This window comes from Chelon labrosus (genome assembly GCF_963514085.1).
Source record: "Chelon labrosus genome assembly, chromosome: 22".
Lineage (NCBI taxonomy): Eukaryota > Metazoa > Chordata > Actinopteri > Mugiliformes > Mugilidae > Chelon > Chelon labrosus.
The window spans coordinates 916255-1133234 of record NC_140355.1 but is presented as its reverse complement, the minus strand read 5'-3'; the positions used below and the strand labels follow the sequence as shown (position 1 = coordinate 1133234).

The 216980-nt window shown below is 40.3% G+C and overlaps 12 protein-coding genes across 15 annotated transcripts; 7 read left to right on the top strand and 5 right to left on the bottom strand.

Annotated features, from left to right (window-relative positions):
* Positions 1–12217: 12217 nt before the first annotated feature.
* On the top strand, positions 12218–18959 carry derl2 (derlin 2). Its single transcript, XM_084572722.1, has 7 exons — positions 12218–12526; positions 14745–14810; positions 15163–15236; positions 15472–15565; positions 16792–16987; positions 17121–17211; positions 17707–18959. The coding sequence occupies exons 1-7, from the start codon at positions 12434–12436 to the stop codon at positions 17810–17812; spliced, it is 720 nt and encodes a 239-aa protein (XP_084428848.1). The 5' UTR covers positions 12218–12433; the 3' UTR covers positions 17813–18959.
* Positions 18960–19049: 90 nt separating this feature from the next.
* LOC311508083 (SWI/SNF-related matrix-associated actin-dependent regulator of chromatin subfamily B member 1-like) lies at positions 19050–29551 on the top strand. Its single transcript, XM_084572721.1, has 9 exons — positions 19050–19545; positions 20535–20646; positions 21226–21334; positions 22781–22918; positions 23245–23372; positions 23534–23700; positions 24166–24356; positions 26575–26706; positions 27127–29551. The coding sequence occupies exons 1-9, from the start codon at positions 19456–19458 to the stop codon at positions 27164–27166; spliced, it is 1107 nt and encodes a 368-aa protein (XP_084428847.1). The 5' UTR covers positions 19050–19455; the 3' UTR covers positions 27167–29551.
* A 4081-nt stretch (positions 29552–33632) lies between these two features.
* slc25a25b (solute carrier family 25 member 25b) lies at positions 33633–48399 on the top strand (the record flags this gene model as incomplete). The annotated part of the gene is made up of 10 exons (XM_084571931.1): positions 33633–33968; positions 41692–41818; positions 42005–42092; positions 43963–44074; positions 45192–45350; positions 45470–45622; positions 45711–45818; positions 46194–46361; positions 46441–46591; positions 48215–48399. The coding sequence occupies 10 exons, from the start codon at positions 33633–33635 to the stop codon at positions 48397–48399; spliced, it is 1587 nt and encodes a 528-aa protein (XP_084428057.1).
* Positions 48400–56554: 8155 nt separating this feature from the next.
* uap1l1 (UDP-N-acetylglucosamine pyrophosphorylase 1 like 1) lies at positions 56555–61781 on the top strand. The gene is made up of 9 exons (XM_084572874.1): positions 56555–57204; positions 57691–57895; positions 58355–58530; positions 58605–58777; positions 59028–59221; positions 59951–60091; positions 60219–60392; positions 61161–61227; positions 61382–61781. Exons 1-9 carry the CDS (start codon positions 56925–56927, stop codon positions 61466–61468), a joined length of 1497 nt encoding a protein of 498 aa, XP_084429000.1. The 5' UTR covers positions 56555–56924; the 3' UTR covers positions 61469–61781.
* A 608-nt stretch (positions 61782–62389) lies between these two features.
* Positions 62390–66784, top strand: zdhhc12b (zDHHC palmitoyltransferase 12b). Its single transcript, XM_084571730.1, has 5 exons — positions 62390–62987; positions 63223–63362; positions 64124–64216; positions 66213–66379; positions 66468–66784. Exons 1-5 carry the CDS (start codon positions 62870–62872, stop codon positions 66781–66783), a joined length of 834 nt encoding a protein of 277 aa, XP_084427856.1. The 5' UTR covers positions 62390–62869; the 3' UTR covers position 66784.
* A 2103-nt stretch (positions 66785–68887) lies between these two features.
* Positions 68888–88372, bottom strand: pkn3 (protein kinase N3). Its single transcript, XM_084571729.1, has 22 exons — positions 87148–88372; positions 85594–85867; positions 82772–82941; positions 81674–81797; positions 81421–81572; positions 80121–80358; positions 79758–79940; positions 78670–78779; positions 76726–76869; positions 76046–76121; positions 75562–75721; positions 74718–74808; positions 74479–74540; positions 72538–72604; positions 72218–72309; positions 70621–70797; positions 70459–70521; positions 70297–70373; positions 70026–70168; positions 69760–69867; positions 69464–69544; positions 68888–69091 (listed from the first exon to the last, which is right to left on the bottom strand). The coding sequence occupies exons 1-22, from the start codon at positions 87166–87168 to the stop codon at positions 68891–68893; spliced, it is 2814 nt and encodes a 937-aa protein (XP_084427855.1). The 5' UTR covers positions 87169–88372; the 3' UTR covers positions 68888–68890.
* Positions 88373–89263: 891 nt separating this feature from the next.
* setb (SET nuclear proto-oncogene b) lies at positions 89264–95711 on the top strand. Its single transcript, XM_084572800.1, has 8 exons — positions 89264–89969; positions 92090–92147; positions 92222–92364; positions 92568–92671; positions 92754–92867; positions 93373–93543; positions 94415–94549; positions 94721–95711. The coding sequence occupies exons 1-8, from the start codon at positions 89900–89902 to the stop codon at positions 94739–94741; spliced, it is 816 nt and encodes a 271-aa protein (XP_084428926.1). The 5' UTR covers positions 89264–89899; the 3' UTR covers positions 94742–95711.
* A 3497-nt stretch (positions 95712–99208) lies between these two features.
* Positions 99209–104359, top strand: dync2i2 (dynein 2 intermediate chain 2). The gene is made up of 9 exons (XM_084572171.1): positions 99209–99489; positions 99954–100214; positions 100503–100612; positions 100796–100953; positions 101765–101874; positions 102917–103087; positions 103395–103627; positions 103717–103874; positions 104082–104359. Exons 1-9 carry the CDS (start codon positions 99412–99414, stop codon positions 104318–104320), a joined length of 1518 nt encoding a protein of 505 aa, XP_084428297.1. The 5' UTR covers positions 99209–99411; the 3' UTR covers positions 104321–104359.
* Positions 104360–104436: 77 nt separating this feature from the next.
* Positions 104437–136533, bottom strand: sptan1 (spectrin alpha, non-erythrocytic 1). Of its 4 annotated transcripts, none has more exons than XM_084572166.1 (55): positions 136416–136533; positions 128681–128920; positions 128448–128573; positions 127807–127947; positions 125779–126059; positions 125540–125684; positions 125275–125429; positions 124794–124929; positions 124575–124676; positions 124305–124442; positions 124073–124183; positions 123852–123929; positions 123538–123693; positions 123183–123387; positions 122285–122466; positions 121938–122181; positions 121663–121785; positions 121336–121553; positions 121030–121122; positions 120779–120913; positions 119686–119834; positions 118277–118475; positions 117722–117826; positions 117594–117626; positions 117452–117487; positions 116873–116920; positions 115534–115625; positions 115107–115251; positions 114836–115017; positions 114624–114723; positions 114309–114506; positions 114074–114220; positions 113880–113983; positions 113333–113495; positions 112959–112973; positions 111947–112078; positions 111510–111647; positions 111328–111432; positions 110858–111066; positions 110654–110774; positions 110224–110345; positions 109984–110116; positions 109771–109869; positions 109483–109642; positions 109045–109121; positions 108738–108947; positions 108314–108610; positions 107997–108109; positions 107445–107462; positions 106499–106553; positions 106108–106304; positions 105943–105996; positions 105712–105858; positions 104968–105115; positions 104437–104887 (listed from the first exon to the last, which is right to left on the bottom strand). In XM_084572166.1, exons 2-55 carry the CDS (start codon positions 128915–128917, stop codon positions 104762–104764), a joined length of 7383 nt encoding a protein of 2460 aa, XP_084428292.1. In that variant the 5' UTR covers positions 128918–128920; positions 136416–136533; the 3' UTR covers positions 104437–104761. The 4 variants fall into 4 exon arrangements, with proteins under 4 accessions (XP_084428292.1, XP_084428293.1, XP_084428294.1 ...); XM_084572167.1 differs by lacking the exon at positions 136416–136533 and adding an exon at positions 133814–134020; XM_084572168.1 differs by lacking the exon at positions 112959–112973.
* A 903-nt stretch (positions 136534–137436) lies between these two features.
* Positions 137437–152187, bottom strand: odf2a (outer dense fiber of sperm tails 2a). Its single transcript, XM_084572006.1, has 18 exons — positions 152031–152187; positions 151653–151766; positions 151355–151537; positions 150262–150455; positions 149474–149615; positions 149163–149288; positions 148643–148717; positions 148337–148408; positions 148039–148155; positions 147644–147829; positions 147422–147531; positions 146653–146788; positions 146308–146418; positions 145912–146175; positions 141448–141548; positions 140675–140837; positions 140069–140194; positions 137437–139980 (listed from the first exon to the last, which is right to left on the bottom strand). Exons 1-18 carry the CDS (start codon positions 152136–152138, stop codon positions 139810–139812), a joined length of 2499 nt encoding a protein of 832 aa, XP_084428132.1. The 5' UTR covers positions 152139–152187; the 3' UTR covers positions 137437–139809.
* Positions 152188–154189: 2002 nt separating this feature from the next.
* scai (suppressor of cancer cell invasion) lies at positions 154190–185128 on the bottom strand. The gene is made up of 17 exons (XM_084572173.1): positions 184868–185128; positions 182961–183085; positions 178183–178278; positions 177378–177464; positions 175601–175699; positions 175408–175504; positions 174041–174139; positions 173746–173898; positions 169535–169636; positions 168813–168914; positions 168412–168490; positions 166868–166967; positions 166515–166596; positions 166304–166376; positions 164280–164453; positions 161955–162055; positions 154190–161048 (listed from the first exon to the last, which is right to left on the bottom strand). Exons 2-17 carry the CDS (start codon positions 183065–183067, stop codon positions 160902–160904), a joined length of 1698 nt encoding a protein of 565 aa, XP_084428299.1. The 5' UTR covers positions 183068–183085; positions 184868–185128; the 3' UTR covers positions 154190–160901.
* Positions 185129–188246: 3118 nt separating this feature from the next.
* LOC311507601 (serine/threonine-protein phosphatase 6 catalytic subunit-like) lies at positions 188247–193512 on the bottom strand. The gene is made up of 7 exons (XM_084572005.1): positions 193303–193512; positions 192385–192480; positions 192005–192070; positions 191633–191774; positions 191462–191541; positions 189400–189609; positions 188247–189294 (listed from the first exon to the last, which is right to left on the bottom strand). Exons 1-7 carry the CDS (start codon positions 193375–193377, stop codon positions 189046–189048), a joined length of 918 nt encoding a protein of 305 aa, XP_084428131.1. The 5' UTR covers positions 193378–193512; the 3' UTR covers positions 188247–189045.
* Between the last annotated feature and the right edge of the window lie 23468 nt (positions 193513–216980).

Sequence of the window (216980 nt, the reverse complement as noted above, 5' to 3'; positions counted from 1 at the left end):
CAGTCTGATGTCCATGTCTCGTGTATTGCACACAAAACATGGACATCAGTGGAAACCTGTTGGTCTGATGAGACTTTTGGTTCCACCAGCCATGTGTTTGTGAGACACAGAAAAGGCAGGAGGATGGTTTCTACATATGTGTGGTTCTTACTATGAGGCATGGATTTATTTACTCAATTTACTAGAGACTGCATAGAAGTCATTTCAGTTTCAGTGTCTTATTGACGGAATATACGATCAGGAGGAAGCAGGAATTCTAACCTTCAACCATAAAAGTAATGGAATGAAACCCACTCTTCCACCCTAGCTGCTAGCACTCATTCCCCATCATTCATATGAACGGTACAAATTTTCTTTTAAGCAATAGTATCTTATGTATGCATTTGCACCAAAAGTAGATTTGTTAAAATATGGTGCAAATTCTTTGTATTGCACTTTTGTGCTTCTAAGTCATGTACGATCTCCAACAGTTCACCAGTGTGTGTTGCGTTTGTTCCTGTGGAAATCCACCACCAGCTCCTTGGTTTTGCCCACATTCAGCTGGAGGCAGTTTTCCTGGTACCAGACTACAAAGTCTCGGATGAGTCCTCTGTATTCTCTGTCTTCCCCATCCTGGATAAGGCAGACAACTGCAGAGTCGCAGGTGACAGCTGATTGAAAGGTGTCTAAAGTCAGCAGTGTAGAGAGAGAAAAGGAAGGGAGCCAGGACAGGTCCCTGAGTGGCTCCCATGCTGCACATGACCACATCAGACACACAGTCCCCTGTCCTCACATACTGTAGTCTATTGGTCAGGTAGTCCAGTATCTATATATTGTTACGCAAAACTCTTCGCAGCATACAGTACCCCTGCACTGCACATAATTAAGCTCCTCTCACAGAACAAATACCTTTTTAGGGGAGTCCATGAGAGGTTTGCAAAAAGGGGTCAGGGCTAAATTATATCCATAGCAACACTGTAATCAAATTTTAAGGAGGCATCCCGCAGGATGGGTGAAGGGGGGTGGGGGGTGCGAAAAGAAGCTAACAGTAACCATTTCTAGCTACAGAATGCAGCTCTAGATCATCCTCCCTCTAATGTTAAATGCTTCATATAAGCTCATTCCAGCAAAGACAAAAGACGTGACAGAATTCAGAAAGATAAAAGATAAAAATTAAATGGAAAAAATGGAAGAAAATCTCGATGTTTGGAGAACACAAATGCAACATAAACCCTGTGTTTAAAGCCATAGTGGAGTTTGAAAAATGTGTTGATATTTAACAGGCAGGGAGGCTGCAGGAAATGTAGGAACCACAATTTATGAAGCTGGACACTACGCAATCTTGACCTTAGGAGTTGGATTTTCATTTTTCCTTTCTTAAAAGCCCCAACTTTATGCAAATGCACTACCATGTAAATCAGTGGAGCATTTTTTTCCACTGCAATCAGCCTTGTGGTTATTCCAATCACCGGAATCACCCTAATCGTTCTTTTGCTTGTTTGGTTTTTTGTGGGGGTAGATACTGAAAGGCCATGAATAATGGCTGGGCAACGCACGACTATGACTGATTAAACTTAACAATTGCGCCACATGGAAAAGAGCCCTTTGAGACCATTGCAAAACCTTTTCCCACAATAGTTTTTTTTTTTTTGTTTTCTTTTGCTTGGTCAAATCCAATATTTTTGTGTTGAAGGGTAATACTATTTTGTGTCTAGCTCTAGCTCCCTTGTGCAGAAATGGTTTATGCATTTGACAAATCATTCAATGCAAGCTTCAATAACAACTGGATGCACTCTCAGCAAATTAAACACACAACTTTCTTAGTTCATGTTAAATCCCATTCTAACAGTAATACTTGACTTTAGTTTTCCACTCTACTCGCCTGTTTGTTGACAGTATGCTGTTGCTCAGGCTGAACTTCTTGGCTGTCATCACATAGTGTAGATGAGTATAAGTCATGTATTGCTGCACTCGCATCATGTTGAACAAAAATCGCTGTTGAGGAGTGCTGGCCTGAACACTATCTCATATACTGCACTTCTCTTTTCAAGAGCTCAGAATTCTTGGACTTATTTTTTAACTACTCAGAATCAATATCAATCAAAACTAATTTCGGACTAATGAAAACCAAAAAATGAATGAAGTATGCATATTAATACTAACTCTGGTTCAATGCTCTGTAGGGATCTGACCAGTACTTGTGTGTGTCAGCCAATATGTGCAGCAGAACATGTTGATCGGTGTGATAATTACTGCCAGTGTTGCTATTTCCTTTGTTGATGCATAAATGTTCCATCATGCCAGCTGTACAAAGAATCATGTATTCTCAAACACAGGTTGCATCTACGTATGTATATTTGTTAAGCAGTACATTTTCTGTTTGCGTTCCTAAAAGGGGCCACAGTGCTCCTAGTGAAACAAAGTTAGTCTGGGGCCCTGATAAGGCGTGGGACAGGGGACATGGAGTTAGACGTCATAATGGTCACTGGAATTAAATTAAAAGAGAATATATATATGGAAAATAAGAACAAACACATAACGTGGTAAGGCAAGAAAGTACAACAGATGAGATAGGAAATTGACCAAGGGGTGCAGCCCAACACACTGACTCATTTCAATCATTTGGTGTAAGGTGGTGATAAAACAGAGTCTGAAGTGCCTTAAGACCAGAGATGTCTGGATCAAGTCTTTTGCAAAATAAATAATAGTAAAGAAATGAAAAGTATTGGCTCTTATCACAAAAATAACACTAAGATGTGGTTGGCTTTAATAAATGAAATAACCAACAACATGAAACAATATTGCCACTCTTTGACACTTAAACATTACTCTGTGTACAGACAGCAGTGTTGGTTTCATGCGGCTAGCTTTCAGCAGTGTACTTTAAGTACTTGAATACTTTAACAACCATTATGGCTTTCAGTAGTGTAGAGGGTTTGGCTATGTGCTCAATATGATGCGATCACTGTAATTAATGCCTACATGCGCCCGATACCTATCAAAATTAACATATCGGGACATCCCTACTTAAGACAGTTTCTTTCTTGTCTTGACGCTAATCAAACATGTTTAAATTTTGTCTTAAGTTTTTAGTGTTATCTCATGCAAATATTCAAGGTCAATGATGTAAATATTGTCAACTATCAACATACGTGCTCTCCCCAGCACAGCACCAAACAGGAAGACAGAGAGTGAATGCAAACGGGACACAGAGGAGGTGCAAGAATGTGAAAAAGCCATGGTCCTCTTGGACTGTGGAAAAGGAGGAAAACTGGTGGAATACCAAGGAGATATGTCCATGATACTACGTGTGTGTGTGTGGGCATGTATGTACTTGGCGTTCACAAGCCAGTCTATGGGCCTGTTCAGACCCTGCATTAAAATCCTATGTGGATCACGTAAAAGACAGATGTTAACACCCCCAGGATGCACTGAGATCGCATCTGAGTGATACAATCACTGACCACATTTGGAGGTGGTCCACCAGGCTTTTGACCGGATGAGTCCACATTCCTTTGGTAGTGTGAACGCAACACGTCCTGAGTCACATTAAAGACTGCCTATACTCAACATGAATACTCCTGCGTCTGCAGAGTTCTGCCTCATTCAGATTACAGAGAGAATGGAAACTTCCAGGCTTGGAGTTATGATCGGAGTTTTGTGCAGGTCTAATTAACGTCAGGGTGGAGATCAATAAATAATAACACAATGCCGTAGTGATACATTAGAGACATCGGGTAAAATATTCAACCACGCCCCAGATGATGTCTTGGTTTACTGGCATACAGAGTGCGAAAATGAGACTGGATCTGGAGACGCATGTTAATGACACGTCTGAACACACGTACCTAAAGCTGGCCACTTGCGAACGGATAGCCCAGATCTGATTGTAATGCAAGGTCTGAACAGGCCCTTTGTGGCCCTCGAATCCTAATGTAGATTCTGTTGCTATATTGCTATTTACCATGCACCAAGGAATGCTGACTTTCCTCCACAGTCACCTCGCCAACATCTATGGGGCACTTAAATACTGATGAAGCCAAATTTTTTTCCGAAATCACAAAACAAAAAAATTCTAATCAATGTAACACAGTGGTGTATGGTGGTTAGCACTGATGCCTCTCAGCAAGAAGGTTCTGGGTTTGAATCCAGCGGTCGACTGGGGGCTTTCTGTGTGGAGTTTGCGCGTTCTTCCTGTGTCTGCATGGGTTCTCTCCGTGTACACCGGCTTCCTCTCTCCGTGTTAGGCCTGTAATAGACTGGCGTACCCTGCCTCTCGCCCACTGACAGCTGGGATAGGCTCCAGGACAGGTAGTGAGCATCTTCAGTAATCATTCCTTCTCCTGCAGCCCAGCTCTCTACTCCTCATATGCTGCGCTCATACCCCCCCCCCCCCCCCCCCTCCCCTCCCCCCCCTTCCTTATTCTCCATGCTGGGAACTGCAACACGTTTACATACATTTTTTTGCTTATTTTTATTTAATTTTTTTTAAATAAGCCTCAAAATTACAGTAATCAACAGATTATTTCACATCATATATTCTACACCATTTTCTGAGAGATCTGCATTAAAATGAGACTATAACAATATACGTACACTGCACCTGTTTCCTCCTGTGCACAAGGTCAAAAAAGGAATACAAGGTGTGTACTAATGGAATATGGAGCCTTTACACTGAAATGGTACGTAGTATCACTTGAAATGCTTGTCATAGTATTTAGACTAGTCAGTCAGCCTGCCCACCTCCGCTGCGCAAATCATACAGTCCTTGTCCATGTCTGATCCAGGCTGCACTTTTTAATTATTATTATTAAATAGTGACGATTTAGCATTATTACGGACTGTCTGGTGACATTTTTCCAACACACCTTTCTGTGGAGCTGCGGGTCAGTGAGGGCTTGCTTTCATGAGATTGGAGGGTCCTTCACTGCTCAAGGCCCACTAAACGCCCTGCACCCAAAACACAGACATGTTTTGACAGCTGAGGCTCACGTCAAGCGTCGCGGACAAACACATGTCCGCGCGACTTTAAAGCGAACGTAAACACGGCGGACATGTCCGTGAATCACGGTTCGATACTGTCCCATCACCATCACGACATCGGCCACGTATAACGCGGCGTTTATAGCCCATCTGAAGCCCACAAACGGGCCTTTTGCCACCGTGTGTATCAGCGCCTACACAGCCACATCTCAGCGCTGACAGTACAAGCACGCTAACGTCTCTGCGGTTCTTACCTTTCCAAAGGGCAGAGTTCCTCCCTGCTGTTGCTGTATTAAGAAAGACGACAATAGGTGTCCACATTAAAACGAGCCCAGATGCAGTGGCTCATTAAACCCAAGCGGTGTTTTCCCAACAGTGTCCAGGGGGGTTACTCCTCCTTTGAGCCGAACATGAAGCCAAGGTCGTAACGTTTGGTCCGCATCCGCAAACCATGCGGGATACATTAGACGAAATCATACAGTCATGGCAGTGTTGTGCCGAATTATCCGTAGTTGAAAAAAAGAAGTGAAAATGAATAAATACCGACAGCAGGAAGTGACAGGTAGGCGCACTTATGTTGACAGCCAGGTGTATTGCCTAATCATCCGCTCGGCTCCTCACAGAGCTCCCGCCTCTAACAACAGTAGGCCAATCAGGGAGCAGCTCTAGGATAGCGTCCTTCAGACGCAGGTGCATCGATGATGCCTTCACCAGCTACATGAAGGCTCGTACATCTGAGACTTTCAGTTGTGCGTACGTGGGCTGGGCCCGGATCACAGCAAACATCTGATCGTTTACAAACATTCTTTTGGATATTCAGCACAGAGAGATTAAAATATTTCAACATTTTCAAATCAGGTGTTACATTTGTCTTTCAGCCCACTTAAGAGCCTTGTATACTGAAGCAGATTTCTGCTCCTGGGTCTAAATCAAATTAATTTACATCTGGATATATAGTCACCGGCCACTTCAAACCAATGAAATCTGCTGTAACAGTCCTACACTAGCTAGTAAGCAAGTCATGATGGTCAGTTGATACAGAGTAAGAAAAGTAATAATTCAACTATTTTTGGAAGATGTAGATTGTGGTGCCATTAAACTAAAATGTCAGAATAATAGGAACATGTGTCAATACAATTAACACAATACATTTCAATAGTATACTATTACTATAATAGTTTACTACAAACCACAGCTTCCAAAAGGTAAACACAGTTGAATCAACAACTCTCCCTGTTATTTTAAACAAATGCTGAATTTACAAAGCTAAGATTTAGTGCACCACTGTTATATTAGAATGCATTTGTTTTAACAAATGTGCCTTATGAATTTCCTACAAGTGAAGATTCATATTATAATATTGCTGGAAAATAAGTCTAAGAGTGTGATCCACAAAGTTTCAGTTACAAATGAGATACATTTTTCTGCCATTATCTGAGTGTTAACAGACAGAAATCTGTGCTCACTTAGACAATATTACAACAGTGACCATTTCGTTACAATGCAATGTTCTGCTTGGAAAACCTTAGGTTCTGGAAATCATGTGGATGTTACCACTAATATAATAATATCCACCCATCTAAATGTTGTTGCTGAGCAGACACCCCCATCCCGTAGCAACAACATTCCACAACAGTAGCAACCATACCAAGCAAGCATAGCAGAACTGTGCGCTGCTTCCCCAACAATAAGCCCTGGATCACCAGAGACATCAAGGTGCTTCTTAACCAGAGGAAGAGGGCTTCTAAGGACAGTGACCAGGAGGAGCTGAAGCGCGTGCAGCAGGAACTCAAGGTCTGGCTGAAAGAAGTGAAGGAGAAATACAGAGCTAAGGTGGAGCAAAAGTTGAAGGATAAGACATAAGACATACGACATGTTTATTAATCCCACGTATGAGAAATTACCTTGTCACAGTAGCGCGAGAATTTGGCAAATATATATACAAAAACAATAACGACTTCGACAGGGGAATTACCAAAAAACACAATACAAATTTGAAAAATATATACAAAAAAATAGCAACACTATGAAAAATATATAGAGAAAAATAGAAATATAAAGACATTCTGTATATACAGCATGGTGGTGGGAAAAAGAACTACAAAAACTTTACAAACTATAAGATGGTGAGGTAGTGGTTCGTGCAAAAAAAGCAGATATATTTGTGCAAAATTACTGTAAAAAAAACAAAATCGGATTATTGTTGACTGGTGTTGTACAGCCTGATGGCAGTTGGGATGAAGGACCTGCAATAGCGTTCCTTCTTGCAGCGTGGATGCAGCAGTCTGCTGCTGAAGGAGCTGCTTAGGTCTCCTACAGTCTGATGCAGTGGGTGAGAGGGGTTGTCCATGATTGATGTCAGCTTGGCTAACATCCTCTTTTCACCCACCTCCTCGATGGAGCCCAAAGAGCAGTCCAGGACAGAGCCGGCCCATCTGACCAGCTTGTTGAGTCTCTTCCTGTCCCTCTCTGAGCTCCCACTGCTCCAGCAGACCACTGCATACAGGATGGCAGAAGCCACCACAGAGTCATTAAAAAGTCCTTAGCAGTGTCCTGCACACCCCAAAGGACTTCAGTCATCTCAGCAGGTGGAGACGACGTTGGGCGTTTGTGTTGTGTGTCCAGTTCAGTTTATTGTTGAGGTACACCCAGGTACTTGTATTCCTCCACGACCTCGATGTCCTGGATGTTCACCGGTGCAGTGTGAAGTGGTTTCCTGCTGAAGTCAGTCACCACCTCCTTTGTTTTGCTGGCATTGATCTGCAGGTGGTTCAGAGCACACCAGTCTACAAAGTTGGTGATGACCTCCTAGTAATCCAGATCATTTACCTGAGATACACGCCCGACAATGGCTGTATTGTCAGAGAATTTCTGAAGTTGGCAGCTGTCAGTTGTGTCTAAAGTCTGGGTGAAGAGGAAGGGAGAGAGCACAGTACCCTGTGGCGCCACAGTGCTGCAGACTACAACATCAGACACACGGTCGCGAAGCCTCACATACTACTGGTGAGGTAGTCAGTGGTCCATGCAGCCAGGCTCCTGTCAGCTCCAGCTCCTTCCAGCTTCCCCTTGAGCAGTGATGGTGGAATGGTGTTGAACGCACTGGAGAAGTCGAAGAACATGACTCTCACAGTGCTACCAGTGTTCTCTAGGTGAGAAAGACATCTGTGCAGCAGGTAGATGAGAGCGTCTTCCACACTTATGTCTGGTCGATAGGCACCGGATGGTACCAGATGACAGAAGTGGCCCGGGATGATCCTCTTCATGGTCTTCATCAGGTGAGAGGTTAAGACTACTGGCCTGAAGTCATTTGGCTCACTGGGATGCACAGTCTTGGGAACCGGAACCACGCAGGATGTTTTCCACACGAGTGGAACTCTCTCCAGACTGATGATCAAGTTTAAGATGAAGTTGAAGGATGGATGCACTAAAGAGGTGTGGCACAGCATGAAGACTATCACCGTCTGTAGCACCAAGAAGAGGAGGAGAATGTGGACGCCATCCTCTACCTGCTCCATTGGACTTGCTCACACTTGGACAGGGGGAATGCTGCTCTGAGGATTTTTTGACTTTTCCAGCACATTCAACACCATCTAGCCCCTGTTACTGAGGGACAAGCTAACAGAGACAGGAGTGGACTCACACCTCACCTCTTGGATAGTAGACTTGCTCACTGGGAGACCTCAGTATGCCAGGTTGGGGAACTGCCCCAGCAGTTGGAAGCTGGAAGTTGGAATCTGCACTAAGAAAAAGGGAACCTTGTGCCTAGTCAAAACGATGCAGAAGAGGGGCTCTGTGGTAGGGGCAGAGCTGGAGTCCCTGACATCGGTGGCAGATGTAAGGACCTTGAACAAACTCCGGTCCATCATGAACAATGTTCCACACTCTACATGACACCATAGTCAGGCAGGGAAGCTTGTTCAGTGACAGGCTACTGTCTCTGTCCTGCTCTATGGACAGGCTGAGGAGGTCGTGTGTCCCTCAGGCCATAAGACTATACAACGCCTCCCTGTGAGGAACCAACTGGACTGTGATTATATATATTGTTTTATGCAGAATACTGCTCGCAGATCTTGAAAATATGGTCCAGTGAGGGCAGGGGGAGTCCACTGATTGTTGTGGCAGTTCTTATGACTCGTTTGAGGGATTGCTTGTCTCTGTGCAGTTGGCACACCATGCTGTGATGCAATAAGTTAAAACACTCGCGATAGAGCATTGATAAAAGATGTTTAGAAGCTCAGCAGACAGGATATTTTTTCTCGAGTGTCTGTAGAAAATTGAGTTGTTGGTGTGTTGGAGAATTTTGAGGAAAAACAAAGAATTGAATCCATTTTCAGAATAAGGCTGTAACAAAATGTGGAAAAGTGAAGTGCTGTGAATACTTTCCGGATGCACTGTATATAGTGCATACGTGCACTGGCACTTCCCAGCATTAACTATATAATGTAGTTAAATATCATTAGACGTTGCAACAGAGGATTTACAGGTTAATTTTCTCATTCAAAAATGCATGCTGACTAAAGTCAAAGCCTTTATGGCTTTTAATTCAACTTTATTTCTAAGCTTTTTTGCCTACTTAAACTGAAAGCCTGCCTTTGCACCTTTGCATTGATCTTTTATGTCTAATTTGTGTACATTAGACTGTTCTTCTACTCTGACTAGGCTTGGTGCTAATATTAATCATTGTACCACGTGTTGGTTTCATTCCTTCTTGTGTCTGTTCTGGTTCACCGATATTTACTTCAGACTGTAGATGCTAGAATGATTTTACCGTTTACCGGTTTCCAGATGATCAATGACAGGTTGTCTGACTTTTCTTACATAGTTTAGTTAATCTAATTGTTTACATGTACAAAACATTACATCCACCAGCTGCCACACACAGATACTGTCAACTGTGTTACAACACATATCACAAAATGTCTTTAAGCATTCAGATTCAAACAACAGACATAAAGCAAGTGTCATGTATGACTTTGTCACTGTACCTTTAAACATCTTTTAAGTCTCTGAATGTTCTCAATCTTTTGAATTTCCCATACATTATATTTTTGTAAGCGTTATCTAAACATTTGGCTTATCCAGATTCTTACTGTATGGGTGTCATTGTCTCTCATTTGTCTGTCATGAAATGATTTTTCGACATAAAAAAAAAAGAGTTAAAGGTCATATTAACGTCATTGTGAATGTCATTCCAAGTTTGTTGTTGTTCAATCCACCGTAGTAGTTTCATGTGCTTACAGTGTAATAGGTTTACTTTAAGTGACAGTGAAAGGTTCCAAAAACTGCAGATGATCATTTAAGTCATTACCACCAGGTGGCACTACTGTCCCTGTTTTTCCATCTTTGACAAACATTCCGAACCTTTTTGATTATGTCAGTCTGTAGTTTGTTAGTTATACATGCTGTCTCATGTCTTCTGGTCAATAATTGTCCAATTGTGGGTCACCCAACAGTCAGTAAACCTAAAAAAGCAAGTGGATGATGAACCACAGCTTAATGATATATGATGTGATATGATATAAAATTTTACACTTTATTGTCATTAATAATAAAGCAACAGGGAATACCTTGCAACTCTAATGTAAAACGTAGCCTTTGTGAAGAACTCAACTCATCTAATCCAAAATAATAATAATAATAATCCATCTACATGCATGACAGTGGAGGAAGCATTATTTGGCTCCACATTCAAAAAACCCATTTTAGGTTTTGATTTATATTTTTTATGGTAAGCTGAAATGTACAGTACCAGTCAAAACTTGGACACAGCTTCTCATTCAATGTTTTTTTTCTTTATTTTATTAGTTTCTTCGTGGTAGATTAATACTGACATCAAAACTATGAATGAACACATATGGAATAATGTAGTAAACAAAAAAATAGTTCAACCGGTTTTACTTTTTAGATTTTTCAAAGTAACCATTTTGCTTTGATCATAGCTTTGAACACTTGTCAGTCAGTCAGTCAGCTTCATTCACCTGGAATGGCTTTCCACTAATTCCAAACAATCTCAGTTGTGTTTAGGTCGAGTGATTGAGGAGGCCAGGCCATCTGATGCAGCACTCCATCACTCTTCTTCTCTGTCAAATAGCCCTGACATAGCCTGAAGGTGGGTTTGGGGTACTGAAAAACAAATGATGGTCCCACTAAGCTCAATTGAGATGGTATGTTGGGATAGCATTTTGCTACAGAATGCTGTGGTATCCATGCTGGTTCAGTGTGCCTTGAATTTTAAATAAATCACCAACAGTGTCACCAGCAAAGCACCCCCACACCATCACACCTCCTCCTCCATGCCTCACAGTAAGAACCACACATCCTTTTCTGTGTCTTCCAAAGACATGGCAGGTGGAACCAAAAATCTCATCAAACAAACAGTTTTCACAGCTCTGACAGCCATACCTTGTTTTTCTTGTTCATCCTCAGTAGTGACTTCTTTGCACCAGTTCAACCATGAAGGCCTTATTCACACAGTCTCTTCTAAACAGTTGAGTTGTGTAAATGGTCTTGTATTTATATAGCTTTTCTACCTATTAGTAAGCACACAAGCACACATCAGCGTCAAGGAGCAGGCACTGCATGTTCCAGGGAGGGCCTCCAGTTTGTGGACAACCCACTCTGCCTACTGAGCCACAACCACCCTGAATGCTGTGAAGCATGTATGTGGGCTCTAATCATCCAGGCTGCTGTTAATTTGCAGTTTCAGAGGCTGGTAACGCTAATGAACCTCTGCAGCAAAAGTAACTCATGGTCTTGCTTTCTTCAAGTGAGCCAGTTTCATCACAGCAGTTGATGGTTTTCTCAACTGCACTTAAGGATACATGCAGACGTCTTAAAAGTTTCAGTCTGGCTGACCTTCATGTCCCAAAGTAATGATGGACTGTTATTTTTCTTTACTTGGTTGAGTGGTCCTTGCCATAATTAGAAGAGCAACTGAACAGGGATATTCATTGTATACCAACCCTGCCTATGTACAACATAACTATAAAACATATTCTGGTTTGCTGAACACTTTTTTGTTTACTACATAATTCCATATGTGTTCCTTCGTAGTCATAGGGAATGTGTGTCCTTTCTTGACTTGTACAGTACATAAATTATTTTAAATAGTTATAGTTTATTCACTTGTAGTTAAGTTAATTAATTCAGAGTTTTGATATAAAATTTAGACACATTCCAACGTGGGCTTTTATGTATACCTTTTTATAATAATAATAATAAGAAGAAGAAGAAGAAGAAGAAGAAGGTACAAGAGGAATACATTCATTTAAAGCTGCACCATGTCACTGAAAAGCGGGGACTACAAAAATATATAAAGCCATCTCACAACTGTGCGAGGAAACACGTCTTTATTTGGTTTGAGAGCACTGGAGGCTGTCTTGCAAATTTCTCCCGCATACGTGAACGCACCACGTTTCGCTTTGTAGAATGACGTGTCAAGAAAGTGCCGGAAGCTTTCAGTCTGTCCAAAATGGCTTACCAGACACTACAACAGGAGTACTTACAGATTCCTATTGTAACCAGGGCATACACAACCGCCTGCGTCCTCACAACCGCTGCAGTGGTAAGACGAATTCACGTGTTCTTCGTGTTCGACAGGGTATAGTCCGGCGCCTCCTAACACGGCTAGCGGAAGGTCGTTACTACTCTCCTGCTATCTCGGTGGTTCAGTGGTTTCGCTACAGCTCCTGTTAAAAGGGATACGTGTCTGAACGTTGTTAACTAGGATGTCACCACTGATGAACCATTATCATAAACATAGCGTAACAGTTTATGGAAAGCTCCATATGTAGTGTCTTCCTGTAAGGTAGCAGCTAGCTATGTGGTGTTCACTCTGGAGGGGACCCACACGAAACCCTATTCGAAATCTGGGAATGTAGACACGTATATTGCACGCATCTGTGCATTTCCCTCCACGTAACGTTGGAAAGCAGCTTCCTTTCACAAACACATTAGTCGCCGTAACATATTTTCTGTCTACAAAAGTCATTGTGATGTTTACAGGTTGAATCAATTCAAGGCTTTGTAAACCATCCAGACCCTACATGTATCTGAAAGTACAAATTAAATATTGAAACTGGGAAATTGTATTATTGAAAAAAAATAAAATAAGTCTATTTGATATATGTGATGCCAACAACCACACTTTAAATGTGGTGACAGGAGCATGTTTACAACTTTATTACATCAGTTCAACTTCTGACAACACTCTGTAAGTGTTTGGAGACTGAGTACAACAATTGCTCTCATTTTGAGAGCTAAATGTTTCTTCCTTGTTCTTCCTTGGTATGTGCTTGCAGCTGCTCGACTGCCCTGGGCCCTCCTTGATCATATTTCTGTTTTAATAATGCACCATAACACACTAGAGAAAGCACAGTGTAAATGACGCCTGCATTCTCTGCTATCACACTTCACGCCACACAGGGTGGTGGCTGTGTTTTCTCTGTGATATAGTTGCTGGACTTGATCTCTGCAAGTCATGCAGGCATCTCCCCGGGGCTCAATAGAAAAATCCAAATATTGAATTTTAGCAGCGATAACCCTCCTCTCATCGATCTTCTCCAACCTGTCACCCAGTTGACACAGTAAAGCACCTTACTGTTAGATCAGGTTTACATTTATTCTGCACTATTTCAGCACTTGAGGCGATTGTTGCCTGTAGAATTTGAACAGGAACTGCTAGCAGTAAAACCAGCATTACTTTCCATGATGCAGATGGGACAGAATATAGACAAATAGACTAAAATCATAGAAGTGTAGCTACTATAAAGTTCAACATTCATTGACTATCCATATGTGGATAACTTTTCAGATCACTTATCACTTAATTAGTTGTGTTGTGCAGCATAAAGCTGACTGATGTTCTACAGCTCGATTATTTCCTGATCAGATGCTGAAGCTTGACACTGTGTGTGACTCGAAAGAGACATCTGCACCTAGCCTTGTGCCATTTTTTTAAAGTAATTTTACTAACCTCCTGTTTCCTGTTATTTTAGACATTCTGTTTTCTAAAGGTAGGGTTTAGTTTTGCGTGTTTATTCAATGCAGGTTTATGGTTTAAAATGTATTGTTGGCATTTGCACTTACAAATGTATGTCTGAGACGTATAAATGGAGGAGAAAGCGTTTTAATACAGAAAATAAAGCAGAGTAGACAATAGGTATAGCACAGACTGGCTCAGCTTGACAAGTTGACTTGGGCGCTCAAGCGTACTTGCTGACACCAACTTGACACTGAGTTGCACGAGTCATCTTGGGAAGAGGGCTGTGACTAGCTGGTCTCACTCAGCAGGCAGGTCCTACCATACCGTTAGATCTCAGAACAGATTTCTTAATACACATTATTTGCTTATATATGCCACATATTCAAAATTAAAATGGCTAGTTTCACAATTCATTAAGCCGTCATTTGGCTTTGCTTGATAACAAAATAAAATTAAGTAGAGTAATAGCAGCACAGCAATACTGAGCCTGGTTCAAAATCCCCACAGTTGACACATTTGTCAAGTAGCTGTTATTTGTGCTCGGCTAGAAATGAATGCTTTTCTGGACCATTTGGCTGTGACCAATGATCATGTGAACACAAGCACAGACGAGAACGCTAACTGATCATGGCCTAATCTGATTACTACTTCCTGTATAGGCTCTACACACTTTCAGTAAATTTGTTAGAAAATCTCATCTTCCATGGTTGTATGTTCATTTTTGACCAACTTGGAAAAATAACTTTGTGTCCGTGTTTTAAGCGCCTTGAAAATGACTTTGTTTTGTCTTCTCTCACAGCAACTAGAGATCATCACACCATTTCAGCTCTACTTTAATCCGGATTTGATTCTAAGGAATTACCAGGTAAATAATCGGACCCTCAATGTCAGGACACATAACATTTCACTTTTTGTTTGCAGTTAGTAAATATAGAGGTAAGTGAAATCACTATTGTACGAGGATACATTCATGATCAGAAATAGTTTTTGTTGAAATGAAAAGACATTTCACTGTTTATGTAGATTGTCAGATAAAATCAGATAGAAATAGAAAATGGTTATAATTTACATATGACTGGGTCTGTTTTACTTGTGTGTTGACCAGCTGCATACAATAGTTATTAAATGCGTGTTTTTGAAATAAAGAAATGGTTTCTGAAACGTGGTGTTCCCCTTTGTATGTTGTCTGCAGCTGAATGTTCTCTCTCTTTTTCTAGGTATGGCGACTTATAACCAACTTCCTGTTTTTTGGTCCAGTTGGCTTCAATTTCCTGTTCAATATGATTTTTCTGTATCCTTTGTAGTTCCAGCTCTCACTGTTATTAGCATATAAAGTTAGTTTGCATACTTTCTGTTTTGAAAGCTCCATGTGTGGTTTTAGAGGTGGGATGTTAAAACTTGACACTAGAGTGGAATCTTCACAAACAAACCAAAAGCACAGTTTGAAGTATTTAGGTGAGAATGAGGATCTGTACAATGGTTCTCACAGAATGTGTGCACAGGTTTCCTTAACCATCTGCTTTCAGGTACAGATACTGTCGTATGCTAGAGGAAGGCTCTTTCAGGGGACGCACGGCTGACTTTGTCTTCATGTTTCTCTTTGGTGGGCTTCTGATGACTGTATCCTTCCTGTGACTCTTTCAAAAACAGATTATGAGGTCTTCAGTGAACAATGACCAGTGATTTACCTTTAGCGTATGCTGCCCTTTCACTTCTACAAATAATGTGTTTTTGTGTCTATGATGCCATTATCATTAGTCTTACCCACTGCAGCTCTCGATTCATTTCTTGAGAGCTACCAAGACTACATTACATTACATTTTGCTTATGTATTAATTGTGAGTGAAAAAAGGTGGCTAATGTTATGATACTCTTGTTTTAGTACCATACATTATTATTGACCAGCTCATTCAAATTTAGCAAGGTTCACATATATACTGTATGTTGAATGCCAGAAGAATAGAGAGAAAATATGCATGAAAAGTGAAAGAATAAATAAATAAAACAATAAGTAAGAATAAGTAACCTTTTAGTGAGGCTGAAGAAAGTCAAAAAAAGGTATATTCATTCTATGTCTTGGCGTTATTTACAACAGGTTTAGATAAATTATATTGTGGGTTTCTTACTCTATGTTCCACTGATGCCATCTCTTTGCACTGACAGCTAGGGTGCTAAACTGTAGCTCAAATCTGCATACACTGCAGTAGTGGTATAAATCAATATTCATGGCAAATCATTTGTAACAGAAGTAGCCCTTAACAACTACCTTGAGGCACACCACACTGGTATTGCTCTTAACCTCATAATAACTCCCATTAAAGTACACTGTACATTTACTCTCAGTACACCCCTGCAGCAGAGGATTCACTGCCATAACAGTTTAATTTATCAATTTATACCAGTTCCGTCAAATGCTGCTGCGGATCTGGTAATAGTCCTTTCGTCTATTAGTCATCTGGGAATACTGTAATTGTGGAGTGCCACAGTTTTTTTTTTGTTTGTTTTTTTGCTTGTTCTAAATATCCCTCTAAAAGGAAACATGTGCTTAGATATGGTCTGACCATTAACATTGACACCATGCCAGTGCCATGCTGCATGTCAATGAGTCAGTTGAAGAGTGTTATATCTAACTGCCACGAATCAGAAAACAAGAGTAACTTAACACTGACAATCTGCATGTGCTCCTCAAATAAGAAGGACATACCATCAGCCACTTTTCAGCCTCAGTGCTGCATTGATTATGAGATTCAGAGAGTGTGTAACTGGCCTAAAACCAATAGTTATAGAAGCAATACCAACAGTGGAGTTCATTACTTACTTTGGCACATTCCTTAACACGGTTCTAGATATTTGGTACTTTTGTGAGTCTGGTGTTCCTGGGCCAGGCCTTCACCATCATGTTGGTGTATGTGTGGAGTCGACGGAACCCAAATGTTCGCATGAATTTCTTCGGCCTCCTCAATTTCCAGGCACCCTTCCTGCCATGGGTGCTGATGGGGTTTTCACTTCTGCTTGGCAACTCCATCATCGTGGACCTTTTAGGTGTCTATGACTGTCATCTGAAATAATTATTTATTGCTGATACACACTTGTTCACTTAACTCAGTACTAGTAAAGTGAACTGGTGTGTGGTTGGTGGTGAAAGGTATAATTTTTTCTCCCCCCCTTTCTTAAGGTATCGCTGTTGGCCATGTCTACTTCTTCCTAGAGGATGTGTTCCCCAACCAGCCAGGTGGTGGAAGGTGGCTCAAGACTCCATCTATCATGTGAGTCTACAGTTTCTTTTTAATAGTTTTGGTCTTTACCAATTTAACATCAGTGAGGGATAAAATCCATAGTCATGGTGCTTAACAAAAATACATAGTGAAGTTTAACTGAAAGTCTTTTGAGGTTTTACTGTCTTTGTAGGTTCAGTCAAGTGTTGATCTTCCAAAGTTGCTGTGTTTAATCCAAATTTCCTCTTTGTATGACTTCACCTCCTCCTTAGATCAGATGGAGAATTTAAATCTTAAAAACACCGCAATATAAACACTGCATCGCATTAAGAGGAGATACTTCAATAATTAGTAGGAGCAGGGTGAATATGGGCACATTTTAAGATAGATTTGAAGAACTGTGAAACCATCTTTTAAAGGCTTATCTGCAAAATGGAATATGGACATATCTCCTTTACGTTGTCCATATTACTTCACACGGAAACTGTGTGTTGGTGTCTGTAGAAATTGCTCATATCTATTCCTCCTGCTGTGTATCTATCACAGAAAGATGCTGTTTGACACTCCAGAAGAAGATGCCAACTACAACCCTCTGCCTGAGGAGCGTCCAGGAGGGTTTGCTTGGGGAGAAGGACAGCGCCTTGGAGGATAAACATGCCCTCCATTTCATCCCTGATTGTCAGGTCACTTCCAAAGACCTTCCCTCAGAGAGATGAAGAGGACAAACATGGTCTTTGTTTTTGACACGTTTGTTTAGTTATGGATGAAGAATGCCAAACAACCAAAACTGATCTGGAGGAAACCATCTGTTGTCTGTGTATGTTGGCTTTAATCATCCTCAAAAACTCTTGTTGATGCCAGATTGTTGCTCTAAGACTATTGGAGAGAACACAAGCTTCTGCTGGAACTTTGGACGGTGGAGCCTTTGAGCTTGGGTGACGTTGTCTTCATCTCAGACAAAAGAAATATCGACTTACACCTACGTATATATAAAAAAAAAGGAAAAATGGAGACCGTAAAATATATTCAGATGGCTAGTCCATTTTTCATTTCACTTTTTTAAAGAATAAATGTGTGTTGCAAATGATGCTTTGGTTTCTTCTCTTTGAACTGTATTAGCATTACATGAAACCAAAGCCGTCTCAGCAAATTTAGATTCGTACAGACAACATAATGTCAGCAGAAAAGATCGTCTAGCTGCGTCTCTCATTGTACCATAAAGATATCAGGGTTTATACTATGTCCTCAACTTCATTGTCCAGTTTGTTCAACACCTTCAGTTATATTCACTTAAAAACATTGTTTATACTTCTTTTTTTCTGTCCTCTTGGTACAAACAGCCTTAAGTAACACATATAATACACAATCTACTTTTAAAAATGGAAGGGTCCTGCTTATTATTTGTATGTGACAATACTTGTTTGTTTATTTAATACATTTTTTGAACATTTAATATTGTATATTTAATATATGATTGAACTGCATAGGAAAAACATCCATCACAAGATTTAAGTTTAATTTCTAGCAATCTGATTATTAGCAGGCTGAGATGGGGAATGTAGTAGAACAAATCCAGCCTTTTCTGTAATAGAGCTGACAGGGGGATTCTATTTTACTTCTCTCTTTAAAAAGAAAACTTATAAAAATAAGGTTTGATTTTGCTGTTGGAGATATGAATGACTCTCACATCCTCATTAAATGACACCATGCAGGTATCCCTTAATGTCACAACCTGTCTCAACCTAATGAGCTGTATTTCATTGTACTGTTTGTAATTATACATCTGCATTTGTCCTTTACATGTCTTCTTTTGATCTAACTAAATATGTGTTCACTGCATTACACAACACTAGATTCACATGAGTAATCAGAGTGAAATAGAAAGTTTTCAGACAGGAGTTAAAACTGATTCCAGTTCACATCTGTAGGGGCGGTAAGGAGATTTGGAAATTGTTCCCCTACCTTGAAAGAACGAAGTGTTGTGTCCAATGCAGCGTTTAAAACATTCGGAAAAAACCCTTACAAAAGTTGTATGCGTTTATTTACCATACTTCCTAAAGCCGGACGCGTATACAGTGCTGTAACTTGCATTTTGTTTAGGTTATTATGCCGTTTTACACTTACTGAGCAGATATCTTCCAAGAAGACTGTTTCTTAAATGCGGAATTCTGGCGAAAACGCTGTTTCCAATGAGGACTATGTGATTTCTTGATTCCTCATTTTTACCATAGTCCCCGAACGCACCCGAAGAGGAGACGGCGAGTTATTAGTTAGCTGGATAGCGACTACACAAAGATGCAATTAGCTCTAAGTAAAACGTTTGGCCAGAAGCCAGTTAAATTTCAGTTAGAACAAGATGGGGACTTTTACATGGTGGGGTCGGAGGTATGTGGCTATCTGTTGGTTGACTTTCAGTGCTTAGCTCCCTTATGCTAGCTTCACTTATCTATTCTTCTGGCTAGTTGATGCTAGCATGCTAACGACCCCCATTGATGGCTTCATAAACAAAGAAATGCCAGAAAACGACAAACAGAATAAAGCCTAGCTAATAACACATAGACAGCTCGGCAGCCGGCAAATTAAACTCTTACTGTGTCGTTCCAACCCAAATAACAAATAGCCTGACCGTTTTAGCTGTAACTTCTTATTCATGTATACCACAGAGTAACGACCACTAGGGTTACATCAACATTAAGTAACGTGAGAATAAGTGGGAACTGAGTTCGAGGAGTTAGAATGGAGTCCAGATATTTTACTAGATGCATTACTTTTGAACCTCCCGATTCAACAAAATTAATGTGGTTCCAAACCAGCTATTTTGGGGAAACAAAGTAACCACTTGTCCAACTGACTACGTGAAAGACATTAGATGTAGAAAAGACTGAAAATATTTAAAGACAAAAAAGGTGTATTGAAGGACAACCTCTGCTCACTGTAAACAGTAAGCAGTGTAGTTAAGAAAAGCCTTGTCTCACTAAGCTACCTGGCACTGGAGAGACTTAGGAACAAGATGATCTGATGAGACCAAACAGCTTTTTGACCATTTGATCATCCTCTCTGGTGCTGGCAGCTTAATGCTGTGGTGAGATTTATCTGCAGCCGGAATTAAGAGTACTCACATTATACACATCGTTTTTTAAATTAAAACAGTTATTATAAAGTTTAAACACACGTTCACTTTTTTAGCAGTAATTCAATTCAGTGCTTAGGTGGATAGTTTACATGATGATTTAAATTTCAAATAGTGTTCTTAATCATATCTCTGTAGACAGTTTTTTTTATTTTTTATTTTTTTTACTGGGTTTCTGTGTTTGGGTTTCCTCTAACATTTATTTAGTATTGGCCTACGTAAACATGTCCTTTTTGCTGTCCAGGTTGGAAACTATCTGCGGATGTTCAGGGGGTCTCTCTATAAAAGATATCCGTCTTTATGGAGGAGGCTTGCCTCTGTGGAGGAGAGGAAGAAAATCGTAGCATCGTCTCACGGCAAGTGTTTCGTCTTTCGCTTTCACACTGAACATTAAATAGTTTGGACCACTACCAGTCTGGAAGGTCTGTGGCTTACATACAGTGCAGAATAATGCTGATATGAGCAATTCTGTTTTAGATAGAAATAGTTCATTTTTTTAATCAGATGACTTGTCAATTTTGATATTATCTCAAGCAGAATGTAGAATTGGTTGAAGGAATTATGCCGGCTGATGCCTGAGTCCCTAGGGTTTTAGGGAGTGAAACTGACTGATAATAGTTGTAGTCACCAGTGCTAACCTGTGTAACTGATTAAGGGAAAGTGCTTGTGGTTTGTGGCCAACACTAACTGATCAGTCTAAGCACATAAATATTATTTTCAAAATGTGCAGTAGTATTAAAGTATCAACATAAAGTATTAAAGCATTGCTAATGAAAACTGTCCCCTTTATATGTCATTGGTGCATTCTTGGTTTTGATCCTGCCGTACAAACTACGGTGTGTTGGTGCGCAGGGCGTTTAATGAAGAGAATTGCATGTTGTTGTATGTTGTTGCTGATGTGTGTCTCTATTTTCTTGTCCATTGTCCATGTGCAGCCACCAGTGTTACTCTGCTGAAGGCTTCAGAATGTGAAGAGATCTTTGAGGGTAATGATGAGAAATACAAGGCGGTGTCGATCAGCACAGAGCCCCCAGCATACCTCAGGTAAACTTTTGTCAGGTGATGGGAGACTTGTAGGTAGCACTTTATGAATTTATTTTACAATTTCAACATTTTGAAATCTTGTTATGGTTTTTCCTGGCCTTAAAGTGTGTGTCAGTGAATGTGACCTTCTTTATCCTAGCCCAAATACTTCTCACACCACAAAAGTAAGATACGCTGTAGTTAAGACTTAATGAGCAGCTTTACTCATTAAGGGAGCACAAATCTGCAGGAATGGTCCAGAAGAAGTCATCAGGGTTTACTCATTTTAAATGGCTGAACAGAAATCTGTCTTTTGATTCACTCACAACATTTTGAAAGAGTGGTCTTTCAAATACAGATGTGTATTAGGTGGTTTATGCTACCTGCGTCAATTTGATGCCGTAGCTACGGCGACAGCCCAGACCATACACGGATCCTACGCAGACCCTGACACAGTAGCCTGATGTGCACCTCCCCAGAAATGGAACTACACGTCGCAGCAACACAGACCACAAGTGCTGTGATTGGTCCTCTTGGTAGTAGCGGCTAGTCCACTTCTTCTCCATCTGCTGCTTCTCCACTGCCGCAATTTTCAAATTGATTATTTTGGATCAATAAAGTTGGAACAGGGAAACGTTAACTGAAGAGGTTCAGAGATACAAACATATGTATGACTCAACTTCTGCGAAGTGTCTAGTCCCAGAGTTCTTTACACAAAATAGAGAAGCAAGCAAAGCAAAATTCGATGAGTGCACTGTAAGTTTTACAGTTATTTTTCAGTATGACACAGCTAACATGATAATTTCAACATTTGATAGTTTTAGTTTGCAGGTAATTGCTTCCATTTCATGCTTTAATGTGCCTGCCTATTCCTTGGTACCAGTATCCATTATTCTCCTGTGGATCTTTGCTGGTGTATGGAGCTGCAGATATTTAAACTCACAGTAAAGACTCCTTCATTAATGAACTCAGAGGAAAGACTAGTGTAAAGAACTGAAAATCACAAAGCTTTACTTCAGCTCCTGTTCATGTTTTGTCAAAACACAGATTCTATTTTTCACTCGCATGGGGCAGTTAGCACTGGGCCTAACCGCAGACTCTGAAGGAACATCACAGGCACTGTTGTTCTGAGGTTAAAGATTTCTATGAGTTAGGGCCATGACTCATTTCTTATGAAAGCAGGTACCTCTGCTCTTGCTTTAATATACTTATTGATTACAGAGGACAAAGGTAGAGGGCACATACAGTATACTCACTGGTTTTGTCGACAGAGGGTGAGCCAATATACAGTACAAGCTGGCTGATGGCAATTTTTTTTCAATCAATAATGATAAAATGGTGCAAAAAACGTAAAACATTGTGTGCTTTCTTTTTTTGACATTTGACATCTTTGTTTCACCATATACATAGTCATACATGTCTACAAATGGTACCTGGACATAGCCTATGTTTGTCGTTTCTATAAAGGGAGCAAAAAGCGAAGAGGAGCAGTCAGTGGGTCCCCACCCTACCCAACAGCTCTCACCATCTGGATGCTGTACCATGCTCCACCACCATCAACCGCAACCGCATGGGCCGTGACAAGAAGAGGACCTTTCCCCTGTGGTGAGAACACTCATTCTAAAAATGTTGAGTCATTGTGTACAATGTAAATAAAAGCAATGAACTAAATTGCAAATCACTTCAAATATATATGTTATTGAAATTATTACTCAGCATTAGAAACACATAACAAAAAAAATATTCCAGTAGTCCAATTTAACAACACCACATAACCTTTATAAGTTAAGTGACGTTATCAACACCAGTTGAGAAGTGTGTTTTGTCTAAATTCACTATTCCTGCTTTATTCAGACAGGATATTTACAGAAAGAGTCTTAAATTGCATGGACAATAACAGTCTAACATAGAGCTGTGTGCATGTCACTCAGTTTTGATGACCACGATCCTGCAGTGATCCATGAAAACGCAGCCCAGATAGAGGCACTGGTTCCTATTCGTCTAGACATGGAGATAGACGGACAGAAACTGCGAGATGCCTTCACATGGAACATGAATGGTAAATATACGTCCACTAGCTGGCCAACATCCAAAACATCCGGTATTGTATCCTTTCTAATATCTTAAAAAAAAAATAAAAATTCTGCAGTTTCCCTATTGTGGGACAAATAAAGGTTTTTCTTATTGTTATTCTTATTCGTATCTATGCATTCTCCTCAGAGAAACTGATGACCCCTGAGATGTTTGCTGAAATTTTGTGTGATGACCTAGACCTGAATCCTCTGGCCTTTGTCCCAGCCATTGCCTCAGCAATTCGTCAACAAATTGAGTCCTACCCCACTGACAGCATACTAGAAGAGCAGGCAGACCAGAGAGTCATCATTAAGGTAGGTTGTGCACCCAAGTAGCCCTCCTAGAAACCTTGAGATGTTTTTTTAATTAATTTTTATTCTGAATTTTAGCAGGCAGCCAGTTGATAAAGCAGTCTCAGTTAGTTCTGTGTGACATACACAGAACACTCATATACAACATCAGAACATACAGGTTGTATAAAGAGTGGACTTCATTGTTGGTCCATATCTTCATGTTTTGTTCTCTTTTTTAAGGCTAGCATCGAGCTGTTTAAATGGCTGATGTTTTGCAAACACTTACAACAACCATAGACTTGAAAAGACATGGCTGTAACTTGACTGGCTGATGGAGGCAAGCCAGTTGCACCCCGTTGAAGGAGCAAGTTTGAGTAATTGGAATGAGACAGAGATGCCACTGTTATGTTATCATATTCAAATTCACAACTCGAGATAAGGTGGTAAAAGACACTGTGTAAATAATTTTTTTCCTGTGTTACTCAGCTGAACATCCATGTGGGGAACATCTCTCTGGTGGACCAGTTTGAGTGGGACATGTCAGAGAGGGAGAATTCCCCAGAGTCATTTGCACTGAAGCTGTGCTCTGAGCTGGGTCTCGGCGGAGAGTTTGTCACCACTATTGCCTACAGCATTCGTGGTCAGCTCAGTTGGCACCAGAGAACCTATGCCTTCAGGTAACTCAGCTTCTTAAGACATAAGACAAAGTGCCGCAACGTATAGTGCAACAAAATAAGCACATATTGACCCAGCATTGCAAACGTTACTGCACATGCACTGGCAATAGAGTCATATTAGGTTTGACTTGAAGTTAATCCTTTAAGGTGCAGTAGGCAACTTTTATAAAACTAACTTTCTGTCATATTTGCTGAAACTGACCCTATGTTCAAGTATAATTGCATGAAGCAGGTCATTTAAAAAAAAATTCGGCTCCTCTGGCCCCACCTAGAGCCTGTAGCGCGATTTGCAAGACATCCACCGCTCCACATCCAGATGCACCAATCAAGTCCAGGGCCCGTATTCCTAAAGATTCTTAGCGCTAAGAGTTGCTCCTAGTGGACAAATTCTAAGAAAATTCTTAGAATCATGACGTTTCCCTCTCAAAGTTAGGAGTAGCTCCTAGTAAAGATAAAAGCTATTCCTAAAGAATCTTAGCTCTTAAGAGTGCTCCTAAGGTGAGATCTGCTAAGAGCAGGGAGGAGGACTTTTAGGAGCCTTAGGAATTTCTTAAGCAGAGGAGAAAATGGCTGAAAGAAGAGACAGGAGCGATATTCTCCAAACACTGAATGACAATCAAGCTTGTTACAATCGCAATACGGTCCCTCGTTAATCGCGGGAGTTAGGCTACGTTCTAAAAATAACCCGCAATAGGCGAAATCCGCGAAGTAGTCAGCTTTATTTTTTACAATGATTATAAATGTTTTACGGTTGCAAAACCCCTCACTACACACTTTATACACTTTTCTCAATAACTTGCAAACATACCGCACTTCAGTCACACTGCCAGCGATCAAAGATACTGTAGGCCTATATGTAAATTTGGCAAGCTGAACGCATTCTGTACTGTACGCAAAAAACAATGCGCTGTAAAAAAAAAAAAAAAAAAAAAAGCATGCAAAATTGCACTAAAAAAATCTGCGAGGCCGCGAAAGGTGAACCGCGTTATAGCGAGGGACCACTGTATCATCGGAAATGAAAGTCATCACAACACTGATGTATTTAGCAACAGGAAAAATGCAACAATGCAGCAGTGATGACTTGGGGCCAAATCTACGTCTTAAACACTTTTATTCTCATTGACCAGTTGATCCAGAAGCAAACACAGTTCCTCTGTCCAGTTGGGTTTCCTACTTCATTTCTTCTCCATTGCTGTTCGGTTTTTGGAAGATTTGAACACCAACCAACACTGCTTCTTCTAGGCCGGTTAGCAATCACAGAAATTGATGAAAGCTGAGACATTTTACTCTTGTTAATACCAAATAGGTGAAGTGCAAAATGTTACCAGTGTGGTAAATGAATGAAAGAAAATAAATAGAACTATCAGCATGTGAATACTGTGGTAGTGGCCTGAGTTTAATCACACATTTTATAGGATACTTTTTAAAGTATAGCGTACTATTTATTTATTTTTATGTAAAGTATTATTTATAATTATACAGTCTTCATAGAGATTAGATTCTGTTATTAAGTCTATTAATTTGACGGTCCATGCTAGGCCAATTATCACCAAAAGTGTATTTTTATCTAGCTTTTAGGATCAACCAATCACACCTCTTGAAATGATGACTCATACCTAGCAACGGGGTCAACCACACCTCCTCACTAAGATAAGAGTTTCTGTCCATTCCTTGCTAAGAGTTCTCTGAGAATTTTCTGGAATCACTCCTAAGCTAAGACTCCTAGCTAGGAATTTTTAGGCTAAGATAGGAGCTCTCTGAGAGGATTCTTAGAATCTTTAGGAATACAGGCCCAGGGGTGTATCTAACAGAGTGTCAATCACTGCTCATGGACACACATTTCATAGCGCCCTCCCCTCCCTCCACCACCTCGCACCACTTGGCCGCGGGCGTGTAGAAGGAGCCGGGACGTAATATGCACGCGCTCTATCGTGCACAGCTCTCCCTTGTGGGGGGAGGGGCTTGCGAGACCTTTTTGGGCTTTAGCGGAAAGTGGGGAGGGACTGAGAAGTTGTCGATGTTCAAATTTTTTGGCTAAGTCCTGGATCTTCGCAATCCTGCCTACTGCACCTTTAATTAACTTAAAGGTAGTTTCTATGAGCCTATCTTTGGAGCAGTCTTATCCTCAAATTTCTTTTTTCTACCTTTTATGGTGTTGATGGTACATGGTATATTATGTTGGACTGATTCATAACTGTCATGCCTCTGATTTGTCCAGTGAGAATCCGCTACCTACAGTAGAGATTGCCATCCGCAACACTGGCGAAGCAGACCAGTGGTGCCCTCTGCTTGAGACCCTTACAGATGCTGAAATGGAGAAGAAGATCCGAGACCAAGACAGGAACACAAGGTGAGACAATGATATATGGACAAATGGTTGCATACGTTAGATAAATACGATACACTGTTTCACTGAAACTGTTAATGCCACATGACTTTTGTTGGACTGGGGGTTTTAGGATCAATGGCTTTAATAGCACGGGAGAATACGTGCTACCAAATAAAAGTATTCATGTAAACATTCAGAAACCATTATATGTCATTTGATGGATAAATCATAATTAGGAGGATGGAACTATATTCTGGGAACTAAATATTCAGGGATCACAAACTCATTTAAAATAAGCTTTCTGCAGCCACCACACTAAAACACACAGACTTGTATATCTGTTCTTTATATTTACTCCTAATGGATCTCTGTATGTAGTGTAACTAAAAGATCTTTTCCACAGTTTATGCAGAAAATAATGTGACTAAACTTTGTTTGTAGGCGAATGCGACGACTTGCCAACACCGCCCCCTCCTGGTAGAACATGGAGAGACATGAAGCTGCATTAAAACTACGTGTCGTCTGGAGACTGCTGTTACTCTGAAACGATCCAGTAAATACAAACAGTGTTACACCTACACACAGGTCACATTTAAAGCATTGAAGAAACATCTGGACAACATGAGCACACACATGTAGTCAGTCTCCATGGGCATTCTATCATCACCGTGTTTCAGTGTGCCTCATTCTCATCAGTCAGGAGCTCACATTTAACTAGGTGGTGTTTATCACTAAGGAAGCTTATCCATTGTCCGTTACATACACTGTCCAAAATTTCATGCTACTCTTGTTCATTCGAAAGACTTGCTATTGAATCTCGGTATAAATGGTTAGAGAAATGACACCTTGAGTGTGTGACGTTACCCTGATCTTAACATTTGTAACAGAGGTCTGTCATGTCTCTGTCTACCAATTTAATATAAATGGCTCAATTATGAGGCTAATTTAGGTACCACCCCAACTATCATTAAGCATTGCTTTATGCAGCAGAGCAAATGGTCACATCACTATTGGAAAGAAAAGGACAGGCACGGATGCAGCCAACAGTAATTAGGTAACCATTAAGTATTCCTAGACATATTTCACTTGTGTCTTGGAATAAGTACTAATATCACTGTGCTATCAATGTGCTAAACGTAGGAGTAACTCAGTACAGAAAAATATTATTCTCTTATAGTGTATAGTCTGTCATTTCATTACCATTACTCATGCATTCATGCAATATTTCGCTGCCGTAGATAGAGCTCGTCTTGAACTTTTATCGTAGAGAGAGCAGTCAAGAGTCCAAAGTGATACCTTCACTTGTTTTATTGAGCCGATAGGACATACCTCAAAATGATTGAAAATCATTTTCAAATGTTTTAAAATAATTAAAAGAAATTGAAGCATATCACATTTTTGAAGCTGAAACCAAGTAATGTTTTTGCATGAATAATTATAATTATCAGTATAGTTGCCAAGTTAAGTGAAATGTGCATGTGACCTGTTTTGACCGTGCCTCTCGTCGAATATGAATCGCAGATCGTTACGAACCAGAATTGAGAAGTATTGTAAGACATAGTAGTGATGATAGTAGTGATTCACTGCAAACTAAAGATGTTGGGATCGGTACTTTGGTAGTTGATACCAGTACCACTGTAATCCACGATTTTTCAGCCCAAAAATGATAAATCACTTCAATGAATGTATTTCAGCAAAAGCCTTTAATTTAGAAAAAAAAAACAGCTGCACACAAAATGTGCAAACACACGTACACATTTTTTGACAGAGTACACAATAATGACATAGCTACTAAATTAACAGGCATCACAAGATTACAAATGAAGCTGTTACAATTCACACACAATGCCAGTAATATTTTGCGATGTGAAAGTCTTGTCGATAACAAGTTAACAATTGCAACGCTCACCTTGAATTCAGTGTACACATCTTAATGTCTGTTTCACACCTCACACCTTTGATAAGTGTGAGGTGTTTGCCTCAACTGATCCGTTGCTGCAGCTGCATTTGCTGACGCCATTCTTCATGCTTTTATTGTCCAGTATTTCTAATACCTACAAAGTCAGTGATAGCCCAACTATACCATCGAGAAAAAAGTAGCACTTTGGTATCGACTTGGTATCATTGTATCTGTTCTCATGACATTCCTAATACATTATACCATGCAACGAGGCAGTCCAGCCTATCTATTGATCAGAAGAGATGAAAAAAACATTATGAGGGAACACAGACCATGATGTTTTGAGGCTTCATACCATGGGCTGAAGTTGACATGATCATTTGTTCACTACTATTGGAGATTTTATTGACTAAAAATTCAAACTACACTTGTATGTCAAACCTTTGTCGGTAAACAAGATCCCAGAGATGGAGCCTAAAGACAAAAAAAAATCTTAATGGCTTGACTGAATGACTTGCCATTCCTGGTAATGTTAACAGCTGTCCAGACCAAGTCTTCACTCGTCATCTGTGGCTCCAACTTGTTAAGTGTTGCAGCCATTTAGAGAGTTGGTTGGATTTTAGCATGTAGACTTATTGTTCTGATCTTAGTTACCCATTCTGATCAATTATGTGCATCAGTGTCCATCTGCATGCTAAAGCGTAGTTAACTCATACTGCACCCGTTGCATGAGGGAGTAATGGCTCTCCCGGTTACTTCTGTTTGTGTTGTGCCTCATGTTGTATGAGTGTCAGAACACTGCAGCCTTATTGGCGAGTAGAGCGGGACAAAACAAGCTGACAAGAACGAAATGTGTCTTTTAAAATGATGATTTTCAACTTGAACGTGTTGGTTATTGTTCTTTTCTTTTGTAAAATTACCTTTATAGTGGACTTGTTTTTATATGAAAATAACAATAAAGAAAACCTGTTGGGAAGATCATGTGTGTTCATTTCTAAATCTTGAGATGATCGTGAAAGGTCTGTCTGCAAGGTTAATGAATAAGGATTGAAAAGAACCAGTAAATGTTTTACTTAAGGACAATTCCTGTGTTCGTGTGTTCTTCGAAAATATTTTTCAATAAAATTTCGGATAAACTGGTCTTTGATCTGTAGGAAGAACAATGTAAACAGTGGCTAGTGAAGTGGCCTCTGACTTTTAGCAGAGTAAACTTCAGAATCAACAAGAGAGAAAAAAAAAAAAAAAAAACCGGCAAGGACAAAACGCTCCATTCTCCACATTCTGACAGGATGTGACTGGAACACAATGTCAATGACTGTTAAAAATGACCTCATTAAAGGCTGCAAAATGGAATATTTCCTCTACATCATTAACATGTGGTGTTCTCATACACTAGTGAGACTTAATAATAACTAACTTGTGGTTACTGGGTTCATTTTTTTTGTTTCACTTTGAAGATTTATAAATTTGTTTATGTATGTTTCTCAGGTCACAAAGCATGACTACTTACTTACCGTCACAAAAATAATGATCCTAAATTGAAATTACTTAATTTGACCCCAAGGAGCAATTTAAAAAGGCACAAAGTAGCTAAAAAATAGACACAGTCTCAATCATCCATTCATTCATCTTGTGTAACCGCTTGTCCTGTGAAGGGTCGCGGAGGGGCTGGAGCCTATCCCAGCTGTCATTGGGCGAGAGGCAGGTTACACCCTGGAAAGGTCTCCAGTTTATTGCAGGACTAACACAGAGAGACAGACAACCATTCACACTCACAGCACACCTACGGCCAATTTAGAATCACCAATGAACCTAACCAGCATGTCTTTGGATGGTGGGAGAAAGCCGGAGTGCCTGGAGAGGACCCACGCAGACACAGGAGGAACATGCAAACTCCACACAGAATGTCTATAAGTGGGTCAGGGTTCAGTGTGCATTTAAGAACTGGACCATCCTGGGGATGAAGGTCATCTTCCTTCTCTGTGTCCTGCAGCCTGGACAGGCAAGTCTGTGTCCTGAGGGGAGTCACTCAAACTCAGGAAACAATATGGGAGGGGTCCTGTAAAATCCTGTGAGCTGATTTCACAGTCTGCTGATTGCATACGCCAGTAAGAGTTCGAATAGGCTGTTCAGTGAGTTTTGAGTAGACATTAACCTCCAGGGAATCTCCATAGGATCATCCCTGCCCCCAAAAAGCTACACCTGAGAGAGATGAACGACTACAGACCGGTGCTGCTATGAGGATCGTGTTTTTTTGACTTTTCCAGCACATTCAACACCATCCAGCCCCTGCTTCTAAGAGACAAGCTAATAGAGATGGGAGTGGACTCACAACTCACTTCCTGGAAAGCTCACTAGGAGACCTCAGTATATCAGGTTGGGGAACTGCATGTTCGGAACTATTGTGAGCACTCCCCTGCGCACTCCCCTGTCCTATTCACCCTGTACACCTCGGACTTCAAACACAACACAGAGTCATGTCATATGCAGAAGTTCTAAGATGACTCTGCAATTGTGGGGTATACCAGGGATGGGCAGGATGGTAGTGGATTTCCTGAGGTCCAGGCCCCAACTGCAGGTGGTTCAGACCTATAAGAGCCTGGGTCTACAGCTTGATCACAAACTGGACTGGTTGGCTAACACAGACTCAGTATACAAAAAAGGTCAGAGCCACCTCTGTTTCCTCAGGAGGCTAAGGTTGTTTAATATCTCCCGGAAGCTGCTGGACATGTTCTTCCAGACTATTGTTGCCAGTGCCCTGTTCTACACTGTCGTGTGCTGGGGAGGCAGCACTAAGAAGAAGGGCACATTGAGGCTGGACAAACTGATACAGAATGCGGGCTCTGTGATAGGGGCAGAGCTGGAGCTGACGTCAGTGGCAGATGCAAGGAGCATGAACAAAATTTGTGTGTAAATATGTATACACATACCCACGCAGACACAGGGAGAACATGCAGACTCCACACAGAGAGGCCCCAGTTGACCTGGAGTCAAACCCAGAACCTTCTTGCTGTGAGGCATCAGTGCTAACCACCACACCACTGTGCTGCCCCCACACTAAAGTTACCCTACAATAATAATAGAAAACTTTAGCTTACACTGAGCTGGTGAGCTTGAATTCTTGCGTAAGCTAAGAATGGGGACAGATTTCTAACTTGTGTTCACATGTGGCTGTGTTTGTCGTTTAAATTTTATTATTTTTATGCCATAAAATTGAATATAAATGATATTGAAGTTATATTGTTGAACAAATCCCTCCAGTTGTGATTTGTCTTATAGTCGGTGTCCTAAAAGATCATTTCAGTGTTAGGCCACATGACCTGTGCAGGTAAAGTAGGAGTTTATGTCAGAAAGTAAAAACAAAGTTAATTTTACATGAGTACAGTGTGTGGGTGCTTCCATCATGAACCAAGGACCAGTCATTGTCACTTCACCTTCAAACTCTGGTGCACCTTCCATGGTGTCAAAGTAAGTTAGCTTTAACTCAAGTCTCTCTATTGAGCATCCTTTTGTTCTGTTTACTTAATGTTTTTTTATTTATTTATTTTTTCAGTATTTGCATAGAACTAGAAAGAGCATGAATCTGGATGAAAGTGGTTCATACATGAAGAAGTCACAAAACACTTCTGTGATATTTCCTAAGGAGGAGAGGCCTCGTGTTACAGCCACATTGGACATCAGCAGTAGTGTGGAACCAAACACTGTCCTGGGACAGAAGGTTTGCTTTCTATTTTTTTCAAAACACTATTGTTACACAAACTTAGAGGTTGGTAATTGTAGTCATTGATCCTTTTTTTCAAAACGGATAGAACAATAAAAAAGTACAGTTAATGAAACTGCCTCGTCTTTATGAACTGATATCAAAATATAGAAAGTTTGATGTGTTCATTTTTTTATTTAATTCATATATATATATATTTATTTTATTTTATTTTTTTGCAAGGCAGAACCAGACAGTTGGAGGAGATTCCTCCCATTAGTTGATAATAATATTTCTGTGGATCATATAAAATATACAAATAGCACATTCCAGCAAATTTTATAGATTTTAAGACAGAAAAGCGAAAACTAAACGTGTTTTGTTGTCAGCAGATTATCAAATTTTAGAGAGTGTAAGGGAAAGAAGCAGTATCTTGTTTTGAAACGGTTTTCGTGAAGTTTCAGTGAACTGATGAGTTTATTTTTCTGAATCTGAAGACACTGCACCAAGAGCCAAGAAGCACTGTGTGACATCTTTCCCCAACCCCGCGGCTACCACTACTGCCAGTGCTACAGCCATAGGCTACAGCCCTGTCCAGATAGACAGACCCAGACGACGTCTCAACCTCTACTATTATCCTGCTCTTGACCCTACTGATTCTTTTATGCCTCGCTAATCCTAAGTGTAGATGCCTTCTTCTTTCCTCCTTTATTAAATATGCAAACTGTGGGACATGAGTGAATTGTTTGTATTTTACAGGTAGTCATCAATTTCACATGTCGTATTCATCTTTGACGCTGTCGCGTATAATCTCGCGTTATAAAACGAGACCTGTGGCACTCCCGGCGCTCCCGGTTATCAGGAGCCAAATTGTTTTTAACGTAGAGCCAGTTACGGCATAGTAATATAGGAACGAACACCGCATTCAAAACGGACTTTAGAACAGTAGTTATTTCTTAATGTGCTGTATATGAATGAGTTCTCAAAACTCAAAAGCACGATGCTGTAAAGGCATTTTAATAGACGGTTAAGGCGCTGACAGGTCAGGAGATCATTCCGTCACCGTATTTCACCGGCTTCTAAGTAGATATCGCTAGATTGGTGAGCTACTGGGATGACCCTTCCCGACTTCGGTGAACTCTGCGGATGTGTTCGTGGTGAAAAAGTTGGGTTTAGAAGCTAACCGTCAGCCGTTCGCTTTTGCTCTCGGAGCCGGCTTAAATGGAGGGACATGTGACGTGTTAGTCAGGGCTCGCGATATAACGGTGGAAGTGGTCTCTCTCACTGATCTCTAGCCGCTTCACAGTCTGACGAGAAGATCAGGATATTCAGTAGCGCCAGACACTCATGATACACCACAAAGACTCATTGATGTCCTCTTTGCTCACTGATGTATTCTGCCAGTGCCGGTCGGCAGGGGTCAACCCGGGCGGCGGAGGCGGTCAAGACGGGGACTCCTCAGACGCCTCTTCCATATCCGCGCAGCCGGCGGCGGGTGACGGACACTCGGACCCCGGTCAGTCGGCGCATCCATGTGACCTATGTGGAGGGCCGGAACAGGAGCACAGGCTTAAAGTGCTGTTCCAGGTCCTGGATGTGAACGGTGATGGAGGCATCTGTGTCAACGACCTGACGATTGGACTGAAGAAATTAGGAGTACATCGCACAGAGCATGAGCTCATGGTGAGTGGACATGTTTCTGTTTCTGTTTCTGTCGTTCTCTACATCTAGGAATGAACTGAATATTTAAAATGTATCTCCCACAGGTAGGGAAAACTTTGGGGTGTTATTTAGACAAAAAACTGAGTCAGTAATAGGACATAAGACGTTTATTTAATCCCACGTGTGAACAGAATTTGGCAAAAATATATATACAGAAGACAGTGACGGCTTTGACAGGGAAAAGGTTATCAAAAAAGCACAAAAAACACAAATACAGAAATTTAAAAAATATATATCAAAAAATATACAAAAAAGAATAACCATACACTGAGAAAATATAGGGAGGAGAAATAACTAGAAATATACATTCTGTATGTACAGTGTGGTGGTGGAATAAACTTAATAATAATAATAATAATAATAATAATAAGGTATATAAGCATAGAGACAATACGCCCGTATTATAAGAACATCAACATTTTGTATGAAGATTACATTTAATACGCTGGTTATACCGGAAAACTGTGGTGGAAGGCATATTAAAACAATTAAACAATTTAATCAATTTAAACAAATGAAAAAAAACAAAAACACACACAGTACTTAGCAGAACAAAGCAACCAGTCGGTTGAGCAGTAGTTTATGATTTTAAAAAAAAATTAATTATATAATAAAGTCTGGACTGGAAGTGTGGAAATGTGTCTTTGCTGAGGACTGCGCATGGTCTGCAATTAACAGCTGACTGAGGTGGAGATTTCAGTTTATCTCAAAATAATAGCCAGTTGATATCCAACTCCTGCAGACAAACTCAGAAGGATTCAGATACTGAAGGGAAAAGATGCATTGTCTCAGTGATTAAAGACCTCAACTCATCCAGCTTTATGCAACTTCAGGGTTCTTGATGGTAAACCTTCTGATCTCTCAAAATATGGCTGTCAAAATAATTCTGTGCCACATCTCCATTCTGGTTTCACTGATGGACTTCAGATTTCCGAACTCTTGTCTCCATCTAGCTTTTTAGATGTCATTGGCCTAGAGGTAGACCAACATGTCCAACCTGCTCTTAATGTTTAAATGTTGCATACAACTAGTGATGATCAATACAATGGTGTTCATGATTGCGTCTTAGATGAAGGTCAACACATACTGTATATACATTTGTACAGGTCATTACAAAGTGAGTGTCTTCACTTTTTCTTTCCACTGTACACCCAGTAAGAGAGAGACTTCGCTAGAGTTTCATTTTCCAGTGGTGCTCTTTACCTTTCCTGCACACTGACGCTGTTAACCCCTGGCAGACCTGCATTTTCCCTTTTACTTTTCAGTGGAGGAACATTCTGCAGATTACATCTTAGCAGCTTAGCTACAGTTGCCATCTCTCTTACTTATCTATATCTATAACTGCAACTATTCTACTGTTAAATGCTGCTTGCATTTGCTTCTTTGCGTCCACAACTCTGACCTCTGTTATTTTAGTTGGCATTTCCATTCAAATTAAGGATGCATACTGTAAAAAGTATAAGCTGTCTGTTTTATAGTTTGACATGCTAGCACTGATCCCATAGACCATAGATGTGATGTTTTATGTTTCGTGGTTCCACATACCGTCTCCAGCTGTTTGCCATTCATCTCAACCAGTAGGTAATTTACCAGTTGCAGAAGCATTTTGTTCTCCCTCAGCGAATAAACCAGTAAGGCACTGTCTCCTGACTGGACATATAGTCTGCATAGACTGCTACGTGATGGAAGTGTTTCAGTTAGTGTGGCTGGAGCATGAGTGTGATGATAAAGATGATAAAGTTTTTGACACCCTGTATAATTCTTGTCTGTTGCTTATGTGGACTGTCGGTGTCATTTACCATGTTCAGATGCAAGAAAATCTTCCTTGTTGTTCTCTGAAGAACACTGTATTCCTACTGGAGATGCCTGCTGCCATTAAGGAGTGTCATTGCTCTGGTGGGTCTAGGTGGTCTGTACATGTCTAAGGAACATCCACACGAATGCCAGATCCAAAAGCTTCCCAGCAGAACATTGCATTGTTACAAGGTGGTCAATGCTATTTACTTCTCCTATCAGTGGTTTTAATGTTGTGGCTGATCAGTGTGTGCTGTTTGGGTCTGACTCTTCCAGGAAGCCCACAGAGACGGACCCTTCTGTCTGACCATGCTACCTGCAGTCTTTTATTGACCAGCATGAATGAGCAAGAAATAGGCTAAAAAAACAAGGCTGAAATTAGCTGACAGCTAATTCCTTGAACCTGCAATAATCTTATGATGATGACTGTTGGACTGTTGGTGGTGGACTTGTATTAGTTATGTCTGGTGGTGGGACCAAAGTGTATCAATTCAAGAACCTCTGTTATAGACCAAACAACCTATCTGGAAAAATACACACAACTGTGACCTATCTTTCAATGCTGGCGGTGGATTCCGCAGAGACAAACACACCACACACACCGGTGAACATCCAGGGAATGGATATAGAGATAGTGGACTCTTATGAGGACCTGGGTGTTCACCCGAACAAACGACTGGACTGACCATGCTAGGGCACTTTAGAAGAAAGGCCAGAGCAGACTCTACCTACTAAGGACCATTAGTGTAGCATCATCTCAGCAGCAGACAAAAAGAGACTGAACTAACTGGTGAAGAAGGTCCGCTCTGTTCTGGGCTGCCCTGTAGAGCTTGTGGAGGTGGTGTGTGATCTGAGGATGATAGTAAAGCTGTCATCACTGATGGAAAGCCAGCACTGAGGGACCTTCTCTTCGTGTCCTGGGCACGTCTCCTTTACCTTTCTCTCTTCTTCCCATGCATTTACAGTCATGTCCATATATGTTTGAAGGGTTTAGTCACTACAGCTCTCTAATATGTGGCCTCCCTTTTTAATGGACCCGAAATGACTGGTCAACTAAGTCAAAAGCTGTTTAATTCGCAGTGCTGGGACATTGCTTAATTATTTCTTCACCAATTAAGCAGATCAAAGATTTGAAGTTGATCCCAAATGTGGCATTTTAGTCTAAGAAAAAAAAAAGAACTTAACTAGTGAGCCTCGCAACATAAAAAGGCCCACTCATCCACAGATGAGAACAGAGGTGAATGCTCGCAGGATCCTTTCCATGGGAAGGAAAAATCCCTTTACAACATCGAGCCAAGCAAAGAACTCTCTTGAGGAGTGTATACTGTACATATGTATACAAATATACAGTATTTATAGTATATCAGTAAGTTATACATTTTGATGCACTGTATATGGCAGTAAGACACACTGCCACTGATGTTCCTACTGTAGTTTATTTTGACTCAAACCTTCACTGGCAGAAATACTACTAGCTCTAAATTCCCTCCTGTTTAAGTAAGATACAGTAAAAACTACAGTGTTTTGCCCAGCTGTTTTATGAAACTAATTCACCTTTTTAAACTTTTTAAATAAAAGGGAGCTGAACTGTTTTCATTGAATTCTTTAGTTCTGATAGGCAGACTTGCAACAAAGAACCACAGGCAGTTTGGGTATCTGAAAATGAGAAGCAGAGTGCCATGTTGTTGCTTTTGTCTTTTTGTGGGATTTAAAAAGAATATGGCATATTGCCAGCATTATCCTTCAATGGGTAGAGGTGTTTCTTTGCTAAAATATGAAAATCTCTCATGCTGGCTCAATTATCTGTTGCTGATCAGCTGTTTTACTGCAAGCAATGTATACGGTACAGACAAGACTGCAGAAAGCAGCTGGAAGCAACCAGGATTTGTGAAGAGACGGGAGTTACTTTACTGCATCACGCCGTAACTTTTCCAGCAGGAGGAATCCAGTATGTGTTGCGAATAGAAATGCAGCTGACGTTGGCCACCGAGTAGTTGAGATTGCTTACTGCATGCTGATGGTGTGCTCAGAATGACTTGGAGCAAGTGCAAGAGGATAACGGGGGAGGGAGGAGGGAGGCATCACTCAGCAGATTTCTTTGCTGGGAGGGTGGTGCAACCGAGGGGATACCCTGCACTATAGCCAACCCCCTCCTTCTACACGGACTAACAATTGAAGGCATGAATTCATTTGCATTCTACTATCCTCTTCTTCATTGGCTCAGGGGATTGCGCTATGGCTTGGCAGCGAGACTTGCTAGCATGGGTCGCTCTGATTGGTTGGGCTGGGCTGCAGTGAGGATGCAGGTTTCTGGAGGCTCTCCTTGCTGATTCTTTTTTTTTTATCTGCGAATACTGAAGCCGGCAAAGTGGCATGCTGTCCTCAATGATGGGATCCTTCTTGTTGATGCCTTTTTATCGGCCTCAATGATGGGATACTTCTGGTGGGAAATACTAGGTTTGATAAAAGGAGAAATAATAAGAGTATGCAAGAGTTAGCACGGAGCATTTTGGTTCTATGCTGCATTAGTGGATTCTTGTGGACCTGAGTTAGGACGTGTGCTGTATTAAGAAAGAGATCCAGTAAGAAGATGAGTCACAGAGACACCGAACCGGAGCAGTGAAGTGAAGTCCTCTCTGCAGTCTCACTTTGTTTCAGCTGCATACCTATTCAGCTCTTTGCCTTCCAACTGCAAATACAGCAAGTGTTGCTTTTGGGTCCGAGCCTAAGGCACTCACCTAGGCTCTGGTTCTCTCACAGTGAGAGCCAGTTTCAGGATGCTGCAGGGCATGCTGAGTTTCCTGGGCCAGAAACTTTTTGTCAGGACACAGTGTAAGCCTGCTGATATCCAAATGACAGGGGAAACGGAGACCGGGGCTACTGGAAACTGCAGAGATCTGCAAGCTGGTCTCCAGGGAAAGACTGCAGACTCCTCTGACAGTAAAGAAATTAGCAGGAGTGATGGCACACCAAAGAAGACCACTGTATTAATCATGGTGGCACCACCAACAGATCTTCAACAGGTAGGATAAAACAGGTAGAAAAGACCCTGATAACCACATTTCACAATCTACTGCTCAACATTTTTATGAGGTATGCTGTATATATAGTATGTCTAATCAAAGCTGCCATTTACTCTTCTGTTCTTTGAACAACCTAACCGTTACACAATTTGTTATATGTAAGAAGTTAACAAATGCTGAACAAATGAAACCCATTTGTTCTCTAACTTTTTTGGATCCACAGCTTTGGTGGTAAAATGTGGATTTATTTATATTGTTCTGCTTGTACAGCACTTTGGTTCAACTGAGGTTGTTTTTAAATGTGCTTTAGAAATAAACTTTGACTTGACTTGACTTGACTTTTGACTTGGTTCCTATTTCTGGTAGTGTAATCCCCTACACTACTACAGACAGACAGCCTGATTTATTTATTTTTATATATATAATATTCTGATGCTCCAAAAGCCTGAGAGGAGAGAGTGTGTCTTATAGTCGAGATACACTAATATGGATTTTATGTATTACCATATATCATGTTCAGATTGTCATGTAACCCTTGGGATCAAAAATAACCACATTGATAGTCTTCTGATTTTGTGCTCAGTGTTCATTGGTCAAACATAACAATCTTCTCCTGGAACATAACGCTGCTTTCCACTTTGAAGTTTCTACAGTAGGTACAAACACTCTCGCAACTGTGCATCGCCAGTGGACCTGCTGAACTATACTGTATGTGCCTTGCTTAAAGGTTGCTCACTGTTATGGGTCCCTTTAATCTGCCCTTTTACATTTTATTTAGTGAGTTCACCTCGTATGCATTTCTGATCTTTACTTTCTTTAAATACCTTCAAAGAATGGCGTCACTTTCCTTGAGCCATATTGCTGGTTATTATAGACTTCACACTTCAGTGGCTTTCTATCACTTTATGAGTAATAATGACATATGAATGTACTAGCAGTTATTCAGTTGTCTGTGCTACCAAAGGTTTATAAATGGTAATGGTAGATGGCCTTGCTTTTATATAGCGCTTTTCTACCTATTGCACACACCAGTGCCACACACTGGGAGCAACTGGGGGTTTAGTGTCTTGCTCAAGGACACTTCGGCATGTGGCACATTCCGGGGATAGAACCGCTAACCCTCTGGTTCGTGGACAACCCGCTCTACCTACTGAGCCACAGTATCTTGATATACATAGTTTTTGTACTAGAATACTAGAATTTGACACTATTAAAGTGAAGGTCACTGTTACAAACCATAAAGAAGACAATATATTGTTTGCTTTGTGCTATTTTGTCTAATAGCCAATCACATTAGAGACTGATAAAGTTGACAGTAAACTTGTTGCACTGCTATTCTGACGCCATCACAAGTTAATTGTTACCTGATTTATTAGAAATGTGAGGAATTCAGCGTGTGTGTAGTTAAATTGAACTGCTGCCAAGGCTTCACATATGCTGCTTCCAAGTAATTACCATGTCAAAGCCAACTTTCACAGCAGAAACAGCCAGCGGCTTTGATTAAAACACCTCCTGAAAACTGGGCATGATTCTGTAACTCTTCTCAAATACATTTATATGCTTTTCTGAGAAACGAATTTCACCTCGCTACATTACGGTTGTTTCTGAGAAGTATTGCATCATGTAACTGCTCCAAGTGGAAGTAATATGCTGAGACTTGACTGGAATAGCTTTGCACAGTTCAATTTAAAAAAATCTTCTTTACCTTAAACTGTCTGTTTATGCACCCCTTAGGTAATTCACACTACAGTAACAAAGCCACTCTTGTGTCTTTAAGGCCACCCTTCTAACAAGCCATTTGCAGGGATTCCTCAAAATAGTCACCTTATTACTTGAAGATTTGGTCATGTTTAATATGGCTGCTGACACTGAAACAATATTTATTTCAATGTCAGCAGTCTATATTAAGGGATAAAACTTTGACTGAGAACCTATGGAGGGCTATTCAGTCCCTTGAGACCAGACATGTCAGTCAAGCCAGGTCCACCCCCACACATATCTCTGAGTTTTAATAATGACATTGTAATAAAATATTGACTTAGTATTTTGGAATCAGAGATAATATGGAGCCAGCACATAGCAACCATCTGTGCTATTGTGCTTGAAGCCACTTCCACATTACTTTTATTTTTTAGATCCCATGGCGACAGATCTCAATATTTCCAAGTTTACATGACAATAAAACTGATTTCTATATAGTCTGTATGTCTATATTTTCATTTCAATGTCCATAAATCATCTAAAGCAACGGGGTCATTGGTCAATGCGTTACTCCATCACTTTAACTCTGACTGAACATTTTATGTTTTTATCCTAGTTGTTTTTTCCATGTGGATCACTGGTTTTCATATCGTAAGTGAAGTGGTGCATGTGTATTTTTTTTATTTTTTTTGCTGAGTCAATGTTGCCACTTCACTAACAGCAAATCGTTCAACAAAGCAATATTCCTATGCATTCTGTGAGAGACAAACATGTCATGGGAACTCATTCCAGTTAACTTAGCAAGCCATAGTGGCACAAAGTGCCCTGGATTGTGTAGATATCTGTGATATAAAGTGGTCTAAAATGGAGGCCGAGTCAATAGTGCACAGATGGTATGAGGTGGTGGAAAAATCCACTCTGACCTTTCCTAATGTTTGTCACATCACTTTGTCCACAAAGCAGTACCTCTGTCTTTACTAACCGTGCTGCAATGGTTCAAGTTAATATCTTTTACAAATAGTGTTGCTGCACATACAGTTAATGCTTACTAACACATGTTAACATAACTTAAAAAAAATAAACAGCCAACAGTGTCTTCTGTTCTCTCCTCATCTGTTTGTATCTTAATTAACATTGGTCTGTTCTGTGTTTTCTTTTTTGTACAGAAAATAGTAAAAGCAGGAGACAAAGACCTGGACGGACAGTTAGACTTTGAGGAGTTTGTTCATTATCTCAGAGACCACGAGAAGAAACTTCGGCTGGTCTTCAAGAGCCTGGACAAAAAAAATGACGGTAAGGGACCTTGTTATAACTCATGTCTGCTGTGATGTATGAACAGTTTCAGCCAAGACTACAAAAGCAATTTAGTAAAAATGCAGAAAACATTTTACAATTGTGATTTGTAAACTGACCTTCAGACGTATAATCTGTACCTAGTTTAGTTGATAAATAACTTCTATGTTAATTTCTGTGGTGCAGGGCGGATCGACTCACAAGAAATCATGCAGTCTCTGCGTGACCTGGGAGTGAACATCTCTGAGGAACAGGCTGAAAAGATCCTCAAAAGGTGAGAGTAATGCTGTGGTGTACAGTGTCTACTCCACAGTCTCTGGCTGTGAGTTGTAGTGGAAAAGAACCACAGGAAACAGTGAGGTGACAGACTAGTTTTGTGATATAGCTTCTTTCAGACACGCATCTTTATGTAAGATCGATGTTTAATATGTTATCTTTATAACCAGAGTAATCATCACACCAGCAGTCATAATCCTTATACTGTCCATTTCTATCCATGCCAACTGCACAAACAAATAAACAAATATACAGCAAAATGCTTTAAATAGGTAGATCTAAGCAAATGGTAAATCATAGCTTATGCTTGTGACATTAGACATTGTTTGTGGAATGACAAACCAAGTGTTCCGTGTTCTAAGGAATTTCATTATTCAAGGCTTCAGCAACTTTCTAAATGTTAAACAGTGTCAGAGCAGAGGACACTCTTCTTTCTGTCATTTCCAACTCAGCATTTTTCTTCAGTACAACCACCACTTGCACATTAGGCAACAAATACTCATGCAAGCCTCTTTCGTAAATAAACTGCCTGGCCAAAAAAAAGTCATCACCTGGATTTAACTAAGCAAATAGGTACAAGCCTTCTATTGGATAATTACTGCATGGGTGATTATCTTTCAGCTGGAAACAAGTTATTTAACCTCAACTGATGCAATGAGTAGCTTCTCATTTCTTAAACAACCATGTCTAAAGACACATCCTGTGGTTGTGGGGAAGATGTTAGTCTGTTTGAGAAGGGTCAAATCATTGGCATGCATCAGGAAGAGAAACCATCTAAGGAGACTGTAGAAACTACTGAAATTGTGTTAAGAACTGTATCTTGTCATGTGTGAATTGAAAGGAGGAAATGTTTACATTATGGTCATTTACGGCTGAGTGACAAAAAGCCATCACTTTATTTCCACAGCCTAACTGTTCACTACTATGATAAGGGCTTTGTGCGTTCAGCCATGCAACCATGTCTGCTCCGGTGACCTAACTCTAGTCATTGTGTGTTCCTCTCATTGGTCTACATAAGCATATGTTGTACGTGTAAGACCCACCAAATCATGTCTAAAATTAGAATGTCTTGATATCCTGCCTCCCTGGTATATGATCTACAGTACATTACTGTGACTCTGTAGACACTTTGAAAGATGCATAGTAGAAACTTCCACTGACCACGAGCTGATTAGAACTTGATGTGCCTCGCTGCATGTTAATGTGGTTTTAAGTACTACACTAATTTTAACCACTACTACTGTAAGCAAGTTTGTTATTTTGCCATAGAGATCCAAGTGTGTTTAGTAACCTGTGTTACTATCATTTTAACACTACCTTGGTCTCAGGGTTCTTTAGTTAGGTCTCTCTGTCCATTCTCGTCATATCCTGTTGCTTTAACTGCTGCTTGTTACCCCTCAGCTCCATCCAGACATCCAGTTTAGAAGTTTCTGTCTCAGTGTGATCTGTCTGTTTCCTCTAACCTTCTGTCTGTCTATCTGTCTGTCTTGTCTTCTCTGGCTGGTCTCAGAATAAGGAAGGCCCAAATCTGGGCCCCTATCTTGTAGTAAGTAGTAGCTTCTATAGTCTGCTTGTTCAGCTAATGCAGCACCATCTGATCCAGTTACCCGCAGCAGTTTTCCAGTGTCGTTAAAGGAAATTTTTAACAAATGTCACATTGGTAAAACAAAGAAATGCTGATGATTCAGTTGTAGCACAGAGAAAAGCCAAGCATCCTGTTACAACAGGTGTTTACATGTTAATCCATAAATATATATACATATATTATTGAGATGCAACATTGCATGTGAGCAAGCAGCATTTTCTACTATCTGAAACATTCACATTTCTAACACTTTGTCTCGGCTGTGTTCTTTTTACATCCCCAGTATGGATAAGAATGGCACAATGACAATTGACTGGAATGAGTGGCGGGATTACCACCTCCTGCATCCAGCAGACAACATCCCTGAGATCATCCTTTACTGGAAACACTCCACGGTACACACTATTTCTTTCTGTTCGGCAGCAACAACAAACACGAGTCAAATCTCGTATTTTCTACTTAATGTTTGTTGTGCTGGCAGTGTATAGGACAGAGTATGATGAAATTTTGACTGCGTCACCGTGGCACAATACCAGAGAAACCATATACACATACATATGCTAGTTGAATAAGGTTAAATCATAAAAATATAGAATCATTATTTTATTTGTTTCTACTTTAGGGAGTTACAATAAGGAAAAACTCAGCTTTCAATAACAGGTCCTCTGATAATCTGTTTAATGACAAAGTGACAGCAGTCCTAGCAAACAGCCCCTTTATGAACTGAATTAATTATATTCATGTATCAGGGTGTCTCAGTCGCCTTTTGCTTTCAGAGTTCTCACTGGTCAGTTGCTGTTCTGCTCAGTGCGCAGATTAAGATCTGTTTATCAACTGCAGAAAGGTGTTAACCTGATAGGTATGAGGCTACAAAGATCATTCTGTCACGGCTAACTTACATTTGTCTGTCTACTTTTATTATGCATTTTAACAGTTTTGTAATTTGTTGGATATTTCTTCAGTTCATTAATTATATATCGTTAATTATTTTGAAGAAAAAATGTCAGTTATAATTTCTTCCAGACACCTTTTAATGTCTGGTTTTAGATCTTCAGTTTAGTATCATGTATCACAAGCCGTGAACAGCTAATATTTCAAATCTTAACTTTAAAAAACAACTAAAATGATTGTTGGATTCTAAAAATGGTTAGCATCAATATTCTGTATATAAAATAATTTATTAATTAAACACTGTTTGGACCTCTAGTCCCTTTCTCTTTGTAAAAGCCTACTGCCATTCAGCTGCACTGTGCTGGTAAATATTTCAAAAGTACTCATATTAATCTTAATATTGAATGATTTGATGAATGCAGTAGGGACATGGGTTACATAATTTGGAGAAACACTTGCCGTAAGCTTTATAAAAGAGGAGCATGAGGGAACTTAATTTGTCCTGTAATTTTACCCCCATTGATCAAGGATTTCCTTTAATCCTTCTCGACATTGCCAACCATCAACTCTGGCTGTGTACTTGGAGTATCACCATAATGAAACTGTCTGCTTCTGCCACAGATCTTAGATGTTGGAGAAAGTCTGATGGTGCCAGATGAATTCACAGCAGAGGAGAAGAAAACAGGAATGTGGTGGAGACACCTTGTAGCCGGAGGAGGAGCCGGTGCAGTGTCTCGAACCTGCACAGCACCGCTGGACAGGCTCAAAGTACTCATGCAGGTAAAACAACAACTGGCTTTCAAAGGAAGTGTAATTTTATTTTAGATAAACTGAACAGGGTGAATAAGTGAATTCTTTGAAATCAATCCGACTGTTTGTGCTGGTACCGGTCTTCTCAGGTTCATTCCTCCAAGAGCAACAGCATGCGCATCGGTGGCGGCTTTGCACAGATGTTACGTGAGGGCGGTGTGAGGTCACTGTGGCGAGGGAATGGCATCAATGTCATCAAAATTGCTCCTGAGTCTGCGATTAAGTTCATGGCCTACGAGCAGGTGCACACAAACACAGATCTGAGTCCAACTAGCCACGTTTTTGTCACATTGTGTGTCAGTAATCAATAAATGGTGTCTCCTCTGTCAGATTAAACGTTTAATTGGAAGTAACCAGGAGACATTGGGCATCGCAGAGAGACTGGTGGCTGGCTCTCTGGCTGGAGTCATCGCTCAGAGCAGCATCTACCCTATGGAGGTAAGAGATCAATGAACATAGAAAAAAAAGAATCAAGACCTCATTAAAACAATGTTTTTAAGCGGCCATTCTGTAACTGTTACACAGCATGACTCATTGTGTCTGTTTGTAGAAATATGCAAGTAGATTACACAACCCACTTTAACTTTTAGCTTTGAATCCATCATTTCAGTCTGAACTGTGGAGCTTCAGTTATGCACAAATTGTGAGGAAGTCATTTATGTAATTGAGGTTAAAAGATGCATTGGAATATATAAGATAATGCACGGCATATCTATGTTACTGTATCTTACATTAGGTATAAAAGATTTTCTAATTTCTTGATTATTCTGGATCAGAATAGAAGATTATTCCATGTTCTTCCTGTCCCCTCAGGTGCTGAAGACACGGTTAGCCCTCAGGAAGACTGGCCAGTATTCAGGCATCTTGGATTGTGCCAAACATATCTTCCATAAGGAGGGCGCGGCTGCTTTCTACAAGGGCTACGTCCCCAACATGCTGGGCATCATCCCGTATGCTGGCATCGACCTGGCTGTCTATGAGGTTTGTGGGTGTTATTGAGGGGCGAAAGAAATAAATCTTTGTTTCTGTATTTTCACTTAGCTATCCTGTCCTCTGTCAGACTCTGAAAAATTCCTGGCTGCAGCGCTTTGCCACAGACAGTGCTGATCCAGGAGTATTTGTGCTACTGGCTTGTGGCACCACTTCAAGCACATGTGGCCAGCTGGCCAGCTACCCACTCGCCCTGGTCAGGACTCGAATGCAGGGACAAGGTCAGTTACTTCACAACTGTACTGTACTGTACTGCTGATACTGATATAAAGAAATTATCATTATTGGAAACTGTGAAGGACACTCCAACTGACTGATTATCCATTAGTCTCTCAGATTATTATCATCTTCTAAGTGGGATTCAGCAAAGAGTTTGACCAAACACATTGTGATTCACTAGGGTCCCATTCAGACCTTGCATTAACATTCGTCCTGGTCAGTCTGATCATATGTGGCCAGTTTTAAGTGGCATTAAAAGCTCCTCATGTCATGCATCCCCAACCAACACTTGAGATCTGATCAGATTTTTGCGGTCTGTATCCAAATAACCACTGACATCATTTGGGGGCACATATGCTAATGTATACAGCTGCTGCCTCTGATTGATTGCTACGTACCGCTGTATCAGAACCACAAATGACTGCAAAACACTACTTACACAAGAGCACCCCCACTGAGTAGACAGTCTGTAATGTGACCCAGGATGTATTATGTGTTCACACTACCAAAGGAATGTGGTCAGGTAATCTGAAGATTCCGTATTATTTGACAAAAAACTGATTTATTCTCCTCCTGCAGATTTGGCTACTGACTAATATTTCTGCTTGCTCAGGCTTATGTTTGCAACTGCCACCAGCCAGCTGACTGAGTTACTGCAGCAAGTTGATATTACTCTTGCTTTTATCTCTCATTCATCTCTCTGAATCCCATTTTCCAGACTTTCCAGAGTTCCATACCTGTGATATCTGTAACTCTTGGCTGTTTGATTTATGTGGGTAAAGGCATCATGTGATGCTGTGAACAAGTATGTTAAACCTCTGCCCCCAAGTGTTATAATGGCATGGGAAAGGCCCCATACAGCATAGTGGTATGATGGACAGCACTGCATTTATTGTAATAGTTCATTGTTATTTTAGTGGATTTCTGCAACATATCCAAAACTAAATGTTTTCATGTTAATGCTTAAATAGGCTCCAAATATATCAAGGTTTATCCAGTGTGCTGACACACAGACTATCTGTAAGTGACGTTTTCCTCACCACTTGTAAGTTTCTAAATTCTTCTAAAAGGAATCATTTCCACATTTTCTTTTTCTTAAATCCCCAATAGTTCCTAATTTTTAGTTGTGGCACTCTTCTATATTTCAGAGCAGCCACTTTATCATTGTGTCTCTTTGCACATAATATGGATCACTGACACTGAGGGCCATACAGCTGAACATGCTGATATCAATTGAAGTCAAAGTCTTCCAAGCTTCAGTACAGTGACTGATGCTTACAATTTATTCTTGAGTGCAGAAATAAGCCTTTTTCTACACATTTTCCTGGTGGGGTGATTTTAATATTACCTACCCTGGTCAGTGATTGTAATCCAGTTCAAACAGTGCATATGGGTAGTTTTTTCAATGAACTCTGGGCTCCATGTTGTTCAAACCCTGTCTAGCCCCAAATCGTTGTACTTGAAAATAAATCTCAGACTTTTATTCTGAATATAATATAATATGTAAACTTATTTAATCATGATTTAATAATGCATCATCATCTACAGCATCAGAGCATCTTTAATATCTGTGGTCAAAGAATCTGTTTATTGAGCTGTTGGTTGACCCTGTGTTCTGATTCCAGCTACCGTTGAAGGAGGCCCTCAGATGAGCATGTCGGGCCTGTTCAGGCACATTGTAAGGACTGAGGGTGCCATGGGACTCTACCGAGGCCTGGCCCCCAACTTCATGAAGGTCATTCCGTCTGTCAGCATCAGCTACGTGGTCTATGAGTACCTCAAGATCACGCTGGGAGTCCAGTCAAAGTGAGAGAGGAGGCAGATAGAAGAAATCAAAAGGCCAAGGTTTTGTTTGCTTTTTGTATAATGATCACCTTTGTGGGGCCCTAAGAAACAATCGGCTAAAATTTTACACATTTCAATCAAAACGTCAGATTGCAGAGGAGAAAGGATGAAGCGGAGTATGAATGTGAATTAGGAGGAATGATAACTTTCGAGAGGTTTGACTGAAGAAATGTATGTTAATTAGTTCCTATTTAAAACATTCATTTAGCAATCCAGCAGTGCTTTAACAGCTGCCGGTCTCCGTTTAGGAAGATGTTAACGTTCTAGTATAGCCGTAACATGTGCCTGCTGCTGATAGCGCTGTAGCAGGTCTAATCCTGCTGGTGTGTGTACAAGAAAAGAAAATCTGTCTTGAAGGGCTTTACCAAGGGTCCATGTGTCTTATGGTACTTAGATTGCCCTTATAGAAATGGATATTGAAAAACTAGGACGAAAGACAGGAATAAAACTAAGCTTTGTTTTAAAATACAAAATGAAAATGCTTTAAGGAGCTGTTGACTTTCAAATACAGTTTAACAACAGTTTATCCCAATAATCACTCCTGGTGTTGAACTGAATCAACACTGACTCTATAGACGGTGATGTACACACAGTATTATATAATCTACCACCATCATTTTACCATAAATCCCTCCAAAGAATACTTCCAGATTGCAAAGTAAAGGATAGTGTAGGTTTTTACCTCCACTATTTGCTATTAAGCAACAGAACCATGTTCATTAATAAATGGAAGGAAAGCAGACAGATGGAGTCCATTATAATGAACCAAAACCACATTTCTACCACAGTTTTGAAGTAGTTAAGCTCTAAGTAGTTTATGAAATTACTACTGGAATTGATACTTCTTGGATAATATGCACAAATAATATTTTTCTAAGAAGTATAAATGACATGCTCATAAGTGTCTTCTTGTGGCGCTGCAGAATAGTTTTTCAGCATCGGAAAGCTTGTTGTGATTATTTGTGAGGGACTCCATTAGTAGACTTTTCTTTTTTAATGAATACACATTGTTCTGTCCCTGACAATAAAACGCCAGCCTTTACTTTGAAATCTGGAAGTATTCCTTAGTGAGATTTATGAATTCAACGTTGATTCAGTTCAATACTGCCAATAATGAATGTGAAAGTATTCCTGTAACTTGAAGACTCTATTCAAAGGTCACTTCTAACAGCTCCGAGCTACTTTATTGCTCCCAATGCAGTCTATTACAGTGTCTTGCCTCTCCTCTCTTCTTTTCTTTAGCACCGTTCTCAGTGATGCGCTTGCCTTGTAAATTACTACATCCAAAGAAAGAATTTAAAAAAATCGATAACACCTTTTTGAAAAAGAAAAACAGCTTGTATTTTAAAATGGAAATCAAATAACCACTCTATTTCTGTTTTTCTTTACCCATTTCTGAAAGGAAAATCAAAACACCAAAAGATACCGTATATGGAACACTAAGGCATATCACTTGCCTACTGAAAGTCTTACAGACCACAGATCATATTACCTGTGCAGGGTTTATATGTATCTTTATGTAGATTTAAAGATACATATATCTTTAGTTTTGCTCTGTGTATCAAGATGAGCTCTAGTCAAAAAAGACCTAATCAAATCATGAAATGAATGTATATACATTCATCCTGTAAACACAGAGCCCTGGTTGTGCCACTGTGTATCCTTACCTCTGTTTCCAGGCCTGTAGATTCTTTCAGAAAACTCTGGCTTACAGTGGATGGATCATGCACATAGAAATGATAAACTTAATATCAAATTATCAAACATAACATTTGTCTAATTTGTGATTCTTATGTAAGTTGAAAAGTTAAAAAAAAAGAGTATGCAGTTTTGTTTGTCCTCCCTTCATTCTCCCGAGGATCAACCTTTCCATTCCATATATCCTCCTTAAGCCTAAATGAAATTTCATTAGGTTGGTAAATTTCACCAACATATGACACTACATCCAAACTTGATTACTCCTGTCATCTCACAGTACATTCATTTTACATGTCTGTAAACCATTTGTGTGGAGAAAAAACAAGAGATAGGAAAAAACAGTACTAAGCCTTTGCACAATATGTTTTAAAGTCGCTGCCAGCTTACAACTGACTGAAGTCACAGTACAGAGGCTTATATGAACAAGATTCTTCATTGCTGATGCAATGAAGTTAATATCAGTACAGATAAAAAATGCTGTCATGGCAAAAACAAAAACTAATATCCGTTAAAACATCCTGAGCTTCAGTAAATCATTTAAAAAGTAAAATAATTAACTTTGATGATAATAATAATGGTATAATTGTTAATAAACAAATTATTATTGAGCTACAATTCATAGTACTTCTACAATACTTTTATATGCAGCAGCAGCACATCGCTTATTAACCTGTATCTGATCCTTGATCACATTTAAAATGCTATCAGTATAAGAAGTAAATGAGCTTGATGAAGAAAACTGGTTTTGATGTGTACGTATTGAGATCATGTCAGTAGCTAATGACATGGTTAAGACATTTATATACCTTTACAAGTGAAACTCACACAAAAATAGATCTGACCTATAAAGATATTGGAGCAGTCCCTAGGAAAGAGTCAGCTATTCTGCTTTGTCATTCCAAGGATGCCCATGCAGGGGCATCTTTTCACTCCCTACTTACAAACTGACTTTTCTCCCTGATTGTGGAAATTCCAGATTTCATTTAATTTCATTTGCCAGCAAGGGAACGTGAACTGATTTTGCTGTTAGTTCAGCTGAAGCAGGCTCTGGTATTATGTTTTTTTTTTCCCCCCCTTAACCCTCAGACATCGTTAGGGACATTTTTGCCCATTTGGGCAAATTCTTTGGGCAAATGTGGCACATTTTTTTAGTAACAAAGTCGCTCTCTACACAAAGTTTGAAATTCAAAATAATAATAATAATTTAATGAATGTATTACTCATTTGTCATTAAGGACAAAAATGTCCACTTCCAAATAACTGTTATAAAAACTATAAAAAAAAATTCTGCGTAAATCTCTTAAACCACTTCAACACTTTACAGAACTACAAAAAATGCCATCATTTTGAGGATTTTAACCCTTTAAATGCCAGTTTGATTACTGTTGTGTATTATGAAAAACTTTTTTTCCATAAAACTAATTTTGGGAGTCTGGGGCATTTTTTTTCAAATCAGTCTTGGATATGACCAAGATTATCTAAAATACTGACATGTTTTTGTGTAGTTAAAATTTACGACCCTCTTGTGACCTTAGTGGACAAATATGTCCCATTGACTGCCATTATAACCACATGTTTTAATCTCTCAGCCATGACATTGGAGCTTGGCTGTCTGATCATTTAATTAATTTGACAACCAAGGACCAAGATGAAGAGGTTCTTCTCTGTGGAAAAGAGTCAGAATGAAAACATGTAGCCTGTAACTCCCAGAGAGAAGCAGGAAAATGAAACATCTTCAGAAGGAGAGTCTGATGTGGACTTTGTGGTGGAGTCAGAGTTCATCTTCTTCCTCTCCTGACATTCAAAGGAATGAAATGAGCAGACAGCCAAGCTCCACAGTTTGTGACAGGACTCCAGCCAGGTGCTCCAGCTCACTAACTGTTTTGTTTTGTCCACAGTGAAGTGCAGTAAGAGAAGGGGCCCGTGCTTTGATTTTCATGAAAGAGTGCATATATGGCTGTGAATACACACACACATGCAGAGACACAAAGACCTTAAAATAGCCTGCTAAGCTCAACAACACAAGCACAAAAACTAATGAAATAACAAACATTTTGTGCATAGCCCCTAAAATGGGGAAATGGCTGATTTTAGTGTTGAACACTAAACATGTGACAATATATTATAATAAATATGACCATTTTTCTCATAAATGAATCCCAAATATTACAGAATGAGTGATTTTATTGTGTCATGGCTGAGAGATTAAAAAATCTGGTTATCGTGGCAGTCAGTGGGACATTTATGTCTGCTAAGGTCACAAGAGGGTAGTAAATTTCAAATCTGATGCTACACAAAAACTAATAATGTAATCAAATCAATATAATCTTCGTCATATCCTGATTTGAAAAATTAAATAAAAAATGCCCCAGCCTCCCAACATTAGTTTCATGGGAAAAACAACAGTGACTTTAAGTAATCAAACTGGCATTTAAAGAGTTAAAATCCCCAAAATGATGGAAATGTTGGTAGTTTTGTAAAGTGCTGAAGTGGTTTAACAGACTTATACAGAAAAAAACAGAAAAAAATATTAATCAGTTAAGTTTTTAATGACTAAACTGATGCCTGAGGGTTAATAATGCTGACTAACTTGTAACTTGTGTATGGTTGGTCAAATAGAAAATATCTTAACCAAAAACTTTGTTGGATTATCAGCAGCTGGAGCTGAGTGTGAATAAGAGAAATTGATTTTTCCAGCTATAAATATGTAGGGAGGAGAAACCACACTGAGTTGTTGTGTTCAAACATCACTCTCATCTGGTTTGGATCCAGTTTCCTTTTCACTGCTAACATTCTGTAGTTTCCACAGTTCAGTTGTTAGTCCTGTTCTACTAAAACTGTACAGAAGCACCACCTTCATTCCACCTTAACTCCTAGACTACATGTCAGTCATCTCTCCTAAACCGTTTCTTTTTCTGCTTGATTGATATTAGACTGTCTGACAAGGACCTGCAGACATTTCACCAGCTTGTCGATTAAAGACATTTTCCATTCTTGTATAAATGCTCCTTAAAGTCATGTGGCACGACGTCCAAGCAGAGGCACCGCTCTCAACCTGGCGGAGGATGCCTGTGTCAGATGATCATAGATTCCCACAAGTGCCTTTTGTGCCGAGCCTCTGTCACATAAAAGCACCTGAACGCTAGAAGAGGTGGAGTCTAATGGACATTGAATGCACTTTAAGGTATACCGCTTTAATCGCTTATTTATTTATTTATTACTGAATTTATTTATTTATTTTTACAAAAAAAAAAAAAAAAAGGATTCATTGTGAATGAATAATTCCATTTTGAGGTTGAGTTCACTGCGTGGTCTTGCTAGGGAACTGAGATTTGTGGTTTGTTTTGGAGTGATAAGTGACTAAGTGATGTTTTTTAAAACTCGGTTTACTAATCAAACGTATGAAGCCCCAGAGTGTATCAAATATTAGATAAATAAATATTAGGAAATGTCATGTGATTCAGTTGTATAAAAGTTACAATTGAAAGAAAAACATTTGTACCCTGTTTAAAATAGGGGTGTCAAATTCATTTTAGTTCATCTCAGTTTGATCTGAGGTGGACCGAACCAGTAACATAATAACTTATTAATAATGACCGCTCCAAATGTTTCCCTTTGTTTTAGTGCAAAGAAGTACATCATGAAAATGGTCTATCCTTTTTACACAACATTTTATGAACATCATGAAGTGCAAGTTCAGCACATAGAGCTGTTTAGTTCTGGGTCTCGGTGTTGTGTCATATCTGCGACTCTTACTAAAACAGTGCTGAAAAAAAAAGGAATAACAGAATTGCAGCCAATTTCTTCAGTGTCATTTGATCCCACTGTGACTCCAGTTTTGGCCCTCTGGACGTATGTTTGACACCCCTAGTTTAAAATGACTATTCCTTATAGTAATTTATTTAATGTTGAACCTTAAGGGCCCCGTACAAAGACACATCGGATCGCAACTAATTCACATCAGTTTGTTATGGTGAAAAACGGAAGTAAGGAGTGATACAATCCTAATAGAACCTCATCATAGTGAATTAATCGTATTTTGTGGAAAGTACTGTAATGAAAGGATGCATATATAAAAGGTCCAGTCGCCGTGCTGTACAAACCAATGTGCTGTACAATCTCTGGTACTGTGTGCTTGTGACCTTTCAAAATCCCAGGCTGCTTCCTTGAGCTGCCTTACTCCAGCACCACGTCTGCTTTGAAACCGCACAGTGTCTTTGTAGCGGGCGGAGCAGAGATGATGGGCTTACATTTGTTCATATGAGTTTTGATCATCTGTCATTTATTTAGCAGCAAATGCCTCAGTCCATCTCTCGTTCTTCCTCCGTCTTAATTCCTGGCACAAGTGTGTTTGTGACTCCTCGCTCATATATAGTATATTATGCATTATAAGCTGACATAGAGTGAAAATGTCTGTGTAAATGTCTTCCATATTTTGTCCAGTGACAGGTAACGCTCTAGTGTCTTAAAAGTGGCCCTTACGCTGTGTTGTACTTGACAGCATCCAGTTAGTGAGATGACTTGTAGAACTTGCACAGGAACTACTACTTTTCAAACTAAAGGCTACGATGTACAGTATATTGTAAATGGTGGTATAGTTTACAAAAAGTATTTACTATATTTTATGCTAGCTGTAAATGACGTAAGATACAGGAATGAATATGTGATTGCTTGTGATTGAATATAGCTGTTTGCTTGTAGATGCATACATTGAAAGAATGTTATGGTGAAAAAATGATTTATGCTTGTGTGAGAACAACTGTTAAATAAACTAGTTCAAAACTCACTGTTCATTGGGGTTATTTGTCATTGAATACAGCACCAGAAATCGCAGCTTAGTTTTTACCACATAGCAAACTGCTGTTTATATCTGTGTAATAAAGGTCAAAAGGAAGCACTGTTGGTGTCACTTTACTGTTTATGTCCCATTCCACTGGAGAACCAACAAAGCAAACCAACAAAAATAAAGTTAATCTAAAAAAAAAAAAAAACTTTGGTGCAAACCTTTGTTTTATTAAAAAATATTGTGTTTCTTTAAAATGATTTGAATGTCACCAGAGGGCAAAATCCTAAGTCACACATGACAAGAGGCACCGTTATCATTACTCCAGTTTTAGCTTCTTCTCATTGGGTCCCTGTAAAATCCAGAAAAGAATTTAAAATCCTTTTTTCTTCATCATATAGATCATATTAAAGACCTCATGAACCATATGACCTTAATAGATCACTTCACTCTCAAAGTGCAAACTTACTTGTGGTTCCTAGAGTTTCCCAGTTTGGTTTGGGGAGGCAGACACCCGTCCCACTTTTAACTTCTAATTAGGGCTGGCTCAGGTGACCCTAATATACTCCGAAGATGTTTTCATGCATGTGTGCAGTTTATAATTAATAAGTTTAATGTCTTACCAATTCAGTAATCAATAATGCAGGTAATTAGACCTTGATATAGATTCCTGAAGAGTTTTATTTTATACTTATTGTAAGAGACCAACAAAAAAATTACTTTTGAGGCTCACTCCTGGCTCTTATTTTACACATCCATACACAGTCTGTACAGTTCCATTAAAACTGGTTTTCATAATTAAACCTCTATCAAGAACCAACCAATATAACTGCACATCTTGACCTTTCTTGCATTCCTTGCTGCAAAGTCATCAATAACATTGTCATATGATATATATCAGAGGTTTTTTCACCGCTCACCATTGTCCTCGTGAAATACTAGTGGTGGTATATTCGTCCATCACTGTCATTTTGAGGGGAAGTAAAGCTGAGTGATACCGTGGTTGGTCCTCTGCAAACCAGTTCTGTCTGAATTCTGAATTGTCAGCAGGGTCTCTAGACAGAGGCTCACCCTCAGCAGCGCGATTTGTGACTGTGAGGATACTTGGGGGGCTGAGGGGGTGGTTGTCTCCTCATCCTGTCCAGCGGGTGCTCCAGAATACTTTAAAAGTGCCCCTAATTTTGTATAAACCTTTACGTACTGTTCAGGTCAAATCTGACCCGTTTTGACATTTGACAGCAGTAAAAATACCCTAAACGTCATTCTTTTAGTATGAAATTTGATGATGATGGAAAGTGGTGGTTTTAGGGAATCTTGAGACTGTGAAACTGTGAAACATGTCAGTGTGTATTTTTTATAGGACAGTGGTGACGGAGTTTGAGAAGTCTGTCACGAGAAGTCTGTGTTTCCACCACATTCACCCACCGCCTCCACAGGTTCAAGAGGGCTGCCCAGTCTGTTCAAACCAACATTAGTATGAAATGACTTTTTCCATTTTGAGGTTTAAATTACAGCAGATTGGAAAATTGAATTTTAACTGGGTGAGGGAAAAGCTATAGCTGTGCGAGAGGTGACCCAAACTGAGCCAAAGGGAATATTCAGGGTTACCTGTTGTTAAGGACAGAGTAAATAAACGTTTAGCTCTGATCACAGGTATGTTGTGTGCAGCAGGAGACTGGTAGCATAGTCACGTGGTGCAGTCAGCTGATCTATAGTGTCCTGAACTTGTGGCATCGTCTGGACTCATGACTGCTGACTGTAGTCTGTACGCATCCGGTGACTTCTCTAAACGTTTATCAGCATAAGGGAGCTATATCCTGCTTTATATGTCAACCTCTCACCGCAGGATCCCTGTCTGGATCCGTGAGCTTCAGTCACGAGTTGCTCATGACACACTGTTTTTCATTTCCTACCAGCCTTCACGCTCCTGCTGCCCGCTCAGAGAAGAAGGGAAGTAGGACGAAACTGAATGTCCTGCTCCGCGTTTAGCTTCGCTGCTGAGACCCAGAATGGCTTCGTTGGAGCAAGTGAAGCAGGGTTTAGAGAGCGCCGGCCAGAGCCACGTCCTGCAGTTCTGGCCGGAGCTGAGCGAGGAGGAGAGGGACGCTTTCCTCCTGGAGCTGGCCCAGCTGGACCTGAAGGGGCTAAAGGACCACTGTGAAGGAGCCGCCAAGGCTGCAGCCTCCCCCCCCGACAGCCTGGACCAGCACATAGAGCCGGTCCCTCCGGAATTCATCGGCAGCGTCAGGAAAAGTGACAGAAACTCTCTCGCTGAGTGGGAAAATGAAGGTGAATGTCCGCTTTAGTAGAGGCAAACATGTAATCCGGAAGTAGCCACTAGGGGAAGGTAAGGAGGAGAAGGTACCAGGCTCTGAACTACAGTGAGTGTGAGATCTGACTTCATGTATGTTCTTCATGCTCTTCTTTATTAATGCTCTTTGGCAGTCAGTTGGTTGGCTAAACCATAAAGCATCAATCTTTTTATAAAAGAAATGGCCTAGAGGTAAAATCTTAGCATCTTAGACATGATGATTTGTAATTAGAAATTAAAAATGTCTGCACACCTGCTAAACTTTAGTGGATTCAACCCTAGAAATGGCCCATGAATGCATAAACACTGAAGACATCTTGCAGACATATTTGAATTTAAGCCCACAGTTGCAGGATGACAAACGTGTACGTGTTCAGACTCCTCTACTGCTCAGTACCACAATACTGTGGTAGCTCCTTCCCACGCATCCAACTTCTGCTCATAGTACCACTCTGTCCTCACAGGCCTGGGGCACATATCAAAGAATCGGGTTGGAGTTCTGCTTTTGGCCGGTGGTCAGGGGACTCGTCTTGGTGTTCAGTACCCCAAAGGAATGTACAGCGTTGCCCTTCCAAGTGGCAAAACCTTATATCAGATCCAAGCAGAGCGCATTCGCAAGGTCCAGGAGATTGCAGACAGGAAGCATGGCTCTAAATGCACCATTCCATGGTAAGTGTAGGCGTAAGGCTGTGACACACCAAGTTATGGCAGGCAACATGAGGCGACGTTGCAGTCAGTCTTTGTGTCTGTACGTTTACTGAAGACAAGGCATATGGAACGGTGTGTAAAATCAGAGTTATTGGTTTGGCCACGAAAGTTGTGTTGTGTTGAAGCTGTTATTGAAGCTACAAAATCTTGCACTGACTGTCCTAAGCTGAATACAACATCAGTGAGTGCAGGGGGAGTGAAAAAAAAAGTACATTTACTGGCCAAAAATCATAATGAGTTTGCAGAATCTACACAGTCAGTGATATTTACTGTTCATGTAAGATTGTTCATTGACCATTAATGACCTTTAAGAAATGTTGATTTCTAAAACCATGATGTGTTGGGCACTATGAGTAACCTTGGTCTAACTTTTACATTTTAAACCTGTCTGTACTTGTCTGTGTTATTGCAACTCCTCAGGTACATAATGACCAGTGAGTTTACTCTGGCTCCCACTGAGAAGTTCTTTGAGGAGAAAAACTACTTTGGTCTAGAGCCATCAAACATAATTATGTTCGAGCAAAGGATGATCCCAGCAGTGACCTTTAATGGAAAAGTCATCCTGCAGGGCAAAGGGAAGATAGCGATGGCCCCAGGTAGGTGCATATAAGGTCTTTCAGCTGACCTCACTGCACAAATATGAGTGAAATCACCAATAGTTTGATTCCAGATGGCAATGGAGGTCTGTACAAGGCATTGTTGGACAATAAGGTACTGGAGGACATGAAGAAGAGGGGAGTGGAGTACCTGCATGTGTACTGTGTGGACAACATCCTGGTCAAGATGGCAGACCCTGTGTTTATTGGCTTCTGTGTGAGCAAAGGGGCTGACTGCGGGGCCAAGGTGGAGTTTTCCAAGTTACATTTCTTGGGAAGTGGGGGTGGCTGAATCTTTTAATTCATTTATAAAAGGAGGCCCTTCCTGTAGTAATTATGTTATTTTCATATTTTACTCATATGTACAGTATGATGTTACATTGTCCAATGTTTATATTAAAAATATATAAATATCTATAGAGTTCTTAGAGCAGATTGGCTACACTAGCTGTCCTAATCATGTCTCCTATTTCGTCCTCTTCTCTCACCTGTGTCAGGTAGTGGAAAAGGCGTACCCTGCTGAGCCAGTGGGCGTGGTTTGCCGAGTGCGAGGTGTCTCTCAGGTGGTGGAGTACAGTGAGATCCGTCCAGAGACGGCTGAACTCCGAGGACCTGGAGGGGAGTTGGTGTACAGTGCTGGAAACATCTGCAATCACTTTTTTACTCGGACCTTCCTGCAGGATGTGGCAGAGTAAGAGGCAGCACATTATCAGACAGATTTGAGTGAAAGAGACCACTGAGAGTCCATGGGAGTACATAAATACGACACAAGAATTGATTGACCATTTAGAGTTCATTTAATAGCACATGGGTGTTGATATTTTGCGCATCATTTTGTGAGATGGTAGAAAATATTGTAGCTCATTTATAGTAAAGAATCATGTCTCCCAGTACAATCTGATGAAAGTGGCCAACTTTAAGTACCTGTGGTCACATATAGCATTAAAATGCTTCTCCACATTGGTCCCAGCCAGCACGTGAGAGCATATCTCAGTTATGTACTCTGCATGCAAATAGACACCGACATAAGTTGGGGCACAGTAGAATGTTGTAACAGCAGCTATGACACTCCTTGATGGCAGCAGCCATCCACAACGGGACACAGACACACACACAGAAATGCTTTAGGAACAATTCAAAAAACATGAAGAACAGCACAAGGTGTTGACCTGGCCTCCAAATTCACTAGATCCCGAACTGATCAAGTATCTGTGGGATGATCCACAGAGGCCCTTCCCCTCAACCCATAGGACCCAAAGGCCCCCACTAACAACATTCTGTTGCCAGGCACCACAGGACAACCTCAGAAGGACCATGTCCATTCTCTGATGAGTCACAACTGTTTTGGAGGCACAAGGGAGACCTATCGTACTATTACACAATTTCCTTTAAACTAACTTTCACTCTTTTCATCTTGCAGGAAATTTGAGGGCCAATTGAAACAGCACGTTGCCCTCAAGAAAGTGCCGTATGTGGACGCATGTGGCAATCAAGTCAGACCCACCAAACCGAATGGCATAAAGATGGAGAAATTTGTTTTTGATGTCTTCCCATTCTCAAGGTGTGGATTGTTATATAGTGTGTTTAGCTCTGCATGAGTTGATTTACTTACTGCACGTGGACTGACAATAGGCCATGACATCGTATGTCTACAGTTAGTTAAAACATTTACTACCTGTCTTTGCAAGGAACTTTGTTGTATTTGAGGTTGTGAGGGAGGATGAGTTCTCCCCACTCAAAAATGCAGATGGAGCAGCCACCGACAGTCCAACCACGGCCAGAAACTCATTGCTGGCTCAGCACTGCCGCTGGGCCACATCTGCTGGAGCCACGCTGCTGGATGAACATGGGAATACAGCCAGGTCAGAGGAAATATTCCTATATATTGCATTATATATATTGCAGATTATATCTGCTTTAGCTAATATATAATCAAAATATACAGAACACTTGTCAAGAGTTAAGGGCTAAATCAAGCAGCCAGTAAGCTTAGCATAAAGGCTGAAAGCCACATTTTGCAGATGCCAAACAGCTGACATGATGAAAATGTTTCCTGTTGTCAAGAGTGAGCAGTCACTTGAGGCTTTGGAAAGTTTATACTTTTGTACCAACTGGTGTTATTAATACACTGTTGGTGAGTAACATTCTTCACAAAGTAGCTGTAAGTTTATGGGGAAACAAAAAAAAAAACAATTGAATGTTTATTTTAAATTGTGCCATGGGTCTGGTCTAATAGATGCATGTTATGCCTTTAGATGGTTTTTAAATGAATCCGTCAAAATCTATCCAATTAGTTTTGTTTTTGTCACACTGAAGTGAATCGAAGGGAACTGAAGTGAAGCAAATAGCACAACATATGAATACATTTTGATACGGCGTGATCTTGCAAAAAGATTTGGAGTGCCCCTGAAAAGTAGTACAAGTAGTTTCAAAATTCAAATATACAACTAATCAAGTATTCTGTATTCTGAGTTAAGACCAATGCACAAGGTGTCTTCCAAAGTTAGTCTTTAGAATCTTGCAGCAGAAGTGCAGTTATACACATGGTTATTCTGTACAAGGAGGTGAAGTGGAAAAAATCAGAAGCCATCCTTGAAATCTAAAAGTGTGTTGTTGTTTATTTTTGACAGTGTGTCAGCAGGGGATACTCACCCAGCACAATGTGAGATTACACCACTGGTCTCATACTTTGGAGAGGTGAGAGCACAAACGTGGAGTGTGTTGAACTAGTGAAAGCTACAGTGCAATGTTCTTGTTTGCATTTAAGATCAGTTGTGGACAAGACATAAACAAGATAATGTTTTGTATATGTTTATGTTTTAAACTAGCTCCATCTCATTTCCTCCTCTAGGGCCTGGAGCAGCTGCTGAAAGGGAGGACACTAAAAACTCCCTACTATCTCGACGAAAAAAAGGCCAAGGAGCTGCAGGCTCAGTAGGATTTCTCTGACTTAGAGGGTGTGACGGCTGCAGACATTCCATCTTTGGAGAACACATCAGAGGTGGCCAACCTGGATGGATGCATTTCAATAGTTTCAGCCTGAGAATGCAAACTTGTTTCAATGAATTGTTGAACTGTATGTGATTGTAATCATATCAGACTGCCATTTCATGCATCTCACATTGTCCCTTGAAGCTACACTGTGATGTAATCAGTTGAAAACAAATAAGGGAGTTGCAATGAGAATTTATATAAAACTGTTTTTTGATTTACAACAAATAAACAAATATAAAATAAAAATCTACATTTCTGATTCTTTCGACTTTCTATGATACTAACTCTGTAACTTTAACATTTCCTAAATTAACAGGGTGTAACTGAGATGTTTTGAGGCATACTCCTAGTAGAACATAAGTGCTAAATTAGGAAGACTTGTGTACATTTTGGTCTGAAGACTCTTCATATATGCACCTTACACAATAAATATGAGCTGCTTCCTTTGGAAAGGTAGTGAACCCAAACAGGCTATTATGAAAAATGTTTTTCTTCTCATGATACATGACTTTTAATTTAAATAATTATAATAATAATAATAATAATAATAATAATAAAGAAGCTCATTTAAATCCTTTAGCTGTCAGACATGCTAATGATACTTTGGAAATCCTTACTAAATTTATATCATCTATATTATCTATGTGCTATAGCTTAATATCTTTTTAACACACTTGTTAAATCACATTTATATATAATAATGATGATTATGTTATTGAATGTGTTTGAAAGGCTTGTGTATAAATGGATGTCTTGTGTTTTACTGTGTGCCTCTAAAATGGTCCTCTCCTTTCAGGCGACCGCAGTTCAGAGGTCAGATGTGATGTAAACAGACACCACTACAGCCTACAGTGTAGCGTTTCGGGATAGTCTTCATGTCCCTCCCGGCCACCCTATTTTAGACTACCACGTGACCGACGCTGGCCAATCACGGATGACTTTGCGAAGCAATGACAACAAAAAACAAATCCATTAAAACGAAGCGGACCGTTTGTATTGCCGTGTAACTGCGGGGTCTCTTTGTTGCTGTCGTGTCATGTACAATAAGCCTAAAGTCAGATATTCTGTTTTGACCTATATTTAATTCAGCGTTTCGTTCAGTCACGCGAAAGTAATAGCTGAACGCCGGAGGCTCGCGCAGCTGTTCGCAGTAACATAACCGTTAATTCTCTGACGACATCGCTGTTAGTTCGTTAGCTTACGTTACTGTTCTATCAGCTGAACAGTATCTGTTTGGTCAGATATCATTTTATCAGAAGCTAGCGAGTAGCTAACTCACCGCGGACTGTCCTGCCACCCAGTCCCGTGAGCCTCAACATCCTGGTCCATCTGCACATTGCGATGGATGCTCTATTATGCTAGGACCATGTTCAAAAATGTTTTTGGCTCAGGGTTTCTGGTAAGGACAGCTCATGTCATTCTGACTTGGGTCATAACGCTAATACTCTTCCTCCATGATACAGGTAAGTCTGTCACATTTCTACATGATAGCATCTATCTATCTATCTATCTATCTAATGTATATAATATAATTTAGTCTAATTGTTAGTGTAACCACAGTAGCAGTGTCATATCTGACGTCTAGATTGACATTTGCAGTATATTGTTCATAGATGTGATGTCTGAGTGTGTGGGCTTTACTTAGCAGGGCTTAAGTGTGTACGTATTAAAGCACTGCCCCATGTGTTTTGCTTAAAGAGCTGAGAAAACAGGAGGAGACAGGCCAGCTGGTCCAACCTGTGCTCTTCGTCCTCCTGGTCCTGGTCTCAGTGCTGCTCTACTTCGCAGTTTCTCTGATGGACCCAGGATTCATCTTGTCTGATGACACCGACTTGCAGGTGATCCATGAACATAATGTGTGTTTTTGTCATTACTCATGTCATTATTCTTTGTTACGTTATTGGGTGTGAAAGCTGAAAGCAGTTACAGTGTTATGACTGGGCAGGGAGACTGATTTCAGCTGATACCGCCTCTTATCGCTTCTTTATGACATTGCAGATGTGTTGTGTTGCAGTGCAGGTGCTGTCTCTCTTGAAAGTAAAACTAAAAGACCTGCATTAACATCAAGTATGTGTAAAGTGTTTGTTATCAAGCTGACAGCTGATTGCAGAAAAATTAATGAATGCTTCACCTTGATGTTGCTGATACACAAGGGTCAAATTCTAATTTCTTTATAGCTGTTGGGTAACTTGTTGGAACTGCTCTATAATTTTAGCCACAATGTGAATCTGCAAAGCGGCTTTAATAAACAACAGCAGTGTGGTGAAAAAATATATTTACCTGTGAATAGTTGTGGGGCACGAGTAGAAAAAGAAGTAGAAAACAAGTACAGAATGATTTGCAGTTAAGTACTTGTAGGTACTCAAAGTGCTTTACGTTCACAGTGACACATCTACGCATCTGCTCACACAAGCACACACACATTCAAATACCAGTGCCAAGTGCCATGTGTAATCTACCACCAAAAGTGGCTTGTTTCTCTTTATGTGCAGTATGTATTGTTAGTAATATTCTGAGCTCAACATTGAAACAGCTGTGTGGAAGAAGGGTCATGATAACACTTCAGTGACTTGGTTGTTTGTCTCCTTTGTTGTCCCAGTTCACGTTGGGAGTGACTGAGGAGCAACAGGACATAATCCCACCCACCACCAAATCCTTGCGACTGCGTCGCTGTGGTCACTGTCTGCTGCAGGTACGCTGCCCACCGCATGTTGTGTACATGATTTTAGAATGTTGCAACGTGACCATAGTGTTGCCTTCAAAAAACATTCAAAAAAAGACTTGAACTTTTATCAGTAAATAAAATGATCTGAACTGTATCCATTTTCAGCAGGTTAGAGTTCATTTCAATTCAGTTCACTTTATTTGTCCCCAAGGAGAAATTTAAAAGAGCATATGTAGCTAAAACAGACATAATCACAAGCAATAAAAACAGCACACACAGTACGGCATACAATAATGCGAAATAATTTATAAAGTGCTTCAATATAGTGTGCATTAAAATAAAACATTAAAAAAAAGTTTTTTAATTGTTTACTTTGAAAAAATCTTAATAATTGTTCAAATGTGTGGATTTGTATAGCTGCATCAGTGCCTACAAGTTGTTCAGTGTTCAGTGTGCATTTTAGAAGGTCACCTTCCTTCTCTGTGCCCTGCAGCCCGGACACCCAAGTCTGTGTTCTGAGGGGAGCCACTCAAACTCAGGAAACAGCTTGCTGATTACATACGGCAGTAAGAGTTGGAATAGGTTGCTCAATGATTTTTGAGCAGACTTTGACTATGTTCTGCAGAGAAATTAGTGAAACCAGAAAAGAAAAGAAAAGAAAAGGTTATTGCAGACATAGCTGCTGCAGGAAAGAAAGCTGGAGCAATATTACAGTCTGTGTGAATAGGCTTATAATGTCATTAGGGCTCAGTAGGTGAGATGAAATCAAATCCGTTCTCAGTAGGTAGGGCAGGTTGTCCACAAACCTGAGGGGTAGCAGTTTGTTTCCCAGCATATGGACAAAATGCCATGGGGTCCTTAATCAAGACGCTGAACCCTGGGCTGTTCCCAGTGTGTACTTGTTAAACAAAAATGTGTAGATGTGTCATTGTGACCATTTAAAATCCGACTACAGTTAAATGAATGTGTTGCTTAGAAGTATCCTTATGGTGCATATTAAAATGTTGGTCTCATTCAGCAGCAGCCCCAGTACAGACTCAAATCATATAAAAACACGGTTCAAAGCAGCTGACGTTCTTATCATTTGAATACAACAGGTAGAAAGCTCCACGGCTTCAGTCGGTCTCTTTGTAGGAGGATGTTTTGAATAAACCCACGGTCTACTCGCTCGTTTGCTCCTCTCACAGGAACCATTCTTTTGGTGATCAGTGAGAACATTCAGCGTAACAAAGGAAGAACTGAGGGAAACAAATACGGCTTCTGTCTGCTCGCAGACAATTTGTCGTCTCTGTGGTGTTGGTGTAGCTCTCAGGCTAAAACGTGACACTTCAAGTTCTACAGTACTTGTAGGATCACTCAGTGGTATAGAATATCAGATGGGCCGGCAGGCAGCACAGATCTATGTTATACACCCACACTACCTCTAGTGAACATCATATGATACAGGAGCAGGGCTTGTTTAAGCAGTCAGGGCTCAGTGTGCTGCTTAATGCAGGGACCGACTGTATGTGTTATATTTTCGCTTTCCAATACACAATGCCCATGTTGTTGTTGCACTCTGTATATTTAGTATAATAGTTATAGTTCTAACAGTTTTTATGCTCGACTAAAACAACATGTAAGCTTGAAAAAGTCTTTTCAACATTCTTGTATTCTCTGTACGCTAGTCGCTACTAATCACTTCTAATATTATAATATTACAGATGGGAGATGTTTTACACCTCTTAACTAAAAATAGGGTTGTTGCAGCTAGGAAGATGAGCACCTCATCATGGAGTGTTGATTTCTGCAGAACTCATCACTACTTCCTGCTCCTTAGTTTAACTGAATCAGCAGTAATTATTGTTAAATACAGCAGGACAGGACATGAGTGATCATCAGCGATGTAGTTAGAAATACTTCTAGTTCATGTTGTCCCATGTTCATGTTTATTTTTTATCTTTTCCTTTGTGAAACTGATACATATTTTAATGCAGATTTGTGTTCATGACTTCTTTAAATAAAATGACCTTTTTCCAAGCAGCAGCCAATGAGATCAAAGCACTGCCAGACATGTCAGCACTGTGTCCGCCGTTACGACCACCACTGCCCCTGGATTGAGAACTGTGTTGGTGAGAGGAACCACCGCTGGTTTGTGCTCTACCTGGCCGTCCAGCTGTTGGTGCTGCTTTGGGGGCTGCACATCGCCTGGTGAGTATGACACCTACGGTCATAGCAGATCATTGCTGCAGCTGCAAAGCCCTTACAGCCTGCTGCTCTCCTGTTTGTGTCACCTCAGGACGGGTTTCAGCTATGCGCCCATCTGGCAGCTGTGGCTGCGCACTAACGGCATGCTGCTGGCAGTGGCTGTGTTGGTAGCCCTTCTCTCGCTCATTGTGCTGCTCCTGCTTGGCTCCCACCTCTACCTGGTTTCTCTTAACACTACCACGTGGGAGTTCATGTCACGCCACCGCATCTCCTACCTCAAACACTGCGGTGCTGATGAAAACCCCTTTGACCGCGGAACCTTCCACAACCTGTGGGGATTCTTTTGCGTGTGGGGCACAGTGGTGTGGGAGCAGGTGTATTTCAGGGAGGGCAGCGACCAGGTTTAGAACACATGGGTTTCTCTCATGAACAACCTATCCGTCTTGTGGATCACCTACACTGATCAGCCACAACATTAAAACCACTGACAGGAGAAGTAAACATTGACCATCTTGTGACAATACAGTGTTCTGCTGGGAAACTTTTGGACCTGGCATTCATGTGGATGTTCCTTAGACATGTAGCACCCACCTAGACCAGACCAGGCACCCCCACCCCATAGCAATGACACTCCTTGATGGCAGCAGCCATCCCCAGCAGGATGCAGCCTGACACAGACACACACACAAGGAACAACTAAAAAAAAAACATGAAGAACAGCACAAGGTGAACCACAAGACCTGTGGGTCCTATTGGTCCGTCAACACAGACATCACAGGACACCCTCAGAAGGCCCATGTCCATTCTCTGATGAGTCACAACTGTTTTGGAGGCACAAGGGAGACCTACACAATATTAGGAAGGTGGTCATAATGTTATGCCTGATTGGTGTGTGGGCAGGTACATAGGCACTTGTGTTGTTGTGCCATAACTCAGCAACATTTCCCTTCTTCCCTTTTCAGTGGTCCAGCACTGCACTGGACTGTTTGCTTGCGTCATTTTCATGTTATTACATTCCACATTTCCATTTTGTTCCTTTTATTCCCAACTAATGACTCTTAAGAGATGTGCATGTGTTGTGTGTCCCCTGAATGAGCCACCTGATCCTATTAACCAGCATTTCTCTGTATTCTAACAATTGTTTACGCCAGAAGGTTACCCACGTCATCTGTATGCATGTTGCAGCCCTGAATGAAGTCACCCACTCCCTACATCTCACTTGACACTCTACTGAATCATTTATGTGAAGAGTAGTTACATGATTGGAAAACTCCTGGTCTCACCTTTAAACATGACTGATGGACTGTTATGGAGTTGTGAAGTTTACAGTGCGAGTCAAACATTGCATTAACAAGTTACTACAGAAATAACTGCATGTGTAGACAATCCAGACAATCCTGTCTCTGTAGTGGTACGGTTCCCATCAGATCCTGATTCACAAAAATTGCACCTTTTTTCATTTCATTATGTCATTGTGTCATGTGATGAATTATTTACTGTGAGGTTTGACAGGGTCCACTTGCTTCAGCAGCTTTTGTCTCTAATTAGTCCAAGTGAGAGTTTGATATCTGAGCTGTATTATTTCCACCATTTAATCCATGATGTACAAAATGTTTTTAATTTCAACGGACAGCGTTTCAAGCTTTTTTATATTGTACATATTTTTTTAAACTATTTTGAACCAGAAAATGTCTTTAGAGTTTTGTATGACTGTTTTAACTGCGTGACTGGAAGAATTCTGTGGAACACTAAGTAGACAGAGTGCAATACTTTGGTCCATTTCCATTTGAGCTTTCCCCTGTGCAATAGTAACCCTGTAAGACAGCAATAAATGTGATGGCGATTTCAATATACTACAGTTGTGGTGGACAATTAGACCGAGTCCTCAGATAGAGCTCTGGTTTTTAAAATGTTGTAATGTGTACTTCTGAATTATATGCAATACTGTCATGCAATGTTTTTTTACTGTTTTGAAAATACTGTATACATCAGTGAATAAATGTTTCAAGAGTTTCCTGGTCAAAGTCCAGCAATTATAAATTTATTCATTAAGATTTGCCTTCATGGAGCTTACACATTTCATATCGGCTGGTTTGTTATATTCAAGCATAATTTTCATGATAGCGTAATTTCAGATATCCTGATATTGACTGGGAAATATCTAGCAGAATTAAGGATTTGGCTATTTTCAGCATTACAGGTAAACAACACATTTCTTTAAGATCACAAATATTTACAAAGTGCAACTTTAGAGTGAGAGGAGGATAACGGCGTTCATTTATAAAAATCACCTCATGGAAAGACCTCACTGGTTAGCTGACAAGCAGCATAGAACACTTCAATATACATATGACACAGGCAAAATATGTTAAAAGGTAAATGGCAGATATTCCTGGGCAGAGAAGTATCTGTATGACTTGGTAATGTGCTGCAGTAAAAAGGTAACAGAGGTCATGTGTAAATGGAAAAGGCAGGACTGTAGTATTTTTCGGGCGGAGAGTGAATCCTTTTTGGTCAACTCATGAAAGAGAAGTCAAAGTCAGCAAAGATTTCTTGTTGCTCAGCAGTGAGGGTGCAGGGTGTACGTGGGAGGCTGAGGACTGGTTTGAGATGAGTGAACTCCTCGTCAAAGTTGCTGACGTCATGCGGTGCTCTAATGACCGGCAGGAAGGGAGGCTTCACCTTCTTAGCCAGGAGAGCGTTCCAGTCCATTCCCTGGAAACAGACAAAACGGTGCACAAGAGAAAATTATATTTGATTCAGAATGCAGTGGCATCACTTAAAACTGGCCTTTTCCACAGCAGATATTAATGTTAACAGTGAGGAACAACAACTCACTCAAAATAGACAGAAGTCATACAAGTGATCTGCTTTCATCTCCTATTCGCTGACATTTCAACTGCTATCATATTTTACTTTTGGAATGACATTTCATTCATTCATTCATCTTCTGTACCCACTTATTCCTGTTAAGGGTCGCGGGGGGGATGACATTTCAGCTATATTAATTTGATTTCAGATAATTCCATCTTTTAGTCTATACCAGACATACGCTGATGTGGTTGTAGTGCTTCATAAGATAATGACCTGAAAGAACTTGTGTCTTTTGATCTGTGAGGCATCCTCCGGTCCTGCTCCTAGTCTCTTGTCAGGATCCTTCTGCAGCAGCTGAAACATTGTGAGCGCAATGGAGGGGGGAGGAGTCAATACAACAAGTCAGACAATATTCAGATCAATTAAATGCCTGTAATTAACATGCAGTGATGTGACTGAAAGACGTGGTCAATTTTTAAGCATAATGTACTTTATGTCATGATTACATGTTCTGAAGAGACCACAAGGAAACTCAACAGAAGACCTCAGACATTTGACAAACAGCCAACCTTTTGAATGAGGGACACAGACTCAGGAGAGAGGAAACGAGGGTAGCGCACTTCATCGTTGACAATGCTGTCAAACACTTCTTCCTCGTCATCACCGGGGAAAGGAGACTGAAAAAGAAGTTCAATACAGTGCCCATGAAATATCCAAAAGCTGAGAGGTGTGTGGAAAAGATGGTGCCAAATATAAGAGGCAACTCTGGTCTTCAAACTGGTTCCAATACAAACATCCACTGTGACTATGCTTACATTCAATGGTTTATACTGACCTCCCCCACCATCATCTCATAGATGAGGACCCCCAGGCCCCACCAGTCCACACTCCGGGTGTAGTTGTTGTCTGTTAACACCTCTGGAGCCAGAAACTCTGGTGTGCCACAGAACGTTGATGTGCGATCCCCATGGCCCATCCCTAAACACAGTAAGGTGGGTTTTTATTTGTATCTTTACAGGCTACACGGGTGCATAGAGATTACACACTCAGACCCTGTTGCCAATTGTTTAAATGACACTGAAATGACATAAGATGAATTTACCTACCTTCTTTGCACAAGCCAAAATCTGCTATCTTTACAAAGCCATCTGCATCCATTAGTAGATTATCCAGCTTCAGATCCCTGAGACACAAAAACACACAAATAATACACTATGCTGCATGCTCCCAACCTGCAACAAATAGGTACAGTATATGAAAGGACTCACCTGTAAACTATTTTGTTTTGGTGAAGAAACTCCAGACCCAGCAGCACACAAGAGGAGTAAAATCTTAAAACAGAGAAGACATAAAGGAAATAACATCAACATCCTGGATTGCTGCTTCTGTGTTAGTGAAACTCTAGTTCACAGAGGGCCATGTGTGCTCACCGGGTCTGTTTCTCAGTGAAGATGTTGGTGTGAATGTGTGTCATGAGATCTCCTCCAGGTGAGTAGGCCATCACAAAGCACACATGGTCTGAAGTCTGGAAGCAGCCGTGCAGGTTCACCAGGAAAGGGTGTCGTGAGGCGTTGATCACTTCAAATATCCTCTTTTCACATATGAGGCTGAACACAAACACGAACATTAAGAGTGATGACATACTGCATTACTAATTTTGAGAAAGATCTGTACTTATGTTTTAGCGGAAGACATTCACATTGTAACAATTATACATGAACTGTGCCTTTTTAGCTCAATAACTGAAAGAAATCATTTGCTAAAGCTGAGTCACATTTATTGTAACTGTCAGTAAGAGTAAATTGATTCTTAAAACTTAGTCTGTAAATTGGTAATGTTCATTTTCATGACCATACTGATTTGAGGGCCTTAGATTTTCTGGGTCTTGTTGCTTGCCTCATTCTTGTTCAGCATGTACACATTCATAAATATACTGCATAAATAAGGGCATTTCAACAAAAGGGTTAGGAAAGAGAGCCAAGCACATTTCTCAAAGACTATATTCTAGCATAGTTTCAGTCTTATTTCTCTGGTAAGCAGTTTTTTGCCTGTGATAACAGCCAGTGCTCATATATCAGAGGTTCAAGGCATTAAATATGGTATTCCTTAAGGAAGTATTCTCTGGCCGGTTTTGTTTTCATTGTATAGGCCACTTTTTTACTACTATCTATCATCATGACAATTTCCTTTTTTATGCTGACGATATACAATTCTATATATCTGTATTGCAAAATGACCCCAGTATACTACATGCTTGCTTGTCTGACAGACAGATGAAAAAACAAACACCTTGGGATTTTAAACTGATTTAATTTTAATTCTCACCTTAATGAGGTCATTTAAACATCTCTTTTTCATCTTGGAAATACTGCATTGGAAACATTCTCATTCATGCTTTTATCACTAGTTGTTTAGAGTCATATTACTCCACTGCTTAAGGCACAGCCCTGGTGTGTTGTAGTAATGGTGTTGTCACTTACTTACTAGTCCTTACTAAGAATTAAACACTATATGTGTCTTTTGTGGTCAGAGAGAAATGGTTCATCTCTGCTTTCTTGGTATTTCTACAGTTTTTTATCTAATATTATCTTAGCACTGATATTTATTACATCTTTTCTTGTAGGGTGATAGACTTAAAGTTATATTGTCTTTACCTCTTGTAGATTAAGAACTTTGGGCTTCATGTTTGAAAGAAAGGTGCATTATACATCAATCAGCCATAACATTATCCATTACCACCTGCCTAATATTGTGTAGGTCCCACTTTTGCCACGACGTGTCAAGGCATGGACACTAAACCTCTGAATGTGTGCTGTGGTATCTTGCACCAAGATGTTAGCAGCTATGTTAGGGAAAGGTTCAAGCCGCTTTAAGTTCTGTTTTATATTTAAATAAAAATAAAAATAAAAATATTCTGCAGGCATGGGAGCAGAACATGGATAATAATTCTATCAAACTAGGATCACAGCAGTGTAGAGGTAATACAGTATAATCAATATTAATTCAGCTAGTTTAGGTATTTCTTACCTGTCAACTTCATCACGTGTCACAATGTCTCCTTTCTTCAGAGCTTTGATGGCGTACAGTTTTCCTGACTTCTTGTACTCTGCTAGCAGCACCTTGAATCAGTTAAAACATGTAATGTTCAATTCACATCAAGCTTCATATTTTCACCCTTACTCTAGAGAAGTGAGCTGGTAGAAAATGAATAAAGAAAGAGATGCTGAATGACACGTAACAAAGGTTCTAAGAGATCACCTGGGCCTCTTAACATAATTTAGAAATGCTGCTTCTGGCATTTCTTCAAGTACAGTGCAAAAGTATAGGACAGTAATGTATTTACATACCTTTCCAAAGTGACCTCTTCCCAGGACTGATATCCACTTAAAGTCTCCGCTTTGAAGTACTTCATCCCTGTAACATGAAAACATGAATGTACACATGCACTCCAAATTTAACTTACTAAGCAAATGTGCTGGTGTATAAATCAGCTAAGCATATTTTTAACAAGCCAAAATACTAAATTACCTTTTTTTGTTTCAAACAGACAATTGTTGCAGGACATTTCACTGAAAAAATGTATTACCTTAAATAAAAACGTAAAGGAGAGGCCAGCGCAATATCTGAAGCTTAATTCATTTTCATAGATCAACAGTTAATCAGAAGTTCTGATCTTCCAATTCAACTGAACATATTTGGTATTGAAATACCTAAAAGTGAATCTGAAGGTATTACAAACCTATTCCATTCTTAAAAATATAAACAACTTAAACATCCTTCAGCTCACTCTCTATCTTAATCACCCTTTTCATCAGAGGCAGAGAAGGGCCATGTCTGCTTAAAAACAAGAAAGGTAAGAGATGACGCTGTACTGTGTGTACATGCTTGTCAAACTGACTCAGACAGCATTAGACAAAAGTAGCATGTTCACTCTTTTCTTACTTTTAAGATGCTGACCAGTAATGGAGTTACAAAATCACACATATTACTGTGAAGAGAGACATCCTTTTGGCTGCAAAAGAGAGGTGTGCAGATATTACACAGTTGCAGAACATTATCTGCGGATAACTTTTATCTCTTTACTTAAATGTCAGCCATAACTGAGAACAGTTAATTGTATGTCTCATTTCTGCTTATTCAATTCAATTTTATTTGTATAGCGTCAGTATCAATACAAACTGTCTCAAGACACTTTATAGAAGGTCTGAAATCTCAAGAGCAAGCATGAAGACAATGGTGGCAAAGAAAAACTCCCTTTGACAGGAAGAAACCTTGCTCTGGGGGTTTCAGGCTGGGTTTTGTAAAGCATCTTGAGACGATTTGTATTGTTATTGACGCTATATAACTAAAATTGAATTGAATTGAATTGAATTGAACCCAGCTCATATGGAAGGACCTTTCTGCTTGAGGAGAAACAAAAAAGTGTGGATAACTGCAGGCCATGAAGACTGGATATCTTGCTATATACTATATTGCCAAAAGTATTCGCTCATCTGCCTTTACACACATATGAACTTAAGTGACATCCCATTCTTAATCCATAGGGTTTACTATGATGTCGGCCCACTCTTTGCAGTTATAACAGCTTCAATTCTTCTGGTAAGGCTTTCCACAAGGTTTAGGAGTGTGTTTACGGGAATTTTTGACCATTCTTCCAGAAGGGCATTTGTGAGGTCAGACACTGATGTTGAACGAGAAGGCCTGGCTCATAGTCTTCACTCTAATTCCTCCCAAAGGTGTTCTATCGGGTTGACGTCAGGACTCTGTGAAGGCCAGTCAAGTTCTTCCACACTCATCCATCTCTTTATGGACCTTGTTTTGTGCACTGGTGCTCAGTCATGCTGGAACAGGAAGGGTTCATCCCCAAAATGTTCCCACAAAGTTGGGAGCATGGAATTGTCCAAGATCTCTTGGTCTGCTGAAGCATTCAGAGTTCCTTTCACTGGAACTAAGGGGCCAAGCTAAGGGGCCAAGCCCAGCTCCTGAAAAACAACCCCACACCATAATCCCCCCTCCACCAAACTTCACTCTTGGCACAATGGAGTCAGACAAGTACCGATCTCCTGGCAACCGCCAAACCCAGATTCATCCATCAGATTGCCAGATGGAGAAGCATGATTTGTCACTCCAGAGAATGCCTAGGTGCTTGATTTTATACACCTGTGGACATGGAAGCGATTGGGACTCCTGAACTTTACTCCTGATACTTTTGGCAATATCGTGTACATACAGTATGTATATAGAAGTACACAAAACAACCAAAAAAATATACATTCATGCTGACTTACTGTGGACGTGGATGAACAGATGGTTGTCTCTTGGGCTTTGGGCTCTTGTTCTCTCCAGGAGACTGTTTTCAAGAAAAACAAATACACAACACATCAGCAGAAAAGACAAAAAACAGAAGCACGGGGGATGGAAATGCAATACATTATGAACTGATCTTTACACATTACACAAAGTAAATAGTCTCTGCAATCAGCCATCTAGCTTAAGTATTTGTCACTCAGACAGCCAGACTTCTTACCAGAGGAGAGTCTTTCATATTTTTTCTTGTACGATGTGGAGATCTACCTGGTGAATCTTCAGCAAAATTCAGATTTAATACAGTAGGTTCTCTGAAAAAGTAAAACAAATAAATAAATAAACAGTTCATTACACAGTCAGCATTCTACAGCGATTTTAGTTTTACTTAAACATTACTTGGTTTTACTTGCTGGTCTTACTATTGCAGACTAGCTACTGTGATGCGCACTGGATTTCCCAAAAGATCTTAAGTAGGTACCTTAGGTAGTACCTTCACAGACCTACTACTGGCACTAACAGCTTTATTTATATTCATTATCAACCTCCAACATCATCAGCTGTATCTTGTATTTGTATCACAATGTATGTATGTATGTACATATCTATGACAGATCTATTTTTTATCTCCTTCTTCCTGCTGCTCTCTCCTCTCTCTTTTCTGTGTCCATAGTAATAAAGGAATGTGTGGCTTAGTCATGATAATAGTTTTTGTACAACAATGGAGTAAAAAGGAAACACATAATCTGTAGCAAGATAGATATTGTTGATTTGGACTTGGACATTTTGCCATAGTTATCCTTTAATAAAGTTAGATACTGTTATTACACAACCACTCTGACCTCTCTCAAAACTGACTCCAAGACAGTATAATGTTACCATCAGCCCTCCACTGAAGTCACATTCTCTCTAGTCTAGGATAACATGCAAGGGTTGAAAAATAGCCTCAAGTCACCACAGAAAGATGAGCAGAGAAGTTAATGGTTCACTTTTGTAACTTCGCTTCAATGGATGTGACAAATAGATGTTTCTAGGTCAAAGTGTCTACAGACACCACAGAGCCTTACCGCACTGGAGAAGTGATGGATGATGTAGGGCCAGTGTTAGTGCCTGCTAATGGAGGGCTCAATGGCTCCAGGGAGCTGCAAGGAGGCAGGATGCTCATCATCAAACGACCCCAAGTGGCAAAGTTCATGTTCATCTGGGCAGCACGCAGGAAGTCCTTCCCTGTGTGGTGAAAATTAGTCTCAGCTGTGTAAAATGAATGACTTCCAGTGGCTTTCATGTAATATTTTTTAACAATGGCACACAAGAGCATGTGTAAGCGTCAGATTTTAGTTCTAAATTGTGTGCATTTTCTTTGGATTCATTTATGACACCAAACATACGTCATAAACCTGAAATATCACGGTTGGAAAATTAGATTCAGGAACAGTATCTGTGTATGCCTAACACAAATTCTGGAACTAGCAATGGTAAAACAATTTAAATCAACAAATGAGTAATCTGAAAAATGAACTGATGTAATACAGTCCTGATAAATTTTGCCACCTTTTTCTTTAGGGAAAATTCTCCTCTGCCTCTGGAGTTTGGAGCGCCGCTCAATGACAGGATTGAGAAATGTCACCTGAAAATGAACAAGCATGTTCAGTATGGGAACAGCAATTATGTTTAGCACTAGGCTCTAAACTTAAAGGACCAGTGTGTCAGATTTAGTGTCTTCTAGCAGTAGGGTTGTACACAGCAAACAACTGGACACCAATCCTTGGCTGTTCTTCCAAGTGTGTAGGAGAACCATCAGCAGCTGCCACTTTAACATAAAAATGCCAAACGTTTTCGCTCAAGCCATTTGGTGTGTCGCATCTGCTCTACGGCAGAAACATGACAGGCTCAGTGGAAGTTAGCCTGAACTCTGAGTAGATATGAATGATTCATTTTAACCACACATAAACCCAACAATTTAAAAATAGATGTGATTATAAACAAATGAAAATATTAATCAATACTACAATCCATTGCTGATAATAATTTTACACACTGGTCCTTGTTGTTTCTTATTAATATTTGTCTTATGATGATTTTAAGTGTAGACTGATTATAAAGGCATGCAGATCTCAAACTATGTCAATGTTCATTCATATATAAAGCCCATTTAAAAACAACAAATGCTGACTGACAAACAGAGTAGTACAGACATTGTTTCAAGGCTAAATAAATATGGAAATGAGAACCTCAATGAAGAGAATGCCCTGAGGTTCCAGCTGGAGACACAAGCCATGTCGCTGGTTGTCCAGAAAGTCCTCCAGCCGCAGGAACTTCACCCCACTTAATGCTCGCCAGTCTTTCCAGTACACAGCGATTTCTAGCTCTCTCGACTGGATCAACACACACAGTAGAAATATACACGTTAATCTTTTCACAATTCAATTTAAGCCTTTCATTTATCTTTTAAATTAGAATATTGACATGAATTGTTGTAACCTGGTCATGGTAAGTTTTACAAATACTCAGCTAAGTGTTCAGAGGTAGGAATGACTTACCCAGGAGAGATCCAAGAATCCTGCTACGTGTTATTATGTGTCTTTTTATCCTGCCACTTTGTGCTTTTACTTTCTCTGCAGTTTTTTGTAATGGTTATGTGTATTAATTAAGAGATGTTTAACATGAAGGAAAACAACTGCAACCCAATTACTTAAAGTAAACATGTTTTTTTTAATGCCAGCTTTCTATTATTGTGGATAAAAAGGTCAAACTGAGATAACCCTGATGACATTGCCAGGCTCATTTTCTCAGTCTTGACAAAATTCCTCTGACTTTACAGAAAGTATACAACTGTTTTCACAATCTGCATTGAACTCCCCATTACTAGCAAAATTGTCTGTGTGTAAAATCACTGACTTCCCCTTTATTATTAGAATCCAAGTCTTAGGCAGGGATCCTGGTCTAGTGTGGGTAAAGCCAGATTAGAACAAATGTCAGAGGATTAGCAAGGGGATTACATGAGTTGAAGTTTGAGAGTGTATCAGAGGCATACTTGACCATTCTGGCTCCCAGAGGGAAAGAAAATTCTGATCTTTGTGTTACTGTTTTTCTGGCTGATAACAGATGCTCACCATTAGCAGTGTCTGAAATAACATTTTGAGATTTAGTATCTCAGAAGTCGTATGGTATTTAGCTTCTCGTACCAGTGCACTGAACTATATAAATGGCGAATATATTTATACATAAATTCAATACAGAATAAGTCTACCTACAAATGCTACCTACATACGTCATGGAGCAAAACACAGATCAATATTCCAGGTAACAGGTGAATTCTTATGTAGCTGTGTTCAAAGTTGGTTGAGCAATAATAGCCTCTATTAATCCTATATCTTCTATTGCAAGCTTTTCAACAGTTTTTTTCCTCCTCAAATTTGTTGTATATGGACAGTTATCTGATACTCATCTGATTTCCCTTCAGTCTAGAAAAGCCCAACATTTGAACTGATTCTGTTTTCGCTGAGCTATATTGAACTGAAGCTGAGTTCTAATAAGCTCATGTTAAGTTATCTCTTTCTCCAGGCATTCATTGGTATTCCTACCCTTTACCAGTTTGGATCGCTGGCTCTCATTTATTGACACCCCCTCCCCTTGGCTGTTGAAGTTGTTTGTCATGTACAGTGGGGATTGTTTTGCTCTTGTGTCTTATGTAGCCTCCTTAGTATAGTATTTGTTTCTCTCTCTGTTGTTCCAGTGGATTTGGATTTTGGTGAGTTGTTTGAGAACAAGGGTCTGGGTTCCATTTTCTCTTACTTGCAGGTCTTCTGCCACACTTTCTTCTGAATCATGTTGTTGTTTTTAAACTGAAGAAAGTGTCAGCCCTGAGCTCAGCTGTGCGTTTTGCCATCAAAAAGCAATTACATAGCAGACTGGTGGTTAAAAGATGACAAAAAGGAAGCCTTGAGCTATTTTACACAAGTTACTCAACTCCTTTTATCCTTAAATTCTCTTCATGCTCCAAACTCACCAGGAGACATTAGAGCCAGAGAAGAGGAAAACTTCAACTTGAGTTCAAAAGATTCCATCTTTGAAATCAGTTGAGTTTAGTCCTGCTTTACACTACGTAAGTGACATTTTCAAGTCAACCTTAAAACACTGGAGTTGCTTTGAGAAGTGAAATAAAAGCCACTGACCCGTTCCAGTTCAATGCTGAAGCTCTGTCCCCAGGCCTCTTTGCCAAGCTGTCTCCAGTGTGTCCGCCCCACTATCCTGTTGTCTACCTTCAGCACAGCACTTATCTCGGCTGAAACACAAAAGACACAAACAGATATAGTCAGAAACTAGTAAATACATAAATATATACACAACTCAAGTAAAGAATAGCATTCTTAGGAGCCCAGTTTCTCCTGGGGATGAGAAGAGCATATTTGCATCACTTTTCTTAATTTCATATTTATTTACTAACCAATATACTCATCTCTCTGAATACGGTCCAGCAAAAAGCCAGATTTAGAAACCTGATAGATATATTTGTACACTCATCAGGCTCACCTCCAATATTTCCCGAAGGTTTTAGGTTAGGACTAATTGCTGACGAAATAAAACAGCCCATGTTTTCCTCTTCAGCCATTCTTTTATGCTATTGGATGTGAGTTTACTGTTGTTGTCCAGCTTGGACTTTTACCTCAAACCTAGTTTTCTGATACATTTTGCTCTAACTTGCCTTGCTATTCTGCCGACTACCTCCTTCCTTTGATTGTGCTTCCAGTACAAGACGCAGCTAAGCATCCCCATAGCATGACAAGACACGTTTTACTGTTGTCTTTCTTATGGCTTTATTTCATCGCCTATATTCAAGAGCTACCGATATGCGTATCCAGGTTATTACTGCCCGTACCCACCTCATACGCATGTGGTCTTAACGTGAAGACTCTGAGTTTTAATTTGAGGGAATTCATATTCACATTTAAGGAATGAATAAAGAAGAGCAGATTGTTCATGGACAGGTCTGGAGCATGGCATTTGCATTTGCACTATTGCTATGAAACCCATCAAAGTAGCTCTCAATGCAAGCAAAACAGGGCATCCTTAGGGTGCAAAAACAAAACAAATCCATCAAAGAGATAGTGATATGGACAGTATAAGTATAGAAGTAAATTCAGGTAATACGTATAGAGGAAGTATGGAGAATATCCATAGGTGGATCTGTGCATTTTCTAACAAAGAGGGAAGTAAATGGTGCAAACAAAAAGTACAGTAAGTGATTTGAGTGTAGACTTACATGACAAGTCATCAGCCTTGGTTGTCTTGCCACTGTTGCTGCGTCCTGGCAGGCCGGCTCTAATTTTAATGGACTTTCCATCTGAGAAGCTCCCAGGGGTGGTTGAGGCATTGGTCACACGGTGACGGCCTGGAACTGACTCCAGCAGATCTTGGCATCCCATAATACATACCTCTAACCGACCTGAAGAAAAGCATTTCTGTTATCAATCTTAACTTAGGTTATATTGAAATAATTTATCTGCTTCAAGCTAAAAATACAAACATTCTTAAAATCTCAAAATACTGAGGTCAAATGAAAAATCATATAACAAGAGAATTTAAAGAATTCTAATAGATAGATTAGTAGATTTAAAAGAGCAACCTGTTAGACTTGCTGGCTTGAAGAAGGAGGAAGAGGAGGAACGGGAAGAACGGGAGGAAGAGGACAGAGCACTGGATTGTTTCTTTGGTGTGCCGGAGGTAGGTGAGGTTACCAACATCAATTCTTCTTTAATGGCAGTGTATGTTGGATGGTCCTGAGGCAGCTCACTTAAACGTTTCTCAAGGGAAAAACGTAACAAATCCACCTTTTGAGATGACTCTTTCATCCGTGCCTGGGCCTGGGGGGCACACAACACTCTCACTCAGGAATATGGATTGGCTAAAGCTTTGTTCAAGCATGTTTCATAAAGCAAGACTACCAAATCATACTTATTTCAGTCCATATGGCTTGTCTTCCTGAAACTTTGTTTCATAAGGATGTTTTAAATAAGTCTTACTGAATCACCATGCTAACCATGGTACAGTGCTGTATTGTACCTACTGGCCATATTTCTGGTAATTCCAACACATAAGGCTATGAGACTGTCATCTGTGTTCACTAGTGATGTGTGAATGTGCACTTACAGTAAGTGCTCAAGACTCAAAGTGTGGGTACTGGGATAGAATCTCAAATTGAACAGAAACAGACAAAAATGTGTTTTCTCCAATGTTCTCCCAAGGGGCCTCTTTGCTGCTAGTTTACAGTATCTGCAACACTGACCACATTTGGATTTGAAGTCCCCAAGTCTTCTCAGTCTGTAGTATCTACTCTGAATGGGAATCAACTACTGTGCTAATACTTAAACTTTACATGGATATAACACCACAATAGAAAACATTTTAAGAATATGCTCTATCTTTAATAACCCTGAAAAATCAAAACAAACAAACTAATAATAAAAAGATAATATTAATAACAACAATCCTGTATTGTTACTGGTACAGAATAAGTAGCTTAATAAAGCAGATAGGGATCTCTGCTAGGGGTTGTGTTGGTCCAATTTAACATTTCAAAGCTGTCATGTTGCATTTCATCCATAAAATGTTCAAATCTTCACAATGTATAACACACATTCATGGTTTACATCTACACATCAATTGTTGATGTCTCGGGTACTTAGTAGACTAAATTAGATTATATCCCTCTTTCATACTCAATTTTACCAGGCCATGTATAAAATATTATTATTCAGGGATATCTGAAAATTTTACAACACTTATAATTAACTGGAATGGACCACTTATGTATCACTGTGTACCTCTTCCATCCAAGCACATTTTAATAGGACAGTCCCATATGTCGTTTTCTCAGGAAAAAAACAGAAACTATGACCTGCTGAAGCCATCCTACTGGTACCCACCTCTGCAAGTATACGGCGGTCGTGTATCTTACGTTCAGATAGCTGCTTCACCACATTGTTTGCACCCTCTGCTACTGCTGATTCAATCCTCACGTGGTGCATAAGGTCAGCTATCCGAAGCTCAAGAGGACTGATCATCTCTACAGGGTGACCTGAAGACAGGGAGGATATCAGTTTTGGGCATCATCTATTTATTTTGCAACTACTACAGAGCACAGAGATCAACTGTAGATGTATGAGAGGTAAGATTTACCATGTGTGCCATCACGCTCTTCATCTCTAGCTTGACTGACTTTGATAATCTGCATGCGCAGCAGCTCCATCTTGGTGCGGCTGTCCTGCAACATCTGCTGGGCCGTAGACAACATCTTCCTGTCCTAGAAAATAGGTGGGAGAACTGAAGACATAACAAAAAACTACTATGCTCAACCAACGTTAATAAAAATAAATGGTATGATAATAAATAGTAAAATGTCTGCTTATTTTGTATATGTGCATGCTTTGGTTTAGTTGTTGCTAACAACCAACTGTTCTTATTGAATATGAATCCCGAACCTACTATTGTTCAGTTTTCATCTACAATATGCATTATAGAGCTTTTCAGGATGGTTAATAACTGAAGCATATCATCAGATGCACCTGCTAGTCCTTTGCTAGTCTATGAACACCGTAACTGCTTTATATGTAGAACGACTTCACATCCAAAAAAAAAGTCAATTCACAGTTAGAATAAGGTGAGACCCTGGGTAGGCTAGTCCAAATGTTAGTGGTGAAGTCGAAGGTCAAAATGTCCTGCAAAAGGTGTCTTTTTCAGCAAAGTCATGTAGTAAAGTTTATACGATATGGTGAAAGCAGTGAATTTCATATTTGAGCTTCAGTCCTCTAAGAAGACGACGAAATTCCATATTATCTACTACCAACAATGACTGTACACACTGAGCCAGAGATGCTCTTAATTTTGCAGCAAATTCTCCATGGACGCTGCATTGTTTGTTTTTTAAGATGTTATGTCAAATTTTTTATATTAAAGTAGCCATTTTGTTCTTTCTTTCTTCTCCTCCTCTTGAAAATTCTGCTTTACTTTTGTAATCATCAATTATCCTAAAATACAGTATTTTCAAACTGCCAGAGCTAATAAGAGGTTAATGTTATGTTGCAATAAAGTAGTATAGGATATGGTTGCAATTTCTTTGTATCATTACCCCGTCCAATCCTTTATTTCTGTTGCCATCAGCAATTTACCACAAGTTCACTGCAGACAGATCATCTAGGAAAAGCATGTGACCAAGTTGCTGATGGAGACTATTTGAAGGTTTGTGATGCACGTAACTTAGACTATATTGTACTTTACCTTGACTGAGCCGTTGGTGTAAGTCTGGATCATGTTCTCAGCACCCTGTTTGACTTTGGTCTCCATGGTTAGTTGTTTCTTCAGGGTTCTGACTCGACTGGCCAATGGTGATGTGATCTCTTCCCACTGACAGGACTCTGCTGACTGGTTGTTTTCCTCCTCCAAGCAACCTATATAAAAACACAAAGGATATATGACAAATTAAGATTTAGAGATGGCTATGTTTAATGCTCCATCTTCTCATATTTCCTGGCAAAGTACAAAAAAGTAAAACCAGCCTTATTGTTGTGTTCCTCAAGCTGTAGACAAATAAAGTACATACTATATATGCATACATGTCTGTCGCAACTTTTTAGATTTTTGGCTCAAATTGAAGTCATGAGTCAAGGTCATATCACTTTTGTCCACACCTCTTGGAAAAGCCACACCTATGCTAGTTCTTGTTCTCCTGCCTCAGGTTTTTACATCTGCAAAATCAGAAGCTTTTCTTGGAGGCTTCCCAGATTAATCTCATGAATTTATAGATGACATTTATAATGGTTGAAGTAAAATACTTTGTTACATTTGTGCCAGCGTGGGAAGTTCACTACAAACACCAAATTTAGAAGTCTAGTATATGTTTATAGTGCTGCTTAAAAGTATTTGCATCCATACATTTCTAAAAAAAAAATGACTCAAAACATCAGCAGATTTTCGCACGAGTCCTGACAGTAGACAAAGAGAACCCAATCAAATAAGTAAAACAGAATTATTATGCTTTGGTGTTTGTTTATTCAGGAAAAGAAACCAATATTACATGTGAGGTTCAAAAGTAAGTACACCTCTAGGATTATGAATTATATCAAATACAAATTAGAGTCCATCAATGTCACAGTCTGATTTTCACAAAGCATTTTTGTGGGAGTGTACAAAGGAGCCTTGTATGCCTCTATGCTCCATGGAGGAGAATAGAGGCATACAAGTCTTTCTACAAAAGAATGGTTAAAGAAGAACAAAATTAATGTTTTGAAATGGCCAACTCAAAGTCCTGACTTTAATCCAATATAAATGTTGTTGAAGGACTTGAAGCAAGCAGTTCATGTGAGGAAACCCACCAACATCTCTGAACTGAAGCAGTTCTGTTCTGAGCAAATGGACTAAAATTCCCCCTAGTCACTGTAGATCAGAAATTACTGGAGATGTTTAGTTGCCATTATTGCAGCACAAGAGGATCACACTACATGCTGAAAACATTAATCTTCTTGAATAAACAAACACAAAAGCATAAAAAGTCATTTGTTTGACTGGATACTCTTTGTCTACGTTCAGGATTTATGTGAAAATTCACTGATGTTTTGAATCATTTTCATGAAGAAATACTTACCGTACACCAATCAGGCACAACATTATGACCACCTGCCTAATACTGTGTAGGTCTCCCTTGTACCTCCAAAGCAGTTCTGACTCATCAGAGAAGAAGTGTTTTAAATAGTTTTTGAAATGTATTTATTGCTAATTAAGGACAGCGATTGCATCCACCTACATGGCACACCCTTAAGGCCCAAGCAATCATAATTTTCCTGACTATTCAGACAAGGTTTTGATAAAATTCAGACCTGCTGCGATCAAAGGGGACCCAGAATTAAAGTATGCTCAGGTGCTTTAACACAGAGCAAAGAACATTGAGCAAATCCATTATGAATGGATTGGCAGCTTAATTTGTGGACGTCACCGCTGGCTGTATATCTCTCCCTGTTAGACTAAGGCAAATGCAGGAACTGCTTTCAGGTGTCTCAGATGGATTGCTTCTGCTGTCTGCACTGCCAAAAAATAAACACCCTGGCCTGTCCGAGTTAGCCAATACAGTGTAATAATATCCTCTTTCATAACATCGTTTACACTTATACTAAAGATGCCATTGGCACTATTGAACTCATGCCAGGCTTCAAGCTATGGACTTGTGGCAGATCCACAAAGGTGCAGATTAATCGGTGCCCTGTGTGGAACTACTAGCAGTTATAGGTATGTTCTAGGTATGATGGCAGTCACTTCTAAGAGTGCCCTTTAAATACAGTTTGTGCAAATTTTCCTTACAAAGATAGCAAGAATTGTTGATTGATATACAAATTACAGGGTTTGCTACGCTCACTGCTAACGTTTAAAGATCCCCTGTCCATAGTTGCCAGCAACTGACAGATGGTTTGTCACTTGCAAAAAGTCAGTTTTTTTTTCAGAGCTACATGATCTCAGTCTGTTTGAGGAGTTGTGGCTAGGGCTATCTCAGGGCGAGATTCTTCAGCTTGGTCTTGCAAGTATCTAATCATTTCCCTCCTAAACACAGGCCTTGTGCCAAGTTGCTTGATTTCAATCAAGACGGCCATAAATTACCATCATGACTATGGAGGAAGATATTACAGGCTAAAGGTGCATAGATTTAGTTTATCGGATTTGCATGAAGTGCCTTTATATAATGCTCTTTTTTGAATGATTGTTTTTTAATCCATGTTACACATGTTGGAAAGAAACAGAACAGGGGGTGTTTCTCCTGGGGAACTTAGCCAAATACCAGCTGGAAATGCAGGAACATAAGTGAAACCTGGTGTGATGTTTTTAATTCAACATTAAGATGACATAAAATGTGTACATCACATTCAGTTTAGTTGTAAGGTGTGGTGGTCACCAACACATAGAACCCCAGGGACTATAGTTATCTATGTACCACAATTTCTCAATCAATTTCTTAGAGATTGAGGTCTCTGGGGTCACTATATGAAAATGTGACTCTTGTCGGTTCTGGAGTGGTAATTTTAACAGAAGAAAGGAGACTCCAGCACTTATGCTACCTGTGGTACCGTCTTTCTCCGTGGTCATAGACCTTGCGTTGAGCTCTTGCAGTTCCCAGTGCAACTTCTCCAGCTTGCGGGTTGAGGCCTTGAGTTGGCCCTCCACTTCAGCTGCGTTCTTGCGACTGACTGCCCGTCGCAGCCTCTCAGCTGCTTCCTTGATCTTCAGCTCCCGCTGAATCTCTTGTCTGACCAATGTACGGGCATCTTCCAAACGTTGCTGAAACTTTGGGTCAAGAATATCCCACTCATCCAGATCCTGGAGATTCCCACTCTGAAGACAGACCACAACAGTTTAAGACTCATCGCTGTGTTTGTTAATACTATGATCCTTCATGTATTGTGTTGCTGTCTGTGAGCATTGAGAATAGTGAGAATATTCTAGAATATGGGGAATGGAATTCTAACAGTTTTCCAATAAAAAAAATAGTCAATTCCAAAATATGGTAAATTTAAGAGGAGAGCATCTAAATGTGGGCAGTTGTAACATTATAAACCAGCACTTAAGTAAAGGCCAGTGTCTGTGAGAGGAACCAAAACAACACAATAGAAAGAAATACTGCCATAGCACACATTTCTAGCAGCAAGAAAGCTTGAGTTCACTGCTTGATATGGTCAAAAAAAGACTGGACGGGAAGGACGTTTTCTTATTTAACAATAACCAAAAAGCTGGACCAGCAGTTAATCAAAAACTAATGACACAATGCTTCCCCCTTGTGGAAAAAGATCTGGTGAGCTACACTATAAACTACATGTCTTTTCATTTAAACCTGCCTTTAGAGCCAATAAGTGATTTCAGTAATTTTTCAATAAATAAACTGAAATTAAAACATTCCAAAAAAGATTCTGGTGTATTCACCTCTGCAGTAGTTACTCACTTAGCTAGAAGCAAGTGACTTTCTACAGGAGTGTCAGGTATTACCTGTATCTATTCATTTCTGTAAGTATTGTCTTCTGTAATACCTAAGAGCTACACCTCCTGCCAATCAAAACAAGAAGCTCTGAAACACACACAAGAAACACTAAACCCGGTATTTTGGTCATATACGGATTAATAGATGCCACCAAGCAGGTTTTTACAATTATGAATGCTTAATACCTCTTGACATAAGTAAGTGATTAAATGACGTTTCAACAACATATCAGCTTTTACATAATCTTTCCCTTAGGGGCAAATCTCTTCTTTTGACAAACCAGATGGTCTGTGTGGTGGCTTAATAAATAAAAGAAGTAACTCCTTTTGGAATGAAAGCCTAGTAAAAACTTGAGAATGCCGAAGAAGTTTAAAGGCCTGTCCATGGGTATTACAGTCTTTCTTCCGGTTAAGGATAGGCTTTGCTGTCTGACTGCAACAATGACAGAAGAACTGGCTGAGTTATGAGGAGAAGTAAACAAGAGAAACAGGAAAATCCAGTGCGACTGTTCAACAAAGTGGCGAATAGCTATATTTAACTAACCTGAATGACAGGAAATATTTATTAATGTACACACACAACCTAATCTCTCCGTCGTATTTAAATTTCTCTTTAAGAATAAGGTAAACTGTAGCTTTACCTGTACTGTTAAACCTGACATGGTGGCTGTCAGTTGTCCACGCTGGACATTCACACAGCGTCAACGTCCGCTCTGGCTGCCAACGGCTGGTTTCTTCGGACCAGAATTTAGCTAAAACAGCTTCAGCTCCAGTAGAAACGGAGCAGCGAGCCTAGATAAACTGACTGCGGCATGCGAAGTTCAACGTCTGCGAACACTGTTCACAGGCTTCCGAATATTCCCTCTCGTGGTCATCGTGGAAACAATAACAAGAACCTGTGAAAAGTTTGAAATGAGTTGAATAAGCTCGAGGCTGAAGTAACGTCAGCCGACGATGACAGGATTGGTTGGAGGTCGGCGCTGCAGGAACCAATCACATTCGATTATTCAATACACCTGCCGAGGTAGCCTCGTGATGCATTCACGTAGCCTTTAGCCTAGTGATCACCTCATTGAAAACTAAATACCTCTTTCATTATACAGTACAATATACGGTATAGACAGCTGTGATACAATGAATAAAGCTTAAACTAATATCATATTCTTTTTTTTCTATTTTTAGCATGTATGATTACTTTATCGCTGATAAAATCAAACGCCTCTTAAGAAAGCCAAAACTAAAAACAGGATATTATTTTCCATGAAAGAAGATTTTGGGGAAACTTGCTGAGAAACAACTTCAAACTGACTTCCACCCCACCCTGCCACGCTCGTCAATGTACGAAAGAGAGCTGGTTTTGATTTAACTCAAGTGCATATGAGTTACACTAAAATTTTTATGAGAGGTTCTGAACCAAGATAGCAGAAAAGCAGCAGGATAAAGTATGGAGGAGTGGACACTCCATGAGCCCTGGTTAGGAAGAGCAGATAGATAGATAGATAGATAGATAGACAGCTTTATTGGTCCCTTTGGGAGGTTCCCGCAGGGAAATTGACACTGACACTGAGCAATCTGTTTCTGTAGCAAACAAGCTCAACAGGGAGTGAACCATTGTAGTCAACAATAATAGATGACCATATTTGGATTGGATAAGGCAGTGAATTGAACGCACATTAGGTAGTGCAAAAATTCAATTCAATTTCAATTCAATTCAATTTTATTTATATAGAGTCAATAACAGTACAAATCGTCTCAAGACACTTTACAAAACCCGGCCTGAAACCTCCAGAGCAAGCCTGAAGGCGACGCAGGCAAGGAAAAACTCCCTTTTAACAGGAAGAAACCTTGAGCAGAACCCAGCTCATATGGAGGGATCCATCTGCTTAAGGCCAGCTGGGTACAGAGAGAAAATATAGTTTTTCTACATACACTTCATACATTTTGTTTATTAATTATTTTAATTGCTGTAACCTTAAAGATGAACATATAATTGTAGAAAAAGGTTGAATGTGTGATAGAGCAGCAGTAACTTAATCCTGTTCAAAGACACCTAGCCACACCCCTTGCTCCCTTCCTATTCTGGCTGCCTGAAAGCTTTAGCAGCAGAGCAGCAGACACACAAAAGAGCCACATCTATGCTAAAGCCATCAGAGGAATGTAACATTAGTTTAGCTTGGTGTTTGAAAAACTTAATTTTACCTGTTCATTTATTATTAATGCAACATATGCATATTGCTTTGGTAGTATTTGATTTTATGTGTTTATGATTGTTTTTATTGTTTTATTGAGTTTCTGTGTCTTGGATTTCTGGTGAGCCATAAAAAGGTATAAGGCTAGGCCCTAGGCTGACCCTGCCTCAGCAGGTGCACAGTCACTGTTTCATTGCCAGAGAACCGTAAAGCAGGAGGAAATAAATAAATAATAATCTATTTTTATCATTTTAGTTGGATAAAGCTGTTTTGCAGATGTTGATCCAAAGTCCTTTCAATTTAGGATAAAATAATTAATAGAACAAATACTTAAGAAAATACTTAAGACAGGCTATATCATGTTAAACACAATACATAATAAAAGATGAAAGAGATGTCATATAATGACAAACAGGACAGACAAAACAGGAAATGCTAGCAATAATAAAATGAAAAGCAAATTAGTTAATTATCTCTTGTCTTTTAAGTTAAAGACAAGAAACACTAAAAGGGGGGAACTGGAGGCTACAACTGATTAATGCAGGATTTTGAGACATTGAAAGCAATTCCAAACTGTACTAAAAGCAAGAGAAAAAATGTGTTTGAATGTGCAGTTATCTACTCCTACCTGAGTGCATCATTCTCCAACCTGCCTATGATGCCTCTTATATTGAATCATCATAGCAGCTAACTGCTGTCACTAACAGCTTCATTTATATTCATTGTCAAACTTATAATGTGTATGCATCCGCTATATCTTGTATTTGTATCACAATTAGATTGTACGCCTTAGTCAGATGTATCTATCTGTGACAGATGTATATTTATTTCATTTTTCCTGTTGTTCTCTACCCGGCCATCTTTAGGCAGATGGGTCCCTCCATATGAGCTGGGTTCTGCTCAAGGTTTCTTCCTGTAAAGAGGGAGTTTTCCCTAGAGTTCTGTAAAGCGTACTGAGACCATTTGTATTGTTAGGCTGCAGTGTTGCACTCCGGCCAGCCGGGGGCTGCAGAGTACCATAAATGTATTCACCGACCGAGCGCCCCAGAGAGAAACAAGCGTGCGAAGCTGCGCTCATTCTCCTTATCGTGGGTTCCTAGACACACATTTTGTGTAAGGTGGAAGTAACTTTTGTCCTACAGAGAAGAGTTGTACACCGCCCTGGGTATTCACCTGGTCTAAAAAGTCGCAGCAAACGATAACCATGTCGACCTCATCGGCAAAAGTCACTAGGAAGGAGAATTCTAATCACGACGGAGCGGACGAGACCTCTGGTAACGTTAAGGAATGGCGGTTGTCCTGTGCAACGCCATTTTCATTTGTTTATCGTCATTTTGTTATTTCCAGTGCAGCGTGCTGTGTAATTTGGGCTTGAATTGATGTATCATTGTGGACGGACAGCTCAAAATATACATTTTTCTGCACAGACACCTCTGTATATAATAGGCTGTTGTGCAGGGCAATTCAGTAATGTAGCACGCTAGCATGGGCTAACTGTTTAGTCAGCGTGAGAGGGTAGCTAGCTATTAGCTTACTTTAGCTGCTAGCATTAGTTCATGACCATGAAGGAGGCCGGTATTTGTTTTGCATACGCTTCATGTGGTGTGTTGTGCAGTTATTGTTCATGCAGAGATTTTAGGGGGGTTTGGTGCACGGTGTAGTGACGAAATCACTGTCAGCTGTGCGCTTCCCTCATGCGCTTGTAGCTGCACCTCCATCACATTTCCCACATTGTTAGCAAGTGCCAAATTCCCGGTTGCAGTTGCAGTGAATGGCCGATCACTAGCAACATTCACGTTATTTGTTCTGCGTAATGAACATGCGTGGCTTTTGAATTCTACCGTAAGTATGTGCGTGACATGTAAACAAGCGCTTATTATTTGATGTTTGCTAAAATGTCGCTGTGAGGTGTGCTTCACATGCGAAAGGGGGCTTTAGTGGACATGGCGATATGTCCTTACCGGTGGCAAGCAGGTCTTACAGCGAGACGTCGTTAAGCCCCTCATTCAAACCAGGCCGCCTTTAGCGGCAACAGGAAGCTCCAGACTGCAGGAGCAGAGGGTCGCTCTGCGATAGATTTAACACACACAGTCTTTATATCTCTGCGAGGACACGAGTGACATGATGCGTTCTCTAGCTCCTTACCATAATCTTAATCATCGCATTTAAGTAAATTAGATTATAATAATTCTGACCTCAAAACCAATTCTTAACCCACAACCGTTATTATTGCTGTCCTCACAACGGTTTTTAACTTAAATGCTTATGTACACCTGCACGTCCTGTCTTTATGACAGGGCTGTCTTCCTGCCACCATACAAACCATGCACACAGTAGAGAATAGAATTTGTGGCTTGAAAATCGGGCTATCTTATTTACAATTAATTGTATTTTTAATGATCAAATTACAAATCATATACACAAAATGTTCCTTATGAGAACCAGAAACTTGGGTTCACCTAAGACAATATTTAAGCATTTCAAAAAAACCTTGTAATCAGGAAATAGTGCAAGCATGACCGGTGATCTGTGACGTGATATACTTGCAGTCGCATGATTTATGTGGTGTTTAATTCCTCTCAGTGTCCTAAATAGTGTTTGGGATTTCTAACAAGGGCTTGTCAGGATACATTTCACATGCTTTGTACCCTCTTTGACATCGTTGCTGTTTCCAGCATACATATTTCTTTGTTCTGCATTAACCTATGTCAGCCACAGGTTTATTGGCTCAGCTTTATATGATGGTCAAACCAAAACCAAAACAAAAGGCAACAAAGTCTCTGCTTGGAATTATTTTGCACTCTGTTAAAAGGGAGGCTTTTTGGAAATACTTGTGTGTCGCTGCAATTTAGCTTTGTGTGTGAACCATGTCAACAACTCTGTTGTAAATGTAAGCTTCAAGGATATAACTAAAGCCCTTTTCAGAACAACAGATATGTGAATCTGGCTTCACGGGTGTCACCAAATGATACTATTCCTCACTAAAGTTAAGATTTATTCATTGTTGACCTAATTAGGAAAGTGTTACTATGCTGTTCTCTTAATAAGTGTAGCTGGTGTTGTGAATAATTTAACTAAAGTGGCTAGTGACCGTAATGAGAAATGTTCCTGTGTTCATCTCCAAACAGTTGCCTGCTGAACATCTGCCTTAGGGTGTCTTCTTACTTGAATTAGTCTAAAACACAGCAGATCAGAATACACCGACTCCCAGGCATAGCCTAATTGTCGCTGTAATATTTATAGTATAATAGTTTAAATTTCTGTAATTCTTTTTGACCACATCCTTACAGTAATCTTGATTGCCTTGTAATTTAAAGGAAACCATATTTGCCATTGTTGGCGCAATTGTTTGGGAAATAACATAAATTCTAAAAAGTCGTCCTTATCGTTTCAGAAAAAGAGCAACAGGAAGCCATTGAACACATTGACGAAGTACAAAATGAAATTGACAGGTAAGTGTGAATCTTGTGTCTGCACAGTAATATTGTTTCATGGAGAAAACTAAAACCTTTTCTTTTCCTTCCAGACTGAATGAACAGGCCAGTGAAGAAATTTTAAAAGTAGAGCAGAAGTACAACAAATTACGCCAGCCGTTCTTTCAGAAGCGATCAGAACTCATAGCAAAAATCCCCAACTTCTGGGTCACAACATTTGTCAACCATCCACAAGGTAAACTGTTTGATTTTCTTTTTGTGCTTGTATGGGTCTGTATGTGTTTGTACGGTAGCTCTAACCTCCAGCACTTTTCTTGTAACAGATATCCTTTTCATTTGAGTAAACATTAATTAAATGTCTGCTGTCAAGTGCTTTTAAATGCACTTAATAAATTCATGATCTAACAGCGTGTTTGCCTGGCTGTGTCTTACCTCTAGTTTCAGCTCTTTTGGGGGAGGAGGACGAGGAAGCACTTCATTACTTGTCGAGGGTGGAGGTCACAGAGTTCGAGGATATCAAGTCTGGATATAGAATAGATTTTGTGAGTTTGTTGTGTTCACACAGTATTCATGTGTTCTAAATGACATGCCATATTCTGATACTGATGTGTTTTCTCTCTGAAGTATTTTGATGAGAATCCATACTTCGAGAACAAAGCCCTTTCCAAAGAGTTTAACGTAAATGAGAGTGGAGACCCTGTTTCCAAATCGACTGAAATTAAATGGAAAGCTGGGAAGGTTGGTATTCTTTTTTTTTTTTTTTTTTTTTCTTCTTTGTCTTGTATATCATTTTGTGGGGAAAAGAAGTTGTATTTTAAATACGACTACACACTTTCATCCAGAGCCAAAATAATGAAGTGGAAAGAAAAGTGTCATTTTTCAGGCAAAATGTTTAAGTTTAGACACTTTAAAAAAAAACAAAAAAAAAACAGCATGAATGATGATAATAACTTTCCAAGTCAGTGGAAGTGGCTGTAGTTAATCCTGATTGTAAACCCTTAGAAGAAGGTATGCGCTGACTAATTGCTATTTAATTTGAGCGCCTCACTTACTGTATATCATTTTATCAAATTTTTCTCACATCCTTCAATTGGGCTTTCTTAATTTTTATTTATTTATTTTTTTTATAAATGTATTTTTGAATTTTGCACATGTAACAGTGGTCTCGGTTGTTATTTATTTTTTTCTCAGCAATTACCACTTTATAAACTACGTTCTTGACTGGAGACATTTCTCTCCTCAGGATCTGACGAAGCGTACTGGCCAGACATCAAACAAAGCAGGGAAGAAAAGGCAGCATGAGGAGCCAGAGAGCTTCTTCACCTGGTTTACTGACCACTCGGATGCAGGAGCTGACGAGCTTGGAGAAGTGATCAAGGATGACATCTGGCCCAACCCGCTGCAGTACTACCTGGTAGGATTTTCACAGTACCACTGTGTATCGGAGGCAGGTTATCAAACTAGGAGTATTACAGTAGCTAAAAAGAGAGCATAAAAAAAGCTTAATGTGGAAGACACATTTAGTATGAATGTTGTTCTCCAATCAAGAGGGTGACTAAAAACTGAAGAAGTTTTTAGAAGTAGTATGTTTTTAAAGATACGCCTATATAATCTCCAAGGGAGAAGGTGTTTGCCAGTTGTGGACCTGTAAATGGAGGTCTCTTTTCTCACTGCCATCACCTTGGGACCACCTAATAAAACATTTTTTTTTCTTACACATGTTGTAGATACTATGGATGGGTGACACAGGGGCGTGGTGGTTAGCACTGATGGTTCCAGGTTTGAATCCATGGGCCGACTGGGCTCGTTAGGTTAATTGGTGATTCTCAATTGGCTGTAGGTGTGCATGTGAGTGACAACTAAAGTTGTCAACAAGCGTACAAGTATAAAAGGTATCACATTACCTCACATTACCTCTGACATGTAGTCGAGTGGAAGTGGAAAGTTGCTGAGACATAACCATGGATGATGAAATTTGAGTAAAAAAGTTTAGACGGCATTTTAAGATACCACAGTGTCACACCTGTGCTCCCTCATTGGCTGTATATCCCAGTACAAAGCTGAAAGGTAGTAGTCCACAGAGTTCACTTTGTTATGTATCTTGCCTCTGAAGTCCTTTTGGTATCTCTCTGGTACAGTGAAGGCAAACAGCTGGGTTATAGCTGCTCCAGTAGAGATGACGAGATGTGTCCAGACTGATTGCAGGGCTCAGTAAATGTGCTTACAGTGATCCTTCACACTGAAGCAAACACTGAATCTTTCCCTGTTGAACACATGTTCCCAAGGTCCCTGACATGGAGGATGAGGAAGGTGATGGTGATGACGATGATGACGAAGAGGAAGGCCTGGAAGATATTGATGAAGGGGAAGAAGAGGAGGGTGAAGATGAAGATGAGGATGGTGATGGGGAAGATGGAGAGGTGAGGAATGGCTGATTTAAAAAAAACAAAAAAAAAAACAACAACATTGATTTCAATCACGGCTTCAACACTCCAGAATATGATGATATTGATCCATGATACAGTAATGCAGTACGCCTATGAAATGTTCTTCTTGGAAAGCCCAGTGTAATACTTATTTTCCTTCCACAGGATGATGGTGAAGATGATTAAATATCAGCCAACACGTATTTTTCTGGTCCTCCCTCTGTGATCATCCTACAACCCATGGGAGCAAAATATTTTGTTTTGGGGGGGTTTTGTAAAAAAGAAAAAAAGGAAAAAAAAAAAAAGAAGAAATTCACCCGCCCTTTTGTGTCATCAGTCTGTCCGTCTTCTTCCCCTACAGCCACAGTCTGTCCTGCAGACCAGCTCCGTACACAGCAGGTCTGCAGGAGTGGAGGTGTCTGTGGTTCTCTCAAAGTCTCACTTGTCATTGTATCTGTACATCTCCCAAAGACATGCAAAAGAATAAAAAAAAATAATTTGTAGCATTCTGCACGTCATCCTACATAGATTTAAAATATGTACAATAGCAATTTGTATGTACAATGAAATAACAGTTTCTGTTGAAGTTGTGAGTTCAATAAAAATAAGCCATGGTGCAGTGATAACTTAATCATAGCATCCCTAGCCACTTTATATATATATATAAATATATATAAATGTATATTATAATATATCCAGTGGTGGGGGTGTACTGAGGCTTATTAGAAGCTGCATTTTTCTTTGTGATTTATTGTACTAATGGAACTGATTGAAAGCACCAGCTTGTTCCTTTCAACTGTTGTAAATGTGTTTTGGGATACATGTACCTTAGTAAGCCAGTTGTTAAATGCACATAGTTTAATGGGGAGGTGTGGTGGCTGCGGGGCTTTGACACCAACTCTGGACTTTTGTTAGATGAATTTTCATTATCTTTTTCAGGCACCCACAACAAAGTTTGAAATGTAAATTTTTTTTTTTTTTTTTTAATAAAATGAACCTAAAAGTCAAATTTTGAGCATTTTGAGATGGGAGAGAAAAAGATGTTTTGTAGAGTCCTCTGTGGAATCTGCAGCTTTTCTCCTGTTCCACTGGAAACATGTTCACATTAAATTAAGTGTACCAGTTGCTTTGTTACAATAAATAACTGTATACATGATGTTTGGAGTAATTTGATCACATTTGGGTGTTTCAGCTCCAACTATTCCAGATTTTAACCGCTCTGCCCCATCCCAAACAAACTTGCCGCTGGCTCTGTAGTTAACATGGCTTCTGCCGCTAGGGTTGTTTAATTTTTGCAATCTCATGTAGACGTAAAAATTATTTAGTGAAACAAAAAAAATGCATGTATTTATTTTTAAAAAATTTTGTTGACTTTTTTTGGGCAGGGGGGAACCAAACGGTCCTTATGGACTGCTGTGTGGCAGCTTAAGTTAAAGTTATTGAGCTCAGTTGACTATAGTCTGCTGTGAATGCAAACAATCTTTTAGTATATTACAGTTCGAATGAAATACTAATGCTAATAATAAATAGCTAGTGGCTCTCTAATGTGACCTTTGATGATCATAACTGTTTAGTTGTGTCACATTGTTAAATCTCCCACTTTGCTGCAAGTGGGTTTTAAAATAAACTGGGCTGACTCAGGTTTACAAAATTCTTGTGTTGATTATTTTTTTTCTTCAATCATCTTTCAGTTGCCATTGGTCCATTGATCTTAAAATGTACTGCTTGAGTGCCCTCAAAGTAAACTGGAGACAGATGTATTTCAGCCATACTCATTACCAGCTATGGCAGTAAGTAAGAAAGAAGGTCAATGAAAAGGAAAGGGAACTATATTTAAACTGGTCCTTGTGAGTGATGTATCATTACATGGTATCATTAATATCATTAGTGATTCATGTCTAACAGCAATTGAATGTTTCACCTAGCCACGCAGGGGCATTTTAGATGTGTTTTGTGAAGGACTGCAACAGATGCTTATTTTCATTGTGATTCAGGGGACTATTTCTCAAACACTTCATTTATAAAACTATTTGAATTGTAGAAAGTTGAACAGAGAAATGCTTTCACAGTTATCCAGAGTAACACCATAATAACTGATCATCCAGCATTCCAAAAAAAAAAAAATCCTAAATTAGAAACCAACATCACCTACATTTCTCTCCTCTTGTCAGATCGTTTATCGTCGTATGCTTTTAACAAAACGCCTGTCGTGTAGTTGACCCACCACTAGGCGGCGGACTTTAACTGCTCGAAAGGCCCGCTGCACATTATTTAAACTGTATGTCTGAGAAGATTCTCAGTAATCAAGGTTACGGTATATTTACACCGTACAAGTACGTTTGATATATAGCTACATTCTATACCCCGCTCTAGTGTAGTATGGAGAGTGAAGTGCAAACTATATTTTGTTGGTTGTTGCAGACTCCAATGCAGAATTGGTTCAAAATTATTGTTCTTGGGTAAAAATCTTTCCAGTTGTCTCAAGACACTTTACAAAACCCAGATCTAAAATCCCCAGAGCAAGCACTCTAAGGCAACAGTGGCAAGAAAAACCAAGAAGAAACCCTGAGCAGAACCCAGCTCATATGGATGGACCCATCTGCCTAAGGCCAGCTGGATAGACAGAAAAAGAGAAAGCAGCAGGAGGACCAACAAACAAATTTGGAAGAAAATATGTTTACTTCAAAATGTAGGCAGCTTGGCAAAATTCATTTAACAATCCAGCCATGATACAAGCCCATGGAAAATTTCTTATATTTCACATATATCTTTATAAGGATGCTCACAGACACTACATCCATAGCCCCTTACACTAACCACCACATCTGATGTTAAACCCAACGCTCATCGTAACCATTATGTTTGGGATGGCCCCATACAGTCAGTGGTCACAACAAGCTTTTTAACTTCTTTAAGCATTTATTTGCAACTAGTTTACACTGACCAGTCATACCATTATAACCACCTGCCTTTGGTCTCCTTTGTGCCTCCAAAACATGTGACTCATCAGAGAATGGACATGGGCCTTCTGAGGGTGTGTGGTGTCTGGCAACAGAATGTTGTTAGTGGGGGCCTTTGAGTCCTATGGGTTGAGGGGAGGGGCCTCTGTAGATCATCCCACAGATACTTGATCAGTTTGGGGTCTCCTGAATTTGGAGGCCAGGTCAACACCTTGTGCTGTTTTTCAAATTGTGAAAGAGTGGTTATGGGAGCATGAGACATCATTTTTTACACATGGATTGTCCACCACAGAGTCCAGACCTTAACCCCACTGAGAATCTTTGGGATGTGCTGGAGAAGGCTTTGCGCAGTGGTCAGACACATCAGTACAAGATCTAGGGGGAAAAGTTAATGCAACACTGGATGGAAATAAATCTTGTGACATTGCAGAAGCTTATTGAAACAATGCCAGAGCGAATGCGTGCTGTAATCAAAGCAAAAGGCAGTCCAACGAAATATTATGAGTGTGTGATCTTTTTTTTTTTTTTTGGTTGCGACTATTATTTTTGGGCGGTGTATTTAACCGCATTAAACCGCACTGAAAAAGCAGTATTCCTGCCTCACGGAAGAGGGCGCTAGTGAGACACTGATTATGCTTCCGCTGTTGCTCTTCTTCTACGCTGATTAAAGTGAACGGTGGCAGTCCGTTTATTTCCCCCCCCCCCCTCTGACTGAATCTGAATGCCTAAAATGCAAGATTGTGTGTCCACGCTCAAATAATTCTCAAATTGGACTTTAAGCAAAAACCGAAACTGGTAAATAATGGAAGAGCTTTTGTTGAACAGTCTGTATTAAATCATCAGAATATAAAACTTTTTAAAAAACTGAATACTTTAGGTTAAAACTTTTAAATTCAAATGTGTGTTTTTGTGTAGTCTCATACCATTTTTGTCAAAACTGAAATATTGTGTTATTGTGTTGAATGAGTATGAGTAAATGGCGACGGAAAATTCTCTCATATACACTCAATCTTTGTGATTTGGAATTTCCTATCCACATAAGTGTATAGTCATTACATTTATTGAACCCAATATGCCATCACAAGTTTATTCGGATGTTTTGAAGGATCAACTACCGATTTGAAGAGCCTGAACCTGGTCTTTATCGAGCATCATTAGGCCTTTTCCTGCTGAAGACGTATACATGCGAAATCCATCATTGTTCTCAGAAGGGCCATAAGAGCCATTTGTACTTCTCAGGTTGTGTAATAGAGAAATTAAATATAAAAGAAAGGAAACGGTTCATAGAGCTCCACCGTTCAGATCTTTGATTGGTACGCAGCATCTGCCAGATCACACATTTTGATTTGTGTGGACAAGCACAGGTTTGTACAGTGACATTGTCCTGTGCATGGTCCTGAACTATCACACCTGAATAAAATATAGCCATTATTAAAGTCAAATAATAAAAATACAAACCCTGTTGCCATGGAAGGTCAATTTATATGATTCAGTGTGGCGTGTCTACAGTGTTTTTTTGTTTTTTGTTTTTTTTGCCTTTATTTTGACAGAGACGGGAAATTCAACTTTCAACAGGGTGGGAAAAAAACTTAAAATATAGCGGAAAAATATATAGTGGTTTTGAAATATAACATAACAATTAAAGTTTAGGATATTTTCTTCTGGAGAAAAGGCGGATGTGAACGCAGGATTTCTTTCTTGCCTCGCGACATCCTCTTCGTAACCAAGGTAACGATAGCTTTGTGTAAAATGGCTTTAGCAGTGCCAAACGCTGAAGTGCAAGGGGGAAGAAACGAAAATCAGCCAACACCGAGTCACTGTCTCGCCGTAGTTAGTTTTTAACAAGTCAATATTAATCAGCGTCAAATGCCTTTTCTTTAAACCAGATTATTTAACATGTTTACTGACGAAGCCCTGGACTCAGTGAGTATCCAGTCACTGTGGTGGAAATCGAAGCAATCAGCGCAGGAGTCGGTATGTTTGAGCCACAGTGTCATTAAGAGTGCTCTGTAACTGTGAATAAAAATGTACGTGATGTCCATAGCAGCTGAATATTCCAAGTATTAAAGAAACTACATAATACTTGACCTATACTTGCTAGCTGCCAGAAGCTAGCGTTAGCTGAGACATAGCATGTCGCGTTCAAGATGAGGAGGAGGATGCGTCCAGAATCACGCGATAACTTACTTCATGAAATAACAGAAACGAGATTTATCCAATAGTGCAGCCTCTCACTTTGGACCACGTTAATAGGAGGTGTTGAATGCATTCATTTCTTGCATTAGTACTTGTCTCCCCAAAGTTCTGGTTGTTCCGGCCTTTAGTAACTGAAACTTGGTATGCTAAATAGAGTCCAATACCTGCTTACATTTGTTTACTTCAGACTGCAGTTACTACATGACTGATCCCTTAGTAGCAGGGCTTTGCTGCTGTTTCAGAGAGGCTGTCAGACCAGAGCCGTGCACACTGCAGAGGCAGAAATACAGACTGTGTCCACTACTACCAGCTGTACTCAGACAGAGGCACAGGACCAGACAACAGAAAAGGTCTCCCAACAAAACCTCGACGAACGGGACCTACCTGGCCTGAGGGACTTCTTGCAGCGGGTTGAGGGCACAGTCATCAGAGAGTTGGTGAGAAATGCCAAGAGCCATGCCTTTGACGGGTTCCAGGCAAACTGGGAGGATCACAGTCAGCTGGTGAGCAGGACACATAAAGCAAAATCATTTTTTTTTCCTGATTTCTGAGGCAGACATAGTTGTTGGCCAGAGTAGAATCAAAAAGTTTGTTCACGTACCTGATGAGTTTTCTGGAGACAGACTCTGTACCATGCAAAAGATTTACATACTAAGCATACAGGAATTTGAATGTTTTTATTTTTCAGCCAACTTAATACAAAGTACAGTAATGAGAATAAAATCTACCTGCTGAGCCGCAGCTGCCTCTTCATGGGGACCTCTTTGTATGACACTGTTCCATATTTGCAGGTTTCAAAGCTCCATTGCCTTCAACATTCCAGCGCTCAAGAAAAAGGTCTTCATGTCACCAGTGTGTCCTGGAGTTGCACGGGTTCAGTTATTGCCTGTGCATACGGTCGGTATGTTAGTGTTTCACCTAATGCACAGAAAATACATATGACGCTGACAACCCCCTGAGAATGCCGTTGATGCTCTTCGCCTCACTTTTGTACTTTGTTGTTCAAATCACAAACCTGCCACAGAAATTCCCCTTTAGTCGCAACAGTGTCTGTGTGGTTCACATGTTGGTTTTTGGTGGGCAGGATTGACAATGGAGACTGGAGCAATGAGAGGTCATATGTTTGCATGTGGAACCTGGATCGCCGAGCTCTGCGCACCAAACAAGCGGACATGGTCATAGATGTTCATACTGCAGTCACAGCTCTGTGCTGTCACCCTAACCAGCCTGCCCTCATCGCAGGTAAACAGTGTCTGAATCAATTTACAAACAGTGTAATCTGTAAACCGTGGTGATGGCTTGGGTGTGCATGGCCTCCAATGGCACGGGTCTGTAGTGTATACTGATAGTGGGATAGATTTAAAACTGAGAGTCTGTACCTTAAGCCCATATTCATTTTATATTTGCAAGGAAATGGTAAAATATTAAACAGATCTGCAGTGCAAAGAAAAAATGTGCGTGACCCTTACTTTAATGTGTGGACTTGGCTGCTATAGATGTGTTAGCTGTCTCTATCAATGTTATCTTCCTTGCTGTTGTGTGCTTAGGAGGCAGCAACGGGACTTGCCAATAGCGTAGGTGTGTGGGCTTGCTAAGTATCACTTTTTGCTGTTGCTACAACTAGAGTTTCCCTGGAAGAAATACAGCTTCATGAGATTTCATATTAAGTACTTTATGCAGGGTTCTGATGTTGTTAGAAACTCAGAATTAACTAACCGTGATGATAATCATCTTTGTGTACCGTTTATCCAGGTTTTTTCTTATTGAGGCTAGTTGATCCCAAGGAAGATTTGTGGTTCTGGCCCTAGATGTAAACTTCTTGTAATCTCAGCTGGGCTGTACATCAGTCTAGTTTAGGGTTAGTGGTTAAAACACAGTTGTTCTTGTTGTATTTTATTAATCCCAACCTTAGTTTACATTTTTACAGTGTTGTAAACCTGCATTAAAAGTCCATTAAGTCCAGTATTTTTGCGTAATCATATTGCTGCTGTTTAGAGCACTGTATAAACCGCTGTGTGTGTGTGTGTGTGTGTATTTAATGCTGCAACCTCAGGAGGTCTGTACAGTGGAGAAGTGGTGGTCTGGGACACCAGCCGAACTCAGGATCCGGTGCTGGCTCAAACTGGAATGTCAGCAGACAGCCACAGAGAGCCAGTTTATCAGGTGAGTGGACACAGACTGTTTGGTTTATTAAAGAGAAAAGGAGATGAAGAGCTCCAGTGGTTAAGATGTGTTGAGATGTGAATGGAGTTAACCTTAAGGGGAAAAGGAGAAACCAAAGTTCCACTTTGGTTTTATTTATAATTGAGCACCTTATTTTAAAATGTGCATTTTTCAGTTTTATTAAATGCACCCACTTCAATGCAAAAACTAAATGTTGCTGAAATACTAAAAATAACTCACTCAACACAAGATGGACATTATGGGCCTGTTCAGACTTTGCAATGAAATCCGATCTGGGCGATCCTATGATGTAAAGGACAGGTGTGAACACACCCAGGATGCATTGAGATCACATGCGAGAGATCCGATCTCTGAGCACATTCAGAGGTGGTCTGGCTTGTATGTGTCTGCATTCCTTTGGTAGTGTGACAAAGACAAAAGACAACTTACAATCAACAGAAGTGCTCTTGCAGTGATGTCTGTTCATTAGTAATGAGAGCCTTTTAAAATATTCTGTCCAAATATAAATAAATCTAAGAATTTATAAATGAAAGTATATATCACGAGTGTGAGTCTGTGTTAATTTGATGTGATCATGTTGATGTATGAGGAGCTGTGTGGTTAAGTATTTCCTCAGTCACCAATGTCTTTATTTACCTTCATTTTTGGAGATTACAGTGCATATGGAAGCTTCCAGGGTTGGAGTTATAATGGAGTTTTGTGCAGGTCTAACTAATGTCATGGTGGAGATCAATAAATAATGACACTCTTTCTACTGCACCTGAGATGATGTCAGGGTTTATTTGCATACAGAGCGCGAAACTGAGATTGGATCTTGAGACAGGTCTTAGTGGGTCACCTGTGATCGCTTAGCCCAGATCGCATATTAATGTAAGGTCTGAACAGACCCTTATCATCTTCTGGGCTTTTGCTTGAGAACGTTTTCTCTAACTGGACCTCTTTGAACTTTACACTTTTAATTGTAGTGATCCTCGACTTATCAGTTTGATAAGGAGATTAAACATATTCTTGATGTTTGCAGGTTGCTTGGGTGCCCCGGCAGAAGAAAGGAGAGTTTGGGGTGCTGAGTGTCTGCTCAGGAGGAAGGGCGCTTCTGTGGACGGTGGACTTGGACCAGGGCAGGTTTGTCCTGAATGCTGCCTATGCCTTAGTACCACAGCAGGTTCCCCATAGCAGCAGCGCCAACTTCAAGGTGAGGCTCAGGTGGACTGAAACCACTCTCTCACAGCATGAAAGTGTAGAATTCAGACATAAAAATATATTTCGTATTAATCTCCGTAAACTTCTTAATAACTGCTTTATAGTGCAAATTTGGGTCTTTCAAAATGTATCATGCAGTCAACTTTTTGCGTGTAGGTTAACTGACACCAGAGTTCACTGGTCAATTATATATTTCCCGCGGCCAGATCAGATCAGTCAGGAGGATTTCTACTTCTTGTCATAGCCTTCATGTGGTTCCCAGCGAGTGAAAAACACGTGTAATCTTGTTTTGCCCAAAGGCTCGTGGCAGCAGCACCGTGGGCGTCACCTCCCTGGCTTTGTCTCCATGGGACCCTGACACCTTCCTGGTGGGTTCTGAGGGCGGCCTGCTGCTTCGATGCTCCTTTTCCTCCCAGATGCTGGCTACAGCGCCCTCCGAAGGCCAGAGTGTCACACTGAGAGCCCCAGCAGTCTTCTCCTTTAAGCCTCTCAGTGGACCTGTTCACTCCATTCACTGCTCCCCTTTCCACAGGTGACAGTTGAGAATCATTATAGAAGAGATCTGCAGTTGTTTTACATCAGATTTTGGCCTTTGTGACTTTTGCCTTGTGGTGTTTACAGGAACCTGTTCATGAGTGCAGGAACTGACGGTCTGGCCCATCTCCACTCACTGCTGCAGGCCAACCCCCTGCTCTCGCTCAGGGTTTCAGACTCCTACGTTTTTCAGCTGCAGTGGTCCCCAACCAGACCACTGGTCTTTGCTGCAGCCACTGGTCACGGTACAGCATATAAATTACGTAATAGCAGTGTAGATGATGTAAACTACACTGGATTTACACATGCACCCAAATCATATTCTGTTGTTAATTATAAAAGTGGAATTTTTGCTATGCATGCCATGATCTCATCTTTCTGTCCAGTACCACAAAGATTGACATGCAGGTGTAAAATAGATTAACCTGACTCACTCATCATCTCTTTCTCAGGTGAGGTGCAGATTTTTGACCTGGGGCGCAGGTCGCTGAAACCCGCAGCCACTATTGATCAGGGAGGCGCTGGTCAAGCTGCAACTTGTTTGGCCTTCAACTCTCAGAACCCTCACCTCTTGGCAGTGGGGAAAACAGATGGAACAGTTGGTATTTGGCAGCTGAGTGCTGACTTGACAGAGCAGAGACCCCGAGAGAGCAGCCAGTTGGAGCAGATAGCAAATCAAGTAGCAGAATGAGACATATTGCCTTTGTCAGAAGAAGGCTGCTGCAGAAGGACTGACTGATACCGATGTGAAATAAAAATGTTTAAGTGCATGTGTTTCATGTGTATATGAAATAAATACAGCAGCGGTTTCCAGTTCTAACCAGTAGCGTTTATTAAAGCACACTGCAGTTGTTAAGCTGTTGTTACAACTTTGTTACTATAAGGTTCTTAAATTCATTGAAAGCACAAGCTAAAATAGCTACAAACAATCACATTCAAATGCAGACTGATCCACTATGCTATCATGAGAAGCACAAAGAGTTAGGGGTAAAGTGAGATAAATAGTACAGATAATTGGTATTAGTGAGTGTTCCTGGTGCCATAATCATGCAGATTCAGCCTTGTGTTGGTGTTAATGTGTGTGTGTGTGTGGGGGAAAACGCATCCCGATTGGTCACTGGTGGGGGAGGGATCAATTGACGAAAAGCGAGCGAGTGAATTCGACAAAGTCGAAAGCCGATGGCAACTCTCGACCCTTGCTGTCGAGGTAGGGCTTCATGTGTGACAGGCAGTAGTCCGCCTGCTCCTTGGTCAGATTCTAAAAGGAAGGAGGACACGGTGTGACTTACATGAAGACTTGAAACTCGATTTACACAGTGAGTAGTAAACACATCTGACCTGGTAGAGCTCTTCTTTAGTGACGTAGGGTTTGTTCTCAGTGCTGAGAGCTCGGAAAGCGCTCTCAATCTCCTCGCTGGACTTAACGTTCTCTGTCTCGCGACTGATCATGAATGCCATGTACTCCTGCAACGACACGTTTCCATCCCTGCAGACAGACAGTGAACATGAATGTGTGCAAAGACCATGTTGGCAGCAATTTACATCCATACAAATGCCTGAATGGACCTTTCGTATCACAACAAGGGATGGACAGAACATACAAATCCTAAAATGATAACTGGACAACATTGTTGACGGAACAGTCAACAAATTAACTGCAAAATACAATACTAACTAACAGGAAGGTACACGGAGCAAAAGGGGTGCATGACATTTAGTTAATCTACTGAATTCTGTGACCGGTCAGATTATACACCGATGAGGCATAACATCATGACCTGCCTAATATTGTATATGTCTCCCTTGTGCCTCAAAAACATCTCTGACTCATCAGAGAATGCCACGGATGGCTGCTGCCATCAAGGAGCATTGTATTGTCACAAGATGGTCAATGTTATTTACGTCAATGTTTTGCCTGATAGGTGTATGACCATTCAGTTATGTGATGTCAATTCCTAGATGCACCCACCACCACGCACCATAGTATTGTGCAATTTATATTCACAAAATTCTACAATCAAGATGAAGATGGACTCAGGCTGGATAAAATGTTATCAATAGTGACCCTTAAATTTGCCGTACCTGTTTGGATCCACAGTGTCAAGTATGGCCTCAAATTCAGGATCAGGTTCTCCTTCTTCCACCATGGGCAGGTCGTAACCCAGCGAGCGCAGACATGACTTGAACTCCTGGTGATTCAGACGACCTGACTTCTCCTTGTCGAAGTGCCTGCAAAGAAACAGGTAAAAAGAAACTTTGACTTGTATCGAATGGACAAATAAGTCATGATGAAGTCAGAAGAAAGCCACTTACTTGAACATCATACTGAACTCCTTCAGAGCCTCCTCTGTCACTCCGGTGGTGTTTCTGAAAGCAAGAGAAGGAATCTGAGCTTAAAGCAGCATCAACACAGCTTCCTTACAGTGCCTTGACTTCCATATCAACTCAGTGACATGGAATTATGACTAGGCCATGTACCTGGCCTGAATCTGTTGCTCCAGGTTGTGCTGCATCCTCATTCCGAGTTGGTCTAGCTGGTCCCATTGCTGGGCCAGGCCCACGGTACTGTGTTCTGTGTACTTGTTGTCCAAGATCAGTGCTTCTTCCATGGCAGCACCCAAGTCTTCAATCTTCTTCAGCTGGCTGCGCATGGCCCGGATCTCCTGGTGCTTACGCTACACACACACACACACACACACACACACACAACGCATGTCAACAAAACCACATGCAATGCATTGTTTTTTTTTCTGATTTTAAAGTGCATGTATAAGAATGGGTATAGTTTCAGGGGCCAAGATCTGTTCTGATCCGTCTGAAGACCAAACAAATGCTGTTAAAGCTGTCCACCACTGACTGTGGTTTTTACCTTAGTGGCCTCCAGCTGGGACTCCAGGGTACCAGATTCTTCCACCATACATGACCTGTTGCCAACATAAAGTGACTTTAGAAACAAAGCAACACAATCTGGGCAACTGTTGACACACACACACACGGTTATTAGAAAGACACACATTCTCTACTACCTCTAGTGTCCCCAGAAAAAGCTTTCAGAAGATGCAAAGTACTATGGTTCCAATGTGTAATTTGGTCTGTCATCACTATTATAATTAAATGAATTCAAATGTGGAACTTTGAAATGGGTTTTACTGCTACACAACAGAGCTGTATTCATGCCAATAATCTACTAGTAACCCCAAATCATGCCAAGTTAGGGCTACTGGAAACTGCAGCAGATCATTAGCAGCTCATGTTTAGGAGTCAGTTTTGTGCACCCATCTATGTATCTATACACAATAGAAGTAGATCATTTGCAGCTTCCATCCCTGAAGGACACACAGGAAATGTGACAAAAAGCCAGTCCACTGGTGTTTCATGTCTGATGACCGGGTGAAGAGGATTAGTAACGGAGGAAAGTGCCGAGCACACCGTGGCCTAACATAGTGTTTTTAGACTGAAGTGCATGAGGCTACACAGCTCTGAGGGCACTACGTGGTTCAGGAAAAGCAAAAGAAACCAGAGCCAGGCTTGAAAGAGGTTGACCTTCCCGAAAGATCATCAGCAACTTGGTACTGATAGACACAGATAACCCGACGATACGCTATGCTATTCAGAGAGATGATAGGGAGAAGGGAGGACCAAAGATAAAACGTGAGACAAGGAAATGGAGGGAAAACACAGGGAATATCTACATCAATATCATTTTGAAATATACACCTGTAAGGTGAAAGATTTACCTTCATCATTACATCCTAAACAGTTTTCACAATCACACACATTTGATCAACACATATAAAAGAGGAAGTGATATTAACCCATCCAGAAGATATGTCCTGATTAGGACAGTAATTCCAAGCACCAGCGAGGAAGCAGTCACGACGAACGAGAGGGAGAGAGAGACAAATACAGATTAACATCATGAGGTAAAAACAGAGTTCATTGCACAGAAGCGGGAAAAACAGCACGCTAATCAGCAGTGGGACAGCAGTGACTTGTTTGATTCCTTGACTCTAATAAAGGGTCTATTTTCATTGTGATACAGCAGCAAGAAAGCAAGCATTTCAGAAAACATGATTTGTGCTGCGATTATTCAGTGGCTTTACGCAAACGAGAGACAAAGACAGAGAGTAAAGAGCAGCTTCACAACTCTCATCATCTGCGATGCATTAAACATGGTGTCTGAAGCTAAGAAACATCACGTAGCACAAGACATTTCTGTTGTCAAAAACACTTGCTGAGCCCCTGGGCTGACATGCTGATGACTAACTATATGAAAGAAGGGCTGACATCTGAGTGAGACTGTTTATAAAAAAATAAAAAAAAGCCCAGGTTTTACAACGGCTCAGCTGGAACAACATATCCTCTACCTGGTCTCCTGTAGCCACTGATGGAAAGCGTTTGCGTGCTGGGCAAACTCTTGACGCAGCTTGTCGTTTTCTTCCTGCCTCCTCTGCTCCTTCTGCAGCTCCAGCTCACGCTCCTGCATTCACATTTACAGAAGGAAACCAGCAAGATGAGTTGCACTCAAAACTTAACATGCCAAGTGTTCAAGTATTCGTCACACAGTTAGGGTTAGGGTTATTCAAAGGTCCTGCACCAGTGGTAGTATCCACATGTGCACAAGCTGTTCCCAGACAAAGACTTTTGTACTTGTGAACACATTATATATAAAACATGTATAGACCTTGATGATCTTCTGCAGGTTCCTCCAGGTTTCCTCCAAGGCCTCCATGGTGAACCAGGTGTAGGGGTTGGACACCACCTGGTAACTCTTGATCTGCTGGTCTAGCTCTGCTAGCTGGTTAAAGTCAGCCTGAGCTGAGCTCAGCGAAGAGCGGAAGGCCTCATGAGCTTCACGCAGTGCCTTGATCTCCTCCAGAGAGTTACACCTCACCGGGTCGGTCAGATCCTCTTCTGCATTCTCAAACCAGCTGTTGAAGGCTGATGCTTTCTTAGCAAATGTCAGGAACAAGTCCTCAACCTAGGTGGCAGTGGAGAAGATTAGATCTTTAAAATAACACTAACGTACTAATTTTTAACCTGTTCAGAGTTGAGTTTTGGCCACACTGACAATCCCTTTTAACAAAACCACTCTGAGAACACCTTACCTTTCTGAAGTGCTCCTGAGCCTCCAGCAGCTTCTTCTTGCGAGCAGCAGAGTTGGACAGCAGCTGGTTCCAGCGTTTTATCAGGGCAGCATGACGAGCTTCGATGGCCTTTGACTGGACATGCTTGGCAGCTACCAGCTGGTCTTTCAGAGCTGTAATGTTAGTGATGCCCTCCTGCTGGAAGGCTTGGAGACCAGCATCAAATGTCTCCTGTCAACAGACACAGAAAAACATGTGGATGACGTTAACAAGAGAAGAGACACCCATACAGAGGAGAAGCAGAATAGCATTTTGAAGGAGGCCGTACCTGTTTGGTGAGCAGAGTTTGCACAGAGGACAGGTCTCTGCCATAGTCATCTGTCTTCAGGCTGTTTTCTTTCTCACCTTAACACAAATAACATCAGTGTTTCAGAGATAATGTCAAAGATGTGCCCACACAGGATATAGACTGAATATAGGTATAGGCAGCTCAGTCTTTCCAATATAAAAGTGTTTGTGGTGTCATGACACTAGTGGAACACAAAGACTGAAAGCACAGAGAACAGATCAGCTATAAGGCTTTCTCATAAGAGAAACCAATATTATGAATAATCAACACACTGCATCTATTCTTGAAAAGCAATATTTTCTTATACCTCAAAGTGTCACATGTTTAAACTCTAAGATCATTAGCTATCATTTGGAGTGAATGTCATATAGTGGTAGGAATTAATCTGTCTGACATATTTTGGAAAGGTTTTCATACCAATCCAGGACTCCACAACGTCAGCTTTCCAGTTGAACTGCAGGAAAGCAGAGTTCTCATCCAGCTTGGCCTTCCTCTGAGCCGCTGCCCTCTCCAGCTCCGACACTTTTCCACGCAGAGCCGACATCTTGGCACTGATGTTGTCCACGTGATGATTGTTCTGTTGTAAGTACACAAAAATTATCCTATGGAACTTCTGCTTCTTCTGTCATACTGCACTCACTGGCATGCATGCTTATTTAAATGTTTTGTAAAATGTATTTTCTCTCCGTGTCATATAGTAAGTACCTTTTTGATGAGCTCTTCTCCATTTGCGCACACATCGTTTACTCTATCCCTGTGTACAGTGAAGTCGGTCTCAAATGCTTCATGCTTTTTCAGCAAGCCCTGTTAAAAATAATGATTTTCCTTGACACTCCGCAAAAATCAACATACATCACACATACAACATGAAAAACATTAATATGTTAAGTAACATGGTGGTCTGTAAAAGAAAAGCACCTGCACAGCAGCCAGCGTATCTCCATAGTCCTCACTCCCAACCAGGTTCAACTTCTCATTAATCCAAGCTTCTTCCTCTTCCACATTCGCCACAAACTGCTGGTACTCCAGCGACTCCTCCAGCCTCTGTCCCCTGGAACCAAACATACACATTTACAGTCCCCATTTCTCCCTGTGTGTTTCTTTTTTTGCTCTAGGCTGCTTTTTTTCTGGTGTATCCATGTAGCACAGCAGTCTTACCTTGCCCCAGATAAGTCCTTCAGTTCCTTCCAGTGTTCGACAAACTGAGCGAGCCTCTGCTGGATCTCCTCCTGACCGATGGTGTTGTCGTCAGACAGCTTCTTCCCAGTGTCTAGCACAGACTGGGAGCACACAAAACAGTCAGCCTAATCACTGCATCCACATGCCCAGAACGCTTAACTGCTCAAATCTGCCACCATGTCCCAAGTTCATCCTTTAAAATGTGTCAGCTGGTTGTATATTACTGCCTCGCTTGAACGCCTCTGGCAACCAGTCCCACTGGATTAATCACTGACAAGAGCGCTCAGTGAGTCTAACTCTGGTAAGCAGCACAGATATGACAGAAAACCAAGCTGTCAAACTCTGTTTCCTCTTTAAACTAACAGCAAACCTTTGAAAAATAAATACAGAAACCGTATGACTGTCATACCTGAATAGCTGGCTCATGGGCTCCGAGCTCAGCCTCCAGTCTCTTGTGTTTCTTCCTCAGATTCTGTACTCCTGTCAAATCACGTCCATAGTCCTCTGAACTAACAAGCAACTTCTTCTCTCTGTGTGGAGTCAGGGTAAAAATGATGAGTTTAAGTTAGCATCCCCCTTGAGATACAAGCACAAACAGCAGGGCCTTTCTTACTTGATCCAAGATTCTTCATCATCCAGGTCCCTGAAGAACTGATGCAGACGATGGGACTCGTTGAGCTTAGCGCGGCGACCGCCTGCCATGCTCTTGATCTTAGCAAAGCGGCCATTAACAGCATCACGCTTATCCTTCACCTGTGAGGTGTCAAAGGCGTTGCTGGCCATCAGGCTGTCAGCCTGGCCATTCAGATCCTTCAGTCGATCCTGCAAGGTGGAGAGTGGTGGTCAAGACCCCCCATTATATGCATGTTCCTATTATGCTTCGTTAGTTACATATATGAATATTTTGTATTTGATTGTTTGATTGTCAGACCTTTTCATATATTTAGTGACTACAAACTGCCCAGATTCTGTAACTTATGACTTGAGTCTAAAATAGACAAATGTCCTGAAATAAGGCCTTGGATGTTCCCTGATGTACATCTGACCCACATGCAGAGATTATTGTGACAATGAGCTATCTACCTCATGGGCAGAAATATCAGCCTCCAGCAGTTGATGTTTCTTCAGCAGGTTGTTAACTGAGGCCAGATCTTTGCCATAATCCTCGGAGGCAAGTAGGGCTTCCACCTGAGAAAAAACACTGTCAGTCTCTGGGATCATCTTATATACAACATACCCGTGTTCTATCTGGCACACATTCTAACCTCAGAGAGCCAGAAGTCAAAGTCCTTGATGCCTGTGTTGAAGTTCTGCTGCTTGTTGGCCTCTTTGAGTTTCTGACTCTTTTCTGCAGATTTGTTGACAAGGAACTGCCACTGTTCATCCAGAGCATTGAGGCGTGCCTGGAAACAGATGCGGTTGAACAAAGTTACATTTTAAGATGATGTTTTATAACGTGTTAGAAGCCTACACACTGCCAGACTTACAGGACTTTGTCTACACTTTTGGAGTACAAAAGTAAGATGGAATAAAGCCGACATTTCGATTATATACAACCATCACTATAACCTGCTTTAACTTTTTCTAAGCTCACAATCATTCACAGGATTGATATGTTTGGTACCTAATGTCTTAACTCTGTGCTGCTCTGTCTTGCCTTCTTTTACATAGTGTTCACAGCATAGAAACGTGTTGAATATACCTTTACTGCGTCCTCGCTGCCGGCACAGGCTCCTCTCTGGATCAGGGCATTGCCGGTGTCAATAACTCCGCGGATTCTGTCTGCATTGGCATGCAGCTCAGCCTCAAACGCCTGATGTTTCTGATGCTTACTCTGACAGCACAGATAGAGAGGAGGGACACAGAATGAGAACACAAACTTACGCTTTATGGTTTAACTGTCCTTAATTTGAGTTGGGCCAGCTAATGCTAAACGTACTGCTATGCCTTAATACTTACATTCAATAAAAATCTCAGTTTAGTCAGTTTGACAAAGCATGATCAATATACCTTTTTTTGTTTTACCTTACATAAAGGTGACATTAAAATGACATTGTCAATTAGACTCAATTGTGTTGTAACTGAAAGAGTAGAATACAAAATAATTACTTTAACAGAGCAGTGACTATGATAGCATATCAAGAAATTGACAGACACACAAGACACGACAAAATTGAAACAATATATGCAACAGAGCTGACTATGAAAAAAAACTGGAGGAAGAGTTACATCAAAGTTGCTTCCTGTTTGTATCCATCTACGTTTCTACTTCATTTACAACTGGTCTAGATGATGCCTCTAAAAAAATCACCACCAGAGGCAGACTCACAGCTCCCAGTGCTGTTGTGAGTCAAGAATTCTCCATTTCACTCAGTTTGCCTATGGATTCAAACATCTGAAGCACGTTTAAAGTTAACTTCCCTCCAAGAATTGAAAATAAAACTGAAAACCACACCAACGACCAGTAACTTTCAATGAGCAAAACAATGAAATAACAATAAAATAAACAAAGAATTAAGCCATACATTCTGAACTGAATTACAACCCAGGTGAAAAGAAGCTGGCACTCAACAGTGCTGATGAGGGACAAACTCAAGATGGACAAATGCTTGTTTCTACATAGTGTCTACACACATAGCCGTGACACATGGACATGGACACATGGAAGATAGTCTGCTTGGTTGTTAGTTAGCTGACACACTACTTAAACTTACCAGCAGCTTGGACAGCTATAAAAAAAATAAGACAGCAGGAGAAAAATTCAGTCTCACTTTAGACAGGACACAGGAAGGGATTTAACACAGTTTATGGAGATCACCATTAATAAGACAAGACAAACTGGCAATTTTAATTTAGCACATGTCTGGCTTATTTTTAAACCACCTAACCTGCCATGAGTTACCATCTGAGTAAATGATCTTCTCTTTAATGAAAATATATTTTCTATTCACTCAGTTGGTTTGTGAAATTTACACTCCCACTTAAAAACAATTGGAAGGGGGTCCATGTCGACTACTCCTTTCTGACTAGATTAGCTTCTAAGAATATCGGTGAGTGGGGTCTGTGCCAGCAGAGGCCAGATGTGTACCTGGATGTTGGTAGGATCCTTGTAAGACTCATCCGTTGCAGTCTGCAGTTTCTCACTGATCCAAGCCTCAATCTCATCTACATCTCGGCTAAACTGCTGCAAGGTCTGCGATTCGCCCAGCTTAGAGCGCTTTTCAATCATCTGGGCCTTCAGACGGCGCCACCTTACAAAGATAAGAATTTTAAGTTTAAAAAGTGAGCACAAACACAACAAACGTGAACATATTACAACATGGCCTGGAGTTTAATTGGAAAATCCTAGAAATCCTGGGATATATATACTCTGTGACTTTATGTATGACTTTTTTTTCTGCTGGGCACACACGAGTGAGATGCTGTGTCCAGTTGCATAGTTTTCACTGTACCACAGATACGCAAATGAACATGGTGTGATGAATGTAAAATTATTTTAGGACATTATTTTAATTCCATCTTCTTTTTCAGCTTGACATCGTTGTTAGAAATGTGTGTTCACAAACATGTCATCCCTTTGGTTGATGTGTTTTGTTGCTAAACAAAGATTTAGCAAAAGTTCAAATGTTTCCTACCTGTCAAGGACTTCTTTACGGCGGTTTAAGATCTCAGGTTTGGCATAATGATCAGCTCCAATCAGCTGGTCGGCAAAGGACTGCAGAGCAGCAATCTTCTCCTCCTGTTCAACAGGAAAACATTGAATAATTTGTAAAACCTAATTATTAATTTATTTCAAACGTTTTTAGTGAGCAGTAAAACTCTTACAGACCTGCACGTTAATGGCTTTATCAAAGTCTTCATGTTTCTTGATGAGGGCCTCCACACTGTCCAGGGAGTCACCCTTGTCGTCACTGGCAAGGAAGGCTTCACGAGCTGCCATCCAGTTCTCAGCCTGCTCACAGTCCCTGTTAAACAGCTGTGGAATGACAAAAACATTTGTCAGTTGCTATGTAGAACTAATAATTATTTCTAACTGATCATCTGATGACTGAACATGTCATTACTTGTAGCTCGAGGCACTGGTCTAGCATCATGCGGCGCTGCACCCAGGCTTTCTCCAGGTCAGCACGCTCATGATCTAGAGCCTCCAGTTTCTGTTGAATCTCAGGACTAGCATAGTGTCCCCGAGCCAGCAACTGCTGGCCGAATTGCTCAAAGGCCTGGAAGGTACCAGCACGAGCATCAATCTCTGTGCGGTGTTCCTAGAAAGATGAGAAAATAAGATATAATTATTGATGTGTAGAGTTAGATGGGCAATAATCTGCACTGATGTTTGCAATTTTGTACAAAACAAAAACAGAAGGGGAGAGATTCCATACCTGGTGTCTTTCTAAAAGGGCCTCTGCTCCAGTCACGTCTTTGGCCAGCTCTTCTGAAGACACCAGTCCCCGGATGCCATTAATCCAAGACATAAGATCCCTGTGTATAGATGAAGAGATTTAGGCAATTATACATACACATATCTTAACTGCATCTCTGATACATGTACAATCCAGTGCTTCACCCCAACAACAAATTGTTTTTTGCTCACCTGAAGTCAGACAGGAAACGCTGCAAGTCATGAGAGTTGCCAAGCTTGTCTTTGCGCTGGTCAGCACGTCCCACCAGGCTGCTCCAGGCAGTGTTCAGCTCAGTGCATTTCTCCTGGATGTCATCCACTGCCTCAGGGTGGGACTGGATCAGACGTTCTGCTGTCTCCCCAAGAGAGTTAACCTGAGTAGGGGAGTAGGAAAAAAATCATAAATGCCCCAAGAGAAAAAAAATCATTTCAGGCATTAGATATGACTGAAAGATAATCTGACCTTATCACCCAGGGCGGCCAGGTCCCTCTCAAAGCCTTCATGCTTGCGCTGCAGAGCCTGGACACTGGCCAAGTCATGGCCATAGTTGTCGGTGTTAAGGGCCTGGTTCTTTTCCTCAATCCACTCTTTTGTTTCATCAGCATCCCTGAGAGCACACCACTTTGGTCAAATGTTGTACTAGGAATCTATTTGTGATCAAACATCTAGAAAATGACATCAACATCTGTCCAGACTCACAATATATGTAGTCAAGACATGCTGAAAATATTTTTTTGCAGAAGATTTGAAGTTTACTTTTTGGATATAAAATCTATAGTTATTGCTCACATACCAACTGTCACAGGTGACAGTGAGGTTTAAACACAAACTGAAGTTTCCAAAACCCATAGGTGATGTCTACATGTGTATTTCCCTGCTGACTTTGTACCTGTGGAACCGCTGCACCTCATGGGCACTGCCCAGCATGTTGCTCCTGTCTTCTGCCAGCTTTTGCAGAGATCGCCAGCGGTTGTTCAACTCCTGCACAGAAAACAATCAAACATTAAAAGCAAGCAGCATCCTTCCCATAGTCTGCTCATAAGTCCTGCAGCATACTTCTTCGAGTTTAAATGTTGAAATCTTAGATGATTGGCAGTGCTGTATGTGAACTAAAGAGGAACTCATCAGTCGATTAAGTAATCGAGTCGGAACTGAAACAGCACTGTAATATAAAGTTAGGTGACAAATACTAAATTAAAGATACTTAAATCAAACATAACCATGCAAATACAGTATTTGCAAGATGTGTGCTTATTTGTGCAGTGTGTGTGATGGGCACAAACAGTGATGGACAAAAAAGGCAAGTGAATGATGAAGGTGAGATGCACAGGACTGGATGCAGGGTATACACAATACATAGGATGGGGACAAAGAAAATGACAACTAAGGGTGATTTCACACCTAGTTTGTTGTTCTGAAACCGGGAGTTTTCCCCCACCAGGACAGTTCATTTGGGCTGGTCAGAACACAGTACTGTTCTCTGTTCCAGAACTAATGAACTGAGCTGAGTCTGATTAGAGAGGGTGGTCTCAGTCGACTAGCAACTGCTCCCTAGATGGGTTCATTTGAAGTGTGAGTACATGTTTTCCATGCACCAATATGCCTACCTTGTAATTATATAACCAAGCTGTTTACCAACAGAGGTGTCCCGCAGTAACAGTACACCTTCTCATCAAATATAGATAAACGTCATTTTCTATGCTTAGCTTATATGCTCAATCATGAACAACAGAACAGAAATAAATGCCAGAGTCCACATTTGCTGCTAATGCTCTGCATTCGATGCAATTATTTTCTGAAGGTCGATTTTCCTGCAAAATTATGACCAATCACAAAAATGTTTGCTTTTTCTCAATTGCTTTGTCTAGACGGCCCTGGGAACATGAATCAAACCAAATACAACACTGTAACATCGTTGTATTAATTATTCCCTACATCAGAACTAAAGGTGTGAAAACACCCTGAAGGTCATGATCTACAAAAAGATACTGAAGTAGTCTATCAGCAATTCTTCATGTTATCAAACAACAGGTAGACCACAACAGGACAAACAAATGCTATGGAAAAAGGATGGGACCAAACATGAGCACTGCAAACACTAGTCAGGTTTTAGAGGACAGGAAGGGATAGATTATGTGGAACCATGACAATGGGGTTAGTTTTCGGATCATAATGCAGGACACAGGAAACGATTCAAAGTGCGGTTGGGGCGGACCAGTTAATCTTACCTTAATAGTATTAAAGTTGGCCGTTGTTTGAACAGCCAAGCGTATATTCTATAGTCAAAGGTGAACGAAACATGGCAGAAGGGAGGACAAAAACAGAAAAAACACCACACCAGTCAAGAGTGTTATGGAAAATTCCCAGGGTTCGTCTTGGACTTTTCCCAAGACCAACCAAGAGTCAACACCAGGACATTGTAAGAACTGCAACCATGGCTCGAGCAGAACCAACAAGCCCCAAACACTGAATACTGATGAAACACACAAGGTATGTGTAAATGATTGAGACATCTTGAGACAAAAACTCAAGTGCCTTAAAAAGAAGTAAGAGTCCCCATGATCAACAGTTGTCTCATCAATGTCTAATCATTTTCCACAATGACATGTGACATTACGCCACATACCAGTAACCAGATGTATTGTTGGGCATGATTGCAGTAAACTGGCAGACCAGTATCAAACGTCAACCTAGTCATGCTCAGTACAATAAGTACCAGATTAAGATTGACGAAGAGTGTCAAATCTTTGCATTTCATGCACGTTCTCTGAAAACAACTGAATATTGGAGTGTACATAAACGTTTACCTTCCATGGAGATGCAGTCTTAGAATCAGCTTCATCCTGTTCAACAAACAAGGCATACTGATGAGTACACTATTAGTGTTGTGATAAATAATATTTCAAAATTAAAAATTAAGTGTACATAAATTACAGAAAACATTTCAACCTTGCCAGGGGCAGCACCAAGTTGCTCTTGTTGCTGAAAATGGGAAAAATTGACATTAGCAACTAAGACATGGATCACGGGTGTGATCTAACAGTCGATCCAAGGACGAAGAACTTGGTAGTGCTTACCTGAGCTTGAACCATGGGAGCTTCCTCTGCCATGAGGCCTTCAGACTCCAGCTCAGATGCCACTTTGTTGATGTCCCTCAAACGGGATTCATTGGCCTTCAAGTCCTGGTGAATTCAACAGAACAATGCCATATACTGTTAGATATAACCATCAACAAAATAACATGTACAAACAACTAAAGACTGTTATACACACAACACATCCATTTGACAGGTTTTGTTACATTCAGATGTACAGATAATGATTTTATTATTATGATATTGTACTTGAAAGTGCAATATTTAGACGATACCTAATCATTTCAGTGTCAGACTGTTTATTATTTCCTTGTTGTTTTGTTGTTTTTTCACCTCTACAATTAAGTCAGCTTTTGGGCCAACAGTTCTATGATGAGTTCTACATTATAATAAAAATATAATTTTTAACAAACATATGGTGGAAGCTATAAGTTGAAAGCAGTTACAAGTTATATATTTTGCAGTGCTACCCCATCTAGTCATGTTAACTCCTAAGTCACGTAAATAAATAGTTAAAAACAAATGAGCAGACGTTACCTTCTGGAAATCATCAAATTTCTTCTGCAGGACCTCAACCTGCTCCAGGTCAGAGCCAACTTCCTCATTAGTGAGGGCACTCTCTTTCTCATTGATCCACTGCTGGAGCTCATTGGCCTCACGGAACAACATAAACTTCTTGCAGCTCTTCTCTAGCATGTCCTTACGTTTCTCTCCCAGTTCTAACAGGGTACCATACCTTCAAAAAAGGAGATAACAAGATGTATGACATAAGAGAACCACTAGCAATTCGTCAACTGGACATAGACATGCTGTGTATAGGCAGCGTGTGCACATGTTGTGACTAATTCTGGAGATTCTGATCAGTTTATATAAAATTATTTTCATAACGGATCAGTCTAAACAGCTTCCAGATGTGAGGCCTGCATTTCTGTTTTCTATCATTTTATTCTTGGTATCTTCTTTGGACTGCTGCTTAAATAAAACAGGAGACATGAAGATGTGTTGGCCTCTTGGTTTATGCTATGCTTTGGAATTTACTCCTGTGATCCTCGATTAAAAAAAAAATCTGTACTGATCAGCTGGACTTTTATCGTCAGGAGTTTAGACATCCAGTTTAGAGTCCATGGGCTTACCATGTCACCAGCTTCCTTGGCAAAACCCTTAAGTCTTAATGATGCACATCAGCTTTTACCATTTAATGTTAAGTGTCCATCCATATGTTGACCAACTGTATAGATATATATTGTATTTCAATGAATTTTAGAAGCATCAAGACAAGAATTTCCCAGCATTTGATGAATATCTCTGATTAGCACCTCGATCTTTGGACTAAGAATTTACACTAGAATAAATACATTCCCAGCATGTGCAGAATGGAACAGCTTATGACATGACAGAAAATCAGAAATGAACATCCACAGGCAAGCTTGGGGTGAGAAAAATATGAGAAAGATGCACATCAGGGGCACTTCTATCCCTGTACTGAATAGAAGACATGGGTGAAGTAGACACAATTCACAAAACATGAGGGCTTTCGGGGTGGAGGGAGAGATGTAATGCTGCTGTTGATATTTAATGGCATCACGAGCACAAGGACACGTAGAGAGGTGCTGGTTCCTACTCACAGCTCTTCCACCTGCTTCATGCGCACAGACACGCTGCAGGCCTCCTTGGTGACAAGCCTGCACGGTGGCAAGGCAAGGCGGATGCACAGCAAAACAAGAATAAGTTGTTAAATTCAGTAAAAGGATAGCAGAGGAGACAGAAAAAGAGGCCGGGGGAAAGCCATTAGTATTACACAACTGTGTAGAAAAAATGATTTGATGGAAGAAAGTTTAAGGAGCGCAGAAAAGACTGAACTGTTAAATCTATTAGGAAAGGAAGGAAGTAGTTAGTCAACTAGATTCTAGTGCAAACATAAAGAGATTAAGATGTGGGTTTCTTACTGATTCTCAATCTGGTCTTGGCGTAGTGCAATGCTGCCATGTTCATCCAGCAGATTTTCCCTGGAAGAGGACTGGGTGGGGTCCAGCTTCTTCACATAAGCAGCAGGAACAAAGCCCTGGCGATCATTCACCTCCACCTTCCACCAGTCCTGGAGCAGGGTGGAGCAGAGGTGTGTTAGACTTTCTTGTTATTTATCTTTCTGTAAAAATTCTGTTACAATCCATTTTTACCCAGTTTATTAAAACAAATTTTCTATTAAATTGAGACATATAATTACTAACAAAAACTCATGATAATAAATATTCAGAAAACTCAATCCAGATTTTACAAGATTTGAGTTGTGTACCCTTTGACAAATCTGACTCAACAGGTAATCAAATCTGTAATCTCGTGTTAGCTATAGATATCCCATAACATTTTGCCATATTCCCTACTCAACTATACACTACAGACAAAATCCAGTACTCCGAGAGCATTGTGCATCTTAATCCTCCGTACTTTGGAGCTGCACTGTTGTCCAAAAACTATTTGGATCTTTATTCTCTGTCTCTGAGTTGCCTCATATACTTGAAAATTTGAGCCTATCCTCTAAAATTCAGCATTAAGTTTTTTCTTAACCCTACAGCATTCCCAAAGCTTGCAAAAACTAAACTGCCCAGCTTTTTTAAAAGACATTTCCGAACCGTTTTGGGGGTATTTTGGGGCCTATGTGTACAGTACTATGCAGTGGAATTTTGGCTGAGGGACAGAGGAGGCAAGTGAAGTCAAGGTATAATACCACTGGTAGTTTTGGCCTTTTTATTTTAAACACAGCATAAGAAAATCTTCCCAGCCTTATCATTTTATGTCAAATGCATTCGTAAAGTATAGGTTAATATGGAAAAGATGTGAAAAATGTTAAGGTGAAGTATTATTTTGTCAGTGGTACTCCACTGCCACAAACAATGATTCGGATATGATTACTGAAAGCTGCAAACTACAAAGAGTTTGTATGAATTGTATTAATTCTACCTAAATGCTGGACAGTGTAACCCACATTTCTCCAAGAACAAAGCAGCTCATCTTAGGTGACTGAGCTAGTTTTATGTGTACCTTGTTGGTGCTGTTGAGCAAGGTGAGGATGTCCCCCTTCTTCATAGTAACCTCCCGAGGGCTCTTCTCCTGATAGTCATACAAGGCTAGAACCAGCTCCTTTCCGGTCTCATCATCAGTTGGTGCAACTTGTTGCTATTCAGTTAAACAAAGTGTCACTGATTAGTTTTTTCGGCTTCAAGTGGAAAAACATTTTTATAATTCCCCAAAGTCTAGCGTTCAGACGGTTGATTGTGCATTTTAAGTCTTACCCTGCAGGATTGGGCCTGCTCCTTCAGGGCCTGGATGCTGCTGCCATAAGCACTCAAGTCGGACATGAGGGCCTCATGCTTCTTTAGCAGAGCCTGTGGAAGAGAAACAAATCAGCACAACTGCAGAGTATGGACTGACGCTTTAATGACTCTTAACTGGTAATAACTGCATCATCATAAAAACAGATTAAGGGGGAAACACTAAAAGACAGCTAATTCTATATTTCATAAATGAGCAAACTTATAAAGACAGTTCCTCAGAAAATTTGTGTTACTGTTGCCACATCGCTTTTCACAATAATCTACCTCAGCAGAGTCCTCATCTTTGCCGTAATCTGGGCTCCCCACAATGGGCTCCTTCTCCCTCATCCAAGACTCCGCCTCATTCGCATCAGCAAAGTACTGCTGGGCCTGCAGAGAGTCCTCTAGGTCCTGTCTCCTCTGGGAGGCTTTAGCCTTCAGGGTGTCCCAGCGTCCATGCAGTTCACCCAGTTTAGCCTTCACATCCTCAGCAGCAAAGTGACCTGAGTCCCCCACACAGGAATCAATGATGTGTCAATATTTCACATGTTTAAAAAGGTTCCAATTAACTCACTTAAGATCTCAGACATAGAATAGAATGTAAATAAATACCTTCCTCCACCATAGCATCTCCTTTCTGGGTGACGGCCTTAATCCGGGGCTCATGACCGGTGATTTCAGCCTGCAGAGCCTGATGCTTCTTCAGCAAGTTCTGGACACCAATCAGATCTTTGCCTGAGAGAAACATCAAGAGAAAACTCATCAATCACTTAAATGTGAAGATGTTTTACTAGATGAAGCATAGTTCATTTACAATTTTATTCACCTATATCAACCACAGCGCTGCATAAAACAGCAGTCTAGATGCTTATTAATCTGTTTTTTACCTCTGTTAGTAGAAGCAGCAATTGGCTCTTTTTCCCGGATCCAGGTCTCCTCATCCTCAACATCTCTGAACAGCTGTTGGAGTCTGAGAGAGTCAGAGAGTTTCTGCTTGCGTGCAGCCATGGGCTCGCGCAGAGCTTCATAACGAACCACCAAAGCCTCCTGTTTCTTGCGGATATTGTCAGCATCAAAGTGCCCACCGTCTTGAAACTGGCGAGCCTGGATTGTTATGCCATCAATCCGATCCTGAGAGAGACATTCAAAGGAGAATTTGTAGATATACCATCCCACTGTTGGGTAAACAGAAATAATCTGGTAAGACCACACGGGTCATGTTGAGTTGCCGTACCTGGTGAGCAGCCACGTCAGCCTCCAGTAGAGCATGTTTCTTCTGCAGGTTCTGGACACTAGTCAAGTCTTTTCCATAATCATCTGAAGCCAAGTGGCCCTCAACCTCATACAGCCACAGCTCAATATCTTCTACATTCCTGTTGAATTGCTGCTGCTGGTTGGCCTCACGGAGCTTGATGCCTAAGAAAAAAATCCCAAAGGAGTTTAGACTGTTGATTGTTGCCGATACATTGCTCAGATCAATAAAAGTAACGCTTTGTAATGGGAGTATAGCATTAAGTTAATTAAACTTCTAGGATATTGATGTGGTCACGCAAGTAGCAGAGGGGGTTGTTAATCAGTTTCAGCTTCTTTGGTGTTAATGAAATTAACAACAGGTGCACTAGAGGGACAACAATGAGACAACCCCCCAAACAAGAATGGGTTTAAAGGTGGCCACTGATATTTCTTCCCTCCTCATCTTTTTTGACTGTTTTTCACTAGTTTTCATTTGGCTAGGGTCAGCATCACTACTACCTGGACTGCACAGGCAGTCCAACTCCTCCAGGATGGCACATCAATATATGACATTGCCAGAAGGTTTACTGCATTTCTCGGCATAGTTTTAAGATCATGGAGGAGATACCAGGAGACAGTTTTTTTGCGCAGTGTAGTTTTAAATCAACCCCCTTTGTCTTGACATGTTTAAACTTGGTGAATTCAAAATTACCAAGGCAGATTCTAGTGTCTTGTAGTTGATTTTTGTGAATTAAATATAGTTACAAATATGTATCCTATACTGACCTTAATTACATTTTACTAAAAATGAAATAAATAATTATATTATGTACTTGCATGAAACACATTCAATCAATATATGGCACTAACAACACATTGAGTTTCAAAAACCTCCACACCTTTGAGCTCAGTGGCCTCCAGCAGTTTCTTCCATTGAGAGCTGACCTCCTCCATGCGGCCAGCCACCTCATCTGAGGCGTAATGCTTTCCATCCAGTAGCTCCTGACCAGACTTCTGAAGAGCATCGATGCGGCTCTGGTTAGCTGACAATTCAGCTTCAAAGGCTTGGTGTTTCTGCACTTTACCCTGCAGGTTGGAAGGGTCCTGTTGTCAAGAGAGCAGAGACAAATAGGTTGAAGAATGAGGCATTAAAAAAAAATAAAATAAAAAACAAGACAAAACTGGAATGTACAAACTCTTTCAAAATGGAGGAAGCATTTTATTTAAAACGATCAGCAACTGTTTGAAAACTACCTTGTAAGCTTCATCAGTGGCAGTCTTCATCTTCTCATTGATCCAACTCTTGAGCTCATCAGAGTCCCTGAAGAACTGCTGGAGGTGGAAAGAGTCCTCCAAGGCAGCACGACGAGACTGAGCACGCTCATGTAGGGCGTTGCGGCGGCTGAGGAGCTATAAATGTGAAAAAGGAGAGAACACATTACTTTCTAGCACTCATTTGCGAGAAACGTGAAAGATTCAGCTAAACACTTTTGCATTCAGAGCTCATAATTGAGATGGTTTCTACATTTGATTTAAGGGAATTTGAGGAAGCTGACAGTGGTACTTACAGCATCTCTGCGGGTAGCCACATCCTCTTTGGCATAGTGGTTGTTCTGAATTAGTTTGGTTGCAAATTCATCCAGGGCCTGAAGATGTACAAGAGGAACAGATGAAGAGTTTATTTTTAGTGTTATCCAGTGTACCGCTAATAAAAATAATAAACACATATTTTAAAATAAAATCTTGAACACAGAATGGGAATCACTTAAAGCAAAATTCGGTAACTCACAGTTATCTTCTCTTCTTGGGCACTAAGGGACTTCTCAAAGTCCTCATGTTTTTTCAGAAGTGCTTCTACACTGTCCAGGGAGTCACCAAGGTCTTCATTCAGCAGGAAAGCCTAAATAATCAATCAGCAATCAACATCATATGTTAGAAAATGGCACCTCACCTCTAGTCACCAATCCACACCAGGCTCATTCTTTCCTGAGGTAAAGTATAAAATCTTTGGGTCAGGTTACCTCTTGCTTGCTCATCCAGTTGTCAACTTGCTCAGTATCTCTATAGAAGAGCTGCAAGTCCATGCACTGCTCATACTGCTGCCTGCGAACCTCCCACAACTCCAGCAAAGACTCCTTCTCTTCAGTAAGGATGCCAAGCTATGCCCAACACACACACAAGTATAAAAGGTCAGTAAATGCTAAAATATGATTCAAGTTAGGGTATTTGTATAGATGTGTTAGAACATCATTAAGTGATGAAATACAATCTAGATGCTGCTGTACTCTTACCTTTTCCTTGACATCCTCAGAGGCATAGTGACCTGTATTGAGCAAAGCCTGGCCAGCTTCATCAGTGGCTCTAAAACTGTCCTCATGGGCATCAATCTCTCCCTGGGAAACATAGATAACGCACGTAAAATATGAGTGCTGTTCAAATTGTACGTTGTACTTAGAGTTGAAGGTTGATTGGTCAAAGTCTGAGACAACTGTAGAAATGAGAGATTTTACCTTATGCTCTTGGTGGCGGTCCAGCAGAGCCTCTGCTCCTGCCACGTCGTTGGCCAGTTCGTCAGCATTGATCAGTGCCTTCATCTCTGTGACCCAACTGGTCAGATCTCTGAAGTCGGCGGTGAAACGCTGCAGTCTAAAGGAGATCATCAAAAGAGCAAAGACATAAGCAGACTTGGGTGAATTAACGCTCAATAGAGCAACCAATAATATAGGTGATACAACATTCTTTCCAAGTTTCCAAGTTAAAATAACACACACACACACACACACACACACATTTAAATATATATATACACACACACACACACATATATATATATAGACAGTAACTGTGCTACATGTAACTTTTAAATTCAGAAATGTGCTGTCTCATTTGTTGTTATTATTATTACTTGAATTTTATAAGATGAAAAAAAAAAACTCCCAACATCATAAAATCAGACATTTCAGTCAACTACTGTGGAGGCTGATATTTTACCGGTAGGAGTCATTCAGTCGTGCATGGCGTTCAGCAGCCAAAGTGCGAATCTGTTCCCAGTTGGTGATAAGTTCGTCCTTTTTCAGATGGATTTGAGAAGCGTTTTGGGGATGTGTCTGCTGGAGGCGTTCTGCATCACCACCCAGTGTGTTGACCTGATTGACGTAGAAGGAAAGGGGAAGAAAGTAATACGTTAGAATATCAAGTTTTTAACCTCGTGGTTGGTCTATTAGTCCATTGACATTCTGAGGAGCATATGTCCTGCCTTGTCTTCCAAAGCTGCCAGGTCTCTCTCCAGACCCTCGTGTTTACGCAGCAGGGCCTGCACGCTGGCGAGGTCACGACCAAAGTCATCAGAGGCCATCAGCTGCTCCTTCTCCTTGATCCAACTGATGGTCTCATCCACATCCCTGTTGTTGGAATCAAACATACAGACTGTTATTATCACCAATAAGACAAAACAACAAAAACAGACTAATCACATGTTGGTCTTCTGCCGTTTACCTGTTGAAGCGCTGCACCTCTGCAGCCCCAAACAATTTGCCCTGCCTCTGCTGGGCCAGACCCTTCAGGCGCTGCCAGGCTGCATTGACCTCATCCTGCTTGCGAACTATGAGCTCACCCTCGGGATGGGCTTCCTGGATGAGTTTGGCTGCAAGCTGGTTCACCTCATTCACACGTTCCTCATGGGCAGCCAGATCTGTCTGGAACTCCTCAAACTTCTTCTGCAGGAGCTCGACATGCTCCAAATCCTGGCCCAACTCTTCTGAGGTGGCCATGGCCTCCTATAGGTGAAAGTGGATAAACAAGTTTTACGTAAAATAAATGTGCTTTTATGTGTTTACAGCTAATTATTGCAACACTTAAAAATGTAATTTCTTTACTAGGTATTTTACCAGACACAATTATCTTACTGGTTTTCATTCCTCAATTGAACTGGTACTATTACACTAAAGCTTTTAACCTTCAACACTTAATTAAATGAGGCCAGGCTCAAATTGAGGTACTTAATTGTATTTTCTCTTCAGCTTCATTAAAAGTTAACAGTTACTACAAAGCTCGACCAGATGGTTCTCTCCAAAACAAAGTTATCTGCATTCACTATCAATGTGAACAGAGTTACCCCAGGATCAATCATGCAGCTGAGAGCTACACTATATTACCAAAAGTATTCGCTCACCTGCCTTTACTCATTCTATGAACTGAAGTGCCATCCCATTCCTAACTCATAGAATTCAATATGATGTCGGTCCACCTTTTGCAGCTATTACAGCTTCAACTCTTCTGGGAAGACTGTCCACAAGGTTGAGGAGAGTGTTTATAGGAATTTTTGACCATTCTTCCAAAAGCGCATTGGTGAGGTCACACACTGATGTTGGTCGAGAAGGCCTGGCTCTCAGTCTCCGCTCTAATTCATCCCAAAGGTGTTCTATCGGGTTCAGGTCAGGACTCTGTGCAGGCCAGTCAAGTTCATCCACACCAGACTCTGTCATCCACGTCTTTATGGACCTTGCTTTGTGCACTGGTGCACAGTCATGTTGGAAGAGGAAGGGGCCCACTCCAAACTGTTCCCACAAGGTTGGGAGCATGGAATTGTCCAAAATGTTTTGGTATCCTGAAGCATTCAATGTTCCTTTCACTGGAACTAAGGGGCCAAGCCCAGCTCCTGAAAAACAACCCCATACCATAATTCCTCCTCCACCAAATTTCACAGTTGGCACAATGCAATCTGAAATGTACCGTTCTCCTGGCAACCTCCAAACCCAGACTCGTCCATCAGATTGCCAGATGGTAAAGCGTGATTCATCACTCCAGAGAACGCGTCTCCACTGCTCTAGAGGCCAGTGGCGGCGTGCTTTACACCATTGCATCCGACGCCTTGCATTGCACTTGGTGATGTGTGGCTTGGCTGCAGCTGCTCGGCCATGGAAACCCATTCCATGAAGCTCTCTGCGTACTGTACTTGGGCTAATCTGAAGGTCACATGAAGTTTGTAGCTCTGTAGCAATTGACTGTGCAGAAAGTCGGCGACCTCTTTGCACTATGCGCTTCAGCATCCGCTGACCCCTCTCCGTCACTTTACGTGGCCTACCACTTCGTGGCTGAGTTGCTGTTTTTCCCAAACGCTTCCATTTTGTTATAATAGAGCTGACAGTTGACTGTGGAATATTTAGGAGCGAGGAAATTTCACGACTGGATTTGTTGCACAAGTGGCACCCTATGACAGTTCCACGCTGGAATTCACTGAGCTCCTGAGAGCGGCCCATTCTTTCACAAATGTCTTGTTTCACAGTCTGCATGCCTGAGTGCTTGAATTTATACACCTGGGGCCAGGCCAAGTGATTAGAACACCTGATTCTGATCATTTGAATGGGTGAGCGAATACTTTTGGTAATATAGTGTATATGAGGACCAGAGATGTTACTTAGAGTAACAAAAAGTTGAAGAATAGTCCATCCCTTCCAGGTACATATTAAAAAAAGTAGCAATTGATTTGCGTTAATCGTATGTTAACTATGTTGCAATATTTACCTTGTCACTGATCCAGTCCAGGGCATCTTCACACTCACGCAGGTACTGAACGAGTTTCTGGGCCTGTAACAGACGCATGCCCTTCTCCTTGGTCTTCTGCAGGAGGAGGTCCCATAAGCGATGCAGCTCCTCCAGACGAGTCTAGTGCATAAGAGAGAGGTGTAACGATGTATTTAAAGTTAGTGAAAAGGGAAAAGTAAGGGTAAAGGAATGGTGAATTATAAGAAGGAAAAAAAATGTTTGATTAGAAAATTCCTGTAAAAAAGTATTATTGTTTAGAAGTTATTACCGAGGGCTGAATCTGAATGTATTCTACAAGTAAGAATTTTCACAGCACTCAGGAGTCACACGGCAATTAAACACCTACTTGAATATACTCCACCATATTGACACTTGTAACTATGGGTCTCTGTTGTGTCCGGTAAGGCGTGTAGGACTGAACCACACGGAAGGGGTTAACAGTGAACAGGAATTCAAGAAACAAAACCAGGCGAAGTTTGTGTATGTGTTTCTATCTCCTTGAATATTCAGTTTATCCCTTAAAGATGCAGCTTAACCCTACAGTCCACCACTAACACACAGCACTTTATCAAATGCCATACTACATATAGAGTCGCCATCTTCTTCATTATGTGCCTTACTCGAATGGTCTCGGAGGAGAAGTGGCCCTCTGTGATCATAAGGTTTCCAGTCTCATCCAGTTTGATGATGGCCCCAGCATTGGCCTGAACTTCAGCTTCAAAGGCCTGGTGTTTCTGCAGCTTACCCTGTGTGGAGAAAGAATGTGATATAAAGTATATATATTGAATAAAAACATGTCTACACTGTGAAAAGGAATTCTAAGGGAGCACTACTGTCCTAATAGCTGACAGACCTGCAGGTTGGAGGGGTCCTTGTAGTTCTCATCAGAGGCAATCTGTAGCTTCTCTTGGATCCATTTTTCCAACTCATCAGCGTCACGGCGGAAGAACTGAAAGCGGTAAGAGTCCTCCAGCTTCTGCCGGCGCATAATCGACAGGTCCTTGAAACGCCGGTAGCGGTCCAGCACCTGCTGCCGGCGCTCCTGGATGTCTTCGGCTGTCTCCAGCACTTTGACTCCTGCGGTGTCCATTTTCTGGGGAGGGGGAAAAAGGATGATAGAAATATGTTGTAATATGGTGTATGTGTGTTCTCAAAATGTTTTTTTTTTTTAACCAAATTAAAAATGAATGCAAAAAATATCTATTTAAGTGAAAATATAACATCCCACCCAAATACTGACATGGACATCTGAAGTTGGTGGATAACATGGACTTCAAAATTGAATACTCAGAGAAGCTATGTTGTCTAGCCAGTAAAATAGCTTCTCCTGCTGCGTCCATTAGAACTGCTAGGACAATGTGAATGTGAAGCACTCAGTCTTTCTTTTTTCTGTTTACAATCACATTATGTCTGTTGTTCCCAGATCGCATTCCATTCAAGAATACATCACTGCAAATATTCTCACACAGTAATCTCTCGTATGACCTAAGTCATGTTTCTCAAAACATTTTTTCACCAAGTATAAAAGCACAGGAGGGAAATGAAAGAAAGGGCATCTGAACTGCTACTGCATGTCTATTGAGAGAAACTAATGTAAAGGCAGGATATAAAGGACAAATGTTTGTGTCCACCACCCACCCAGAATCACTTCTAAAGCCAAGTACTTCAGCAACTAAAAAAAAAAAAGAAAAGGAAAAAAAGCCAAATGGGGTGGGGGCGGAAATTCCAAACGGTTGTGAACAGTAACTAGGCTTCACTACACAATGAGATCACTGCAGTCAGCTTCTCTGTCCACTGTGCCTGTGAACCCCATGAACAGTGTAGCCTCAAACAACGTTGTTACAACAAGATCGTAATCTGACATCCACAGCATTTTGTTTCATGAACTGGGCAATCAAACAACAGAGCAGGGGAGAACAGTCTACACACTTGAAATAAAATCTGTTCAGCAATTATTTGAAGCCAATTAACAGGGAGACCATGATGGCTGCACTGCAGTGAAACATTCATCATAAACTTAGCACAAGTGGCTTCATTTCAAAGCTTTAACCCAAAGTGTAAATAAGGAGGTATTCATTGTTTCTATGCCAGACACAAAGGAGAGAGGGAGCAGTATTGATCTTTCAAACCAAGGTCAACCAAACGCAAAGCACAACAGCTGACCTCTAGACTGAATGCGGACTGTGGGCGGTCGGATAGACCTAGTGTTAGATGAACATGGGTTTTTGTTGATGTTGCAAACAGTGAGACAAAAAGCAGTTGATGGATGTGAGACAGTCTCTGGCCCATGTTTGAATATTGGCATTAGTGGAGTCAGCAGTGCAGTTGCAATGAGCTTTTTATCCAGGGTCATAGTACTTTGGACCCATTAGCGGCACCATTAGATATTCAAACAAGCAAGTATCCAAGTGAGACTACACATACAGACACAGTAAGACGGAATCACTATATACTGTAAGCTGATAAGTAGCATCAACCTACAGCCTAGAAAGAAAAAAAAAAAAAAAAGTGACGACCAGAACGCTACATAGAGTCCCTCCCCCATCACTGCCCCAGTTCACATAGAGCTTAAGTCATTTCAGGGATTTAAATGGACTCAGCCTCATTTTGTAGAGTAATGTCAGCTAAAGAATGCAAATAAAATACCCGTCATATCCTCGTAACGTCAACACTACTGACTTATACCTACTATAGGACTTTGGAACAAGGGTAGTAAATGACTTTTGCTACGTGGCTGAAACAAGACAGATTTTTCTCATAGAGAAAATGTAACAGAAGAGTAGAGTGGTCAGTAATACTTGGGTAGCCAAGTATTATCCATTTTCTCTGGACTGGTGACAGACACGCCATCTTTATCCTCTCTGCCATATTTCGGTTCAGTGTCCCTTTAGTTCACATGATGAATACAAATGGACACCATGGTAAAAGGTAAATGGGCTTGCTTTTATATACCGCTTTTCTACCTATTGGTACTCAAAGCACTTTTACAGTCACAGACGCATCTATCCATTCACACACCAGTGCCACGCACTGGGAGCAACTGGGGGGGACACTTCGGCATGTGGCTGGGGATTGAACCACTAACTCTCTGGTTCACGGACAACCCGCTCTACCTACTGAGCCACAGCCGCCCAACATCAACAGTAAATGAAAAAACCAATACAGGAAAACGGACATTCATACCAAGTATAAATGCAGGAGAGCAAATGTGCTAGGGTAGTGAAATGACTGTTGTCAAAGAGCTTGTTTTCATGAAGCGTATCAATAGGACTGGAAGAAGGCATTGAGTCTTTTAGTTAAGGTTGCAGTTTACAGTAAGACAAGGACCTTTCCTTTTATCTGAGAAAAGGTTTTACTGAGACCGTTTTATTTATACATTTCTGAGCTTCACAATTATGCCAAGTGCGTTAAAGACGAACTTGCACTCTAGTATGCTGTTAGACACGGAACAGCTATTTAGTCTCAGTTTGGGTAATTGCTCACTACAGCTCTGGCAAATAATACCTAAAAGGTCTGTTCAAACAAGAGCCTTGACACAAGTTGCATAAGTTAATTAGTAAAGAGAAATTATTACTTTCACATCCGGTGACATCTCATGTTAACCGTTACAAAAATGCAATGACGCAGCAGATTTTACAACCATGTGACATCCAATACAGATAAGAATCATTTTATTAGGACTAGATAGCTTACAAGCTATGAGGTACAAAGGACAAATGCATGATTTAGTTGAGTATAAATTCTGATTGTAACAAATATGGAATTTTAATGTCGAAAAACTAGCCCGAATTTGTGTCAGAGCAGGCCACCAACAGCTCTGCGACACACCTAAATAGAGTACTGCAACTGATGATAACACTTCTTTCCATTTTGTATCAGCAGATAACAGCTGTCACTCTTTTCACGCACCACTGCTACCTCCGAGGGGGGCTTCTGCTCTCCACAGACACTGGTATCAGCCAGGCTCCTATTCCATGGATGGCTGTGGTCATGTAACAGTTGCTCTCCTTCTTCCTGGCATATTTAATATTTAATGCAGGGTGGGAAACTTTGACAGTCATATAGGGCTTATATTGTTCAAAGTCAGCAGCTTTCCAAAGTCCACTTTTACATGCGCAGAAACAGCAAATGTGAAATTACTATGACAATGAACACATCTGATTGAAATTTGAAATTGTCCACAAAAGTGTCTTGTTAAGGCAAACATATCCTGTGGACTACGGAGGAATATTTGTGACCCCTGAGCTAACAGGGTGCCAAAAGCTGTAGGGCTTAAGCAATTATTTAAGGTGCTTAAGTAACAAACATGAAAGCCATAATTCTCAAACTTTACCCGCAACGCAGGGTGAATGACTACATGCGGCTATAAGCTGTTAACAGCCAGTGGAATGGCAAATTTTAAAAGGCATCTGCTTCTTGTTAGAACTATTTTTTCAGTGCATCAGGCCATTTATAAGCACCACTCAGCAGCAGAATTGGAGTGGAATGCCAGTCCTTGCTGGTGTATATCAGAGAGATAATGTTCAGACATCTTCTAATCGCATTTTTATTTTACCAATTCTATTAAGGTAAATAATTTAAGATGCATATAAATATTCTTACTTCACAACAGCAATTATTCTTCAAAAGACCTACTGATCCACTAAATTCGCAGTTTACTCTTGAATAACAGAAAACATATGCTCTTCTCATTAATTAATTGTCTATATAAATCAATATAAACAGTAATTATGAAAAAAGTTATAGGCTGGGCATCCATCTTTTATCATTCACTGCGGCAAACTACCTGTACGTGTGGAAAGAAAGGTTCTTCTGCCAGGAGATAAAACACAAGTGTGGGTGGATGAAATAGCTGCTGATTCATTCCATTAAATGGATCTCTTTAAAATTTTCATTGAACAGCCTCTACTAAGGTCTATACTTCCCTTCCAGTATAATCAATATCCTTTACACTCCCTGCCATGTACAACAAATTGACTGTGATCTAAAAGGCTTTAAACATTTGGAAAGCTACTGGGAAGATACTTCAAAGACAGCCTGGGGTGGATTTGACCGGGTCAAGGAAGGTACATTTCAAGTGAAAGATAAATGCCATATGAAATTCATTCATTCATTCATTCATTCATTCATCTTCTGTAACCACTTGTTCCTGTGAAGGGCCGCGGGGGGGCTGGAGCCTATCCCAGCTGTCACTGGAGAAATTCCTCAGCTAAACAATATAACTGCAGAGTGTAAAACAATGCGTCAGGAAATCTTGTGTGGAAATAGTATGATGGCAGTGGCAAGACATTGAGAAAACAGCTATGTTGCAGTAAATGTAGGGTGAACGGAGTTTGCCTAAACCCTTCGTTATCAACAGATGTCCACAGTGGATGAAGTCATTCACTTAGCAACTCCCAGTTACGATGATTAGGAGGCATACTGACGCCAGGCTAGGAGGGTGGAGGCTAAAGGAATTTGCAGGAAATAGAGGAGCCTCATGGGACTGGCCTAAGGAGGAACAGACAATATTTCTTTTCCTTTTCTTTGGACTGAACTTTACACAAGCTGCAGCTAACCATAGCACATTTTCTACGTCTTGCAACACAGACAAAGACTGTTCTGACTTTTACTTTTCATAAAAATTGTAAAAGTCAATACACTTGAAACCTTGAGTCTCAGCTTGTCCTTTCACCTAATAATGTTTTCGGAAGGATTGAAAGTGTCAGACTTTAAAACGTATTAATAAACTTCACTGAAACATTTCCAAAGGTAAGTTTACACTTCACTTTCATGCAAAGAATTTCTCACCAACAAAAATCATGCAGTAAAAATCAAAACTCGATCCCATGCTGAAAAGTAAGAGAGTACAGTCATTCACAGATGACGATGTACTGGCTCAGTGTGAACTAAGACCAATCAAAACCCAGACAAGAGCATGCAGAATTCAGATTCACAGTCAAATCCATGTGACATTCATATTAAATGAAGCATCATATTTTCTTACTGAAAGATCTGAGCTGTGAGAGTTTGTCCGGATAGAAAAACCGAAGCATACGTCAGACAAGTCTAGTCTGAATCCTCTGTTTTTCTTGTATCTTGATGAATCAGAAGGCTACATCTTTGGTAAAGTCAAAGTCCGCAGCAGTGCCTGGAGTGCACTCGGTGATAGTCAGATAGTAACTGAAGAATTCTCATCTATTCCACAGCATAAACCGACGCATTGCACCTGCAGTGACTATGCTGTACAAAAGAGCAAGCCAAGATTTTGCCCAGCCCATGCGTCTCTCTCTCTCTCTCTGCTCCGTACCTCCTACCCCTCCCTCCAGCCCTCTACCATCCTTTTACTCAGCAAAAACAACATCACCACTTCTCTCGAATTTTCTTTCCTGAAGACAAGAAAACACAAGCTAGCTCACAAACACACAGAGGCACACAGTGGTGACACAAACATGGTTGTTACCTTGAGTTTGGGCTTAGTAAACGTTGCCATGTTGCGTATCTGTGTAGGCTTGCTACAGGGCATGGCATTAATCGGACAAACATTAAAAAGCCATTAGCAGTTAGTAGTCAGAACAAGAAGATGCTTTTACAGGAAGTCCTCAGGATAATGGCTGAGAAGCCCAGGCAGTAAATAATGACAATATATAAGATGAAATAAAGAGTCTGAAAAGCATAGCTTGAAAAGTAGTTCATGCAGCAGAATGAAAATGAGTTAGCAGGCTACAATGTACCTGCAGGCTCGACAGCAAACCTGACAGCCCCAGAGACAGGGGGCCTATTTTCTATTTGGGTCATGTTGGCGTGACAGTTACAATTAATAGTATAATTGGTAGCTTGTCCTGGCTAGTTTCTGGAGAAGAGTATACACAGAAAAGCCTGTGGTCAACTGTCATTGTAGATTTTACTGTAACTAGCACACTGTTCCATGTGCCTAGTGTGGCTATGCCTTTCTTAGAATCAAACATTTCAGAGAATCTACTTAAAAGAAGCAGTATAAAAGCATGGGAATGTCTATAGAATATTTTTTGTCCATACTGCTGTGTCATGGCATCATCTGGTTAGACTCTTGGCTGAGGCCTTGACAGTTGCACACATCCTCCATTTTTTTTTCCAGCCATGTTTTACTGCTTCCAAATGATGATACATACAAAGAGTTCAATTGTGTTTCATTAATTTAATCATGACAGCTGTCACCCATTGGTGAAAAATTCCATGTTGATGACCTATTCCCAGCAGTTTCTCCCATCACACTCGCTGGAGGCCGACTCTAACCCTAACCCTAAATTTGAAACCTGTTTAGCTGTCGTATGCGCACAATATTATGAGACTGGATCGATAGATGAATATATAAATCCACCAAAAAAACACTCTCTTCACTTACAATCAAATAGCACTGGCAAGATTTAACACTGAAATTTCAAACTGTGAATGCATAACGCTGAAGTTTCTGAGACACATCCGTTCTAATGCTTTTTACGTCCAATGCAGGAGTGGCTGTTCCTAACCAATACCATCTGACACATCCAAATCCTGTGACATATAAATGTGAAATGGCGAATTCCTCTGGAGTTGGTATGTAAAGAACTTGGCACCACCCTGACAAAGCCAGCTGCAGGGACAGTCACTAGCACAGCCCTGATAGAAACCTCACCTCATCTCATCTCTTCTCTTTACACTGTCCAAAATGTCTTATTGTTAACTACAGATTGTCTTTATGTTAACCACATAGCGCCATTCACTGGTTTAGCGTTTATAACATTATTGCTGCCCTCCTTAAAAACATGTTAAACTAGGGAATCACAATAAATTTGACAAACTGTCTGGCAAACTTAAAATATCTGTCGACTGTGATAATGTCTGCGTTTTAATAACCGTAGAGTAGTAGAAGTGACAGCTGGAGCCATTTGTTCAAAGGTTTTCGACTGGGTTGGGCGGCTCCCTTTCAGGCCGACAAGCTAATGTAGCCACCCACACACCCTTGCCAAATTTAGCCCAGCGGTTTTAGATCCTTTCACTCGTAACACACAATGAACAAACGTTAACCAAATGATATGAGCATATCATATTTAGTTAAGCTTATGCAAATTCACAGTGTAAACTAAAGCATCAGTTAGCATGGCGTATGGCAAACCCGTAAGTCTATACTCGCCCATGTGAACATATGAAAAAAAAAAAAATCAATATTAGCTATTTAACGTCAATGGTGCATTTTACAGACGGGAAATTACAAGTATCTGAGCTACCACAAAGCGATGTGCAAATTTACATCAACCACTTTACTTGAATGCCACACATATCTACGACTATCAATAACAGCTAATGTCATTTGCTAAGGTGGCTAATGATGACATTCACATTACATCTTAACCACCAACTTGGAAGCAAACAAGCATAGTCTACCGCTATCGATGTATTTTAGCTACAGTGCCATAAACATCATTTGACAATGGGAATGCTTGCAGCTAACTTTAGCCACCGGGCTAGCGAATCCGGAGCAGCCAGTGAACATAAAATTGAATTAGAAGAACGGGGCAACTACAAAAGCGCAATATACACGATGCGTTGAATCTTAAATGGCCAACTGAAAAATATAAGCATATTCGTACCTCAGTCAGTTTATGAAGGAGCCTGCGAAAGGATGGTTGTCCAAAGGAATCGACGACGAAGACTGGTATGGCTGCTCTGTAGATATAGCTGTTTTTTTTCACTCAAATGTGACGTCATTTTCTGCAGCTCTACGGAAAGAACCGACGCGTGCCGGAAGAAGCCGAAGTACTTCCCACAACGACCCGTTGCTTCACTTAAATGTCACCATGTTATTACATTGTTTAGCAATGATGGTGGCTGTGGCAGAACTGACAGTGGGACTGATTTATTTCAATTAAAAAATTCAAACATGCTTTCTCCAGACTTCTACATCCTGCTCTACAGTACAATAATACACTCAAAGGTAAAGGAAGACAGATCGCTTGCTGCTCGTGTTCAGGTCAAAGCCTAATAAAATTAGTGTAGTGCAGTGCAGGTCTAAATGTCTTAATTTTATTATACTAAGATGTGCTACTAAGTGTGCACACTGAATATAGCTATAGTCATATAGCTGGTGCAGAAAGCATTATACAGAACCTGTATATGGACTTTCAAGGACTGTCATTTTTGAATACTTAACTACTCAGTCTATGTTCAGCCATGAATAAAAAGCATTTGAACACTAAAATGGTCTCCCTCTTCAACATCAGTGTTCTGTAGCAACATTCAGCGGTATCTCTGTCAGCTGATTACCACAAGGTCTTAGCAGACAGAAAAGATCTATTCATGAGCTGTTACATATTGGTAGTTATATGTAATCTTTTGCCTGTGTTATTTTCATCTTTAACAGCTGTGCTCCAATAAAAACTAAAAATGCAAAAAAATTATTAAATGCCTCCACATTTTGCCTTTGCATCTCCTGAAATGACTGTATGATTAGTTATATAATAGTTATTAGTATATTTACTGTGAAGTTAGGATTACATTGTGAATTTTAACATATCAAATCACAGACCCTGTTAAAAAAAAACAAAAAAGAAAAAGAAAGTTATGACATGTAGTATTTTTATAACTGAAGGCTGCCGGCTCTGTATTCCATTACAACTAATTTCACCAAAGACTGAACTGCTAATGTCAGTGGACCAATACAAAAAAGTGCATAATGTCAGTTTAACACTATGTAACACAAACACAATACCAGAAATGTGCATCATTTTCAGACAGTTTAAATGTTTCCATTATTTTATTGCTGCTTAAAGTTCTATATAGTATAAATCATTCAATCATTAAATACACAAAAGGTTATTAAAAAACATGAGTGATATCCTTTGATTCTGTAAACCCAAAATAGTCGTTTTGACATATACTGCCTTGTACCAGCCAAAGGACAGTAATAGCACCAATGTTTTCAGCTCCATGAAATCATAAAGAGTCAGTACACTTAATTATTGTGTCATGGATCAACAGGTTGGCTGCAAATTTGTATAAATGCAAAACAACAAGCAAATAATTATATAGGTATATTGGTATATGGAGGGATTCGGTCAACCTGAAAAAATTAAAGTATGTCTCCAATACCATCACAGCTTTCTCTTTGAACCTAAAGAGTGATTATGTTTATGTGTGCCATCATGACAAAATACGGTCCTGGAGATAGCTGTTGCAGGATCTGCAACAAACCTTGCAAGTATGCATTTCAAAATAAAGGCTGAGTTCAAAGATGTGATCCCATCCCAAGTATCATTGTTGCATTGTAGTGGATGCCTTAATTTGTCGACTTTAGTATTTAACCGCTATAGTTTCACATAAACTGATCAATACAATAAGACAGCGACAATGTTACATTGCAATGTAACAATATGTTGTTTATCTCTCCCTGTACATAGTAAGAAATCCACTGTGGGATAAATAAAGGACAATCTTATATCAAGGCAGCCAGGTAGAGGGGAAAAATTGTCTTTTCAAAACTCAAATACATTTTACACTGCACATCATATGCCACTTCAGCAATCAAATGTGAATTTTATAAATGACTTTATGCCAAATGCTTTGTAAAAAGTATTTCAAGGTGTCAGAAATCAATTCAGTAGATTAAAGCATTTGGTAAAGTGAAGTTAATGTTGAATATGACCACCAATCCTCTTTTCCATGTAAATAATTTAAAGCCTGTGTAAACGGAATCTCTCTGGGACAAATCCATGATGAGTGGTGGGAAAGGGGGAAAGCAGCATTTATTGCAGCAATATACTGGAGTATACTATTAAATACCACATATGGGAAGCACCAAAAACATTTTTAAATCCCACAATTCCTACAGGGGTTTATTATGAAAAATTATTAGGATTCCATTTGTTTTTATCCAATTCTCTTCCAAATAAACCTTTGGAGGTATTCATTCATTCATCTTCTGTACCCACTTATTTCTGTTAAGGGTCGCGGGGGTCTGCTGGAGCCTATCCCAGCTGTCATCGGGCGAGAGACGGGGTACACCTTGGACAGGTCACCAGTCCATCGCAGGGCCAACACAGAGAGACAGACAACCATTCACACTCACATGCACACCTACGGCCAATTTAGAATCACCTTCTTGCTGTGAGGCATCAGTGCTAACCACCTCGCCACTGTGCCGCCCCCTTTGGAGGCATTACTCCAACTTATTTTCCCTAGAATCTAAAAATGCCACTGACGGTCTACGGATACTCTTCATCCAACCTGTTTAAAGTGGCATAAAACAAGTAGCCACGCAACTGACCAAAATAATCTTTCTCACAGCCTACAGCCCTTACTAGCGAATCTTCAAATCTTGTTCAGTCAGACCCAGTTCAGACCTTGCATTAACATCTGTCCTGGGGAATCCAATCACAAGAGACCAGACGCGAATGCATTTGAGAGATTTGATCTCTGACCATATTTGGAGGTGGTTTGTCTGCATTCCTTTGACAGTGTGATCACACAATGTGTCCTGAGTCACATTAAATACCTCCCACTTTCACGTAAGCAGAGTTTTGCCTCAAGTTTTACCTGCGTGGAGCAAGTGCATTTTCTCAACCAACTGTGTCTTTATTTGCCTTTATTACTGGAGATTACAGGGTTGGAGTTATAATGGGAGTTTTGTGCAGGTCTCAAAAATAACTAACATCAGGGCAGCGATCAACACATAATAACTTATTATTACGTATAACGTGTATGTGCCCAAGTCATGATGCACACACAAAAACAGCACAGTTCGTGGTTGTGAAACAGTGGTAGTGAGACAGTAGCTATTCAATTAGTCTATTGCACCCCAAAGGATGTTGGTGTATATTTGCTTACAGAGGATGAAACTGAGATCGGGTCAGAGCTTGCCAAGGACACATTTTAATTCCAGAAGTGAACACAAGCACTAAAAGCTTGCCCCTTGCAATTGGATTGCCCAGTTTGGATGTTAATGCAAGGTGGTCTCAGATTCAAATCATTGAGTAGGAGTATGCGCTATCAGATGGGCGAGGGGGCCCGCAGCGAGCTACTGAGGGCAACATCTCCAAACACATTGGCATAGGAGGCTTTGAGGAACTGGACATAGTTCTGCAGGCTACGGTTGGTGCTGTCTGACTGCTCCAGGCGATCCTTCAAGTCCTGAAGTCGGCTCTGGTACCGTCGCTCCACCTGAGCATCATAAATACACATCACACAGACAGTTTTTACACACAGGATTTGAGTCACCAGTTAACTTAAAAATTTGAAAAGCCTTTACCTCATCTTTGCTGCGTCTAAGTTCATTAATTTCTGAGGTAGTCCGGCTAAGTTGGGTCTCTAGGTCTAATATCCTGGATTGGGTGGAGCGTTCTTTGGTGGCAGCGCGTTCTCTAGTGTCTGACATCTGGAGATAAATATGTCAAATTGGCATTAATGTAATTAATTAAAGTGACAACAGTACTGTACTAAACTTTCAAGAACTAGAGATGTTTTCATGCCCTGCAACCAAATTAATTTTGCTTGCAGGGCTTAATGAGCTGTTGGTACCTTGACAAAATGTGTGCAAGTGCACCAAGGAGAACTGGCATTGTTTTAAAGGGAACTGGCACTCACAACACATATCTGATTGGATTTTTACTGTCCTTTACACAAGGTAAATTAAGATGCAGAAGCACTCCAGCTGTGTTTAGAGTGTTCAGAGCTAAAATACTGCAATACAAAAACACAAACTCCTTAGCTTCATCAACTGTGTCACTACAGACATGTCAATCTTGTATTCCTTGCATTGCTAATGTTTAATGTTGAGGATCTAGCTGTGTCCAACTGTGATATTCTTGATAGGTCTTATTTTTATGTGCACTGTGTGAAAATATGACATTCAGACCTGCTGGCGAGCATCATCCAGAGCCTCCTCCAACTTCCGGCTCAACATGGAACATTCCCTTGTTTTTTCTTCCAGACGGAGCTGATTGCTATGGATTGTCTCTTCCCGCTTGGCAACGACTGCCTGCAGATCACTGTTCTGACTGCCAGCCTCCTCCAGCTTTCTGGGGTATGATAGAAGAAAGAACAGTGACAACAAGAAGGGGTTATAATTCAAGGGCAACTTGATGCTCCAAATGGTGTTTCCAGGTGTTGGAGAGCATGTTTGCATATGTGAACAATAGCTGTATTAAGCTTTTTGTGCCTTAAGAACTGTACAAAGTCTGATATGTCTGAAATGTCATCAAGGGTCAAAGTCATAGAGTATATTACCGAACTGCCTGCTGCTAATCTCTGCATGAAGCATGGGGCTCAAGGCTATGATAGCCACGAATAGCATTATGCACTTGCATGACGTGTGGGTTTTTGTTTGCATAGCACAACAGTTAACATGAGAACTGATTCTCATCTGCAGCAAGTTCCCTCTTATTTAACAGGCTTGCAGTGCTCAGTTGAGAAGGACATTGTCAGGTAGACGACAATAGATCACTTGACAAGCAAGTTGTTGTAAAATTACTAATTAAATAGATGAGACAAAGGGTTTCTTTATGAAAGAAAATGTAACATTAAGAAAAAGCATGTGGAACACATGCTGACATGTTAAAGATGTGCTGTATCATCTAGACGGTGTCAAAGCCAGTGTAGCAGCAAAAGACGCAGAAGAACGTGACTGACCTTTCCAAAGCCTCCATTCGCTGCTGAAGCTGTCTGTTCTCCTCCAGCAGCACCTTGTTCCTCTGTCTAAGAAGCTCCATTTGGCTGCCTTGGGTCTCCACCTAACACAACAGAATACACCTGTTTTATTGGATGACTGTAAATGCAAGCATTTTTGTCTTTCAGTAGAGCTACTACTAAAGCTAAGAGCTAAGCAAGCTTACTGTGGTACTTTAAAATCCTGTGGAGTAACCAGTCTGTTTTCTGCATAGTTAATTAATACCTGAAGATGGACAAACAGGACAAACGAGAGACAGACAACCCTACACACTCACATTCATACTTTAAGCCAATGAAACATCACCAAGAGGGAGAGGTTGGAGGAGGAGGGTTTGATTGGACTGTTGGTATTGCAGAGATTTCTTTTTTTCTGTGCCTCCTCCAGCTGCTGTACTAGATGTACCAGTCGGTTCATTAACCCATTTCTAGATTGTCCCCCTCATCTACCGTCTCGTTCATGGACTGTAGATGCTGCTAGTCAGACTTTTCCTGGCTCCACTGTCCTATTTTGGTTGTCCAGGTCCTCCTGTACCTGGATTGCTGCTTTGTTCATGATTCCAGCACTGATGTGCTCATGTTGTGCAGCCTGTGGTTTCTTCGCTGTGTTGGCATGTAGCATTTGCAGAATTGGATGTACCTTTGCTTGAGTAGGCTGCTGTATGGGCTCTGTAGAAGGCTGTAGTTTGGGTACAGTAGAAGGCTGCGCCCTAGGTGGTAAATCAAACTGTTTTCTTGGTTACCGTGGGACCTTATATAGGTGTGTGCCTTTCCAAATCATGTCCAGTCAACCACAGAAGGACTCAAAAAAAACTATCATGTTAGTTACACCACCTCCCCGCCCCCCGATCTGAGGGGCGGGGAGGTGGTGTAGCAGCATTCTACAGGAAGGACATTAAAACATTAAAACATCCACCATCTCCATCCCTGCTGCTCGCTCCTTTGAACACCTCACATTCAAACTCTCTGGTCCCACTCCTCTGGTCACTGCCATCATCTACCGCCCTCCCAAACCAAACCCCTCCTTCCTCTCTGACTTTTCTGACTTCCTCACCCAGTTATCGGCCATCTCACCTTCCGTTCTTCTTCTGGGGGACTTCAACATCCACATTGACACTGACTGCAAATCTGCCACTGAATTCCTGGAACTGCTACACTGCTTCGACTTCACTCAACACGTCAACTTTGCCACCCACAGCCGTGGTCACATCCTGGACCTGGTCTGCTCCACTGGTCTCACCTTACATCACCTCTCCAGCGTCAACCTCAACATCTCTGACCACTTGGCAATTATCATGGACATCAACATCCCCATTCCCACCGCTAAGGACAAACGGACAATATCTTTCAGAAACCTCAAATCCATCTCCCCTTCAGCCCTTTCTGCCTCTATTGCTAGTAAAATATCTGCTTCCCCCCCTCCGTTAACTGACAATCCCTCTGACCTCACCAAATTCTACAACGTAACACTCTCCTCCTGTCTCAACCAGCTAGCCCCCATCAAAACTAAAACTGTCTCCTTCACCCACTCTGCCCCCTGGTACACTCCTGAACTACACAAAATGAAATCACAAAAACGACAGCTTGAAAGACTTCACAAGAAAACCGGTTTAACTGTCCATCTACAAGCCTATACAGATTACCTTCAGCAGTACAAGGATGCTCTCAGTACTGCCCGATCCACCTACTACTCTCACCTCATTCACTCTGGCTCCACCAACCCCAAGGCTCTGTTTTCTACAGTAAATAAACTCCTCAAGCCCAGCGACAATACCTCCAACTCATTCACCACTGACAAATGCAACTCCTTTCTCTCATTCTTCCAAACAAAAATCGACACCATTTACAACAACTTGTCCTCCTCTCCTGCCCCCACGGCCTGCACTCCCACTCCCTCACCTGCTCCTCCCCTCCTCACCTCTCAGCCTCTGTCTCAGTTCTCCCCCGTGTCACCAGGGGAGCTGCCCAAAATTATGATAGGCATGAAAACCTCTACATGTGTTCTGGATCCCATCCCATCTCACCTCATTAAGGACTCTTTACCAGCCATCTCCACACTCATCACAGAAATCATCAACTCCTCCCTCAGGTCTGGCTCAGTCCCCCGTTCACTCAAACTGGCTGCTATCACCCCCATCCTCAAAAAACCTGGACTCAACCCTGACATCTTGTCGAACTTCCGGCCCATCTCCAATCTCCCCTTTCTGTCCAAAATACTGGAGCGTATTGTCGCCACACAACTCAAAGCCCACCTCTGCTCAAATGACCTGTTCGAACCATTTCAATCCGGTTTCCGTTCCCAACACAGCACCGAAACAGCCCTCCTGAAAGTCACCAATGACATCCTCCTCTCCGCAGACTCCGGCCAGCTCACCATCCTCATCCTCCTGGACCTCACTGCAGCTTTCGACACCATAAATCACACCATTCTCCTCTCCCGCCTTGAGTCCTCCCTCGGCATCACTGGCACTGCACTCTCCTGGCTCAAATCATACCTCTCAGACCGACAACAATTCATCCACATCAACAACTGCACCTCCTCCACTGTTCCTCTGTCCCAAGGTGTCCCCCAGGGATCGGTGCTTGGTCCTCTCCTCTTCATACTTTACCTGCTCCCCCTTGGCAACATCATTCGCCACCACGGTCTCCATTTCCACTGTTATGCTGATGACGTCCAGCTTTATATCTCCACCAACTCCATCACTCCCGCCACTCTTTCCACTCTCTCCAATTGCCTCGCTGACATCAAATCCTGGATGCAGATCAACTTCCTCAAACTAAATTGTGACAAATCAGACCTAATCATTATCGGCCCCAAATCCCTCAACAACACCACAGACAGTTTCCGCCTCACCATCGACAACTCCACCTTGTCTCCATCCCCCAACAGCCGCAACCTCGGAGTCATCTTTGACAGTAACCTCTCCTTTGATCATCACATCAATCAAATCACCAGAACTGCCTTCTTCCACCTCAAGAACATTGCCCGACTCCGTCCATCACTCTCCTTCTCTGCTGCTGAAACCCTCATTCACGCCTTCATCACTTCCAGAATTGACTACTGCAACAGCATCCTCTATGGCACACCATCCAAAACTTTAAATAAACTTCAGTACATCCAAAATTCTGCTGCACGTCTGCTCACCCACACCCGCTCCCGTGATCACATCACTCCTGTCCTCCAGAAACTCCACTGGCTCCCAGTTCCACAGCGTATTCAGTTCAAAATCCTCCTCCTCACACACAAAGCCCTCCATAACCAGGCCCCTTCCTATCTCACTGACCTGCTCCATCGCCACAATCCATCCCGCAGCCTCCGTTCATGTGACGCAAACCTCCTTACTCCACCACTCAAGACCAAGCATCGAACCTGGGGCGACAGAGCCTTCTCTGCAACTGCCCCCTCCCTCTGGAACTCTCTCCCCAAACACATCCGCGACTGTACCGACCTTCCTACCTTCAAATCTCTGACAAAAACACACCTTTTTAAAATTGCTTTTAATGTTTAGCTCAGTTTATTGTGTTTTTGATGTTATATTTCACATTGTTTTGCTAATTTGATGTCCTTTTTATGTAAAGTGTCTTTGAGTATCTTGAAAAGCGCTTTTAAATAAAATGTATTATTATTATTATTATCATCATTATGGGGTGTTGTGTGTAGAATTATGAGGGAAAAAAATTAATCCATTTTGGAATAAGGCTGAAACATAACAGTGAAGCGCTGTGCATACTTCCCAGATGCACTGTATGTTGCTTGTTCACTATACTCTTACATAGGGCAACAGTTTCTGTTGTCAGTTCAACTAGCAGCTAAAACTGGGTATTACTTCATGCTGTTTTATAAAGCTGCTGTTACAACCCAACACATGACTTATTTTGTATCTTATGATATGGCACCACCATGAATGTTTTCCATGCTGTTGATTAGGTCCAAAGTTAAGTAAACTTAGAAGATGTATATATTATACACATATTTTGTATCTTTTGTGACAAATTGAGCATTATGGGGGTGTCCAATGCCTTGTATCAGCCATTAGCCCAGGAGGTTGTATTGTTCCTATTGTAAATATTAAAAATTCTATATTTACTGTATATACTGTACTTGTACCCAGACAAATTCCACGTTATGCCAACAAACACTTGTACGTAAAACATATGTGGAAATCAATCTGAAAGAAATCTTCAGAAAGTTTGGCATTACCAAAGTCCACCCAGGGCACTAAACAGGCTAGGACCGCCTTTGACAATTAGTACTGATGAAATTTTTTTAGACAACTTTTACACATTATGTGTTACACATTATAATTTATAATATAAAACTAGGTATAGAAGCCAATGTGTCACGGCTCCTAAAAAGTTGAGGTAATATCACATTTATTCTTTGTTGTACGATGCTAACTTCAAATTCATTCATAGGAGTGTTGTGACCTTTATGCGGAGATCAGTCAGGGTTGTGCTGAGCTCCATACTGCGTCTCTCTTGGCTGCGCTCCCTGTCTTGAGCCTCCTGTAGTTGGAGCTGGGATCGACGTAAGGCTTCGGGAAGAGGCTCCAGCTCTGCCAGCCGCCCCAGAAGCTCCTTGCGCACATCCTCTATCTCCAGCTCCAGCTGCCCTTGCACCATCTGGGCTTCCTGCTTCACCTGAGCCAGCCGAGCACAGTACTCATCTGCTTCTGCCCGGGTTTTTCCAACCTGTGTCGAGTTGATTCACAGAGCAAAAAACAGACTTATCATGGACAGTTAGCAACGCTCACACTATATGATCACAATCTGATACTGTTGTGTGTTGAGAGAGAGAGAGAGTAGTATAATAGCTTCACAGACCTGCACCTTGTAGCTGTCCAGCAAGCTTTCATATTGTTTGATTGAAGCTTTGACCTGCTGGAGCTCTGATTGAGACATGGCCAGTTTTTCCTCCACTGCAGACGCTGTCGCCTGAGAAGAACAAATATCTTATTAAATTAATTTCACAATCCATCCTCCTAACGTAATATAAGTCAGTGTAAGTCTGTTAGAATAAAAAATGGCGATAGGAAAGACATTATCCATGACACAAAATACTAATAAATATTTATAAATTCTGATCTGAGCAACATCAAGGTAACAATCAACAAATGTGTTTTCACTGTAAAGTGAATTACAGCTTTCTGCGTTTGCTAATTGTTTCACCTTGAGGGACTGATTCTCTAGTTTGGCTGCAGTGCTCTCTGTGGTCAGTCCATGCAGGTGTTCCAGCAGCACCTCTCTCTCTGCTCTGCCTTTGTCCTCCATACTCTGCAGCTGCTCAGTGAGCTCTGTTATACGGCTGTTGTAACACACAGAAGATTAGAGGAAATGTTTTCATCTGTAGTAAGAAAATGCCTCTAAAAATCGAATTCTTTCTGCAGAAGAATCCAGTTTACTGACTCCATGCTGGCTTCATCTGAAATGTGCACTTTTGTGAAACAGGCCTTATGTCCTATCTGTTTGGCCAAATCATCCGCATATTTCTGTCACAAAATGATGCTGCTCTTATGACAGACAGTTTGTCCAGAGTTTGAGGAAATTCTTACTATAGGCCTTATGATTCCTCTCACAAACATTTGATGAAAGTAAGGAATGTAGAAGGAAGATAGATCCAAGTATATGCCCCAGCTCCATACCACATACTAATAGCAATAATAATGACAGCGTACTATTTAGAAGGATTTCAGTTTATCTGTGAATCTGTAGCACTTTCACATTTCTGTAGCCAGATTCACATTTGATCTCTGCTGTCTCTGTTTTGTGGTGACTGATGATGGTGATCCGGTTTTTGTGGTTTTCTACCTAACCATTCACTTGTGAACAGCTGCTATACACAAAACAAACACTCCAGCTCCACTGTGTCTCTTATTATCAAAACAACAGATGCTTCTATACTCGTCTATAGCTGTAGACGTAATGGAGCTGCCCTTACCTGTTTAACACAGACAGTTCAATCTCTAGTTTACTCTTTTCTTTTGCTTCTTGTGCATGGTGACTTTGCCAGGTCTCAGCTGCTGACAGGGCATCAGCCAACTGCTTTTCCTATTAAAGGAAATTAAAAAAAAGCAAATTTTTTATTTGCTCGATTCTGTTACAGACACTAGCACAGATATATTACATTACAGTAGCAGTGCACTGTGACATAGCAGCTTACCATGTCCAGCAGCTGAACACTCAGCTGGCCTGCAGTGTCTTCACATCTCTCAGCTCGCTGTTTCTGGGCTCGAGTGGCTTGTTTAAGAGCCTCACGGTCTGTGCTGGCCCGCTGTTTCAGTCTCATCACTTGATCTGTCAGATGGTTCATTTCTGCCTTCTGCTGGTTGGCTGCTCGCTCCAGGTTCTGAAGTAATGGCAACAACAAAACCAAGAATTTCATCAAGTTTATACACACAGAAATACTGACAACAACACATCTGACAGCAGTAGCCTTAATAACCAAATCCATTAAACCTTATGTAAGTATGTACTTACTTGCAATACACACCATGAGCTATGAAAGAGAATTACACAGGACGGCATGTGCTAGGACAGACAGGCCCCATGACAAACCTTTATCTGTACAGTGAGTCGGTTGTTCTCAGCTTCTTTGCTGCGGAGCTGTCCTTGTAAATGTGCTCTTGTTGATTCCAGGCTCTTGGACAAGTCCACTGTACTCTTGGCATTCTCCTGCAGTCCCAAAACCAAGCAGAATTTTGTCAGTGTCAGTGACAACTACGTATTGTGCTTTGACCTAGATAACAAAGATTGAGTCGTTCAGTCAGATTTTGCTTCATTTGGAATGGCAGCTCTGCGGCACTGTATTTACAACAGAAGACACTTAAAATAGCAACAGCTCAGCTCACAGTACCTTCTCACTATCTAAAAGGTTGGCGAGTTGATTAACTTCTCTTTCTTTCTCTTGCAGTTTTACCACAAGATGCTGTAAAAGGAAAGATGAAGAAAGCTTTAGACATCACATTTCATTCCCAGGGCAGAACTACAATGCTCCACATTAAAAGAAAAAAAACGTAAGAAAAAGAATGGCTCTCCAACTTTTGACACGTATTAGTTTGTCTTTCAGAGGAAAAATAAAAACAAAGATTTAAGATAACAAAAAACATTTAAGCTGATAAAAATAAAATAAAGTTATTTTATAGACCTTTATTAAACTCACCGCATTGTCAGCCTCTGTGTCCGCCAGTCTCTTCAGTAATGCATCCTTCTGCTCTGACAACTGGATCGATTCCATCTGCTCAGAACCAATCCAGCAACGCAACACAAGTTAACACAAATCATCCCTTCTGTTTAAAAACACATTTACAGTTACTCTTTCCTGCTGCTCACACAGTACAGTCCACATTGTAATAATTTACACATTTTTAGTTCATCATCTATTTAATTTAAAAAGCAACAGGTCATACTAAATTAAAATGTCAAGTATTTATTGGAATTAATTTGAGTAGCTTTACATCAATACTATTTGGGAGATATGGCGAGTGTCCAAATTAAAAGACTCGCAAAGTAAATGGAAGTACACTCTTGGCCACCTTCTTGGTATGTGTTGTTTCAAAAGATTTATCTGAGAGGCATCAACAACTGCTGATTTGCCAAAGTTAAAAGTTGTATTCATTATAAAAAAGTGGGCACAACAAATCAAGAAAATAAGAAATAAGATTAAATCATAGACACAGTACCTGGGATCCATGCTGCTCTCTGAGGAGGTGCCGCAATGTTCGGTTTGTGGCCTCAAAAGTTTCCAGTTTTTGTAGTAACAGCTCCTTCTGACGGGCCAAGACTGAAGACTCATTACCAGATAACCTCTGCAACAGCAAACAGAAAAACAGAGAAGGACATAGGTATGGATTTAGACAAATAACTGAATTGCATCACGTACTGTAACACTGTTAGTAATAACAAAACAGCCATTTGATTTCTACAGCTCTACTGTTTTTACACTTTATATTACAGGGCACATAAACAGATCAGATACTGAGTTAATACTCACACTGCCACCATAACCACACAGTTTGGAAACAGATTCTCGCAGGGCTGAGACTTGCTTAGCAGCTGCTGCTCCATCTACCTCAGCCTCCATCAGCTTCCTGAGCAGAGCAGCTTTGTCCTGTTGTTCACTGTCCCTGTCTAGTCTGTGAAAGACAAGACAAAAACAAAGCTTTCTTGCTATAACTATATAATAAGTGTTTGATCTAATATATTACATGATTTATTACATGTTGTTATTGAGGTTCTACAGAAATAATGCAATATTATTTTAAAAACAACAACACTGTTTTCAGTGGCTGGACTGTCTTTTTGACAGTGCTAACAGTTTGTGGGAGAGGAAAGTGTCAGAGAAAATAACATCAAGATTGCAAAGACATGTTTTTATTCTACACCAACAAGAATGCCCAACTTTTCTTTCATCAGAGAGGCATCAGAAAGAGTAGATGGTCTTCACTCTAATTCTTTGTAATCACAGATTTGTTCCTTTCAGCACCAAGGGTTACATTGACTTATATGTGTTTTAATTTATAAGGAATTTAACAAAAGTATTTTTGCAGATTATTATTGTCACACTGAAGTTGACCTTTGACCTTGTGATATAAAATGCCATCACTGTATTTTATTAAACATTTGTGTGAATTCTTGTCATAATTAGTACAGGACATGTTTAGTTAAAGGGTGGCACAAGACATGCTTGTTAGGTTACTGGTGATTCTAAATTGGCAGTAGATGTGAGTGTATGTTTAGTTAAGGCCAAACCAAGAGGACTGTGAGTGTTTTTTTTATCACCTGTTGTATTCAGTCTCTTCCGAATACAACATCTTTTCCATAGATTGGCGTAATCGTGTGTTCTCCCGCTCTGTCTCCTTCAGCTCCTTGGTCACCTCAGCCAGCTCCTCCTCCTGCTCTGCGATCACCCGCTGGGAGACACTCAGCTGCTCTGACTGACGTTCTAAAATGTGCTCCTTCTTCTGCATTTCCACCTGTACACATACAGTACACATATGCAAACATACATTTGGACAGACAGACACATACAAACAAACAAGCGACCCGTCACTAATGGATACGGACAGTCAGCTAGTGCAGGAAAGTTCAGATATTTGGATTCTACAAGACTGTTTTCTCTGTGCCGTGACACCATCCCATGGCATCATCCAACATTTCACCTATGTGCAGAATTGCCAGTGACATTCTATTAAAAAGGACATTGTATTATGAACAGGAGTTCTATGTTTGTATGTAGGAAGTTAATATATTGTAATTCATGATTACATTATATGAGTTATTAATATTTAATTAAATAGGTTAAGGCCGCTGATCAATCAGAGATTATGGGAAAATAGTTGGTAAACAAGTACCTTTAAAAAGCAAATGTGCACTTGTGCATTTTTATAGGAATTGGAAGTACTGTAGCAGGGCTTTGTATCAAGAAGCTTTACAGGCTAATTTTAGACTTAACTGAGGTTCTCAGGTATCATGTGGGCTAATTTTTAACTGAGGAACATCCTTAAACGCATGATTTGTAACTTGTGCCGAACGGCCCGCGTGCTCCTGCCTGTGCTCCTGCATAGGTAGCATTGAGAAGATGAGATCTTAATCAGTAAAAAGCTCATCAATCTATCTTTTCACTGGCTTCCAATGAAACAGAAGTGATTTTAAGATTCGGATCATCAGGCCAATTCTCTCCTTTAGAACAGTATTAATATTATTACATTCATACAACAGTAGTAGCTAATTCTTTAAAACTTTTTTTTGGTGGAAATCCCAAGTTGTGCGTTTTGTACATTTCCTATTAATCCAGGATTTCTCTCCACTGTATATTTAGGGTGGGAATTGTGAGACTTGCTGAGTCCAAACTGAAAAAAGAGCAGAAACTAACCTCATTTTTCAGAGAGCTGACTTCTGTGAGCAAGCTATCTATCTTCCTCTCATACTGGCTGATTCGTCCATGTAGGCCTTCCTCTTCCTCTGATGTGAGGTCAGCCAACCGCAGCGCAGACTGGGAGTTTTCAGGTTCTGGTTCAGGGACTGGTGGCGTGATCTCAAGAAGGTGTGTTGGCCCCTTGGTGAAAAATACACTCTTAGCTTAACTTTGACTAGGTGAGATATTTCACAAACAGTATTTCATAAATCTTACAGTGAATGACATTTGGGTGTAATTTACTTCACTGTGTTACCTCCCACTTGTACGAAGCATCCGGTATAGAGGCCTTTCCTGGGGGTATCCATGGCACTCGAGTTTTGACCTTAGCAGTAGGACGAAGGCTTCCCCTGTCGACCTTGGTCTTCCCCTTTAAAATGTCATGAATGTCATTGCTGTCTGTCAGGCCTTTTTGTGCTGTATAAAAACTACACTGTATGAAAACAGGTGTGAACTACAGCCTGAACAATAGTGAGTAGGAATGTCAGATTTCACGATATATAATCAGAAAATAAGACAGAAGATAATATTAAAGAGGCACACATCTCCCAAAGTATATTTACAATAAAAATGACAAAATGAAAGCATTAAAAACAAAAGACGTTACAACACATAAGTAATGTTGATGTCTAACCTGAGGTGTCAAGGCAGGACTCTTCCTTTGGCTCTTCACATGTACGTGTACTGGTGTGTCATCATTGACGTGCACATGAATTGGTGGTGAACTTGACCGGGTTCTCATTGCTTTCTTCTGTGAAACAATGAGTGATTACAATATCTAACCAATACAAGTGAGCACATCAGAAGACACTGAAAATAGGTTTCAAGCCAAAGCCAAAGGGCTGAGGAAAAGGTGGCGGAGAGTTCAGGGTGTGTTTGGAACATTGCGTCAACACTGTTCCTATTACGATGTCATTTTTAATAGCATACCATTGCCCCAACTATGCACATAGGAGTGTAGGGTGGTTTTATTACCAACACCATGATGCCATGTGATGGAGTCTGGGCACAGAGAAAACAGTCTTGTAGAATCCAAATATCTGAACTTCCCTGCACTAGCTGACCCAGTGTGTGCAGTCACTTCAGTTAAAAACTTTCTGCACTGGCCACATCCATTAGTAACAACTAACAAGATTTGTTAGTAATCTGTTGTTTGTTTGTTTGTATGTCTGTCCACACTTCTGCCGGACTCATAATTTGTTTGATTATTACTGTGCTCTGCTCTACTTCCACCAGTTACAAAGAAATGTTGGATTATATACTGTACTTATTTATTTATTCCTACTCTCACTGGTCCTAGGGGACCAATTTACGGAGCAGCTGGCATTGCAACTGGTAGTCATCACTTGAAAATGCATCAGCATTATATTAACTTCTTGGGAAAAAAATATTTGATGTGTATTTTAGTGTTTTAGTTTGGCCCAAGTCCCATCCACTAACATGGAGGGGGTGAAGCTTATGACCTATACTGCAGCCAGTCACCAGGGGGAGCTCTACTTGCTTTGGCTTCACTTTTATGGAGCTGGTCTGTTGTCCATCTTTATTTACAATCTATGGTTTGGAAGCACAGGAAAAAATATTCAGTACAAACTATGACAGCACATTTGGGTTTCATTTGATAGCACTGAGTAACACCTTTCTCCTCTAAATAGGGTGGTTAATATTTTTGTTGTGCAATATATTTATAACAGTTGTGGGGATTCATTTACAAGTTAACAGTGTAATAATACTTCTGGTGGGAATTTTATTTGAATGATAAAACAAATGCCAAGAATATTGTAATCAAAACCATAATGGTAGAAAAAATAAGTTAATACTAAATAAGTTAATATATTCATTAAAATCATAACAAAAACAAAGGAATACTAGCATCTGCTTTAGCAAAGAACCTGAAACTTAAATTAGGTTGCTAAAATCAACACAAATAATAACAACGCATTCCCGCCTAAAACACACATACTTAAAATAATTTATACAGCAAGTGTGTTACAGTTTTCGAGGTGTATAGTAGGCGTGCCAGTCATTAGAACCCATTCAACAAGCGACTTATCCTAGCAAGACCTACACATCCGCCTGATATTAGCCTTAGCTTATTGGGTAACCTTAACAGCGTTGCTAGCCACTGTAAAATTAATGAACAAATTTCTCATCTTACCATAAGAGAAATGAAAATGTTTTCATCAGGACCTGAAACTATATTTCATTTGCAGAGCAACGTTTGTTGATTTGTTAAGCAAAGAAAATAAGTCGGTTGACATAGAAAGTCTGTAGAAGGGGGAAGCTTGGATAAACTTCAACAGGAAGTATGTAGCTATCTGCTTTCTGGTTGGTCAGTTTAAGGCGCGTGACATCTTTCTCTAACGGTGATTTGACCAGAGTCAACATTGCTAACGTTCCTTAGCAACACACTCGACTCAACAAGCTGTGGCCGTACAAAGATACTCAGTGCGTAAAGATGAATCCCCCCCATCAGACGACACGTTGCATGGTAAATACTGAACGACAACCACTTGCAGGCCTGAACCTAAAATAACTTCACAGTCATTTCTTTCTTGTTGTTTTTGTTTTTTTTAACACTCACTACTAACAAACCTGGTTAACGTAGACCAAAATCACTGTTAAACTGAGGGGGAATCTAATTTAAGCAGGTTTTGCAGGACCTGACGACTGGAGGTCACTAAAGGGCCATAAATTGTTAGTTAAGTTAGAAATAATAGCATGCACGTTTAGATAAATCTGGGAATTCTGTATATGTTCTATATATATGATATGTAATATCATGGGTAATATTTGTACATTGTATTTGTTGCAGGTCTGTTTTATTCATCATGTATGGGATGTTGTATATCAAGAACAGACATACTGGTATTCATAATAGCAATAACACTGAATACCAGCCAGCCAGTGTAAAAAGAAGATAAGAAAGCAAGCGACCTAGCGCCTGGCACTAGATGTCTCTGTTTCTCTATGTAGCAGATGCAAGAATTTCTCCTGGGCACATACTGTAGTACTGTATATCCATTTTAGCACTTTGATGGGAACACTAATTTAAGCCCATGTTATATAAATACTTTAACTCCTGTATGTACCATATTTTCTTAAAAAGGTACTTGGAGCTGCTATATTTTCGCAGCAATAAAGGAGGTGCATATTTTTTTACTTTCATTTATGCCTTTCAGTGAGGACTGACATACAAAAAAATCTGTTCAGTGAAATGCTAGTTTTATTACAAAAATATAAGCCATATATAGTGCTTAATAACTATCATTGTTTACAAATGCTTAGAAAAAAAAAATATATGCAACATAAATTGTAAATGGACTTGAATCTACAAAGCGCCCTTCTATCTATTGGTACTCCACTAGTTTACACACCAGTGTCAAACACATGGGCAACTTGTAGTCCAATATCTTTCTCATTGTAATATCAGTTCAAACATAACCCTTTTATACAGCATATTTTTAAAAACTCTGCTGCCACCCTTGAATAAAAATGACTACAGTTTTCAACACTACAACACAGTCTTGCTGAATATGCTGTTACATGGCTGATCCTTATCCTTATCTTTTCTTTTTTTAATAATGGCAGCAAAACAGAATCATTTCTTCCCAGTCCCAGTAAAGACACATCTCAGTCCTTGTATGAAGCCATGTTTTATTTTCTTTACTGGCTTCATCTTGCAACACACAGAAATAAAGAACAAGAATCTTTTGATAGAATAATTGATCTTAATCACTGTTAAGGTGGGAAAGTGAGGACACACCATTCTTTGGCACTTTCTATTCTATACAGACATGCTGCTTACAGAAATTCCATCATTTGTTCTTTTTCTTTTTCTTTTTAAACTGAAATAGTAAAAACACATTTGACAGTTTGACACTGATTGATAACCACAACAAGCAAGTCACACATGTTGCTATAAAGGAATGCTGCACACGTTTTGGACATTTTACAAGTAGAAAAAGGTAGAAAGGACCCCTGCATATCTGAGGGAGAAGCATTGATCAGTTGGCAGTTATTTCTGATGTGTTCCCAAGAGGCATGGTCTGTATTCTTTATGGAAGTGGTTCCTTTCCAAGTAGCAGTGACCTTTGTGCCATCCTTATCAAAAACAAGTTATTTCTTGTGCTCTTTCAGATTTGAATACTAATTATGCACTTTGGACTGATTTTGTATTACCAGATCAAACCCCTACGACTGGTCTTCAAAAATCAGGTTTCTCTGCTTCTTGTTATGCATTTTCATTGATCAGTCAGTCAAAGTCAAAACAGGCAGATATATGCATTTTCTATCAGGGATCTGAACCAGGAATACAGAGGAGGGTATATTTCCATACCCCAAATTCGGTGAAAAAGCAAAATCACGCAACCCTAATGCTATGTACAGCTTGTTAACTGTTTTATATGGCAAGGCAATGGCAGCAGTTGAGAAAGGAAAACCTTGTGCTGTCTGAGTAAAGAATTTAATCTCGGGTTTGTCACAGTGTCCACCTTGCAGAAGGCTTTATGATCCCATATGAGTACACAGTGGTGTACTCATTAAAGTTATTGTTCTGTGTGCAGGAAAGCTCATTTGAACAGGCCATTTTGTTTACAGCTTACACTGGTTGCACAAGTTATCTTGTTCACAAATTAATTTTGCTATTGTTGTTTTGCAATCAAGCTTTAATTTACTGATTTGCACAAATTGCTAACTTGCTAGAATCAACTGTCTTGTTTGAATCTTTAAGTCTTAAGTGCATGAGTTACCATCTTCACACAAATGATTTTGGTAGCACAGGTTTCTGTCTATTCAAACAAACTCATATGATGTCAATGCACTGTTCTCACAAGGCATCTTGTTGATAAAAAAATTACATCTTGTTTCATCATTTCATTTCATTTGTAGAAGGTTAACATCTTGTTTGCTGAAATTAATTTCTTATTCACCAGAAATGTTCTCTTATGTACAATACAGACCTTGTCTGCACAAATTAACATCCGTTTTATAGTTGTTGTTTTTTTTTATATTTTTTTTTTATTAATTATGTGCACATCTGATTCATAACTTGGACTATAAGACCTCTGCAAGAATCGGCTTTCATACACGCATTAAATTATGTGTTGCAGGACAGGCCTTTCTGAATCATACAGAATAAATACATTTTCTTGCATCATGCGCCACATGCTGCTGGGTAGTATGTAAAACTGAAAGCATGATGTCCCAGCACACTCACACAATGCTTCAGACTGCATGGAAACACATGCAAATACAAAAAGTATTTTGCTGGCGCTAATGATTCCACTGGTGCTACATAATAAAGGAACCGGTTGTGTTTTAAATATGAAGCACAGAAAACATCACTACAGTCTTACCAGAAGCTAAAACTTATTTTATTTGTTTTGTTTTGTAGCTATATAATCAGAGAACAGTGACACTTCACTGTTAGATAATGCTCATTTTATGCCATCAGGCTAACATTTTTTTTACTTATTTTAAGTTCAGGGAACACATCAAACAATAACATGTTAAAAACATAGAAACATTGTTCTTGTCTTTTTTACGAACAAACTTGTCAACATGCAATGTTTGACAACTGTATTTTCTTCATTTCTTTCTTCTATCCTGGTTGAAATTCAAACAGGGCTTGTTTTTCTTTTTTGACGTGATAGGTGTTCCAATCCCCACTGACAGCATGACTTTGGAGCACCACTGGCTATAAAACACAAGGATTTCTATTTTATTTTTTTTTTCACATATGTACTGTAAGTGAACATGTTATTGCCTATTCAATATTTTACAGAAAACGGTCAACATGCTTGACACATTTCAGGCAGAAGCTGGTAAAAAGTGATGAAAAGTTTCTAGGAAAATGTTTGAAATCACTGACCCACATAAATTGTACTGTTCGTAAGAAAAAGTGTCAAGGGCTGGTACGCAGAACAATAACATGGAAAGAATTTTCTTTTTTTTCCTTTTTTTACCTAAGCACAACAAACAAGATCATAACAATATTCAACTTCTTAAAGTGCAAGCCTACAATATCATAAATGTCACAAGGGAATGTGGAAGTTGATATTACAGTAAAAAATAGAAGCAAATGTTTAAACGGCTCACTTCCTCAAGACAAATGTAAAATGGAGAAAACAGCGGCACTTTTCCTCTGCTTCTCATCAAGTCCTTGAAAAGTTGGAATGTAACGTTAGAAAAATGGCCAACGATCAAACTGGCTTCTTTAACATGTCTCTCCTCTTTCCTTTCAGATTCATATTTCATTACAAGTTATCAACTTACTAAATACCGAACAAACACGTCTGTCTGAAAACATTACTATACATCATGTGAACACAGTGTCAATAAATACAATAAACACTAAAAATAGTGTTCATCAATTCAAAACTCTTAAATCCAACCAGCTGCTTGGCTACTCGCTGCATTGCTGCAGTACTCGAACATTTTGGTCAGAGCAGTCAGCATTAAGCTGCTAACATCACTTTGATGGCCTGTGCACTTGCTCGCCCCTACTTGTGACAAAGATAAATCCAACAGCAACACCATACAGACACACATTCTACACCTATCATTGGCTTGTTTCTGCTTCGGGGTATGTTAAGAGATGAGGCAGTGAGCTACATCTGATAACATATGTAATGTAGGAAGTTACAAATGATCACATTTCACTAATATATATCGAGGAATCTCAGTATGTGTGTGTGGTACATGTGAGTCTCTTCTTCCCTTTTCTTAACAACCGTTCAATCGATTCCCTTCACACTTGTTTGGTGTGTTGCTGGACACTGGGAGGGACAGACATTATGAGCCAAAAGTTGTTTTCTGCTCCCCTTTTATAACTTAAAATGCCCATTTCTGCCACTATTAATAAAAATAAATAAATATAATGAGAGTTACTGGTGAAATAATGACTTCATATCTCAACATAATGAGAAAATGTTTCAAAATAATGACAATAATCACAAAAATGGTGAGTCATAATTTTGAGATACTAAGTCATTATTTTGAGAAATGTTCTTATGAGGACTTTGGTGGAAATTGGCTTCTATACAAAGGCATACATCTTCATGATCCAGCCATTTGAGGAATTACGACTAACACCCTCTGGAGAAACCAATATGCGTGATGGACATGCGATGTAGGATGGACACATTTGGAATTATCCATTGCGGTTACTGGATTTGATAACACAATTAAAGAAGAATTATGCTAGAGGAAAACTCATGACAAAGTGGCAGTTAGATCATGAGACCTTAAAAAGCTACCATTACAGCGTACAAGACACATCAAGAAGTCACCTTAAATGCAAAATCTAAAACTAAGATACCTAAAGTGGAACACAAATGTTGAGATTTTTTTAATCCAATCGCACATTTGTCTGAGCTGTCTGAGAATGTTCTTAATCATCTTGATGAGAGAGAGTGATGAATGAATCTCATGGACGGCGTAGATTCACTGCATCATGGGAGTGTAACTGTGACCAGTGCCTCAGCATAAGTACGCTTCAGTCTCTACCTTGTTTGAAGGGCAGTGTCAACTAACTTTAACTGACTGTAAACTGACTGTAAACTACTTAAAAAAAAAACATACTGCATCTCAATTTGCTTGCAAGCAGCAACCACCATAATGAAGTACAGAAGAGTCCTAACTGGCAGTTACCTTATTAATAAAGTGATGGTGGCTCAGATAGCTGGGGTCTTAAGATGGCCGTATTAGTCAACAAATGCATCTGTTGGCTGGTTGAACCCTTTCAGATGCTTTCAGAAGCATGAGCTGCATGTGAATGTTTGGTCAAAGTCACAGAAAAGAAACCCTCTATCCAACGTCAGAGAGCAGGTTTCCGACGCTATCCGACATGCAGTTCAGACAGCCATTAACTATTCAATTCTAGAATTAGCGTATTTTGACGGAAACTATTGTGCATTCAAAATCCAGACTGAGCAGATGATGAAGAGCAGAGCTGTGACTGAATTATAAATCAATTACATTGTTGCATATCTGACAATGCTGCCCAGTGTGCTGCCACGGTCTGTGCATATAACTCTATCTCATAGGCATATAACAAAATTTAAGTCACAGATTCTTACGGCCACAGGTTTTAAAACTGAGCAACTTCTCTCTTAAAAACAATCCACAGAGGTCACACTCTCTATTGCAGTTACAACTGAGTCACGGTGGCTGCTGCTTGTTCATCCCTCCTCAGATACATCTAGGCTTCCTCTCGTCCCACACTTAGATTTTTACTGGATCCACTAAAAGACAAATGAGACAGCATCTGTAAAGCCCAATTCACATAATATAAGATGTAAAGAATAAATCCCACCAAGCAGTTCTGCAAGGACAGCAGAGTAATAAACAGGAGGAAAATAGCTGGTGTTGCCTATGGTCTATATAGTATACAACAACTGGCAGGTCACATGATAATTCGGTCACCATCAACGGTGTTTTGCCGAGTCATTTCAGTAATAGATGGAATGATGTGTAATTAGATTGTTATTAGATTGTCTTCATTTACCGTCTCAACTGAAACCGTACTGGCCCATGCAACACACATGCACTTCTTTCATTTACTTCCTAGTCCAATGCCATTTTAAAATTGTGGTCAATTCTCTGTGAATCACAAAGTCATTGCATTTTGAGCATGCAATCACAGCTCGGCGATATGAAAAGCAATAACTACCACTTCTAAAATACTCAAGGCTGGACAAAAGAACGAAGGAATTAGACTGGACTGCGAATTAATGACGTGTAAGAAATATTTTGATACTGTTACAAATAATGGTGACTTACAACATGCAACAGAGCAAAAACTCATGCACTTCAGCCTGCTACAGTAAAGTAAGGTGTGACGCAGCAAATACTGTTTGGAAAAACATAATACTCTGAACCAGTAACAGCATTTTTGGTGAAATCTTTCAAATTCCAGTGTGCAAATACGGTGGAAATATTATAACTGTATTCATTATTTCCCTAATGAAGTGAAGGGTTTAAGCACTCCCCTGCGTTCACTTCATACAGGTAGATGTAGTCCCACCTATATGAAGGCAACCTTTATATCATGAAAGATTGTGTTAAACAACCTTTACTTATATAGACAACAATAATTTATCAAAAAAAAAAAAACTCACAACCCAGACTTTTATCATCTTAACAATTATCTGAGATGGTGAATAATGTTAGAGGCTGCAGTTTAATATTCTGCTTGGTTTGGGAACAGTGAGTTTGTGTGTTTACTCTTATATGACATGATGAATATATTTACAGGGCAAGCTGCTAAGACTACAAATGAGGAATTTACACTGTATTAAATTGTCTAGCTTATTTATGTGAAAATTTGAATTGTGCACCACATTTGCTCCCACAAGGACATAATGTGTGTGTGTGTGTTGAATTAGTTATTTCATTACCTGTAAAAAAAACAAAAAAAACAAAAAAACAAAAAAACAAAAAAAACAGTGAGGGCTTCAGCAGAGTCTGTATGTACACATATGCCATGTTGCCCAGTGCAAAGATGTTAATAAGCTTCTAGTGAATCATCCCAAAATAAGCTCTGCACGTCCAGCATAGTCGCCAAATCCAAAATATGCTTCTGTAGAAGGCTGCTTTCCACAGTGTCCTGTTTGGGGAGCTCTGGGTACGACTCTGGGAAGCTTCGAGACTCCTGCAAGCACAAAAAAACATGTGACTCGATCAAATTAACAACATAGGAAAAAAGTTGTCTTCACAAGGGTCAATAAGATTTTGAACTTATATAAAGATGTTTAAAGAAAATTCCAAATGTTGATGAAAATTGAAAGATTTGTGTTAAATTAATATATATCAATCTATCTGCGCAGACAGTTAATCGTATACAGTGCTGGGTCTTGATAGTGTGTAGAACACTGGAGGTTTGATTCTGGTGGTTATTTATCTGCTTTGCAGGGCTATGTCCCATATAAATATGGACAATGCAGCTCCATCTTGCGAGTTTGGAGTCTGCGTCTGTGCAGTACGGTTGAAGTCATCATGATCAGCATCAAAAAAGTAACTAAAACAAAACTTATCAGAAAAATGGACACTTCAGTATGCATCAGTATTATATTAACTACCTAAAATGCATTTTAGTGTTTTAGTTTGGCCTAAGTCCCATCCACTAACATGGAGGAAGTGGCGTTTATGACCTATACTGCAGCCAACCATGAGGGGGAGCTCTACTTGCTTTGGCTTCACTTTTGAGGAGCTGTTCCGTCATCCATCTTTATTGACAGTCTAAGGTTGTATCAAGTGAAACAACTTAAAGAGAAAGAAATGTTATCGCTGAAAGAAAGGAACAAGGAAGTTGGGGATGACAGTAATTATGGGTGTGGCAATGTATGGTATGTATATTTGTACAGTTGGGGCTGTATGATTAAATGACTCTATTTCTCAAAAAATCTTGGCCATTGTGCTAGAATAGAGGAATAAATATGTGCATTAAGTATGGGCCAAGTGTATTGTGTGTTGGATTTTCCTTTCCTACAGGACAGTGATTGTGTACAGATCCCGCTCTTAACAGCTTCTTAGGAAAATGACAGCAGCTGTAACTTACACGAAATAGTTTATGCAGTCTCAGTGCAGCCGAGCAGAACACAAAACGGATCAAGAGCAGCCGCAGAAACTCGTCACCAAAGAATTGCAAAAAAGCTTGATCTGTGGAGATAACATTAAAAAAAAGGTGTTAAAGGAAACAGATGATTCATCATTTAGTTCATCAGTTTCACTCAAGTCAATAAATCATGGCATTCAACTTCTCACATGGGAAAATAATCTATTTCATTATTAAGATGATATAGATATTGTTAAGATATTAACATAGTAACAGATAGAATATCGATTGTACGGCTTGTTGGAAAACAAGAAATTGGAAATTCATTTTGAGACATTTTTGAAGATATTTCCCATAATTATACAGTAGACAATAGAAAAAGAAAGAAAATCCACCAGAGAGACAGTGAGACAAGACATTAAACCAAAGCCTCTGGCCAGACAGACACTGGGAGAACAGGGATTCAAGGGTGGCACTACTTCTCTACAGTACCACTTAATGCTGATATAAATTTAATGGATGTGGCATTGGTCTTTCTGTTGCAGACTTGGTTGCTTGGAGTTGCAGTTTCTAAAATGTTTAGAAAAAATCGAGTAACATTATTGTCTAATGTCTACCAACTACCGACCCTTGTTTTAAGGGTGTTACTCAATCTAACTATAATAAAGGTATAACAAAGCAGCTGGGGTGGCTCCGGGTGGTTGTCCACGGGGTCCGAGAGACCCCGAGGCCCCGGGGTGGTGTCCAGCTTGGGGTCCGAGAAGCCCCGAGGCTTCGGTGGTTGTCCGGCTTGGGGTCCGAGAGACCCCGAGGCTCCTCGAGGTCCGAGACCCCCGAGCCTCCGGGGTGGGGTCAGAGAAGCCCCAAGGCTCGGGGGGGGGTCCGGTGGTCCAAGAGACCCCGAGGGCCTCTGTGAGGGGTCAAGGTGTTTCACCATTCATCCATGTGTCTTTGGCTCTGTCTCCTGTCTCCACAGAGCCCAAGATTGTTTTTTTTTGGTCTTGAAGAGCTATCATTAATTGGTTTTAACTTCTTGGCTGTTAGTGAACCCCATTTTAGTGAATTAAATAATTATCAAATTACATTAATAATCCTTATAACACATTAGTATATACACTGCCTGGTCAAAAAAAAAGTCTCCACCCGGATTTAACTAAGCAAACAGAGCCTCCTACTGGATAATTACTGCATGGGAGATTATCTTTCAGATAGCAACAAGTTTTTTAACTGATGTAATGAGCAGCTTCTCATTTCTTAAACAACCATGTCTAAAGAGACATTCCGTGGTCGTGGAAAAGATGTTAGTCTGTTTGACTCAATCAGAGTAAGGCTGCTGGACTGGATGGAGAGGGCACTAAATTACTCCAGGCATGTATGAACCAGTTTGCTGGATCTTTACACAGATCTTTAACATCTGTCACAAGCAGTCATACTACCCAGCTTACAGTCAGCTACCGGAGGACCTGAATGACTACAGCACATCTAGCCTCCCACCCTTCTTTGACCCACAGGTCAACTGAGTATACAATAGCCTTAACAGTTCACACTGCACTGAGCCACTAGGAACATCAAAATAGCTATGTGAGGATGCTTTTCACTTATTATAGTTCACCTTTAAAAATGGCCATCTCTTGCCCCACGTGCTCCTCTTGTATCTTGTACGATAAAATAATTCAAAGTAGAGAGTCAAAATCATTCTCATGACTAGTGCCCCACGGAGCTGAGTACCAAGGCCAGATCTCTACTCTCTGTACACACGACAGAAAAATCGGCTCACTCGTTGGATGAGAAAGCATACAGGGACAATGTACAGGGGCTGGTGGATAAGTGTTGGGTGCCAGGTTGGTTCCTGAACACCTCTCTGACAGTCTCAAAGGAAATAATGCAAGTCTCTGAGAGGAAAAAGCGACACAGGCCGCACCTCTTTACATCAATGAGCCTGTCAACACCACACTAAGACTGCGTGCATCTAGGCTAGAAACATCATTAGGCGCTCTACTCACCATAGGCACCACAATTTAAGGGTGACTGTTGTCCATGAACCAGAGCAGATTGCTTCCAGTGCTTGGCACGGGTCTGTCAATATGTGTGTGCTTATGTGAACGAATGGGTAGTTGTGTCATTGTGACTGGTGCATGATCACACTAAATAACAATAACATTAGATTATTGGTTAAATTATTTGGCTCCTATGCTATTTTATTACAATGTCCTGTGCTGTGTTTTTATGGTGAATGAATACACCACTTAAGGTGCTTCCAATAATTTTGTTGCATACACTTATAAAGTAAAAACGTAAAAAGACAAAAACCTCTGGGAGTTATGTTACCTATGGTCCGTGATCGAGTTATCATCTGTCCAATGTCACGGTAGACTTTGAGAAGGAATTCTTGAGCCCTTTCCCACAGTCCTCGTCGCACGTTGCTTAAGCCACAAACAGAGGAGAAAGCCAAGAGCGGGCTGTAGAGGAACAGAGTGAAGAGACTCCCGCGCTGAGATTGATCTAAACAGTCAAAGATACATCACAGGACAGAGTAAAAACATCAGATACATTTACATTCCAGGACCATGTAAGCACAGCTGAAAATCTTGTGAGAGCAGAATCCTCAACCAAGAATAGTTGGCAGGGAAAAAAATTACAGCATTACACTGAACTGGAACTTAATGTTATGTACTTAGCTAAAGGTCCAATGTGTACGATTTTTGCGTAGCCGACTGAAAATAAAAATGGGTGTGTTTTCTTTTCCTTAGAATGAGTCTTATTTTCTATGGTTTTGCAGTGCCACGTTTCCAAAGCAGACCAAAGTGGCCCTCTGCTATGCGCTTGAAAGGGCGGGCTGGGGTACAGTATTTAGCTGGTTGCAATCTGCAATCTCATCACTAAATCTACACATTAATCTGCAAACACTGCAAAGTGTACAGATGTACAGATGGAGGACTGTAATCTGTAGGAGAAGATAGATGATGGCAAGTATGGACAAGACTAATTTTTACAGAAATTAAACGTTTGGCTAATAGACTGTCAAGACAGACATAATTCAGCAGAATAGCCAGCTAATAAATGAGCACAGTTTTTTGTTAACCTATAGCATAAACCTATTGGTAATCTGATATATCTAGTGCCCCTGTGCAGCAGACCACAACTGTTATCTAAACACTCCAACATTCAGTTCAGTTGATTCTAATTATTTAGCGTCAATAACAATACAAATTGTCAGGCATGAAGGCGATGGTGGCAAGGAAAAACTCAGGAAGAAACCTTGAACCTGTATGCGATGTCAATTTCCCTGCGGGAACCTCCCAAAGGGATCAATAAAGTTGTCTATCTATCTATCTATCTATCTATCTATCTGAACAGATCCCAGCTCATATGGAGGAACCCATCTGATTGAGATGTACTGTATGATATACAGACATCTGCCTAAAGCGTACATGTAGAATCTAATCACACAGTATACACAGTACAGTATATATAACCATCATCTCACACCTTCTATTTGCAATACGTGGTCATTTAACTCCTATTGGAGTTTGTTGTTGTTTTTATTCATGATATTCATAAATGTCAACATATATATATATATTTATCCTCCTTTAACACTTTAACTCCTCAATCCAATTGGTTGTTCCAACTCAAACTAGACACTGTGAATCTCTCTGATGCAATATGTAAATATTTTTTGTACATAACATATTTGTCTGCTGTATTCTATTTTTATTCTATTCTATTTTTTTTGTATCTTCTGCATCTTGCACTGTTGTTTCCTGCCGCTGTAACGGCAATTTCCTAATTTCCCCACAGGGATGAATAAAGTCTTATCTTATCTTAATCGTGATACAAATACAAGATACAGCTGATGATGTTACATGAGAGAATGATAATGAATATAAATAAAACTGCCATTGACAGCAGTTGTTGTATTACTGCTGAGTTCGCTGCTATAATGACTGAATATAAGAGGTATCATAGGCAGGTTGGAGAATGATGCATTCAGGTAGGAGTGAATATGTGCAGGCCGTGAAGACTGGGCAAACCATAACCATGACACATGCTGTAGTGTATCTGACTCAGTTGCAAACACACCATCCTGTTGCCAGAAATACTGTCTTGACCAAATGTGGATGAACTTGTTGCTGAAACTACTCTGTAACTAATGCACAATTTTCATCAGTTTGAGTAACATTTGGTGAAACTACAATGAGCAGCCGTTTTAGATGTTTCTTTAAAGATGATCCCTTGAGTAGGAATGAGTGGGCTTTGACAAAGACCCACGGACAAAATAGGGAAGTCAGAATGACTATGTATCTTATCAAAAATGATAAAATCAGGCTTTTCTTTTAAGTCGTACTCACCTTGTACACTCTTGGGATATACCGTAGGTGATAGTAGGCACACCAGAGGCTGGCCAAACAGATTTGTGAAATTCTAACAGGAGAAATGAAAGATGGAAAACATGATGTTAAATATAAAGATATACACATATGATTAGATCACACAGTCTGAAACTGAAGCCCCCCTCGGACAAATGCAAGAGAACTGTGTCTCCACATTGCCCTCACATACCTTGTAGGCTGTGCTGTTTGAAGAGTCCACGATGACAAAAAGTGGCTTCCGGGTGAAAGGGAATAAGTCCCCTGGATGAAGGCTGCAACATTACAAACAAGTAAATGTCAGGAACCTATGCATTTACCCAGGATAAAACTAAAAATAAATTAAATTTCCCTCTTTGGTCTAGGAACTTCCAACTAACTGTGAAAACAAGAAAAATGACTCATTACTGGGTATTGTCTTACATCAGTGTTCTGAAACGTCTCTTGTTAGCCATTATGAAACAATTCAATTTGAGCTTTTCCTAAAATACTGACGATTCTGAAAAATAAAGATCAGGTGTGATAGATAAATAAATAATGTCTCACCAGTGCATTTCTTTCTGGGCCTGATTTTTCTTCTGTATCGTCTCTCCGTTCACCACATCTCGGTTTGTATTTGTGAGAACTCCTCCAAAATCATATGGGCCTATGCCAAACATTTAAAGATAAGTATTTCACTGGTAAATCACTGCATTCCATGGTTTGCATGAATGGTGTTTGCAGAATGTACACTGATTTTGTGCCTACATGAAAGGGGACCAATTTCCCCAAAAAGCAAGGCATACCAATTTGTAAAGGTTCATTAGGGTACTCAAGGTTTAAAAACCTTCATAATTGTTACTTCTAAACTTCTGTGCATTAACAGCCTTAAATGGAATAAAACAACAGAAAATGGTATGGTTACTGTCAGACCAGTTCAGTATGCCACTATCCATCATTTTGGTGTGAAGGTTTTCATTTAAGGATCATTATAAAAGAAAGGGCTACTTGTCAAAGCCCCTCACAATGGATCCTATCAAGGCATGATGTTGCATGTCTCACATTAGAAGGCTTCCTGCTTAAATTAACAAGTCAGTCAGTGCAAAGCATCCTTTGCACAGTTAAACTGTGTTTGCAAATTTAGTCTGCTGGATATGGGTGTAGGTGCTGATTTGATGTTCACCACAAATAAAAAGAAGCAAAATGTAATCTCTGTGACTGTGAATTCTCAAGATTGAATTTACTCGTATCAAGAATGGAGAAAAAAAACTATTCAGTTAGCAGCAGTTCCACAGCAGATGAAAGGAGACAGGTCAGATCGGACAGAACGGCTACCGTAACTACAGTAACCACTCAAAGTTATGCTGAGCAACTCAGACTCACAATACATCCAACCTTGAGCAACAACAGGTTCCAAGGTTCCTGTCAGCCGAGAGACAGAGATGTGTGGCAGCAGTAGACACAGACTAAAAAAAAACGTTGAAGAAGAGAAAGTAGCCTGCTCTAATGAATCCCATTTTTGCCAAAGCAGCAGTTTAGAAGTCAGAATCAACAGCAGGAATACGTAGAGGCTACTAGTCTTGTGTCAACATTCCAGGCTCTTGCTGCTGCTAGGCCAGTCAATTTTAATCGACTTAAACCTCCTAAATGTCAATCTAAGTCCCAATTGTCTCAATAGTTTGACCATCTCATCTCTTTAAGTCCACACTTTAACACTATAACACTTTAACTATCTCAAAGTGGTTTCATAAACGTGAAAATGAACTTCAGTGTCCTACTGAATCATCAGTTATGAATCCAGCAGGACACCTTAGTTATGTCGCAGAACAGGAAATGGATTCTTCTGAAATGACGTGAACATGGAGCAGAATCTCAAAGGAACGTTTCAAACACCTAACGTGATACACAAAAAGCAACAGAAGGCCAGCAGTAGTTTTAAAATAAAATGCAGGTGGGTGCGAAATAGCTTATTTCATTTTGCAGTATTTCTTCTGTTGTTTCTGTTGTTTAGCGATGCTAAATTTAACATCTCACCTGTCTAATGGCATGTGTTGTTACTGGTGCTGTGTAGGAAAAGGAAAAGAGGTCTGACCTAATACTCAACAATTTACCTTCAAAATCTGAATGGCCGGCAGGGAAGACTCCAGTAGCCGACAAGTACACAAGAAGAACACTGTTGGCAGGCAGTTCCTGAAAACAAGAGCAATGAAAACAAAATAAAAATATGTTTTAGTAAACTAATGTTGTCCAATTTTGTGCTACATGTACTTACAATGTTGAGATAAAATTATTTAATTTGATTATATATGTGGTTAAGAGGATAACCCGTGCAAGTATGAATCAAGATAACAGTGTATGAATTAACCCTTCATTCCTGATGTTGTCTCTATGAGCTAAGATACCCCTTGAGTTTTATTAAAAAACAACATATGGAGAGGAGAATCTAACAATGTCATAAAAAATCTGAACTCAAATGATATTTGATGCAGAGAGGCAGAAAGTGAATACCTACCTTAAAAGAGGCAGACAAGAATGTGAAAAGCTGACTGAATGTTGGCTTGTACAGCAAATACTTATGTGGGTTTTCTCTTTTAGCTGGCTTCTCATTGGGTTCCTGCACAAAAACAGAAAAACAATAAAATGTACATTGCATACAGTATTTCTGTTCTAGTCTTCTTCAACAGACTTGTTTACAACAGACGTGTTCAGTTGTTCATCACATTCATGTCACAGATTTATCCAAACATTACTGGGGAATTATGCAAAATCTTGAGAGCACCAGCACTGAATTCAAGTTAAACATCATAGCATGAGTTGCTCCCACAGCTTGTGTGAGTGAATGGGCAGATGTGTCATTGTTACTGTAAAGTGATTTGAGCACAAATTTATATCAGGCTCTTTTCTCAACATACTGTAATTACTGAGTCAAGCTTCAGTATAATACCGTTGTTTTTTTATACTATCATTTCTATGATGGATGATGAAGTAACATAAATGAGTTTGAAACAAGTGGAGTACCTGGAGAGAACCCACGCAGACACAGGGAGAACATGCAAACACACCACTGTGCCGCCCCAGAAGTGTTTATTGTAGACATCAAACCATGTAACGTGTTCATTTCAAAATTACAAATGACAGATAATGTTGACTGGTGATAGATGAGAAATATTTGTGAAATATGAATGTTGAGGACCCCCCATTATGGTCCATTGTAATCAGACAACATGTACTCACTAGCGTTCCTTGTTTGGAGGTCTGTGTGGCCAGGTTCACAGGTTCCCTCTCCAAAGCTTGAAGCATGCGGAACATATCTATGGTTAACTCACTGAACTTGACCTGCAAACATAAAGGAGAGACCAGAGATCAATTTGCTGTTGCAGAGATATGTAGTCATTGCTGTTGTACACACGATCTAAAGATTTGTACTGACAGTAGAAAGTAGTCTGAAAGAATAGATCAAAGAGAGGTTTGTACTACATACTAGAAAAATGAAATGGCACCTGACACTGAAAAAGCAAAATAAACAACAGAAAACACACAGCAAGTGACAGCAAAAAACATTCAGAAGTTGTGTTTTTAAGTAATTTCTTCATGACCTTTCACTGGTAAACTATTAATGTACTGTGTTAACTGTGTGTTACAGACCACTGTCAAGACAAATAAAGGTGGCACCCAGAAAAAAATATTTTTGTTTAGTAGCAAATGTTGCAACATGAATGCATTCTTACAGCATACTATAACACATTACAGTTCTCATTCTAATTTATTTCATTTTCCCCTCCGACCACAGGCAATAAGAATATTTCTAGTCTGCTCAGCAGAAAAAACAATACACACAGGCCTAAAAAGTATGTAGATCTTACTGGATTATTTCAGTTTTGCTCAACCCCAACACTGCCATGCTGTTTCCAAGTAAACAGCAATGGCAGACCTGCTGAGGCATTCTGAGAAACTTCTAAGAAGGTAAGAATTTAGTTTTTTAAATGTTCTCCTTTGTTTCACTTGCTGACTAGCTAAGCACGGGCATCTTACTCTTACTGATGTACCATTATTAAAATCCACCTGTACCTTTTCTTTTATATGTTACAATCCAGATAACTGAGCCTGACAGAAAGCATGTGACTGCATGTATTGCCGATGATTAGAGATCGAAGGGCGATTTGGGACCATAAAACAGAGCGCAGTGGGTAGGGCGAAACGTTTTTTCATATGTGCACCCAGAGGGATAAGGACATTCTACAAATCGTTTTAAAGTATTAAGAATCATGGGAAAAGAACTCTCCTGGTCTAAAATGTACAGGAGCAGGTTGTCTGTGTAAAGTTAAACTTTACAAATCAAGTTTCACCGTGTAACACCTTTATGTTCTTCCAAAGCCAAACTGCTAGGGGTTCTATCACAAGGGAAAATAGTAGTAGAGACAACAGGCAGTCCTGCCTTGTGCCTCTTTGCAGGGGAACAGAAGGGAACAATGTATTGTTTGTTTGAACAGAGGCCACTGGAGACGATTACAACAGCTTAACCAACTGCATAAACTTGTTACAGAGGCCAAATCTATCCGTTACCTCATAGTGGAACTCCCATTCAACACTGTCAAAGGCTTTCTCAGCATCAAGGGGCACTATTCTTTCCAACGGGCAGAACCCGTTGGAGGAGGAGCTGGAAGGATTTTGGCAAACAGTGGCCATTGATAACATGTCTGGTAGGTGTCGGGGCAGAACAGCCTTGTTAGGCATACCTTCTAAGACAGGAGCAATGACACCAGAGTAGGTCTTATAGGATTCTGCAAGTTATTTAACACTCTATGGTGACTGACGGCTTCTTAAACCTCCACCACAGTTAATAAGGGTTCCCCTGAGCCACTCGCAGACTCCTCTCCTATTTGGGCAAGGGTTATGTCCCTGAGCAGTTCATTTGCAGTAACGCCAGGATTTTGAAGTTAGGACGGTCAGAAGTATATAAGTTGGCATAAAATTGGAAATCAATAAAAAGTTTTCACATATCGGATCTAATGACTGGAATTAATTTCGAGGTCACGTCCGTTCTATCCTGGTTAAAAAGGAGCTTCCCAATATTATTCCCGATTCAAAAGAAAAAGAAAAAAAAAGTTAGATTTAAATACATCTGACTTGGTTCTATTTATGATTATAAGGCTGAAGTAGTTTTTGCAGTGTCAAATGTTAAGGGCAGTCTGCCGCACATTTGTCATCAACATTCTTTAGCTTTAATTGCAATTCTTCAACTGGGTTTTGTTTAGTTGTTTTTTTTTTTTTGCAATTATTTGAACAAATTTAGTTTCAAGCCATATAACAAGTTCACTTTGAGGATTTTTCGAGGCCCCTTCAAGATACGTGAATGACAGTTAAGGACAGTATGAAGTGAGTACTACTCCTACACACATTGGAAAAATGCTGGTTTTGCATCTGCCTACAATCACAAGTTCACCTTCTAGTGTAAGAACGGAAAGAAGCTTCCAGCACTGACTCTTTCTCATATGCTTCTTATGGCTGCATGACCCAAAATGACCTCTGAAGGTGTCCCGAGTTACACTGATCAGGCATAATATAATGACCACCTGCCTAGTATTGTGTAAGTCCCCTTGCTCCTCCAAAACAGTTGTGACTCATCAGAGAATGGACATGGGCCTTCTGAGGGTGTCCTGTGGTGTCTGGCAACAGAATGTTGTTAGTGGGGGCCTTTGGGTCCTATGGGTTGAGGGGAGGGGCCTCTGTGGATCATCCCACACAGTGTTTTTGAGTTGTTCCTAAACCATTTTTGTGTGTGTGTCTGTGTCAGGCTGCATCCTGCTGGGGATGGCTGCTGCCATCAAGGAGTGTCATTGTGACTGATTCAGTTAAAAATTATTTTAAGGTGCACTGGACTAGGGCCAAACTGGCCAAAACTTTTTCTGATGTGGACCCCTCTTGTCCCCGGTGTAAAAGTCAACCCGCTGATCACATCCACATGTTTTGGTCCTGCCCTCACCTTAGAGCATTTTGGGAGGACATCTTTCAGGCCTATTCAATAATATGTGGTGTGAATATTTCTCCAAACCCAATATGTGCCATTTTTGGTTTCACTGATGAAACACGTTCGCTTAAAGGCAAATTTCATATTATTATAGCTTTTACTTCTCTTCTTGCTAGACGTCAGATACTGTGCTTATGGAAGGAACAAACACCACCCACATTCAGCAGATGGATCATAGACATCATGTCATTCCTAAAACTCGAGAAGATCAGATACACTTTGAAAGGTTCCATTCAGAGTTTTGAGAGAGTCTGGAATCCCTTCTTGTCATACTATGAGAGCATTCGACACCCATTACAAGTAGACTAGTGAGTAGATGCCCCCCCCCCCCATTATTATTATTATTATTATTAGTAGTAGTAGTATTATTTATTTATTTTATTTTATTTTTTTATTTTTTTTTACGTGTCTGTATGTGTTTTTGTGCTTGTGAATGTATGGGATAGGCTGGCTGAGGGTGTTTTTTTTTTTCTCTCTTGGGTGGGTGGTTTAAACATTGTATTTGCAATGTGTAATTGTAAGTTTATTGTCCTCAAAAGAAAATCAATAAAAAACTGTTAAAAGTAAGGAGTGTCATTGCTATGGGGTGGGGGTGCCTGGTCTGGTCTAGGTGGGTGCTACATGTCTAAGTAACATCCACACGAATGCCAGGTCCAAAAGTTTCCCAGCAAAACATTGTATTGTCACAAGATGGTCAATTTTATTTACTTCTCCTGTCAGCGGTTTCAGTGATGTGTTGTGGCTGATCAGTGTATAAGGTATCAAGACTTTAGCAGAAGATCCTTTAGGCCTGTATGTTGCAAGGTCGGACCTCCATTGATTTGACTTGTTTCCCAGCAGATTCCACAGATGCTTGATCAAATAGACCAAGTCAACACCTTGATCTCTCAAAGGCTTTGCAGTGTGACAGGGCACATTATCCTATTGTGCATTATTTGAACACATCAGCTTCATTAGTGTTCAATTGTGGCCCATCAAAAAATAATTAACCACAATAATAATTCTATAACGCTGTTTAACGTTGTGGAGAAATGCAGATTATTTGTGTCTGATTGTATCTGAATTCCGGAGTTCTCTTAAATCATTCTTGTCCAAAGAGAATGATAGACTCATATATTGTTATTATTTTGTTCTAGAATGCCTGGGTTATCTCTATATACCGCTGGTTGTGTGTGGAAACAATCAGGTTTGCATATAAATGACGATCTACATATACATGACAACTACAGTAAAGAAGTCATGATACTGCATACTGCAGGGATTACTGTTAAGTTATACATTGAAACGATGATCATTGATTGATTGATATAGTTCCATTTTAAAGCCAACAACTCTAGTTTTTGCAAATACGATCAACATGATCAACAATCGTGCCGGAAGGGTTAGAAAAACCGAATTAGAATTAGTGTGTTAGAACCTGGTTGTTACAGTTGCCGATGATTAGTGCGTCAGCAAGGATGAGCTGCCCAACCACCATGCCTTGTTCCAGCGGAGGCACACTTCCCTCCTGTAGCCGATTGCTGGTGACGACGACAGAATTGTTGTCATTCAGAACTACCACTGGATCTGCCTGTTTTACACAAACAAATGGAGAAGAGTGACAGTGAGCCAGAGATGTTCCAGTGTGTCAGCCAGCAGTAACTCAAAAGAAACAGACTCATACTGTTAAAGAAATAAGAAACAGTTTAAGTACTGACTATTAGATTGGTTACCTCTATGAAAGCTGCCACTTCCTGCAAAACTAGGTTCCATTCCAATTGGTCCTCTGTGTTGAATCGCTGAGTGTAGTCTTCGATTTCCTCAGATAACTCCTGCGGGTAACAGACAGACAGACAGACAGACAGGAAGCATCAGAACTGGCTTATTTAAAAATAAAAACACTTCTTTCTCTCTCTCTTCTGCTCGATTTATATAAATTGGTCTCGTAAAAAAATTCAAAAGCAGGCTAACTTTCCCTTACATTTTTAACAGAGAAAGCAGAAGCCGTGTTCAAGCTTTTCTTTCTTCTGTGTCTTCTGTCGTTCTTGATCCTGTTGTAAAAACTTACCAAACCATTACTGCAAAGCCAAGGTCTGTACCAAACTGTCTGAACTGTCTACAAAACTGAATACTACTTTTGTAGTTTTTCACAACTGATCATAAATATATTTGGTGCTTTGTAAACCAGCAGAAGAATTTCAGATCTGGGTACAGGACTGATGTGGTCCACTTTAAGTTGTGTTGCCACCCAAAGTACCTGGAACTATTAGCCCTAGGAACATTTCATAAAGAACTAAAGGGGTAGGTTTTCAGACTTCTGATGCCTTACAATGAGTTTGTAACCAAAATGGAGTGATTTGGGGTATACCCAATTAGACTAATTAGCTATTATGAAAGCTACAATTGGATTGTTTAATCTGACCAAAGTCAAAGATCAGTTCAGAGAAAACATGGGGAAAGCAATAAAGAACTCACTTTTAAGCAAATGAGCACAATGAAGGTTTGGTGTTTTTGCTTGATAAATTATTCAAGCTACACAAAGCTGTGACACACGTAGCCAGCTGCCCATTTGACAGTGCCGGGCCATTGGTGAGCATATACAACCATGGTTTTTGTGGTGTATCTTGCTGCACTGCACAACAAGATTAGTGCAGGTGTAAGGAAGATTCAAAACATGCCAGAAGCTACAACCCTGAGAGCACTGTCAGGCCTGAAGAACGAATGAATTTAAAAATTATGATGACCATATCCAAGATGTGCAAACTACAGGGAAACTATTTTGGAAATACCACAAATCTCTGTGTACCATTAAACCCTCTCATATCAGGGTACACAGGCCACAGTGCAGATATCTTTTCTCTAAAATCCTACTAAGTATATGTTTCGGGTTGGCAGGAGTGCCACTGCCATAGTCGGATGAAGCATCCTTCACCACACCAAGGTCACCAAGGACTAGAAGTCAAGTGTGCTTTTATAATCGTGAGCTAAGGTGCATCTTTTCTATGCTGTATGAGGTATATATGGGTGTGTGGTATGTCTTAATGCTTTTCAGAATAACAGTGTTGGTCAACTAACAACAAACAACAAAGTTTTTCCATACCTTCACCAAAACTTTGACTAGGTCCATCTTGTTCAGCAGTAAACAGACAACTATGTAGCGAGCATAATATCGAAGCTTCTTCACTACTAATTCAGGCCTGAAAAAAGACAAAAAAAGACAATTTGTGAAGTTCACATGATAACATGATACAATTAGGATTTCTGTATTTTTTTTTACATATTTTTGAGCTTACCTATCCTCTTTGTTGACCTGAAAGTAGTAGGAGCGCTGACGGATGGCTGAGTAGAATGAAAAGGCCTCATTCAGATAACTTGTTTCTGAGGTACGAAGGCTGTCAATGAAAAATAGGAAGAAGGTGTATTGATATCTCTGGAAGGGACCGCATTTCAAATTTGAATTTGTTACATCAACAACACAAATTGTAGGTGACAAACAGATTCACGGTAAGTTCCCCAAATTAATGATACATTTCATATGTGGAGCATAAAAACTGAATGCCACATTTTTTTCGTGACTGATCTGGTGCTTTGTAAAGCAGCAGCAGAATTTTAGATCTGGCTGCAGGACTGACGTGATCCACATTAAGTTGTGTTTTCCATCCAAAGGACATGGAACTATTAGCTCCAGGAACATTTTTCAAGGAATTAAAAGGTTACTTGTGTTGGGTTTTGGTCTTAAGACCCACAAAGAGAAGATCGGGCAAATTAGCTAATGTATGCAAAAGTGTTGTTCATTTTTACACATATTTTTTGCAAGTACTATACAACAAGTAGCTCCGGTCCACACAGAAGACTGTAAAACAAAAATAATGGCACAAGGATGGAGGAGATTCAAGCAGTGTTACTGTTGATTAGGATTCACTGCTTTGCAAATATGGTTACTGAGTCTGAACTGGAAAAGAGAGCAGCAGATATTTCATGATCTATTGCCTTGAGAAGACTGATAAAGTGGCTAATACACTGCTTGGCTAAAAAAAAAAAAAGTTGCCACCTATTGGATAATTACTGCATGGGTGATTATCTTTCAGCTGACAACAAGTTATTTAACCCCTACTGATGCAATGAGTAGCTTCTCATTTCAAATCATTGGCATGCATCAAGCAGAGAAAACATCTAAGGACATTGTAGAAACCACTAAAAATGGGTAAAGAACTGTCCAACACATTATTAAAAACTGGAAGGATAGTGGGGAACCATCGTTTTCAAAGAAGAAATGTGGTTGGAAAACATCCTGATTGATCGTGATCAGCGATCACTTAAAAGTTTGGTGAAATCAAATCGAAGAAAAACAACAGTAGAACTCAGGGCTATGTTTAATTGTGAAAGTAAGAGCATTTCCACACGTACAATATCAGTAATCTAATCAAATCGAATCTAAAACTAATCAGTGACACTAACTGGAAAAAAGGCTTCAATTTTCTAGGGAGCATAAAGATTGGACTCTGGAGCAATGGAAGAAGGTCATGTGGTCTGATGAGTCCAGATTTACCCTGTTCCAGAGTGATGGGGGCATCAGGGTAGGAAGAGAGGCAGATGAAGTGATGCACCCATCATGCCTAGTGCCTACTGTACAAGCCTGTGGGGGCAGTGCTATGACCTGGGGTTGCTGCAGTTGCTCAGGTCTAGGTTCAGCAACATTATGTGCCCAAAGAATGAGGTCAGCTTACCTGAATATACTGAATGACCACGACTATACAAACACCAGTTATAGCCAAAAGCAATTATTTTCATTTTATTTTTGTTTTAGCATTCAGTGTGATGTTATAGTTGTGTAACATTTATCTCAAGGTATTGTAAGGAAGTTAGAAATGCCAAAACAAAGACATGAAAACCAGTAATAGTAATAAATAAGAGAAAAAAGCAGTGTGCAGAAATGGGAGTAGAATAGAATAGAATAGAATCTACTGTAGGTTTAATTATCTGTGATTATAATGGCCCACAGTTACATGACTCAGGTAAGACAATGACAATGAAGTAATTAGGTCATGGTTGAAACATAGTGTGACTCACTAGTAGTGGTAGTAAAGCTGTCCAATTTTGGATGCAACTTCCCCAATCTGCCATCTCTTCAAGCCATACCGACTGTCCAGAACCTGCCTATCAGTAAATATAAAAAATACAACACTGAGCAGTAGACATTGATAAAATTAAAACATTGTGAGTGATAAGAACATCTGGCAAATGACATTCTATGACTCATGACCTATTGTAGTTGCATCCGGGGCGGCTGTGGCTCAGTAGGTAGAGCGGGTTGTCCACGAACCAGAGGGTTAGCGGTTCAATCCCCGGAATGTGCCACATGCCGAAGTGTTCTTGAGCAAGACACTGAACCCCCAGTTTGAATTATTTTTTTTTTGTGTGAGTGCTTGTGTGAGCGAATGGGTAGATGTGTCTATGACTGTAAAGCGCTTTGAGTACCAATAGGTAGAAAAGCGCTATATAAAAGCAAGGCCATTTACCATTTACCATACCGAAGTGTCCTTGAGCAAGACACTGAACCCCCCAGTTGCTCCCAATGCATGGCACTAATGTGTGTGTGCTTGTGTGAGCAAATAGGTAGATGTGTGACTGTAAAGCGCTTTGAGTACCAATAGGTACCCAGGTGCCACATGTAAACAATATCTATCCATCTTTTCTTATTTAAAGAGATAAACACGTACTGTGTCACATTTAAGGTCAATATTAATCATTCTTTTGGTGATGGATTCATTCAAATCAAAATGCAACCAATTGCAACTTTCATTTCATTGAACCACAATATCGGTGACATATGAGTTGTCATCTACCCATGCAAACAATAAGGGATGGAAATAACCTGTGCTGTTGCTGGAATTTCCACAGCTTAGTGTAGACGTCAAAAGTCCTTCCAAAGTAGGACTGCCACTGCTTGTGTCCATACTGTGGAAGGTCCCTGCAGCAGAGAGCACAAAAAAGGAGTGAGAAGGAGAGAAAAAAAATAAAACAATCACACAAAAAAATGACTGAAGGCTTATAGGTTTGCAAACATCACACTGCATTTAAATGAACTGTTAAATATTTAGAGTTAGCCGTCATGATGCACGGCTAACTAAACAGGTTCTGAGAGGTAGGTTTTCAGACTTCTGATACCTTACAACGAGTTTGTAACCAAAATAGAATGATTTTGGGTATACCCAATTAGACTTCAGATTAGGATTTTTAGGATTTTTGGCGATGAAATGATGAAAGGTACATCTGGATTATTTAATCTGACCAAAGTCAAAGATCAAGTTCAGTTTACAGGTACAGAGAAAACAGGGAAAAGCCATGAAAAACTCACATTTTAGGAACTGGACACATTGAATGTTTGGTATTTTTGCTTGATAAATTATTCAAACTACACAAAGCTTTGACACACCCAGGCAACAGTCGGCCATTTGACAGTGCCGGGCCATTGGTGAGCATCTACAACCATAGTTTTTGTGGTGTGCCCTGCACTGCACGACAAGATTAGTCCAAGTCTAGTCTAAGGAAGATTCAAAACATGCCAGAAGCTACAACCCTGAGAGCACTGTCAGGCCTGAATGTGAGTGGATTCAAAAAGTATGATGACAGAGAAGAGCTGCACAAAAGCAAAGCCATATCCAAGATCTGCAGACTAGAAGGAAGATGTTTTGGAAATACCACATATCTCTGGAGCCAATGACAACATTAGCTTTAAGTAAAACTGTTTTAAAAGTGAAATATCTGTAAATGAATTGATACTGAATCAAATCAAATCAAATCGGGACCTGTGAATCTGACTTAAAGCAACTCAGGAAATCAATAGTGGTACCCAGCCCTAAAGAACTGATGAGCCCTTATTCTCATTCGATAATCTGACTGAGGCCTTTTTATCTGTTACATGTTCCACTCTTAAATTGCTTTAACCATTGTAGCTACTATATTTTGCTTAGCCTTCCAAATTCCATTAGATCTGCTTCATTCTTGTGCAAGCAGTCACAATGTTATTATTGAAATAGCATCGATAATTCCATTTTCCTGTTTTTACTTTACTTACTGCACACATTTATTGGTCACCAATACATCACAATTCCTAATGTCATTTGCCTAATCAGTGGAACATTTTATGCATCAGTCTATGAGTCTAGCTCAAGAGTCAACCCTTTTCCTCTTTCTGTCGCTGCTGTCCGGCTTGGCTCACCATCAGATGCCAGGTTCAGCAGCTCAGCGGGAAAACTCCTGCTACTCCAGATGGCCAGTCTGTCTGTTTACTTTCTACAATGTTACTGAGCTTATTGTGAGAGCCACTGAAACCATATGAAGAAAAAAAAACACCCCAAATCCCGAATCCAGCCGAGAACTGGACCTAGGCTTTAACAGCAAAGCAGATAAGAACTTGCACCACATTCACCTATTCACTATTGAAACTGTTCAGTCCACCAAGAATCAGAGATGCTCTGATACCACTTTTTGTCAGACTAAATACAAGTAACAATATCTGAGCATGTAACAAACAAGGTCGTCTAAAGTTGTCAGAATGATGATGCCAGTGTTTTGCCAGTAAATTGAGCCCGTAAAATTTATATTGTGCACAACTGCAAACACCCTTTTGCGGTGTAACTCCCAAGTATGATTTATGTATTTCTTTTTCTGGCTTACCTGTCGTTTAGTTATTGCACTATTTTGTGAAAGACTGAAATTACTGCAACAAGAGTATGCATAATAGAACTTAACTCTGTCATATAACATCATCAGCTATATGTTTTATTTGTATCATCATCAGATTCTACATGTGAGCTTTAGTCAGATGTATGTATCTATGACAGATGTATGTTTATCTCGTTTTCCTGCTGCTCTCTGTTCTTTTCTCTGTCTCTACCCGGCCGGCCTTAGGCAGATGGGTCCCTCCATATGAGCTGGGTTCTGCTCAAGGTTTCTTCCTGTTAAAAGAGAGTTGAGACCGTCGCCTTCAGGCTTGCTCTGGGGGTTTCAGGCCAGGTTTCAGACCGGATCTTGGAAAGCGTCTTGAGACAATTTGTATTGATAATTACATTATATAAATAAAAGTTAATTGAATTGCATTGAATTGAAACTCCAGCTCCCAATTCCTACACACTTTGACTTAGATGTTACACATAATTATTTACAGAATTAAATTCTCAAGCAGGAAAACCATTAAATTAGCAAAACAAAACTGTGAAAATAAAGAAAAGCCTGACACTGTATATTAGTTTATTTCTTACCTTATTATTCTATAAAAAATGTATTCAAGGGACTGTACAAGATTCTTTGTCAATATCTGCTCAAAATCTAGAATCACTTGGGCTATAGCATATACTGTCATTAAAGTTCCAAACCATAGTTCTGTGTGCATAACAGTATGTGACATGCCACACCAACTAATATATAAACTCCTTCTTAGTGTATGACTTTACTGCTGTGGTTCCTTTGAAGTTGTGTAGTATGAAGCCATCGATCATTTTGTTAAAATGCTATAAACAGTCCTATTCCAAGTTTACAAGGAATAGGAAAAACTGCTTCCAAAAGAGATCTGGCACTGTATAAAAGTGATACTGGAGCAGCAGTCAGTCTGCAAATAATCACAATTAACCTAAAAAAAAGTTTTAAATAGGTCAGTAATACAAGGCTAATGATTGCTTCACTCATATAATCCCAAGAAAACAATTATTTCAATTCCTAAATCAGGAATGTAGCAAAAATAGCAAGAGACAATTCATGTGACTAATGCAGGCATGTTGCACATTTGGCATAACTGCTACTATGCCTATTAAGATTTATGCCTAAGGAGATGAGATATGTCCACTAAATCCAATAGATATTAGAAATGATATTGACTTTTGTTTTATTTATCACCAGTGATTTTTAAGTATATTTTAATGGGGAGAACATTTTTGACATTGGTTATTGGACTTTCTGAATCAATTGTAGTCAAACTGAATTTACACTAGTCGCACTTAAAATCCCTCATTGAGCCCTTAAACTACATGATAAATACTAGTGGTAGTGGTATCTTCATTAAAAGCTGTTCTTTACTGCCTTAACATTGATTGATGGTCAATTTTAACATTTTTTTTTCAACATGATTCCGCAAATATTCTGCACCGTACCAAATGTTGTGTAAATACAAATACAGACTAAAGATATATTAAAGGGGTTTTCAGGTGTTTTTCAGCCCTGAGTCGTGCCTGTGGTTTACCTTTCATGTTTTAGCTTCAAATCCCACCAGTCTGAGGGTCAGGTATCAAAGAAAAATGTAGGATGTACATCACTCCCTGCTGCTTATAAAGACTAACTGCACTCAGTACAGCATATCAACATTTTCTTTTTTTGCTCGTCTCATCTAGATTTTAGCAGCTGGACAGTCAAAGCACACTTGTAAAGAAAAAAACATTCTGTTATAGTAATTCTAGCCTGGATTCTGATATCTGAGGGTATCTGCAGATACTGAGCAATCTTCCAGTGATCCAGAGCTATTTTTTCCCAACAAAATCTCAAATCTCTATACCTCAATGCATACAAAGAGGTCCACAGTGACGTAATGAATCTAACAGGTTGCACGTTACACTGACACTGATAAAATAAAATGTTTTGTTCTTCAGTTTTTGTCCATCAGAGAGCTTGGCAACTCTACTGCTAGCAACAGACAGCACCACACAGATTACAGCTGAGCTGGGCAGGGCAGAGAAGAAAGGAACTGACGTCTGAGTCTCAGTCTGAGTCCCCACGTAACGCATTATTTGAATGAAATGGAAGCATGTTACCATACTGACATTTTGTAAAACCTAAATCTGCCCAGTACCAGTCATGTTAGCCATGCCAGGTTTAGTTTTAGTGAAATGGCACCTTGATGCACTCATTATTTAAATATGTGGACTATAGCCCATTGACAACTTAACATCACATTGTTTTTGTGTAACAAAGGGTGAAAGGGTGGATAAACTCCCACTGTCTGTCATTTAATGTTAAAAATAATGTATATTTCCTGGCAGTTGTTACATTGATACAATATGTAAATATTTTTGTGCCTTTAACACATTTACTTTATACAGTTTCCCTTGTCTTACCTTGCTTACGTTGTACCAGCTGCACAATGTTCTGTTCAGTCTAAATCTTGTTCAGAAATAACTAAATAAATGTAAGATATCAAAAATGTTTTATAACCATATCCAAAATAGCTGCGACTCATCAGAGAATGTAACTCTAACCCTTTTTTTTGTTACAAACTGAGTGTGGCCAGTCAGTTAAATGTTTAAGCTCTCAAAGTCAGCAGCTGCCTCCCCATATTGGTCTGACTCTAGTACAGAGTAGGCTGTGAAAGGACACAAACTCCAGTCTTCAGGTTGAACGTCAGACGCTCTGTACGCTCTGTACACACCCATCCATTACCCTGAACCCCATGTCCATACATTAAGGGAACACTACTTCCTATAATCCAGTACACTTGCAATGTACTGGATTATCCTGAATGTGGCAGGATACTCCAATGCAAACAAACCTCCAAGAGATACTCAGTTGCTACCATTCCTTTTCTTCGTGTGCATTTCCCACAAATATACAGTTAAAGTAAATAAGCCCAGTCCAGCAGACAGAAGACCACAATGCAAAACTAACCGTAGCCCATTGAAGAGTTGTTTGGACTTGTCCAGGAGATAGCAGAAATCTGTGACAGTCTTCCTTTCCCCTAATGGTATATCATCCTCAGTCTCGGCTCCAGTCATGACACTGATTTTTCTCCCCTGATCACAAACAAAAGAGAAATACTTTATATACACAATCCATTGGTATTGCCTTAAAAAACACACACAAAAGTAAATACTGGAAACAGTGGCAACATGTTGGTCTTTTCAACCTATTGGTGGTTAAAGTCCTTTACAGTGGTGGATGCTGCCATCCATACTGTTGCCACTAAAGCAGACATTGCTGATTGTAGATATTACAGATGCCCTACTTCAATGTGAATAGAAATAAGAAACTTTGGAGAAAATGTGTCACGTGGTCACCTTTTTTAGGTTGACCTGGACTGTCCCAGATTTCATTCTCACGGTGGCTGCAACCTCCCGTTTGCTAAGATAGATGTGTAATCAGGTCAAGTCAGCACACAGTCAGGTCACAATGTACGACTATCACTGCGTCTTCTTGTTCATATCGTTTACAGCCCAAGAAAAAGTTTATTCTGACTGTAGCTTCATAGCTATTAGCCATGCCCGGTAGTGTCTTGTGTGTGTCTATATACAGGACTGAGCAGGGAGTTTCAGGCGATTTAGACATTAAAAATGTGGAAGGGGCCTGATTGGTCCAAAATTCACCAAACAACATAAACATCAGGTCCAAACACACAGCTAGAGTTGTGAAGAACTATCTTCAGTCAGGCTGCAATGTACGGTCATTGACAAATCTGCAAATAATCTGTTATTTTTTTTTTAAGCAGCAACACCAGAACATTCTCCAAGTCCAAGTGTGAATATGATATTATTTTAGTTATATCATATAGTAGACTTAGACAAACCTTATTGACCAGAAAGGGGGAAAAAAGACTCTTGAAAACCGCTAATAAAAAGAAAAATATGCACAAGATAGTAATAAAAATAAAATAAATTAAAAGATGATGATGATGAAATAAATCAATATAGTATATGCAAACAATGTACACCATTTCCATATGAACGAATGTACAAGAAATAGAGACAGGAGTAAATATACACTATATAGATTGGAAGGATGCACAAGGTGCAAACTAAACAGGTTATTTTTGGGTACTGGGCTGGACCAAACTTTTGCAGAGTTCTGTATGGATAGAGGGAAGCTATCATTGTCACCAGACGTCTGCAGGATACGATCCTCATCTGTACCATCTCTATCCAGCAGCCCCCGCAGCGAACTTACCATGTAAAAATAGACAAGGGCTATTAAACACCTGCAGGGCATGTTTACACATCTCGGCAACACAATGCGCCAGTGCTGCGAAACCGACAACATAAACGATTATTATGACAGACAAAAATATCTTTAAATGTGATCGGACGTTTGTGGGCGCAACCGCTCAGAGAGACAGAAAAAAAAAAAAAAAGCACATGAATCATTCGCGACAAGGCACAATAGATACAAGAAGGACGTCTGGCTCAAGGAGGGGTGAACAAGCATGGCACTTCAAAGATGCGTAAAGATGAGTTGGATTCTTGGAGGGTCGCAGGAGCTTCTCAATTGTCAGCAATTTCTAATATGGGCAGTTATCTAACTCAGCTGTGACAGTAACTAATGCTGATGTAAATGATAACTGTGTTACCGCCCATTCATCTAACTGTGTTTAACTGGGCCGTGAGCTCTAACGGAGATATTTCTCTGCATCTAAGGTGATCCCCACTGAGGTCAGGACATCATTCAACAAAAGAGACATGAATCCATCCATAACGAAGATAGCCAGCGGCAGCTAACGTGTCTCGGCTAATAAAGACACGTCTAACAGAGGGGATACACCTACTTTAACCGCCTCTGCTTGCGTAATTCATATGTCTTCTTACCTCGCCAGCCGGCTAGCGTTGACGAACAGTAGTAACTACCACAGAGATGCTTCTCAAAAACCAGCGCAAAGGCAACGATGAGCTCTGTCCGCGACGCGCGTCTCCCTTGACATCTCACTGGGGATAAGTGCCGCCGGACTGCTGTCTAACAAGCGATGTGTCCCAGCGGCGCGGACCGGGCAGCTGCCCATCGAAGCCTATAGGATGATCTGTGTTAAAGGTGGTCGTCCTGTAACACACAAGAACACAGGAGGAGACAGGCTGAGGGGAACCGCTGGCTCTGCTCCACTGCAACTGGCTAGCTACTTCCGGGTCACATTTTCAAAATAAGAAAATCCCAATCACGTCGTGTACGAGCATAGGCTTAGTATACGACACAGCAGAAATGCAGAAGATACAATCAGTTGAAAAGAGAGGATTAAACTGATTTTTACACTTGCATTTCGTAAACGAATACATTTTTTGTTGATTGTATGGTTTGCCATACTTTTGTCAGGGCTCATACTATGTACTATAGGTTAATAATTTGTCTCATTCATAAAACTGTTTATCTAATGCTTTGGGAAAAAAAGGGGAAAAAAATCGTGCCATGTTGTACTACAATCTATATATTTATCTATCTATATATATATACATATATGTGTATGTAAATGTATAGATAGATAGATATCTAAAGACTGTTTTAGATCAGACTCAACTTTACTGCCATTGCATATATAGCAACATACAAGTTGTGTCTGCTTTTAGAACCCTTGTGCCCTCCACCGGAAGATGAAAAGGGGTCAAGAGGGACTGTGGCGATATTATTCACATGAACTAAGCAAAAACAACACCTAATTTACACCTCCTTCATTTTCATAAATCCTTCTAATGCAAAATCTGTCTTTAGGTCATAAACAGGATCTGTAATCTCTATTCACAGTATCAAATACAAGTTTAAGATGGTGCATTGGCCAGTTTGCACATTTCAAAGAACTACCAGAAAGTTGGGGGTTGTTTTCCACTAAATCAACAACAATGAACCACAAAGGTGAAAGTACCCCGCACAAAGGCAGAGACACTCATTGTCATATTGTGTTAGGATATACAGTCAGGTCCATAAATATTGGGACATCGACACAATTCAAATCTTTTTGGCTCTATACACCACCGGAATGGATTTGAAATGAAACAAACAAGATGTGCTTTAACTGAAAACTTTCAGCTTTAAATTTAGGGTATTTACATCCAAATCAGGTGAACGGTGTAGGAATTACAACAGTTTGTATATATGTGCCTCCCACTTTTTAAGGGACCAAAAGTAATGGGACAATTGGCTGCTCAGCTGTTCCATGGCCAGGTGTGTGTTATTCCCTCATTATCCCATTTACAAGGAGCAGATAAAAGGTCTAGAGTTCATTTTAACAGGATATGTGCCTCGGTCTTTTAAGATTGCTGTAATTAAGCCCTTACTCAAGAAAGCCACTCTAGATCCAGATGTTTTAGCCAACTAAATTCCACCAAAATTCTAGAAAAAGTTGTTGCTAATCAGTTGTGTGACCACTTAAACAAGAATGGTCTGTTTGAAGAGTTTCAGTCAGGTTTTAGAGTTCATCATAGTACAGAAACAGCTTTGGTTAAAGTTACCAATGATCTCCTCATGGCTTCAGACAGTGGACTTGTCTCTATACTTGTTCTGCTAGATCTCAGTGCTGCATTTGACACTATTGATCATAATATTTTACTACAGAGACTTGAAAGTGAGATCAAGATTAAAGGAACTGCATTAGACTGGTTTGAATCCTATCTGTCTGACAGATTCCAGTTTGTTCATGTCAATAATGATTCCTCTACTTATACAAAAGTAAGTTACGGAGTTCCTCAGGGTTCTGTGCTAGGACCAATACTCTTCACGTTATACATGTTGCCATTAGGCAAGATTATTAGAAAACATGGCATAAACTTTCATTGCTATGCAGACGACACCCAGCTATATTTATCCATGAAACCAGATGAAACTAATCAGCTGGTTAAACTCCAAGCATGCCTTAAAGACATAAAGGCTTGGATGACCTGTAATTTCCTACTCTTAAACTCAGACAAAACAGAAGTTATTGTATTCGGTCCTAAGCATCTCAGAGATTTATTATCTAATCACTTGGTGTCTTTGGATGGCATTACCTTGGCCTCCAGTACTACTGTGAAAAACCTTGGTGTACTATTTGACGAGGATATGTCCTTTAAATGTCACATAAAGCAAGTGACCAGGACTGCCTTCTTTCACCTGCGTAATATCGTCAAAATTAGGAACATCCTGTCTCAGAGTGATGCTGAAAAACTAGTTCATGCATTTGTGTCGTCCAGACTGGATTACTGTAATTCATTACTGTCTGGCTGTCCAAATAGCTCTTTAAAAAGCCTCCAATTGATTCAAAATGCCGCAGCAAGAGCATTGACAGGAATTAGCAAGACAGATCATATTACTCCAGTTTTAGCTTCTCTTCACTGGCTCCCTTTAAAGTCTAGAATAGAATTTAAAATCCTCCTCCTTACATACAAGGCCCTTAAAGGCCTAGCTCCATCGTATCTTAAAGAATTGTGTCGATGTCCCAATATTTATGGACCTGACTGTATACAGATCAGTCACAACAACAAAACCACTGACAGGAGAAGTAAATAACACTAACCATCTTGTGACAACTCAATGTTCTTCCGGGAAACTTGCCTCCAAAATCGCTAGATCCCAAACTGATCAAGTAACTGTGAGATGATCCACAGAAGCCCCTCCCCTTATTTTCCACTAACAACATTCTGTTGCCAGACACCACAGGACACCCTCAGCAGCCCCATGTCCATCCTCTGATGAATCACAAGCAGTTTTGGAAGTACAAGGGAGACCCATATTAGGCACGTGGTCATAATGTTATGCCTGACTGGTGTACAGTCTATGGTAGTCAGCTTTAAAGAAACCTTAAGGGTCCATACAGCTCAAGTGCTGCCGACATCAAAACTAAATGGAGACTATCAAATGAAAACAAATATATATATTCATCTTGACAAAATCCTCATTGTCCTGTTAAACACGTGTTCCTGCATCTGCTTGATTTCATGCCAGCTTAAAATATGAAGTTTGCAGCCTGGAAGGACAGCAGCACCGTGACCATGACCATCCCTGGTAAATGGGAAACAGCCTTGTTTTATACAGTGCTTTTCTATCTACTGGTACTTAAAGTGCCCAAAGGATTGAACCATTAACCTTCTGTTTCGTGGACAACCCCTCGCTACCGAGCCACAGCCTTCAATACATTCCGTTCGTTGCAGCCATCTCACTGTGTCCCTACAGTTTTGTCAGCGAGTATGACTAGATTATTATACAACAATTGGTTTTGTGCTTCAAGTGACTGGTATTCACAAGATTTGTGGAATAATGTTTTTATTCAAATTACAAAACAGGGAAACAATAGAACCACACTTCTGTCTCCACTAAACACAACTACTGCCTTGAGCTCTTCAGAAAAATTCTCTGAAAATTAAATATTGTTTATAAATGCCATTGTAGCTGCAATAATTCATTACACTATAGACAAATAGAATAATAGTGAATTAAACACCATGTCAGACAAACACTTGTGAATGTTTGTTACGAAACAAAATGTGTGCAGCAATGGAGGATATTTTAAAAGAAATAAATTAAAAAGGAGATATAAAAAGGAAGAGTAAAAATAAAACCATCACTTAAGGCAGAATGTTGGAGTCAACAGTTGTTTACACAGTGGATCTGAGGTGTTTAAACAAGAAGAATTATTACAACATTTCTTTTTTTTTCTAATTTAAGAAGCATTCGTGTTAAGAGGAGAAAACTAGTCTTTCAAATTGCTACTATACACAATATCACTTTACTTAAATGTGTACTATTGGCATTTACCACTCAGTTTAAATGTTTTATTCTCATTAGTGGGACACATAACATCAAATTTACATTTTATGATCACTTAAAATATGAGAAAATTTTTAAAATATGGTTTACTTATTTGGAGAAGAAGAGGCTTATTTTCCTTTATGAAAAAAAATTAATGTCGTTACGCCATTGCTTCCCCAGATAATCCTGAAAGATATGTAACTCCTATGAATTTCTTAAAATATGTTGCATATAAATAATTCTTGAGAGCTGAGAGCAAAAAGACAACAGTCTCCTGTCATTAGAGGAAGTAAGGGGTGGTTGTTCGGGGAGGTATGACACGCTCCGAGTCAGGAACAGCCCGGAACAGCTTGGGCTCTCGTCTGTTGACATCCTTGAAGACCATGATGGAGGCGATGTTACCGCAGCGGTAGCAGTAGTTAGGCGCTGACCACACAGTCACCAACTTCTCATCAAACATGAACTTGTAGCCTTCATGTACAAGCTGGTGTGCACGGCAGATCAGCTTCAAGTTGTTGATGTGAACAAACTATAACAGAGATATCATGATTATGATCATATAATGTTACTGGTCAAATTATGTCTTCAACCCATTTCTACTAATTGTTTTTTGAAAGCCCAATACTCCAAGTACCTCATTAGTAACCTTGGATCCGAACAGCCAGCCAGCACCCCGCGGACTGATAGCCCAGGTGTCTACATCCTCTGGGTCCGACCACACAAGATCACAGAAGGCCCCCTTGTGGGGAATCTCCTGGTTGCGTTCAATGGTTCGGATCTGGTCCAAGGTCTTGATGTCAGGTGAAAGACCTCCATGGACACACAGGACCTGCTCATCTATCAACTGGGATTACAGTTCAGCAGATATCATTAGAAAATCAGGCAGCTCTAGGAACAACACACTCAAAAGATCACAGCAACCAACAGTCAACTACAAAGCAATGGGTGAAGCGCAAGTCGCTTTCTATCTGGAGGAAGCGATCAACTATATTGAGATTGACACTACAAAAATAAGACTCACTTTTCTGTGTTGGGATGGTTGCACCAACATGAAACAACAATGTTTTTTTTTCTGAATACATTAAACATAGTATTCTATATATTAAAAATGTTGCAAGTAAAGCTCTTTGTACAACAGCATGACCTTTCTTTTTGCTGTCTCCTCATACCAGCTGCAGACTATATTACTGCATACTGTACATGACTTAAGGTGATCAATGTCTGCAGCAGAGTGCCCCTGCAAATAAGTGTTCAAATTACCTATGAGGCAATGAGGGTGGTAACAGAGCCATGCTATGAGCTAGCATGTTTAGATTACTTAAACTGCACATAGTTTGGCTTCTAAACCCCCCACCTCTACGGAATGTGTTTTGTTTAATGCACCATTACTAAAAAAACAAACATAATAACTTGATGTATGTAGGAAAATACAACTGACTCTACGAGAAAGGTTACAGTTTATCTGAAAACAGTACAGATGAACATATTACTGTGACAATTTTGATCACATTATTACAGTATTTTCAATTTGTTATAGGCATACAACCACATCTTTTGAAAATTTTCCAATATTTTCATATTGGAACCTCAATATTCATCAAAATATCTGCAATTATTGTTTAATTTTTCATTGCCTGCTGTAGCCGCACTAAATTCTTATCTGCATATCAGTGTGGTAACACGCCATTTCATTATGGAGCATGTTTCAACCAATACAGAGAAAAAGAGCTCAGCATGAAATTGGATATTCCAACAACAAATCCGAGCCATGTTGCTGTAATTAAATCTACAAATGACGTGGCCTGAACCCCATAGAACACCTCTGGGATGAATTAGAGCGAAGACTGAGAGCCAGGCCTTCTCGTCCAACACCAGTGTCTGACCTCACAAATTCCCATAAACACACTCCTAAACCTTGTGGAAAGCCTTCCCAGAAGAGTTGAAGCTGTTATAGCTGCAAAGGGTGGGCTGATGTCATATTAAACCTTATGGATTAGGAATGGGATGTCACTTAAGTTCATATGCATGTAAAGGCAGATGAGCGAATACTTTTGGCAATATAGTGTATATAGTACATTCTTGGTGCTTTTTGACTTCTTCCACAGGTGTTTATATTTTTCATTTGTTACTACTTTTCAGTGCTACTCCTTTTTTTTTTTTTTACCAACTAATAAGTGGGTATTGCAGTCCTGACCATCCAGTGAGGGAGCATATTATGAGTTTTGATGGAGAGAAATAATGTTTATGTGCCATCATGCAGATACAATGGTTTTCCACTTTGAAGTCAGATTCATATTCCCCAAATAATTCTCAGACCACAGTATAATATGTATAATTATTTGTATTCACCATCACACCATAGCTTGCAATACAATGGAGCAGATAAATGATGGTGCTCCAAAGGTAGACGTTTTTCCAGGACAAATATGCACCACTTGGAAGCATTCATGGATCACTCATTTTAATATGTTCAGCACTCAGTTGTTAAGTAACTTCACTAAAACCCACAATGGATGTTTGTTTCATTATGATGCCTACACCATCTTTAGCAAGTCTCATTTTTGAGTTGGTTTTGATAAGGCCAATTGTGTCAGCTGGATTCATGCATTATACAAAGAATCACGATATGTTATAGTGATAAAGGCACTGAGTCAAATGACAAGAAACAAATGTGAAAGTTTCATAAATTAACTTACAGCTGCCACAGTAAGCATGTCAAACACTTTTGTGCAATACCGCCAGGCGTTTGCGTTTCCGTACTTTGTTTGACACTCATCTAAAAATAAGCAGAACATAAATGGCAATGTCATTTGAGCCTGGTAAACAGAAAAAACAGTGCATTAAAAAGAAGTCCGTGAACTACATACCGTAAAAGCCGTACACTTGTGTTATCTGTCTGCTTTCGTGATTTCCTCGCAGAAGTGTGATACGATCTGGCCACTTAGCTTTCAAAGCGAGCAGGTGGGTAAATGTCTCCAAGCTATAATATCCTCTGTCTACAAAATCTCCCTGGAGAAGGAAACAGAAGACATCATCTTAGAAAACTACAAAGTAAAGACACAGCTTGCTGAGAAGATTCATTGTGGAAATTGAATGACATACAAGGTGGCTACTGTTGGGGTAATCATTGGTCCAATTATTCTGACATCACATAAATGCATAACAACAGCCTCTGTACCATCCTGGTATATTAACCACTGCTGTTGCAGCTTAGGTAAAGATAAAGACAGCTTACTTACCATGAAAATGTAATTTGTGTCTGGGACTTGGCCTCCAGTTCTGAAGAGCTCACAAAGATCATAAAACTAGACAGGAACAATCAAAAAAATAACATTTAACATTTATTTTCAGTTATTACTTTGTTACCAATTCAGACAGTGGTTGTTTAGTATTAGCAACTAATAATTCATAATTTTTCTGTCAATACTGGTATTTGTACGTACCATTTACAAATGTAAAGACATCATTAATATGTATACAGTTTTCAATTTAAGAAACAATAATAAAAACTGATATGGTAATAGTTGTAATCTCAGTTACCAGACGAATTCAGTTTTAAAGGACACATAAATACCTTGTGAAAACTGAGCTTCTTTTATCTTTAACATGTTAGACCCACCTGACCATGAATATCTCCACAAACGGTAACGGGGGTCGCAACTGGCTGAACATTTGATTCTTCCAGCAGCAAATCACAGACATAATCACATAACCTCTAAAAAAGGAAAACACAGCATTGATTAGAGGTTGCAGCCAACTTGTTACAAAAAAAAAAAACATTGTTTAATAAATAAGTAGGATGAAAAAACAAATCAAAGTAGTTAGACTACCAGGTTTCAGTTCACATACAATTCGAGTAAAAGCACAATCAAATACAATATGTGCACTGCAAGCCAGTTTACACTAAATTAAACGCTAAACTTCCTCCAAAAGACTTTTGCAGAACCACAAAGACTAGTAACTGGGAGGGCACTGCTATGAATTATGCAACGTAGTAGTGCCACAGAGAAAAACATATTACATAAATTCAAAGCATCATTGCTGACAGATGTTGCTTGTGGTCAGGTTGACGAAGACGAGGGTGAAATACAGTTACAATTAGCTTTGGCATTTGTTATGTAACATGTTGTTTCAGAACTAAATACTGGATCAGTGATCCCCTAAAAAAATAACATCCATCCCATATTTGAGCAGCAGGCATTTAAATCGCAGTGTACTGTAAGGCGCTAGCAAGACAGCTACTAGCTGTTCCACTGGTGAACGCGCTGTGTTTCCCACCATGAGAAACGCTTCACTGGTAGCATGTAGCATTAAACATTTCAGCTTCCGTATTGACTTTACGGTTCGTTAGCCGACGGTCGGGACAATCTGTCTCAGTAATAAAAACCGCACAAAACTGACCCTAACCTTTACTGCCTGGAAATAAATATTGAAGTTTTTAGCTACGTTTGTTGAACAAACTTTGTAAGTCGCACCGTTAGCTTCCACTGGCATTAACAAACCTCAGCTACGGGTAATTCCCGCAACTGAGACTTACCTTTAGATCATTTTCCGGTAGATATTTGCAGTGTCTTGCTATTTCAACGTATTTATCAAGATCTAAGGGCGCCATTATCAAACTACGTAACGCAGATTAATGCTAAAGCACTTAGCCAGCTAGCAAGTTCCTTTTCTTCTTTTTCCTCTTCACCGCTTCTTCATATTCAACTTTCAACACCGTCGTCAAGTCTTCTTTGCGACTGTTGGTGGATTGAAATATCAACTTAGACCTCCATACCGCCACCTAATGTACCGGAGTATACATGCGCGCCAGGCGAATACTTAGGGCCCCCAAGCCACCAGGGGGCCCCAAAGCTGCACGTTCATCCTCATCTGAGGAGATTTAAAATGTCCTGTCTTTATCTGTAGCTATCTCGTGTGTTTAGTACATCCCTTATAAGCTTAAAAACAAACGTAGGAAATAAACGTAGGATAAATAAAATAAAGGTACAAGCTTTAATGCATCATCTGTGTGAAAATGGAATAAAATATCATCCAGGCATGATACTTTCTGCTGGGTCATGCTCAGGTCTCCCTGAATTTGCCCAGATTGGAAAGATTATTGCAGCTGATGCAGAGATTCTGTTTGTATGCCATAAAATGACAGTATGGTACTGTGAGCATTTGAGATCTTACCAACTTCTTTTTTGATGATGTCACCTCTATGTATGTGGTTAAGATGTCAGAGTTAAACAATGTCCCCCCATTATCAGAGTACAGGGTACATGGGGAGCTTATGGTAACACTGAGACGATTTGTTATTTGCTAGATAACTGTCTGTAATTTCTCTCCAGATGGCTGTGCAACAGAAATTTACCATGAGGGTTATTGTCACCGAGGGAGATATAAGAAAGTTGACAATGACAACACTTGAACTTGTAGTTACTGATCCATGTTTCATTAAGCAGCCAGGCAGACACAGACATCCTGTCCATCTCCTCTTCAAACAGAAGTTCTCAGTGGCAAGAGGTATTTGAAATTCCCAAATTTTCAGTTGACTGCGTCAAGGTAACCTCCTGTATCTCAGGGATGCCACCTATCTGAAAGTGACAAAAGAACTGAAACATGACATCTTCAAAAAATTGGCAGAGACAATGTATGCATTTAAAGCATACCCAACAAAGGAAGAGTTTGAAACTGTTGCAAAAGCTTTAGTGCAAACACATCCACGCCTTAAAGAAGCAGGGTCGTCTTCTGGCTGGGATGGTTGGAAAAACAGTCTCAAGTTCAAGATGGGTAATTATAGAACTAAAATGCGCCAGTGTGTTCGACTTGATGTCACTGTCAATGGTGGTAAACGCGGAAGGCACTCTACAAGTGATGACCCTCCCAACAAAGACACCAAGAAGCCAAGGAAAGGAGAAATACATTTTCTGCCTGATTATCCTGAGGGGATGGAGGAACAAAACCTGGAGGAAGCTCGTCAGGTTCTGGTCAATGAAATGATGAAGAAAAGGCCAAATGGGTCCCTGGTTAAGAAAGAGATGGATATGACATTTGCTCTTCGCAGAAAGGAAGTTGTCCAAGACAAGCCTGCCATCAGCCAGATGTTCACACAACACCTGGAAGATATTAACTGGGGAAATAAATGAACATAAAAGTAGGGCTGAAACGATTCGTCGAGTTACTCGATTAACTCGATTACAAAAATTGGTCGAGGCAAAAACTCTGCCTCGAAGCCTCGTTAAATTCCTATGACGCGCACTATACGTGCAGGGATCTGATTGTTCCACGCGGACCGTTGTTTTGGAAGCACCTATGCAAGCACACCACTAGCGCGTGATACATTTTGAATTTAGTTGGCGCGATGGCGGAGAGTAAAGATGCCCATAAACGGCAAAAAATGTCTAAAGTTTGGGATCATTACATTCTAAAAAAGGAAGAGAACAAAGTGCAGATACTGCAAAGTAGACCTGGCGTACCACAGCAGTTGATCCAGCATCTGAACAGAAAACATCCACATGCTGTTTCACCAAGCGTCGCTGAAACAAGGTAACGTAACCTAAACCTATACATTAATGTTCGCTGATTTTAATCGCATACTGTATGTAGCGATGTCATGATGCGGTTTGACAAGATATGATATAGCTTCATGGGCGGAGTGGCAATCGGGACGACCGGGCCGGCCGAAGGATTTACGCAGCGGATCACAAATTGAGCGGCCGCGAGGCGAACGCGACCGGCCTGAGCTTATTAGAATCATTGACGTTAATAAATTCTCCGCGAATAGGCCAAATACTCCCATATACTCCCCTATTATCATAAATTGAGCGGCCGCGAGGCGAACGCGACCGGCCTGAGCTTATCAGAATCATTGACGTTACTAAATTCTCTGCACCCTCATCTCTCTCACTCTTCCTCACGCACAGCACGCGTTCACAAAAAAACACACAGGTTGCTAGGTTACCATAGCAAATAGGCTCACCCCAGAAATTATGTATTATTTGTTAGTAGCCTAATGGTAAATGCTGCAGGTGTAGAAATCTACATAAAACGGATATTTACTTTGATGTCAGGGCTAGATTACAACATGAAACTTGTTGTGCATATTAATAAATTAAATTGCTTTTTGTTTTACAGTAAGTTTGCTTAACTGTATTGTTATGTAATTGTTGGCACTGGCACTTTTAATGGGTAAATTGCAATACATGGGCTTAGTTTTGGAGCCAAATGTTGGAGTTGGAGTTCTCTGTTTTTTTGAGAAATAAAAGGCAAATGCTTGATCATTTTACAGCCACATAATTTTCGTTATGCATCATTTGTTTTGGTTGTTTAAAAACGTAAAAAAAATATCCGATTAATCGATTAATCGATCGATAAAGTGCTAGATTAATCGATTACAAAAAGAATCGATAGCTGCAGCCCTACATAAAAGTGAGTTTGAATTAAGTCAACTCGGGACTTAAGTGCTCTGATCTTAAAGATATTAAGTGTAATAAATGTGCAAAACAGTTGACACTGTAAACTATTTAAAGTTAAATCAACTTGGAATTTAGTGTGTTTAACTTAAAGGTGTTAAGTGCAATAGTTGTGCAAAGCAGTTGACCTTGCAAAAAAATAAATAAGTTGAATGAACTTGGCATTTAGAGTACTGAACTAAAAATAGAAATTCCATTACATTCAAGATGTTAAGTTAGATGTACTTAAGTTTTCACCATACTTAAATTTTTTAAGACAACCGGTTTCCTCAAATTCATTCATTCATTCATCTTCTGTAACCGCTTGTTCCTGCGAAGGGTCGCGGGGTCTGCTGGAGCCTATCCCAGCTGTCATCGGGCGAGAGGCGGGGTACACCCTGGACAGGTCGCCAGTCAATTGCAGGGCTAACACAGAGAGACAGACAACCATTCACACTCTCACACCTACAGCCAATTTAGAATCACCAATGAACCTAACCAGCATGTTTTTGGATGGTAGAAGGAAGCCGGAGTACCCGGAGAGAACCGACGTAGACACAGGGAGAACACGCAAATTCCACACAGAAAGGCCCAGTCGGCCCATGGATTCAAAACCGGGATCTTCTCGCTGTAAGGCGGTTTCCTCAAATTTTTTAAGTAAATTTGACTTTTCCGTGCTTAGAGTATAGCTGATTCAAAAATGGTCAAAGAGGTGGAGCGTGAGTAGAGCTGAGGCTAAAGACGGCTAGCTACCTGAGAGGACACCCACCTGTCACTCAAAGAAGCCATGCCCTTAATTCTGCAGAACATTAATCTTTGATAAATATGACAGGGTTATAATTTTTTATTTTTTATTTTTTTTCTTCTGTTTGTCCTGTCCAGCATCGAAACAAGCAGAATAATGGTCTGTTCATTATATTGTGCTGAGCAAATTTTGTTTTGCCAAGGGGAGCTTTATGGATGATAAGGCTCCTCTTGATAATCGAAGTTAAACTTATTTAAATTTTATTTTATTATTTATACATGTTGATGGATGGACCTTTACATAATATTGCCGAACCTGACAGGGAGAGAGAAAGTGAAGAGAAGATAGATAGAGTTGAAAGGGGGGGGGGTGGAGAGAAAAAAAAAGCGATACGCCACGCAGCAACTGCTACACCTGTTGAGAAACACAACAAAGGACATCGCCCGGCCTCGGCCGGAGAGCAAGCTGACAATACTGAAAGGCACACAAAAGAGAAAGATTACAGAGAAAGATTACATTGGAGTACATAGCAACCATGGCACAAAAGTTTCATACACTCGTGTTTAAGTCTACACATACATGTTTGTATAACACAGCAGATAACTAAACCACAGTAGTCCTTAATGTTCACGGTTTGTATACACGGTTTAAATGTTCACCAGAGGATGCAGTGACTGTGTCACCATGCAGAATGAGGGTGAAGAGTGTTTAAAGATGACTTAAAGATGGCTGTGATGGTGCAACCGTTCCCCCAGGGAGAGCAGAGGATAGACAGGAAGCCCCAGGACCCCGACCACCAGCAGCAACCCCAGGGTGCGTGTCCCCATCACCTCACCACAGAGGGACATGCCTCCATCCAGATGGTGGCATAGGAGGCCCCCGGCCAGAACCCCCCCCCAAGCCACGGCGAGCAGGCCCCGGCGGCCCAAGAGAGGCAGCCACCGACCTCCCCAGGCAACCGGCCACCCGGGACAGGCACGAAGCAGGGTCCACGGCCCCCCGAGCCCGAGGGCAGCACCCCCCACCCCCACCAGACACGAGGCCCAGCCGACGCCCACAAGGACCAGGCCGCCCCAGACAGCCGCCCGGGATGGGCCAGCACCCGCCCCCGCGCCCAGGCCACACGCCCAGGGACCCCGGCAGCACCCACCCCCTCCCCCCCTCCCTTCCTCCCACCCACCCAGCCCTCCCCCGCCAGCTACTTGCACACCCACTCACTCATACACTTCCATCCATCCCACTCATCCCTCCTCTCATTTCCTCACTCATTCGCTCCCTCCACCAGGTTCTCCCACTCATTCCGTGCACTCAGCTTACTCTCAGCCACACCCATCCCCCAGGGCCCTACAACCCCCCGCCAGCACCGGCCAGACAAGCACCAAGACAGAGCCCCCCCCCCCCAAGTAGTCCCCCAACCACCGCACGCTACCACAATACCGGGACCAGGCCACCAAGAGGTGGGTCCGTGGTAACTATCCCCGGCTATCCCCCGCCCGCCCCCCCAGGTCAAGCTCCGCCACCGCCCCCTTCCACCCTACCAGAACGAGGTCCCCACCGGATCCAGCAGATCCCCAGCGATACAGCCGGCAGGTACCGCAGGCCCATGGGAAAGCCGCCAGCCCCCCCCCCCCGACCCCGGCAGGGAACAGGAAAACAGGATGACCCAATCACCCCCCCCACCCCCAACTATAGGTATTTGTAAGATGTGTGTTGTTTGCGATTAAAATTGGGAGGTAGTGACCACACTGCGCTGGAGGCGAGGCCACACAAGCGGTCCTATCCTCCTGAACGGCCCCGCCCACCAGACACTGCATAGCCCACCCCCCATGAGTGATTGTGTGCTGTCAGTGTTCCATATGTTTAATGACTAGGTGTGATTAAAACTGAGAAGCATGTCATCCCAGGGCGCAGCAAACGAGGGCACTTAGATGCCTGAGAAGCATGTCATCCCAGGGCGCAGCAAACGAGGTTATAATTAACAGGTGACTTATATATTGGTCAGGTTCATGTTGATGTGTTTAGCAGTTGTTTTGATGGTAAATTGGGTAAGCATATAGGGTATTCAATAAATTATTGCAATCAGTCGTGTGCTATATATACATAACGCGCTTGTGGCTGACTGGTACAGTCCAAACATTAGTTACAAAAACACAGAAAAATGAAACTGTTGTTATTTGTATTTCATTTCAACTCTCGATAATGGTGACATCAGCCTTCAGCAACACTCCACTATTTACTAAGTTTGAGAAATAAGCTCTAGAGACCAAAACTGTTTTGGTACCAGGTTGGAAACATTTTAGTTTATTTCTGTTGTAAAGTTGGACGTTACTCTCACATAGAGGTTAACTTGGAGGCTACAGTTTGAGTCTGGTATGTTCATCATTGAACAGTTGCCCTCCATGTATTTGCAGTCATGCTATGATTGCAATCATACATGTGCTACATACATAATGTGTCAGTGGCTGACTGGTACAGTCCAAACATTAGTTCCACAACACAGAAAAATTAAACTGTTGTCATTTTTTTTCATTTCAGTTTACCTGTTGACAGTCTGAATTCTCAATAATGGTGGTCAGAGCTAATTTTGAGAAATAAGCTCTAGAGATGCCTTTTCCTGTGACACATGAACATGTACAGGTTGTGAATGACAACTTTGCATCCTGTGCTCAACAATTGACTCTTTACAACTTAACCGTTTTGGGAGCAAACCATAGACGGTAAAGGTCGTGCGTGGAATCCTGCATTTGTTTGTGAAGAGCAGCTGGATAAAAACGCAAATCTCCCCGTCGGGGAATCGAACCCCGGTCTCTTTAGCTAAACGGACCTAAACGGATTCCCATTCATTCTCTATGGTAGTGCTAAACCACTACGGATGTAATATACTTTTGACCACGACGACTTTGTGGCGCTGTTCTGCCGTTTTTTGAGAGAGGGGCCCATGAACACACAGCATACACACAGTTGTACAGTTACAGTCCGTGCTATTACACTTTTGCTAGTATTGAGACATGTAAAAAATATGTTTCAGGCAGAAGGTCAAATTTAAAAGTGGTTATACATTTCAATAAAACTGCACTAAACTACATTACAATATTTGACAAGAAATAAGCTGAAGCAGTGAAACAAGTTCAAGCTGTTGCCGTTTGCATTTGATTTTAGTTTAACTGTTGTCGGTCCGAACCTTTGTTGACATCAGCCTTCATGTCTACATAATATCACTGTTACTGTATTTTAGAAAATGCCCATGACTGTGTGGAAGATAGAAACAGAATAGAATGTCTTTATTGTCATTGTACAGGTACAACAAAATTAAGGTGACCTGAGGTCCCCCTTAGGCGCCGTAGAAATATTGGAATAAAAATAAATAAAAAGTAAAATAAATGTGAAAAACTAGAGTAAAAAAATATGTACAAAACTATAAACACTAACATGACATAACAACCCCATTCACACAAGTCAGCCGTTATTGCGTATCACTTGAAGTTCATGCACTTGTTTGTGAGAAGGTATATTGCACATTTGCACAATTGAAATTGAGATTATATGAAACAAATTATTGCAAGGATGTATTGCACATTATGAAAGTTATTGTTGTTGCACAATTCACATTATTTTTATTTAATGTTCGAGTTGTTTAGTGTGATTATGGCACTTGCATAGAAGCCATTCCTCAGTCTGTAAGATAATAGAAGGTTTGATTGATCTCCAAGGAGAAATTTAGATGTTACAGTAAGACAAACGGCAGGACAAAGCAAAAATATAAGTAATATCAAAAATAGGAAAGGGATTAAATATTTATTGTAACATATTCTCTATTTAATATATACATATTTGTTTTAAGTGGAAAACATGAAGGGAAATCCCTGAACTGATATGATTACCAAATAAGAAACATGGCATATCATGTCACAAGGAATCTTTAGTATCATAAATATATATACAATGATCAGCTACAGTATTATAACCACTGACAGGAGAAGTCAATGACATTGACCATCTTGTGACAATTCAGTGCCTGAAACTCCTTGATGGCAGCAGCCATCCCCAGCAGGATGCAGCCTGACACAGACACACACACAAAAAACGGTTTAGGAACAACTAAAAAAACATGAAGAACAGCACAAGGTGTTGACCTGGCCTCCAAATTCACTAGATCCCAAACTGATCAAGTATCTGTGGGATGATCCACAGAGGCCCCTTTCCTCAATTAAATGGGAGGAGTCCCAAGAGGAGCTTTAATCCTATAGGCTTATGTCTCACTTCCTGCTTCCGGAACGCGGAGTAGGGAAATAGAACTTCCGGTCGTTGCTAGTAACGCTACTGTAACGATAACAACAATGGCAGCCTCCACCCGCAGTTGTTCTTGTAGTGTACCGGGTTGCTCTACATCAGGACGTAGACAGCCATACCTCAGCTTCCACGCTTTCCCGAAGAACGAAACACTCCGCAAATCTTGGGTGAGATTAATAAGGAGAGATGAGGGGCCTTCTTTTAATATTCTCCGGGGCAGCACTTTCGTTTGCAGTTTGCATTTCGACAAGGAGAGCATCTACGTCTCGCAAAGTGGTCGGAAGAAACTTAAACCAAATACTACACCAACCCGGTTTCCCTGGAATAACTGGGTGGATGATCAGCCCCGTCGCCGGTCAGTTTATGACCGTGTTAACACACGCCTAGGGGTAGCGGAGGGCGTTCAGGCTGGTGCTGAGTCTGCGGTGGAAGAGGACATACAGTCTGCTAACGTTAGCACTACCGGTAATCACGAACCTGCCGCCGGCAATCACGCACCTGCCTCAGACCACAACTATGCCTGCGCGGGTGTTGTGGATGTAGTGGATGCTGCTGCTGCCGAAACCATCAGGCTACTGGAAGCTAAAGTGAGAGATCTAGAAAGCCAACTAAGGGACCTGTCCTGTACACTTCACATTAACAGGTACTGTGCGACGGACGACGAATTTCGATTCTATACCCGCTTTCCGTCTGAGAAAGTGTTTTGGTCATTTTGGAAATCCGTCGCCCCCTCAGCTTCCAGGTTAGTCTACTGGAGTAGAGCCCAGAGGTCAACTGATGTAATGTCACTGGAGAAACCCAGCCCTAACAGGAGACTGCAATTTGTTGACGAACTCTTTCTGTACTGCTGTCGCGTTGCTGTTGGGATGAAAGAGAAGGTGATAGCAGATACATTTGGCATCAGCACCACCACTGTGAGCAGAGTTATCATCACATGGGCCAACTACCTGTTCCTTGTCTTGGGGTCAGTGCCAATTTGGATGACAAAGGAACGAGTGCAAGCAACAATGCCATCAAAGTTTGCCCAGTACTGTCCTAACGTGAGAGTGATTATAGACTGCACAGAAATCAGGTGTGAGGCACCATCATCACTCAGCCTCCAGTCTGAAACATTCTCCAACTACAAGAACACCAGCACCTTCAAAGGTCTGATTGGCATTGCCCCATGTGGAGTGATCACCTTCATATCAAAGTTGTACACTGGTTCCATATCAGACAGAGATATCACACAGCAGTCAGGAATCCTTCGTCTACTTCAGCCTGGAGATGCATGCATGGCTGACAAAGGCTTCGTCATCGACAACATGCTTTCTGAAGTTGGGGCCACCCTCATAATCCCCCCATTTAAAAGAGGCGGCAGGTTCAGCAGAGAGGACACAGAAAAAACACAGAGTATCGCCCAACTTAGGATCTTGGTGGAGAGGGCCATCAGAAGGGTCAAAGAATATCACATCTGGGACAATACCATTCCTTTGACCCTTTCAGGCTCTGTGAATCAGCTGTGGGTAACTTGTTGCTTAATGTCTAACTATCAAGGCCCTTTAGATGTGAAGGGTGATGTCCCAGTGTAAAAGTGACAGATAAAAACCACATGACATATGATTATTTTTCAAATGTTTATTTAATGTTTAGTAATTCTTTTCCAGTTCTTTGTTAAAAAATGAGCATACATTTTACAGAGAAAGTAATGCATAAATTGTGAAAGACAATGACATGGACTGTGTGTGTTTGTGTGTGTGTGAGAATGAATTCACATTCTGTTTCACAGTGACTGAGCAATTGTAAATACAAGAATTAAGTCACATAACTAAATACAAGAATTTCAAAAACTATTGAGTATTATTATTGAGTATATTATTGTTATTATTGAGTATTATTATTATTGAGTATATTATTATAATTGATTGAGTATTATTGGTTATTGACTATACAGAATCTTTGGCTAGACCTGAGGAATACACACAAACCTGTGTCCTTGGTCGGTGCCATGAAGCTCACTGGTGCACGACAAATGTTGGCACACATTTCTCCCCTGTGAAGCGGTAGTGATGCGTCTGAAATAGGAGGAGTGCCACCACATAACACAGTTAACATTTACCACATAAACGTCAGTAGATTAAGGAACAAAATATGAGATCTGGAACTGATTTTTGTTTGTGACTGTCTGTGGTGGTGTAGTGGGTATGCACTTATTCATTTAGTAGATGCTTTAATCCAAAACAACTGGGACCTATAAAAAAGTGGGCAAAAAAATGTTGTTAGCATAAATAACAATAAATAAGTTTGATGGAGATTCATGCAGTGTAGGTATATTATTTCAAACTCATTGATTGATTGACACCGACAGATGTGTCCTCAATTAGTATACTTGGTAGACAAAGATGTGCATGTATGCGTTGACGTTTCATGAAAGCTGGCATTTTGGAGCATATTTAGGCTGTAAGGAAGCAGAATGTTTGATATGCTGACCATTCTCCCCATCCTTTACTTGGCATTCAGGAGGTATGTGTCCATGTATGTGTTGAAGTAAAACAGATCAAGTTTATCCTTCATTGCAGTGATTAAGGATTCATCACGCCAAATTCTTTCCACTGTCAAGTCACTTTTTGTTGAGGTTATAAAATCATACCATAACAAACCAGTGATGGCCAACTGGCCTTGCACTTGGCAGTAATATTTGTGGGTTTTCTTTAGTTTGGCTTTACCATTCACACACTTAACATGCTTGACTTCTTCTATACTGTCTACATTTGGACATTTCACCTCAGCTAAGCCAAAGGGGGGTGTTGCAGTGGGATCATACACCCTTGCATCGGGGCTAGCCCCAAGGTAAGGCGCATCAGGGTGAACAACGAAACCAGAAGGCAAGACATTGACATTACACAAGTCACTGTATTGATTTAAGACTTCTGGCTCGAGGTCGATACCCCTTTTCATAGCAGGAGTTTGCCGTACCCCCTTCATGATCCTCACTGCGAGAGCCTGAGCAGAGGACTCCCCTCTCAGAGTAAACACTTCGCCAAATCTACTGGAAGTTAAACGGGGCTGCCGGACTTCCTTCCACATAGGATTTTCAGACTGCCCCCTTGTTTGCTCTTCAATTAAACTAGCCAATTCAGAGGTGACTTCTAAACTCTGCAAGTGGAAAAAGTGGAGGTAATTGGAAACAAAATGTAGGTGTCGTTCAAAACAAGACAGTCTACAAGTTCAAAAGAAGAGGCGCACACAGGCCCATTGTTATATCACCAAAGTGTATTCAAATAGACGAAAAGATAGGTGGCAATACAGTCCCCAATTACCTCCACTTTTTTCACTTGCAGAGTTTAGAAGTCACCTCTGAATTGGCTAGTTTAATTGAAGAGCAAACAAGGGGGCAGTCTGAAAATCCTATATGGAAGGAAGTCCGGCAGCCCCGTTTAACTTCCAGTAGATTTGGCGAAGTGTTTACTCTGAGAGGGGAGTCCTCTGCTCAGGCTCTCGCAGTGAGGATCATGAAGGGGGTACAGCATCCACTACACTCACGCAGGCATAGTTGTGGTTTTTATGTCCTAATGAATAAAATGATAAATATACAGCACTTACCTGCGTAGGCTCGATAGAGTGTTGATTTGACACTACTGCGTCCAGGTGCCTAGGGTTTCCTCACCACAAGTTGGTCTGTGGGTTCCGGGCGAAACCCCTGGCGCATAACAAAAAGGGAAAAATGCAGTTTCAGAGAATATCAATATTTCAGCACATAAGTCATATTGTTTAATTCAGTGTTAGTCACATGTCTAAATACTAGAACTTCAAAAACTATTATTGAGTAGACTATACAGATAGGGTGACCACCTGCTAATAAGCCCAAGGGGGGACAAGGGGTATGTTTCCGAGGGACAATGTGGGACACTGCCTGGCGCGGCGGTGCCCCCACCCCACGGGCAGACTCACTGATAGTGGTTTACCCATTTCTAGCACATAACACCTTACATGGTATATTAATAATGCCCTATTCCCCTAAACATGCGTAATTGCTGATGTATGCTCATGAATAGGGCAACCAATGTGTATTTGTTTTCTAAATAAAGATTCATAATATTTTGAACAATGAATGAGTTGACAGATGCATTTCCACTTACGTTTTACTTAAGCTATTTAATTTTATTTATTTTTCATTACAATTTATTCACTTTAAATAAATTATAATATGAAATTATAGGATTAACAGGAATTGTAGTTGCTCAACACCACAGGAACAGTTAAAAAAAAGTCTTAACTCACAGCTCCAGAGGTTCACGGAACGAGAAGGGGGAGGAAGGATGGTGAACTTGCATGTTAGTAAAGGCAGGCGCAGGGGAAAAAAAAAATGTTCAGTGTTCTAGGGACACCTTTAAGACTTTGGGGACACCTTTAGGACTCAAACCTTTTCACCAGCATCTGAATCAAATAAGGAAAAAAGATAAGAGACAGAATTAAAGCAACATTCATTTTATGATAAGCTTCCGAATGGAGATACAATCCTATACAAAACAATGACATATTTTGACCTAAAGGCTACTGTTTCCTAAAAGTGACACATTTGCAACCCTGTAGACAGTCCACCAATGTTCAAAATCAATCAAACTTTATGGGGTCTTACATAACTAGATTTCTTACCTTCAGGTTTCTTCTTGAACTTGTATTTCTTGTTGGAACGTACAGCATTGAGGAGAACCTTCTCTTTCACTACGTAAGTGTAGAAGTCCTTGCAACTGAGTGTGAAGTTGCTCTTCACCTGGATTTCTGACTTGATGAGGTTTACAGAACATCTGTTCCTTGTGTCCGTCCAGCATCCTGTCATCAGTGAAAAGACCCTCTCCACTGAAGCATTGGTGATTGGTACACTCAAGAGGAAAGAAGCAAAAGCTGTCATGTTTGGTGTGTGTGTGTGCTTGAGTAAGGTGGCCCACTTCTCCACCACTGGAGCTCCAGACTGCACAATGGCCTGTTGGTGTGGCAGAACAACACAATACTCATCATATAGTGCATCCATGTCCAACTTCTTGCTTAGCTGCAGGACCTCTACAGCTTCACAGAGATGGGAGAAGTTGAATGGGCTCTTTAGTGCCAGGCTAGCCACTTTCTTCTGGTAGTTGGAGTCTGAGAAGTCATAGCGCTGCTCCAAGTAGGTGAGAGAGGACTGGTAGAAGTTGCACATGTCCTCTCTGAGCACAGCTGCCTGTCTGTCTGGAAACTGCTGAAGGAGTACACCCGTCTGGGCCCCAAAGAAACCATCACTCTGTCGTTGCTGTAGCTTGGTTTTTAGGATGAACATCATATCGTAGAGCTCACAGACAGTACCATCTTCTCGCTCCAGCACCAGCACAGTGTCGTGGAAAATCTTGAGCGCATTGCTGAGGAAGGACAGGTAAACCTAAAAGAAGTAAGGAGAGTCAATGATCCTGTGTGCTGGCACTGGTTGCATTATCATCATTTCTCTAATCCCTATTCCATGTAATAATATGTAGATAAAAAAAAAAAAAAGTTGAGTGTAATTAAAATTAAGTACCTGTAGATCAAGGGGGTTGCCCTCACCATCCTGGTCGTCCTTGAACAGCCGCCATAGTGACTTTGGGCACTGGTCCTCTCCCAATGAGAGAAAGTAGGTCTTGATAGGAGCCCAGCTGTCGTGAAGCCTCTTCACTGCAGGCCACAAGCTCAGCCATCTTGTGGGCACATGTCTAAGCAAGGACTGGTACTCTATCTCCACAAAGGTGTGAATTGACTTAAGCTCCTCAATGCGTTTGGCAGATGAGGAGAAGTGGCTAAAGGTCTTGTTGACGACATTTTCAATGTCGATATTTAGCCGATCTCCTGCGTGTTTTGCACTGTTGTGAACGATGTGGGCCACACAGTTTGCCTTCAAAATGCAATTGTTGTTCTCTTTCAGTTTCTGGAAGACAGAGTTGTATCTCCCGTAATTCACACTAGCATTGTCAGCGGAATACGCAGATATCATGTCTAGTCCCAGTCCGTATTCCTCCATCTTGGTGACTATCTGGTTGTGGATCGCGGCAGATGTTTCATCACTGTCATCATAGAAATCAAGGACCTTCGTCTGTACTCCCAAGTCTGGCGTCCAGTAACGCACTGACAGTGGGAAGAGCTTGGTGGTCCCATGATTGGAGGCATCTGAAGCCACTGAGAAGAATGGCGTGTGGGCTGTAGAGACACACACACAGATGGGATGAACTTAAAAGAGATTCTCTAAAAACAGATTATTAAAAATACAAGATACTGCTTTAGTGTTTTAATCATTATTGATTTTATATAAATATTATCTATAGAAATATGTATACCTTTTAAAAAATTATAGTTGCTTTTGTTTGTTTAGTTAACGAATAGTGAAATGTTGCTCATGATCATTTAAGGATACACAAAGGCACGAATGAGCAGCATTGTTAGCTAACGTTAGCTACTGATGCAATTTCAGTGAACTGAAGGAAAAGTTGGCTTTTAACATACCAGTAGAAGAAGATGATTAGCTAACATTAGCTAGCTAACGTTAGACAAATAGCTAACACACAACAATGTGCATGAACATAACGTTTACTTTACCTTTGGTTGTTGCCTCTCGTTGCTGCCTCTCGTTGCTCATTCAGTGGTCTTTTGAGGACTTTCAAGCAATCTTCGACGGAGGCAGGAGCAAGCACATCCGTGACAATGGCTTCTGCCTTCGTCCGACCACAGGCCATCCTCTTGGCAATGTCCGAGTCCGGATAAATCGTTGGGGCTAGCTTTGTGCCACAATCTCCTGCTTGATATGATGTAGCGTGTTGGACAGTGTGATACACATTCGTCACCTCTGCAGCAGTCACTTTGTCAGCTAGAAAGTCGTTTTTAGGTCGGAGGAAAGCATCCATAGATTTGGATGTCTCTTTCTGTTGGATACGTTTCTTGTGAGTCTCCGTGAGTCTGTGTCGTTTGACATCGTATTCCCCTCCATGTCCGATGGAAAAGGACGTTTTGCAAAAGTCACAAAAAGCCCTCTCGGTATCCCCCTCAACACCTTTCAGCCACAAATATTCATTTTCCCAATCTTTGTTGTACCCACACCTTCTCTTTTTGATTGATGATGGCGGTGCCTCAGACTCAGTCTCTTTCTCCATTTTTGCGCGCATCTAAAAGTTCCTTCCAAGTGTGTCTAGTATGCACGTGCGTGCGCTGTCATGACAACAAAAAAGTTGACAACAACCTAATCAGCAGTTCAACTGAGGGGTGGGTGGGGCAGTAGCGTGTTGAACTGTCAAGTACTGTTCGTTTGGCTGCCTGGGGCTCGAGGATATAGAGCAACCAACTTTTTTTTTTTTTGATCAAGTATTGATTAATGATTATGCGTGACACGGTCTCAATTTGCGGGACGCATGAATTGGGCTTCAAACGCTGTGCGCGCACGCGCTACGCGGGACGGGTGGTCACCCTATATACAGAATGTTTGGCTAGACCTGAGGGATACACACAAACCTGTGTCCTTGGTCGGTGCCATGACTGAAGCTCACTGGTGCACGACAGAAGTGTTGGTACGCATTTCTCCCCTGTGAAGCTGTAGTGATGCGTCTGAAATAGGAGTGCCACCACATGATTGCATAATGCCTCTCCAGCAGCACATGAGCAGGAGCATCCATTTAACTGCACCGGTGTAACTGCACGCAGCACAAACTTCAGGTAAAGAAGTTAAAAACAAAAACAAAATCTGCAACCGCAGACATGAAACAGAACATTACAATCTGCAACAGCAGATCTGGACAGAGAGAAAGAGAGAGCATTTAGGAACTGTAACAAGAAACAATAATACACTCAATATGCACCTGAACTTGTGCAGGTCTGAAACCATGCTCTATTCAATATGAGGTGGGCCTATTGTCTGAATCCCAAAATGTAAACGTGGTCCGAAAGGTAGGCCTAAGTGTAACAGTTACATTGATGCACAAAAGACTACGAAAAGCGAGTTAAGCATGTAGTTGTGCATAGATAGAGCATGATTACAGCCTGGGCATCCTAGCACTGTAACCTGTAGGGTATGAGGCTCCTCGTTTTTCCTCATAGAACAGTAGCAGTTTCGCACTGCGGTCAAGCCAGCCGTCTCTCGTTTTCGCGTGGTCAAGCCAGCCGCTCCAACATTTTCCAGTGCGCTCTTATTTTCCGACTTTATGGGAAATACTTTGAGACAATTGGGAAAGTCGGCGCGAGCTTACTGCAGCGTGTGGAAGCTTCCGGTTTTCAAAATAAAACGAGGGCATTCAATGTATTAAATGTTTATTTTAAAAATATGAAGAGCATTAAGATTTGATTAAAAAAATAATAAGAGTGTCTCATAAAACACGTATGATCCTGATTCTTATAGAATAGGTCACATGACCTGGAAGCTATTGAGCTATAATATTCATATTGAAATGAATTCAAAATTCATTAAAAAATATGAAAGCTGTTAAAATGCTATACGTAGAGGTGTGTCTCATACAACAAGTGTAGTTCTACTGTCCTACAGTGATTTTGAGCCAATAGGCCACATGACCTGGAAGCTATTGAGCTATAATGCTCATATTTACATTATAAAATTTATTACAAATTCATATAAAATATGTGAAGTGTTTAAATGCTATAAAAAGAGGCGTGTCTCAAACAGCATGTGTAGTTCTACTGTCCTACATTGTATTGAGCCAATAGACCACATGACCTGGAAGCTATTGAGCTATAATTCTCATCTTTACATGATAAAATGTATTAAAAATTCACTAAAAATATGAGGGTAAGTAAAATGCTATAAAAAGAGGTGTGTCTCATACAGCAAGTGTAGATCTACTGTCCTACACTGATTTTGAGCCAATAGGTCACATGACCTGGAAGCTATTGAGCTTTAATGCTCATATTTACATTATAAAATGTATTCAAAATTCATTTAAAATATGACAAGTGGTAAAATGCTATGAAAAGAGGCGTGTCTTATACAGCATGTGTAGTTCTAGTGTCCTACAGTGATTTTGAGCCAATACGCCACATGACCTGGAAGCTATTGAGCTATAATGCTCATATTTACATTATACAATTTATTACAAATTCATATAAAATATGTGAAGTGTTTAAATGCTATAAAAAGAGGCGTGTCTCAAACAGCATGTGTAGTTCTACTGTCCTACATTGTATTGAGCCAATAGACCACATGACCTGGAAGCTATTGAGCTATAATTCTCATCTTTACATGATAAAATGTATTAAAAATTCACTAAAAATATGAGGGTAAGTAAAATGCTATAAAAAGAGGTGTGTCTCATACAGCATGTATTGCTATACTGTCATACACTAATTTTGAGCCAATAGGTCACATGACCTGGAAGCTATTGAGCTTTAATGCTCATATTTACATTATAAAATGTATTAAAAATTCATTTAAAATATGACAAGTAGTAAAATGCTATAAAAAGAGGTGTGTCCCATACAGCAACTGTAGCTCTAGTGTCCTACACTGATTGTGAGCCAATAGGTCACATGACCTGGAAGCTATTGAGCTTTAATGCTCATATTTACATAATGAAATGTATTAAAAATTCATTTAAAATATGACAAGTAGTAAAATGCTATAAAAAGAGGTGTGTTTCATACAGCACGTGTAGAGCTACTGTACTACACTGATTTTGAGCCAGTAGGTCACATGACCTGGAAGCTATTGAGCTGTAATGCTCATATTTACATTAGAAAATGTATTAAATATTCATATAAAATATGAAAAGTGTTAAAATGCTATAAAAAGAGGCGTGTTTCATTCAGCACGTGTGGATCTACTGTCCTACATTGATTTTCAGCCAATAGGTCAAATGACCTCAGCACTATAGAGCAAAAATTCGGTATCATTCATAAAAACATTCATAGAAATTACGAGGAATATTCAAAGCTACTGAAAAGAGGTGTGTCTTAATCTGCCAGTATAGTCATGCGATCCACCACTGATTTGGGTCATTAGGTCACATGACCTGGCAGCGATTGAGAATTGCTGTATTTTTCATAAAAAAATTAACATCAATTTTGAGGACCATTAAAAGCAAATAGAAAGAGGTGTGTCTTTTCCATCTGGCCTCATTCGAGGGAAATTATAAATTTAAACAGAAAAATAACACTATTGAAAAGATTGGAGTTCTTCCTATTTTCAGGTCGCCTATATTAAATGCCAATAGGTGGCGCTTATTTACCTCAACTTCCAAGATAATCCACGTTGAGGAAGAAAAACGGGTGAAAAACGGACGTATATTTCAGTTCTTGTAAGAGATGGGTCGCTTCAAAAAAGGTCAAAAACAGAGAACCACAGACCTCTGGCAGTTAGCTGGAGGTAGGGATGCTCTTGTAAGGTCTTTTATCAAACATAATGTTTGCGACATAGATGTTTCACCAGAGCAGTGGTTATCAGTCACACTTGATGTCTTCAAAATTAACAAGAAAGACTATGTTAAGTGGCTGAAGGTCATCTGGAAGGAGGATAGACGAGGATTGCGGACAGAGGTGCTTCTTGAAGGTGGGCTACTATTAAAAGACAACTAAGATTTTACTAGAATGTTTGAAATGCTAGCTCCTTTTTTGTAAGACAAGTCCAAGTTAAATTAATTCTGACCATTAATTACTGTAAATATTTCCTGATCATCCTTCTTAATGATAAATTAATTAAATGTTCATCATAACCAGAAATTATCTATTATTTGAGATTTCTCAACTTAATAATACAGTTTTAAGGCCTTCAGTGTACATTACAGTCAACTGTTGAATATTTCATCATTGTCAGTTTAAGAAACTACAGAATTTTAGATTTCTTTTTCTTATACTGTTATTAGGATTCAAGAGTTATGTCCAACAATAAAATTAGAGTAATCCCTTTTGGAATATTTCTATGTTTAGGAGGAGATGTCAGTGAAAGAGAAAGGCTTAAGGAGACGTCTGAAGGTAGAACTCCCTCAGAGAGCAATGCCAAGCAAAATAAAAAGAATGATGATGAGGAAGAAGGCCATTTACAGGTGAACTTAGACCAGAAATCAGCAAGTGAGGAAGGAACAGAAAATAAAAAGGAGAACACCAAAACAAGTAACATACAATCACATCAAGCAGACTCACCCAGCCCTGTTACCCTGCTGGAAGATTTTCCAGATATAGTCCAAAAACAAACAGAACATGATGCAGATTCAGCTGAAGCTGACCCATCCAATCCTGTTACCCTGATGGAAGATACACTACAAGTGCTTTCAGCGGATGCAATGCTTGAAACAGACTTGGACTCATCTAGCTGTGTATTTAAAGTAAGCAGTGATGATTCCCACAATGACCCAGGCTCTGACTCGGCCAGCTCTGTGTCCTTGCTGGAAGACAGCAAAGGCAAGACACCGTCATCACCAAATGACCCTCAAGCCTCCTCAGTGGATGAAAGCCAAGAGGTAAAATTTCAATGATTTAAATTTTTTTTATTGTGAATAAGGAAATATTTCATTTTAAGCTGGACATTTATTTGATTCTAAATGCATTAGGTTGAACTAACACAATGTACATTCATTTTATTGATATTCTGTTAAGATATACATCTTTAAAATGTGAAAACTTTTTATTTACAAAAACAACTTTACAGAGTACTGTCGATTCCCACATGAAAAAAATGTATCACAGATTATTTTATATTAAAGTTGAACAGTTGCACAATTTATCAGTGGATTGGACAACTGCATATTTTTTACTTTTAAAAAAAAATGATTGACTGTTTCAAAAGATGTTACTTTATGGCTTTGCTAACAAATTTCTTATGTCTTTTACTTTTTTACTTGTGTTTTCAGAATACCAGCGGTGCCTCCACTACATCATCGCAAAAACGTTTTGAACATGATAACTTTTTCACTCACAAATTGCCCAGTGAGCCTTGTTTTTTTTTTATATCCCACGCTGACTGGACAAAACTTAGAAGGACACAAAAAAAAAGGCAATTCAAAACATTAAATTGGACAAATGTAATTGCAAAAGGGATAAGAAGTGTTCATCCATTTTGCAGTTTTGCATTTAAGAGGCACACTGTGAAAACCATCGGGTCAAAGGCAAATAGCCCTGTGTTCATTTGCACTGGATACTGTCGTTTTGAGGACTGTAGTGTCCAGGTGGATGTCAAGGTGGAGAGTGAAGACTCACTAAAGGCTGTGATCTTTTTTCATGGGGACATTGTGCGGCACAGACGTGACATGCTAAAGAGAAGTCCAATAAGAGCAGATGACAGACATGTAATTGCGGAGAAACTTAGCTCAAAGCTTCCAAGAAGCATTCATCTGGATAGCTTGAACAAGCTGGATGATGATGTTCTGGAATCTGGATGCAGGGATGATGTGCCAGCCACTGGGGTTCTGAAGACAATTGCATACACAGAAAGGAAAAAAAAGAGGCTGCACACCAATGAAATGATCAGTGTGCAATTGATGTCTGAAAATGAAAAGGGCACTGAGGACAAGCTGATTCAAAAAATTATTCTTCAGCCAAAGGGAGTCATGCTCTGGTCCAGCAAGACGATCAGTCTGTTTCACCAAAGGTCAAAGAGCGACATTGTGTACTTAGATGCAACAGGCAGCGTAGTCAAAAAGGCCAAAGGAGAGAGCACACCTTTTTATATTTATGAACTTGTTGTGAGACATCCAGTGAAAGGATGCTCACCAGTGCCAGTAGCAACTTTTGTGACTTCTGAGCATACAACTGCATCAGTCTCCTACTTTTTGGGGTCCTTCATCACAGACTGTGTGAAATTACATGGGACAAAAATTCGCAAAAGAGCTGCGATGTACATCTTTGATGGCTCAGCAGTGTTGATGCAGTCTATTGCACAAAATTTTTGTGGCCTGAGTCTCACTGAGCTTCTAGCACACTATTTTAACATTGTGATGGGACAAGGGAAAAAGAACGCACTCGACCTTCCAGTGTTGCATCGCTGCTTAAGTCATGTAATGAAAAATGCCAAGGACCTCTGCAAAAAACAGTGAGTGATGTCTTTTACTTAATATGATTTGGCTTTATTTATTTTCTGTATAGTGTAATATTGGTAGCATTAACATTTTTTTTTTAATTCTTTCCCATAGTGCTGGCAAACAATACCTTCTCTGCATGCATCTTTTCGGGCTTATGACTCAAGCTACTACACTCAAACAGCTTGATGAAGTTGTGGTGAGCGCTACTGTGGTTCTGTCCAGTCCATCAAGTGGTGAGAATGTAGAAAAACATTTTCAAAACCTGCAAACACTTCTCACCTCGACTGAGCAGCCAGTCATTAATGACTCCGACATCACTGAGGAAGACTTTGTGGTAGGTTATCCTCCTGAGAATTTTAGATTTGCAAGTTTAGTTTTCCAGTGTTGAGTTTTGAGTAAATTTTGGTCTTTGGTCATATGTGTTGGTTTGTTTTTCAGTATGTTTGAAGGAAGTTTCTAGTATTTATAGTTATAATTGATAATTCCATAATAGATGTTGAATGGACTCTTCATTGTTTTAAGTTCAAGTTCCTCAGTAAGAGGTGTCATGAAATATTGATGCACTGAATTAGCAAGTTGTGCTGTCAAGATAGACACAATTACATGAAACACAGAAATATGGTGTTCCAGGGAATGACTGATGCACGGTCCAAAAACCATAAGACATGAAAAAAATTACGTGTTACCGGAATAGAATTGTGTCTCTTACAGGTTGAATTAGTCCCAACACCATTTGACCAGCACTTTAAAGAAATTATCCAGCAGGCACCATTGGACACACAAGGAGAGCCAAATGGGTACCACTGTTCCACTTTCATCCCTAGGCTTCTCAAGTACTTTCTGCCTCAGGCAGCTCTGTGGTCAGGACTTTTACTTGTTAAGTCAGCTTCCACTCCCATATGTATATATGCATTCATTTGGAACTGGAAGACAGGTTTATGTCTTCCAGTTGTGAAATTTATGTGCTTGTATTGCAGGAGACCTTGGAAGACATGGAACAGGACCTGTTTATGAGAATCTCTCCAAGAAATACAAAAGAGCTGCTCAGAACTCATCACAGGTAAACATTAGTGTTAAAATGTAGTAACAGCTAACCATAAACTGTAATAAAAAACAGCTGTCTTTACATTTGTTGGCACATTAATTCAGGAAATTTAATACTAACATGAATTCATATTGATCGGAATAACATATCTTTAACAGAATTACACCAAAGACAACCAGACCCAGGGGATAATGGAGAAGAGCCAATGGGATCTCAAAAAGATCCGCTTTCAGCACAAGAGTCTGACCAGACTGGACGACTTTGTGCACACATACAAAAAGGTGCATGAAGCTCTTCCGAGAGAATACCAGGACTCTCTAAGAAAGAACAAGGAAAAGGTGTGATATTTTCCTAGTTTTTCTACTTAATGTAATTGTATTTCACATTTTCAAAAATCCTGCTTGTAGGAATCTTAATCTGATCAAATTATATCTGTGATTTACAGCTGTATCTGTTCAGTTTTGATGGAATTCAATGCACAATTTGGCTAAAAATTCATGTTGTTTTTTGCATCAGAATTACGTCACAGCTGTTCTGTACTTAAAATTAACTACTGAAGAGCATGTTATAAACGTGCCATTTATACACTAGTTTTAAAATAAGTATGAAGTTCTTATTGTTCATCAATTTTACACTTACTTTATTACTATATGAGCACAAAACATTATACATTTTTCAGATAGTATACGTCTTCCTATTACAGACCATGATCACTTCTAAGACATGACAAAAACAACCATGGATTAGAGAGAGAAAAAAAACATTATCAACATCAAGGGTCAGCGACTTGCAATCTATCAGTGCTTCACAAAAATTCCTAGTCTTGACACATATCTACAAATCGGTGGTTGCTAATACCAAGTAAAAATACAAAATGTGGAGAAAATCTTCCAAAATAGACATCTGCAAATAATACCTTGCTTAAATACTAACAATACATCTCTGTGTTTATTGTTAACAAGACCCACAGGATAGACATTGAACGCTGGAAACAGAAAAAACAGAGAAGAGGTGTATACGTCTCACCAATGACAAAGCCTTTTGATTTTGAGAAACATAAAAACCAGAAGGTAAAAACAAGATTTTGTTTGTGATCACCATCTGCTCATTATTTGTCATACTATGTGTTATATAACAACAGAAAGTGTAAAATCGATGATTTGGTCTACTTTTGTGATTATCAGGTTTTGAAGAAGAATATATCCAGCCACACGGAGGTAGAGGAAAAAGACAGAGACAGCTCTTGTTCCATGTCATCAGATCGTGCAGCATCACAGGTAATTTTTAGATAACCTGTAACAACAATGCGAAATGGTCTTGGTGTGATTGTCTCCAAACACACATAATACAACTCTTGCTTTTAATAGTCAGAAAAATGTACATAGTGTTAGTAATGTACATTGGCTATAATGGGGATGTATGTTTATGTATTTCTCTGTCTCATGTTGATTACAGCTCAAGTCCTCCCATCAGTCAACATCACTGATCACTGATGCAGATGAACAGCAACCAGAACATGTGCCAACAAAGGTGTGTTTTCTTGTTATTACATAATCTGATGTAATAACAACAAATACATATAATTGTACTATTTTAATCCATGGGTTAAAACCTAATCTAACCCGATTCAAAATATGTGTGCAGTTTGAATCAGAAGCAACTAACATCACAGATAGTGACACTTTGAGGGAAGATGCACCACCGGCAGCCCTG

Excerpts from the sequence above, each read along its gene's own strand:
- odf2a (XM_084572006.1), bottom strand. The coding sequence starts at position 152,138 with ATGAGAACCCGGTCAAGTTCACCACCAATTCATGTGCACGTCAATGAT. Across the intron at positions 150,456-151,354 it reads TCAGCTCTCTGAAAAATGAG|GTGGAAATGCAGAAGAAGGA; the intron begins GTTAGTTTCTGC and ends GTATGTGTACAG. Across the intron at positions 140,838-141,447 it reads CGAATGGAGGCTTTGGAAAG|AAAGCTGGAGGAGGCTGGCA; the intron begins GTCAGTCACGTT and ends ATCATACCCCAG.
- setb (XM_084572800.1), top strand. The coding sequence starts at position 89,900 with ATGTCGACCTCATCGGCAAAAGTCACTAGGAAGGAGAATTCTAATCAC. Across the intron at positions 92,365-92,567 it reads ATTTGTCAACCATCCACAAG|TTTCAGCTCTTTTGGGGGAG; the intron begins GTAAACTGTTTG and ends TCTTACCTCTAG. Across the intron at positions 94,550-94,720 it reads GTGATGGGGAAGATGGAGAG|GATGATGGTGAAGATGATTA; the intron begins GTGAGGAATGGC and ends TTCCTTCCACAG.
- pkn3 (XM_084571729.1), bottom strand. The coding sequence starts at position 87,168 with ATGTCAGGTTTAACAGTACAG. Across the intron at positions 75,722-76,045 it reads AATTTTCCCTAAAGAAAAAG|GGAAGGACTTCCTGCGTGCT; the intron begins GTGGCAAAATTT and ends TTCACCACACAG. Across the intron at positions 70,798-72,217 it reads ACACGTGATGAAGTTGACAG|CCTCATATGTGAAAAGAGGA; the intron begins GTAAGAAATACC and ends GTTTGTGTTCAG.
- derl2 (XM_084572722.1), top strand. The coding sequence starts at position 12,434 with ATGGCTTACCAGACACTACAACAGGAGTACTTACAGATTCCTATTGTA. Across the intron at positions 16,988-17,120 it reads CATCATCGTGGACCTTTTAG|GTATCGCTGTTGGCCATGTC; the intron begins GTGTCTATGACT and ends CCCTTTCTTAAG. Across the intron at positions 17,212-17,706 it reads CTCAAGACTCCATCTATCAT|AAAGATGCTGTTTGACACTC; the intron begins GTGAGTCTACAG and ends TATCTATCACAG.
- scai (XM_084572173.1), bottom strand. The coding sequence starts at position 183,067 with ATGACTGGAGCCGAGACTGAGGATGATATACCATTAGGGGAAAGGAAG. Across the intron at positions 175,700-177,377 it reads CAGCTTTACTACCACTACTA|CCTTCGTACCTCAGAAACAA; the intron begins GTGAGTCACACT and ends TTTCATTGACAG. Across the intron at positions 173,899-174,040 it reads AAGTGGCAGCTTTCATAGAG|GCAGATCCAGTGGTAGTTCT; the intron begins GTAACCAATCTA and ends TGTGTAAAACAG.
- uap1l1 (XM_084572874.1), top strand. The coding sequence starts at position 56,925 with ATGGCTTCGTTGGAGCAAGTGAAGCAGGGTTTAGAGAGCGCCGGCCAG. Across the intron at positions 60,092-60,218 it reads GATGTCTTCCCATTCTCAAG|GAACTTTGTTGTATTTGAGG; the intron begins GTGTGGATTGTT and ends TGTCTTTGCAAG. Across the intron at positions 60,393-61,160 it reads GAACATGGGAATACAGCCAG|TGTGTCAGCAGGGGATACTC; the intron begins GTCAGAGGAAAT and ends TATTTTTGACAG.
- dync2i2 (XM_084572171.1), top strand. The coding sequence starts at position 99,412 with ATGTTTACTGACGAAGCCCTGGACTCAGTGAGTATCCAGTCACTGTGG. Across the intron at positions 100,613-100,795 it reads ATTGCCTGTGCATACGGTCG|GATTGACAATGGAGACTGGA; the intron begins GTATGTTAGTGT and ends TTTGGTGGGCAG. Across the intron at positions 103,628-103,716 it reads CACTGCTCCCCTTTCCACAG|GAACCTGTTCATGAGTGCAG; the intron begins GTGACAGTTGAG and ends TGGTGTTTACAG.
- sptan1 (XM_084572166.1), bottom strand. The coding sequence starts at position 128,917 with ATGGACACCGCAGGAGTCAAAGTGCTGGAGACAGCCGAAGACATCCAG. Across the intron at positions 124,930-125,274 it reads CGACTGAATGACTCCTACCG|ACTGCAGCGTTTCACCGCCG; the intron begins GTAAAATATCAG and ends GATCTCCTTTAG. Across the intron at positions 114,724-114,835 it reads CGTTTCCTGTCTGACTTCAG|GGATCTTATGTCTTGGATTA; the intron begins GTGAGCAAAAAA and ends ATCTATACACAG.
- LOC311508083 (XM_084572721.1), top strand. The coding sequence starts at position 19,456 with ATGCAATTAGCTCTAAGTAAAACGTTTGGCCAGAAGCCAGTTAAATTT. Across the intron at positions 23,373-23,533 it reads CTTCACATGGAACATGAATG|AGAAACTGATGACCCCTGAG; the intron begins GTAAATATACGT and ends CATTCTCCTCAG. Across the intron at positions 23,701-24,165 it reads ACCAGAGAGTCATCATTAAG|CTGAACATCCATGTGGGGAA; the intron begins GTAGGTTGTGCA and ends TGTGTTACTCAG.
- LOC311507601 (XM_084572005.1), bottom strand. The coding sequence starts at position 193,377 with ATGGCGCCCTTAGATCTTGATAAATACGTTGAAATAGCAAGACACTGC. Across the intron at positions 191,542-191,632 it reads ACAAGTGTACGGCTTTTACG|ATGAGTGTCAAACAAAGTAC; the intron begins GTATGTAGTTCA and ends GCTTATTTTTAG. Across the intron at positions 189,295-189,399 it reads GATCCAAGGTTACTAATGAG|TTTGTTCACATCAACAACTT; the intron begins GTACTTGGAGTA and ends TCTCTGTTATAG.
- zdhhc12b (XM_084571730.1), top strand. The coding sequence starts at position 62,870 with ATGCTCTATTATGCTAGGACCATGTTCAAAAATGTTTTTGGCTCAGGG. Across the intron at positions 64,217-66,212 it reads GTGGTCACTGTCTGCTGCAG|CAGCCAATGAGATCAAAGCA; the intron begins GTACGCTGCCCA and ends TTTTCCAAGCAG. Across the intron at positions 66,380-66,467 it reads TGGGGGCTGCACATCGCCTG|GACGGGTTTCAGCTATGCGC; the intron begins GTGAGTATGACA and ends GTGTCACCTCAG.